At 43.2% G+C, this 288,358-nt stretch overlaps 2 protein-coding genes across 6 annotated transcripts; both read left to right on the top strand.

Moving 5' to 3' along the window:
* Nucleotides 1-27,561: 27,561 nt before the first annotated feature.
* LOC136619788 (opsin-5-like) lies at nucleotides 27,562-49,622 on the top strand. Of its 2 annotated transcripts, XM_066594548.1 has the most exons (7): nucleotides 27,562-27,627; nucleotides 27,705-27,837; nucleotides 33,650-33,855; nucleotides 39,337-39,436; nucleotides 42,979-43,083; nucleotides 47,292-47,515; nucleotides 49,085-49,622. In XM_066594548.1, exons 2-7 carry the CDS (start codon nucleotides 27,717-27,719, stop codon nucleotides 49,535-49,537), a joined length of 1,209 nt encoding a protein of 402 aa, XP_066450645.1. In that variant the 5' UTR covers nucleotides 27,562-27,627; nucleotides 27,705-27,716; the 3' UTR covers nucleotides 49,538-49,622. The 2 variants fall into 2 exon arrangements, with proteins under 2 accessions (XP_066450645.1, XP_066450646.1); XM_066594549.1 differs by lacking the exons at nucleotides 27,562-27,627; nucleotides 27,705-27,837 and adding an exon at nucleotides 30,373-30,443.
* Nucleotides 49,623-125,686: 76,064 nt separating this feature from the next.
* On the top strand, nucleotides 125,687-263,958 carry VIT (vitrin). Of its 4 annotated transcripts, XM_066595917.1 has the most exons (26): nucleotides 125,687-125,905; nucleotides 193,187-193,236; nucleotides 205,730-205,786; nucleotides 207,960-208,116; nucleotides 208,232-208,365; nucleotides 211,356-211,418; nucleotides 213,225-213,434; nucleotides 217,115-217,165; nucleotides 218,159-218,200; nucleotides 218,291-218,347; nucleotides 218,857-218,910; nucleotides 231,929-231,997; nucleotides 232,087-232,155; nucleotides 235,606-235,665; nucleotides 236,477-236,545; nucleotides 239,118-239,186; nucleotides 239,298-239,366; nucleotides 243,799-243,861; nucleotides 246,472-246,537; nucleotides 249,286-249,351; nucleotides 252,076-252,141; nucleotides 254,798-254,945; nucleotides 255,146-255,249; nucleotides 255,677-255,903; nucleotides 257,985-258,498; nucleotides 262,256-263,958. In XM_066595917.1, the coding sequence occupies exons 2-26, from the start codon at nucleotides 193,203-193,205 to the stop codon at nucleotides 262,432-262,434; spliced, it is 2,697 nt and encodes an 898-aa protein (XP_066452014.1). In that variant the 5' UTR covers nucleotides 125,687-125,905; nucleotides 193,187-193,202; the 3' UTR covers nucleotides 262,435-263,958. The 4 variants fall into 4 exon arrangements, with proteins under 4 accessions (XP_066452014.1, XP_066452016.1, XP_066452017.1 ...); XM_066595919.1 differs by lacking the exon at nucleotides 218,857-218,910; XM_066595920.1 differs by lacking the exon at nucleotides 239,298-239,366.
* The last annotated feature ends 24,400 nt before the right edge of the window (nucleotides 263,959-288,358 follow it).

Here is a 288,358-nt window from a genome sequence, read left to right as displayed (position 1 = left end):
CTATACGGCAGCATCTCAAGGCTGATGAATTTTGCTATGCGGACGGTTAACGTTTGAGCGTGCGGGTGCGTGGCGGCGTACTTGCGCTTGCGCTCGAACACTTGCGCAAGCGATGGCTGGACGGTGCGCTGAACTACACTGCTGGATGGGGCCGAGTACAGCGGAGATGAGGGTGTGGGTGCAGGCCATGAGGCGGTAGTGCCTGTGTCCTGAGAGGGGGGTTGCATCTCAGTGGCAGGTTGGGGCACAGGGGGAGAGGCAGGGGTGCAAACCGGAGGCGCTGAACGGCCTTCGTCCCACCTTGTGGGGTGCTTGGCCATCATATGTCTGCGCATGGTGGTGGTGGTGAGGCTGTTGGTGTTGGCTCCTCGGCTGAGCTTTGCGCAACAAAGGTTGCACACCACTGTTCGTCGGTCGTCAGGCGTCTCTGTGAAAAACTGCCAGACCTTAGAGCACCTCGGCCTCTGCAGGGTGGCATGGCGCGAGGGGGCGCTTTGGGAAACACTTGGTGGATTATTCGGTCTGGCCCTGCCTCTACCCCTGGCCACCGCACTGCCTCTTGCAACCTGCCCTGCTGATGCCCTTGACTCCCCCTCTGAAGACCTGTCCTCCTGAGTAAGCGTTGCACACCAGGTGGGGTCAGTCACCTCATCGTCCTGCTGCTCTTCCTCCGAATCCTCTGTGCGCTGCTCCCTCGGACTTACTGCCCTTACTACTACCTCACTGCAAGACAACTGTGTCTGATCGTCATCGTCCTACTCACCCACAGAAAGTTGTTGAGACAGTTGGCGTAAGACCCCAGCCTCTTCCCCCGGACCCCGGGAACTTTCGAATGGTTGGGCATCAGTGACGATAAACTCCTCTGGTGGGAGAGGAACCGCTGCTGCCCAATCTAAGCAGGGGCCCGAGAACAGTTCCTGGGACTGTTCCCGCTCCTCAGCAGGTGTCATTGTAGTGGAGTGAGGAGGCTGGGAGGAAGGAGGAGCAGCAGACAGAGGATTCGGATTTGCAGCAGTGGACGGCGCAGAACTGCGTGTTGACGATAGGTTGCTCGAAGCACTTTCTGCCATCCAGGACAGGACCTGCTCACACTGCTCATTTTCTTATAACCGTCTCCCGCGTGGACCCATTAATTGGGCGATGAATGTGGGGACGCCAGAAACGTGCCTCTCTCCTAATCGCGCAGCAGTCGGCTGCGACACACCGGGATCAGGAGCTCGGCCTGTGCCCACACCCTGACTTGGCCCTCCGCGTCCTCGGCCGCGTCCACGTCCTCTAGGCCTACCCCTACCCCTCAGCATGCTGTATTACCAGTGATTTGATTTCACAGGCAGGAAATAAATTGGCGCAAGACTGCAGCCAAATATAATTTTTTCCCTTTTTTGAAAACGAAAGGCCCCACTGCCTCTAGTGAATGAATAATCTAAGTTTAATAACTGTGCTGTGTCCCTGCTAATGTGTCACAGAACGTGAGGGTAGCAGAGTTATTAACTCTGGCAGAGCAGGTATTTTTTTTCCCAATTAAGGAAAGCAAATGGCGAAGCCAGCAGTAAACCGTAGCTGGGTGCGTCTGATTTTTAAACGTTGCACACGCAGCCGACACGTGTCCACCGCCCTTAGGACGGACAGAGGCAGGACAAATAGAATTATTTTCAGTTTTTTTCCACCAAAAGGCAGCACTGCGTATATTCAATGAACATGAGAAGTTTAATAACTGTGCTGTGTCCCTGCTAATGTGTCACAGAACGTGAGGGTAGCAGAGTTATTAACTCTGGCAGAGCAGGTATTTTTTTTCCCAATTAAGGAAAGCAAATGGCGAAGCCAGGAGTAAAACGTAGCTGGGTGCGTCTGATTTTTAAACGTTGCACACGCAGCCGACACGTCTCCACAGCCCTTAGGACGGACAGAGGCAGGACAAATATTTTTTTTTTCAGTTTTTTTCCACCAAAAGGCAGCACTGCGTATATTCAATGAACATGAGAAGTTTAATAACTGTGCTGTGTCCCTGCTAATGTGTCACAGAACGTGAGGGTAGCAGAGTTATTAACTCTGGCAGAGCAGGTATTTTTTTTCCCAATTAAGGAAAGCAAATGGCGAAGCCAGGAGTAAAACGTAGCTGGGTGCGTCTGATTTTTAAACGTTGCACACGCAGCCGACACGTGTCCACAGCCCTTAGGACGGACAGATGCAGGACAAATAGTTTTTTTTTCAGTTTTTTTCCACCAAAAGGCAGCACTGCGTATATTCAATGAACATGAGAAGTTTAATAACTATGCTGTGGCCCTGCTAATGTGTCACAGAACGTGAGGGTAGCAGAGTTATTAACTCTGGCAGAGCAGGTATTTTTTTTCCCAATTAAGGAAAGCAAATGGCGAAGCCAGCAGTAAACCGTAGCTGGGTGCGTCTGATTTTTAAACGTTGCACACGCAGCCGACACGTGTCCACCGCCCTTAGGACGGACAGAGGCAGGACAAATAGAATTATTTTCAGTTTTTTTCCACCAAAAGGCAGCACTGCGTATATTCAATGAACATGAGAAGTTTAATAACTGTGCTGTGGCCCTGCTAATGTGTCACAGAACGTGAGGGTAGCAGAGTTATTAACTCTGGCAGAGCAGGTATTTTTTTTCCCAATTAAGGAAAGCAAATGGCGAAGCCAGCAGTAAACCGTAGCTGGGTGCGTCTGATTTTTAAACGTTGCACACGCAGCCGACACGTGTCCACCGCCCTTAGGACGGACAGAGGCAGGACAAATAGAATTAGTTTCAGTTTTTTTCCACCAAAAGGCAGCACTGCGTATATTCAATGAACATGAGAAGTTTAATAACTGTGCTGTGTCCCTGCTAATGTGTCACAGAACGTGAGGGTAGCAGAGTTATTAACTCTGGCAGAGCAGGTTTTTTGTTTCCCAATTAAGGAAAGCAAATGGCGAAGCCAGGAGTAAAACGTAGCTGGGTGCGTCTGATTTTTAAACGTTGCACACGCAGCCGACACATCTCCACAGCCCTTAGGACGGACAGAGGCAGGACAAATATTTTTTTTTTCCACCAAAAGGCAGCACTGCGTATATTCAATGAACATGAGAAGTTTAATAACTGTGCTGTGTCCCTGCTAATGTGTCACAGAACGTGAGGGTAGCAGAGTTATTAACTCTGGCAGAGCAGGTATTTTTTTTCCCAATTAAGGAAAGCAAATGGCGAAGCCAGGAGTAAAACATAGCTGGGTGCGTCTGATTTTTAAATGTTGCACACGCAGCCGACACGTGTCCACCGCCCTTAGGACGGACAGAGGCAGGACAAATAGAATTATTTTCAGTTTTTTTCCACCAAAAGGCAGCACTGCGTATATTCAATGAATAATAACTGTGTTGTGGCCCTGCCTACACAATTCTTTCCCTGCAGTATCAATGGAGGGTGCAATGCTCTGCAGAGGCGATTTTGAGAAGAAAAAAATATGCAGCACAGCTAACAGCAGCCAGCACAGTACTGCACACGGTTAAATATGGCCCTAGAAAGGACCGTTGAGGTTCTTGAAGGCTACACTCACTCCTAACACTCTCCCTGCCTATGCAACACTTCTGTCCCTAATGCCGGGTGCAACGCTCTGCAGAGACGATTTTGAGAAGAAAAAAAAATTGCCACTGCTAACAGCAGCCAACACACAGCTATCAGTGGCCCTAATAAGGACCTTTGGGGGTCTTGAAGCCTACACTAACTACCAATTCTTTCCCTACAGCAGCTCCGGTATAAACAGCACTGTCCCTCATCTAACTCACCAGGCATCTGAGGCGAGCCGCGGGAGGGGCCGACTTTTATATTAGGCGGACACCTGATCTCCCCAGCCACTCACTGCAGGGGGGTGGTATAGGGCTTGAACGACGCAGGGGGAAGTTGTAATGCCTTCCCTGTCTTTCAATTGGCCAGAAAAGCACGCAAACGTCTCAGGGAAGGAAGTGAAAGTAACCAGAACACCGCATGGTGTTCGTTACGAATAACGAACATCCCGAACACCCTAATATTCGCACGAATATCAAGCTCGGACGAACACGTTCGCTCATCTCTAATGATTTGAAGGAAATAAGTGAGTAAATAAAAAATAAATTTTGTTAATTCATTATTTAGAGCAGCACACAACTCCTCACCACACTGTCACACATGTAACTGAATAGCTTAGACAAATAACAACCTGTTGCTGGTTGCCAAGGTCAGCAACAGGTTGCTCAAGGTAGGTTCGCTCTCGGCCAAGAGGAGAACACTAGTGCTCCACTCGACCCAAGCTTGAGTAATCCCATTAGGATAAGCTGTAGAGAAAAAATCTGACTGTGATTTTAGTCTAAATAACCTGAAAAACTGAAGTCAATGAACATTTTGTACAAAATTGTTTTCCAGTGAAACAGCATTGATCCCCATTAGCATGGAGGTTGCAGCTGGAAACCATGGTTAACAAGGATAAGGCGTAGTTTTGTATATTGACGGTACATTGCATTGATCAGGAGCAGGAATATGACTGCCAACCATAGTCATGCTTCCACTCTAATGAATACAATATTAATATCAGCAGTTAGGCTAAACAAATTGTTCGGATAGGAGTTCATAAAATAAGCATGTTGTTGTTCAAACAAGGAATAGTGACATCATCGGCACACAATTAGTTACACTAGAAGTGGCAGCATTTGTATTCATCATATCCTATCTATCTATCTATCTATCTATCTATCTATCTATCTATCTATCTTTGCAAGAAAAAGTAAGTGAACCCTTTGGAATTATCTGGATTTCTGCATTAATCACAATGTGGCCTAAAGGTTATTTGAGTGACACTTACAAACAAACAGAATCTAACTAAAGTAATAACACACAGGTGTACCATTAATGGCTTTTACTGGGTACATTAAAAGTAAACAGTCACAGTGCAGGGTGAAATAGTAATTGAACCTTTTTAATTTAATAAGCTTTAGATCTTGCTTTTGATAGCAAATGTTTCCTCTAGCTGCAAATATGATTTGTCAAGGATTAAATTTTGAATCATTCCTCTTTGTAAATGTATTTCAGTTTATCAATATTTCTGGGATGCTTTGCATGCATAGCCTCCTTCAGGTCAATCACCACAACTCGATAGTGTTAAGGTCGGGACTCTGACTTGGTCTTTTCAAAACACTAATCTTTTTTTTCAATTCTTTTTTAGTTGATTCACATGTCTGATTTCGGTTTCTGTCTTTCTGGTTACTCCTCATCTCATCAGCTTGAGGTCATGCACTTCTGGCTTACATTCTCTTGTAAAATGTTTTGATACACCTTAGAACCCATTGTTTTCTCAAAGATTGCAAGTCATCCTGGCCATGAGGCAACAAAGCAACTCCCAAACACAAAGCTTCCTCCATTATACTTCACAGTTGGATGGGATTTTGGTGTTGGTGTACAGTGCCCTTTTATCTCAAGTTACATTGTTGTGCATTTGTGCTAAAACATTAGGGCTCAGTCACACGGGCTTTTTTTCGCGTGATTTGCGGATTGCATAACGGATGCACATCCGCAAATCCCGTGACTGAGGCCGACGATTCGATGAAAAATCTGCACCTAGCAGAGTTTTCAGCTAAAGGGCCGAGCGCTGCCCGCTATCCTCTGCCACAGCTGTGGCAGAGGAGAACCATGTTCGCCCATTAAATTCAATGGAGCCGGCAATACAGCCAGCTCCATTGAAAGCAATGGGCTGCCGGCAAGCGCTGTATGAATTTTTGGGGAAGGGCTTAAAATATAAGCCCTTCCCTGAAAAGCACCCTGAAAATGTGTAAAAATAAAAAACAAATGTACACTCACCTTTTTCCTGCAGCCGGAGTTCAGCCGCGTCTGGCCGGCAGTTCTCCTGAATTGCTTTCCGTAGTATTCAGCAGGTGGGGATTTAAAATCCCCGCCTGCTGAATGGGCTGCCTCTGATTGGTCACAGCCCTCAGCTAATCAGAGGCAGCTCTCACCCATTCATGAATTCATGAATGGGTGAGTGAGTGCTGCCTCTGATTGGCTGAGCGCAGGGACCAATCAGAGGCAGCTCTCAGCTATTGAATGACAGGGTTAGCCATGGTACTTGGAGTGATCTTGATAGGGCGCTCACTTTTAAGAGAGCAGTAGCGATCGTAAATTTTGCAGATATTTTATCTAATTATAGAATGGTCATCTGGTCCAACCTCTGCTCAATGGAGGATAACTAAATTATTTTCAGACAGATGTTTGTCCAGCCTCTGTTTGAAGACTTCCACTGAAGGAGAACGCACCATCTCCCATGGCAACCTGTTCCACTCATTGATCACCCTCACTGTCAGAACGTTTTTTAAATTTGGGTGCCCAGAACTGGACACAGCATTCCAGATGAGGCCTGACCAAGAAAAAGTAAGCCGGAAAAATTACCTCTCGTGATCTAGACTCTGTGCTTCTCCTAATACATCCCAGAATTGTAATATAGAAGAGAAGGTGGTGGCAGCAAACACGGTGCTTGCTCAAAAAAATGTCTTTATTCCTCCCAACAGATACAACGTTTCGACACACAGTCTTTTTCAAGTATAAACAATTCCCATACATATGCACATATATATACAATTACACAAATTACACAGCAAATCAGAACTTGTCATTATGCAGTCTCTCCTCCTTCTTCCACATCACCTGCATGTGGTGGTTGTCATGGCGCTGCTCCACTCCGTCCTGGCGTCACGGCCACTCCACTGTGTCTGCGCATCACCCAGAATGCATCGCATAATGGTAAAGCTGGAAATCTCGTGATACCACGGTCCCGTGGCTCTACTGCGCATGCGCAATAGGTGGAATGCATGAAGCGTTCCAAAGCTATCAGCCTCTATTCTCGCGATGTTGCAGCTCAATGAGCCTATTGCGCAGGCACAAGGGCGTTCCATTACAAAGACAATATATCATATTCACTACTGGGCATGCGTGAAGTAAGTATGAACTGTGCAACCGCATAATTAGCTTACAAAAGACAATTTTAACATATCAATTGCACTAATGGTGATATATTATAGGTGAATATCTGCCAAAAAGTATTACATCTAAAAAGTACATGTATGTACAAAAACCATTTGCATCATTTTACATTCTTTAATAATACGCACTGCGCCATTTATTTTAACTAATACAGGTTAATGATGTAATATGGCTAATTTATCAATATTCATCATATATTCACATTGGTGATTATGGACATATAGTCTTTACTCTTTCCATATGTGGTAGATGAAGCCGTGAAAAATGACACACCAGGCGGATGCAGAGACAACCATCACGACAAGACCATATCATATCTGAAATGCAATTAAAAATATATTAAAATCATAACCAATTAAAAAACACAGTACAAGAAATGATGCTGTTACCAGATGTAGGTGGCTACAAAAATTGACTGCAGTTATATTCCAGATTCCATTCCTTAGGGGTTAACGTATCCATTAAATGAATCCAATGGAGCTCCTTTTTTTTGAGTATACTAATCCTGTCACCTCCCCTAATCGATGGAGGCACGTTGTCAATAACACGGAATTTCAACTGACAAATAGAGTGACCTGCATCGTGGAAGTGGCGATGGATGGGTAAATTCAATTTCTTTGTGCAGATGGTACTTTTATGCTGCCCAATTCTAGATCTTATTTCCTGAGTGGTCTCACCGACATATTGTAACCCACACGGGCATGTAATTAAGTATATTACAAAAGTGGAGGAACACGAATAGCGGTTACGAATTTTAAATGCCGCTCCAGAGCGTGCATGATGGAAACAGTCCCCCTTCACCATATTTCCGCAACAAATGCAGTTCAAACATGGATAATTGCTTGGTTTACAAGGCATAAACGTGGTTTGTGTGGAAACCTTCGTTTTCGTGAACAGGGAATGAACAAGTTTGCCCTTTAAATGTGGGCAACGTTTGTATTACATAGTCGGAGGGTTAATGAACTCCTTTGAGTCATTCGTCAAGCTTACAATAGGCCAATGTTTTTTAAGAATGGCCTATATTCTCTTACTTACTGGACTTACTGGACTATAAGTAGATATGAATGGAATCCTTTTCAGTTGTTCCCGTTTACCCTTGGGGGTCAATAGTGTCTGCCTCTCAACCACTTTTGCCCTATTCGCAGCATTTTTCACACATCTGGTTTAATCGCAGGTCAATTTTGTTGTCATTAGTAATTCTTTTTACCCTTAAAAATCGACTCCACAGTTAGGGCGAGCACCCACTGGCGTTTTTTTACCTGCGTTTTGCGTTTTGCGTTTTTCCTGCACAGGCATAGAGATAACATGTGTTCCTGTCCACTGGTGTTTTTTTTGCGTTGCGTTTGCGTTTTTAACATAGGAACTGTCAGTTGCATATGTGTCCTTAATTTTTCTCCATGTAAATTAATGGAAAAGCCGCGAAAACGCCGCGAAAAACGCCGCGAAAACGCCGCGAAAACGCTGCGTTTTTTTCCCGCGGAAAACGCAAACGCCAGTGGGTGCTCGCCCTTAGGATTCAATGGTGGACCGTGGGTGAAAACTGCTATATGCCAATAAACTGTTACGGTCCGGCTGTTTCACATACGAGTCTGTTTCAAAGCCATCTCCATTCCTTATAACCAACACGTCCAAAAATTCTATGCACTCACATGAATACTTCATTGTAAATTTAAGTTCAGGATGAACATGGTTCAACTCTTCATGGAATTGTGATAATTCACTCTCCGAGACTCTCCAAATTAAAAAAAATGTCATCTATATAGCTGTGCCAGGAGACCACCCGATGCCAATGGGTTGACGTATACACATGTTGTTCCTCGAACGTGTCCATATAAATGTTGACATACATCGGTGTCAGGTTCGAGCCCAGGGCGGTCCCCTGGCACTGCCTATAGAATTTATTCAAAAAACAAAATGACTTCTGGAGAGGAGGAATTTCAGCAAGGTAAGTATGACATGTTCACATTCCACCGAAAAGTCTGCAAGGAGAACCTTCTGTCTAACTGCATCTATACCTCGTTCATGCGTGAGCGAGGTATACAATGAAGTTACGTCGAATGAAACAAGGATGACTTCACCAGCAATCCTAATCTCATTCAATTTAGAGAGAAAATACCCTGTGTTCCTAATATATGACCTGCCTGAAGTTGCAAATTTATTAAGGACTTTGTCCAGAAATATCGAGATGTTAGAAAACATAGAACCCTGCCCGGACACAATCGGGCGTCCTGGAGGATTACTTAGAGTCTTATGTATCTTGGGCAATACATATATTGTTGGGACATTAGGAAAGTCCACATATAGAAAGTCAAAAAGTGGTTGGTCTATACATCCCAGAATTGTGTTTGCCTAGTTTGCTGCTGCATCATACTGTTAACTCATGTTCAGCCTATGATCTATTAGTATACCTAAGTCTTTTTCACATGTGCTGCTGCTTAGCTTAATTTCTCCTATTCTGTAGGTTCTTTTTCATTTTTCTTGCCCAGATACATGACTTCGCATTTCTCACTGTTAAATACTATTCTGTTAGTCACCGCCCACTGTTCAGTTTTGTGTAGATCATTTTGGATGCTCTCTCTTTCTTCTCTAGTGTTAGCTATCCCTCTAGATCCCTTCCCTAATCTAAATCATTTATAAAAATGTTGAACACCACTGGGCCCAGGACAGAGCCTTTGGAGTAATTACCTCATGGAGTAACGTACATCCAAGTCTATAGAAATACTTTTGTAGCCTTTTTCAGCTTCGTGTGTCTCTTTAACATGTCTTCTAAAAGTTGTTTGCATTGAAACATGGTCCGCACGAACCAATCTTTCTTCAGAAGAACAGATTTGTCAGTAACCAGAAAGCACATGTGAAAACCACATTTTCAATCACATCTCCATAATAAAAACACATTTTACCAATTAGCTCTTGGAGATTCGCTTTACTTTTGTTTCCCCTGCATTGGGCATCAATGTGCTCAATATAAAACATGAATCTTAAAACTGCTTGTTTTCTTATTTGTCTATCATTGAGACTTAGATTACAATTACACCCAATTTTATTAGCAATCAATGCAAAAATCCAGGTAATTCTAAAGAGTTCACTTAGTTATTCTGGCAACTATACGTATCTATCAGAGTACAGTATTTACAGTATCAATCTCTATCTCTCTATCTACATCTACCATGCACACCTTGGGCTCCTTTTTCTAAATAAATCTCAAAGTTTACCTCAATGTGTTTCACTTTGGTATGTCTTACATAAGGCAGCAGGTATTTATTGCTTTGAATTCTTAATGAGTGAGTCATACGTAAGACACATTTTGCTAAAGATTTAAGAGGCCAGCAAAAGCATTATAAAGGTTCTGCACAAGAGAACAAACTCCCGAAACTTCTAATTATATTGCCCTCCATAAACACACACAAAAAAACAAGAACACTTATCCCAGATAGAAGATCTTGAAGCTACTCAGAAGTTCACGTCTCTTCTTCATATTTGCCTTCGGATACCAACAACTGTATCATTAGTTAGAGGACTCCCATTTTGAAGAAAACATGTCACATGTTACTTAATAGATGACAACTAATTACCATGTGAACTCTGAAGAGAGTTTGTGAAACAAAACAAAAGGTGGAGGATTAATGAGTGCTTATTTTTGTCTCCTTTCAATACCTTCATTTCTTTTGTCTTGTGTGAACTTGCAGAACCAACTGAAGGGCATTGGGAAGAATTTACTTTCCTGCCACAAGCTATGGATGTGCATCAGCCTTGAAAAACGGCCTTTATAAAATGAAATCCATAGCCTATCTTGCAATTCAGTGTGTTTGGTCATTGTATCTGCTATTTCCATGGGAAAGGTTAAGAATAAACTACAGCTAATAAATGTGCTTTATGTTCCTGTCAATTCTGTCTATAGATAAGACACCTGGGTTAAGGGCTGAATTGATTTTTTGTGCGATTTTTGTAACAATAATGTATTTCATGTGATTAGCTGGTTTAGACCAAAGGTCTCCAAAATTTTGTGGGTCTTTTTTTTCTCGAGGCCTGCCCTGTTGCAGTACATAAGACACAATCCAATCTATAGCACTTGTATCACAAACAGTACATATGACTCCCAAATTAATACATACCATATCCCAGACCTCCTAAACAATAGATGCCACACACAGTGACATCCATCACTATATATAACTAGAGAGTATGTTAGGGACTGCGCTCCAAACAGTCAGACAAAGATAACGAGCTGTTCCAGAAGTCCTTTATCCACAACAAAATGGAGAGCAAACAGCCCGGGCAGTGGAAGGCATATACAGCAATCCAGGAGTGGTCAATGCAAAAAAAAGAAAAGGCCTATGCTCAGGTGGAAGTTGGAGACAGCTCAGGCGAAAAAGACATACATGTATATAACTGGGGATAACACGGTATACAATTATAAAAATACAGCTTCTGAATAATATCATTACACAGCTAATGGACAATGCTTAACTTTTATTTGTACAGTAGTATGTTGTAGAGAACATATGTGCAAAACCAAAATATGGCGCACAGGTTATGCGGTAAAAGGCACAATGCAAAGTCAAGGCTTGAACCTGACTTATCACTTCCACCCTGGGTACAATTAAAGGGGTTGTACTAAGATCATATGTTATCCCCTACCCACAGGATAAGGGATAACTTGTTGATTGGAAAAGGTGTCATCGCTGAGGCCCCCACCGATTGCGAGAACGGGAGTCCCATGCCCCTGTCATCCTCACTATGGGGTTACTGGACCCCCCGCAGTGAGTAGGCGACTGAGTGGAGTGAATCAGGGCTACTGTCCCACCTCAATTGATGATCAAATCACCAGAGTCACCAGGATACCCAGGAATCAACTACTGCAATACAAGGAGAAAGAAAACAGCGGACATGTGCCTCTAGTAGTGACCTACAATTCACAGCTAAAGGTACTAAGGAAGACTGCAAGGAAACTCCACCATACCCTACACAGGCATGACAGTCTGAAAACCATATTCCCGGATCCTCCCCTTCTGTGTTACAGGCAACTCCAAAATTTGAGGAACCTTATAATCAGGAGTGCATTACCCTCGGACACACAAAAAGAAACTTATCCCTGCAATGTAAGGAACTGTAAGACTTGCTCACATGTACAGACTGCGATCCGGATACGGATCCCCAACACACAGCAGGATTATAAGATCCTGGGGACATTCACATGTTCCATGTCTGATGTTGTGTGCCTGATCCGGTGCAGTAAATGTCCTGTTAAAGCCTTTATGTTGGAGAAACAGGACATAAACTGAAAGCGAGGATAAGGTCTCATTACTACACGATTAAAGAGAGAAAAACAGAATTACCTGTGGCGGGGCATTTTTCTAGCTATGGACATAAAATAGAACATATGAAGGTCACTATATTAAAAGGCAACTTCAAATCTTAACATCATAGAAGAATTTGGGAGTACAAGTTTATAACCATCTTTGAAACTCTCAACACCGGCTTAAGTATTTCAAACAGTTTCATGCTAGAGTGTAGGCACAGATAACACACAGGCCTAGTGACCCCCTAATACCAATTTAGAGACCATAAAACTTTCTCATTCTTATTACATTTTGTTCTACTATCGAACATGATACCAAACTTTTTTCTTTTTACCTTAAAGTACCTTCACATAGTACAACTGTAGTCATTCCAGTGACTATTGCTCTTGTGCTTTCATACAAGGGCAATAGCCATTCATTAAACGGAGGCAGAGCATGCTGGAGATCTGTTCCGTCCCCCCACCTCCATCCACTGCAAACAAGCAGTTGCTAAGAGATTGAGCAATTCCTATTACACTGACTGAGAAGTCGCTTAGTGGTCACTCTGTTTCAGGTCACTAAAAAAGAATTACTACCAACTACTGAGTGACTTTTCGGTTAGCGCCCGGTTGGGGGCCATGTGTATGGATGTCAACATAATTGTTTGAGCGATTATTCAGGTGACTATTGGCCTGAGTAAAGGCGCATTTAAGACAGCAATTAGATAGAAGTAGGTCGGAGATTGCACAACTGTTGAACAATCATCTGGTGCACATTCATTTCTCAGACACGGCCATCCAAATTTTTGTCCATATTGGCTATAGCAGTTGTTCAAACTGGACATGCATGTTCAGAGATGATGAGCAAATGACGAACAATCTTTCATTAAATATTCTTTCAAAGAAAGATCATTTGTAAATGAAAGATTCTTCATGAGAACCTTTTTTTTTTTTTAGAACATTCATACGAAAATATTCAAATGCGGCAGACTTCTTTCCAGGCGATGATTTTCAGTCATGAATTGGCTGAAATGATTCTTCATTGTTACATTTCACCAGATAAATATCATTTTGGTTGAAAATGTCCATTTTTATCCATTTAAGTCTACTGTGTATGGGCACCTTTACATTCATTTTCTTAAATATCCCAGGTGTTAGATAACTATTAATTCCCAGGTAGCAGAAGGAGCTAGTAACTTTCATTGATGCCACCACGAAGCTGCACTTCCGAGCAAACAGTGGTTTCCAGCCTGTTAGAAAAAGCTCCAGTTTGTCTGAGATATCCCTTATGGACTAATAAAAATGTTATCACTATTATTGTTAGCCGTTTAGTGGTTCACGACCCTGAAGGTGAGCCCCCTACATGTTTTTCGGTTTTGCACTACTTCTTTCAGATGTGTGATATCCATGCCAGTATCAGCTTTGACAGTATCAGCCATCGTGCCCTTTGGCGGTCAGGACTTATTTTGCCACTGATCTATCCAAGAATTATAGATTTTTCTAGTGACTCTGCTCGCATTACATGGCCAAAATATTTGAGTCTGAGTCTGGTCATCTTGCCCTCCAGTGATATATCGGGTCTTATACGATTAAGGACTTCTCTGTTTGTTACTCTCACCGTCCAGGGCATACGCAGCAGCTTTCGCCAGCACCACAACTCAAACATATCAATTCTAATATTATCAGCTTTTCTCGCAGTCCAGCTTTCATATCCATACATGGCTAGGGGGAAAACAGTGGTTTGCACTTTCCTGCATTTAGTTGCTATACTGATATCCCTTCTTTTCAAAATTTTGTCCATGTTTAGCATTGCGCATTGTCCCAATGCCATCCTACATTTTATCTATGGCATAAGTTCTCCAGCCTGGTCAATTTTTGAGCCAAGGAAGATGAAGTCTCATACTCATTCTATGACCTCATTGTCGATTTTGATTTGAATTTGGCCATTTTTTGCAGTTGTCATAATTTTAGTCTTCTTTTCCAGTAGAGGCCCATTTTTTCACTTTCAGTTTTAATCTTACATATCAGCTGCTTCAGACCCGTTCTGTTTCCGCAAGCAGAGTTGTGTCATCCACATAACGGAGATTGTTGATGTTTCTTTCACCTGTTTTTACCTTGATCTCGAATTTGTCTAGGCCCATTTTACGCATGATCACTTCCGCATATAGGTTAAACAAGAAGGGTGTGAGGATGCAGCCCTGTCGGGCACCTTTGACGATCCCAAACCAATCTGTGTCCCCATACTGTGTTCTCACGGTGGCTTCTTGATTGGTATAAAGTGATTTTATCAGCTTGACTAGATGTGCTGATACGCCCAGCTCTTGTAGGGCCTGCCATAGCTTGTCATGGTCGATGCAGTCATAGGCCTTGATGTAGTTGATAAAGCACATGTAGATATTCTTTTGGTATTCTCGAGCTGTTTCCATGGTCCATCGCAGGTTTGCATATGGTTGTGGGTGCCGCGTCCTCACCGGAATCCTGCCTGCGCATCAGGGAGTGCTGCTTCAACTACTGATCTCAGTCTTTCCTGTATAATTTTAAGAAGGATCTTGCTTGCATGCGGAATGAGGGCTATTGTTTGGTTGTTTGAGCAATTCTGGGACTCGCCTTTCTTTGGTATAGGGATGAAGACAGATCTTTTCCAGTCCTGTGGCTATTGTGTGGATGCCCATTTTCCCTGGCACAGTGCTGTGATGGTTTACACTGGTACTGGCACCATAGCGCTGCCAGTATATTATCTATGCGTGGTGCTTTATTTTTGGATAGTTGTTTCAATGCCATAACCACTTCTGACTTCATAATGGAGGGCTCCAAGTCCACAGGTTTATCATCAGGCAATGGTCCAAGCATGTGGTTGCAGGCATACAGTTCCTCTGAGTATTCCCTCCACCTATCCTTGGTATTCTATTGATCATTCAGTTCCTTCCCTTTTTTGCCATTGATTATGTTGTTGCGTGCCATGAAGGGTTTTCAGGCCATCTTGACCTGTGAGAATAGGCTTTGCATATGGCCTTTCAGGGCTTCTGCTTCGAGTTGTTTGCAATGCTCATTCCAGTCCATTTTCTTGTCTTTCCTTGCCGCTTACTGACAATTGGCATTTAGTTGCCGAACTTCCTCTTTGTTGCTGGCCTCTTTTGCGGCTCTTCTTTTATCAGCTATTCTAAGGCTGGGTTCACACAGGGTGGATTTGCCGCGGAAATTCCGTGCGGAATTTCGCCGCAGCAAATCCGCATGCGGCCGATAATCCCGGGAATAGCCAGCCAAGTGGACGAGATTTCCCAGAAATCTCGTCCACACGGGACGGCAAATCCGCTGCGGCTAATCCGGCAGAAACCACTGCTGCGGCGCGGCTTTGCCGATCGCAGCCGCGGATTTGCCGACCGCAGCATGTCTATTTTTTTTTTCCGCTGCGGCCACGCTCTCCTCTATGGGAGCGCCGGCCGCAACGGAAGAGCAAGCGGCCGGGCCGCTTCAAAGCCGCCGCGGTCCTCCCGGCAGAAATGTCACGGTTTATCGCTGCGGCCAAACCACGACATTTACGTCGGGAATCTGCCGTGTGTGAACCCAGCCTTAGGGTTTCCTCGTACAACCAATAGTGCAGTTTTTCTTGCTTCTTATAGGTGAGATACTTACTGGCTGTTTCCATAACTGCAGACTGTATATCGTGCCATAGTACCTCTGGATGCTTTTCTGATGTGTCAAGCTGTTTAAATCTATTTGCTAACTCAATAGTGTATGATTGGGGGATTTTAGAGTCAAATTCTCTCAATGGAGCACCTTTCCACGGGTAATGAATCTTAACCCCTTCCCTCCCCATGACCTAAGGGTACGTCATGGGAGCAGGGTACTTCCCGCAAAATGACGTACCCTTATGTCATAGGGATAGCGTGAGATCACATATGATCTCGCGCTATCCCGCAGCAGGAGCCGGCTGTCAGTCACAGCTGGCCTCCCGCTGCAACGGCGGAGGTGCATTAGAGATGCAACCCCCAATGTTAACACCTTCCCTGCCACGATCTATGCAGATCGCGGCATGGGAAGAGATCACAGAGGGAGCGCGCTCCCTTTGTGAAGTTGCCGAGCTCTTGCGATAAAAACCTGTGTTGCCAGTGCCTGAGATCGCTGTATAAGCAATAAGGCATGGTAGGGCAGTAGCTCTGCCATGCCTTATCCCAGCGATCATCAGGGCAGTGATGTAAGTCCCTCAGAGGGACACAAGTTGTGTAAAAAAAAAAAAAGATTAAAAAAATGAATAAAAAAATGTAAAAGAAGAAGTAAAAAAAACCTTTTTTATGCTTTTTCTCATATTAACAAAAAAAAAGGTAAAAAAAAAATTAAAACTCCACATATTTGGTATTGTCGCGTCCGTAATGACGCATACAATAAGCTGCATATGCATTTGACTGTGCCCGGAAAAAAGCGTTAACAAAAACGCTTAAAAACTGAGAATAAATGCTAATTTTTAGCATTTTGCCTCCCTAAAAACCCAATAAAAGTGATCAAAAAAGCCGCATGTACCCCAAAATGGTACCAATAAAAACTACAGCTCGTCTCAGAAAAAATAAGCCCTCATAGAGCTCCATACATAAAAAAAATATAAAGTTACAGGACTTTGAATGCAGCGATTTAGAAAAAAAAGATTTCCAAAAAAAGGGTTTTTATTGCAGAAAAGTGGAAAAACCTAAAAAAATGTAAGAATTTTGGTATCGTTGTAACCGTGCCGACCCGCAGGAAAAATGGATTGTGTCATTTATGCTGCATGATAAACGCTGTAAGAAAAAAAAATCTATGGCAGAATTGATGCGTTTTCTCTCCCTGCTATCATAAAAAAAAATTTAAAGTTTTACAATATAGTCTGTGTACCCAAAAGTTACACCGATAAAAACTACAGTTCGCCACGCAAAAAACAAGACCTTATATGGCTGTATCAACGGAAAAATAAAAAGTTATGACTTTTGATAAATGGAGAAGAAAATCCGCCAAAAATCGTTGCGTCCTTAAGCCCAAAATAGGCCATGTCCTTAAGGGGTTAAAGGGCCACTCGCGTGACTTTTTAGAATTCAATCATTATGCAGCTATCTCCCTAGTATATAAAAGAGAGCTAGTGTTACCTTGGTTAGTTTTTTTTTTCTGTCCAAATCTTCTGGCCTTTTTCTTCGCAGATGGTCATGTGATCTCAATTCTGATCAGCACTAATCTGCTTGGGGCTATGTATTGAGTTTCCAGTCAAATTCTCAGTTTCTGTAATGCTGTTATATGAACCTACTACAGAAATTGTCTAGAGGGGGACACGGACACTCCTGTTATAGTTACTGATGATGAGCATGTAAGAGGGTGGGACATAGCCTCTTGGTTTTATTGTAGCCTTGATCCTATTACATGTACTGTCTTTTTAATTTTGTTGCAAAAAACATTCTGTTTAAAAACTGTACCCACTGGGTATAGGACAACCTGTGGCTGGCGCAATGCGCTAAAAGTCGCTTTTGCCCTGGTAACCATGGAGTGACATATATATATAGGTAGGGAATTACTCTCCTGGGCAGAGAGTGAGTAAGCCAGTTAGAGTCTACATGGTGTGAAGAGTCTAAGGCTAAGTAGCTAGAGAGGCGGGGACTACCTCTTGAGCTCCACAGAGTGCCACCCCAACAGTCAGAGAGAATCCTAGCATTACATTAAAGTTCTGTTGAAGTTCACTATGGATGTGTGTTCTGGTACTTCTCGCAGGGATGAGAACGGGAAGGAATACCAATTACGCAGAGTGGCAGAAAAGACAGTCGCAGAGAAGCTACTAGTAAACTGGGCAGATAATGTGGATGCCAGTTTCCCTGTGAAGACCTGTTGGCAAATTCCAATCCTAGGGCAAAGGAGTCTGCCGTAGTGGCCTCTTTACAATCACACAACTCCTGTCACACAGTTATAATAGAGGAGAGCACAGCTCATCTTCCTGACTGTACAGTTATGCTCTGTAGCTTATTTAGGTGAATATAGAAGGTAATGATAATTAAATTGTCCACCCAGCAGGCAAAAATGGTATAGCCTCAGCTAATGCTTTACTAATGTATCATTGAATAGATGTGAAACTGAAAGTAAAAAATCTCGGCCTCAAGATGGTGGCTGATAAGCATCAGACATAAAAATGTCTGCAAAAGATAAAGGAGACCTCCGAAGTGTGACAAACAATCTTGTGGTGGGGGCAAGGATGGAAAAATATGTTTTCGCCGGAGTGGTCCTTTAAGTGGTTGTCGGACAGCTGCTTTCTGTCTCATAAGCTGGTGCGTGGAACAGATGAGCTTAGATAAATAATACACACAGATGGTAAAGATTTTGGAACAACCACATTTTCAGTTTTGATTGATGTTACACTTTAATGTTAAAATTGTATTTCTAGGATAAAATAGAACAGCAGTTTCTATTACATTTCTGGCTGCATTTTAATGAGTCTAATTGAAAGTTCTGCCGAAGAACCCCAAAACAATGTGTATAGTGCCAAACATTTGAGAAATAACAAATCCCTGTGCAAATATGCAAATGTTTTCTGTAAACTAAAACGTAAATCCTCATTTTTTCTTGTGTGACTTAAGCAGCTTATCTCTTAATGAGATTAACATCCTCTTACTAGAAACTTGCTGTACCAATTATATTCTTAGAATGAAATCTGTTTTCATGTGTCTTATGAATTGTAAAAAAATGGCCACGAGGGTCCTGTCTGTTTTAACATAGTTTTTAATGCAGTTTTTCAAGCCCAAACTAGGAATGGATTAAAAAGTAGAGGAGCAGTAGAATCTTTATGTATTTACTGTGCCTTTATTATCCACACTCCTGGCAAGACATTGCATGTGTAAATGTGTAAGAGAAAGGTCGTTGCAAAGATGCAAATACATGGGTGAAAATTTGCTTGCAAGTATGAGGATTTAGGCTCACAAGCAAATATTCAGACACTCTGGGTGCTAGCATCAAGCCTTGCTCCCTGGAATGTTCTGGAAAGTTCTCAGCACCTCAAGTACCTGGTAGAAAAGGCATTGAGCTGCGGAACAACCCAGATCAGGACTGAGAAAAAATTCAGCTGTGAAAGGATCTTGGGAAGATCATCTGGGCTTCTGAGGATTTCTAAGAACTTATAGTTGAGAAAACACTTCTGATTCCGAGCTGGCCGGAATCAGTACCACCACACAACTACTGTAAGTGAGGCTTGCCTTGTTAAATATCAATCAGTGTGCACACCAGCAAGAACCTGTTATGAAATCAGCAAGCCTGCTGCATATAAATGAGGCTCCAGATATTAGCTACCCTGTTTGGCCGCCTGCAGACGAGCGGAAATCCCGCCGCGGGATTTCCCGCGGGATTTCCGCCGCTGAAAGTCTGCATAGGAGTGCATTACAATACGCACTCCTATGCAGACGGCCGCGGTTTGGCCGCGCGAAATCTCGCGCGGCAAACAAACCGCGGCATGTTCTAATTCTCTGCGGGGCACGCACTCACCTGGCCGCCGGCTCCGGTCTGCGCATGCGCCGGCTGCGCGGCAGCCGGCACATCAAAGAGCCGGGGCCGCCAGGCGCGGGTGAGTACGCGCTCGTCCTTGCAGGCTCTGGGGTCGGATCGCGCGGCGAGATTTCTCGCTGCCGGATCCGACCCGCTCGTCTGCAGGCGGCCTTTCCCTGAAAAAAGACATACCCTGAAAATAAGACATAGCATGATTTTCCAGAATTTTTGAGGATGCAAAATGATATTTCAGGCTTTTTGAGGATGCTTGAGATATAAGCCCTACTCCAAAATTAAGCCCTGCTAACAGTTAATAAAAAAGTCAATTTAAATAGTGTCCAGGCAGCTATACATGTAAAAAAGTTAAACCTTTTTGAACAAAAATTAATATAAGACACTGTCTTATTTTCGGGGAAACACGGTACATGGACAGTAACGATTTGACTGAGACTCGGCAGGAATAGCAAACTAGCATGAGAACTGTGACCAGAGTCAAGCCTGGACTCTGTATGTATGAACAATACAGAAGATGTTTGTGCAAAAGATGTCTGGAATTACAAGGTTGTAGGATTTTCTGTGAACCTATGAAAATGTTCAAGTTGCATTATTAATACTTAATGGATGTGAGGGTGCAAAAAGCCACCCGATACTCTAAGCTTGGTGGTGAAATGTATCTAAGATTGAGGTAGACCTGAGGAAAATTGACGTCAATAACGTTGGGCATCTTGCGAGTAAAGACGCAGCCCCAACGAGGTGGTATGGGTCTAGGCTATCATAAGTAAGTCGTATCAGATACATGCAATGCAGATGAGGTGACTTATTGCTGCCCTATTTGAGAAATATATTGAAGTGTTGATCAAGAGCTGAGTGGTGGCACTAGTTCTATTTAGGCAAACCTGTGTGAGTGTGCAACTCCCATGTGATGTAAGGTTATAATGCTCTGTGTGGTTTCTTTTAACATATTCTACCTTGAATATGTTTAGTTGTAATAATAATGTGATATATATGCCATTTTCTCTGTATTCTCACGTGTCCTCAAGGACTCTGAACTACTATGCTGTCTCTGATTGGGCATAATGACTGGGGCTGCACTTCTCCATTTCACATTAACCTCATCAGTACCTCCATATTAAATAGCAGGGCTCAAGGCAATGGTTATAAGGTGTTTCACAGTCCCCCATGAGTTAAGGGTAATCAGCATTGTACATATTGACTGCACATGTCCGGAAGCCTGAAAAACGTCATTAGTGTCATGTGATCATAATCGCATGATTGCGTTGTAATCCGATCACGTCATCAAAAATTGAGTGGTCATGTGACTTCAGCGGTCATGTAACTTCAGCAGTCATGTGACCGCAGGCCATCATATAAGCGCTGCGGAATAAGTTAGCGCTATACAAATAAAGATTATTATTATTATATATATTATATACAAGCCAAGGGCCTAGCAATCCAGCAACCCACAATCCTAGCATCTTCCATTGCTGCCATAGCCTTTCTATTTGGTTTACTTATGGGTTTTGGTCCAAACCATTTCTGCAGTCTGAGATCCAGACCAAAACTGAAGATCTGAAAGAACTTGAGAAGGAGATGTTGCAGAAAATACCACAAGATGAATGGGAGACCCAACATACACGTGTTGAAACATCATTGATTAAATACCGTGAAGATTTGGAGTTCACTAAAAGAAATAAATGGCTTTGTGACCTAAATGATTACAGCTCAGGTTGTGTATATAATTGGCAATTTTTCAAAAACCACTTTGTGCAGGCTGATGGTCATATTAGGAGAAGAGGACTCTTCAGGAATAAACATCCTAGACACAATAGACGGCAAAAGAGGGCATTTTTTATCGAATAGTTCTGTGTCGACTGATGACTCCTCTAGAGAAACACGGCAAGCGGTTTCTCCTCTTTTTTAGGCCATACCTCTATAATGAGACCACCGAGAGGGGAAGACAATGGCGGAAGAAAAGAAGATGTGGCGGCCGGAAAAAACACAGTAATATTGGAAAAAAAGCCATATTAATCCCAAAATGGTACCAGAAGAAACTACAGCTTGTCACACAAAAAAACAAGCCCTAAAGAGCTCCGTTGATGAAAAATAAAAAAAAAGTTTTTATTCTTTTATGCAACAATACAAACAAAAATAATTATTTTCCCCCCAAAATGGGTTTTATTGTGCAAAAGTGAAAATCTAAAAAAAAATGTAATTTTGGTATTATCATAATCGTACCAACCTGCAGAAAAAATCTATCATGTCATTCATGCTGTGTGATTCACACTGTAAAAAAAAAACAAAAAAACAATGGCTGAATTGAAACATTTTTTTCTTCCTGCCCTCTAAAAATTTGAATAAAAGCTATACAATACATTATATGTACTCAGAAAATGGTACCAATAAAAACTACACCTCGTTGCGCAAAAAAACAAGCCTTCATATGGCCATGTCGAAAGGAAAATAAAAAGGTTTTGAAACGTGGTGATGAAAATCCCCAGAATTTAAACATCTCTAGTGAATCACTGCTTATAAAACCCCCTAGAAAGTCCAATGAAGTATCCTGACATGAGGTATGAATCCAGATATTCAGTGTTTGAAAATAATGTCCACAATATAAATCACATTATTACCAAGTCCTTACTGTAAAAAAGGAGCAAAATCAACAGAACTTGAAACTTAAATGCAACCAAAAAATACAGCCGAAGGGAAAGTTCCAGCATCCTACATGTACACACAGGAATGCAGGGAAGACACAAATCACTGATTCCCAGCACCCACTAGTAGAAACCTGTCACATCATCATGTTGTTGGTTTCCATAAGAATGGCCCAAAGGTGATGTCTGTTACCACATTTGAGTCCCCATCCTAAGTACAGCATTTACTGTCTATCTTCTATTAGCCCAAATCTACAAATATGTGTACTTATAGGTTAGGCCAGATTTGCGCGTGCAATATGCAGAGAATAGAACACGTTGATTTCAATGGTCGTATTTTCCTGCACATTTCCGTCGCACAAAATAAAAAAAAACACAGCATGCTTTACTTTCTTGTGCATTTGTGCACCAAACGTCCCCATAAAAGTCAATGGGATGCACAAATGCATGCAAAATAAGTTAGGAGATGCATTAACACTTTCCAATATACTGTCTGACGTCTGAAGACATTTTGATTGAAGGCTGTACAGCGCCGATGTCGTAAGACGTCCTGCAGGGTATTCTTACTGTCTATTACTGGCCGCTCTGTTGTTGGGGGACCTCGCCAGCATGTCCCATACCGCAGTACTGGCTCTAGCCAGCAGACAGCGCCATTGTATAATGGCAGAAAGAGAAAGTCCCCTAGGAAACCCTGAATCCAAATTTGGATTGCAAAGAGTTAAACTCTCTGTAATTGCTCAGGAAAAAGAACACATCTGGAGCTCATTAGACTAATTACACAAATAAAGCAATAAGGGCAGAGCCTCAGAGAAAGATGTGTATATAAAAGAATAATAAGGAAGAAGAACTCACATGGCGTGGGCGACCTAATGGTAGAGTCTACGCATGTGAAATGGATGTTACAGGTACTGACACTCTGTCAAGAAGACATCCAATCAGGGAGAGTGTGACAGGGAGGGTCCAAGAAACACTACTGGAGTCTCAGAAAGGAGATGCAAATGAAATATGTATAAGAAAATACTCTTGCACTCATAGGGTATGTCCTACTAAAATAGTGAATCCCAAAAGTGACTTACTTCAGGAGAGGATCTATAATGAATTTAGACCGTTCCTATAGATCCAAGGAGAACTGGAACAGAAAGCTCGATCAATGGGTCCACCTCAATGTTGGTAGTATAAGCAAATATTTAATGGAAATATAATGACTATATTATATGTAGTCTCTCCATCAGGTTTGCCTTTCTGCAGCTTTCTAGACTAACTACCAGAAATGTGTAAATAAGCCTCACAAGATATTCATTCTCCTTATGGAGAATTGGCAAGTAGGAAATATTTAGGACAATGGTTCCTGGGAAAGATTGTGCAAAAAAGCTCCCCTCTGGAGGAAAGAATAGTCTCTGTATGTCACCTATTGACTCTTAGAAGGGTCAGACATTGACTACCTGGTAGCTACCTATAGGTGCACATGGAAGAGAATTATTATGTACATTATTAATAAGAAATAACACTACACATTAAGGCCTTAGTCACACGGGCGTTTTTTCGCGCGATTTGCGGATCGCATGACGGATGCGCATCTGCAAATCGTGTGACCGGGGCCCAAAAATCGCCCAAAAAATCTGCTCCTAGCCGCGTTTCATTAGAAACGGGCCGGAGCTGTCTAGCGCATTGAATTCAATGGAGCCGGCAATACAGCCGGCTCCATTGAAAGCAATGCGCTGCGGGCGAGCGCGGGATGAATTGTCGGGAAGGGCTTAAATATATAAGCCCTTCCCTGCAATTCATCCAGAAATGTGTAAAAAAAAATATATATATACTCACCTTGTCCCGGCAGATGGAGTTCAGTGCGGCCGGCCTGCAGTGGGTGTGAAGGGGGTGTGAGTCAGACCTGCCCCTGATTGGCTCAGCGCTGAGCCAATCAGAGGCAGGTCTCACTCACACCCATTCATGAATTTCTGTTCTATAATTTATCGGACGAGCGCATAAAAAGCGCTCATGTGTCCGATACCATTGCAAAGCAATGGTTTTAAGAAATCGCTGGACGCATGCGCATGCGCAAATCGCGCGAAAAAACGCCCGTCTGACTAAGGCCTAATAGGGAAGGAGGACAACAATAGGAGCTAAGTAATTATTTTTTAGACATGATAAGCTTTAGGAACTATTACGTGTTGCATGTAAAAGGGCCTTTAAGGATTGAGATATGTTCTGAAACCTCTGCTTTGGGTGAAAAGAGAACTTGTCTTGAGTGACAATAGAGGGACTATACATGTGTGGACCCTTCCTCAGTTAACTGAGAATTGGATTGAATTGGGTAAAGAGTCAGTTTAGCTTTAACCAGGTCACTAGTTTCAATGAAGAGAATGCTAGGAATGCACAGTAATGCTACATTGATGTAAATTTAAATGAGTGCATTGGTGAGTTTGTCCATTTTCACTTCAAGAGTTAACATACACTACCGTTCAAAAGTTTGGGGTCACATTGAAATGTCCTTATTTTTGAAGGAAAAGCACTGTACTTTTCAATGAAGATAACTTTAAACTAGTCCTAACTTTAAACAAATGCACTCTATACATTGCTAATGTGGTAAATGACTATTCTAGCTGCAAATGCCTGGTTTTTTGTGCAAAATCTACAAAGGTGAATAGAGGCCCATTTCCAGCAACTATCACTCCAGTGTTCTAATGGTACAATGTGTTTGCTCAGTGGCTCAGAAGGCTAATTGATGATTAGAAAACCCTTGTGCAATCATGTTCACACATCTGAAAACAGTCTAGCTCGTTACAGAAGCTACAAAACTGACCTTCCTGTGAGCAGATTGAGTTTCTGGAGCATCACATTTGTGGGGTCAATTAAACGCTCAAAATGGCCAGAAAAAGAGAACTTTCATCTGAAACTCGACAGTCTATTCTTGTTCTTAGAAATGAAGGCTATTCCATGCGAGAAATTGCTAAGAAATTGAAGATTTCCTACAACGGTGTGTACTACTCCCTTCAGAGGACAGCACAAACAGGCTCTAACCAGAGTAGAAAAAGAAGTGGGAGGCCGCGTTGCACAACTAAGCAAGAAGATAAGCACATTAGAGTCTCTAGTTTGAGAAACAGACGCCTCACAGGTACCCAACTGGCATCTTCATTAAATAGTACCCGCAAAACACCAGTGTCAACATCTACAGTGAAGAGGCGGCTGCGGGATTTTGGGCTTCAGGGCAGAGTGGCAAAGAAAAAGCCATATCTGAGACTGGCCAATAAAAGAAAAATATTAAGATGGGCAAAAGAACACAGACATTGGACAGAGGAAGACTGGAAAAAAGTGTTGTGGACGGATGAATCCAAGTTTGAGGTGTTTGGATCACAAAGAAGAACATTTGTGAGACGCAGAACAAATGAAAAGATGCTGGAAGAATGCCTGACGCCATCTGTTAAGCATGGTGGAGGTAATGTGATGGTCTGGGGTTGCTTTGGTGCTGGTAAGGTGGGAGATTTGTACAGGGTAAAAGGGATTCTGAATAAGGAAGGCTATCACTCCATTTTGCAACGCCATGCCATACCCAGTGGACAGCGCTTGATTGGAACCAATTTCATCCTACAACAGGACAATGACCCTAAACACACCTCCAAATTGTGCAAGAACTATTTACAGCAGAAGCAGGCAGCTGGTATTCTATCGGTAATGGAGTGGCCAGCGCAGTCACCAGATCTGAACCCCATTGAGCTGTTGTGGGAGCAGCTTGACCGTATGGTACGCCAGAAGTGCCCATCCAACCAATCCAACTTGTGGGAGATGCTTCTAGAAGCGTGGGGTGCAATTTCACAAGCTTACCTCAACAAATTAACAGCTAGAATGTCAAAGGTGTGCAATGCTGTAATTGCTGCAAAAGGAGGATTCTTTGACGAAAGCAAAGTTTGATGTAAAAACAATGTTATTTCAAATACAAATCATTATTTCTAACCTTGTCAATGTCTTGACTCTATTTTCTATTCATTTCACAACGCATGGTGGTGAATAAGTGTGACTTTTCATGGAAAACACAAAATTGTTTGGGTGACCCCAAACTTTTGAACGGTAGTGTATATGCGTGACCATTTCTCCAATACAAACAGGAACCAATTGGTTAGAGATCTCAATATTAGTGGTAATCTGATCTGCTGGACTCTTATGAACTGTCTATTATGAAAACTTCTAAAAACAAAACCAGAGTCAAGAACCGCATGAATTTCAATACTTTTGTATGTGTTTTGAATATTGCAAAATCACAAATAGGAAAATGCTCTTTTGAAACTTGCCCATAGGCTTGCCTACTCTCCCCATTAATGGCGCTTCAGGTGCCAACTAGTTCTGGGTATAAGAGCAAGTCCGGTATTAAATTACGACATCAGCGCTGAACCACATGATGTGCCTGTCAGCATAGGTGCAGTGTAATTTGATGCCTAACATTGTGGGAGAGACATTTCCCTACCTGTAATGTTTTTGATAGGGTGGCCGGGTTGCCTATCTCCTCAATCAGCCTATTAGGTTTTCTGGAGGGGTTCTTGAACTAGCTCTAGATTTATGGGAGTGCTAGTAGTACTCTGGTCAGTATTCTGTGCTCAGTGTTTAATGCTGTGTATTCAGTATTCACTGTTCAGTGTTCAAAAGCCTGTGGTCAGGTGTCCTTGTTTCTAACTTTGCTTTGTTTTATCAGTGGGGTCACCCTTTTCAGGGCGAGTGCTCCATTTAGTTGTGGGTTCAATTAGGGCAGTTCAGGAAGTACCTTGTAATGTTACTTTAGCCATAAACCATTGTCATTGTAGGTTCAAGCCTTCCCGTGTACTCAGGCTATGACTAGGTTTTTGCCATCTGTTTTGCAGACAGCTCTGAGCAGACATAATTATCCCATCAACCCCACCACCACCCCCACCACCCCAAAAAACACTTGACTATACTACTTCCTATGCTTGCAATTGTAAAATACTGTCATTTATATTAACAAGGCTAATGGTACTTAAAGTAAGCACACCCTGTGATTATGACCTGGTTACCCTGTCTCCGTTTAAGGTATATCCAGTAATGACAGTAGACACATGTCTGTAAACCTATCTATTATATATGCTATTTAGTGACATACTGTGATGTATTTATAGCCCGGATTAGGGAAAGAGGAGGAGGGGGTCAAACGTTTACACTGCTCCTTGTCTGTTGAGAAGATTTTCATCCTTAATTTGTTAATCTTGGAATGCAAGACACAAGTAAGTGCTAAATGCTGGACAGAAGGAAAACTCTCTCATTCATGCCATTTTATAGTTGATTTATTATTTTAATTTAGAACAAGCATAAAATGTCTATACAGTTTCCACGGCCAGCGCCATGGAGGAACAACAACATGACCCTACCACAGAAAGAAAATCCACTGTCAGAGCAAGGGGAGACGATAATAGGCATCTATCTACTCTCTCTAGGTACGTACAGTCTATAGAACGCAGAATTATTACACATTACTTTTTACTGTGCAAGTCACATAAAGAAGGATATAATGATCTAGTTTTAACGTATGCTTGTAAAACCTGAATTCATAAAATCATTCTATCTATCTCTCTGGGTTGTTGTTCCAGGGAATATTCCAATTGCCAGATTGGAGTCAGTAGGGATTTTTTCCCCCTTAAATGGGGGAAAATCACTTCTACCTCATTGGGTTTTTTTCATTCCTCTAGATCAACATTTGGCATAATAGGCTGAACTGGATGGACATATGTCTTTTTTCGGCCTCACATACTATTTATATTTATCTATCTATCTGGATTTTTGATCCAGGGATTATTCCGATCACCAGATTTTTTAAAGGATTTTTTTTCCTTAAATGGGGAAAATTGGCTTCTACCTCATTATTTTTTTTGCCTTTCTCTGGATCAACATTGGGAGGTAATAGGCTGAACTGGATAGACATGTGCATTTTTTGGCCTTACAAACTGTTACTATATCTATCTATCTATCTATCTATCTATCTATCTATCTATCTGTCTATCTCATATCTATGTCATGTCTAGCTATCTCATGTCTAACTATCTATCTTATATCTATCTACCGTATCTCATGTCTATCTATCTCATATCTGTCTATCTCATGTTTATCTATCTCCTGTCTATCTGTCTCATATCTAACTATCTATCTTCTATCTATCTTAAATCTATTTATCTCATATCTATCTCATGTCTATCTACCTTATATCTAACTATCTATCTCATGTCTATTTCATATCTATCTATCTATCTATCTATCTCATATCTATGTCATGTCTAGCTATCTCATGTCTAACTATCTATCTTATATCTATCTACCGTATCTCATGTCTATCTATCTCATATCTGTCTATCTCATGTTTATCTATCTCATGTCTATCTGTCTCATATCTAACTATCTATCTTCTATCTATCTTAAATCTATTTATCTCATATCTATCTCATGTCTATCTACCTTATATCTAACTATCTATCTCATGTCTATTTCATATCTATCTATCTATCTATCTATCTATCTATCTATCTATCTATCTATCTATCTATCTATCTATCTATCTATCTATCTATTCATCCATTCATCCATCTCTGCAGGATGTTGATTATACAGTGCTTGCAACTTTGATGTTTTGAAAAAGTAATTTTAATACTATCTATCTCTGATTTTTCTAATTGGAAATATTTTTATATTATTGTTACATTCTTTTTAAATGAAGGTTTTAAGTGATATCACTGTTTGTTGGATGCCTGCAGACAGGCAGAAAGTTGCTATATATTTCTATTCATTGTACATACAGACCCTGATGGTTCTCTGCCAAAGTGCAATATAAGCATTACCAGGGTCTGGTACAAGTAGATCTGTCATTAAGGCAAGTGGAAGTGTCAGGATGACTGAGCAGCAAACTGATTCACTACAATCATGTAGGATTACATAATGTACACTGATGGAATTACTAAATCTCATTGCGTAACGAACTTCACCTGCAATCAAGCATTTTACAGAACCAAACTGAACAAGGTTAAAAGATTTCAACATGTATACTATATATACTGTATACATATATATGTAGATAGATAAACTAATTCCTTAGTATTAATGATGGCACAATACTCTCTTAAAGGGGTTGTCTCGCGCCGAAACGTTTTTTTTTTTTTTCAATAGGCCCCCCGTTCGGCGCGAGACAAACCCAAAGGATGGGTTAAAAAAAAAATATATATATATATTACTTACCCGAATCCCCGCTCTGCGACGACTTCTTTCTTCCTTCTCCAAGATGGCCGCCGGGATCTTCACCCACGATGCACCGCGGGTCTTCTCCTATGGTGCACCGTGGGCTCTGTGCGGTCCATTGCCGATTCCAGCCTCCTGATTGGCTGGAATCGGCACACGTGACGGGGCGGAGCTACGATGACGACGCGGGACCAGCTCTCCGGCACGAGCGGCCCCATTCACCAGGCAGAAGACCGGACTGCGCAAGCGCGTCTAAAAACGCCAGAAGGCAGCGAATTTAGACGGATCCATAGCGACGGGGACGCTAGCAACGGAGCAGGTAAGTGAATAACTTCTGTATGGCTCATAATTAATGCACGATGTATATTACAAAGTGTATTAATATGGTCATACAGAAGTGTATGACCCCACTTTCTGCCGCGAGACAACCCCTTTAAGTATTAGAAGATGCTATGTATTTGTCATGGATGGATAAATGGTTTTCAGTGGTGCACTTCATATGCTTTGAGAATGTACTGACACCTCTGACCAGGATAAAAGGAAGGTCACTGTGAGTTTATTCAGGCATTAGACTGATAAACTAGTGCCCAATATTTAGGAGGCATTCATACAATGCTTTTGCATGTGGTCAACCATACTTTTCTATCCACTTAAAAAAGTGACACAATTTAGCCTAAGGTTCTGTTCAAGGTTCCGTTTCAGTCCTTTGGGATAGAACTCTGAGATGGAAACCCTGAACATGTGTAGAACTGCTGTGTGAAAGCCTCCTAATTCCTGTAATAGTGTGCTATGGATGAGAATAAGGATCTGATGGATATAAGTGTTTTTAGATTTGACTTTGGTCTGACTTATGTTTTTGGTCCTATAAGAAGAATACAGATTTCTATAACTTATAGCTTCTCTTTTGCTTTTCCCCAGTTTTGCTCTTCTTTTCCCCAGCTCTAGTAGTAGAAGTGTACACATGAATACTGTCTATGTAATGTCATCTGAGTATCTGAGTTTGTTGACTGTAATTTTGCTCTTATCTAACCTGATTCTATTGTACTGATGATTGCAAACAATTGTACAAAGAGCATTGTACAGCTTTTGTTTCCTTTGTAACAATCTGGAATTGAGAGTTCATTAGTGTGCTGAAAAATACTCTGTTTATATCATTTGACCACTAGAATAGTTTCCCTGACTATACAAATTTAAATTAACTGGCAGTAATTATCACCAATTTAAAACTACAGCATTGGTCATTTATTTGCAAGTGTATATTTATAATCATGTGCTAAATTGTAGTTTGTAATCAGAATAATTCTTATACCTTAGGGCTCAGTCACACAGGCGCATCGGCGCCCGTGTAACTGCAGGTAGCAGACTGCCGTACCTGAAGACGGACGTCTCTCTGCAGCGCCGGAGGAAGAACATGTGACCGGCTTCATTGCCGGTCATGTGTTCTTTCATCAGCGCTGGAGAGAGACGTCCGTCTTCAGGTACTACCGTCTTCTAACTGTCAGTCACACGGGCGCATTGGCGCCGGTGTACGGGTGCCGATACGCCTGTGTGACTGATCCTTAGGTATAAGAAGATAGACATCTGAGGGGGAAAGAATTGGTTTTGGCCAGTTTGGGTAGAAAAAAGTTACACATTTGGTGCATGCTCTTTTTATGCAAGAATGTTCAACTTTTTTTAATTTCACACCACTCTTGCCAGTTTCCCCCAAAAAGTGGACAGGGGTTGGTGGAAGGAATTTGGGCTCCCATGGAGTCACTGAATTACTATGATTTACAACAGAAATTGGCGTAAATAATAGAGCAAATGTACATCAGACATGAGCTGATGTAGATTTCATTTTCCGGTTTATAATACTCCAGGACATTTCAGATTAACACTGACTCATGAAACAAAAGTCATTATGTTCAGGTGAAGTTGAAAAGAACTTGCCATCATCTTTGAGGGTCATAAATTACATAATGAGAATCAAAGGTGAGGAAATGTGGAGTCCAGAGCGATAATGGTTACATCAAAACATTGTTCACTTTTCGTCTGAGGTGAGGTGAACTTAAAATCCATTCTTCAGCCACAGAGAGATAAAGTATCTCTCAACAGACGCATACTGTGTTCTCCATGGGAGCCGGAGATTACATTGTATTCTGCCAGCAGCCCTGATGAGAACAGTGCATCTGTGTGCAGAGCCCAGCATGTGTTTAATCACACTCTGGACTCTGCAAACAGCTCCCGGAGGCTCTTTTACATGCAAATGAAGATGATAAAGTGTTAATGGACATTAGTGTCCATTAACACTTTATGCAAAAAGATTGCTAAAACTTTCAATTTTTCAATCATTTAAAAGATTATCTTTGCATGTAAATGGCCCTTTAGTCCCCCTGTAAATCAAATTGGTGATCCAATATTCTGAGCATAATTTTTTAAATCAAAAATAATAGATCTTGGTGTAATCAAAAAGAAAAATGTTATCTAATATTCCCTTACAATTTTTTTTTCCTTCTCCCAAGATCTAATTATCCTATTAGTAAAAAAGTGTACGAGAGATCGGATTTCCAAAGTGTGAACGGGGTCTTACGTGATTATCTTCATATATATATATAAATTAATTCATGTTGTCTGTTCTTTATGCACCGCCAAACGACTGGACTAATGTGCACCAAATTTGCCACATAGGTAAATTAGGCACTTTGGAAGGTTTAAGACCAGGTCTCAGCTCTCTAGGTCTTACCATTCTTGAAATATTCAAAAATTTGTATGCTCTAACTCCCCAGTAGACTGAGGCACGACTGCAGCCTCTGCTGCTAGTTGTCGCCAACTGCTCAGACCCTGCTGTCCCCCTACTATTCACGACAGGCACAGGGGCTCTGTGTACGGAAGTAAATCAAAACATCTACATATATACACCTCACACATATATGTATTTATATTGAGAAGAATATACCTCACATATATGTGTATGCGGTGAGGAGAATATACCTTACATATATGCGTGTATACTGAAGAGAATATATGTCACGCATATGTGTATGAACTGAAGTCTAGACCAATCTGCACCAACTTTGTCATATAGGTAAATCAGGCGCTTTGGAAGGCTTTAGACCAGGCTCCAGCTCTTAAAGTCTCCTGTGGCAAAGCCCATGTCTGTTGCCTGAACTGCCAAAACCTCTTTGCAGACCCAAGCTCACCTCCAAACTGACCAGATTCACCATAGCCAACAGTGAGCTAGTGAAACTCCCCAGCAGACTGAGACATGATGCCAGACTCAGTGACATAGATGAACAGCAGAGACTTCCCAGTGGACTCAGGCCCACCTTCAGACTCAGCAGGCACAATATGCTAATTGATGAGGCTGGACAGACATCTGTCTGGGATGACTTAGTTAATCCTGCATTGAGCAGTAGGTTGGACCCAATGACCCTGGGGGTCCCTTCTAACTCTACCATTTTATGATTCCATCTAGGCTGATATGTGTATTGCTGCTTTCAGTTACAATTCAAAATGCCAATATGGTCAATCTCAGTTGCTTCTGATTGGTTGAATAGAGAAACAATGCGAACATTGTAGTACATTTAAATACAAAGATGAATGGCGAAAAATGTGGTGCTCTGGTGGTAAATTCAAAATACTCGATTTACCTGTTCCACCAGAACAGCTCACAACTTTGCACAATGGTTCCTTCCTGCACTCTTTATCCGGGTCTACAACAATGTCTTCCACATGAAGTCATTTACATGTGGAAAATGTTTTCTGGAGCCAGGATACATGCTACAAGTCTATCACATGATCAGATCTCTTCTGCCACCGTTTAACAAAGATAATCTGGAAGCATCGCCTTTATTTCTTGAGGCTTTTTTATGGCTGACAACACTGCAGAAGTAGATGCCCATCGTTGAAACAATACCCTAACTAAACCACAAATTGCTCGCATTTTACAAAACATGTTGCAGCGGCTCAATCCATCTGACACTTTCATTGCCTTCTTTATACTACTCATTTTTACTTCTCTTCTAACATGTATTTTTTCCTTTTCAGGGTGGATGTCCTGGTTTGGAAACAGTATTGTCATTTTTATCTTGTACAAGCAGAGAAAAAATTTGTTGCCCACAGATTATCTGACTTTTAACCTGGCAGTTTCAGATGCCAGTATCTCTGTATTTGGCTACTCCAGAGGCATCATAGAGATATTTAATGTTTTTAGAGATGATGGTTTTCTTATTACTTCCATATGGACATGCCAGGTAAGAAAGGAAAGCATGGTGCTAAGAGTCCCTAGTAAGTCTGTTAACGTGTGTCAGTGAAGTATTTTATACTGTTAGGTTTCCTATTTCCTTTGAAGTATTAGGGATCAAGTAGCAACACATTTAATCAAAATTCATTTTTATGACTAGTTAAATGTAATAATAGACAGCTGTTGGTTGTCTGCAGATATATGTGAAGCACATCAAATATAAATATAATTTTAACATATGCGCCAATGAGGAATAACATTAACTATTGAGAAAAGTCAAAGTAACTTTCACATAAATATCAGGACACAATGTTTCCCACCATCTTACCTTCCCATCTTGTTGCCCAGGTAGGCAAAGCACACACCCAACCACTCACATGATGTAAGAAAATGTGAATCATTAAACCAGACCATCTTCTTCCACTGCTCCATGGTCCAGTTCTGATGCCCACATGCCCAATGTGGGCACTTTCGTCAACAGACAGAATTTAGCATAGGCACTTTAAGCAGTATGCGGCTACGCAGACCCATAAGCTGACACTTTTCTTTCATAGCAAGCATTAACTTTTTCAGCAATTAGTGCTACAGTAGCTCTTCTGTAGGATCAGACCAGATGAGCTACCAGTTGCTCCTGATGCACATCAATGACCCTTTCACCAGTTCACTGATTACCCTTTCTTGAACCATTTTTGCTAGGTGCTAACCACTGCTTGGTGGGAAAACTCCAAAAGACCAGCCGTTTTGAAGATGATCTGACCTGGTGACATTACAATAAAAAATGATTTGATGTAGACATTACAATTTAGCCCTTCTTAAAGTCTCTCAGATCTTTACACTAAAGATCCATTTAGGCAGGACGAATATTGGGCAAAAGATGCCTGACACTCGTCCCCGAGATGCTTGCTCCCATGCTGCTGCACTGGAGCTCATATCGCTCACAGCGGGGAGGCTGGAGGAGATTTCTCTCCCTGCATTCCCCCGCCCCTCTCCATTGACATAACATAGCGGCCGTTCAGTACTGAACAATGATCGTTCAGCTCATCGTCCATTGTTTATGCTGCATAAACAATAGACGATGGAGTGAGGCAAGGGAGCGCAAGGAGAGAAATCTCCTGCAGCCTCCCCGACACCCCTGCTGGCCGCTCTGTAAGCGAGCCAGCACTACTAGCTCCCATGCAATAGCACGGGAATGAGGACACACAGGGATGAGTGTCAGGCATCATTTGCCCGACATTTTTCCTGCTTCCAACACATCAACTTCAAAACCTGACTGTTCACTTGTTATTTAATGCATCCCACCCCTTGTCAGAGGCCTATGTAATGATATAATCAATGTAATTCACCTCAATTAATTGTTGTATTGTTATGGCTGATCATCAGGTATACTAGTATATTATATACAAGTGCATCACCTTTTAATCCAATGGAAACTTGCTAAGACTATGTTAGATATATCAAGTAACTGAAATCTTAGATCACGACCAAAAGGATTGAGGTAAAGGAATAGGGAGCTGCACCCCTTTGATTCTGGAATCATTTAGCCTAAGCTTATAAGTTTCGTCAATGTGATCTTCTAAAATCTTGACATGTCAACAGATCATCTTTGACTGGATTTCCGATGTAATATTGTATTACACGTGTTTTACTAATATTATATGGAGCCATGAATACTTGACTAACAATTTAGCTGCTGTAGTCAAACAAGCAAGGCTTAGAAGCCATTTAACAATGCCAAAATGTTACAGATATTCCTTACAAGGTGCACATTTTAGATACTGGTTAATTATTTAGAAAGCAGCAACAGAAATGTCTTTGATTACGGAACAATAAAGTGCACTCTTTACTACTGAGTAGGAAAGAAAACTCAGCAAAAACCAATTGACAAAAAAATCGGATGTGGTTTCTGTGACTTGTGCAGCAGCTTTATTAATAGATAATGGAAGGATTAGAGCTGCAGACTAAGTTGACATACAATAGCTACTTTGGCAATCTGTTTTCAATCCATCCTAACTCTGTTAAAAAGGGATTAGGCGAGAAATGTTGGTAAAACTTTCAATGACAACTGCCATGAAATAAATAGAAACAAAGTGGAAAGCATTGAGCAAAGTGAAATATTTTATGTATTGATGAAAAAAATGAAGGCAATGATTACATTAATTTCACTGTAATAATTGGCATATTTGTCCATATAATAAATTGGATTTAGCAGGGATTTACAACATGCTTCCTATGTTGGCTGGGAAAAAGGCATTTTGTGTAAGCCAATTCTACAGTCACCCAAATGAAATTGACCACTCCAATCAAATCAAATAAAGCAGCCATAAATACTTCAAAAGGCACACAAGGACAAAAAACAATCAGGACAGCGCCTAAGGGTAAATGCGTCAATAGCAAAGAAAATAGTGATAGGGGACTTAATTGGCACAGGAGGCCAGACCCTTAAGGGTAGGCCACCATGTCCAAAATCCAATACGTCCAATAGATGTTGCAGGCCAATACTCCATCAAGTAGACATCCACAAGTAGACGGCACAGGGAGGGTCCAAGAAACACTGGTGGAGTTTCGGACAAGAAATATACACAAAACTAAAACTTTTGTGTATTCTAAAATACTTTAGAAAGGCTGCTTTCACATCTGCACTGGAACCTCCAGTCGGAAGTTCTGTCAATGATCTGGCACAAAATATCAAAAGAAAAGACACTGTAAATAGTGTCGTACAGTACACATGCATATAGTACATACACCACGACACATATAGTATAGTATAAGCACATGTAGTCCATGTAAATAGACTTTTGCTATAACTTTATGCAATTATATTTCAAAATAGGAGTAAGATATTACAAATTACCAACATTACCTGAAAGAGTGACTTATAGGCAACTTCATAGAATCAATGAGTTGGAAGGGACCTCCAGGGTCATCGGTTCCAACCCCCAGCTCAGTGCAGGATTCACTAAATCATCCCAGAAATATGTCTGTCCAGCCTCTGAAGACTTCCATTGAAGGAGAACTCACCACTTCACGTGGCAACCTGTTCCACTAATATCTAATCTGTGTCTCCTCCCTTTCAGTTTCATCCCATTGCTTCTAGTCTTTACTTGTACAAATGAGAATTGGGCTGATTCCTCTGCACTGTGACAGCCCTCCAGATATTTGTAGACAGCTATTAAGTTTCCTCTCAGCCTTCTTTTTTGCAAGCTAAACATTCCCAGATCCTTTAACCGTTCCTCATAGGACATGATTTGCAGACCGCTCCCCAAATCTTGGTAACTCCTCTCTGAACTTGCTCCAGTTTGTCTATGTCTTTTTAAAAGTGGGGTGCCCAAAACTGGACACAGTATTCCAGATGAGGTCCGACTAAGGAAGAGTAGAAGGGAATAATTACCTCACGTGATCTAGACTCTATGTTTCTCTAAATACATCACAGAATTGTGTTTGCCTTTTTGGCTGCTGCATCACACTGTTGATTCATGTTCAGTCTGTGATCTATTAGTACACACAAGTCTTTTTCACATGTGCCGCTGCTTAGTCCAGTTCCTCCCATTCTGTATGTGCCTTTTAAATTTTTCTTGCCAGATGTAGGACTTTGCGTTTCTTCCCATAACATTGTAAACACTTACAACAAAGAGCATGTCATAATTGTTTGCATGCAGTAATAGTTATCCCAAGCTATAAGGGATAACCTCATAGTAATAGATTAATGACAATATGATATATATTTTTTTTACTAGATGAGAGATGTCATAGACCATTCTATATGAAAATGACAAATGCTCATTGCTTGGGGCTTTTGCTTCTGCATTTGAAATTTGATCTAACTAGAAAAGGAAGCTGTCTTTATGGTCTCTTGAGATAGTTTATGACTGATTTCTTATCAAGCGATCAACAGGGGATGATGTCAACTGCCTTTTGGCATACTGATGAATCATACATGTTAAGGAAAAATAACTGTGTCCTAAATGTATTTTGTTATCTTGTTCCTACTGGCAATTGGATTAAAAATGCAAAATTTAAATATGACCTCCAAGAAAAAAGCCATGGATAGATTTATATTGATTTGCATACATTGATGTGTACAAATCCCCTAACAAAGTTCATGCCTATTGGTGAGAATGATACGTGCATGCTATTGCACATCAGGTTGTACCTAGCAGACTTCTAAAAATCTTTGTGAGGGCAGTTTCAGATGGCCAATACATGCAACCACGCTCACCGCTATGGAGCAGTTGTTTTTTTCTCCGGCCGTTCAAACTCTGCCCCATTGTGCAAGAGTTTAAAAAAAAACTGCGAGAAAATAGGTCTTGCCCTACCTTTTCCGCGCATAGTATAACTAATCAATGGTTTTGTTTTTCCCATTATGCAGCCGTGATTACCATGGCTGCTTAACGGGACAAAAACTTGCCCATGTCTTTAAGCCCTAAAGTGGTCACATTTGATGAAATCTGGGTATTGAGTCGTTTTTATTCTTTTCAATGCGACTACATCTTACTCTCCTCCTACCTTACCTGTTTGGTAAGAAATATAAACATATACTTACCTAAAGCTGCTTTCACACTATCGAAAGAATTGTGCAAGATTTGTGCGTTGCAAGACACACCAATCTCGCACAAATATGAACCCCATTCTTTTGAATGGGGTCATAGATATGAGGATTTTTTTCCTCATCGCAGGCATTGCTTCTGAATGCATTGCCCATTGTTTTCAATGGGGCTAGCAAAAGCATTGCACTGTGTGCGAGGTGCATGCAAGTGCAATGCAATGCAATGCAAGGTTTCCCATTGATAACTGTGGGAAAAACTTGCCGTTTCCTCCATGGGCAAATCGCACGTTCCCAAGCGTGATATCAGCCCAAGCTTCATGGCCTGATTTCGCATTCGTCTGTGTAAAATTAACCGAAATCTTGAACCTTGTGGACCAGTGGCCATATTCTCTTGGAGACTGCAAGAACATAGCAGCTGGTGACTTTAACAATACAGTGACATGCAAAAGCACAATGACTAATGACATCTCTTTATGGTATAATTGTGGATTAGAAATGATACTTAATCTGCTATAGCCTTATTAAAGCAGCGTTTTCTTTTATCATGTAGTTGTTTGTGTATGGATATACCAACAGGTCAACTATGCAGGGGTATAGTTCTCAGTAAGGTTTGTTAAAAATATTGACTGGTTAAACATCAGAAAGTTCATGTTTTTTTGCTAGTGATGCTCATCTGGATTGCTGGGTGATTAAATCATCCTGATTTTAGCAAAATTGAATTTAGCGAAAATTGCTGGAAAATTCACTTTCCCATAATGCCTGCTGCAGTAGTCAGCATGCAGCCAATCCATAGCTAAAGTGCCTAACTGTTATCAAGAGCACCACTGACTTTAATGGGAGTTGGAATCGTCTGTCCCTGCCCCGATTCACAATAATTTTTGTGAAATCAGCCTGATACTGACACAAACCTATTATTCCACTAATCACTATTTTTTGCTTTCTTTGTAGGTGGATGGATTTCTTACACTTCTTTTTGGGCTGGCCAGTATAAATACACTTACTCTCATTAGTGTCACTCGCTATATTAAAGGTTGTCATCCACAAAGAGGTAAGCAATAAAGTGCCAGTGTTCTCTTAGCCTTTCAGAAATTGACATTAATTTCCATAGATCCAAGACCTCCTCTCTACTGACGACCGAAACTAAACCGTGGGGGTCTCAATAGCTGAAACCTACTGTTACATGCCTTGCTCACACCTTAGGTTAAATGGGTTTTATGCAAATAAAAGTAAATAATTGCATAATAAAAAGTTATTACAATTTCTGTTATACTTCATATATGTCAGAGAATGGGAGCATGTCTATATTCAGAGACTGTAAATTCATACAGATCATACAAGTGGATGCAACTGAATCCAGTCCAGGCAATCCAGTCAATGCACTCAAAGTACATCAGCAAATCTCTCCGGAGGTTGTTTATTTCAACAGATGACAAATTGTAATATAAAGTATATTTGAAAACTGCGAAACTTTTCATTATACAATGATTGCATTTTATTTACAGAAATCCAGAAACGCCTTTAACAGTCAAATATAAAATAAGGACTGGATCAAATGGTTTTAAAAATTGATTTTTTTCTTTATATTTTCCTGCAAAACATGATATTCAACTTACAATATAAGATATCACTAAATCATCCCAGACAGATGTCTGTCCAGCCTTTGTTTGAATACTTCCATTGAAGGAGAACTCACCACTTCCTGTGCTATCCTGTTCCACTCATTCATCACCCTTAGGCCTTAGTCAGACGGGCGTTTTTTGCGCGATTTGCGCACGCGCATGCGTCCGGCGATTTTTTAAAACTATTGCTTTGCAATGGTATCGGACACATGAGCGCTTTTTATGCGCTCGTCCGATAAATTATAGAACAGAAATCGCAGATCGCACCTATCTGCGATTCCTGTTCTCTTCTCTATATGCGCTCAATGGGGCCGGCGGCAGCAGCGCTGACCCCATTGAGAACATATAGAAGACAAATCATTCTTCTCTGCCACAGCTGTAACAGCTGTGGCAGAGAAGAACGATGTTTGCCCATTGAATTCAATGGAGCCGGCAATACAGCCAGCTCCATTGAAAGCAATGGGCTGCCGGCGTGCGCGGGATGAATTGTCGGGAAGGGCTTAAATATATAAGCCCCTCCCTGCAATTCATGCAGAAAAGTGTTAAAATAAAAAAAATATACATACTCACCTGCTCCCGGCAGCCGGAGTTCCGCGCGGCCGGCCTGCAGTGGGTGTGAAGGGGGTGTGAGTCAGACCTGCCCCCTGATTGGCTCAGCGCTGAGCCAATCAGGGGGCAGGTCTGACTCACACCCCCTTCACACCCACTGCAGGCCGGCCGCGGGGAACTCCGACTGCCGGGACATGGTGAGTATGTATATATTTTTTATTTTAACACTTTTCTGGATGAATTGCATGGAAGGGCTTCTATATTTAAGCCCTTCCCGACAATTCATCCCACACTCGCCCGCAGCGCATTGCTTTCAATGGAGCCGCTGTATTGCCGGCTCCATTGAATGCAATGCGCTGGACAGCTCCGGCCCGTTTCTAATGAACCGCGGCTAGGAGCAGATTTTCGGGCGATTTTCGGGCACCGGTTTCGCGCGATTTGCGGATGCGCATCCGTTATGTGATCCGCAAATCGCGCGAAAAAACGCCCGTCTGACTAAGGCCTTACTGTCAAAACGTTTTTTTTCTAATATCTAATTTGTGTCACCTCTTTCTGTTTTACCCCAATGCCTCTTCCCTTCCAGTAGCCTATAGTTCACTATTCCCTGCATGCCGGCTCTCTAAAACCTCAAAATTTATTCAGCATATCCACCTTGGCTCTGTCTTTGTGAGACTCATGCTGTGAAAGAGGAGGAGCAACGGCATAGCTATAGTCCTATGGGCCCTAGGGCAAATTTTTAATATGTGCAAATTAATCAAAGACAACATAACTATAAAATAATTTTCTATGTATGCTAATAGATATCTAAATATTACAGTCCTATAGTTAAGAAATAATGCCACTAATAATACCGCCACATCATGACCACCTATTCCCATCACATAGTGACTGTATAAATGATGCTGAAGAAAAACTACTGGTACCCCACACAGTAATAAAAGTACACACACAGCAATTGTGCTCCTCTTAGAGCCTAACGCAGTTAAAGTGCTTTTCTAGTGCCAGACACAACGATAGTGCCCCATTTATATCTGCACACAGAATAATGCCCCATTTGTGTAGTCAACAGTAATTATGCCCCTTTGTGCCTCCCCATTGTAATAATGCTACCTTCGTATCGCCACTCTGTAGCAGTGCCCCCACAGAATATTAATTCCCTTTGTGCCCCCTACAAAACAGTACCTCTTCTTGTGCTCATGCACTGAAACCCTTCTAATCCCATACCAAGAAGAGTGACTGGGTCCTCTTCCTGGTGCCTAATGTCCTTGCCCTGGTGCAGGCCATGTGATGCAGTGACATCGTTTGGCTGCCTAATATCTTCTAAAGGATTTAAGAAGCCTTTGGCTTGTTGGAGCAATTAACAGGACAGAAAGTTATCTATTCAGCTGCGCTGAACATGAGTGGACACCTTCCACTACTGATCGTTACACCACTGGGGAGGTATACTACCAGAGGGAGAGATCTGACTGGCTCTGAGCATACAGCACAGCTGTTTCAGGGTACTTGCCACTCAGTGTAAAGGAGTCTATTGCACACTGATGAGGGGCAATCACCCTAAAACAGCTGTATGGGTACGGATTCTGGCATTGGCTTACAATTTCCAGTCATTGTTACAAGACTTGTCTAAAAAGTTTAACATTGACCTGCAGGAATGCTGCCTTCCAATAGGTGGCGCTGCAGAGGTATTGTTCCATCTTTCCATTTGCATATTTCCCAGAGTAGCATGGATGGCCTTATAAGTCTCCTTACATACCTTCTAGGTGCTCTCCTTAAGGAGAAACAATACGCTTCCTGACCTCTGTGACCTCATTTTATATGAAAATTGGCTGACCTGCATATTTTAGTAGAACTGTCCACTGATTAAATGATAGGTGCAGATCCTCTGATTGTCCACTGGCAGGAGATGTTGAGGGTAACAAGAATTGGGCATGCTGGATTTCAACATGTTGAGCCTTTGTTCTCTCAGTCAGATGTGTCTAGAAATGACTTGTGACCCTCTCCCCATTGAAATAAACATGCATGCTCGACTGATTTGTATGAAATAGCTGTTGGCCAACTATTTTAAGCTATTCTGAGTTCAAGATGTGTCATTGCAATCCTTTATTAAACTCAAGAACAGCCATAAATTTCATGCTAGTCAGTGAACTCATCACCTTGATGACCTTGAACATTGCTTCTGTAGTGTACCTTTAGATGAACTGTGTCAGGGTCATTGCTGGAGCACACTAGAACAAGAAGGGTATAGAAATATGTTACAGTAATGACACACCTTGCTTGTTTTCACCCTTGGGATATTGACCTCAAAGAGTAGACCAAAAGGATCCATTTTGAACTAAGTCTGTCTTTGTAATTTTGTATTGATGTGCTCTTTAATTATTTTTCACCATATTAATATAAATAATTTGTATGTTATATTCTACAGCAAGCTGCATCAGCAATGGCAGCATTACAATATCATTGGTGCTCATCTGGATTGCAGCTTTGTTCTGGTCAGTTGCTCCTTTACTAGGTTGGGGAAGCTATAGAGGTAAGTTGCCTGTAAGCAGGGTTACTAATGATTTCAAATGATAATGGGTTAGAATATTTCAGACAAAATTTAGAATTTAAAGCACAGAATTTACATTTATGTAAAAAAATATATATATGATTAATTATGTGCCCTCCTCCTAAATAACTGTGCTAAGAGGGTTTGTGCCAAGATAGAAAGTTAGCCTTTATACACAAGGTAGGGAATAACCGTGTGATCAGCAGGGCTTTGACTCCTAGGACCCCCCTGATCCTAGGAACCCGATCTCAAGATCCTGAAAATAGGGGTTGCAAAGTTCCTCTCATGAATAAAGCAGTGATCGCATGCATACCAGAGCTTCATTTATTTCAATAGGGCTGAGTTCAAGTACCTGGCTATCTCAGTGGGCACATGCTCAATCATTGCTTCAGTCATGTGGAGACCTTCAGGACCCGCGTTCTGAAGATCAGTGGGGCTCCAGCAGTTGGGCCCCCATCAATCAGAAAGTTATTCCCTATCCTGGCCGAGTGTGCCATGGGCTGATGTCGGGTCTGTATGGATGCTAGAGGTAAGTATAAAGAAAAATGACAAAAGATGTATGAATCTTATAGGTATGGGACACTAGTCTGAATAAAATAGAGCATCCAAACGATACGGTGATAATATGTCCACCCTGGAAGATCACAAAAGATATATAGGTAAATGTCTGAGAAATTAGACAAAACAGCACAACATAGTGCATAGGGTCAGGCTATTATACAGATAAAACATGACCAATTAAGAATAATGGTACCTCCTGTGCCCAAGCGCAACATGTATAAATGCAGGGCACTCAGCAGCAGCCAGATATCACAGACCCTTCCCATGCAGGGACTTGAGGTATAGGAGAAAAATCTAAGCGCACTGAAGGAAGGCCAGAGCAGAATGGAAATTAATCTTTTATTAAAATACAGGCAACGCATCACTGCCAGACCAAGACCTTCTTCTGGCCATTTACAACAATAGAGTGAAGGAAAAGTATGAGAATTTTTTACGTCTTATTTCATAACTTTTCTCCATGGATTGTTTCTCCATTACCTCATTTAGGTAAGTGTAATAGATAAGTAGACCTGAAGAATACCAGGTCTCTACTAGAGGGAATAACTAGTATATAGAAACATGCTAGTTGGAAAAGTTAGTCCAATAAAAGCAAATGGCCAGCATATTAAACTTGTCAATGTTTTCTCTCAGGTTTGTCTTTCAGAATCGCGAACAGCTCTGAGACAAGTATTAAGATCTAAGATCTTTTGGGCATTTGGGCATCTAGTAGACCTTATATTGGCCTGTTCTATAGTATACTACATCAGGGTTATAGCAAATACCTTTGCATAACATTTTTGGGGAGATCTTCCTAGTGCCAGATTCATCCAAAGTAATTTTTACACACTCCTCTGTTGGGCAAAGTTGAGGAAAGGTACCAAGCACTAGTACACTACCGGTTAAAAGTTTTAGAACACCTTAATTTTTCCAGATTTAATTTATTCTTAAAATTTCATGTTTTAAATGTACTTTGAAATAATGCATAGAACAAATTAACAAGTTACAATGAATAAAAATAATGGATTAATGTTGTTTCACCAAATTAAATCTTGATTTTTAACTCTTCAAGTTGCCCCCTCTAGCTGATATAACAGCTTTACACAATCTAGAAATTCTTTATACAATTGCGTTCAGATATTGTACAGAAATTTCTTTCCAATGTCGTTCCAGAAGTTCCCACAAATGTGCTGCTACTTGAAGGTTGCTTTACTTTCATCCTTCTGTCCAGTTCTTCCCAAACAGGTTCAATATGATTTGTCTGGACACTATGTAGGACATTCCATTCTTTAAAGCCTACCAACGTCTTCTTGTCTTCTAAAGTAGTTCTGATATAACCTTGAAGTATGTTTTGGATCATTGCCCTGCTGCAATATGAACCCCTAATCAATTAGGTGTAATCCAGAGAGTATGGCATGGCTTATCAAAATGCTGTGGTAGCTCTTTCTGTCCAGTGTGCCAGTTACTCTGAGCAAGTTGCCAACTCTGGATCCAGCAAAAGATCCCCAGACCATCACGCTTCCTCCTCCATATTTAATAGTTGGTATCACACTCAGGAACCATCCTTTCACCTGCTTGATGGCGTACAAAAACCCTGCTTGATGTACCAAATTTTGATTCATCAATCTATTAGACCTTCTTCCACTTTTCAGTAGTCCACTGGAGGTGCTGCTTGGCCCAGGCAAGTCTTTTTTATTTTGTAATCTTAGCAGTGGCTTTTTTACTGATACTTGTACAAGAGTTATAATTGTCTGTCTTATCTGGTTAATTACCTTCTTCTTGCCATTATAATAGCTATGTGCTGTGTCCTGAAGAGCAAAACTGTCCAAATCCTGCCTTAGGGCTCAGTCAGACGGGCGTTTTTTCGCGCGATTTGCGCATGCGCATGCGTCCGGCGATTTTATAAAACCATTGCTTTGCAATGGTATCGGACACATGAGCGCTTTTTATGCGCTCGTCCGATAAATTATAGAACAGAAATCGCAGATCGCACCTATCTGCGATCTGCGATTTCTGTTCTCTTCTCTATATGCGCTCAATGGGGCTGGCGGCAGCAGCGCCGACCCCATTGACAACATATACTAGACAAATCATTCTCCTCTGCCACAGCTGTAACAGCTGTGGCAGAGAAGAATGATGTTTGCCCATTGAATTCAATGGAGCCGGCAATACAGCCGGCTCCATTGAAAGCAATGGGCTGCCAGCGAGCGCGGGATGAATTTTCGGGAAGGGCTTAAAAATATAAGCCCTTCCCTGCAATTCATCCAGAAATGTGTAAAAACAAAAAATATATATATACTCACCTGGTCCCGGCAGACAGAGTTCAGCCGCGGCCGGCGGCAGTTCTCCTGAACTGCTTTCTGTAGTATTCAGCAGCCGGGGATTTAAAATCCCCGCCTGCTGAATGAGCTGCCTCTGATTGGTCACAGCCTGACCAATCAGAGGCAACTCTCACTCACACCCATTCATGAATTCATGAATGGGTGAGTGAGTGCTGCCTCTGATTGGCTCAGCGCAGGGACCAATCAGGGGGAGCTCTCAGCTGTCATTCATGAATGGGTGTGAGTGAGAGCTGCCTCTGATTGGTCAGGCTGTGACCAATCAGAGGCAGTTCATTCAGCAGGCGGGGATTTTAAATCCCCGGCTGCTGAATACTACAGAGAGCAGTTCAGGAGAACTGCCGCCGACCGCGGCTGAACTCCGTCTGCCGGGACCAGGTGAGTATATATATATATTTTTTTTTACACATTTCTGGATGAATTGCAGGGAAGGGCTTATATATTTAAGCCCTTCCCGAAAATTCATTGTGAGATCGCCCGCAGCGCATTGCTTTCAATGGAGCCGGCTGTATTGCCGGCTCCATTGAATTAAATGCGCTGGACAGCTCCGGCCCGTTTCTATTAAAACGCGGCTAGGAGCAGTTTTTTCGGGCGATTTTTCGGCCCCGGTCACGCGATTTGCGGATGCGCATCCGTCATGCGATCCGCAAATCGCTGCAAAAAACACCCGTGTGACTAAGGCCTTAGAGGGTGTTATAATGCAGTCCATTCCATCACAGGTTACATAGAATCAGAGGGTTTGAAAGTAATCTACAAAAGTGGAGACACCTGTTGGAATAGTTTGCATCCAATTTCAAACTATAATTTGCTTTCTGTGCTTGTGCTTCAAAGCAGCTGTCCTTGGTGTCTTTCCTGAAAAAAGCCCTTTGGTTAAAATCATAAATTAAGACTTTTGTTGCATTTCAGGTTAAAATTTCATAATATTTTTATGTTTTTTCATTACTTAAACATTTGAACCATTTCACATTATTTTCTGGACCTGACCAGTGTTAATGTTAAAAACAACTGGAAAAATTGAGACGTTCTAAAACTTTTGACCTGTAGTATAAGATGTGGAGAAAACCTATGGTGCACCTTTGATAAAAGATAGAAGACAAGAACCTAAAAGAAAATGTCTTCAAACATAAGTTGAAGGACGTTTGTGTACAACTATGAACTATGTACATTGAATAATGGGGATAAACTACAGCTTTGTCAATTGTCATCAATTGACAACTCAATATTGTCTGGAAATATCTTTTTGTCATAATATAAATTCTACTAATTCTAGTTGGATTGATTTATTAATTGTACATTTTCTTTTTTTTTTCTTAGATCGCATGTATGGGACTTGTGAAATTGACTGGAGCAAAGCCAGTTTTTCCACAATTTATAAAGCATATATTGTGTCCATTTTTGTTTGTTGCTTCTTCTTACCTGTGTTGGTCATGGTGTTTTGCTATGTTTCCATAATTAACACTGTTAAATCAAGCCGTGCTTTGACTACGGAAGGAAATTTATCAGAAAGACAAAGGAAGATGGAAAGAGATGTAACTAGGGTATGTTTCACGATACAATGTTTCTTGTAATAATCCTGAAGTATTCCCTCCCAGCCAACAATCTAAATAGTAAATACGCAATAAAGTGAGATGTTATTACTTCCAGAATCTAATGTTCCCAGTAAGTCTAGTTTTCATGAGAATATTTCACCCAGAGTGAACAACGCTGTTTAACAGCCAAGATACTATTTTGCACTTTTGCATAAAGTTTTTTCTTTGTTAGATTATTGTACTAACTAGCAGTTCTGATAATATGAAATATTTTGGTTTTCAGCCTAGTTTTCAGGTACATGGTCCAAAAAAATCATATTACCTGTTGTAATTTTGTGCAGTCATTTCTGTTAGGTTTTTGGTAGTCAGTGCTTGAACGATTATAAGGTCATTGGTGAACATACCTTGTTGATCCAGCTTCATTACAAAGGGTTTAAAAAATGTTAAATGATTGACTTTTTATATAGTCCATTTTTTACAAAGATCCTTCAACAATAGGCTGATCTCGTGCAGTTCTTCTGATGAGACCTTCATCAGTCCAATTAAAACATGGTGCAACTGGTTGCACTAGAGAAAGAAACTCTTTGTTGCATTTTGCTTTGGCTAATAACCATATTGTAGAATATTACAAAGTGTGGAGTATGGCAGTTAAAGAGATTCTTTAAGTAATTTTTTCATTAAATTCTTACTCCTGATGCCGAAAAGTAATTTAAAAAAAAGCATATACTAACCCTCCTAGGGCCCTGGGACGCAGCAGACAGCCCCTGACAGTATCGGTGGGGACTTCCAGGGCAGAAGCATGTGACAGCTGCAGCCAACCAGAAGCTGCAGTATCACTGTTGGCGAACCTGGCATCAATGCTCATATCCGGGCAAACATGATGCCAGGAGTTTGCAGAAATGACATTGTGTTCTCTAATTAGCCCCAGCGGTCACGTGCTTATGCCCAACCATATACCCGATACCTACAGGGTTTTTTAGCTGTATCCCAGGGCCCCACAATAGGTGAGTATATCCTTGTCTGTTTTTTAAGGCAAGGCCCAGCTGAAAGATGGTGTTTTCGTTTTAATGACAAAACCCCTAGGCTAGTTTCACATGGGCAATTGCGATTGTGCCGCCAAAAAAAAATTGCGTCTTTGTTCCGACAATTTTTGAGCGTCAGCAATGCTTTTTTTAAAGAATAATTTTGCATTGCATCGATGCCGCCTGCGATAGAATCGCACAAACTTGCATTGCGATAAAAAGAAGGCTCCATAGGGAAACACGGGAGATAAAAAAATCACACGTGCTGCGATTGTTTTGTTCTCTCAACATCGCATCAGTGAAAACATCGCTAATGGGAAGGAAAGCATTGAATATCATTGGTTTCATAAACTGCTTTTTAACTATCGCATCAGGCGAAAATCCGGGGATTTTCCCGCCCGTGTGAAACCACCCTCAGTGTTTGATTTTGTCTGTATATAGACCCTCTGATATGAAAAGTGCTGCAGGATACATTGATGCTGTATAAATAGGTTATCATTATAGTTTACTAGTTACTTTCAAGGTCTAAATTATGTATTTATCTTTCTATTCTCAGGTGTCAACCGTGATTTGTACGGCCTTCATAATTGCTTGGTCCCCATATGCTGTTATATCTATGTGGTCTGCATGTGGCTACCACGTGCCCAGTCTTACTAGCATATTAGCAAGCCTCTTTGCAAAATCTGCAAGTTTCTATAATCCCCTGATCTACTTTGGGATGAGCTCCAAGTTCAGAAAGGATCTAGGCATATTGCTTCCATGCACACAGAAGATGGGGAAGGACCCAGTGCGGCTGAAACGTTTCAAGCGTCTAAAGCACAAACAGGAACCTGTTCCACAATACGTCCAAGAGAAATGTAATGAAAATCCAGAAGGACAAGCAGTACCAAGTCAAGACTCTGGAGTGGGAAGCCCTACCAACACCCCTCCACTGGAGATGAAAGATGTCTACAACTGTCATCTAGACATAGGCCCCGATAACCCTAGTTATCAATGTGATCGATTATGAAGCGCTGTAAACGGAATCCTAACATTCAGCACTTTTCTTAAGCCAAAAATAAACGTATGCTGTTTGGTTGTATGTTCTCCTTTAATACTGGGCTATTTCTCATGTATTATCTATAGATAGGTCATATTGGTAGAGCACCCTCCTTAGGGCGGCCTCAGATGAGCGTATGCGCAAATACGCAATCCTCAGGGCTTCTTCACATGACCAAATTTGCACATAAGGATAGAACCTATTGATTTCAATGGGTCCATTCTCATGAGTGTGTTTTGCGTGTGCTTTTCGCACCCCCAGAAAAAAATTGGGACCCGCTCTATCTTTATGCATTTTGCGCAGCAAAGGCTCCCATAAAAGTCTATGGGAAATGCATAAATACACATGGGGATGTGCGAAACACTGCGCAAAACCACGGAGAAAAGAAAACATTTGGACCTCATTAGCCTAAACAGCCTTTTAATCCACGCAAGTGGTCTGTCGCGCACGTATGTGAACTGGCCCTTCGTACACAAAAAGTACAGTACTGTGCGCAGACACACGCGAAAATCAATGTCACCAACCGCATTCATAGGCAAATATGTTGCACTGAGGTGACAGTTTTTGCACATACTCCCGTGTGAAGCCGTGATCAGTGAATGAGGTTGATTGCGCGAAGAACTGTACTTTTTTGCGCATGTAGGGCTAGTTCATATGCGCGTGTGACACCCCCCCCCCCTGCCTTAATTTAAAAGGCAGCTTATCTTAATGAGGTCTAGATGTGATTTGTGCAGCATTTTGTTCATGTTAAGTATTGCATGCATTTGCACACCTCACATAGAATTCTACGGGATCCTTTGGTGCACAAATACACATATAGGATAGACCAGGTCCTTTTTTTGACACGCGAGAAATGTACATGCAAAAAAAGGAAATGAGAATGAACCCATTGAAATCAATGTGTTCTGTTCTCTATGTTTTGTACACACACTTTTTGTGTGCGCAAAACCACACACATAAATACGTCCGTTTGAAGCCGCCCTTATGATGAACAATATGCTTTGCCTTTTTATACCAAATGAATCCCACTGCAATAAGAAGGAGGAAATATTTCTCAGACAAGTATTAAGACATAAAAGATAAACCAATTTCATGGGTAATAAATATGTTTAAGCCCACCAGCTTTACAGATATCCTTTTTCACATATACAGCTCCAAAATTAGGCCAAGTCTTTTGGTGCTTTGCCATATTAAAAAAAAATGTAGTTTTTTTTTACTTTATTTAATGGAAAGCCAAGCCATGTATTATACACCCTACAGAGCAGAACTTGTTTGGCATCACACAATTAAATAAGTGTCACAGTAAGGGGAGGTGGCACAGGAATCGGGTATAATGTAGACACCAGGCTTCAATTTTAATTTTTTTTTTACTTATATGTAAAGGCCTTCCCTGAAAAAGAATGCAGGGAGCCGGCAGAGCATTGTTTTCAATGGATTCGCCGGCAGCAGCCGCGGCTCCATTGAAAACAATGCGTACATTCCCAATGTTGCACGCATGTCCTATCTTTGCAGGCACGCACCTTCAAAGTATGGACATGTGCACACACCATAGGGAATGAAATGTTGCAAACACGCTCATATGAAGCCACCCTAACTGTAGAACATGTGGCAGTACCACCTAACGTTTTAACCCCACAATCGCCGTCACCCACACACAGTCTGAAAGTAACGCAATTGTTGTCCAATAACTTGTCTGCAACTAAAGGATGAATATGTGTTCGTCTTGTGTTGGCTCGAGCTCACAGGCATGGCATGCTTTTAGGTCCCTACCTGTGTGCACACGTCGGGCTTTTCCCTGAGGGCAAACCTCACTTACATATCTCCATAGTGTTTGATACCATTAAACAGGTGGCATGTCTTTGGATGTCTGTCGCAGAGCTGCAGAACAATGTGAATCTTTTGTGGCAGTCTCTCTAACTCTAGTACTGAAGCTTTTTTTCTCTCAGCGATGTCTTAAACAACGCCTGCCTCCTTTTTTGTGCCACTGTCCCTCTCCAACAGTCACAGATTCTTCAGTGCATGTCTGACATGGCTCTCTAAGCCAACTCTTTACTCCTTAGGCACCTCTCTTTCTTGGCAATGCAGTCTCTCTTAGGCTGGGTTCCCACGGGACGGAAATCTTGTGGAATGTCCGCAGCAGGACCGCATGGAAATTCTGTGAGATTCCCGCAGTGGAAAGACTGCTTCAAAATCCACGCCATTTGGCGCAGGTTTGGAGCAGCTCTTCTGCCTGTATTCCATTAAGGGAATCTCTTCCTATAGGGAGAAGAGAGCCCACAACAGAAACAGTGATACAATTAACATGTCGCGGATTTAAATTCCGCGCCGCATATTAGCTTCCACGTGACTTGTCCATATCAGACTGTCAGCACAGTATGAATGAGATTTTTGCAAATTTTGTCCACTTTGCTGCTTAGTCTCAGGTTTAAAAATGCCAGCTGAATTTCTGTAAAGAAATTGTGCTGCAATTCCACGGCGTGTGAACCCAGCCTTAATGCTCAATAACACTGGAATTGTTTTCCAGCTTGCAGCTCTCTATGATCTCAAGTCCTCCAGATTTACCACCCAACCACTGCAGCCAAAGTCACAAAGAACGCCCCATCGATAAATACACAAACTGCAGTGATGTAGGACAGCCAGAAGAGGTCGACCTTATACCATCCAGACAACTATAGAAACCATAACAGAGCTCACTAGAGCACAAACTCAAACCTGGGTTCCCTTCTAAAATAAGCAATCAGCAGAGCAAACCTTTTAGGATCTATCTACATGTTCTTGTGCAAATGAAGCATTCTCCCTCTGCTAACCTCCTACATGCCATGATCAACATTGATCACAGCATGTAAGGGGTTAACAGTGGGGATTGTGGACAACACCAATCCCAGCTATTGTAGCAGGAGGCCAGCTGTCATTCACAACTCACTCCCATGGAAAATGGTTCGAGCTCAGCTCCTACACCAGCACCATTAATAGGGCTTAGTCAGACGGGAGTTTTTTCGCGCGATTTGCGCATGCGCATGCGTCCGGCGATTTTATAAAACCATTGCTTTGCAATGGTATCGGACACATGAGCGCTTTTTATGCGCTCGTCTGATAAATTATAGAACAGAAATCGCAGATCGCACCTGTCTGCGATCTGCGAATCCTGTTCTCTTCTCTATATGCGCTCAATGGGGCCGGCGGCAGCAGCGCCGACCCCATTCAGAACACATAGTAGACAAATCATTCTCCTCTGCCACAGCTGTAACAGCTGTGGCAGAGAAGAATGATGTTTGCCCATTGAATTCAATGGTGCCGGCAATACAGCCGGCTCCATTGAAAGCAATAGGCTGCCGGCGATCGCGGGATGAATTTTCGGGAAGGGCTTAAATATATAAGCCCTTCCCTGAAATTCATCCAGAAATGTGTAAAAACAAAAAAATATATATATTCACCTTATCCCGGCAGCCGGAGTTCAGCCGCGGCCGGCGGCAGTTCTCCTGAACTGCTCAGAGTAGTATTCAGCAGCCGGGGATTTAAAATCCCCGCCTGCTGAATGAGCTGCCTCTGGTTGGTCACAGCCTGACCAGTCAGAGGCAGCTCTCACTCAAACCCATTCATGAATTCATAAATGGGTGTGAGTGAGAGCTGCCTCTGATTGGTCAGGCTGTGACCAATCAGAGGCAGCTCATTCTCTGAGCAGTTCAGGAGAACTGCCGCCGGCCGCGGCTGAACTCCATCTGCCGGGATAAGGTGAATATATATATTTTTTTGTTTTTACACATTTCTGGATGAATTTCAGGGAAGGGCTTATATATTTAAGCCCTTCCCGAAAATTCATCCCGCGATCGCCGGCAGCCTATTGCTTTCAATGGAGCCGGCAATACAGCCGGCTCCATTGAATTCAATGCGCTGGACAGCTCCGGCCCATTTCTATTGAAACGCGGCTAGGAGCAATATTTTCGGGCGATTTTTCGGCCCCGGTCACACGATTTGCGGATGCGCATCCGTCATGCGATCCGCAAATCGCGGCAAAAAACGCACGTGTGACTAAGGCCATAGGAAGTACCTATATGTCCTTTCACAGCAACCATTTTTAATTAGTTTAACTTTTTTGCAGGAGTAGGCACTTTTGCTCTGCATCAGTGTATTTTGCACCCGTATAGACCCCTATATATTATAAATTCCAGCAACTTTTATCTTACACTGCCACTGCCTTTATGATTATTACCTTTGTGACTCCTATTTGGGATTTGAAAACTAGAGATCTGCAAATTCAGGGGAAGGAATATTGATCAGTACTGGATTGGCTAAATAGTTAAATGCAATTTATTGGTTGAACTAACGCACAGTAACCAGTAGACTTTATTGAGCCCTCAATTTACATAAGTATCACCTTAAAGGGTGTAATAGTGTATGAATGGCCTATCTTGAGGACAGGTCATCAATAGTAGATTAGCAAAGGGTCTGTTGCCAGGAACCCCCACCAATCAGCTGTCCTCTGGGCCAATGCGTATGCGATGTTTCTCATTGAAATCAATGGGAAATACTTGTGATCCCCTGACACGCCTGAAACATGTACCTGAGAATCGCAACTTCACAGATATTTTTGAATTTAAAACGCCTCTCATCGGCGTGAAAACATGTGTTGGAAAGTGAGATATTGGGCCAAGTTTCTCACCCGGATATCACTCTTGCCTACGTGAATGTAGCCTTACTCTTCCCAGTATAAACAAACCTCAATGGTCACAAATGGACTTTCAGAACCCAGTAACACAAAACTAAAGAGTTTTCTCTAAAACATCCTTTTAGAAAATACATGTTTAGTATTGCGATTATCACATTTGCAAACAAAATCTCAAAAAACCAGAGAACTGCTTTAGCCCAACCTCCCCCCCCCCCCCCAAAAAAAAAATTTAAGTTAACGTTTCGGCGCGGGACAACCCCTTTAAGCAATAAGTTGTATTTACCCCAATAATAGTGCCATTTAAAGCGATAACTCATGACTTTCAAAATAGAGAAAAAGAAAAGCTGATCTGAAGGTTCAACATAGAGGCCTACTAAGGGGTTAAAAATGTGGCAGACAAAATAACGCAAGCTGCAGCAAAACACACATTTATTAAAACTGAGGGTGGTTTTAGATGAGCGTATGTGCAAATACGCTTGCCTCAGTGCAACATATTTGCACAGGGAATAGATTGATTTGTGTGCATATCAGTGCATAGTACTGTATGTTTTGCGCACGCAGGGCCTATTCACATATACGCACGACAACCCCGCCACGATTTAAAAGCTATTTAGCCTAGTGAGGTCCAGATGTGTTCTGTTTTTTAACGCAGCATATTGCACGTTCTGGCATTTTGCACGTGCATTTGCGCACCTATCATACACTTCAAATATGCAGAAAAATAGAGCAGGTTGTACTTTTTTGTATGCAAAAATGTTAATGAGAATGAACCCATTGACATCGATGGGTTCTATTCTCTATGTATTAAGCGTGTATATATTGTGTACGAAAGTACGTCTGTCTGAAGAAACCCCAAGATTTACTTTTGTTTTTACATAATTTTTCAGTGTAGTAGCAACGCAGTTCTGTAAATGGGAATCCAAAAATCACAATCATTAAATATTTGTCATAATGCAGCAGACTGCGCTATTTTTCCATCCAAGAAAACGGAAACCTGACAGAATAGTAGCAAATAGAGGCCTTTCGGTTTGCTTTCCATTTTTTAAAAACTCTTATTGAAATTAATGAAGGAAAAAACGGATCCTTTTTTTTCAGTTTTATTTTAGTTTCTCTCCTCTAAAAATGGAGCCGAGAGACGGAAACCCTGAACTGACCCTAATGCAGGTGTGAGAGTAGCTGTTACGGTTATGTTACGGTATCCTACCCAATGATACGCCAGCCTGGGTTGCCCTAGAACTTACCCGCAACCCCTGTCTCTGCCTACTTGCCTCCACTCCTGGCTAACCCCAGGCGGGCAACTGGGCGGCGGTCCCTACTCTCGCTAGGGACCGAGGAGGGACGCTGGGGTACCAAGATGGAACAGGGTAGGATACCGACAGGAAGGGCAGATGAATAAACCAACAAAAAATATAAACAGACCAAGGCAGATAGAGAACCTGGCAGATATAGAAAACAAGCTGAGTACAGGAGACTGTCAGAGGCAGGCAGCTAGCACACTCAAACAGAAACCAATGACTGGCAGTGAATGGACCTCACTGCCAGCCTTATAAACAGAAGCCTCCGCCCAGGGGCAGCGAGAGGGAGGCGACTACCTCCCAGCAGAATCTCATGACAGGGACTCGTGCATAGAGCTGCACTCACAGACGCACGTGCCGCTGCCGCCCGGGCCCACGAGCGCGAGCACCGTGCCAACCAACCACCCGGGGCCCCGGCAGCCGCCGCATGGTAACAGTAGCCCTAGAAAGTTTTCAAGTAATTACAATTTCTAACCTTAGTTTGCCATCACTTTTTTTAAATAAGTGAATTTGGGTCACTAAGAGCAAAAATAGTGAAATAGTTACACGCTTTGTCATGCAATATTTTTCTAGCAAGATCAAACTAAAGTAAATTGACACTTCAACTTAAATTCCCAGGGCGCTGATGGAAACACCACTGAACCACAATAACTCAACTTTCGTTTTAAGATTACTGTCAGAGATTAACACCTCAGTCAAGAAAAGTGAAGTTGCTCAATATAAATAAAGACTCAAATTTCTTGTCTACGAGAGAGCATGGGAGATCACGATTACAGGAGCGCTGAAAGTATTCAGAATCACCTATGGCATGTAGCAGTTCAAGGGCCACATGGGACCGAATTAGTCCGCATGGACATTTCTGTGTCACAATGTTATCCCTATGGGGCTTGAATTCTGCATCTGTTAAAATCCACATGTCTTTACTTGAAAACTGCAAGATTAAATTCCACTTTCTGCTGCAGAATTAGGGACGTCTTGTGGAATTGTTGTTGTTGCGGATTTCTAACATTCAGGAGATGTAATTCTGCAATTAAAATCTGCGAAAAAAAGCACAAATTCCTCAAGACGTTCCACAGAATGTATTCTGCAGTTAAAAAAGCAACAAAATCTGCACTGGTTGACCAAATCTGCATCTGCGTTCTGCAGAAAATTGCGTCCCATGTGAAAAGTCCTTAAGAAATGTAATCCATAATTGATTGTAATTAATTAAGAAAATGTTGGCATAAAACATTACATGATGGATCAAAGCATTAAAAAATCACATATATTAAAAGCTATAAGGTCAAATACCTGAATATAGAATAACAAAAATAACATACAATGTATATATATATATATATATATATATGTTTTTGACCTGGGACTACTGATATTTGAATTCTTTTGTCGAGTGATTATATGAAGCAAGAGACTTACTGCATCAATCAGAAAAACCCATTCCCCTTTCATCCACTAACCACCGTGTTTCACTGAAAATAAGACTCAGTCTCTGTACCTCCCACTGCTTTCCACAGCTCTGACACATTTCCCACAGTCCTCGGCCGCTCATACAACATCACTTCCTGGTTAAGGTATTCATCAATCCCGCCCCCAAGAAGCGAAGGCTGTGATTGATTCTTTGACCGCTGCTCAGCAGATCAATGCAGGCAGCACTTTGGTTTGTGCTAAATAAACCAATCAACAGCCATCGCGTTGTAGAGGCGGGATTTATGAATTGCTGAGCCACGGCTAATCACAGCCATCGCATTGGTTCATCTAGCAGTGCATTGATTGGCTGAGCATCGGTCAAAGAACCAATCACATCGCTTCTTGGAGGTGGGATTTATGAATCCTGTAACCAGGAAGTGATGTTGTACGAGCAGTTGAGGACTGCGGGAACTGTGCCGAACCTCTAGAGAGCAGTGGAAGGGACCTGGACCGAGCCTGCTAGGTAATGTATTTTTTTAATGTAATATAACTAGGGCTTATTTTGGGGGTAGGGCTTATATTTCAAGCCTTCCCGAAAACTAGGCTAAGGCTTATTTTCAGCATAGGTCTTATTTTCAGGGAACTGGGTATAAACCCACAATCTACTCCAAATTGCTAAAAAAAATGTGCTTCACGGGTGGGGTAGGGTCCCATGTAGCAACCGCTGTATTCAGGGCTGTAACTACAAAATGGTGAGCCCCACAGCAGATTATTTATTGATATTCCCCCCCTCTCCCCTGGCCACGTTAGCTATTTTATCTTGGAAAATACTGAAGGGCAGGACAGAAGCTTGACGGGGTCTGTCCAGCACCACTTGCTTCCAACATCAATGCACTTAATATCTAAACCTCACACAACAGAGTATCACTCCTGCACATGGGGATGCCTTGCTATACACTCATGGTCCCCTTTTTTCCCCAACACCGCATGGAAAATGAATGTTTTGTTACTTTCCAAATCCAAGGTTGCCCCTAGCAACACTTGAGAACTATTTCCCCACTTATATCACTTTGGAAATTTCCCCCTCAGCCCTTTGGTTGGCACATAAGGCGGTAATCGGGGGAAACCCTCAAAGCAGGTTCCAATCTGAAGAAACATAGGATGCAGGCTTTGATATTCCCTCCTTATGGCCCTTTTACACAGGCTGTCTCGCGATTCTCGTTTGCCCAACGGAATAAATTAGTGACGTCATCACTAGCTTGTTCGCACAGCACATTTAGACTGCACGATTCTCGTTGAGAGTCATGCAGTCCTTGGGCAGTTATCATTCAGTGTTTCACATCCCTATGTGAAACACTGAACAAGCAGTGTTTAACCGACACAATAAGTGTCCGAATTGGTGATGATGTTAATGCAGGCCAAAATTAAATGACCAACGAGAGGCGCACAATTTTCTTTAGTCATTCAGTCATTGGCTCGTGGTTAAAAGTTTCCTTTGTTTGAATGATCACTCCATGTGAACGGGGTGTTAGCAGCTTACCAAATTTTAAATGCTATATATTCAAAACCCCACCCATCAATTTTGCTCTCAAATGTCTGAAGGCGAATATATTAATTCTGAGAATCTTAGGATTCGCTGACTGCAGATCCTAAACAAATCCTCAATATCATGTATCGGCTCTGCACCTCCCCTTATTCTGTTTCTTATAATTTATTTATTATAATGCATTTGTCTTTTCTAAAAGTTAGCTGCTTTCCTCCCAGGACTAATTTCTTCAAATGAAACAGGATTTATCCCCTCCAGACAAACAACTGACATCAGATTGGTAGTCATTCAACATAGTATCCCATGCCACCATGCACCACAAGCAGTTATGCTTTTATGCTTGGATATCCAGTAGGTCTATGACTGGGAGTATCTAGACTTAGTATTATAATACTAAGGTTTATATCTGCCTCCACAAGCCAAGATCAAAGTTATTGGACAATATTCTCCCGTCTTTGCTGTTCAAAGGGACACCCATGATGGATTCCTTCTCTTACCCTTTCTCCATGGAGCCTATTGCTCAATAATTATGTATCTTAAAGATCGTGCATGGATATAAACTAGACTTTCACAAGTTTAAGTTAAGTATTTATACCGATGATCTTCTCTTATTTGCCTCCACTCTCCTCCTTGTCACACAGTAGACAGATTCTCACGGACTTTGTTTCTCTTATCCAAGCTAGAAGTTAATCCCTCCAAGTCTGTAGCTATGGGAATAAGCATTCCATCTAATGTTAGAAAGCTAATTACATAAAATTTTGATTTCAAATGGGAATTCACTAATCTACCCTATCTGAAGGTAAAAATTTCATCTGACCCCAATAACGTTTATCTGAGCAATTACCCCCAAAAATTCACTACAATAAGAATAATATCGCATTTCATGGTTAGGCCACTTGGCTGCAGTCAGGATGGCAACAGTGTAGAAATTTACCTTTTTGTTCTTAGCCTTAGGACTATTTCACGATAACGCTTTGGTGGCTATTTTACCGCAATAAAACGTCAGCAGAAAATCATGACCATCTGAAGCATTGGAGTCCAATACATTCATTCAGATGGATGGTGTTTATCTGCGTCAAAACATTGCAGACACATTTCAGCTGAATATGCCAGCCGATGTTTTGATGCCGCTGTAAATTATAGATCTTGCCCTATCTTTTGCCCGTGATCAGCTGGCAGCTCCCATAGGCTTCTATGGGAGCTGCCGGCAAAGGGAGGGGAAGGGCGTTTAGCAGTGACTAGTGCTGCTACACTATGTAAGCTCCCTCTATTGAGCCATTAGAAGTATTTAGGATGGCCGAAGGAACTCTGGACTACTGCGTCTATACACCGCACCGTGTGAATGGACGAAAATACATGACTTAGTTGTGGCTTTTTCTCGCTTATGCGTTTTTCAGCCGTGATGCGACCATCTGAGTAATGTATCATTCTTGTGAAAAAGGCCTTATCATTAAAAGTTTCTAATAAAAGCATTTGAGTGGATCCAGAGACTCATTAACAAAGTCATCTGCGTGGACTACAAAGTTCAGGTTTCCAATATGGTATTACATCAATTTTCCAAGATAGAGGCTTAAGTCTCCCTAATTCAAAGTTATATTATCACACTGCACAGATACCGCGAATGAAGGCATGGAATTGTGGCCCTATGACAATCAAGTAGTTTTATTCAAATCACTCAAAACTTAAAAAATAACGTTAAAAAATCGCGCTCGAGGCTTCCATAGACTTCTATGGGAGCTAAAAAAAGGGAGGGGGTTTACCTGCATCCAACGCTGGAACACGAAGACAACTGGCTCTATTTGAAACATTAGCAGTCATTCCGAGGATTTCTGGCGATCAAGGTATTTTTTTCCCATTACGCTGCAGCTGCCCATGTGAATGGCCCAGAATACGCTAATTAAGATCGTGACTTGATCGTGGCTATTCTTCATTCCTGCGATTTTACAGCGCGATCAGGCGAACATAAAAATGCATACAGTTATGTGAAAGAGGCTTAAGAGTGCTGATGTGTTCTCCATCACTGGCTAGCAATCTAATGACCATTTCAAATAAGATTTCTCTTTCCATATAGTGCTCTTGACAAGGCATCTGCTTGTTTCATCTCCTTCTCCACTACAAGCATTTGTATTGAATCCTGACTTCTGTCCAGGGCAATCTCCATCTGATTTCCTGTGGTGATCTCAGACATCCCAACCTACTGTTGGCAAACTCTGCCCTTCGAGTCCTTACAAGAGGAGCTAAACATGTCCCTCCGGGAGTATTATAAAGCCCTGCAAATTCCTCATTTCTCATCTACCACTAAATTCATACTTAAAGATCAGTAGATTACAGGATATGAAATCCTGTGTTGCAATTGACATAGGGGCAAGGGGGTGATATCTGATTTGTATAGTCAATTTACATCCTTCATTTTTACTGGATCTACTTCATTTCTGCGGATTTAAGAAAGTGACTTAAACTCTATGCCTGCGGAAGGCTCCTGGCAACAGATATCTCAGTCCAATAATATTAAAGAAACTTCTTATAAAGTGCTTATTGGTACCTTACCCCAGAGAGGCTCTCCAAAATGTTTCCCTCCGCAGGGAGACTGGGACCTTCACACATATCTTGCCGTTTTGCCCTGTTGCCCAATTACCGTATACTAGAAAGGAGTTGAGAGACTATTAAACTCTAAACTCAGAGTGAAAATTCAGCTTTCTTCCTGGTGTGCACTCTTTAATCCTGATATAATAGGTCTACCTAAAAAGCATCATCAGGTATTAGCAAATATACTATCAGCAGACGAATAGGCAATCATAGTTAGTTGGAAGTCCTCCAATATTCCCTTTCCTAAGACCCTGGATAAAATGAAAGAGATTCAGTGCTTTAAGACATTGACCAGTATTATTAGGCTGGCTAGATTTGAGCCCACTAGCTCGTTATGATCGGCAGGACGATAAAATCATACTGATCGGATCAGGTCATCTCAACTCAATTTTTAGCACAAATCAAAAGAAAATCGTCTTGTTAATAAAAGGGGAAGAGAGATTGTGTGTGTTTCTATTAATATAGCTCAGTACTTAGCACTGACATCTGTATGGAATTTGAAAAACTCTATCCAGATGTTGTCCTTGGTCAGATTAGAACCTACAACTAAAGCACTATAAAGCAACAGTACTAACAACTGAGCCACTACACTTGTCTATCATATGACACAGGAGAAGAAGAACAACATCAAAAATAAAAACACAAAGAGCCACCAAACGTATCTAGTCTGCTCCAGGGGATATGCACAACAGCAGGAATAAACACAAGGACAACATAAAAACTCTACCAAGATGTTGTCCTTGGCCAGATTTGAACCTACAACACGATCACTGTAAAGCAGCAGTGCTAAAAATGGAGCCACCTCTCTTATCAGTCCTACTCCCGAGGATATTAACAACAGCAATAATAAACACAAAGAAAGCAGAAAAAAAACATCTAGATGTTGCCATTGGCCAGATTTCAACCTACAACTGCAGCAATGTAAAACAGCCACACTAACAAACGAGCCACCAGACTTACCAGTTCTGCTCCAGAGGATATGAACAACAAAGTACAGAGAGAACAGGAATAAAACTCCACCCAGATGTTGCCCTTGGTCAGAATTGAATCTAGAACTCCATCACTGCATAGCGGCAGTGCTAACAACTGAGCCACTACATTTGTTTGTTCTGCTCTGGAGGAGCACTGGGAGCAATGCTAAGATACTAATGTTGTGGATTTATTTTGGGGTCCACGACGTAATCAATAGGAATGTTTTCACCCTTCCCGATTTATGTTCAGAAATTGTGCGCACAATGGAAGAGATCACACAGAGACAAGACTGTCAGTGTAGAAAGTCTTCCTGACTCTGTTTATTAGTAGGCGTAAAGCATCTTTTATAGCATTAAGGGTTAATTGCCCTTTATGGGCAGCAGGAAGCAATACGTGGTTGGAAATTAAAACATGGGATTGGGTGGTCATAATATGGTCTTTTTGCATCTGGTCCTGAGTTGCTGTCGTCATAGACGTCCGACATCACATGTTTTTAGATGAAGAACCATCTTTCTGAGTTCGATGGAGGGGGCAGGGGCGGGAATGAGGAATGTGTTGTCAAATGACGCCTGAGGGTTATGTGCAGGTAAAAAGTATGCCCTGAGGTTATGAGCGTGTATTTCTATCAAGCTGCATATTCTGATAACGGTTAGTAGTACAGGCACATTCCATTCTATTCTACTGGCTCAGATAGTAAAATAGACATTTCACCTTGTATATATATATATATATATATATATTCCACAAACCACCCTTAAAACGGTCTGTTTTACTAACTGTCCCTACACTACCATGCAGTCCTCAAAGGTTGACCCTCCTCGACGTCCCAGATTGAGGCAGGCCCTTCGAGCTAACCAAGGCAAGCTCTCTGGGTCTACCACTGAGTTTTTCATTGCCCTTGCAACTGGACCACAGCTAGCCTGAGTCCCCCGTAGCCAATGACTCATTTCAAGGAGAGTGATCTGGCCCTAAGGCTGGAGTGTGTTGTAGACAGGGGTCAGAGGCTTCAAAGGGGGTGTGAGGCTTGTTCACATTCTCTGAGGACACGTTCAGTAGGTTCATGGTGGGAGCAGCACTGGCAGCAGCGGTTTCACAGGTCCTCTGGATACAGGGGATTACACAGCAAGCTACAATGATAAAGACAATTAATACACACAGGACAGCGATCCCTACTTGGGCCCTGCTACCATGGGTCCTAGCTGGTCAGCAAGGAGCCTTCAATTTGAGATTTCTAGAAGACAAATATACCTTCTGTCCCACCCTGTACGGTTCAGATACTGACAGACTCCTCCCACTACGCAACTGCATACGAGCCCCCGTTGCTTCCAGATTTTTCTGTACTTCTTTCCATACTTCCTGCAGCGCATCTGTGGTGACATCAGCTGCAGGACAGGCAGACGGAGTAGAAATAGCTGCAAGGAAGCGAGGATGCTGACCATATACGCAACGGAATGGAGACACCCCAGTGGAGGAACAAGTACGGTTGTTTACCGCATACTCTGCCAGCGGCAGGAATTCTGCCCACCGATGAACCTTTTTGCTAGCAAACAACCGTAAATATTGCACTAAATCCTGGTTCTTCCACTCAGTCGGACCATTAGTTTGCGGGTGGAATGCTGACGAGAAGGAAAGCGATGTTCCCAGGTTCCTACAGAAGGTTTGCCAGAATTGCGCAACAAACTGCACCCCGCGATCAGATACAATGTTCTCGGGAACCCCATGTAGACGAATGATTTCTTTTACAAAAATCTTGGCAAACTCTATCGCAGTAGGTAGCTTCTTTAGCGCCACGAAGTGTGCCATCTTTGAGAAGCGGTCCACAACAACCAGGATCGTGGTGAATTTCTGAGACTCAGGCAGATCGGTGATAAAATCTACCGATAAATGCGACCACAGATGAGACGGCACCGGTAATGGTCTCAGGGGCCCCTCCGGACAATGACGCCGACTTTTACTGCGTGCACAGACAGAGCATCTCTTAACAAAGTCGCAGATCTCCTGAGACATGCCTGGCCACCAGTAGTATCTAGAACAAAGATCCAGAGTCCCCTGAACCCCCGGATGACCTGCGAGAACAGATGAGTGAGACTCTTCAATGACCCTGAGACATAAAGTCTCTGGCACAAACCATCTGCCCTCCGGCACCCCTGAGGGAGCGTCCTGCTGACAACTCTGTAGACAAGGAACAAGATCAGATTCTACAGCTGCCACCACTACCCCAGGTGACAAGATATTCTCGGGAGCCACTGTCTCACTTTCCGGCGAACCGAAACTCAGTGAGAGGGTGTCCGACTTCACGTTCTTCTCCCCTGGAATATATGTAACGACGAAGTTAAACCTGGCGAAAAACAACACCCACCTGGCTTGACAAGCCGTGAGTCTCTTAGCATTGACGAGATATACCAAGTTTCTATGATCAGTATATACCGTAATGGGATGCCTTGCCACCTCAAGATGGTGACGCCACTCTTCTAGAGCCCACTTAATCCCCAATAACTCACGATTACCTATGTCGTAATTACGTTCCGCCGAACTGAACTTCCACTAGAAGAACGCACATGGACTATACCCAGATCTCTCGCTGACTTCCTGAGACAACACAGCCCCCGCCCCCACCTCAATGAAGAACGGTCGCCGTGCGTCAGGCTATAATAGTATCGGGGCAGCAGTAAACGCCCTCTTGAGATGACTAAAAGATTCTACGGCCTCTGGCGACCATCTTTCCAAGTCGGCCCCCTTCTTGGTAAGATTGGTCAGGGGCTGCGCAATAACTAAATAATTCTTAATGAATTTATGGTAAAAATTTGCAAAACCTAGAAACCGCTGGAGAGCTTTCAGGTTATCTGGTCTGACCCATTGGGAGATTGATGCCACTTTATCAGACTCCATTTAAATCTCCGTGGGTGAAATCACATAATCCAGAAAAGACACTTGTTTAGTGCCAAAATTGCATTTTTCTAACTTGACAAAAAGTTGGTACTCACGCAAACGGGTCAGAACCAGCCTCAAGTTCCGCACATGAGAATCCCAGTCTGGGGAGTACACCAGAATGTCATCGAGATATATGGCCAAGAATACCCCCAGGAAGACGTGGAAGACCGCATTAATAAATCCCTGAAACACAGCGGGGGCATTACAAAGTCCGAAGGGCATGACTAGACATTCAAAATGTCCTAACGGGGTGTTGAACGCAGTCTTCTACTCATCTCCCTCTCAGATGTGAATTAAATTGTAAGCCCCTCTTAAGTCCAATTTGGAAAACCAGTGGGCCCCTACCAATAAGTCAGAAATCAGGGGCAAGGAGCACTGGTTCTTCACTGTATTTTTATTTAAAGCCCAATAATCCACACAAGGCCTCAATGTCCTATCCTTCTTCTCTGCAAAGAAGAGACCTGCCCCGGCAGGGGATCTGGACGGCCTGATATGTTGTTTGGCCAGAGACTCTGAGATATAGGACTTAAAGGGGTTGTCCCGCGAAAGCAAGTGGGGTTCAGCACTTCTGTATGGCCATATTAATGCACTTTGTAATGTACATCGTGCATTAATTATGAGCCATACAGAAGTTATTCACTTACCTGTTCCGTTGCTAGCGTCTCCGTCGCCATGGTGCCGTCTAATTTCAGCGTCTAATCGCCCGATTAGACGCGCTTGCGCAGTCCGGTCTTCTCCCTGGTGAATGGGGCCGCTGCCTGTCACGTGTGCCGATTTCAGCCAATCAGGAGGCTGGAATCGGCAATGGACCGCACAGAGCCCACGGTGCACCATGGGAGAAGACCCGCGGTGCATCGTGGGTGAAGATCCCGGCGGCCATCTTGGTAAGGTAAGTAAGAAGTCGCCGCAGCGTGGGGATTCGGGTAAGTACTAAACCTTTTTTTTTTTTTAACCCATCCCTTGGGTTTGTCTCGCGCCGAACGGGGGGCCTATTGAATAAAAAAAAAAAAACGTTTCGGCACGGGACAACCCCTTTAAGGGCTTTATGCTCACGCCCCGACAAATTGAAAATGGCTCTCTTAGGAATGGGACTGTCAGGGATCAAATCAATGCCACAGTCCCACTCCCTATGGGGAGGCAAAGTCTCAGACAGGTTCTTGGAAAATACGTCATGGAAATCAGACAAATACTCCGAAATAAGTACGGCATCTGCTGAACACATAGGTATAGTAGCTAAGTGACTATGACAGGACGACCCCCAATGTGTCAATTCCTGAGTGGACCAATCAAATTGTGGATTGTGCAGTGCCAACCGGGGCATACCAAGCACTACATCAACAGACATCTTTTCCATTACCAGGAACGACAGATTCTCAGAAGGGAGAACACCCACAGTGAACTGTAAAATGGGAGTCCTCCATTGTACAACACCTGTAAACAGAGGGGTAGTATCAATACTAGTGAAGCGTATAGGGATCTTTAAGTTAGTTATCAGAGGTCTGACAAAATTTAAATTAATCAAATTGACGGCAGCACCCAAATCAATAAAAGCCTGACCGGACCAAGTGAAATTCCAGAAGCCAAACTGACAAAGCACCAACAACTTAGGCAGTACCTGTGATCCCAGGCGATCCTCCCAAAAATTGCCTAGGAACTGAAGTTTTCTGCCAGTTCAGACTGATGTTCCAGATGCTTCTGAGGACAGGTCGCTACACGATGTCCAGCTTTCCCACAGTAGAGGCAGAGACGATGAGTCATCCAGAACCGTCGCCGTTCCTCGGGACTTAGCTGGTCCACTTCCATAGGCTCGGCACCAGAAGTTGGCATGGGAGAAGTGGGAGCAGGTCTGCTGGATTTCCTAGCTTTACGGGCCTGACGTTTTTTAGATCTCAGCCTCCTGTCAGCTTTGACTGCCAACTCCATCGCATCATTGAGTGTCACGGGGGCGGGATGAGAAATAAGTAGATCTTTGACAGCATCAGAAAGACCCAACAAAAACATATCTTTAAGGGCGCTATCGTTCCAAGAGGTTTCACCTGCATACTGTCTAAATTTTCGAGCAATAGTCCTCTACCCACTGCTGCCCATGACATAGAGACATGAGATGAGATACCGCCAACCCCGCATCATCCGGCTCATCAAAAATACCTCCAAGTTCCCGAAAAAACAAATCAACTGACTGCAGGCAAGCCGAACTCTCATGTCTAGGGGGGACCCCAAAGTAAGGACATAATCAATCCAACTTTCTGGGATTCTGATTTGGATGAGCGTGGCCGCATCCGAGAAAACAATCTGCATATCTGCTTAATGCAAAAAACTTGCTCCTCTCCCCTGAAAACACCTCAGGAAGAGGACACTTGGGCTCAGGAATAGAAGGGCAGGCAGAAACAGGCACTAACTCCCGCTGCTTCTGGGCCACCATACAACCGGACAGGTCTTGGATTACGACCATCAAATCCTGCAACTGACTTGCGATGGTACTCATGGCCTCCACTGGAGAGAAAAAAAATGCTGAGCAATTTTTAAGGGCCAGTTATTATGTTACGGTAAACTACCCTGGATACGCCAGCACGGGTTGCCCTGGATCTTACCCACAACCCCTGTCCCTGCCTACTTGCCTCCACTCCTGGCTAACCCCAGGCGGGCAACTGGGCGGCGGTCCCTACGCTATCTAGGGACCGAGAAAGGGACGCTGGCGTACCGAGATGAAATGGGTAGAATACCGACAGGAAAGGCAGATGACAAAAACCAACCCGAACACTAGTAGCTGAACTGAGGCAGATGGAAAACAACTGGCAGAACAGCAAGAAATAGCAGACAAGCTGACTGAGACAGGAGACTGACAGAGGCAGACTAGTTGGCACACTGAAGAAATCAATAACTGGCAGTGATTGCAGTCACTGCCAGACTTTTAAACCAAAGCCTCCACCCAGAGGCGGAGAGAGGGAGGCAGCCAACTCCAGACAGCACATAGAAAGGGAGCTCGTGCACGGCAGCTGCACTTACCGGTGAGCGAATGCACGGTGCCACGAGCCACCAGCACACCGCCGGCCAGTCACCCGCGCCCCCGGCAGCCAGACCACAAGCCGGGGCCCCGACCGTGGAACTCAGCACACCGCCGCCCCGGGAGGAGCTGTAACCGCCACATGGTAGCAGGAATATAAGCCACAGGCTCTCTTTTTAACGGGACAGCCCTTGCAGGCCTAGGACCAGGTAGCCTATCCGCTGGACTGGAGACAGGTGTTCGTACACTCAGGCATAGGCATTCCTCTCCATGTAGTAGAAATCAAGATTGCCAGGTTCCATACTGTAACCACAACTTTTATTAAACAATGCGGTAGGCAAATTTAGTCTCTGGGTTCTCTAGGACATAGAGATTGAACTGTTGCAAACAGTCACACAACACACAAAACAGTGATAAAACAATGTTTCCTAATTGGGATCCCTCTTTTGGTACCAGAGAATGATGGAGTAAACCCCAATAGTTTTACCTCTGTCGTGGGGCTGCAGAGGGAGAGGAGTCAGAGCTGCAGAACACAGATGCTCAGGCCCGTGCACTCCTCTGAATCAGTCAATATAAGTAACCCGACTTTGGGCTGTTCAGTCACTGCAAAACAGGAACGCAAAATCCGCAGCCACACGAATCAGCACAGGAACTCTCGTTAAGAGTTCAATATTCCAGCTGCTCTTTTAGTCTCCGGAGGCGCCAATTCTCAGAACTGCTCCCCCTTGGTTGGAACGGAGAACACGTCCTACTTACTCTAACAACTGAGCTCCTCTGGAGGCCAGGACACATGTGATCCTCCTGTTTGTATCTGTAACTCTGACTTGCCTGTTAAAATGGTAACACATCTAATATAAAAACAGTAAGAAAACATTCTAAAATGTAGGGTCACAATAGCACTGGGGTCCAACCAACAAACCTCCGCTCCATTGGGCCTCATTCACGCAAGCGCTGTGTGCGCACAAAAAGAACTTCTAAAGGAACGAATAATTTCCTATAGAAGCGTTCACTTTAAAGAATTTTAGAAGTGCAAAATACTCACACCTGCCATGCAAGGACATGCAACTGCAAAGCTCGCATCTAAGGTCTGTGATGTGCACAAAGACAGGACCTGACCTATCTTTGGTGTGTGCTTTCCATAGACTCCTATGGGAGCTAGATAACACACACCACGCACCTCAGATCGTGTGAACGGGCTAATTAAAATAGCTGGAAATCACCCGTTTACGCGATATTTAGTACAGTATAGCCGCGATCTTTGCACGCGCCTATACCGCGTGCCAACAGCGCTCGTGTGAACGAGCCCTAACAACTACACATGGTGCACTGAATCAAAAATGTTGTGACCAGTTTATAGCCACTTATATGGCTAGTTCTATGACTAATCCCTCTAGTCAAATATTAGAGGCTTTACAAAGTGCTACATTGTACTTAGCTTGGTACTGTACATAGATAGTTGCCATAGTTTGCTTAACCTCAAGAAAGTAGCATCATTCAGTTTTCTTTAGCTGACAGCATTGTTTCTGGGGCGTGGGATGCTTTAAATTAATCAGCAACAAAGCTGAGAAACAAATAATTCTTTTAGAGAGGGAAGCAGAGTGTAAAGTGCTTAGAAATGTTTGTGAACTTTACTGATATGCAGCCAACACCTTCCCTGTGGAAACAGACTGCTATTAGCGACCACCTCCATTCAACAATGGATCAATGGAGTCTGTTGTTGATTCATCATGGATAACAGAACAGCTTTTATTTGTGCATTGCAAGAGCCAAGTGTATGGCATTTAATGACAATTACCAAACAGGCAAGTACTGTTGACATAAGATGAAACAGTGATTGGAGGGCTATGTAACAAACTACGAAATTCCAATAAAATTGCCTGGAAACCTGAGATTGAAGGAAAGGTGTAAATGTAATAACTTCTGGACTGCATGTAGCACAGAATGTCTTCTTTTTTATCTATAGTCTTTAAATAGAGCAAGGCATTACCACCACTGTGAATCAATCATTGCCAGAAGATGCATCTGTTGCTTGCATTACAATAACATTCTTATACTAAGTCTCGCATTTGGGTATTAGTTGAATTTTAACCATTTCTACAGCTGTTAAACTATCTCATGTCTATCTATCAGGCACTCACTGGGGTAGTTTTGGGAGTGGAAGAAAGCATGGGAGTGCAGGCAGCTAGCTGGGTAACAGTTAGAAGGGGTAGAGGGAAGAGATCCAGGAAGGCTAGTCCTGAACTGGAACACCCCAACAAATTTGCAAAGTTGGCAGATAAGGGGAATGCCATTACAGGATTAGCACTGCTGCATTACTGAGGCAAACAGATGAAGCGGCAAATCACAATGAGGTAATTATTATTAGGGACTTTAACCCCTTCCCGCTCCAGGACGTACCGGTACGTCCTGGCAGCCTGGTACTTCCCGCAACAGGACGTACCGGTACGTCCTGGGGATAGCGCGGGATCACATAAGATCCTGCGCTATCCCGCAGCTGGAGCCGGCTGTCACTCACAGCCGGCGTCCCGCTGCAACAGCGGGGGGACATCGGAGATGCGCCCCCGCTGTTAACCCCTTCCCTGCCGCGATCTAAGTAGATCGCAGCAGGGAAAGAGTTCACAGAGGGATCGCGATCCCTCTGTGTCTCCGGCCGGCTTTCGCGATGTCATCGCGAGAGCCCGGCCTGTCGCCATGGCAACAGGACGCCAGGCACTGGCGTCCTGTATTGCCTGTGCCTATAATCACTGTATAGGCGATAAGGCATGGGAGAGCAGTAGCTCTGCCATGCCTTATCACAGCGATCATAGGCATACTGCTGCAAGTTCCTCAGAGGGACTCAAATAGTGTAAAAAAAAGAAAAGAAAAATGTAAAAAAAAGAAAAATGTAAAAAAAAATGTAAAAAAACCCCTTTTTTTATGCTTTTTCTAATATTAGCATAAAAAAAGGGGAAAAAAATGAAAACCCCACATATTTGGTATTGACGCGTCCATAACGACGTGTACAAAAAGTTGAACACACTTTTCATTTTGTACGACAAAAAGCGTAAAAAGAAAAGCTAAAAAACAGGCAAAATGCAAATTTTTAGCATTTTGCCTCCCAAAAAGTGCAATAAAAGTGATCAAAAAAGCCGTACATTCACCAAAATGGTACCAATAAAAACTACAGCTCGTCTCGCAAAAAATAAGCCCTCATAGAGCTCCGTACATAGAAAAAAAAAAAAGTTACAGGACTTTGAATGCAGCTATAGAGAAAAAAAAAAAGATTTCCAAAAAAAAGGGGGTTTTATTGCAAAAAAGTGTAAAAACCTAAAAAAATATAACAATTTTGGTATCTTTGTAACCGTACCGACCCGCAGAAAAAATTTTGCGTGTCATTTATGCTGCATGATTAACGCTGTAAAAAAAAGAAAAAGAAATCTATGGCAGAATTGATGCGGTTTATCTCCATGTTATCATAAAAAAAAAATTTCAAAATTTTACGATATTGTCTACGTACCCAAAAGTGGCACCGATAAAAACTACAGCTCGCCACGCAAAAAACAAGCCCTTATACGGCCGCGTCCACGGAAAAATAAAAAAGTTATGGCTTTTGAAAAATGGAGATGGAAAAATACGAAAAAATCGCTTGGTCCTCAACGCCAAAATAGGCCATGTCATTAAGGGGTTAACTATCCAGATATAAACTGGGGAGCCAAAACCTGCAGATCTAATAAAGGTAACAAGTTTCTGTCAATTAATAAAGATAATTACCTCACTCAACTTGTACAGGACCCAACTAGAGGGAACAGCCATTTTGGACCTAGTATTAACCAACAGACCTTACAGAATAACAGGGGTGCAGGTTGGGGGCACCTGCAAAATAATCATCATAATATAATACATTTCAACTTGTCCTTCAAGAGAGTCTTTTATAGGGAAGCTAAAAAAAATACTAAACTTTAGGACGGCCGAGTTCAATCAGCTTAGTGATGCCTTTAACCAAATTGACTGGACAATGTCCTCAAATACTTACTTTGAGAGGCTCATACCTTACAGATATAAGTGGGTTAGAAATAGGAGAAAACCAATGTGGCTCAATAAAGATGTAAAGGGGCAATAAAGAGCAAAAAGAAAGCATTTAAACTACTAAAAAAGTAAGAAACTCTCTGCCCAAGGACATGGTGATGGTGAATTTGATAAAAGAGTTTAAGAAGAGGCCTGGATGTCTTTCTTGAGCGATACAATATTACATGTTATAGAAACAGATTACTCCAGATGGGTTGGTGATCCAGGCATTATTATGATTGCAGGACAGGAGTTGGGAAGGAATTCTTTTCCTTTCAATGAGGAAAATTGGCTTCTACCTCAATGTGGTTTTTTCGTCTTCCTCTGTATCAATATTGGGGGGTAATAGGATGAACTGAGTGGATAAATATACATTCTATGTTACTATCCAACCATTATCTATCTACCAGTTCTCCATCCAACCATTATCTATCTATCTATCTATCTATCTCATATCTATCTATCTATCTATCTATCTATCTATCTATCTATCTATCTATCTATCTATCTATCTATCTATCTCCTATCTATCTATCTCCTATCTATCTATCTATCTATCTATCTATCTATCTATCTATCTATCTATCTATCTATCTATCTATCTATCTATCTCATATCTATCTATCTCATATCTATCTATTTATCTATCTATCTCATATCTATCTATCTATCTATCTATCTATCTATCTATCTATCTATCTCAAATCTATCTTCTATGCATAAACATAACATTTAAAAGAGTATTTTCCTGTGATTGACACTTTAAGTGAGAAATTTGTTTATGTGGGAATTGTGTGACCTTATAGAAGGCATTACCTTACATTGCCCTGGGTGCTGGGAATGTAATTACTATAAGGTATAGAATAACATTCCTTTATAGATGTGAAATAACTCTACACATTACAGGTATTTTGCTCATTAAGAATTTTTATTGGAAAACATTTTCAATTAAATAGAGGAAGTAATTGTACAGAGAACCTCAGGACATTACGGCTGGGCTCTCACAGGGCGGATTCCGGGCGGAAATCTCGTGGTTTGGCAGCAGCGAAAAACCAGCGAGAATTCCGCTAGGAATCCACTGCTTCAAAACCCACGGCACAAGCTGCAGCCGCGAATCCGCGCCGCAGCGCTGGCTTCTGCCTGCTTTGCCGCGTCGGATTCGCCATCCCGTGTGGACGAGATTTCTGAGAAATCTTGTTCACATGGCTGGCTAATAGTGGGATTAGCGGCCGCAGGCGGATGTGCTGCAGCGAAATTCCGGACGGAATTTCCGCGGCAAATCCGCCCAGTGTGAACCAAGCATACAGGTGTCAATGACAGTATTACTAGTAGAAAAGAGAAGGAAGGAGGTGCTGCTGCAGGCGCACACACTTCCGCCAGCAGCAGTGTTGAGAAGAACAGAAGAGGAGGGGAAGTATATGGGTTTTTCAAGGGGGGCTCTATTAGTACTGGAGTTTCTGTGGAAGTCACTGTTACTACTAAGGTTGATATAGGGTAAATCGGCCCCAGTAGTAATAGTATTACCACTGAGGCCACTATGGGGGTTCACTATTACTACTGAGGCCTCTGTCAGGGTTATTATTACTACTGGGGCTAATATAGGGGACACTATTACTACTGAGGCCACTGTAGGGGACACTATTACTACTGAGGCCCCTCTGCACATGTAAACATACCTCTAGCTGACTTAGGGTATGTTTACACGTGGCTGAAATCCTGCAGAATGCCCACAGGGAAAGGTTCCACTGCAAATTACGCAGTATTTCCACACCCAAAAGCAGTCAAAATCTGTATAATTGGTGAGAATTTTGACTGGAAATCAGAAGTGTATCCATAGCTGATTTCATACTATGCGGTGCTCCCTCTCACCTCCTCCGAAGGCTTCTTTCAGCCTCTCTGTTCCCAGCAGCCTGGTCAGGTGAGGCCACTACAGGCCGCTGGGAACCATTAACTGGGGAGCACCGACAGCAGGAAGCCTACGGAGGAGGTAAGGGAGAGTTATGCGTAGTATGGAATCAGCTGCCGGTTCACGGATGACTTCTAGTCTAACTCTGCAGCAATGGTACAGATTTTGACTGTTTTTTTGGATGCAGAAATGCTGCAGAATTTGCTCCCTGTCATTTTTGAAACAGCCCTGTATTTTTTATAACGATTCAGGTAAAATCATAAATTGTGATAAGCCCCGCCCCTGACCACACCCCTCTGTCCTGCTTTGACCCTGGGAAAATTTGGTCACCTTCCTAAATGTGTTATTTCCTAATTAGGTGAAGTAATTTTTGTTCTCATACAAAACACAAGGCGGCCTCTCTGCATATACACATTGTGAATGGCATGTTTTAAATTAACAACTATAAGGATGGCTGCAGATGAACAAACGCACAAAAATGTTTGCCTCAGCACAATGTATTTGTACAGGGAACAAGGTTGATTTGCCCGCGTACCAGCACATTGTACTTTTCTTCTTTGCACACCCAGGGCCTGTTCACACGCACACATGACACCCCCTGCCCCCACTCCGATTTTAAAGGCTATTTAGCCTAATGAGGTCCAAAAGTATCCTACTTTTCATGGAATTGCGCAGTGTGTTGTGAATTTTTGCACCTCCCGTAGACTTCTATGGGGCCCTTTGGTGCGCAAATCCGCAGGAAAATAGAGCAGGTCCTACTTCTTGTGTGCGGATGAAATGAGAACAAACACATGACATGAATGGGTTCTATTCTCTGCATATTGCGTGCCAACTCTGCGCGCACCATGCGCGCTACAAATACTAAATGTGAAGCCGACCTAAGAACTCAAATCCAGGTAAGATTTCTTTGGTTTGGCTACTATCAGGAGAACATTCTCCCTTAGACTTCACCAAGTATAATGACACTAATGAGATCTGTCAGCATTAATAACGTTTTCCACGGAGCAGTGCTTGCTTGAGGCATCAGGACTTTCTGTGACATAAGTTCATGTTTTGTTTCTTGGACACAAGCGACGGGAAACACGTCCCTATCTATGTGTTCCTACACGCTCGTAGCTGCAAGTCAAAAACTTTAAACACAGAGATTTTTTTTATGAAAGGGAACTTTTTTCAGCCTTCGTACCCAGAGCAAAATTTCATCTTTTAGAATGCTGCATTCCAAAGCTAGATTCACACAAGCGCATGCAAATTTGCGCCCATCAGCGTAGCGTTTTTGCAGAATGAACGTATTCTTTTTGTGCATGCATCGGCATTTTTTACTCTACTTTTTTCGTCTGCAAGGCATGTTCATTTGCATGTGGCAAACAAAGATGCACAGCTTGAATTGGTGTCGGTGCTTTTGCAATCAATTTTCACATGCGCAAATATATACAGTACATGCTCTATTTTTGTGCGCATTTTAGCACCCAAGGCAACATAGGAGTCTATGGGGGTGTGCAAATGCCCACCCCATCTGCAGAAAATCGTACACTGAACTGTATGATTTTGTGGGGTAAATTGATAACACAGGTGACCAATTACACTGCATAGCCTGTTCAATCACTGTGCGGGTGTGTCCTGCTCTAATGTGAATGGGCCAGGCAGCATAGAAAGTCCGGTACAATGTGCAGATACATGCGTGATAGCCGTGGCGGAGCATTTCGGAGTGTTTCCCACTCTTTTCAATGTGTAAACCTCGCATTGCACTCGCATGTACCTCGCACGCTGTGCGATGCTCTGCTGGACTCACTGAAAACAATGGGTAATGCAAGGCATTCCGAGGGAAGCCCATTGATAGAGCACGGCGCAATTTTTTTCTGCGATGAAAATCCAGGAAATCGCCCACATGTACAGTACGTGCCCCATATAATGGGCCCCATTGTGCATACAGATATTATTAGGGCCACAATAGGTATGTGTCTGAACATTGGACAAACAGGGGTATTCATTTTGGGGTGCAAATCGTCATTTTCATGTGCACTTTAGAAAAAAATCCTGTCTTTAAAATGACTTTTTTTGCAAAAAAGAAATTGTGGGGTCAAAATACTCATGACACCCCTCAGTAAATACATTAAGATGTGTATTTTTTTTTTAATGTGGTAATTTGTGGGAGTATCTATCATTCTGACACCTTTGCAATCTTGGCTTGGTGCAGGAAAACAAAATGTTCCTCAATAAGTTAATAATCAGTGTTAAATTTGTACTACTCCTAAATGGTTAAAAAAAAAACTGAAGTTTTTCTAATGTGCGCTAGAATTAAGTAAACAGATGGAAATATATATCTCATCAAAAATTTGTACAGTATGTTTGCACATATTTTCAAAATTTTCCCAATTTTGGCGCTTTTAATAAATATACACTATTCTATCAGCCTATTTTCACCACCTAAATGAAGTACAACATGTGGCGAAAAAACTATGTCACAATCACTGGGATATGCAAAACCTTTAGGCTGCCTGTCCACGGGCGTTGCGGTATCCCACGGTGGAGATCCACCGCGGGATACCACCACCCAGGAGCAAGAGCCGACAGATCTCCACTGTCAGCCTATCTGACAGATAGGTTGACCACGGAGAATCGCGGCAAATTGCAGCATGCTGCGATTGGAGGGCCGCGAGCAGAGAGTCGCAATGATTCTCAGCTCATGAAAAGGGAGGAAGCTGGATTATCGCCGCAGGGAACGCAATGAAAACCCACCTGTGGACAGGCAGCCTTATAGAGTTATTCTATGTTAAAGTGACACATGTTAGATTTCCAAAATTTGGCCTGGTCGTTAAGGCGCAAACAAGCTTGGTCACTGAGGGGGTTAATATCTTTGCTCTTCCATATTGTTTCCATTCCTTGCATTGGCCAAGTATGCATTGGACAATTACAACGGCCAAGTACAATTCTTCATTTGATTTCTGGTTCTTATTCTCCATTGCGGACAATCTTCGATTCGATTCGAGAAAATCTTTAACCAATTCAATTTCTTGATTGTCGATTTTTCCACGGACTGCACCATTACTTGCTGTCGTTATTACCTTTGTTCTTTTTTACGTTAAGGTACAGCCCTGTGTGCTCACTTTATTCTTTAAATCTTCGAATCAAATATTCTAGATCCTTTTCACTTTCTGCGAGCAACGTTGTATCAATGTCATATCGACGTTTCAAAAGAATGGGGTTTATGTTTGTACGAGATTTGTCTATCTCGCAATGCACAAATCTTGTGCGAATTTCTTGGCCGTGTGAAAGCACAAAATATGTGTGCACATTGCACAGAGGATAGAACGCATTGTCTTCAATGGGTTTATTCTCACTGTTCTTTTTTGCACATGTAAAAAAAAACGCGACATTCTCTATTTTTCTGCGCATTTGTGCACTAAAGGTCACCAGAGGAGACAATAGGCATATGTATGCGCGGGTATGCGTAAAACACTGCGCATACCTGTAAACACTGGCACCTGTCAACGAGCGGTGCCTGCAGGAGCGAGCGTTTTGGCGCTTACGCTTGTCTGTAGCCTCCCCTTGCTGATGTAGAGCTTCAAGTCCTCTACATAGACATTGATGTAGATTGTGGACATATTTTAAAGCATATTTGGATTCTACATAACGAAATGGTCTTATCTTTACGTATGCACTACTGTTGCTAGTGATAGAAAGGAAATTTACAATTAATTTGGTAAAATAAAGTAGCAGATTACATTTTAGGTATAAATGTGGATGGAGCAGTTACAAAAATAACCGTTTAAGAAAAGAGAAACTGAAAAGAACATAATTTTTTATAAAAGTATTTACACTTAATTTTAAGTTACTTAAGTTTCATTTACAGTCAAGTATAAATTACACGGTAACTCAGACGAGTGACATGGAGAATTTCATGCTTTACACATCATAGTAAGGCTTTTCCATCAATGCACAAAGTAATCCTAAGATTCATGTGATGGTAATAGTTAAAAGCTTGGTGTTTCACTGGTGACTGAGAAGAAAGATGTAATTTATTCACATAGGCCACTGGCCAACGTGTAATTGGTGAAAATATTTATTGGTGCTGTCACACGGGCTGACATATTAAGGCGTCCCAAATAAGTTTATATTTCCTCCACATCTATCATAGGGAGGCAGTAACAGTAAGTATATTATGGATTTTAAACCTCACACCCTGTGTTGATCTCCAGGTTAGACCGTTCAGATACTGGACATACAATGGTTGTGATCAGAGGCGTAAGTTGAAGCCCCAATGCAAAACCTGTAACAGGGCCCCCAACTGAAATGCTTTATTCATAGTACTTGTTCCCCATATGCAGGAGAGATGCCTTATGAGCCCCCTAAGGCTCCTGGGCCCAGCGCAACTGCATTCCCTGCATCCGCTATAGTTACACCCCTGGTTGTGATGGTGATGGTAAATGAACATCAGCCAAAGTCAGAATACATATGTAACCCTTATGTGTAGATCATAGGAGGATGCAATCCATAGAGGAAAAAGTGACCTAAAAAACTGCCAATAGAGGCAAATCAAGGACAGAGGCAAATGAGCATAGCATTGTTACAGTTTGCAGGAGAGATTGATGCATAAGTATATACTAGTAATTATTAGAAAATTACAGTACCAGTGTTTCTGTCACATGACTGTGACATCATCACAGGCCCTGGTGGCTGCTGTTGGCTTATCCAGTAAACAGTGCTCTCTACCAAACTGTACAATGGCTTCACCCACAGCAGTGACGTCACCGCAGGTCCTTCAGCCCATCGGATCTCTTTTACCAAAGTACACAATGGTTCTTTCCAGAGCAGTGACATCACCGCAGGTCCTTCATCCCACCGGATCTCTGTGGTGGCGGTAGGTCAGTGTCTTCTGTCAGGACCACTGAGTTGTGTCTGACATAATAACAGCTTAGTTGTATTCTCATTAACTGTGTTGCTCTTCTGTTGGTCATAATAGACACGTAACGGATAGAGACCATGTCAAACTACTAACAACCACTTGTCTGTATGTATGTGTGTGAGTGCTTCTCATGCTCCGCCCCTGCTGATGTCATTGCTCCACCCCCTGGTGATGCCATCTAAGGTCCTACAACATATATAAAACACAGAGTCTGACCGACAGAAGAACAACACAGTTAAGGCTCTTGGAAAGGGAGGACAAAAATAACACACTGAGAATACAACTAAGCCGTTATTATCTCAGAAGACAGAACTCAGCGGTCCTGACAGAAGACAACTATGTAGCAGAGCTGTGTGGAGCATTGTGCCACCAGAAACACTGGTGCTATAATTTCCTACACAACTTAGCAGTCCTGACAGAACACATTTACCTACCAACACCACAGAGATCTGGTGGGCTGAAGGACCTGTTGTGATGTCACTGTTGTGGGAGGAGCCAAGCTGTGTTTGTCTTTTGTGCTAATCAAGCTACTGTGAGTGTGATGTGCCACCAGAAACACTGCTACTATAATGTCCTAATAATTTGCATTTTTGCATCTGGTGAGTGATTAATCAATTCCTATGGAGTTTTGGGTGTACAATCCAAATTTACCTTTTAAAATGATGTATTACATAAGGTTTTTAGGTAATTTAGATTTTTTTTCAATTTTTTTAAAAGGTTTTTGAGTTTGTGCTCATTTTCTGTTGAATTATTTATATGAAATGAAATCAGTGACTAAGCTTAACACTTTATTTGAATGTAATACACAGTGGATGAAGTTCTATAAATGGTCACTGGATGGCAGAACAATGTAGTTGAGCAGGAAGGTTACCGACATGAGCCTATCTATACTGCTGTTCAGTGTTTGTTGTAATCGGCATGAAGCACTTCTCTTCATTCCTACCTCAGCATAGCAGTATTTTTTTAGTTTCATTCACAAATACATTCCCAGAAAAACATTATGGAGTTCTGAGTGTTTTTTTTTCTTGTATTTAAAACCAGACACTACTTGGCAATACTGTATTATTGTCTATGTGATAGTGCTATGTATCTCAAAAATGTGACGTGATAGATAGAATCTGATTCTTGCAGTAAATTCAGCACCCCAAAATTAGTTACATCAACCTGTTTCCAAACCAGATACTGATTTTTTTTTACTTGTTGACCATTGTTACTAGTGATAGAATAATCTGAAATCATGGCAAACAAAAAGTTTGAATTTAGCAGCTTGATCCTGTAAAAATCGATATTTATGTGATCCAATAAAAAACATAGTTGTTGCTATAATATACCAAGACATGGAACTACACCTAAACCCTTTTGCTTGAAACGCGTAGGTTTATGTCTCGATTGATATTTCAGCAACTATGTTTTTCATATTGGATTAAATAAATAAATATTGAATTTTACTGGATCGAGGTGCTGGATTTAAGCCTTTTACTTGCCATTTGACATGGACAGTTTGGGGTGAGCTTACTTTATTTGCATGTAAAGTATTGTGAAATCATGTTGTTTTGATAAGCTGATCATCCTGTGACACTACACATTTAAAGATATCCAGCCAAGAGAACAGGTAAGGAGGAACACATCTGTACATTCTGCTGTCATTATGACACAATCATGTGTATATACTTGTAATCTGAGTTCTAATGTGATGCATTTCCTATCTTTTTGCGTTCCTCAGAATGCATCTCCCATTGTTTTCAATGGGACAGTAATACATAGGAGGATGGGGGTAGTAGTTTTCACGGGTGCCACCACCATTCCTACACATTGGTATACTACATGGCGGAGAATAATCACAGACACAGTCCCTTTGTACCTTGGTTCCCCAGGAACGGTTAGGGCCTTGTCAAACTTTGCTTTGATGAACTTGTAGTAAAACAATTCTTACAAGGCAATTTAAGTACAGTCTTTACAGTGCAGGCAAGACAAGAGGATTGAGGTCAGGGAGGTTATACAGGATGACACCCGCCCTGCAGTCCACGATATCTGCCAGGAACAGCACCTGAAAAGGGAACACTCCAGGGGAGGAAAGGAGGTAGGGGTCACTCCACAGACACTCTGGCAGCAACTATTGACTTTAAGTATTTGCACCCTGCACTGGAGACACGTTGATGTAACTCAGTAGCGTACTTCTACGCGGGGATCCTAGCTCTGAACGGCCGCATAGGAAAACTTGGAAACTTTAAACAGTACCTCTGCACTGGGCCTTGTCTTACAGAATTACTTACGAATGCTCTCTCTTATTCTCAGAGCTCACTCTACTCACATCCACAATACAAACGCTACAGGATATCTCTCCTCCTCTTCCATCTTCACCACAAGGAAGCTGAAGGTGCTTCCATGTGGCTCTGTGTTAGACTCTGTGTGTAAGATGGAACTCCTCTGAACACAGATTAAAGACCTCTTCCCGCACGGAATGATGGCTGAATTTTCTTTTTTTTTCCATTTTACTCCACTTAGATTTTTTTTTAAAGTTTTTCAGTACATTGTATGGTACATTAAATAGTACCATTGAAAAATACAACTCATCCCGCAAAAACAAGCCCTCAGATACCTACGTCAATGGACAAATAAAGGAGTTTCAATTTTTTTTAAATGGGGGAGGAAAAAATGAAAATGGAAAAAAAGGACCACTTCATTAAGGGGTTAATCTTGTGGCTTTGACGTAAAGACACGCAGATTTTAACAGATGCCGGATACAAGCACCACAGGGATAACTTTGTAAAGCATAAATGTCTGCATAGAGTAATTTTGCCCTGTCTAAAAGTACCCTAATGGCACAATTACCCCGTGGCACTTCGCCAGTCAGAGGCAGCGCTTCCTGGAGGTGGGGATATTTAAATCTCTGACTAGAAAGAGATGCCTGAAGACAAGTGCTGGGGGTGATGTAGGTGTGTTTTTTGTTCTTTTATGCAGCTAGGGCTTATTTTTGGGGTAGGGCTTTTATTTCAAGCCCCCCACTATTCCCCCCAAAATCCTCACACGTGGTGGTACAGAGTCACGCGACTTTTGTAGCTAAACAAAATCGCGATATTGCCACAAGAAAATGCAGTGATATTGCATGACCCACCGATGCGATATTGTTGCGATTTTCTTGTGGCGATATCGCATTACCTGTGTGAAACAGGCCTTAAGGCTCCAGAGCCTGGGTGCGACTGTACCCTCTGCACGAACTATAATTACGCCCCTATTCGTGTTCTTTATACCATATGTCAAAGCTGTATCTACAGTATCTATTCTGCTATTAATTAAAAAGGTTACCTTATGAAGACAGCATTTTTTAAAATTGCAGACCACCCATTGATCCGTTCAGCTCTTCCCTTAAAGGGGTTTTCCAAGTGCAGCTCCCATTGATTTCAACTATCGCATTTCCTAAAATTACAAGCACCAGTCACTACACAAGAGGTTGGAGTAGCGGCTTCCACTCCCACCCAGTACATCGTGGCATGGACAGCCAGGAAGACCCCTTTGACACTAACAAATTCTATCATAACTCCATGTCTGCTCATAGCAGTTGTAGATTTCCATTTCTGGCAAAATGGCAGCCAAAGAAGCTCTAAATTGATTCAAAGACATGCGACTCTTAATAAATTTGGTGCGTTATATTCCAATGGATACTTGGTGTGTACACTGCTGTAAGAAATGCATGTACAGTATGTAAGAAGTTTTGATTGAAACTTCCAACAAAGTTTTGGCCACAGTGCTTTAGCTCCTAAAAACACAGGGAAAACATTGTTTTGGGGCTCCCACCCACTGGTGATATTTTCTCCACTGCGATGCGATTCCAAAGTTAAAGTCTCGCATCGCAGTGCGAGAAAAAAATCGGCATGACGCCGGGATATCGGCATCACGCCGACATACCGCCAGTATTGTCAATGGGGCCAGCGGCAGCAGCGCTAGCCCCATTGAAAAGAGATGGAGAATGCCGGGGACTTCTGTCACAGCTGTGGCAGAAGTCCCCGGCATTCTAGCCCATTGCATTCAATGGGATCGGCACTGCTGCCGATCCCATTGAAAGCACTGCTTTCTGCCAAGCCCCGTGGAATGATTATCAGAGAAGGGCTTGAAGTATAAGCCCTTCCACGATAATCTGCCAAAAGTGTGTTAAAAAATAAAAAAAATTATTACTCACCTCTCCTGCACTCAGCCGTGTCCTCTTGTTGGCTCCCCGGCACTGCTATGAAGCTCTTTCAGCAGTCGGGGATTTAAAAATCCCCGCCTCCTGAAAGGGCTGTGCAGATCGGCTGAGGGCTCAGCCAATAGCAGCTACTGCTTAGCTATTGGCTGAGCGCTCAGCCAATCACACATAGCCCTTAGCTATTCATTCATGAATAGCTATATCCCCGACTGCAGAAAGAGCTTCATAGCAGTGCTGGGGAGCCAGCAGGAGGACGCGGCTGAGCGCAGGAGAGGTGAGTAATAATTTTTTTTATTTTTTAACACACTTATTAATGATTATCGGGGAAGGGCTTATATTTCAAGCCCTTCCCCGATAATCATTCTGCGGGGCTTGGCTGAAACCATTGATTTCAATGGGATTGGCAGCAGTGCCCATCCCATTGAAAGCAATAGAATAGAATGCTGCAGATTTCTGCCACAGCTGTGACAGCTGTGGCAGAGGATTCCTTCATTCCCGGGGTCCCCACGGGGATGAAGGAAACTCCTGCCACAGCTGACACAGCTGTGGCAGAAGTCCGTGCTATTCTCCCTATGCTTTCAATAGGGCTAGCGCTGCTGTCGCTAGCCCCATTGAAACCACTTGCGATATGCCGGTTCTATACCGGTCTCTTTCTTTCGCTGCGATGCGAGATTTTTCTCGTGCTCTCGCAGCGCAAGAAAGAAAATATCGCCAGTGGGTGAGAGCCCTTACTGCATTTTACTGGGTTTGAAGCTGAGCTTCACCACATTTTTCCTGGTGGAGCACTAAAATACATTTTCTCACTGGGAGCCATTTAAGCTTAGTCCTGCCCTGTGAGCATTTTTCCATTGACTTTCATCGGTAGAAGTGGCGAGTGTGAATCAGTGGATGAAGGTCATGAGATCTTGCTGTAAGAGAAAGTTGAACCCAGTACTAATCAGACGATTATGCTATATCCTACAATGGGAATATAGTGTACCTTTAAGAAGTTTCATGTCAAGTATGGATAAGAGCTGTGAGATTATGAGGTCACTGTACCCTTCTATGAAGCACGAGTCACTTACTACTTTTAATGTTCATTTCCACGATGTGTTTGGATGAACAATAAATGTACATGACTGTATATGACTTTTGGGGGTTTACTGGGACAATTACCATAAGTAAGAAGAAAAGTCACCGCAGCAACAGTAACAAAAAAAAAAGCATTTCCATAATTTGTGTGCCGCCTACTAATATAAGTGCTGGTGCCAGAGGCACATTCTAGGTTTATAAATTAGGAGGGGTACATGCACCTTTGAAGTTCGAGGTATACTTATACTGCCAAATATATAATTTTACAGAATACTATGCCAGGATATGTAAAACCGCACTGGTGAGTTCTGGTTACAAAATTTAATAAAACACACTTATAAAAAAACAATTTACTTCTAAACAATAACAAGCAAGTAAGCCCAAACTATCAGGTAAAAAAGCTGTACTATATCTACAACCAGTCACATGCAACTTTACTGATCTATAGTTTCATTAAAGGGAAGGTGTCTTCAGAAAATGACCTATTATATAAAACACATTTTTGTCATATTTTAAACCCCTTAAGGACCAGGCTGTTTTGTACCTTAAGGACCAGACCCTTTTTAAAGATTTTACCCATGTGGTGGTTTAACATTAGGGATGAGCGAGTATACTCGCTAAAACACTACTCGTTCGAGTAATGTGCCTTAGACGAGTATCTCCCCACTCGTCCCTGAAGATTCGGAATCCGCCGCAGCTGACAGGTGAGTTGTGGCGGGGAGCGGGGGGGGGGAACGGACGGGAGAGAGAGATCTCCCCTCCGACCCCCCCCCCCCCCCCTCCCCGCTCTCCCCTGCAGCTCCCCGCCCCGCGCCGGCCCCCGAATCTTCAGGGACGAGCAGGGAGATACTCGGCTAAAGCACATTACTCAAGCGAGTAGTGCTTTAGCGAGTATACTCGCTCATCCCTATTTAACATCCCTATTTTTTTTTCCTTTAGGCTGACATGCTGGGATTATACGCGTGAATGGGCTGTCTCTAGCTACACGGACCATCCCGTTCACACATCCGTGGTGCAGGCAGCGTGCTTTCACGGCTCCCATATGAGTGTATTGAAAGCACACTGCACATCGGACACCACAAAGCTAACATGCTAGTTGACACTTGCATTTCCTAACTTTGTTAGAAGCTCAGATCTTGTGCTTCTACACAGCGTCTATGTGAGCGTTTCCATTACAGCCTCGTCTGACCGAGCCTTAAGCTCCCAAAATTATTTTTGCTGTGTTTTTTTTTCAGGTGACATATAGGGCTATTTTTTTAAATATCTTTTTCACTGACTTTTTTCCCCGTTTTTTTAGTTGTATTTGGGGTATAAAGTTAAAAAAATTATTTTTTGAACATTTATAGTTATTTTTTACGGCGACAGTTTTGGTTGGCGTCGGCTTTGGGTTATTTTCTTTTTTATGTATATACTTTTGTTTTATTCTGTAATTTTGTTTTACTTATTTATGTAGTTATTTTTTTAACTATCTATGTCCCCCATGATGTCATATAAGACCTCTGGGGGACATTCACATGTTTTTTCCTACTTGACACTTTCCCACTGTAGCAGGGGCATCCATAGGTGCAGCATCCATTCCTCTGTAGTGACAATCAATGGCGTAAGTATAGAGGGTGCAGGGGATGCGGTTGCACCCGGGCGCAGGAGCCTTAGGGGGCCCATAAGGCCTCTCTTTTCAATATAGGGAACCTAGTACTATGAATAAAGCATTATAGTTGGGGGCCCTGTTACAGGTTTTGCATTGGGGCCCGGAAGCTTAAAGTTACGCCTCTGGTGACAATAGTCACTGGCAGAGCTGGTCAGGGTCTGCTGGGACTGCCAGCTTGTGTAGTGGAAGTTATACTTTCACTTTTTAGTACATAGCGCTCATTTTTTGGCCAATATACGCCAGCGGGTCCTATAGACTCCTATGGGGGCAGGGGAAAAAAGGGAGGGGGAGGAATTTTTGCAGTGTCCAATGCTGCAAAAAGCTTACAGGTGCCTCTATATAGGCATTGGAAGGCATCCCGACGATTTTGGCAGAGTGAGGGTTATATTTTTTTTGCTGAAAACGTTGCTCATGGTCGTGTGAATGGACAAGCAAATGCTGGTCAAGAGCGCGGAAAAACGCCCATTTAGGCACTTAGATGGAACGGACAAGAGTAAAATGCCTCCTATGGGAACCTATGGTACCTGCCAGAGAAGGGAGGTGGGAGAAAGTTTAGCAGTGTCACTGCTAAACTCCCACGCCCTTCCCTCCTCCTTTCCGTCCTTTGCCAGCTGTTTGCAATGGCAGGGACAGGACGAACTGGAGCTAGTTGCAAAGCTCCTGCCCTGTCCCATTGCTGACAGCCGACAAGTGGTGGAGAGGGGGCGGGAGCACTCTAGCTCCTGCCCCGTCCCACCCCCTTACCGCCCCCTCCCCTTGCTGAGAGCCAATGAGGGGGCGGTAAGGGGGAGGCATTTTTGCAGAGCTAAACTGTCTCTCCCCGCTTGATGGCATCCCGGGCTTTGCATATATGCAGATTTGTGCGTCCATTCACGCAATTTTTGGTCGTGCTGAGGCCATGACATGGCTAACTGAAAATCGCTACGTTCGTGTGAATGAGCCCTAAGTGATCTAAAAAGTAGATGATTGGGAAAAAATTGCAACATTGCAAAAGGGCATATTGTTACATCTCATAGATTATTGATACTCCACTTACACTCCACCTTACTGTTTCAGCATTGCAGTTTTCCTTTGGATATAATATTGCCGCACAAGTCATTAGAAGATAGCTTTCTTCTGTCACAAGGTCAGACAGCAAGGTCAGTAACGTCAAATACTGTATGAAGAGTCACTGATCCGTGCTGGAAGCTGAGACTGATCAGATTGAGCAGATAAAGGATAAAACTTGACAAGCTTAATTTGATGTGCTTAATGACGTCACTTGGCTCGCTCTCTTCTGGCATTTTAAATTTGTGCCTTACTATTATACTTGTATCGGCTTGAAAAAGGAGTCAATATAAGGGCTTTTACCCACTAGCGTTTTTTTTAACGCTGCGATATTGCTGTTTTTTTCAATGGGACTATGTAATGTTAAAATCGCATTGCATAAAAATCGCAAGTTTGTGCTTTTGCGATTTTTGTGTGATGCGGTTTTAACATTACAAAGTCCCATTGAAAAAAAACAGAGCGATATCGCAGCGTTAAAAAAAAAAAGTAGAAGGTAGAAGCCCTAACTCAGTACCCTCTTCCCCACTACCCTCTGTGGTAGCAGCGTTCCTCCCCCAGAAGTACTGTTTGTTTCTCCCTATGTGGCTAATTGGATATATCATTGTGAGTCCTGCGGTGGTGTATGGTAGCTGCCGGAGAAGGGAGGCGGGAGGGAGTTTAGCAGAGTGTCTGTTGAACTCTCACCCCCTTCCCTCCTCATCTCTGCGCCTTGTTGGATGTTTGCAATGGGAGGGGGAGGGATGGGGCGAAAGCTAGTTGCTAAGCACACTAGCTCACGCCCCACTGCCTCCCTTGGCGAGAGTTGGCGAGGGGGTGGGAAAGGGGGAGGCAGTTTATCAGATTCACGCCGACTGAAAAACGCTACACTCGTGTAAAAAAAAGCCCTGAAGCTAATACCCATTGACTTCACTAGGGCTGAACTGGTATCCCAAACAAAGTCCATAGACAAGACTAGCAACAGTTCTGTAATTAACAGCAGGCCTTTTTCTAATCTTAGGCAACCCCTATGTGCATGAAGGTTCAGCTACCATTATCTTATAGCTACTATGGCAATTTGTCTGTCTTGAAGAAGCCTGACAATGACGGCAACCTTCTGAGAAGTGATGAGTGTGTGCTGCATTGTAGATTTGTATTGGTCATTGTGCCTTTACTGTGGTTTATGAGGATATGCAATTGACATTAATCATTGGGCCGGTATCAGCTGGATGTTCTCTGTCTCTATGGTGAAGACTCTAACATATTTTGCCTTATGGTTGTCTTCTATCTTATCTAAAATACTAGTCATTGTGTAAAAAGAAAAAAGTTTGGCACTGTGTCAGCCAATAAAGCTAAATTTGATTGCTCAGTAAGTCCGGTTTTGACAACCGTATTTGCGCACGTTTTTACATGGGTAAAATATATGCATGCATTATGTAGAGAATACAATCAAAGTCATTTCAATGAGCTCATTTTGTGTACATGCAAAAAAATAGGACCTGCATCAAGGACCCTGCACAATTCCGAGGGAAAAAGGAAACATTTTATGTACGCGGGTCAATAAAAGATACATTTGGGGCGTTCAGTTTCTGCAATGCTTCTTATTAGTGAGGATCTGCTTGTGTAAAAAGTACAGTAAAATACCCCAATTTGTCTGCAAAAAAGCTTCGCACATAGCACAAATGCATTGCACTGAAACGTGTGCAATTGCGACTAGGGTCATCTGAAACCACCCTGTGAGAAAGAAAGTAATCTTGTAGATATGATAAAAGAAATATCTGCAAGATCACTTTGTTTCCCTTATGGCCCTTCTACATGAGCCGGTTCTCGTTTTAACGAGCGCACAAGCAAGTGATGTTACCGCTAACTTGTTCGCATTCGTGCAGCCTTTTAGACAGGCAGATCATCGTAGAGAATCATTCACTTCCCATTCACTACTTAACATTCTCTGTACATCACTGAGCGGGGAGCGTTTAAACATAATGAGAAGTGAGTGAGCCACCAATCATTTTTAGGGCTCAAACACATGGACGTGTTTTTCTCCCCTTACATGGCCGTGATAATCACAGCTGCATAACGGGAGAAAACAAAACCACTGATTTCAATGGATTTCAGTGGTTTTGTTTTTTACTAGCAGGATTCACGCCCATTAATAGTGCGGGCGAGAAAATATAGGGCTTGCCCTAACTCTCCTCCACGTAGTTATACCTACGTGTGGGAAAGATAGGGCAGGACCTATCTTCCAGCTACTTTTAAAAACTCCTGCTCTATGGCGCAGAGTTTGAACGGCCAGCGAGGGGAAAAAAAACGCGTTCATGTGCAATTACACTCCGCACCGTTGAGTTTAGTTGCGCATAAGGTTATCTGAAACCGGCCTTATGCTGGCTGAAATGGAACGACTGATGAGAAATGCGCAATTCTCGTCAGTCATTCAGTCGTTAACTTACATTTACACATAATGATAATTGTTCACTTTAATTGGTTTGAACGAATTTTGAGCTACAATCGTTACATGTAAACGGACCATTACTGAGAACAATCAAATTTTATTCATTCTGTAGTAACATTTTATGTAGGTAGGTCAATAAAAGATACGTTTTGGGCGTTCAGCTTCTGCAGTACTTTTTATTTAGGAGGATCTGCTTGTGTAAAAAGTAATAAAATACGCCAATTTGCGTGCAAAAAAGCCTTTCACATAGCGCAAATACATTGCGCTGAGGCATACAAAAAAACAAATATGCCTGTGTGTTGGAGCCCTGAGGGTGTTTATACACAGGACGATAGACACACAAGTAATTGCTCAAAAGAGTGATCACAGGCAACTGTGTCCACAGTAAAACTCATGATCTGACAGGGCAAGAGAGCGAGAACTCATTAGCTTTTTGGAGTCACTTTAAACCCTTTTACACAGTATATCCTGTTGGATGCAGACGACTGACAGGTCATCCCAGCGTAATTGGGCCTGTGCTTTTAGGGTGGCTTCAAATGATCGTGTGTGCCATTGCACACGCCTCAGAGCAACGCATTTGAACAGTGAGCGAGGTAGCTTTGCGAATGTCCTGCACTTTTTGTGCACACACAGCATATTTGCATTCGTGCAGAAAGCACGCCATCTCTGATTTAAAAGGCTATATAGCTTAATGAGGTCCAGATGTGTTCTGTTTTTCACAGAATTGCGCATTTGCAGATCTCTCATAGACTTCTATGGGGGCCTTTGCTGCGCAATACATAGAAAGATAGAGCAGGTCCTATTTTCTTGTGTGCACAGAGAGTGTGCATGCACAAAATGTTAAGGAGACCGAACCCATTGTCATCAATTGGTTTTATTCTCTGTGCAATGCGTGCAAATATGTTGCATGCACTAATACGGTGGTCTGAAAAAAGCCCTTATGCAATGACCCTAAAAGTGTCCTACATAACGTTGACACTGTTTTGAGGTAGTTCAGACACTCCCCTGGAATTTAAATGGTTAACCACATGGTAACCTGCCCAGTAACAGGATTACGCGTAATCTGCCTGGCAACCAGCCTATTTTCTTTGGCTTCCAGCAGTCCTAATTCCCATTGGCCAGTCTCCACCAAGAGCAGAATTTTAGGATTGGCTGGCAGACATTGGTGTGACAGGTGTGAGGGGGCCCGTGATTGGAGGTGAGAGCAAAGGAAAAAAAAGTCCCGCAGGGAAGTCAGTTAGAGGAGTCAGTTAGAATCAGTTAGCAAGTGGACAGAAAGCAGGGCAAAAGCACGAAAGGAGAGTTAGTTAGAGAGGCGGTGAGGAGAAGATGGGGAATGGAGAGAGAGCAAAGAGTTGACAGTACAGAGATCCCGGAGGAGGTGATCAGTTGTGAGTAAGAAAGTTCAGGAGCCTGACAGCACCAGAATCTACTCATTGAGGCACTGGGGAACCCGCCCACAGCCTTCAGGACAGGCGGAGACCAAGGACACGGGCCTGGTCATCATGGTGACGAGGACGCGGGGCGGCACACGCCGCATCCATAGCAACCCAGCCAGGGGAGGTTACCAGAACCAGGGCACCCCTGTGCCGCACAGTGGCAGCCTAGGTGACAGGGACGGCCGTGTGAGCACGGAGGCCCCGTGAGCCACCGCCGGTTCCGATAATCCTACTGTAAAAGCCCTAAAATAAGCTTTCAGCTCCGGCGCGCGTCTTCTCTGCAGCTCTGGCACACTTTTCTGTAGTCTTCTGGCAGCCCTTCCTGGTTTGGAGGTTAAAATCCCTGCCTCCAGGAAGCGCTAGCTGTGATTGGTTCTCGAGTGGTGCAGCTCAGCCATTCAGAGCCAGCGCTCGATGAACCAATCACAGCCATCGATGTGGAAGCGGCTTAATAAACATTAATAGTTATAAATTCAAGGGCGTATTCAAGAACTTGTATACTGCGCGCAGAACGGACGTCAGACTGGCAGATATACAATATATTCTCGAAAGTTAATTTTCTTTAGAAAATTCTACTGGCAATTTTCAGGTTAAAAGTTCAATCTGTCTCTTATTAACAGCTTTGAGACATCACAAACAGAACCAGAGGAGCGGACAGCAGCAGTTTCTTGAATTTCAACGCTGGAATAAGAGAGAAAAACATTGTGTAAGCTTGTGTGGCGTCTTGGCAGCAGACGAGCTTAAACAAGCTGGCAGCAAGGCGAAGGGCTCGTTATACAGCATAAACTGCTCTATGTGCCTTACTTCTATTCCCAGATTTAGGACAAAAACACATGGGCGTATGCGCAACTATGCTGCCCGCTAACTTTTTTCGGCCACTCAAGCTCTGCGCCATAGTGGGTGAATTTGAAAAGAACAGACGGAAAATAGGTCCTGCCTTATCTTTCCCACGTGTAGTATTAACTACGTGCGAGAAAGATAGGGCAAGTCCTATATTTTCTCGCCCGTACTATTAGCGGGTGAGAATACCGCTAGTGAAAACAAAAAAATGGGACAAAAACATGATGTCAATGGCTTCGTACACAAGCTTTACTCATGCATTTCACACAAAAAATAAAGCCTGCTCTATGTTTCTGCGTATTTGTGCATCAAAGGTCCCCATTTATATTTATGGGGGGTGCGCATATGCATGTGCAATGTGCAGTTCTATGAAAAATACAACACATCTGCAAGTGATTTGGCTAAATAGTTCAGGGTGTGTTCGTCTGCCGTGCGGCATTGAACATGCTCTGTGTGCGCAAAAAGTACAGTAAAATATGCCGATACGCATGCAAAAAGAGAGGAAGATACTCTAAGATCCTATTTATCTATCTATTACACTTTATTTCACATAAAGCTTGCTATCTGAGCTTATTCACACAAGTGATATTCTCGTGCAACTTTTGTGCAATGCGATGTGCACAAAACTCACACGAATATGAAATCCATTCTTTTGAATGCATCCATTCACACAAGCGAGGAAAAAAATTGCATGAATGTTCTATCTTTGGGGGTTCCCTCTGAATGGCTCACCCATTGGTTTCAATGGTACCTTAAAAGCCATCGCATGGCACTCACATGCCGTGCATGCAAATGCGATGCTGTCTTTCCCAGTGAAGTCAATGGAAAACACTTGTGATCCTTTCAACTGCGTGAAACACATGCATGATGATTGCAATTTCATAAAAGCCACGTGATGCATTTTTTAAAATCAAAAACGTTTGACAACACTGTGAAAAATGCACGTTGTCAAGCATGATATTGAGTCAAGAAACTCCCTTAATAGATTATTTGTGAATATGACTATAAGAAATAGGCCCTTGCCAACTCCAAATGAGGTTGTGTCTTGGTGGACCTCTGAGGACCATTTTTGGTCAAAACCTTGACTCACTAAGGAAGGCCACCTGATGGGCCGATCTGGCCCTGTAGTGTCCCAGAACATCATTCTGGACCCCATCTATAATTGTTATACATGTCTGACTTATGTGGATGCACTGTGCAAAACTGTCATGTCTATTCTCTGTATGTGTGTTGCACAGCTGCAGCGTCTGAAGGGTTAAGTCCCTTAAAATCATTGTCTGTGAGTCTTGCTGCATGTTGGAGGTATCTATCTTGCTGTGTCATGTGGTAGAAGTGAGGAGATAAATAGGGGTGTATGAGAGTGGGAAGGAGGTTGATGATCTTCCATCTCACCATGCTGTTGGAGGACCCACAGTGATGCAGGAAAGCACCTTCAGCCTCCCTGTATCGAAAATGGAGAAGGAAAGGCTCCCTACCGTAGTAGGAGCCTAGGATCTTCCCTCTTCCCCAATCAGATGGAGATACCACGGCAGCGCAGAAAGACATCTCTGGTCTCTTTGCATCTAATATGGAGGAGTCGGAGAGACCGCCTATCCGTATGTGAAGCGTATGGGAGTGAGTGAGCCTAAATGTTTTCTTCCCCACAAGTCCCATTACCAGAGAGCCTTTGTAAGTAACTACCTCTTCTATATGTTTCCGCAAGTAATATCAGTGCAGAAGTCTACTGAACCTCTGGAAGTAATCTTAAGTCTTTTTATAATTCCTATGCGACCATTTGAAGTCTGGATCCCTGTATAGTGGTACACTTTTAACTGACACCCACGCGTCCTGAACTCTATGAGAGCGGGGTGATAATTACTGCCATTCTGTGGCCATTGGCTTTTATGTCAAGTTTGCTGAATAATGCTAATCTGTCTGCACTGTAAAGCCTACCTGCTGAAGTTTGTTGTACCATGTTTAAAACTCACTAGTAAAATTTTACTGGGCCTCTACCGTTCCGGAGGACCCGAGGTACGATACACTTGTCCGGGATTATTAATGCGTCATGTATGAATGCCGGTGTGTGGAATGATGGCTTCACGAACTGACAACTACTACTCCCGTCATCCTGAGGACTACTGGCCCTATCCTTGGCTGCAGTAACTCTCTCCAGGAACAGGAGTTGGTAAGTGCCACCGTGACAGGTCCATGCATTACACCCTCCCAACTCCATCCGTATGTTTGGATAGAGAGCCACATCTTTTCCTCTGGTAACTCCCTCGGGGAATGTTACAACCTTTGGCAGTCACTCACACGATAGCTACATATTTTTACTTGTGTGTTACACGCTATGTTGGCCTCACGAACAGACATACCACTGCCCTAAAACTATTTCATCACATTTCACTACAAAGCGTGATTGTCATGTTAATTGATGCTAACTCTCACCACACCACTTGTATTTTAATTTTTGTTACATGTCCAGGATGACAAATGTTCTTGTTTAGGTCAGTTAATTCCTCATCATTAGTAGATTACTCGTCTACTGCTGAGGCCTATGATTGGCTGCATTTAGTCTGTGACATTCCTTATACAAGCAACTCAAGGGTTGTTGCACTTCACGCAGGTACAGGATAAAAACACCCACATGATAATGCGGATGATAATCTGAAGTTTAATGAAGTCCAAGTAAAGCATTTCAGAGCGAGTGACTCCTTTTTCAATCATATAACATACTAAGGCCAGCTTGACATCTATGTTAGAACCCTTGGGTCAGAGGTTACGTCTCGCAAATCCGGTACAAAATAAAGCAGCATGCAGAACTTTTTCTTCTATTCAAAAGTCGGACAATGGGACGGAAAGTGGGCGAACCCCATTATAGTCAACGGGGTCTGTACAGCACTGTTCGGTTCCATCCAGAGACAGAACTATTCCGCAGCGGGGATTTCCCTTTTCTGTTCCCCGAATGGAGCAGGAAGGCGTAATATACCCAACGCAAATACATATGAATGGGAAGGGGTAACTCCCGAATTAAGATTTTCACTAAAATGCAAAGGTTATTGCAAATAATAATGATTTTCAGTCAGTTGGGAAGGACATTTACAATATTAGAGTGTCTTTTCAGAAACCACGTCGCCCTGGTGTCCCTGCACTGTCTTGGATGCAAAACAATTAAAATAAGGACAGCTCTCCAATGTCAAAATACACATAAAATAAAAATTCTCCAAACTGGAGGGGACTCACTTAGTATGCTCAGTCTACCAAGTGAGTCCCACCTCAGTTCCAGATTACTCCACAGCTTGTGCAATGCTGGTTCCAGTATTTGGATACATGTGGTTTGCATGGCACTACTGGCATATGGGAACGTCCGCTTCCACGGCGGTGCACCCATGAATTCAGCAAAGGCGGAAACACCAAGCCACACCTCTCCCATTGACACATGTATGGAAATCGAGGAAATCTTTTATTATATATATATATATGTAGTGTATCTGTACCCGTACTTTTATATGCTTTTATCCAACCTCTGTGGTCCTGGATCCCAAGATGCAGCTTTCAGATTGCAGTTTGGCAAAACTGGCTTTAGAGGAGTCTTGTCATTTGGAACCCCCCTATGAAGTAAGTTCTCTCTGTTTTACACTGCTAACTTCTACTCTGTTCTTGTTGTTTGACCCTTGGAATGCTGAGATTTATTTTCTTTATGGTTTTTGTATCTTGGATGCAAATACATAAGTCAGCTGACCGCAATCGAGATGTTCAAGAGTCAATGCGCCTCAAAACAAAGTGCACGCATATGGAGTAAACAGGGCATCACTGCACCATGGCAACCAAGGAAATGTTGATGTGCCACAGAGCATTAAGTATCACTACTGACTGTAGCTTTTAAAGAAAATTCTGGCAGGAAGAACACAAGATGCAGTGCTGGAGGTGCGGAAACCCCATATGGGGTATTAGTGTTGCTTGACGCCACCAGAAGCTAGGGGTTTGACAGGAGGAACGCCCCTGTCAACCCCAGGTTCCCTATTGGCTGATCTTCCAAAAGTCCTGGAAGCTTGATGTCAAGAAAGAATAATAGCCATGCAGGGCTCCAACAGGAGGCTGGGAGACTCACAGCAGCAATCATGTTCAATCCGACCCTTCAGCAGGGCTGGCATTACGGCTGAAGTGATGAACTTCGAGGAGCCGAGACGGAGGGCTGCACATCACAATTACAGTGGGCTGCCAGGACCTGCAGGTGAGCCTTCTATGCAGCCAATCAGCATGAGGGGGCGTCACCACCCTCTGACTCTTGTCTCTACCAGGACTTCCTGGTGGCGTCAAGAAACACTAATAACCCCAGATGGTTGAGTATAGGCTAGTTTATTATTTTGGGTCGTATCTGCATGATTTTTATTTTGAATTTTATTCTGGAAACCTTTTTATGCTCAGACCACGTGTTGTTAAGCAATGGCCAGTATATAAATGGCTAACATGACACAAATTTGCAATTTACAGTTTTTGTCTTGTAACAACATCAGAGAAGTCCAAAATGGCTATTTGCGCAGGATAAACCTTTGTGCAATATAGACTATTACTCCATTGGAATCATCTGTGGGTTAGATAAATACTCCTTGACATTATCTTCCATATCACAAACAAAACAGTAACTTAAACAGTTCTCCAATCTGAGACTCACCAAGCAACTCTACATATTTTAGCTTCTAGTCTACTATTAGAGAGTGACAATCAGTCACACCTGAGTTTTTTGGAACTGGGAGGCAGTAGACGATGAATTATGTATTTTAGAAGTAATTGCAGGCTTACCTTATAGAGACTTTCAGTCTGTGTTCTCCTAGTGCCAATATTACATTTGTAAGAATCTTTGTTACAAATCCAAACAGACTCTTTGAAGACAACATCGTGCCGTCTTCTGATCTTTCACTCCACCGATGCTAATGGGTCCTCAATACTTTCTGGCAGATTGCTCTCAAAACCAATTACCTTTCATGTCAACTAATACTATTGCCCATAACTTTCTGACTTTATCTCTTCATAAGTATTATCAAAGTAGTTACCCTCATGAAATGTTTCTAACATTTCATCACATGAGAGAAGGTCAATGAAAGATTTAGCATCATGTCCTCCAAGATTTTTCTTCCAAATACACTCCTTAGACATTTCTTATGGGCAAGTTTATATGAATTTGTTTAGAACTAAATTAAGGGTCAGCCATCATGGATAAGCATGTTGGTGATAACTAAGTCATTCGTACACATTATATTTTCTTTTTTTTTTGTCTAGTGTATTTACACGAGTTTCTAGTTTGGACAATTTAAGTTCTTCAATAAAGCAAACGAATCAGTGGACTATCTGTGTATTATACTTTACAGCAGCTAGCCACTCATGAGAGGAGGAAGCCCCTGTTTAATTTCACATGTTCTAATAGAACATATAGCTAAGGTTTTTGTATAGCAGACAACCCCTTCAGCTATAACTTCTCTGAAATGACCACCCAAAACTGCATTGACAAGTGGTTTATGAGTTGGGTGGTCCTCTTAAAGAAGTAGCCAGTATACAAGAGAAAGCAGGGAAATTGAAAATCCATTGCGAAAAAAATTTGGTCTATATGAAGGGTGGTCTTCTCAAAGAGGTGGGGTTTCTGAGAGGTTTCACTATATATGAACATTATTTAATCCATGATGTTTGGGGGCTTTTATTTTTCAAGACTCATAACTTCAAGCGTTGAAGAAAAGATGTCCTGCCTCCCCAATGACATGGCAGTGATGCATGAAGAATAGTAGGGATAATGTAAGGGGGATTTTGTATTGCCCCTTCAAACAGAGTTGGAGTGCACCAGAAGATTCTAGGCACTGAGTGGGCACAATATATAAGCGCAGAAAAAAGAAACAAGATACAGCTCACTGTTGCAGGTTCGCACATGAAACCAAATGCCTTTCCAAAATGTTCCACAGGTGCACAGACGCAGCAGGCCGAGCCCAGTCCTGGAGTAAAGATGTGAAGATTCATTCCAGCACCAAAATTCTTTAAAAAATCACTCCTTTATTAAAAATACATAAAAAATTCCCACAGGAATAAAAAACTATCTAACGCGTTTTGGCTGTTATGCAGCCATACTCATAACATTGTATAACATTGTAAATCAAGGCCTTAAATAATGCAAAATAATATGACATGGTATAGTTGTCCACCCCTCCCCCAGATCTACCAATCGTAGATGCTGACAGTGGTCTCCAGACTAAACCAATGAATGAGTATCAGCCGGTAAACATATTCCACAATGTGGGGGAACTCACATCCCTGATATAAAGCGCACACTAATAAAAACATTTGGATACAAGCAACCAAAATAATGAAGGAAAAAATTGAAATTAAGAAATAACATTCTAAAGATATATTCAGCAATGTAAGCAGCCAATCATTGTCTACCCTATAACTAACTCCCCTTTTATTAATATCAGATCTATACCCAATTGCTACATTAGACCTCTCCTTTTTTAATAAATGTATAACAGATCAGACCTATAATTCAGACCCTTGGGATATCATGTGCCGAATTTAAGGATACAAAAAGCTTCTCTGGCATATAACTTCCCAGACCAATCACCTCCTCTCCCCAGACAGGATACTTTTTCCACAGTAATAACCCTAAACGATAAGACATTAGCATCATGAACTTCTACAAAGTGGCGAGTAGCTCTAGAAAGTGAGCGCTTACTGGGAAGATTATTCTTAGCACATGAAACGTTAGATAAAACATGTTCAGCACTGCCATCTTTCAATTTACGCGAGGTACAACCCACATAGTACAGATGACAGTCAGTACAAACTATGAGATAGACAACTTAGAGCTAATGCCCGCTGCGGAAATCTGCGACATTATACCGCAGCTATTAGGTTCTATTGAACCCAATAGCTGAATGTTCACGTTGCGGAATTCCGCAGCATGATATAAACCACGGAATATCCTATTATACACGCCAATGTAGTCAATGGAAACCATCCGTCACACTATACTTCGCGTGAATACGTGACCCCGCCTACTGCCAGCCGCGTCATGCGCTGTACTGCGCATGCACTTTGGCGCGTCAGGCGGGACGCGCACAGCCTATCCCAATATTCTGCAGGCGGAGTCCGTCGCGGCCGTGGGCATGAGCCCTTAGCTAGTACTGCAATTAATAAAGGATTGTATCTTGTAACATGTAGAATTGTTATTTGTAGAAAATACTTCTGCCCATATCCTTTTGTGGCACAGATTACATCTATTGCCCCCAATGGGTAGCAGCCATGACAACTAAGCCAATTAGTGCTTTGGAGAGAAGGGATATATACACTTGATGAAACTCTATTGCTTATTGTACAAGCTCTTTTATCCACATATTTTACCCCCGAGCTCAAAACAACTGCTAAAATGTCATCTTGGCACAATATAGACAAGTTGTTCATATAATATTAGTTACAGCAGAAAAATCTTTGCTAAATGTAGAACTATTAGGCCCTTTTAGACACAACAATTTTTTCTCAAAAATCGCTCAAAGCCATATTTTGAGCGATAATTGTTGTGTCTAACTGCACTGACATCATACAGTTTTCATTAAGCCGTCGCTGATCTTTCAGTATGTTTGTTTGCTACCAGTTGTATTTTAGTTTCCCTTATTGCTATTGCTTTGCTGTGTCAGTTCATCTATCCAGGGGCTCCTAGAGGGACAATCAGGGTCCAGGAAGAAGAACATGGGGCCGCCTCTTTTGAAGCGATGACTCCGCTTCTAGGCAGGGACCCTTCACCCCCCTGCTAGGTTAGGGCCAGGCTTCCTTCTTCCTGGAGTAGTGCAACTGTTCAGCATAGCTGAAAAAAGAAAAGTGTGGCCCAGAACCACCTTTCCAAATAATCTGGACTTATTTTTATGATTAAGAGAGTTACCAATGAGAAACAAATCCAAAAAGGAAGATGTGATGCTCTAATGAAAAAGACAAACTGTCCCCACAGAATATGGCCCAAGATGCCAGATAAGGAGGAGGTTATCTATATACCTTCAATACCACCCAATCTAGGTTAAAAAATGGGTTATAGGAGGGATACAGATAAGGCTCCGCCCACCAGGCCATATAAAGATTAGCCAGAGATGGAGAAAAAGAAGAACCCATTCAGTATGCACAAATCTGCACATAAAAAGACTTATTGAATAAAAAGAAATTATGTTTCACCAAAAATAAAGTAACAGACAAAATAAACTCCTTTAGGGCGCCTACCCACTTGCGATTTTTTTTCCTGCGATGTTTTGCGTTTTTTCTCAAGAGCAATTAGTATAGAATGTGTTCTTGTCCATCTGGGGTTTTTTTTTCCGTTTCGTGGGGTTTTTTCACATAGGAACTGTCAGTTGCATATGTGTCCTTATTTTTCTCTTAATGCACCCATGATTGTCAATGGAGGGCTGCAAAAAACGCGTAAAAACAGCTGCGAAAAACGCGCAAAAAATGTGCGAAAACGCCGCGTTTTTCGCGCGCGAAAATCGGCAACGCAAGTGGGTAGGCGCCCTAAGTCAGATGAATAATTACTATAGCAGTTCAAATGATGTTCCAAAGCAACAAGGGTTTTGTCATGTGGAATTGAAGAATATAGTGAGTGTACATCACATCTCACCCATGAGGATTTATCCATTTATTAGAACCTCTTGATTATTTGTAAAATATAAATCACTGTAGAGAACCTTTTACACATGCTATATAGATCAATATAAAATATAACTTTTAATAATATTTATCTAAAATAAATGAAAGACCACAATACAAATAAACTATACAGACACATTATACGTAACATGCATGGGTTAGGGGTATCTAGTATGTGACTATACCCTTCAAGTGTATTATTGCACTTTTCTCAGGATTTGTTTCCCCTTTTTTTTTGCTAGCTAAACAGCTCTGATACTGGCTGGCATAGCTTTTTTTATTACTAAGAGTGCACTGATGGTGCTCACACTCCTGGCTCCAAGAGCCTACTGACCGTCCTGACTATCCAGACTGACCAGATGCTTGGGGCGTTAATACGCGATTGTCTGTACGAAAAGACACTAGTTAGGTTGGGGGGCACAAAGTGATTGAGGCCCAACACAGAATCTAACGTGTACACCCTGAGGAAAGTACAATAACACACTTGAAGGGTATAGTCACATACTAGATACCCCTAACCCATGCATGTTACGTATAATGTGTCTGTATAGTTTATTTGTATTGTGGTCCTTCATTTATTTTAGATAAATATTATTAAAAGTTATATTTTAGATTGATCTATACAGCATGTGTAAAAGGTTCTCTACAGTGATTTATGTTTAGAAAACCATTGCTCGCAATTATAAGACAAAAAGGCGGAGGAAATTGATTTTTATGTAGTTTGAGTAAGGCATTAAAAATCGGACAGATAGGGAACTCCACCAAATATAACTTGCCCTGTCTAGTATGAGAGTAGAGCCACCTGTGTCAGCCAGACACACTAGTATGTTAGGATTGTTACACAGTTGTTCCAGTGCTTTCCTTTCATGATATCTTAAATTGAACTTCTTGTGTTGCTGTTGTATGTCCAATATCATCAGTTCTTTTCCTACTTGGATTAGGAACTATTTCAACACCTCCACACATGATTGGACAGGTTAAAATCTCAGATTAGGCATTTTTATGATATCGGTAGTTGAAGTTATGGGTACAGAGTCAGGCATGGATTCACACCTCAGACTAGTAAGAGACATAGTAGCAATTTGTTCAGCTGGCTATAAATCCACAGGTATCAAGCCCTGTCCATAGCTGTTCGGAGCATCATTGTTGTTGCTGAATGCGGACACACAGGTAGAGCCAGCATCGTTAGAGTCAGAACCCTGGAAGTGTTTTTTTTACTGTAAGTAGTCTGATAAACCTGTTTACATCGAGTTTACATTGAGTGTTTGAAAGAGATTAGAGATGAGCGAACGTACTAGTCCGAGCTTGATACTCGTTCGAGTATTAGCGTGTTCGAGATGCTCGTTACTAGAGGCGAGTACCACGCGATGTTCGAGTTACTTTCACTTTCATCTCTGAGACGTTAGCGCGCTTTTCTGGCCAATAGAAAGACAGGGAAGGCATTACAACTTCCCCCTGCGATGTTCAAGCCCTATACCACCCCCCTGCAGTGAGTGGCTGGGGAGATCAGGTGTCACCCGAGTATATAAATCGGCCCCTCCCGCGGCTCGCCACAGATGCATTCTGACAGAGATCAGGGAAAGTGCTGCTGGTGCCGGAGCTGCTATAGGGAGAGCGTTAGGAGTTATTTTAGGCTTCAAGAACCCCAACGGTCCTTCTTAGGGCCACATCTGACCGTGTGCAGTACTGTTGAAGCTGCTTTTAGCAGTGTTGCACAATTTTTTTTTTGTATATCGGGCGTGCAGAGCATTTCGTCCGCAGTCTGCAGTCATTGTACAGAGTATAGGGCCAGTACTGCTGAGGCAGGGAAAGAGATATTCAGGCTATATAGGCAGTGGGCTTTTTCCAAAAAATTGGGGAACAATACTATATTTGGGCTGCCTGTGACCGTCTTCAGTTTACTGCGTGTCTGCTGGGGGTAGTAGTCCTAATTAATACGCAGCTAAGCGTTACAGCAGGCTTGCGCAAAATTGTTTCCTGGATCTGCTGTCTCTGTTACATCAGCGCCGTCATCCCGCCAGAGGGAAACAGTATACATAATATTATACACTGCCTACAGTATCTATCTGCTGGGGGTAGTAGTCCTAATTAATACGCAGCTAAGCGTTACAACAGGCTTGCGCAAAATTGTTTCCTGGATCTGCTGTCTCTGTTACATGATCGCCGTCATCCCGCCAGACGGAAAGAGTATACATAATATTATACGCTGCCTACAGTATCTATCTGCTGGGGGTAGTAGTCCTAATTAATACGCAGCTAAGCGTTACAGCAGGCTTGCGCAAAATTGTTTCCTGGATCTGCTGTCTCTGTTACATCAGCGCCGTCATCCCGCTAGCGGGAAACAGTATACATAATATTATATGCTGCCTACAGTATCTATCTGCTGGGGGTAGTAGTCCTAATTAATACGCAGCTAAGCGTTACAGCAGGCTTGCGCAAAATTGTTTCCTGGATCTGCTGTCTCTGTTACATGATCGTCGTCATCCCGCCAGAGGGAAAGAGTATACATAATATTATACACTGCCTACAGTATCTATCTGCTGGGGGTAGTAGTCCTAATTAATACGCAGCTAAGCGTTAAAGCAGGCTTGCGCAAAATTGTTTCCTGGATCTGCTTTCTCTGTTACATCAGCGCTGTCATCCCGCCAGAGGGAAAGAGTATACATAATATTATACGCTGCCTACAGTATCTATCTGCTGGGGGTAGTAGTCCTAATTAATACGCAGCTAAGCGTTACAGCAGGCTTGCGCTAAATTGTTTCCTGGACCTGCTGTCTCTGTTACATGATCGCCGTCATCCCGCCAGAGGGAAAGAGTATACATAATATTATACTCTGCCTACAGTATCTGTCTGCTGTATCAGCTCAGCATTTTAAAAAAATAGAAGCAAAATACTTAAGGCCTACTGCTGGCCTTTGGCCACTTGACTGCTTCTGCGCTGTGAATTCCACTAGCTCAGTCATACGCACCTACGTCTCACTACAGGCGTGTGCAAAATTGTTTCCTGGCTCTGCTGTGCGTTCCGTAAGGGAAGTCAGCCTCCAACCACAGGCAAATAAGCGGCACATTTAATTACAGCGTTCTGTTTCTGCACTACTGGTAATACAGCATGCTGAGGGGTAGGGGTAGGCCTAGAGGACGTGGCCGCGGGCGAGGACGCGGAGGCCCAAGTCAGGGTGTGGGCACAGGCCGAGCTCCTGATCCAGGTGTATCGCAGCCGACTGCTGCGGGATTAGGAGAGAGGCACGTTTCTGGCGTCCCCACATTCATCTCACAATTAATGGGTCCACGCGGTAGACCTTTATTAGAAAATGAGCAGTGTGAGCAGGTCCTGTCGTGGATGGCAGAAAGTGCATCCAGCAATCTATCGACCACCCAGAATTCTGCGCCGTCCACTGCTGCAACTCTGAATCCTCTGGCTGCTGCTCCTCCTTCCTCCCAGCCTCCTCACTCCATTACAAAGACACATTCTGAGGAGCAGGCAGACTCCCAGGAACTGTTCTCGGGCCCCTGCCCAGAATGGGCAGCAATGGTTCCGAATCCTCTCCCACTGGAGGAGTTTGTCGTGACCGATGCCCAACCTTTGGAAAGTTCCCGGGGTCCGGGGGATGAGGCTGGGGACTTCCGGCAACTGTCTCAAGAGCTTTCAGTGGGTGAGGAGGACGATGACGATGAGACACAGTTGTCTATCACTCAGGTAGTAGTAATTGAAGTAAGTCCGAGGGAGGAGCGCACAGAGAATTCAGAGGAAGAGCAGCAGGACGATGAGGTGACTGACCCCACCTGGTTTGCTACGCCTACTGAGGACAGGTCTTCAGAGGGGGAGGCAAGTGCAGCAGCAGGGCAGGTTGGAAGAGGCAGTGCGGTGGCCAGGGGTAGAGGCAGGGCCAGACCGAATAATCCACCAACTGTTTCCCAAAGCGCCCCCTCGCGCCATGCCACCCTGCAGAGGCCGAGGTGCTCAAAGGTCTGGCAGTTTTTCACTGAGAGTGCAGACGACCGACGAACAGTGGTGTGCAACCTTTGTCGCGCCAAGATCAGCCGGGGAGCCACCACCAGCATGCGCAGACATATGATGGCCAAGCACCCCACAAGGTGGGACGAAGGCCGTTCACCGCCTCCGGTTTGCACAGCTGCCTCTCCCCCTGTGCCCCAACCTGCCACTGAGATCCAACCCCCCTCTCAGGACACAGGCACTACCGTCTCCTGGCCTGCACCCACACCCTCACCTCCGCTGTCCTCGGCCCCATCCACCAATGTCTCTCAGCGCACCGTCCAGCCGTCACTAGCGCAAGTGTTGGAGCGCAAGCGCAATTACGCTGCCACGCACCCGCACGCTCAAGCGTTAAACGTGCACATAGCCAAATTTATCAGCCTGGAGATGTTGCCGTATAGGGTTGTGGAAACGGAGGCTTTCAAAGGTATGATGGCGGCGGCGGCCCTGCGCTACTCAGTTCCCAGTCGCCACTACTTTTCCCGATGTGCCGTCCCAGCCCTGCACGACCACGTCTCCCGCAACATTGTACGCGCCCTCACCAATGCGGTTACTGTCAAGGTCCACTTAACAACGGACACGTGGACAAGCACAGGCAGGCAGGGCCACTATACCTCCCTGACGGCACATTGGGTGAATTTAGTGGAGGCTGGGACAGAGTCAGAGCCTGGGACCGCTCACATCCTACCCACCCCCAGAATTGCGGGCCCCAGCTCGGTGGTGGTATCTGCGGCGGTGTATGCTTCCTCCACTCAACCACCCTCCTCCTCCTCCTACGCAACCTCTGTCTCGCAATCAAGATGTGTCAGCAGCAGCACGTCGCCAGGAGTCGGTGTCGCGCGTTGTGGCAGCACAGCGGTGGGCAAGCGTCAGCAGGCCGTGCTGAAACTACTCAGCTTAGGAGAGAAGAGGCACACTGTCCACGAACTGCTGCAGGGTCTGACAGAGCAGACTGACCGCTGGCTTGCGCCGCTGAGCCTCCAACCGGGCATGGTCGTGTGTGACAACGGCCGTAACCTGGTGGCGGCTCTGCAGCTCGGCAGCCTCACGCACGTGCCATGCCTGGCCCACGTCTTTAATTTGGTCGTTCAGCGCTTTCTGAAAAGCTACCCACTCTTGTCAGACCTGCTTGGAAAGGTGCGCCAGCTCTGCGCACATTTCCGCAAGTCCCACACGGACGCTGCTACCCTGCGCACCCTGCAACATCGGTTTCATCTGCCAGTGCACCGACTGCTGTGCGACGTGCCCACATGGTGGAACTCTACGTTCCACATGTTGGCCAGGCTCTATGAGCAGCGTAGAGCTATAGTGGAATACCAACTCCAACATGGGCGGCGCAGTGGGAGTCAGCCTCCTCAATTCTTTACAGAAGAGTGGGCCTGGTTGGCAGACATCTGCCAGGTCCTTGAAAACTTTGAGGAGTCTACCCAGATGGTGAGCGGCGATGCTGCAATCATTAGCGTCACCATTCCTCTGCTATGCCTCTTGAGAAGTTCCCTGAAAAGCATAAAGGCAGAAGCTTTGCGCTCGGAAACAGAGGCGGGGGAAGACAGTATGTCGCTGGATAGTCAGAGCACCCTCCTGTCTATATCTCAGCGCGTTGCAGAGGAGGAGGAGGAGCATGAGGAGGATGAGGAGGAGGGGGAAGAGACAGCTTGGCCCACTGCTGAGGGTACCCATGCTGCTTGCCTGTCATCCTTTCAGCGTGTATGGCCTGAGGAGGAGGAGGAGGAGGATCCTGAAAGTGATCTTCCTAGTGAGGACAGCCATGTGTTGCGTACAGGTACCCTGGCACACATGGCTGACTTCATGTTAGGATGCCTTTCTCGTGACCCTCGCGTTACACGCATTCTGGCCACTACGGATTATTGGGTGTACACACTGCTCGACCCACGGTATAAGGAGAACCTTTCCACTCTCATACCCGAAGAGGAAAGTGGTTAGAGAGTGATGCTATACCACAGGACCCTGGCGGACAAACTGATGGTAAAATTCCCATCCGACAGCGCTAGTGGCCGAAGGCGCAGTTCCGAGGGCCAGGTAGCAGGGGAGGCGCAGAGATCAGGCAGCATGTACAGCGCAGGCAGGGGAACACTCTCTAAGGCCTTTGACAGCTTTCTGGCTCCCCAGCAAGACTGTGTCACCGCTCCCCAGTCAAGGTTGAGTCGGCGGGAGCACTGTAAAAGGATGGTGAGGGAGTAAGTAGCCGATCGCACGACCGTCCTCCGTGACGCCTCTGCCCCCTACAACTACTGGGTGTCGAAGCTGGACACGTGGCCTGAACTCGCGCTGTATGCCCTGGAGGTGCTTGCTTGTCCTGCGGCTAGCGTCTTGTCAGAGAGGGTGTTTAGTGCGGCTTCGGGAATCATCACAGATAAGCGTACCCGCCTGTCAACCGACAGTGCCTAAACAATACGTAGGCTGCACCCGCGGATGGAAGCATTGTTCTCTATCACCATCAAAAACGTGGACCTTTTAGCTTCATCAATCTGTGTATAATATTCATCCTCCTCCTCCTCCTGCTCCTCCTCCTGAAACCTGACGTAATCACGCCGAACGGGCAATTTTTCGTAGGCGCACAAGGCTCAGTCATATAATTTTTGTAAACAATTATTATACGTTTCAATGCTCATTAAAGCGTTGAAACTTGCACCTGAACCAATTTTTATTTTAACTGGGCTGCCTCCAGGCCTAGTTACAAATTAAGCCACATTAACCAAAGCGATTAATGGGTTTCACCTGCCCTCTTGGTTGGGCATGGGCAATTTTTCTGACATATACACCAATTTTTTGGGGCCCTCGCCTACAGTGTAATCCAATAAATTTTTTGCCCACCTGCATTAAAGCTGACGTTACATCAGCTGTGCTGGGCACTGCAATGGGATATATTTATGTACCACCGGTGGGTTCCAGGGAGCCACCCATGCTGTGGGTCCACAGGGAGTTGTAACTGCATGTGTCCACTTCTAAAGAACCCCAGTCTGACTGGGGCATGCAGTGTGGGCCGAAGCCCACCTGCATTAAACATGACATTACCTCAGCTGTGATGGGCAATGCAATGGGATATATTTATGTACCGCCGGTGGCTTCCTGGCACCCACCCATGCTGTCGGTCCACAGGGAGTTGTAACTGCATGTGTCCACTTCTAAAGAACCCCAGTCTGACTGGGGCATGCAGTGTGGGCCGAAGCCCACCTGCATTAAACATGACATTACCTCAGCTGTGATGGGCAATGCAATAGGATATATTTATGTACCGCCGGTGGCTTCCTGGCACCCACCCATGCTGTCGGTCCACACGGATTTGTAACTGCATGTGTCCACTTCTGAGGAACCCCAGTCTGACTGGGGCATGCAGTGTGGGCCGAAGCCCACCTGCATTTAATCGGACGTTACCTCAGCTGTGATGGGCACTGCAATGGGATACATTTATGTACCGCCGGTGGGTTCCAGGGATCCACCCATGCTGTGGGTGCACACGGAATTCCCATTGCGGAGTTGTACCTGCCTGTGACTATTTATAAAAAACCGCGGTCTGACTGGGGCATGCAGACACCTTGACAGAATGAATAGTGTGTAGCACATAGGTTCCCCATTGCTATGCCCACGTGTGCAGCTCCTGATGGCGGTGGCACAGGATTATATTTCTCATTGCTTCTGTACAGCATTGTGGGCTATCGCCCCGCCCCTTTTAAAGAGGGTCGCTGCCTAGCCGTGCCAACCCCCTGCAGTGTGTGCCTGCGGTTCCTCCTCATGGCAGACGCAATCATAAATAGACATGAGTGTGGCGTGGCATGAGGGCAGCTGAAGGCTGCGCAGGGACACTTTGGTGTGCGCTGTGGACACTGCGTCGTGCGGGGGGGGGGGGCAGCATGTAACCCAGGAGAAGTGGCAGCGGAGTGTCATGCAGGCAGTGATTGTGCTTTGTTGGAGGTAGTGTGGTGCTTAGCTAAGGTATGCATTGCTAATGAGGGCTTTTCAGAAGTAAAAGTTGTTGGGAGGGGGGGGCCCACTCTTGCCGCTATTGTGGCTTAATAGTGGGACCTGGGAACTTGAGATGCAGCCCAACATGTAGCCCCTCGCCTGCCCTATCCGTTGCTGTGTCGTTCCCATCACTTTCTTGAATTGCCCAGATTTTCACAAATGGAAACCTTAGCGAGCATCGGCGATATACAAAAATGCTCAGGTCGCCCATTGACTTTAATGGGGTTCGTTATTCGAAACGAACCCTCGAGCATCGCGAAAATTTTGTCCCGAGTAACGAGCACCCGAGCATTTTGGTGCTCGCTCATCTCTAAAAGAGATCCATTTTACAGGTTGGAGCAAAGTTCTTAGACTGAAGATTCATTTGATCCTTATATAGAATATTTGCTGAAAATTTCACTACATTCAAGTCTGCATGCACATCAGGCAGCTTCATGTGCGTTTGCGATTGAGAAATGTTGTTCGTCTTACGATGCTTGCGTCCAGCCCTTCTTCGTTTTTGGAAAAAGATCTCGTTTTCATGTGGACATGATTGTTTGACCAGTGAGCTATATGTTCTAAAAAATTATTATTATTTTTATTGTTCTGTCCGTGACAACTGTGATCTTCAACATCAGAGAAATCTGCAAATTGAGTCAATGTATCTAATTCAAAGGAAGAAAAACTGACATTTTTATTCTCAGCCTCATATTCACCATAATGTGATTGCTTTTTCAAGATAGGCTTGATGCCTTGTCTGTATTGAGACTTTACTTGTGAACGCCAAGTGCAAATTGTGTCTGAATGGTAATCTCTTAAATCACGTGAGAACTTGGTTCTCTTGATCGCTGTGATGTTTTCCTCACACTTGTTCAGATTGGCTTGCAGTTTATTATGCAAGTCTAAAAAATCACTATGAGTGGAATGAGGCTCCAAGGCAGCCCAAGTTTCATTTATAGAAATACCAATGGATTTTAGTTTCTCTTGCTCATAAGAAATTATCAGTTGAATTAATTTTAAAGAGCAATCAGATAAGATATCATTCAATTGAGTTTAAAATTTGTTCTCACATTCAGAGGAGGGGAGTTTCTTTAATCTCAGACCACCAGGGATCTTTTTTTCCTCCAAATAATTATCAAGAGTGGTGGCTTCCCACCATACTCGCCTTTGTTGTGTCATGAATTTCTCCAGATTATCCATCAGGTTGTTCATATTGTTTAGAAGACCTGCTTGGTCATTACCACTCATAAACAATTTTGCAACTTTGTCCAATCTGCCAGCATAATTAAGGTCTAGTAAGGATATGTTGGACCTGACCGACCCAGGGGAGGTGGATGTGTTTATGTATTCAAGGACAGTTGTGTTATCAGAATATCACTCGAAGTAATAATGGAATCAGACAATGCAATTGGAACACCTCAGAAGCACGTATCTGATCTGGGACCACAAAAGGTGAAGAAAAAGAAACGTGTTAGCTTGTTTTTTATTCCTCTGCACGTAGGAATTTTTAATGTATTTTCAATGAAGGAGTGATTTTTTTTTTAAAGCATTCTGGTGCTGGATTGAATCTAATTTCCCACCCTATTTAAGCATCTAACTTCACCACAGGCTCAATATGATGCAGCAGGAAACAATAGCAAAGCTGAGGCCTGTAAAGTGGCTGAGGCCATGTTGAAGAGGCAGCAGTTGAAGTGGGCAGATCCCTATGCTGGAAAGCATCCCAGAGAGAAAGAGAACGATGGGACTGTGGAAGGTCTGAACAGCAGCCATTGCACCAGCAAAGAAAGAATCATCTGCACAACTGGGGTTAAACCACCCTGCAGCGTGTGGGAGGAGAAGGAGTCTCTCTCCCCGCCATTACCTAAAGGCAGAGATGGAGTGGGCACTATAAAGACCAGCAGAGCAGATGCTGTGCAGTGTACGATAGAAGAGAGGGTCTGCTAGGGCCAATGCTGCAAGCAAAAGTGGACTGCCAAAGTATTCCCAAGGAATCATGAGTACAGTCCTGGGTTCTGTAATGTGCAAAATCCCTGGCCAGAGTGGAAGTCTTGGCCTTCAATCCAAAGGGGTTAATGCTAGTGCATGGAGTTAAATTTGGTACACTTACTAGTGCTAGGCCTGGCATGAATGTAATGTTATATGTTTATTACAGTTCTTGTGGTGCAGCAAGGCACTTTGTGTGAGCAATAGAGATGAGCGAGCACCAAAATGCTCGGGTGCTCGTTACTCGGGACGAAATTTTCGCGATGCTCGAGGGTTCATTTCGAGTAACGAACCTCATTGAAGTCAATGGGCGAGCCGAGCATTTTCGTATATCGCCGATCCTCGCTAAGGTTTCCATTTGTGAAAATCTGGGCAATTCAAGAAAGTGATGGGAACGACACAGCAACGGATAGGGCAGGCAAGGGGCTACATGTTGGGCTGCATCTCAAGTTCCCAGGTCCCACTATTAAGCCACAATAGCGGCAAGAGTGGCCCCCCCCTCCCAACAATTTTTACTTCTGAAAAGCCCTCATTAGCAATGCATAACTTAGCTAAGCACCACACTACCTCCAACAAAGCACAATCACTGCCTGCATAACACTCCGCTGCCACTTCTCCTGGGTTACATGCTGCCCAACCCCCCCCCCGCACGACCCAGTGTCCACAGCGCACACCAAAGTGTCCCTGCGCAGCCTTCAGCTGCCCTCATGCCTTCGGCCCACACTGCATGCCCCAACCTGACCGGGGTTTTTAATTCATAGACACAGGCAGGTACAACTCCCTATTGTGAAGTCCCTGTGGATCGACAGCATGGGTGGGTGCCAGGAAGCCACCGGCGGTACATAAATATATGCCATTGCATTGCCCATCACAGCTGAGGTAATGTCATGTTTAATGCAGGTGGGCTTCGGCCCACACTGCATGCCCCAGACAGACTGGGGTTCTTTAGAAGTGGACACATGCAGTTACAACTCCGTGTGGACCGACAGCATGGGTGGCTCCCTGGAACCCACCGGCGGTACATAAATATATCCCATTGCATTGCCCATCACAGCTGAGGTAATGTCATGTTTAATGCAGGTGGGCTTCGGCCCACACTGCATGCCCCAGTCAGACTGGGGTTCTTTATAAGTAGACACAGGCAGGTACAACTCCCTATTGTAAAGTCTGTGTGTACCGACAGCATGGGAGGGTCCCAGGAAGCCACAGGCGGTACATAAATAAATCCCATTGCATTGCCCAGCACAGCTGAGGTAATGTCATGTTTAATGCAGGTGGACTTCGGCCCACACTGCATGCCCCAGTCAGATTGGGGTTCTTTAGAAGTGGACACATGCAGTTACAACTCCGTGTGGACTGACAGCATGGGTGGCTCCCTGGAACCCACCGACGGTACATAAATATATCCCATTGCAGTGCCCAGCACAGCTGAGGTAATGTCATGTTTAATGCAGGTGGGCTTCGGCCCACACTGCATGCCCCAGTCAGACTGGGGTTCTTTAGAAGTGGACACATGCAGTTACAACTCCCTGTGGACCGACAGCATGGGTGGGTGCCAGGAAGCCACCGGTGGTACATAAATATATCCCATTGCAGTGCCCAGCACAGCTGATGTAACGTCAGCTTTAATGCAGGTGGGCAAAAAATTAATTGGATTACACTGTAGGCAAGGGCCCCAAAAAATTGGTGTACCCACAGTACTAATGTTCGTCAGAAAAATTGCCCATGCCCAACCAAGAGGGCAGGTGAAACCCATTAATCGCTTTGGTTAATGTGGCTTAATTTGTAACTAGGCCTGGAGGCAGCCCAGTTAAAATAAAAATTGGTTCAGGTGCAAGTTTCAACGCTTTAATGAGCGATAAAACGTATAATAATTGTTTACAAAAATTATATGACTGAGCCTTGTGGGCCTAAGAAAAATTGCCCGTTCGGCGTGATTACGTCAGGTTTCAGGAGGAGGAGCAGGAGGAGGAGGATGAATATTATACACAGATTGATGAAGCTAAAAGGTCCACGTTTTTGATGGTGATAGAGAACAATGCTTCCATCCGCGGGTGCAGCCTACGTATTGTTTAGGTATCGCTGCTGTCCGCTGGTGGAGAAGAGAAGTCTGGGGAAATCCAGGCTTTGTTCATCTTGATGAGTGTAAGCCTGTCGGCACTGTCGGTTGACAGGCGGGTACGCTTATCTGTGATGATTCCCCCAGCCGCACTAAACACCCTCTCTGACAAGATGCTAGCCGCAGGACAAGCAAGCACCTCCAGGGCATACAGCGCGAGTTCAGGCCACGTGTCCAGCTTCGACACCCAGTAATTGTAGGGGGCAGAGGCGTCACGGAGGACGGTCGTGCGAACAGCTACGTACTCCCTCACCATCCTTTTACAGTGCTCCTGCCGACTCAGCCTTGACTGGGGAGCGGTGACACAGTCGTGCTGGGGAGCCAGAAAGCTGTCAAAGGCCTTAGAGAGTGTTCCCCTGCCTGTGCTGTACATGCTGCCTGATCACCGCGCCTCCCCTGCTACCTGGCACTCGGAACTGCGCCTTCGGCCACTAGCGCTGTCGGATGGGAATTTTACCATCAGTTTGTCCGCCAGGGTCCTGTGGTATAGCATCACTCTCGAACCCCTTTCCTCTTCGGGTATGAGAGTGGAAAGGTTCTCCTTATACCGTGGGTCGAGCAGTGTGTACACCCAGTAATCCGTAGTGGCCAGAATGCGTGTAACGCGAGGGTCACAAGAAAGGCATCCTAACATGAAGTCAGCCATGTGTGCCAGGGTACCTGTACGCAACACATGGCTGTCCTCACTAGGAAGATCACTTTCAGGATCCTCCTCTCCCTCCTCCTCAGGCCATACACGCTGAAAGGATGACAGGCAAGCAGCATGGGTACCCTCAGCAGGGGGCCAAGCTGTCTCTTCTTCCTCCTCCTCATCCTCCTCATGCTCCTCCTCCTCCTCCTCCTCAACGCACTGAGATATAGACAGGAGGGTGCTCTGACTATCCAGCGACATACTGTCTTCCCCCGCCCCTGTTTCCGAGCGCAAAGTGTCTGCCTTTATGCTTTGCAGGGAACTTCTCAAGAGGCATAGCAGAGGAATGGTGACGCTAATGATTGCAGCATCGCCGCTCACCATCTGGGTAGACTCCTCAAAGTTTCCAAGGACCTGGCAGATGTCTGCCAACCAGGCCCACTCTTCTGTAAAGAATTGAGGAGGCTGACTCCCACTGCGCCGCCCATGTTGGAGTTGGTATTCCACTATAGCTCTACGCTGCTCATAGAGCCTGGCCAACATGTGGAGCGTAGAGTTCCACCGTGTGGGCACGTCGCACAGCAGTCGGTGCACTGGCAGATGAAACCGATGTTGAATGGTGCGCAGGGTAGCAGCGTCCGTGTGTGACTTGCGGAAATGTGCGCAGAGCCGGCGCACCTTTCCGAGCAGGTCTGACAAGCGTGGGTAGCTTTTCAGAAAGCGCTGAACCACCAAATTAAAGACGTGGGCCAGGCATGGCACGTGCGTGAGGCTGCCGAGCTGCAGAGCCGCCACCAGGTTACGGCCGTTGTCACACACGACCATGCCCGGTTGGAGGCTCAGCGGTGCAAGCCAGCGGTCGGTCTGCTCTGTCAGACCCTGCAGCAGTTCGTGGGCTGTGTGCCTCTTCTCTCCTAAGCTGAGTAGTTTCAGCACGGCCTGCTGACGCTTGCCCACCGCTGTGCTGCCGTGCCGCGCGACACCGACTGCTGGCGACGTGCTGCTGCTGACACATCTTGATTGCGAGACAGAGGTTGCGTAGGAGGAGGAGGGTGGTTTAGTGGAGGAAGCATACACCGCTGCAGATACCACCACCGAGCTGGGGCCCGCAATTCTGGGGGTGGGTAGGACGTGAGCGGTCCCAGGCTCTGACTCTGTCCCAGCCTCCACTAAATTCACCCAATGTGCCGTCAGGGAGATATAGTGGCCCTGCCCGCCTGTGCTTGTCTACGTGTCCATTGTTAAGTGGACCTTGGCAGTAACCGCGTTGGTGAGGGCGCGTACAATGTTGCGGGAGACGTGGTCGTGCAGGGCTGGGACGGCACATCCGGAAAAGTAGTGGCGACTGGGAACTGAGTAGCGCGGGGCCGCCGCCGCCATCATACCTTTGAAAGCCTCCATTTCCACAACCCTATACGGCAGTATCTCCAGGCTGATAAATTTGGCTATGTGCACGTTTAACACTTGAGCGTGCGGGTGCGTGGCGGCGTACTTGCGCTTGCGCTCTAACACTTGCGCTAGCGACGGCAGGACAGTGCGCTGAGAGACATTGGTGGATGGGGCCGAGGACAGCTGAGGTGAGGGTGTGGGTGCAGGCCAGGAAACGGTAGTGCCTGTGTCCTGAGAGGGGGGTTGGATCTCAGTGATAGGTTGGGGCACAGGGGGAGAGGCAGCGGTGCAAACCGAAGGCGGTGAACGGCCTTCGTCCCACCTTGTGGGGTGCTTGGCCATCATATGTCTGCGCATGCTGGTGGTGGTGAGGCTGGTAGTGGTGTCTCCACGGCTGATGTTGGCACGACAAAGGTTGCACACCACTGTTCGTCGGTCGTCTGCACTCTCAGTGAAAAACTGCCAGACCTTTGAGCACCTCGGCCTCTGCAGGGTGGCATGGTGCGAGGGGGGCGTTTTTTGGAAACAGTTGGTGGATTATTCAGTCTGGCCCTGCCTCTACCCCTGGCAACCGCACTGCCCCTTCCAACCTGCCCTGCTGCTGCACTTGCCTCCCCCTCTGAAGACCTGTCCTCAGTAGGCGTAGCAAACCAGGTGGGGCCAGTCACCTCATCGTCCTGCTGCTCTTCCTCCGAATCCTCTGTGCGCTCCTCCCTCGGACTTACTCCAATTACTACTACCTGAGTGATAGACAACTGTGTCTCATCGTCATCGTCCTCCTCACCCACTGAAAGCTCTTGAGACAGTTGCCGGAAGTCCCCAGCCTCATCCCCCGGACCCCGGGAACTTTCCAAAGGTTGGGCATCGGTCACGACAAACTCCTCCAGTGGGAGAGGATTCGGAACCATTGCTGCCCATTCTGGGCAGGGGCCTGAGAACAGTTCCTGGGAGTCTGCCTGCTCCTCAGAATGTGTCATTGTAATGGAGTGAGGAGGCTGGCAGGAAGGAGGAGCAGCAGCCAGAGGATTCAGAGTTGCAGCAGTGGACGGCGCAGAATTCTGGATGGTCGATAGATTGCTGGATGCACTTTCTGCCATCCACGACAGGACCTGCTCACACTGCTCATTTTCTAATAAAGGTCTACCGCGTGGACCCATTAATTGTGAGATGAATGTGGGGACGCCAGAAACGTGCCTCTCTCCTAATCCCGCAGCAGTCGGCTGCGATACACCTGGATCAGGAGCTCGGCCTGTGCCCACACCCTGACTTGGGCCTCCGCGTCCTCGCCCGCGTCCACGTCCTCTAGGCCTACCCCTACCCCTCAGCATGCTGTATTACCAGTAGTGCAGAAACAGAACGCTGTAATTAAATGTGCCGCTTATTGGCCCGTGGTTGGAGGCTGACTTCGCTTACAGAACGCACAGCAGAGGCAGGAAAGAATTTTGCGCAAGCCTGCTGTAACACTTAGCTGACTGCATATGAATTAGGACAACTACCCCCAGCAGAGACGCAGTACAGTCAGGACGGTCACAGGCTGCCCAAATAGATTTTTTTTCCAAAATTTTTTGGAAAAGCCCGCTGCCTATATAGACTGGATATGTCTTTCACTGTCCCTGCCTCACCACCACTACTGGCCGTGGACTATGTAAAATTACTGCAGACTGTTTCACTCTGGACAGGATGACAGCGGTGATGTAAGAGGCAACGCAGAGCTAGGAAAGAATTTTGCGCAAGCCTGCTGTAACACTTAGCTGGCTGCGTATGAATTAGGACAACTACCCCCAGCAGAGACGCAGTACAGTCAGGACGGTCACAGGCAGCCCAAATAGATTTTTTTCTGGACGCAATGCTCTGCACGGCCGATATACAAAAAAAAAAAAAAAATGTGCAACACTGCAAAAAGCAGCCTCAACAGTACTGCACACGGTCAGATGTGGCCCTAAGAAGGACCGTTGGGGTTCTTGAAGCCTAAAATCAATCCTAACACTCTCCCTATAGCGGCTCTGGCATCAGCAGCACTTTCCCTGATCTCTGTCAGAATGCATCTGTGGCGAGCCGCGGGAGGGGCCGATTTATATACTCGGGTGACACCTGATCTCGCCAGCCACTCACTGCCGGGGGGTGGTATAGGGCTTGAACGTCGCAGGGGGAAGTTGTAATGCCTTCCCTGTCTTTCTATTGGCCTGAAAAGCGCGCTAACGTCTCAGAGATGAAAGTGAAAGTAAGTCGAACATCGCGTGGTACTCGTCTCGAGTAACGAGCATCTCGAACACGCTAATACTCGAACGTGTCCGTTCGCTCATCTCTAGTGAGCAACATTGCATATTTGGATTTATATGTGTCACACTGATAAAGCCACTAACAGCAATTTACTTAGACTAGACTGCCGCACACTACCAAGGTTGTTCTGATATGCGTCTCTGAGAAGTGTAGACTAAATGATTATACCATATTAAGTTACAAAAAGCATATACTTTAGCAAAGGCTTTCATGCATTAATTGTGCCTCCATTTATCACCACCATGCTTTCACATACCATCAACCTGTTTCAGTATCACTGCTGAAGCCTGTGATTTGCGGAGCATTGACGTTTCCAGTTGATGGCACGTGACTGCTGCTGCTTTTTCCAGGACCAGAGCGTGGGACCGGGCCTCCTGTGCTATATCAGAGGAGCTATTTAAAGGAGTTTTACCAGAATAACAAGTTATTCACTATCCACAAGGTAGACAATAACTTGCTGATCGGTGGGGGTCTCACTGCTGAGACCCCCGCGAATCGCAAGAACAGGACTCCCATATTGACCAGGTCTCCAGTCAGAGTGACGTCACTGCTGAGGAAGAGGCAAACCGCGCAGTGACAGGAGAACGGGATACAGGAGTCCTGTTCTCCAGATCGGTACGGGTCTCAGTGGTGAGACCGTTACTCATCAGCAAGTTATCCCCTATCCAATGAGATCGCTGGGTGGCATTTGGTTGCCATGGCAGCCAGGGCTTTCTGGGTCCTTCTGTAAACCCCTCCCATGCCGCGATCTACATAGATCGCGGCAGGAAAGGGGTTAACAGGAGGGGGCACATCTCCGATGCACCCCCGCTGTTGCAGCGGGAGGCCGGCTGTCAGTCTGACAGCCGGCTCCTGCTGGGGGATAGCGCGAGATAATAAGTGATCTCGCGCTATCCCCAGGACGTACGTTTACGCCCTGTTAAGGAAGTACCCCGCTACTAGGACGTAAACTTACGCCTTGAAGCGGGAGGGTGTTAAGCATCATATTGCAGAAGCGATCAGACCAAGTTCATGTGCCCTCTGGGGTGGGTTAAAAAATGTATAAGGGCTTTTACCCACTAACGTTTTTTTTTTTACGCTGCGATATCCCTGCATTTTTTTTCAATGGGACTTTCCAATGTTAAAATCGCATCGCACAAAAATCGCAAGTTTGTGCTTCTGCGATTTTTGTGCGATGCAATTTTAACATTAGAAAGTCCCATTAAAAAAAATGCAGCAATATCGCAGCGCTAAAAAAAACGCTAGTGGGTAAGAGCCCTAAATCAGTTTTAAAAAAAATTTATAAATTATTTTAAAAAATCTAACATAATAAAAGTAAAAAAAAAACAAAAACCTATTTGTAATAAAGAAAATCTAAATGAAAAAATCTCCGTCTCCAAGAAAAAAATGTAATTAAAGGCGAACAAAAAGTCAATAGAAACTACATTATGTCACACAAAAAACAAGCCCTTGCACAACTATATTGATAAAAAAAACTCAAAAGTTATGGCGGCAGAAAATAATTCCACCCCCCCCCCCCAAGATATTTTATTTTTAAAAGTAGCACAGAAAAAAAAGAACTATATAAATTTGGTATTGTCGTAATAATACTGCACCCCTAGAATAAAGTGATCATGTAATTTTTGCTGCAGTGTGTACACCGTAGAAACAAGTCACCCCCTTCCTCCAAAAAATGGTGGATTCCCATTTTTTTTTCTATTTAACCCCACTTAGAATTTTTTTTTAAAGTTTTTCAGTACATTACATGGCACATGATATAGTACCATTGAAAAATACAACTCATCCTGCAAAGGTGCCTGAATCCTCAAGGGATTAAGAATGTGAATTTGGCTTATTTTTCTATTTTACTTAATTCCCTGCCATTATATATTTCCAGTCATGAAAAACCCCTAATTAGCACATAATTTTGCACCTATTTAAAATGAAAAATAAAATAAAATGACTGTTCACTACAAGCTGGATTTTATTGAGGTTATGTGAAGCAATATATTATAGATCTTGTCTTTGGAAATCATTACAAGTATATTTTCTACTTATCCTAAAGGGTTCATATTGAGCAATCTTCATGAAATGAAGTTGCATAAAACATTATGAAATTACTTGGATTGAAAGAAAAATGTTAGCATCGGTATTTTCACGTCAGTCAAACAAGCAATGTTTAAATTGTCATACAATAAAACTTGTAGCACAACTTCTTAATCATTCATCATGCAGATTACCCATCGGTGTCAGGACTAATTAGAAGGTACCTAAAATGAAATGACTGATAACCACTGTGTACAAAAAAACATCCAGACAATGTATTGCCAGTTTACGTTGTAACACGTTCAAAAATGACGTTGGATGCCATATATTCAGGCTCCTAAAGTGCAAGTAGGATATTACACAATCATGGAATTTCAGATGGATGCAGATTGTTTTGTGTTGATTATATTTGAGCAACTTAGGGGTCCCATTGCCAGCCAAACTGGCCATTATTATTCAGTGTTATGATCCGCAGGTCTCTACTGAAGCTGCACATGGGACTGGGTGAAAGAAGGCGTTTCCCAGTGGACCGCCTCTACAAACCCTTTAAATTGCATAATTAATTGACTTCACAGAGAGTCCTGGGGTTGTGGCCTGTGGCGCATGCAAACAGGCTTCTTTTTCTGAGACTTCTGATGCTGGCAGTGTCAGGACATTCTGTGCAGGTGGAGTCAATGATGTCATGCCTGTGTTGTTCGTTGGCTCTACATTCCCCTTTGTCTTGCTGGCTATAGTGCCACTGACTCTATGCATTGCCTTTCATTCTCTCTAGTCCTCCTGTACACCTGTCCACCAATTGGCATATCTTCGTATGGGCTATCCAAACTGCTCAAAAAATAAAACAATGCACTATAGAAAATGCGACTAGGACTGCAGCAGCAAGTTTATGGTATACCAGAAGGTGATGGCTCAAATGATGCCGGGGCCATGATCGTGCACCCATGTTCCACACTGTGTTTCTCCAGCTACACAGCATCCTGCTTCTGCCAGTAGACTTAAAGGTCTAGTGCACGTTCCAGTAATGTGTCTCCTACAATCTGCCCTCATCAACTAGTATGTGAGGCATACACCTCCCATGGATGGATGTTTAAGCAATTGGTCCCATCAGCCATTGTGACAAAGCCCCTATTAGTATGTATTCTGGTTTTGACTTCTGATTTCTCTGCTCCCTAACCTCGGCTCTGTTTAGGACATTGTTGCTCGATGCCTGCTCTGATCTGCCTGAACTATGTTACTGCTCTTGAGCCACCAGCACAGACCATAGCCTGTCTTCCTGTTACACACCTGTTCACACATCACATATCATGCTTCAGCCCTGTGCAGCATCAACAGCTACACAACCCAAACCATATGTGTAAATAATGGCTTGGGGATCCCACAGCAAAGACTTGGAGGGGTCAAGGGTGAAAACCAGGGTTCCGCAGGTGCTGCCTCCTCAGTTAGCCCAAAGTCAAATCGGCATGTGACAAGGGGCATCTACATTTGTCTGCCTGACAGAGCATTTATTAACCCTTTAAGGGCCAAGCAAGGTAAATTTACGGCACTTGGTTCTGGGCTTTAATCCCGGCTGATAGCAAAAGCATGACACGGGATTAATGCTCCTGCAATCAAGCCAGAGCAGATCGGGTTCTCAGCTGTTAGTGACAGCTAAGTAACTGGAGGAGAAGGCAGAAGCAGTTGTTAATCACTTCTGCCTTCTCCTTTACAGGCTACATATAGTGCAGAGAGAAAGTGGAAATGTTACTTCCACTATTCCTCCTGGCGATCACGTGACCGCTAGGTGCACCCTGCTACATGAGAGCTGCAGGGTCATAGCAGACCCAGATCAGCTCTGTTAGTGACTACTGTTACTACAGGGAGATGCTTTCCCCTCTGGGGCTCTTATGGATGTTACAGCTACAGTGGAAAAGCATGAAATTAAAAAAAAGACAATGGGAATGAACCCCAGAGGTCTTAAATAACGTCATGAGGGACATATATGTTAAAAAAAAATTACAAAATAAAATAAAAATATATACATAAAAAACAAAAAGGACCCACCACTGAAGTCAACCAAAACCATCACCATATGTGCTCTGTAATCCAAAACTATACAAATTAAACTAAAAAGCTGGAGAAAAAAAGTCAGTGAAAAAAGGTATAAAAAATAGCCCTGTATGTCATGCATCAATATTTTTTTTTTTGGTAGCTGGAGAAAAAAAATAGGACAATAAAACCACCACATCCCTAAAAAGTGTCTGTCCTTTAAAACCAAAATACACTGGTCCTTAGAGGGTTAATAAACTCTCCATAATCTGCTATCGATTTCTCCCATTTTTCTTTAGTGTCAGTGTCTGATACTATTGCCTTACTTTTAAGCCACTCTTCTTGTTTGTTGTTCTCCAAATATTACATATATATTTCCAGGTATCCCATACAGTTAAAGGGGTTGTACCAGAATCTTAAGTTATCCTCTAACTTGGCGGTTGTCTCATTCTCTCTTCACTTCGGAAGTCGGGGGACATGGAACTCCCGTTCTCAAGGTCAGCTGTTTAGACCCCACCAATCAGCCAGTTATCCCTTAAACCGTGAATAGGGGGTAACTTGAAATTCTGGTAGAACCCCTTTAAACTTGTTGCTGAATCTCTATAATATAAAAAAATTGTGCCACCTCCTTATCAAATTCCTTCCTGTCATTTATAAAGGACAACCAGTATAGTTTAAGTCTTAATTCTCTTTGAACCCCTGCATTATTTTTTACTTTAACTGATACAGGAACGTGAAATGGCTATATAACTCCGTATCAGCATGGGTTTATGAGAGATCGCTCTTGACAAACCAACTCTGCGAGGCGGTAAGTTCTAGACTGGACCAGGAAGAGTCATTAGATCTTGTGTATCTGGACTTTTCCAATGTGTTTGATACTGTGCCGCATAAAAGGTTGGTATATAAAATGAGAATGCTTAGTCTGGGAGAGAATATGTGTAAAGGTCCATTTACACACAAAGATGATCGCTCAAAAGATGGCTTTTGAGCGATCATTTTGTATAAACTACTACTTGGTACTAATGCCTATTAGTACCAATTAGTAGCATGTGAGCCTCCAGGAGCTGTATTCAGAGAACAGACCACCTGCTATTCTAGGAATAAATTCCCTTTGTTCTGCCACAGGGCTGAGAGCTGAGACAATATAATCAGCTGTAATCAGTGATCCCTGGGCAGAACACAGCATGTGGTCCTTCTTATCAGCTGTTCTGCAGAACAATGAATTTCATGCCAAACTGAAATTTATAGTTCGGCAGAAAAGTGAAAGATGAGCACATTTATAGCTCAAAAGATAGCTTTTGAGCGAATTTTGAGTGATAATTGTGTCTAAATGGGCCTTAAGTGCGTAAGTAACTGATCAGTGTTAGAAAGCAGAGGTGGTTATAAATGGTACATACTCTGATTAGGTCACTGTTACTAGTGGGGTACCACAGAGGCCAGTATTGGAGGGATCACCGTTATTAGTGGGGTACCACAGGGGGCAGTATTGGTGGGGTGACTATTACTAGTGGGATACTACAAGGGGCCTATTCTTTTTAATATATATTTATGAATGACCTGGTAGACGGTATCAATATCTGCAGATGACACAAAACTATGTAAAGATATTAACACAAAAGAGGACATGATCTTTATAGTATATGTTCTCAATGGGGTTGGCGCTGCTGCCGCCAGCCCCGTTGGGCGCATATATAGAACACAAGGAATCGCAGAACGCAGATTCTGCGATTCATCGTGTCCTATAATTTATCGCATATCGGCATAAAAAAAGCGGACATGTGCCCGTTCTCATTGCAAAGCAATGGTTCTATATATGTGCAGATCGCATGCACAAATCACGCGAAAAAACACTCATCTGACCGAGGCCTAAGGTATTGGATTTCAATGCATTCGTTGACGTGTGCGATTTTGTAGTGCATAGAAACGTCTCGCCAGAAAAAATAGCACATATGTGATCGAATTTGGTGGCTGCAATTATACGCTGCCGGAAAAGATAAGTCTGGTTCTATCTTTTGACCCATATACGCTGGCAGCTCCCATAGACTCCTATTGGAGCTGGAACAAAAGGGAGGGGGAGACAGTTTAGCAGCGTCCAACGCAGGAAAAAGAATACAGGTGCCTCTATTTAGGCCTTTGAAGTCATTCCGAGGATTTATGCCAAGCTGGAGAAACAAGTCAGAGAGGCAGGAGAGTACGGCAGAGACAGTCTGCCAGAAGACCTGATGTCACCAGCTGCGATAAAGAGTATTGGTCACTGGAAATGCAGTGGTCAGGAGATGGCCACTACAACAAAGAACGGCCCACTGTGAAAGTTAGGGAGAGCTGCCAGAGGCGTTGTTCGTAGAAGCAGGCTGCAAAAGCAAAGGCAGCCAAATGAGAGAATAAAGATGAAGAGGAATATCAGCTTGTTGTGTCTGCTCCAGCAGCCATTGAGAAAATGGGAATATTTGAATTATTCATGTATGGAAACTCACATAAAAAATACCACCAACATTTACATTTGTTTATAATAAAAATGTGATTTAAATAATGCCATTTTCTTATTGTACCTTCTTATCGTAGACGTTGTCTGCATTTTACAATTTCTTATGGTTCCTAGATTCTAATCTGATTACAGGATGGCTTGCTGCTGGTAAACAGAAACAAACTCTACTTTGCACCTAAAGGGTAAATGAAGTGTTACATGGTGCCCATTGAAATCATTGAGCTGTCCATGCAATGCAAAGACGTTCTGGGTCCTCCTGAGAACAAGAAAAAAAATCCTCGTTATTTTGGTCTTTTGCTCTGGCTTGATGATAGTTCTAAACAGAGGAACCCGCTATAAATAGGAAATGTATGAATGTGCTTTCCAAACTAGACAAACCCCTTTTACCCGTGGTGTAGCAATAGGGGTCGCAGTTGAAGCCCGGCTCTGATCTAGGGGGCCTAAAGACTCCCCTTTCCACCAACATTATTAGGCTTGTCCCTTCCGCGCACCCCTGTCCAGCGGTTTGAATATTGCTGACAGTTTCTTCCTATTCCATATTACGAAGCAAGGCTGTGATCATACTGCCAGTTAAGTTGCAGAGCAGGGAATGGCTCTTCTTGCATTTCTTAATGTCCATTTTAGGAACACCTAGTGAACACAGCCATTACCCTGCTTTCTGGCATTAATATTCGTACTGTTCAGTTGGATGGGGCACAGGGGGGCAATCTATTACTTTTATAAGGGTACATGGGGCTCTGCCACTCTATAGGGACACGGGAGGGCTCTGTGGCTTTGTCACTATATATGTTCACAGGAGGCTCCCTATACAATAGCACAGAGGGCTCTAATACTATATAAGGACACAGAGGGGACTCTATCATTATCTATGGGCACAGGTGGTCTCTTTTAATATATAGGGGCACAGGAGGGATCTATTACTATAAAGGGGTTATCCTACAAAGAAAATAGTTACATACAAAATAATTGTGCTCCTCATGTATAAAAATAATAGTCTTCTACTCACCACTCCCAGCTGCATTGCAGTTCCAGCACCTCATCCTCAGGTTTCTGCTATAAAATGGTATTGACAGCCTACAGCAGCCTGTGTACGGAATGCCACAGGCTGTTGCAGCCAATCATAGAACTCAGATGCTCGTGAAGTCTCATAAAAAGGCTGACTGCAGAGTTACAACATAGCCCTGATGCAGGGAACAGAGCTGTAGTGCTGGAGCTGTGGGGAGCTGGGAGAGGTAAATATACCATTATTATTTTTATACATGGGAAGCAGGAATTAAAAAACATTAACTTAGACAAACCCTTTAGAGGGCACAATGGGACCACTATTACACTGTGAGCATTGGGGCGAATTATTCCTTTTATGGGGCACAAAATGGACAGTATTACTTTATGTCGGGGCAAAGAGAGGAACTATTACTCAGTGGAGGCACAAAGCAGGCACTATTTCTTGTGGTAGGCACTGCAGGGGAATTACTTCTATGTGTGAACAGTTACACATTGTGAAACACCAGAGGACGCACTTTTGGGGTAGTGGCAAGATGTGAAGATGTGAAACGTGTGCAGAGACAACTTGTAGCTTTAGGAAATCTTTATGGCCGGATGGAGGAGAAAAGAGAAAGTGGATGACACCAATCAAAGAAGATGTCACTTATGATCACTGAAAGTAACTGCACTGCAATCACTATTTCTGTGTACAATGCTATCTGACTATGGTGACTGCATTATATAGAGGTTACTAGAGCCCAGCCACTGTATCTAAGCCATTGTGATTTCAATGGATTTGGATTTGCTTTTTCATGTGCATTTTGGTCATGCAAAAAAATACACAGCATGCTCTACATTCCTCGCATTTGTGAACCAAAAGTCCCCATAGAAGTCAATACGCTAGGAGGTGCGTGAAACACTGTGTAATTGTGCAGGAAAAAGAACACATCTTAGAACTCATTAGACTATTTAGCCATTTCAATCAGTACATATTTTTTTGCCGTGCGCAAACGCACATGCCTTGCAAGTGAAAAATGACAGGCTGATGCGCATGCGAAAAAGCATAGTTTGTTCCGCAAATACACAGCGCTCATGCGTATGTAAATATGCATACGCTCATGTAAATCTGGTCTTATGGGGAAACTCTTTAACAAGCTTACAGAGACTCTGTCACATACTTTTATCCCAGTCACGTACTTTTAAGTTGATGGGCTAAAAGTGGGTGACCCGTTTAGTCCGTAGATGTAAGTGTTATGCTTACCTCCTCTAAGTAGTCCACCCGTCCTAATTTTATAATGGGTAGACTACTTAGCAGCACCACTCAATGCATTGAGCGATGGCTTCCAGCGCTCACACTGGGGGAACGACAGTGAAGGTAACTATAACACCTACATCTCCAGACTCGGTGGGTCACCTGCTTTTAGCCCATAAGCTTAGCTCATAGGGAAAAGTAGGTGGCAGTTTTTTTTAATATATTCTTGTTTCACACAGCTGACTTTGCCCAGAACCTCATCTCCTTTGCCTAGCTGTGTCTTTATTTTTCATGTGCTAAATATTTGCTAAAGTAGTATACCGAGGGCACTGTTGTCAGTGCTTATAAAGAAATCCTGACAAGGGAGAGGGGGAAAGTGGGAGGGAGGGAGTGGAAATTTGAAAGAGGACTGCCTTATTCAGCAGCTCAATCAAAGTGAGGAGCTGAGAGTGTGTCAGGGCAGTGTGCCTTTCACTGTGGGGAGCGATCAATGGACATGTTTGATTAGTTCGTAAGGATACTAGGAAGATCTGGAACCTGCTTACACTGATGGACTAGCTCCAGCATCTTTTGGACTGATTGGAAGTACATCGAATTTTGCAGGATAGAGTGAATAACTAGACAGGATTATTGCATTTTGCTTTTAAAGGTAAGTCACTTGACCTGCACTGCACATCAGCAGGCAGAGATCACCTGGATTAGACCTGTCAGATGAATAAATAAAGATTAGTTATTTTCGAGGATTCCTATTACTATGTAGACTTACATACAGACTTTAATACATTGTACATTTATATGCATACAATCCTATGTGATAAAGTTCTATGTGCTAAATGATTTTGTACTCTGCATGAATCAGCTACAGCTTGCTATTTGCTTACTGTGAACTGTGGTGTGGGAACTAACATTCCCTGTGACCAGTTATTCTCTAATCTCATTTCATCCTTCTTTATTCGTCCAGTAAGCAGACTCTTGTGATCTACAAAAAGCTAGTGTGTTACTATGGGACTGATATACAAGTTCATAACAAATATTCTCTGATATACATTATTTCTAAGAGTCTAATAGTTTTTAGACTCTTAAAATAGTTTTTTAGACTCAATAGTTTTTGGTTGTCTAATGCCTATATGATAGCTACTTTGTATTTTGATAAATAAAAATTTGTTTATTTGTATGTATGTCTCTTTTAACAATTACAATAACCTTTTTGAGTCTGAAGATATGGGCGGTACTAGTGCAATATGTCTCCACTGGAACTATGGGTGGAGAGATAGTAAGTTAGAGTAACCACCCTGGTAACACCCCAAAGCTCCTGATTGGGTCCTGGGCACTGGGACAGTAGCTGACAGCTGTGGCGGTGAGGAGTTTTACATATTTACATCCATTATATATATTGAATGTTCATATCTATGCATTGGATAGATGAGTAGGTATATTATATATATATATATATATATATATATATATATATATATATATATATATATATATAGCTACTCATGTACCCAAAGCAAAAAAAATACTGCCACCTGTGGTCAGTGAGATTGGTTTTAGGGGACCAAGTTCCAAATGTAACCACTAGGTATGACTTGGATTCTCTCGTGTTATGTAATACTGTGAAATGCGATTGTTCTCGAGAGAAACAAAGTAATCTTGTAGATTTCATACCTTTTAATGTCAAAAGAAATTATATTAAAGCAAGCTTTCAAATCTAATTGGCATGCCTGATGAAGAATCCTAAGTGGATTCAAAAGCTTGCTATAATAACCATCACTTTTTATTAGGGTGGTTTCACATCTGCATTGGAGGTTTTGTTGCAGAAGGAGGAAAGGGGGACTCCCTGGCCGAATAGCTCCGTCTTATGACGGAACCAAACAGTACTGAATGGACCACGATGACTATAATAGGGTCTGTTCACTTTCCGCTCAGCTACCCAGCTTTTTGCCGGAAGAAAAAGCTCTGCATGCAGCACTATATCTTCCTGTATTTTGTGCCAGATCTGCGACAAAACTTCTAACTAGAGATTTCAATGCAGATGTGAAACCACCCAAAGCCATTAAAATGTATTATATCTACAAGATTACTTTGTTTCTCAGAGATCCGCCGCAGGATACCGCTGCCCGGGGAGCAGGAGCCAGCAGACGGATCTCTGCAGCCAGCCTATCTGACAGATAGGCTGATTGTGGAGAATCGCAGCATGCTGCTATTTGTCACCCGCGAGCGGAGAATCGCAATGATTCTCCGCTCGTGGACAGGGGGGAAGCGCTCTCCATAGCAACGCTCTGGAGAGCTTACACTGCATTCCCCGCAGCCGGATTATCGCCGCGTGGAACGCAATTCAAACCCGCCCATGGACAGGCAGCCTTACTGAGAACAATCACATTTTGTTCTACTGCCTAACAGGGTACCAAACTTTTTTCGTAATAGTGTGAAATCTCCAAGTGGGTGGATGGATATTTACTTGGATTTTTTTTGCACTGATTACTCACAAAACGTTAGATTGTTATCTAAGTCAGTATTATAGGCAAATACAATTTAACTAAACTAGTAACACACAAATAGTTCTTCTACTATTTATATTTTTTTTAGTATATTGTGTAAATATCCACACTGAAGGAAGAAAAGTACAGCCCTTTTACACGGGCCGCTAAATCATTCAGATTCCTGCATCCAATTTGTTCACTTCTCGTTTGTCCTTCAGTTTCTGCATACATAAAACTGAACGACGGATGGGCTGTGCAAGCAGGCAGTATCATTCATGAATGACTGCCTGTTTACTGTGAATGCAGGTGGGTGGGATTCCCGGATTGCTCCTCCTACATTCACTAGCCATAACCTGGTGAAGGTGATCTGCTGAATTTACTAACGTGTCACTTCTGCTTAGTTTTCTGTTGGTGCAAATACGATTTGCACAATGCTGGTAAGGAATTTTTGACCAATTCTCCTGGCAAATGTGTCTAAGTTCATCAGTATTTCTGGAATGTCAACAGCATCTTGAGTGCTAAGACCAGGACTCTAATTTTGCCATTCAAAATCACAAATCTTTTTCAACCATTCTTTAGCTGAATTAATAATGTAGCAACATTTAGCTTGATTGTGATAACTTATGCAAAAAGTTAGCTTATCTTAAAGGGGTATTCCAGACAATTGCTATTGATGACCTATTCTCAGGACAGGTCATCAATAGTTGATTGGGAGTGTCCACCATTCAGAGCCCCAATGATCAAATGATTCTCCAGCTCATTGTCAGTGCAGCGGGACTGAACGTCCACATTGATGGTTAGGGCTGGAAATGTAATTGACAGCTTTATCCCATTGAAATCAATAGGAGTGACCCTTTCTATTACACTACCAGCTCTTCTTTGCTGTCAGGATAAGTTATGAATCGTAATCACCCGGAATACCCCTTTAAGCCATTAAAAAGCTATTGTTATTTTCAAATATAATGCAATTGACAAGGCAAATAAACTGTGGCTCAGAAAGTTATTTTAACGCATTAAGGACCCTTTGCACCTGAGTTTTGATCTTAGATTAACAAGAGTTGATCTAAGATCAAGTAGAAAAATGTTGCACCAGCATTTTTTTTAGCCTGTGATCTTTGTTCAAATCTAGGTTCAATTTGATCCCCAATTTTGGCAACTCAAACTAGTTAAACTTAGTTTATCAGCTGAAATGCAAGATAGCGGACTAGACCGATAACCTGATAGAGTTTTCCTGGGTGGTGAAGTGACACCCATATTTACTGCTGGTAGCAGCCATGTTTTTACTATTGCTATGAATGCCGGGAAGATCACCTGACCACAGTCACTAATCACCATACATTTCTTCTAGGTTCAACCTTTGATCGCAGATCAAGGGAACTTGGCTTTGCAAATCTTAGACCAAAAAGTATCGATGCAACACTTTTTCCTCAAATGTAGTTCAATTGTTGATTGGAATTTAACTAAACCAGCATGATTGGTGCAACCTGCCCTAAGAGTTATGTTAAACCTGGCTACATAGGCACTTTAGGTCATTGTCTTGAGGTTATGAATGGCTATCCTGGCATTCTCTTATGTAATATTTTGATATACCTCAGAATTCAATGTTCCCTCAATGATCACAAGCCATCCAGCCCCCGAGGTAGGAAAAAAAGCCCAAACCTTGGTGTTTCTACACGCAGTTGGGACAAGGTTTTAGTGCTGGTATGCAGAGTTCTTTTTCTTCCAAACATAATGTTGCACATTTGTGCTAAAAATTTCCACTTTTGTCTCATTGTGTCCATGGAACATTCTCCCAGAAGCATTGTGGAACATCAGAGGTGCTATCAGACAAAGTTGAGGTGGGCAGCAGCTTTCTTTGTGGCGTCCTTCTGTGAACACCATTTTTCAGTGTTTTTCTAACAGTGGACACATGAATAGAGGTTTTACAATTTGTGGAGTCTTCTGTCTTCTCACTCCTAAAGCTAACTTTACTAGTTGGCAGGGTTTGAAAAATCGTTGTTTACAATGAACCGAAGTGTCTCTGCAATTAGGTTTAAAAGTAATCCTGTGCCATATGGAAATGGCTGAGAAGAGTCACCTGGCTGAGAAGAGTTGTGCTGATTCATGAGCTGCTAAGCTAACCACAACCCCTTTGATATGAAGGGACAGCTTCTCATATCCCTCTTACACAGTAAACCTTGTCCATCCAGAAAAAGGGGGTGTAATTAGCTGAGCAGCTCATGAATCAGTGGGGCTATTCTCAGCCAGATTACTCTTCTCTGCTCAATTGCTTACGGCACAGGATACTTTTGGAACCTAATTGCAGAGGTACATGGATTTGTTGGAATAGAGAAGACATTAGAAGTGATTGGTTTTTCATCCTATACCAGACAGTATACTTACTTTTTGGGGTGAGATGTTGCAGACAGGCTCCCTTTTAATTGCCAATTAGCTTTTTTGGAAATCAGAAACATGCAGGTACACTTACTTTTTCTCTCAGCCCTGTAGATATTTACTCAGTGTGCTTAATAAAAAACGTGTACACTGTTTCTGTATTATTGATCTAGTTTGTGCCTGTCTATGATTGTGATTTAGATAACAATCAGACCAGATTGTATTATTAATCGATGCAGAAATGCAGATAATTCCAAATGGCTCACTTGCTTTTTTTCTTGCAAAGGTAGACAAATAATTATGTATTCCTGATGGTTAGTAAACAAATAGGCAGCATTAGTAATATAAAGAACTGTAAATATATTGTTCTGTACATTGCTGTAGAATACAAACAACAGATAAATAGTAACCATAGCATGAAGTAGATCTAACACGTGTACATATACTGTATACAGTAAGGACACCACAAATTAGATTCTGCAGATGTTACATAAACTTTGTGACTCAATAGTAGTTGACACTATGATATTTCATATACTTTTCTGCTTGACAACGCTGGAGTAGGAAATAATGAATCTATCACAGCTGCTCGTCATTTCTCTACTAGATTAGATTTATGAAAGATCTTGAAAATGTGAGAAGTGTCGAACTAGTAGGAACATGAAGCAAATGCCTTCAGCGAACAGTTTGAAGTAGATGGTTTGGAACAGCAGGAATGGACTCTGAAGCTGAGAGTCTTAACAAGATGTGCATTTCACCAGTAGATACCTATTGCAACTCTTCTATGTCAAGACTGATGGCATCTCGGTGAAAGTACCAATTGTTTGGAGATCTTAGGCTGGTTTCACACTATAGTCGATGGGGTCCATCTGGTGCTGTTCAATTTCTTCCAAAGAAAGAACCGTTCAGCAGCAGGATTTTCTCTTCCAAGCTCCCCAGATGGAGCAGGAAAGCGGAATCACCAGCGCAGATGTGAAACTTCCCTTAAGTACTGAGAAAAGCATACTGTAAAGCCGGATTCACATCTGCGCTTGAACCTCCATTCTGAGGTTCTGTCACAGATCCAGTACAAAATACCAAAAGAAATAGCGCTGCAGGCAGTACTTCTTCTTCCAGTAAAATACCGGGCAGCGGGGTAGAAACCAAATGGACCCCATTATAGTCAACGGGGTCCGTGCGGCGCAGTTCAATTCCGTCATAAGATGGATCAGTTTGGTCAGAGGATTCCCCTTTCCTGCTCCTATAATGAAGAAGAAAAACGGAACCCCTGATGCAGGTTTAACCCGTTTATAAAAATGTCCTTTTTTTTTCCATTTTCGTTATTTCCTCCCCTCTTCTAAAAAATCGTAATTCCTTTATTTATCCATCGACATATACAACAGCTTGTTTTTTGCAGGACAAGCTATATTTTTCAATGGTACTATTTAATGTACCATATAATATACTGAAAAACTTTAAAAAATACTAAGTGGAGTAATCTGAAAAAACGACATTCCGCCATCTTTCAGTGCGTCTTGTTTCTACAGCGCACAAACTGCATCAAAAATGACATGATAAATTTATTCTATGGGTCAGTACGATTATTACGATACCAAACTTAAAAAGTGTTTTTTTTTTACATACTACTTTTATTTTTCAAAGACATTTTATTTTTTTAAATTATTTTCTGTGCGCAATAACTTTTTAATTATTTTGTCGACATAGTTGTGCAAGGGCTCATTTTTTGCAGGACGTCCTGTAGTTTATGTTTGTACCATTTTGGAATACATATGACTTTTTAATCGCTTTTTATTGTGCATTTCTGGAGTTCTTTTTTTTTTACGACGTCTATTGTGCGGGGTAAACAATTCATTGTTTTGATAGATCGGACTTTTACAGAAGTGGCGATACCAAATATGTATTTTTGTTTTATGATTTAGATAATTTTATTATAAATATGGCAAAAGGGGGTGATTTAAACTTTTACTACTTTTTTTTTTTAATACAATTAGTAAGACTTTATTGATCTTATTTTATCTTTTTTTTAGTCCCCCTAGGGGACAACAACTTGCAATGCTTTACTCCTGCAGTATGATGTAATGCCATAATGATTGGGCAGATATTCTATCAAGCCACCCCAAGGGAATGGATTGATGGGCATTCTACTATGACAGCCCTGGGGCCTTTCAAAAGGCCCCCGGCTGCCATGACAGCCGCACGGCTCCCTGCGATCTCATCGCGGGGGGCCGTACGAGACTCCCGAACATTGCTTGGGGGATTTAAATGCCGCTGTCAGAATTGACAGCAGTGTTTAAAGGGTTAACAGATTTGATCAGCCATGTGGCTGATGAGAGCTGTTACCGCCAGGTGTCAGCTGTAATAAACAGCCAGTGCCTGCAGTGTATGATAGGAGATCGCTGTGCGATCTCCTTTCATACATACCCTAAGGGTGAAGTCACACGAACGTATATTGGCTCGGTTTTTACGCCGAGCCGATATACGTTGTCCTCCTGTGCAGGAAGGGGGGAGGATGGAAGAGCCAGGAGCAGGAACTGAGCTCCCGCCCCCCTCTCTACCTCCTCTCCGCCCCTCTGCACTATTTTCAATGGGAAGAGGCGGGGAGGGGTGGGGCTAAGTTCCGCGAATTAGCCCCACCTCCGTCCCACCTCTCTCCATTGCAAATAGTGCAGAGGGGCAGAGAGGAGGCAGAGAGGGGGGCGGGAGCTCAGTTCCTGCTCCTGGCTCTTCCAGCCTCCCCCCCCCCCCTGCACAGGAGGACAACGTATATCGGCTCGGCGTGAAAACCGAGCCGATATACGTTCGTGTGGCTTCACCCTAACGCTGCAGAACGTAAATGTATGCCTTGCAGTGGGAAGGGGTTAAAGCAGCCTGTCTGCTGATATGCCTGGCTGTGGTTCTCCGCTGTGTATATTGTAGTACAAATATCTAAGGTTACATTTACATCAATTTATGCAGTAGTTATAGAAAAAGAATCAATTTTATAGTTTCCGTATTACACTGTAAATGTATTAACAGTATAATACAAGGTTATTACAAATGATCTTCCCAATGTGAGACCCTAACAACTCAGGTTTAATGACATTCAGGTACATAAATTTGACATAATTGGAAAGAACTCAAGCAGTGTTGTTTCACAACAGCAAAAATGTTTTACACATAAGAGGTAATCAATGTAATCTCCTTTGTCACTCAGCACATGGAGCCAAGTTCCTGCCATACACATTGTAGTGAATCATGATTGACTGATGAAATGGCTTCTGTGATGCTTCCTCACCGATCCTGCATGGTGGATGGTAAGGGTGGTATGCAGACTCTAACTAGAGGAAAAAATCATAAGCTATAAGGTCCGGGGAACGTGGAGGAAGGAAGAAGTTCACTCTTGTCACCACCTACAGGGCCAATCCCTCTGTTCAGTAGTTGCCTATTGAGCTCACTTCTGACTGCATTGTTGGGGGTCCCGTCCTGTCGAAAGATGAAACGTGGGATCTCATGTTGCAGATGCCGCCAAAGCCATGTCTGTAGCGCATCCAGGTACAAAATCTCCAGATTGTTTGTTCATGGAAAACAAAAGGGCCATGCACTTTCCTAAAGGTCATAGCGCAAAACACATACACCTTGGAGGAGTCGCCCCTCTGCTCCACGTAGACAGGTGGGTTTTCCGTAGGGGTCAGATTCTGACATTACATTTGTTGCCTGAAAGGTGGAAGGTGGCTTCATCACCAAACACTGAAAATTCCACAAAACCATCTCTTTCCATTAGAGTTCCTGCAGAAGGAACGTTGCCTTGCTTTGTTGTCCGATTTCAGGGCCGATAACAATTGCAATGGTTAGGGATAGCATCACAAACATTTGTGCAAAATCTCCAACACAATTGGCTGCGGGACGTCCAATTCTCTGCTTGCTTTGAGGGTGGATTTCTGAGGACTTCGTGTGAAAATTGCCCGGAGCGCTTGAGAAATGAAAGCTGTGCTGTGATTGGTTACTATGGGCAACTGTCTTATGGTAGATAGTTTTGCTAAATAAACATTTTTTATATTCTGTTTCATTGATATCAAATTTATGTACCTGTGTATCATTAAATGTGAGTTATGAGGGTTTCAAATCTGGGAAGATCATTTGTAATAACCCTGTACTGTTAATACTGTATAATACTGTTTACAATGTGCTTGAACTCAACATTCAGCATATATACTCTTTGTCAAAAAATTATACAAATGATTAGAGTTATGGCATGATTAGATGATTAGACCATCGTTACAGGCCCCTGTGTCTGGCTGGAACCATTTCCAGGCGCTTGGATGAAGGACATTGGGTCCCACATCACCAATTGCGTGTACAGCCTTCAAAACACGCCCACTGTCACCTCCGTTTGCAGTGGTGTTGTAAACAACAAAACTGGACTGCTACAGAGTGGAATTAGGTTGTTTTCAGCTACAATCCCAGGTTTAATTTGGGCATGGACAACAGTCATGTTCGTGTCTGGAGACCTCTGGATGAGCGCCTCCATCCTGCCTTTGCTGTGGAGCGGCACACTACCCTCATTGATGGTGTGATGATCTAGGGGGCCATCACACATGACAGCCGGTCACCCCTAGTCGTGGTACAGAGGACAATGACAGCTCAGCAATATGTTCAGGACATCCTGCAGCCACATGTGTTCCTCTCATGGTGGCTTCCAAGAGGTATTTTCCAGAGGGATAATACTCGGCCACACACACAGGGGGGTCACAGGACTGTTCCTATAACATTGCCACACTTCCGTGGCTGCCCAGTCGCTAGATTTATCAGTAGAAGATGTATGGGACCATCTGGGATGGAACAGCCTACATGTTTGCACGATCTAGAGGCTCAGTTACAGCAAATGTGGACCAACATATTGTAGGATTCCATACAGAACCTGTAAGAGTCTATACCGGAATTTAATCATGCTTTTTTTAAAAGTAAAAACGCACAGATTTTAACATATGCGGAATTCATGCCCCATAGGAATAACATTCTGGCACATAAATGCCCATGCGGACAGGGACCCATTCAATCATTGCTCCCTTTATGAACATAAAATATGACATTAGTGTGAAAGAACATTATGTGCAATTAATTGCATCTGGAATCTTCATCATCACTGGTGCAGCAAGTCAAAATCAGCATTTTGGACAACTGTTTATATCTTTTTATACAGGGTTTCCTGGGAGCTGCTATTTATACTCACCCAGTCCCCTTTCCCACTCTGTGCCCCCAAAAAATCAGCATGCACACACAATGTGAATCTTTTCAGAAGGCTTTGTGTCTAATTCCGCCACACAATATTTCTTCCAGCACTCATATGAAGTTAAAAACAAAACTTTTATTATAGCATCCTTAAAAACATCCTCATAGAAGCAGGCAGAAAAAAAGGAACGATTTTTACATGTTTCAAGCCTCACAAACTGGGCTCATTATGAGGTGTCAGCAAGCCTGTTATGCTATATCGGCAGTATAATTTTTCTTTAAAAAACGAATTATATACCTGTATATACTCGAGTATTAGCCGACCCGAGTATAAGCCAAGTCAATACGTTTTACCACAAAAAACTGGTAAACTTGTTGACTCGAGTACAAGCCTAGCTATACTCGATTATATACTAGGTAAATAAAAAATGCAATACTCACCTCCCAGATGGCGTCTGTGTCCCCGGCGTGATGGTCTCCCCGTCGGTGTGGCAAGCGACTTGATACTCCTCCCCTCTGTCATCTTCTTGTTTGGCTTTGAATTTCCCCGCCATCAGCGCTGTGTAAGTAAGCGCTGTGATTGGACCAGCCAATTACATCCGGCGCTCGATAAACCAGTCACAGCCATTCAGTGATGTCATCCAATAAATGGCTGTGGATGATCGAGCGCCGGCTGTGATTGCCTGGCGCTTGATCCAATCACCGCGCTTACCTACACAGTGCTTATGGTGGGGGAATTCAAAGCTGAGCAGGGAGATGACAGTGGGAAGAATTCTCAAGCAGCTTGGCGCACCACCGGGGGGACCATCGTGCCAGTGATACAGACACAGTATACAGTGAGTATTGCGGGTTTTTTGTTGTTTTGTTTTTTTTACCTCACTCGAGTATAAGCCGAGGGGGGCTTTTTCCGCATTAAAAAATGTGCTGAAAAACTAGGCTTATACTCGAGTATATATGGTATATATATTTTAGATCTTCCTTGTTCCACAGCATATCTGTGGTATAAGGATTGATGCAGTATCAACCAGCTGCCTATCAGCTGCCTTCAGGATACTGGGAAAATTGAACTGACATCCTCAACCCTTGTCTCCCCACTCGCTCACAACTGCCAGGCCTTTGATGACCATGTGGCCTGTATGAATGTTTGAAGACCCATGGCTAACTATATTTTATGGATACACAACATTGCTTAATAAAAGTCCTAATGACCATTTGTCCATAAGTGAGTGAGTGGGTGAGTTACATGCTCTGCCCCTGATCACATGATGATGATGTCATCACAGGTCCTTCAATAATTTGACTAACTCCCACCATCATCACAGGTCCTTCAATGAGTTACATGTGATGATGTCATTCACTATATTATATTAATATATGGTGCATTGCGCCACCAGAAACACTGGTACTATAAATAATACTGATAACTAGTAAATTACTATGGGACTGTGGATATACGTGGGTGGGTGCCACTCAGCTATTCCCTATAGCTCCACTGAAAAAAACGGAGTGCTGAACTCATGTCTTTGGCCAGCACTCCACTCAACAGTGATGTCGCTGCAGGGGTAGGGAGAAGCGGTCCTCACAATGACAGGACGATGGGACACAGGAGTCCCATTCTTGAGATCGTCGGAGAACTCAGCAATGAGACCCCAACTGATCAGCAAGTTATTCCCTATCCTGTGAATAAGGGATAACTTGAAATTGTGGTAGAATACTTTGATACTTTTTTCTGGAAAACCTGTGAGTATGCCTAACTTTTGGACTAGCGCAAGTTGTTTGAGTCCATACCACTCGAAGATTTAGCAATGCTTATAGCCACAAGTTAAAGAACTATGGTTGAAGCTATGTCGTGTCCATTCACCGAAAGGATGGCGATTAAGTTCTATTTGCAACAGCATTCAGTCACAAAAGCATACCCTAATGTAGGGTGATAAAGTTGAGTTGGCTTAAAGTCAACATACTTTTCTTTCTAATGCTGTTTGAAGAGTTGAGGTCAGGTTCTTGTGCTGTCTCCTTACTGAGACAGTATGGAGTGCTAAAACCAAGAATATACAGATGCAGCAAAGTTTTTACTATGACCTTTAACACATTATGATAATTTTTTGCACCACAGTTACTTACAAAAGCTTTTGTGTTAAAGGAATTTTCCAGGCAGCATCAGCTGTCACAGCAGGGATACAATGGGGTTGGAGTGGAAGCCGCTGCTTCAACCCATGTGTAGTGTCCAGTACTTATAAATGCAGGTGCAGCTCTCATTGAAAACAATGGGATCTGCACTTGTAATTGAAAGCTGGGTCCCATTGATTTCAATGAGTGCTGCGTCTGCAATTAGGCCTCATTCACACGAGCATGTTTATGTGCGTACATATGCGTGCTCAAAACCATGCATCTATTTAGAACCATTTGTTTCCTATGATGTTTTCACATGTCCATGTTTTACCAGTCTGCAAACGCATGTACCTGCAAAACATAGGACATGCGTGCACGCATAGATCCATGGTGCATGTCAATATTCCCTGTGGGTAGTTCCTATGTCACTGAACACTGTGACAGCACTGTCACAGTGTTCAGTGACAAGGGGTCTCCCCGCACGGAGTAGAGAATCCCCCGCCACAGCTGTGACAGCTTTGACAGCTGTGGCAGAGGATCACAATGTTCTCCCATTGCATTCAATGGGGCCACCGCTGCTGCCAGTGGTGGCCCCATAGACTGCCTGCAACCCCTGCAGTGATTTTCGGGGAAGAGCTTTAAATATAAGCCCTTCCATGAAAATCATCCCTGGTTTGTGTAAAAAATGAAGAAAAAAAAACATATACTCACCTCTGCCTGGGCTTAGGCGCGATTTTTCTGCTTGGTTCCCAGCAGTGTAGTGAAGTTCTTTTAGCAGGCAGGGATTTAAAATTAGCGCATGCTGAAAGGGCTGTATCTGATTGTCTGAGCCAATAACAGGCAGCATTTAGCCATACATTGAATAACAGCTAAGCGCTGCCTATGATTGGTCACAAGCATTGATCGGCCATTCATTGAATTCAATGCAGGGTTGCCGGCAGCAGCGTTGGCCTCATTGAAGGCAATGGGCATGGACCTGTGTTCACGCGTGTTTTTGCACGTACGTGGGCACGCAGTTTTGTGTGCACCTATATACGCACATAAACACGCTCGTGTGAACAAGGTCTACAAGTACCGTCCACTACACAAGGGTTGGAGCAGCAGCGGCTTCCACTTTGACCCCTATGTAAGCCAGCATTGGCAGACTATGCTGCCTTTAAAACCCATTTAACAAAAGAGAATAATAGCTTTTTAATGGATTATAATAATTTTATGTGACAAGTTATCACAGACAAGTTAAAATCTGCTACATCTGTATGGTATCCAAGTTTACTACAAATTTTCGGTGACCCCATTACTAATATAACAATGCAGCTGTAGCAGGGCAGACATTTGAAAAACTATTTTATTGGAAATGTGGCATTTAATGATTTCCAACATGACACTTTTTGTATATTTTCCAGAACCAAAACTACGTCCCAATGTATAAAATAATAGGTGGTAGCTTCATTGATTGGGAATCGTATATTTCTCATGTTCTGAACATTGGGCTGCCATTTGGTAATGAAGAGGCTGTTAGCAACTGACTGCAGAATTTACATTCTTTAGAGAATTTGTCCTTGGGTGTTGTATTCTAAATGCTTCTGTTAACTTTGCAGACTAGCATTTTCCTTCTGCAACCCAAGCCAGATGACACTGGGGTTTTGGAGAATCATGAGTTGCTAAAGAAACCCTTTGTAATAGTCACAGTGACAGAGATAGCTGCATCGCCCAAGATTCCAATTCCAGTTCTATCCGTTCAGTTGTATCCGACTCTTGGATACTCTGTGGGCTGACCCTCTCTATGATTCTCTATTCTCTAAGGCTGCTTTCAATTACCTGATGTCCATTCCCATGCCCTTCCTGATGGTGTCCAGCCAACGTGTCTTTAGTATTTTCTGTTTCCTTTTCCCACTGAGAATTCCAAGTAGCATCTTTATTTTTCTAGCGAATTCGCCCTCATTACATTTCCAAAGTAAGTCCGTCTCTGTCTTGTGATCTTAACTTCCAGGGACACCTCTGGCTTGATACAGTCCAGGACAGCTTTGTTAGTGACCCTAGCTGTCCAGGGGATTCATGGAATCTTCTAAAACAGCACAGCTCGAAAGCATCAATTTTTCTTGTGTCTGTTATCCTTAATGTCCACATCTCAGAGCCATATGTTGCAAATGGGAAGACAATGACTGATTAACTTTTGTTGGTTGGTGACTAAGACAACCTTGCACTTCCATATTGGGTCCAAGCTTACCATGGCCATATACCCCCTGTAATCGACGTTTTAGCTCACCTGTCTCACCCAAGATTACATCAATGTAAAAATAACAGGAAATGCGAAGGCACACTAATGTCTAGTATACATTTTCTTTCCCCAGAAGAGACATTTACAGCCTCTCAGTGAACATGCAGATTGCATCAAGGTCAATGCCTTGTTCCTAGCAGAAAGGCAATCACATATGCAAGGTCATTTTCCATTTTAGTGAATGACAGATATGGGAACAGTTGAGTGAGCACGGTCACATGTTTCCTCTGATCACATGGCATTATCTCTGCTGGGAACAGTAATCCAGGCAACTACTTTGATCCAATTCATACGCCATATTTTATAGGAAAACACTTTAAGGTGTGTGTGAGGGGGCTCTTATTGCTTATTGTTTTGCAAGTGTAGCTACAGGACATACTGCAGCCATCTGCTGTTAAAGTATAAAGGTGACTTCATACCAATGCGCACGTTTCTGTGAACAAGTCTTTTTTGCCTGCGTATCTGCACATAGTAATGTACTTTTTATTTTGTATATATTCTTTATTTATCAATACGGTAAAGAAAAAAAAAGGGGGGGTGGGTTACAAAGGTGTGGGTAGAATCAACGAATAATCACATTATAAATCATTCAATTCTATAAACAAACAGGGAACAATGACAGTTCTATTGAGAATACAGTAAAGGCCCATTTAGACACAATGATTATCGCTCAAAATTCACTCAAAGGCAATCTTTTGAGCGATAATCATTGTGTGCATTTACACGGCCAGATGAGCGCTCATAATTCGCAAAAACGGCAGTTTGAGTGATAGTTTTGAGCGTTCACTTTCCATAAGCTCTAAGTAGCTAATTTGCTACTTAAGAGCTTATTAGTGTGTAAATGATGGCTCCCGCTGTATACAGAAGACAGCTATAGCACTATCTTCTGTATACAGCTGCTGTGTTCACAGGAACGCTCAGCTAGTATCCCGCTAAGCGCTCCGAGTAGGGTATGCAGAACTTAGCTGGAGAGCTGTCTTCTGCATACTTCTGCTGTGTTCAAGGAGTACTCAGCTGGTATACAGCTGAGCGCTCTGAGCGAGGTATGTAGAAGGCAGCTGGAGCGCTGCCTCTTGCATACTTCTGCTGTGTTCATGGAGTGCTCAGCTGGTATACAGCTGAGCGCTCCGAGCGTGGTATGTAGAACACAGCTGGAGCGCTGTCTTCTGCATACTCCTGCTGTGTTCTCCGAGTGGGATACCAGCTGAAACCATACTATCAGAGGTATCCCGCTGAGAACAGAGCACGTGGTCCTGATAAGACTCATTAGCGAATCGTTAACGAAAACTGCATGATGGCTGTGTGTTTAGACACAATGATTATCGCTCAAAAGACTGCTTTTAAGTTAATTTTGAGCGATAATTATAGTGTCTAAATGGCATTCAAGGAGTATCAGAAAAAGATTAAAACAAAAATACGAAGAATAAGACATTCCTGCAGTGTGATCCAATAGTGAGGTGAAAGTAAATTAGAGGGCATTAATGATTTGTGGTGGTGGACCGGGGACTCCATGTAAGAAAGTAAACCAGACGTTTCACAAGTTCGTGACCTTCTCTAGGTCCCCATCTCATCTGGCCTTGACTTTCTCAAAAGAATAGATAGTATTCACCTCGTTATACCATTCTGAAATGGAGGGCGCTGTGCTGTCTCTCCAGTATCTGGGAATTAAGATTTTAGCTGCACTTATGAGAAACAAGAAAATAGACTTGTGCTCAATCAAAAGGCCTGGAGTGTCCATGTTTAGGAGGATAATCTCAGGTGTGAGGGTAATATTAATTTTGAAGATAAGCCCCAGTTTCCTTTGAATCTCCTCCCAAAATGGTCATAGGAGCGAGCATGAGAACCAGATATGGGTGTAACGTGCCAATACTATCTGAGCGTCTCCAACTTAGGGGGAAATAGTCCGGATCTATTTTATTGAGTAGGGCTGGGGTTTTGTACCACCTGAAAACAATTTTGTAATATAATTCTTAGAACCTGGTGGAGGTTCGCAGTAAAAGTGATATTTAATTCAGTCTCCCATGGGGGGATAAAGGAGGATTGTTGCTCATTCTGTGTCAGAGCTTTATAGTAATGTACTTTTTTTGCGCATGCAGGGCCTGTTCATATGAGCGCGCAACAAACTCCCACCATGATTTATAAGGCTATGTAGCATAATTAGGTCCATTATGTTCTTGGTTTTTCACAGAATTGTGTAGCATATTGCACATCCCATTGTGTATTGCATAGATAAGCAGGAAAATAGAGCATGTTCTATTTTTTTGTGTGCGCACGAAATGCGCACAAAAAAATCATTTATGTGAATGAACCCATTGACATCACTGTGTATTGCGCTTGTGTATTTTGTATGTGCAAAGACACGTGCAAATACATCTATCTAAAGCCGCCCTAAAACATGCTTTTTTGATATTAGGCAATTTACTGTTTGTTGTGTTCCAAGACAGAATATACTATAATGGAAAGCTATTGCAATCTGCTGATTTATTGAATGAATTCAAATTAACCTTCTTCCAAAAATAGATTACCGCTAACACAGAACAATAAGGACAGCAAAAATTTCACTTTTTTTGCATTGTCACAAAAAGCTATTGTATGTAAGTTATGTAATATTGAGATCACCGCTTTGGTATAATTTTTGCTGTAATTACTGACATGTATTTTCAGTCCAGAACAAGTTTTCTTGGTTTTAATTACTTGTCAACTTTAGTAGAGTAAACCTTTGCTATGATATTTTATGACAAGTGGCTGGCATGTTGTCAATGATGCCTCAGATCAAAGAAAATGAGCCTTTCCTGCTTGTATAATGTGATTGGGTTGGCTTTAGAAATTGTTCTATTTATCCTCTACAAAATACTTGTGCAAAGTTTAAACTGTACTTTTTACATTAGTGGCCATGGATACTGGATAAGCTGGTAGGATCCATCCTACGTAACTACTTAAAACATGAAAAGTGAACTGCAAGTCATGCAATTCTTTCTTTGTTCTGTATTGAAACCCTTTCATATGTACAGGTGCTTTAAAACAAACAATAATACCGCTTACATCACAGAGACATGTATGACCAACCTTAGTAAATCAGCATTCATTTTATTGACTCTAAGAAACTATCATGCAAACAATTTTTGCTGTAATGTAAATTTATAGGTACAATTAGCTGATAGAGATATTTTTCTTATTCTTTCTGGCTGCTTCTCATAGTCCTGAACTACGTATAGGTATAAAAATTAAAGGGGTTGTCCCGTGAAAGCAAGTGGGGTTCAGCACTTCTGTATGGCCATATTAATGCACTTTGTAATATACATCGTGCATTAAATATTGGCCATACAGACGTTATACACTTACCCCCTCCGGTGCTGGTGTTCCCGTCTCCATGGCGCCGACCGAAGCCTTCTTCTCCTTCCATTAGACACGCTTGCGCAGTCCGCTCATCTGTTCTGTTGAATGGGGCCGCTCCGGCGTGCGCATGCGCAGAAGACCTGTGCGGCGTGATGTGGTACTCTCGTGGTTAAGACCTTGAAGTGAAGACAGGCGCAGGCAGGATCCTCGAAAAACAATAGGTTTTAATTCTAAACGAGTAAACATGCAGGAAGAAATGTAAATTGGGCAGGAACAGACATGAAAGCAGGGTATAACAGGCACAGATATCTTGGGTCAGAGTTAGGATCAGGACATTGGAGTAGGATACTGGCAAGGCACAAAGCAAGGCACAGACACTGACAGTGAAGCATGGACACTAACCATCGAGCAATGAGTGAGGTAACTGGCAGGGTAGATATAGCAAAGAGAAAATAACAATCAGATGTAGAATAGTGGAGTCCAACACAGGATAGGATTAACTATTTACTGGGCAATGACACGTAGCAGAGCCAGGAAATGGAATAATCGGGTTGAGCAACAAAGTATCAGATCTGCCAGAATCAAAAACCATAAAGTGCCTAAAGTTCATGACACAAACTACCAATAGACATGGTTAGAAAATCCACAGTAAAGGCTCTCTCACAATAGCATTTTTTATCGCCTATCACACACGAGGGTTGGCACGTGTAACATGCGGTAGTTAACTTTACATTACTTTCATTGGTGCCTCTCACACAGAGCTAGTGAAATGTGTGCACGAAAAAGAATGCAACAGTGCATTGTGTATTGCTGCATGCTCTCCGCATGGGAAATACGTCTGCGGTGTGCAGGAGAAAATGCCTGTGTGAGAGAGCCCTAAGTGAACTCAAGCATGCCTGTTGTAAGCTTATATCTTTCCTAAGAAAAAATAAAAAGTTAAAAATATAAGAGCAAACAAGATGGACCATGTGGATTTTTTCTACTATTAGTCCGGGCTCACATTGCCGTGAATGTAAAACACCACGGGGCTCCCGCAGCGTTTCACAGCTGTGAACCTGGCAGTGACCCTGTATATGGCCGCATATGGTGGTGGAATTGTACTGCGCATAACCGCGTACACATGCACACGATCGTGTGCAGAACACATGTTTGGTTTTTTTTGTTTCCTGCACCGTCACTTAGCGACCAATGTAATTGCGTATGGACATTTGTATAGACAATAGAGAACAATGGGCTCTATCTCGCATATATATAAGCGGCAAAATAGAACATGCTGCATTCTATTTTGAGGTAGTGTGAGCGGAACTACGAAAGGCAATGTAATTGATTGCCATGAGCTACCACATATCACATGGGCATACAGAGCCCACGTAATATGCAAATCCAATATGATTGTGTGAGCCTGGCCTTAGTCCTCTGCTTCTAACACTTATTTATTTATTTTAGTCATGTATACAGCATATACAGGAGGTGGACAAGTTACATGGGGTTATAAATCATATTTTAATAAGACATGTAGAGACTTGAGATGAGTGAGCCTACTCGGTAAGGCAGTTACTCGAGCAAGCATCGCTCTTCTCGAGTAACTGCTTAGTGATCCGAGCAGGCTCGGGTGGGCTGCGGGGGTGAGCAGGGGGAAGAGAGATCTCTCTCACTCTTCCTCCCGCTTCACCACCCACCGCCCCCTGCAGCCCACCCGAACCTGCTCGGATCACTAAGCAGTTACTCGAGAAGAGCTATGCTCGCTCGAGTAACTGCCTTACCTAGTAGGCTCACTCATCTCTAGTAGAGACCAATGATTTTAAATCATGCATTTTGTTCAGTGTTTCCATATTTTTGTCCACCCCCTGTAGATATTTTGTAGTACTGTAAAATGTTTGTCATTACCTACATCGATACATTAAGTTTTGACTGGAATTTTGATAACTATTAGAGATGAGCGAACGTACTCGGATAAGCACTACTCGTCCGAGTAATGTTCTTTATCCGAGTATCGCTGTGCTCGTCTTGAAAGATTCGGGTGCCGGCACGGAGCGGGGAGCTGCAGGGGAGAGCGGGAAGGAACGGAGGGGAGATCTTTCTCTCCTTCTCTCCCGCCCGCTCTCCCCTGCTCCCCGCCGCAACTCACCTGTCAGCAGCGGCGCTCCCCGAATCTTTCAAGACGAGCACAGCGATACTCGGATAAAGCACATTACTCGGACGAGTAGTGCTTATCCGAGTACGTTCGCTCATCTCTAATAACTATGTCTTTAAGATAGCAGGTAGAATACATGCCCTTTTTAGTGTAGAATACGTCTATAGTTTCGGAACCGTACACGGGCCGGTGAGCATTACAAAAACATGTAAGTTTTAAAATAAAAGTAATTTCTCGACAACATTTACGACAACAGTGTTAAATATCTCATTGTAAAGAGGAAGGACCAATGTACTTACCAACAAGAGTCTGATCTTGGTGTGATGTTATTGGGGGATGCAATAGTACTGCCACCTTGAGTTACTAAAATTGCCATGCCTCGTGGCTGAATACTAGTGTAGCTCTGGACTCCGGTGTACTATTATGTCACGTGATGGGTCATTTGATTTGTCTGTTTGATTTGAGTTCTACAAGTATAAAAAAAAGCAAATGTGGTACATTTGAGAAAATTATGGTTTAAAAAATTTCTTTCGTGACATACGGATAATAAATGGCTTAAAAATGATCAAAAACACATTTGAAAGGATAGAGTGGCTTGTGAGACTTGCAAAAAGTTGAAAATCACTCATGCTGAATCTCAAAAGAATTATTGGGAGTGTCTCAGATTTAAAATGGCCGAGTGTCATGAGGTATTTGGGAATGCTGCTGTTTGGGGAATGATGGCTTATTCTAATCTAAGACTACAAAGAAGATGACTGAAACATGAGTCGATATACAAGTGTCCATCATATTAGTTAGAGATTTCAATAATGATGCCAAACTGAATTTAGGTGCTCTAAGCTTCATTAAAATACATATTAATCTAGATTATCTGCCCATCGAATCTCCCACAACTCTGGGTGGTACAAATATAGATTTGACGTCGATCTCTTACCACGTGTATGTTATTTCTCAAATCACAGACCCATTGAACAGTTTGTTTGGAATATGTGGGAATTTATTTAGAATTAAGAAATGAAATTTCAATCTACACAGGCTAGATATTTTATTTTGACGATACCTATCACGTGATGGTAGAAACTTCCAGAAGGTCAACCATCACTGGGGCACTCCACCAATCTGGACTTTATGGCAGAGTGGCCAGAAAGACGCCTCTCCTCAGTAAAATACACATGAAAGTCCATCTGGAGTTGCCAAAAAACAGCTAAAGGACTCTCAGACTGTGAGAAAAAGATTCTCTGGTCTGATGAAACCAAGACTGAACTTTTTGGCCTCAATGCTAAGCACGGTGTCTGGAGGAAACCAGGCACTGTTCACCATCTGCCCAATACAATCCCTACAGTGAAGAATGGTGGTGGCAGCATCATGCTGTGGGGCAGGGAGACTGGTCAGGCTTGATGGAAAGCTGAATGGAGCAAAATACAGAGATATTCTTAATGAAAACCTGATCCAGAGCCTAAAGGACCTCAGACGGGGCAGAAAGTTCAGCTTCAAACAAGACAATGACTCTAAGCACACAGCCAAGATAACACAAGAGTGGCTTAGGGACATGTCTGTGAATGTCGTTGAGTGGCCCAGCCAGAGCCCTGACTTGAACCCAATAGAACATCTTTGGAGAGACCTGAGAATGGCTTCCATAGACGGCCTCCATGCAACCTGACAGAGCTAGAAAGAATCTGCAGAGAAGAATGGCAGAAAATCCCCAAATCCAGGTGTGCAAACCTTGTGGCATCATGCCCAAGAAGACTCGAAGGCTGTAAATACTGCCAAAGGTGCTTCAACTGAGTACTGAGTACAGGATGTGAATACTTATGCCAATGCAAAATGTTAAATTTTCATTTTTTTTTTATGTACAAAGATTTCTAGCATTCTATTTTCACTTTGACATTATGAGGTATTGAGTGCAGAATGATGGGGAAAAACTTAAATTTTTTTATACAAGGCCACAACGTAACAAAATGTAAAAAAGTGAAAAGGTGTGAAGACTTTTCGAATGCATTGTATGTTTGTTTGTGTTTCTTCAAGTACATGTTGTTACTAAACCTCATGAAAGAACCTAAGTAGCCTTGAAAGCTTGCAAATATAATGTTTCTTGTTAGCCAATAAAGGTATCCCCTTTTTCACACTTTTGCCTTTTTTACAAGAGTATTTACCCTCACATGGGTAGAATACGTCTGATAACTCAAGTTTACCTGAAATGAGAGACTGTAAGATAATGAAGGGAGATTGTAGTCTCATTGGAATTACCTGCTTTACTTTTCTAGCTAACAGAAGCAGACATGACCCTACTACTGTTGAGAACAAACACTGGTCCATTTACAAGTACTTAGCGGTGTAATATGCACATCAGCGAAGACAAAGTGACAATCACTATAGAGATAAAGGCCACACAGAGGCCGCGCAGCATTTAAAGGATGTTTTGTTTTTTTCAAATTTCATAATACACATTTATAGTTTTTGTGCACCACTGTGTCAAAAATCAGTCAATGAGGTAAGCATTGGAGCATTATATACCTTTTATTACAGAATACACTTAACACACAACTTCAGATTGTTGCCACTTTATTAATATTACATTTTTACCCCTTAACTACGCAACAATTTTGTTTTTGTTTTTTTATCTCCACTTTTCAAAAACCATAACTTTTTAAAATTTCCATCCACTTGGGCATATGAGTGCATCTCTTTTGTGTGGTGAACTGTAGTTTTTATTGGTACCTTTTTTGGGCACATATAACACATTGTAAAACTTTTATGAATTTTCTTTGCCGGGCAGGGAGAAAAAAACACTAAGTCTGCCGTTGTTGTTTTTTTTGGTTGTTTTTTTACAGCGTTAATTAAATTGCATAAATAACATGATATATTTTTTCTGTGGGTTGGTACAATTATGATAATACTAAAATGATATAGGTTTTTTTAGATTTTTTCACTTTTGTACAATGAAAACCCTTCTTTTTAATGTTGGCGCCGCTTGGGTCCCTCCCGCTACCTACCAGTGCTCTGGCAGGCTTCCGTGCAGTCCTCAATGCCAGTGGAGCATTTCTTGCTGGTGACGGGGCTTGAATACCCCGCCTCCAGCAAGCCATTGGTCTGATTGGTTTATGAGCGCCGCCTTAGCCAATTAGAGCCAGCGCTCGATGAACCAATCCCAGCCATTCATCAAATGACATCATTGAATGGCTGTGATTGGTTGTTCGAGTGCCGGCTCTGATTGATTCACGAGCGCCGCCTCAGCCAATCAGAGCAATCGCTTGCTGGAGGCGGGGTATTCAAGCCTCGTCACCAGCAAAAGATGCTCTATGGGTATTGAGGACTGCACGGAAGCCTGTTGGAGCACCAGAGACCAGCAGGGGACACCAGGACGGTGCCTGCCAGGTAAGTATAAGATACCTCCCGAAAATAAGACCCTGTGCCTCTTTTGGGGCAAAAACTAAAATATAACAGATGGTCTTATTTTCGGGAGCAACATGAAAATCAATTTCAAAAAGCAATGGTGCAATTTATTTATTTTTCCTTTGCCCCTCCACAAAAAAAATAATAAAAGTTATTCAATACATTATATGCAGTGTTGAGCGATTAGTGAACTAATCGGGTGAATAGTGACTGACCCAATTTTAAAAAATAATTGTGAACAAGTACTCCTGATTTCAACTTCCATTAAAATTAATAGGAGTAAAAATCAGGATCTCTAATTTACCCTTCTTTAATAACCATGTTGGTGGCTTTGGCAGCCCAGTGGTTAGCACTGCTGCCTTGCAGTGGTGGGGTCCCAGGCCCAAATCCCCATCAAGGTCAGATTTAAATCTAAAACTTAACCAGAGAGCCAATATGTTGCCAAATGTTGTTAAAAATCAGATTAGGATGATCCAATCTTATTTAGTAAAAATTGGCCCAATTTTATTACCAGGCCAAGCACGACAAGCAACACTGATTATATCTGCTCAAAATTGGTTCGTATAAAAACAAGAACTTATCCTGCAAAATACAAGATGTCATACATCAAAAATTCCCCCCAAAATGTAAAAAGTTATGGCCGCTCTAACACAAAAGTGAGTACAATTTACGGGCCCTTAAAGGGGTTGTCCCGCGAAAGCAAGTGGGGTTAAACACTTCTGTATGGCCATATACATGCACTTTGTAATATACATCGTGCATTAAATATGAGCCATACAGAAGTTATTCACTTACCCACTCCGTTGCTGGCGTCCCCGTCTCCATGGCTCCGTCTAATTTCAGCGTCTAATCGCCCGATTAGACGCGCTTGCGCAGAAGGGTCTTCTCCCTTCTGGTCGGTCCGGGCACGAGCAGCGTTCTGGCTCTGCCCCCTTCTACGCATCATCACGTAGCTCCGCCCCGTCACGTGTGCCGATTCCAGCCAATCAGGAGGCTGGAATCGGCAATGGACCGCACAGAGCCCACGGTGCACCATGGGAGAAGACCCGCGGTGCATCGTGGGTGAAGATCCCGGCGGCCATCTTGGAGGAAAAGAAAGAAGAAGATGCAGAGAGGGGATTCGGGTAAGTAAAATTTTTTTTTTTATTTCACCACATCCCTTGGGTTTGTCCTGCGCTGAACGGGGGGCCTATGCAAAAAATAAAAAAGCCATTTCGGCGCGGGACAACCCCTTTAAGGCTAAAAACGGTTATTTTAAAAACGTAGGGGTTAAAATGTATTTAAGGCGACTAAGTTGTGCGTAAAATATCCATCCGAATATTATAAATTGGAAAGTAACTCTGTCTGTCTGTCTGTTACCTTTTCACGGCTAAACTGCTGAAGCGACTTTGATGAAATTTGGCAGAGAGATAATTTGCATCTTAAGGAAGGACATAGGCTACGTTTTATCCCGAAAATGTATAAAGTTCTCTAGGAAGCGCAGCAAGACAGATTTATTTGGTGGTGCACCGGTGTACCTAGCACTGTGCCATGTGGGGGGCGGAGGGGGTGCACACCATATGTTATGCCTACACAAATGGGCAGACACATGTGGGCAGACGCCATTGCTGCAAGTGTGCGATTATTAAGTGTGGCGTAGCGGGGCAAGGGGGTGCACATCACAAGCTAGACCTCCCCAAACGGGTAGACACATGAGGGCAGATGTCGTTGCCACTCGTATGTGATTATTAGGCTAGCAGGGATACTCGGCATTGCCCAGGATTAAAACCTGAATGAAAGACAGATTAACATAGATTGAGATATTAAAGAAAATCTGTGTTGCCCATAGCATCCTTTTGTGCAGCTTTTATTTTACCTCAGCAGTATAACAAATAGCAACCAATCACAGCACAGATTTCCTTTTACCTCAGCAGTATAAGTGTGATGTGCACCCCTTGCTATCACATCACTTAGTCCCCTTAGAACCCTTGGGTGTATTCCATCTGGACCCGGTGATTTATCGATTTTAATCCTCTTTAACCGGTCCTGCCCTTCGTCCTGTGTTAGGTATGCTGTATATAGCGGGTGGGAAGGGGGTCGTTTTATTCTCCTGCATCTCATGTGACATTTCATTTTCATTCGTGAATATACTTGAAAAGAAACCATTTAATAGATTTGCCTTCCTCCCATCGTCTTCTATGATTTCTCCTGCATGATTCATTAAAGGGCCAGTGCTCTCAGTGCAAATCCTTTTGCTGTTAATATAGTTGAAGAATAGTTTAGGGTTGTTTTTGCTCTCTTTGGCGATCAGTTTTTCTGCCTCCTCCTTAGCAATCTTGATCTTTCCTTTACATATTTTGTTTTTTCCCTGTATGATTTTAGTGCTTCTTCACTGCCTTCTTGTTTTAGTAGCTTAAACGCTTTCCTTTTTTCGTTTATTGCCCCCATTGCAGTCTTGTCGAACCACATTGATTTCCTTCTACTTGTGTTTCCTTTTTTTAAATGGTATGAACTGCTCACATGAGGTGATTAGGATGTTTTTAAACTTTTTCCATTTCTCCTCTGTACTGATAGTTTTGAGGGTGTTGTCCCAGTTAGTGTTACCGATAGTAGTTCTCAGCTGATCGAATTTTGCTTTACTAAAGTTTAGTTTTTTGTCATCCCTGATAAGGCTTCTTATTGAATGACAGCTGGAAATTTGTTATATTGTGGTCACCTATTTCCCAAGTGCCCCTCAACCTGCACCACTATTCGGTCTGGTTTGTTAGTTAGTACTAAGTCCAGAGTGGCCCTCCCTCTAGTTGGCTCCTGCTCCAGTTGGGTAAGGTAGTTATCCTTAATTGTTCTCAAGAACTTATCACCCTTGTGAGATTTACAGTTTTCGTTTTCCCATGTTATATCTGGATAATTAAAGTCCCCCATAATAATTACTACGTTGCAGTTTGACACCTCTTCTATATATGTCTTAATAATAAGATTTTAATTTCTTCTGTTGCTTTTGGTGGCCTATAAAAAAAACCCTATCAGTATTTTATTTTTTTTTTTCTCCCTGTATTTCTACCCACAGAGATTCCACGTGTTCACCTCCTGCTCCTATATCCTCCCGTAGCTTCGGCATTAAGTACGATTTAACGTACAAAGACCCCCACCCCTTACTGTTCACCACAATCTCTTCTGAAGAGATTGTAACCCTGTAAATTCGCCGCCCAATCGCACTTATCATCAAGCCATGTTTCCATTATTCCAACTATATCGTAGTTTTCATCAGTCATTCTTGCTTCAAGCTCGCCCACTTTGCCGATCAGACTTCCTGCATTCTTAGCCATACAATTTATACGGTTGTTGTTGTTCTTTAAATTCATTTTGCTATTAATGGTACTATTGGCTCTTCTGTCAGTTCTAACTGTACTAACCGCACCCCCTGCTCGACCCCCATTCCCATTACTTGGATCAAGGTCGCTATCGACACTGTCTACCCCCCTGTTTATCTTTTTGCCCTCCCCCAGTCCCTAGTTTAAACACTCCTCCAACCTTATAGCCATAATCTCCCACAGCACAGCTGCACCCTCCCCATTGAGATGCAGCCCTTCCCTATGGTAGAGCCTGTAGCCGACAGCAAAGTCAGCCCAGTTCTCCAGGAACCCGAACTTCTCCTTCTTACACCAACTCCAAAGCCACTTGTTTACCTCCCTAAGATCTTGCTGCCTTTCTAGTGTGGCTTTTGGTGCAGGTAGTATTTCCGAGAAAATTACCCTGAAGGTCCTCACCCTGAGCTTGGAACCTAGGTCCCTGAAATCGCTTTTATGGGCCCTCCAGTGACCTCTAATTTGGTCATTGGTGCCAATGTGCACCATGACCGCTGGATTCTCACCAGACCCTCCCAGTAATCTGTCAATCCGATCTGCGATGTGTCAAACTCGAGCGCCAGGAAGACAACACACCGTTCGATGATCCCGGTCTTTATGGCAGATTGCCCTATCTGTCCCCCTTATAATTGAGTCCCACACCACTAGGACCTGTCTAGTCTGCCCTGCGCTCCCCATCCCCATCCCATTGGAGTAGTCATCTCCCTGGTTTTCAGAGAGCATGTAATGCTGCAGCAGTGCTGGCTTCCAAATGTGCAACGTGTACGCATCTTTCGTAACAGTATGCACCCTCGATCGGCTGATCAAGGACCGCATACATTGCACAGGTAGCACACTGGATGACATTGCCAGGCATGGAGCTCATTCTAATGGGGATCTACAGTTTACGTGGGGAAGTAGTAAAGATTAACTAGATCACACTCCAAGCATGCCTCCGCCCGTGCACGACCGCTCACACACCTCCGCCCGTGCGCGACTGCTCACACACATCCACCCGTGCATGACCGCTCACACACCTCCGCCTGTGCGCGACCGCTCACACACCTCCGCCCATATGCAATCGCTCACACACCTCTGCTTGTACGCAACCGCTCACATACCTCCGCTCGTATGCAACCGCTTACACATCTCCGCCCATATGCAACTGCTCACACTTTTTTTTTTAAATGCTCAAACACTTACTAATTGCTCTCGTTCCATCACCCAATTATACTTCACTTACACCCCACAAAGAGACACTTCCACTGTTTTTCTACACTTACACGCTCACACTCTTACACCTCTTCACTTAGTCACACACTTAGACCCACAGACACACACACTAAGACACACACTTAGACCCACAGACACACACACTTACACACACACAGAATATACTTATCAGCTCCCCTGCAGCTCCGATGGCATCACCTGCAGGACCTCTCTCCCAGCGGCCACACTGTCTGACCTCCTGCCGTGCCGCTCCACTGTTACTTCTCTTCTCTCCTTTTCACCCGCTGGACATATCCTTCTAGTGGCCCTTTGGTCGTCTTGCAGCTCTGGTGCCGCTCTGGCGTTCTCCCGCTCGCCGACTCCCGCTCCCGCTGATGTCACTTCTGCCCGCTCACTCTCACTTCTGCCAAACAAGTGACAATCCCAGCCTTTGAGCTGCTGCCACAAAGACAAAATTAGAATGTGACGTTCCATAAATCTGCTGGGGCTTCTACTTTAGAAGGCCAGATGAGAGGATTACAGGATGTCACCAAGCCAGAAGACCCAGTGATATCACCTGCCAGATGCTATGGCACCAGAGCACTGAAATGGTGCTTCATCGCCGGAGTGAGTATTGCTTTTATACAGATTTGGGCATGAGTGGGGCTCAAAACTATAATGCTTTTCCTTACCCTCGGTTAAATAGTGATAGGTCTTCTTTAAAACCATACTAAGGATTAGCTATTGTTCAGATCAAGCACCAGAATTGGCAGAATGTAGAGTAACTTTGACTCTTGAATGATTGTTGGTGTTGTACTCAGAGGTTTTAGTAATTAGTTTGTAAATCAAAAAATATTCAGTGAGCAGAAGCTTTGGGGACAAAAATGTCTAGATATTAGACTTCATGCAGTGTCCCAGAGTCTCTCCGTCCCAGACTCTATTGGTATCAGAAATAAACAGTTGGACAGCACACACTGTAGTTTTTTTAAATGCTCGGGCTCAACAACCTGGCGACTGAGATCCCCTCTGCATACCATACCATAGCAGTTTTTTGACTCTCTGACCTACTTTTGCATGTTAGCCATATCCAGGTCAAATTTTTAATCAATACCCCTTAATACTTCAGGTTTCTTCATATGCTTGATAAAGGGTGTTGAGCTCGAAACGTTGCAAACTGTGTGGCTATAGTGAACATCTAGACTGTCCCAATAAACCTTAGGAACATTTAAAAAACTACAGTGAAGTACTCTGTGGAATCCAAGGAGCGGGGTATAGCCTAGGAGACGGCGGGGTAGAATTTGGGCCTTGTCACAGTGGCTCTACAGTCTCCCACCTGTAGGGCAACCGCGGCACGTCCAAGGGCCATGGGCAGGTGGATAAAGCGGGGAACCCAATGCTGGACTACCTTAGTTTGATTTGTCACTCGTGAGGGAGGATTCCAGGATGGTGGACCAGATGGGTGACTGGTCATTTTACTGAACTTCCAACAGAGTACAACTTAGTAGCAGCTTTAGCAAGTGGTGTGGCAGAGAGACTTCATGGGGATGCAGGAGAAACCACAGTCTAAGCTATCTGTAGGTCCTGGCCCGTTTCCACTCTTCCCCAACACTCTCTCTTTCTCTACCGGTCCACACTCACTGGTTATTCCATGCTGCATTTTCCAGAAAACATCCGTTCTCACAAGTAATAGGCCATTCTCTCGGCCTCCTCCATTCTGCATCTGTGGGTTGATGGTACCCACAGACAGCCGCCATTGCAGCCTCTCACCCCAGGACCAACCAAAAACGAACAGCCCCTCGCAACTCCTTTCATACCAATAAATAATACACGGTCACATGACAAACAAAAGATACATTACCCAAGGTAACCTGAGGTATATAATCCCCACTGATCTGAAGATAAAGATGTATATTGTGGATGCCTCCCCTGGGACGGGAAAAAAACATGCCTGCACACTTACACAGCTTACACTTCCTTACACAGCTAGGAAGACTTGCAGATGACAATATCCCACTCAATTTGCATATAATGACTTCAACAGGCATACATTATAGAGGCAAACAAACTTTACTAGGCATGCTTTCTTTAGCCTCCTGCACAATAGCTTAAATGTTGTATAACCACAGCACATAATAAATGCAAAAAGGATCACACATTTTCTTTCTTTTTTTTTTTTTTAATAAATGGCTCACCTATGAAAGGGAATAACTTTTAAAGCCCTTATAGGGGCCTAGCAAAAAAAAAACAATCAAAGTCCTCTTCAATAAAGTCAGAAAAGAGAGGTCATAAACAAAACAAGTCTCTCCAACTATGAACAAAAGTCTCACAACATCTGGAGTCTCTATAACACCAAGTCACTCTCTTTGGCACTGGTGAACTCATGGACTCTACTGGCTTAGAGCCAGTGCTAAAGCCTGTGGAAGTCGGCATGCTGCTCCACAAGCTCACTCCAACCCATGAGCAAAGGGAAGGGCTTGGGCATAAGAAGGCCCCTGCTTCAGCATCCTCTGAATATTCAGAGTCCCCGTAGGAAGATGCGACAGGCGGGGGTCAGTCAGCAGCGTGGGCAACAAAGTTCCTTCCTGGGTACACCATGTTTCCGGGCTTGAAAATAACTCAAAACCTCAGGGTTTTCAAAGACCGATAAGTGGGGACGCAACCCAGGAGGTATGGCAGCCCTGGCCTTGGCGTTTTCTCTGTAGATGATGATTCAGGACTTGGGGAAAGATTCTGCTTCTCCTCTTGTAACCGCCTCGGGGTCAGCCAGTCCCGACTCCTCCTCCTCGGAGTTGGAAATTGGGGGTGATCTTTCCCGGGCCGGCTCCAAACCTCTCCATCTGACAGACTCACATCAGGAGGACTTTTCCAGATGCCTCTCTGGCAGTGGAAAAACAGGGGACAGTAGTGGCATCGCCATCCCCAGTATTTTGGGCTCATCGTCCGAGTAGAACCTGGGCCGCAGTGGCGGATATTCTGCTGGAAAACTCCATAGCACGGTGTAGCTGACCATGTCTTCTTGCTCGGGAAGCTGCTGGTCTGTCTGAGTCAATAAATTCAGCGGTTGGCTGAAGACAGAGGGAAACCCCTCCTTTGTTGCTCTGCGGTGGGGGCAACCCCCCTACTTTTTTTTTAGCCTTGGCGGGAATTGAGTGGTGGGAACTTTTTGTGCGCTTGACACTCCCTGAAGAACATAAGGGCTGGGCGCTATCTTGACCCACCCAGTATCACAGTCCATAACATCAAATGGTTGCTCACCCTGAATTGCAGGCAACTCCACACGATCCAATAGCACCACACAGTCCCTTTCCAACTCAGAGCCCATCTCCGCCACGTACAATTCCACCTTCTGTTGCAGCATCTTGAACATGCAGCTTAGACTGACACCACTCTGATAAATGTCCATAGGCTCAGAGGACCCGTGATCTCTTTATAAGAGTCGGAGGGATGTTGTCCTGGACGACTGGAAAAAACAACAGAGGGCCTTGAAAGTGAAAGAAATTTTGCCTAGGCCCTGCGCGGACAAAAAATGGCAGGAGAGGGTCTCTTTTAGCAAATTTTTGGTATTATTACAGTTTTTTTAGTACAGACACATGAGATTCATCCTGTGCGTGACGCCAAGTCACCTGCAGTACCCTGCGGCATCCAAGGAGCGAGGCACGGCCTAAGAGACGGCGGGGTAGAATTTGGGCCTTGTCACGGTGGCTCTACCATCTCCCACCCGTAGGGCAACCACGGCATGTCCAAGGCCCAGGGGCAGGTGGATAAAGCGGGGAACCTAATGCTGGATTACCTTAGTTCGAACTGTCACTCGTGATACCACCGTTCCTTCTGCAGTGGAGGGAGGATTCCAGGAGGGAGGATTCCAGGATGGTGGAGTAGGCCCTCTCTCATGCAGCCTCCATGGGGGAATTCCCAGTTGATGGAGTAAATTTACACACACACATGGGTACTGGTAAAGACACAGTCTCCGGAAACGGACGGGTGGCTGGTCGTTTTATCAAGTGGTGTGGCAGAGAGACTTCACGGGGATGCAGGAGAAACCACAGTCTAAGTTATCTTTAGGTCCTGGCCCAGTTCCACTCTTCCTCAACACTCTCTCTTTCTCTACCGGTCCACACTCGCTGGTTATTCCACACTGCATTCCCCAGAAAACATCATCTGCTCTCACAAGAGATAGGCCATTCTCTCGGCCTCCTCCATTCTGTGTCTGTGGGTTGATGGTACCCACAGACAGCCGCCTTGGCCGCCTCTAACCCCAGGACTGACCAAAAACGAACAGCCCCTCTCATACCAATAAATAATACACAGTCACATGACAGACAAAAGATACATTACCCAGACACCAGACACTTAACCTATTCAGTGCTGCAAAGTAGGCAATACTCGTCAGTCACACAGCACAAGACACTGACAATACAATATTGAGCAATACACACTTTTTAGGAGGGGCCACTACAACTGTGCGCTGTCCAACTGTTTATTTCTAAAATGCTAAATAATTCTAGTGCACTCGATGTATGCCATGTATGCCAGATTTTTTGGTACACTTTACACCAGGATTCTGGCAAATTTTGCTTTGTAGATCTGCACCTCTGTGTCTATTGGTTCTTGTAAACTTTACATAAGAGGGCTGTTATTTCTTTGTGTTTATTATTGGAATAAACTTATAAGGCTGGGTTCAGTCTACTAGCATCCTGTCATCATTTCTGACATTCAATAATGAGGTATAAAGGGGAAGTGAACAAAAAAATAATTTAAAAAAACACATTCTTAATAGAGATGACCGAACCTACTCGTTTCGAGCAATTACTCGATCGATCGCCGCGATTCTCGAGTACTTCCGTACTCGGGTGAAAAGATTCGGGGGGCACGGGGAGGTGTGGCGGAGTGGGGGTAGCAGCGGGGAACCGGGGGAAGCCCTCTCTCTCTCCCTCTCTCCCCCACTCACCCACGGCGCCCCCCGAAGCTTTTCGCCCGAGTACGGAAGTACTCGAAAATCGGCGGATGTGCATGATGACGTCGGTGACGTGCCCCGCGCATGCGCCGGGCCGAAGCAAAATGATCCGGCCGCGACTGAGAGAAGATGGCGCCGCGCCGAAGAGAAGAACCGGAGCGTGTGAGTAAAATATGATTTTTGTCTCCCGCGGATCCAGACGGCTTCCATAGGCTTCAATAGAAGCCCGCGGGAGACCCGCATGAAAATGGAGCATGGTCCAGATTTTTTCATGCTCCATTTTTTTTAAAATCACTTTTATTGACGATCCGCGGGTATTTATCTACCTGCGGGTGGTCAATGCATCCCTATGGGGTGCGGATCCGCGCGCGGGAGAAGAGTTAAAATCCGCTGCGGATTTTAATTCTTATTTTCCCCGTGGACATGAGGCCTAAAGGTGTTACGATTTGTTAAAAGGGGGGAGGAAAAAATGAAAATAGAAATAAGCAAAAAAGCTCCGTCACTAAGGGGTTATGTGCCCGGCAATTGCTACATGTAAAATGAACCTAAAGATGGGCTATCAATATTAGAGTCCAGGAAAAACCCTTTAGTCAGCTGTTCAAAAATGGAAATCTCAGAGGAGCTCTTAAAGTGCTCCAGAGTTTCTCAGATGAATATTGGTTAATTAACTTTTCAAGTTATATTTTAAGACAATCTTACACTATGAGCGCCTTCACAATTGCGAAAAAAAATCACACGTTTTTTGAGCGATGCAAGAGTGAGTGAAATTGCAGAATTATGAAACCAATGATTTTCAGTGGTTCCCTTCACATTTGCGATGTTTTCACTCATGTGATGTGAAGTGACAAAAAAATTGCAGCACGTCCTATCTTTCTGCGTCTTGTTTTTTTTTTTTTTTTTTTTATCTCCCATGTTTCCCTATGGAGCCTCCTTTTTATCACATCACAAAGCGCAAACTTGCGACTTTTGCGTAAAAAAAATCACAGCAAAATCATGTGGGGGAAAAAAAACACACGAGAAAATCGCAAGTGGCAGTGAATTTTTTTTTACTAGAAAAAGCAGCTCTGACGCTCTAAAATCTCAATAAAAAAGTGGCGATTTTCACGTGGCTGTATAGTGGTCGCCAGTGTGCAGGAGCCCTAACATAAAAGTCCTTTTTGCAAATAATATTTATTAGGTACAGTACTGTGTAAAAGTTTTAGGTGGATGTGGAAAAAAAGCTGTAAGAAAGCCTTCAAAAATGAAATTGTTAATAGTTTATTTTTATAAATTAACAAAATGATAAGTGAATGAACAAAAGAGAAATCTAAATCACATCAATTGGTGTGATCACCCTTTATCTTCAACACAGCATCAGTTCCTCTAAGTACACTTCCACACAGTTTTTTTAAAGGAACTCGGTAGGGAGGTTGCTCCAGACATCTTGGAGAACTAAGCCCAGATCTTCTGTGGATGGAGGCTCGCTCAAATCCTTCTGTCTCTTCATGTAATCACAGACAGACTGGATAATGATGAGATCAGGACTCTGTGGGGCCATATCATCACTTCCAGGACTCCTTCTTCTTCTTTACACTGAAGATAGTTGCTAATGACATTGGCTGGATGTTTGAAGTCGTTTTCCTGCTGCAGAATAAATTTTAAACCAATCAGAAGCCTCCCTGATGGTACTACATGATAGATAAGTATCTGCCTGTATTTATCACCATTGAAGACACCATTGAACATGACCAAACTCCCAACTCAATTTGCTGAAGTGGGACTGCTTGCAAGGAACCTCCATCTTGCTTCACTGTTGCCTGAAGACACTCATTATTGTACCGCTCTCCAGCCCTTCATCAAGCAAACTGCTTTCTGTTACAACCAAATATTTCAAATTTCAACTCATGAGTTCAAAACAGCTTCTGCCAATTTTTTGCTGAAGGAATGGCTTCAATAAAGAGCACTTCTAGCCAAAGTTTTCCAAAACATTAGATGGGTGTACCTGGATCCCACTGGTTTCTGCCAATTTTGAGCTGATGGCACTGCTGGACATCTCACAATTTCAAAGGGGAGTAAGCATGACGTGTCTTTCATCTGTTGCATTAAGTTTATTTGACCATCCACTGTGTCTACAGTTCGCAACGTTGCCAGTTTCTTTTTTCAAAAGAGCTTGAACAGCACATCCTGAAACCCCAGTCTGCTTTGAAATGTTTGCCTGGGAGAGACCTCGCTGATGCAGTATAACTACCTTGTGTCTTGTTGCTGTGCTCAGTTTTGCCACGGTGTATGGCCTGTGACATGAAACTGTCTTCCACGACCTCACCTTTGTAGCAGTGTTTGGCTGTTCCTCACACAGTCTTAAGCCTCCTACACAGCTGTTTCTGTTTTTAGTTAATGACTCTGCTTCAACCTACATATGAAAATGCTGATCATTATCACTTGTTTGGTATAATTGGTTAATCATACACCTGACAATAATCCTACAAAATCCCTGACTTTGTACAAGGGTACCTAGAAGAACTGATGCTGTTTTGAAGGTAAAGGGTGGTCACACCAAATACTGATTTGATTTTGGCTGCTCTCACACACGTCGTTGGCAAAACGCTGCAGTTTCAATTGTGGCATTTTGTTGTGACCGTTTTTGGACGCATGTAACTGCCTCCGACAGCGGGTGTTAGCACACCCCATCAATGTGATGGTGATGAGGTTTGCTAAACACGGCAAAACAGAGCAGACCGTGCTCTAAAAATCACTGTGCTAGAAATTTCTGCATTCGAGCATGTCTGCAAGGAACCATTGAAATCAATGGGAGCGCTATACCCCGATTACTGCGGCGTTCAAAACACTGCAGTAATCGCATTAAAAACAGATGTGTGAGAGTGGCCTTAGATTTCTCTTTTGTTCAGTCACTTTGCATTTTGTTAAGTAACAAAAATGAACTAGTAACGCCTCTGTTTTTGAAAGCGTTCTTGCTTGCAACATTTTTCCCTCCTCTGCCTAAAACTTTTGCATAGTATTGTACATTGACTGGAACTATTTTCTTATTATGACCAAGAATGTATGTGAGTGAAGAGTAAATTAACTTGTATATTCAAATTTCAGTCTTCAGACAGTTTCAAATATTTGTCATGTTCTACAGATTTGCAAAACTATTAGGTACTGTTCACGTCTGTGTCGAAGGCTCTGTTCACAGCCTCTGAAGCAGATCTGGCACAAAATCCTAGACAAATAGTACAATATGCTGCACTATCTTGTGTGATAAAATGCTGAACGGCACAATAGACCCTAATATAGGTGCTGTTCAAGCCTGTCTCGTGCCAGTTCCATTGTTTTCATCGTTCGGCTCCTATGACAGAGCCAAACAATGAAACAAAGAGCGCAAATGTGAACAGAACCTTTAGAATACTCACAAATACGTGAATTTATACTATACAAGTCTCATAAAATTACATTGTAAGACTAGGTGCAGACTACCTGTGTGTGTGAATTGCACCCAAAAGGCTTGGCAACAACTTGGAAGTAGCACATTGACATATATTAGTATGTCCTATTCTTGGTCTGTGAAAGGGAGAGTATTAGGATATGCCATGAGTTTTTTCATTCGGACAGTTAGTCTGTGTGAAAAAAGTCAATGTGGATAGCCTTATAGGCCTATGATGTGGAAATGTGCTGTCCTTGGACTAAGGGTGGCTTTACACAAGCGTGTTTTTGTGCGTAAATACGGGCACACAAAAACACACTTCTATTAGAAACAATGCATTCCCTATGGTGTGTTCATATGTCCGTGTTTTACAGGTGCGTGCCTGTAAAGATAGGACATGCGTGCATCATAGGGAATGCACGCATTCTCATCTGTGACAGCTGTGATAGGAAATTCTTTATTCCCTGCAGGGATGAAGAATTCCTTTGCTGTATCTGTCACAGATGTGGCAGGCGCAGCAGGGAATTATTTTTCCTCGCGGGGATGAAGGAAACATCTGCCACATGCAGCAGATGTGTTCTTCATCCCCGCTGGGACAGGACAGCGGCACACAAGTGAGTATTTTTAATTATTTTTTTTTCTTACACTAAAATTCTTGTTTTTCAGAGAAGAGCTTATATGTAAAGCTCTTCCCTGAAAAATAACTCAGGGGTGCCGGCAGACCATTGTTTTCAATGGAGCCGCTGGCAGCAGCCGCGGCTCTCTTGAAGAGAATATGTGCATTATTTTTATTTTTTTTTACACTAAGATTCAGTTTTTTCAGGGAAGAGCTTATATGTGAACTCCTCCCTGAAAAACAATTCAGGGGTTCCGGCAGACCATTGCCTTCAATGGAGCTGCTGGCAGCAGCTGCGGCTCCATTGAAGGCAATGCACAGACCGGCATTCACGCGTGTTTTTGCACGTACATGGTTGCGCACTTATTTACGCACCTATGTACGCACAAAAACATGCCCGTGTGAAACCAACCTAACACTTGGACAGCACATGGATCAAAATACACTAGTGTGAGGGGGTCAGCTTCTCTTACAGGCCAACATAAGTATTATGCTTTAGTGTTTAGCATGATAAGGTTGCTCATAGCTCCAGGAGAGAACTGATTCTTCGCATAGTCTAAAAGGTGTATTTGAAGTTTTGTATAGACATGCACAGTGCATTGAAAAAAAATGCATAAATGCTCCCCTCAGGTGATGTAAAGTGTCTGTGCAGAGCAGGAGACTGGGACATAAATTCTTTTACCCCCACATGTAAAGCATACCTGCAGGCTCTTTAAGTCTACACTTCTCGACTTCTCTCTAACTCCTCGCCCTCATACAACTGCATCATAAACATTGTCTTGTCATAAGCGGCTCTTTAGAATTAAACTTCAACAGAAAAAAAGGTGAAACTTGACATTTCAGTAATATGTTAATGGTATAGTAAGAAGAGATATAACAGTATGACTGGACCTTGTTCAAGAGAATGTATAAATAGAAGCAGAGGCATGCAGAGAAAGAACTTTGGGGTCCATCTTTTGCATAATAGAATTGGACACTTGGGACTTATGTTTCAGAGTCTAAACTATGTCTGGACCAACATTGGGGGTAATAGGCTAAACTGGATTAACATATCTTTTTTCAGTCTTACATACTATGTGCCTAAAGGCCCTAAATGATGGCAGTCTAGCGTTCGAGCAGTGGGCCCACAGCCGAGGAGACAGCAGGGTAGATTGAGGCGTGGGGGTAGCACGGGACCCATCCAAGTAACTGCTGGGGGAGTTTCACGGGGGTAACCCAAGTAGTGGTTTACCTGAATGTCCTTTGTCACTCATGAGGCCACCTTTCCTTCCTCTGTGGTGAACTCTAGAAGGTTGACATAAGCAGTCCACACACACAGGGAAACATTTCAAAAGCAAAGCCAGGAATCGTTGGCAGTGCTCGTTTACTTGATGAAAACTATTTACAGTCTTTCAATAGAATACACATGCCAGCAGGAAAATAGTGCAGAACACAGAGTGGTGTGACAGGGAGGATTCACAGGATGACAGATGACTTCACAGTCTAGTTGAAGGCCACTCTCCTTCACTCTCTCCAGTTCTCTACTAGTCAACACTCACATTTGGAAGACAGACACTGGCATCTCCTGGGTAAAGTAGGCCCAGTGCAGGCTGGTGGATACCTTTCAGCCTCTTCCATTCCGGACCACACACAGCAGATGGTGTCTGTTTGGCTCACTCGCAGAACAACACTCTCCTGTCCTCTCTTGCAAATCCGGAACACAGTACACTTCCAAACACCTTGCAAAGACATATATACCAAGCATGATCACGTGACATACAACATGATAGATTTTTCAGACATAACCCAGACGTTAACCCACTCAGTGTTGCATCTATGCAGTAACATCATATTCATGCAATATAGAAGACACTGACAACACGTAGGCACAAGACAAATGCATTCATACTTATGAAGGGGCCCTGTTAACTCTGGGCCACTACAGCACCAATAAATGCATCTCCATATCGACCTATACTGATTATTTGCCAGCAGTCTGTAGTCTGGACCTGTCTGCAATTTGACTGCGGTTAAACAGCTGAATTGTACCTCTGAAACAGTGCACAATAGAAAGTTGCAGACAAGTCACAAAAATGTTTGGGTCGCATGACTTTTCTGGGTCTTTATGTTGCGTAACACATGTTTTTGGGTAGCCCTAGCCTTAATTGTGCTAGTAGATTCACGGGATATCAGCAGGTGATGCAGGTCATATGATTAGTACATTCTAAGGTCAGTATCACACGAGCGTATTGTAACATGTCCATAAGATGGTTTTGTAATACAATCATATTACAGATGAAAGCATTATGGTTGTGAGGGGCTCTACTAAAATACAGCTGCGTACCATTATTGCAAGTTATTGCATAGTTATCCTATGCACAGGGTAGGGGATAAGTTGCTGATCTGTAGGGGTCCCCGCCACTCTCGAGAACAATCGTCCCATGCTCCCAGTCCTCCTCACTGCAGGAATACTGCACTCCCTGCAATGAGGAAGAGACTGAATGGACCACTGGTAGCGCAAACTCATTAACTTTCAGTAGGACTGCAGTAATACCCGAGTAGGTGCTGTTTGGCTATTTCCATCAGGCCCATTAAAATGAATGAAACGCTGACTGCGCATGCTCGGCCAGCACTCTACTCGCAGCGGTAGGTGGAGGTAGCAAACGAAGTCTGTGCAATCTCGGAGAATGGAAAGTAGATGGGGAGGACAAAGAAGTACCCAGCACCATCAGAGGGGCTCCTTTTCATCCTTGAGGGTTCTCCCACACGAGCCTGTTTGCGCCTGCATTGCGCAGAGAATAGAACCAATTATTTTCAATGGGCTCATTCTTACTTTCCTTTTTGCGCATGCATTTTTCGTGCGCCAAGAAAAAAAACTACATGATATATTTTTGTGTGCATTTGCGCACCAAAGGTCCCCATAGGAGTCTATGAGGGTGCGCAAATGCACACATATAAATGCATGGGTATATGCAAAACACAGCACATAACCATGAACACCGGACCCTCATTTGGGTTAATAGCCAATTAAATCAAGGAGTGGTAACTCCCCTGTCCATGTGAAATAGCGATGCCTGTGCAAATACGCAAAGTATTTGTGCAGGCATGCCGCATGCACGAAACACTCCAACACTGCACAGATATGTTGCGCATGAGTAAGTCTTTTTGCGCTTAGGCTTGTCTAAGACCGCCCTGAAATGGGGTCCCTTGCCATCTAATGTGTGTACATATGTATTTGTGCGTGTGTGTGTGTAATATAAATTATATACATTACTTTTAAACTTAAGAAATATTGAAATATAGTTTTGCACTATCTGGCCTCAGAACCAGGTAATAGGCTCCTGTTCTGCTTAGTAATTGATCATTTGCATGTTGGGTTAATGAATAGGTATGTCAGCTCCCATAAATCAGCAGCGCAACCTTCTAGATTTAATATTGATACATGTAATGCCATGGGCGGATTCTGTTGTGACTCCACCGGTAAAGCTAATCTGATATTACTGTTTACTCATCTGTAGTCTTGGCATGACAATTTCTATTATCCTTTTTCACTTTTGACACTCAAAAAACTTCAGATGCACATGCCAACTCATAATCACTTTTCAAGAGCAATCATCCTCACATTCCATGTGTTTCACGCTTCAGTTACCTTAGGATGGGGTTATAGACTACTGTGTACTATCACAAGAAATAATTGAGGCAGTGATTCATATAGGTGTAACAGCATGTCTGAAGGAAGTGCATATCATAAGAGAACCGTGAAAGCTCATGTACTACTATATATCTTCATATCTGTTGCATATCTAATGATTTTAAGGGGGTTTCCTAAGTTCTACCATTTCTGTAAATCCAGTCCACCATGCAGTAAAATAACAAATCACCATATACTCACCTCTCCTGGCTCGTTGCTGTGTCCCGCACCACCGTACTGGGTCTTCCCCCTGATGTAATGTTTACAGACTTCCCCAGCCTGTTTACGGGATGTCACAGTCACTAGAGCCAATGACAGAGCTCAGTGATCACTGAGCTCTGTTATTGGTTGCAGTGCCTATGATGTCCCATAAACTGGGTAGGACTGCAGCCTGTACATAAACATAGCCACGGTGGACAGAGCAGTGCTGTGGACACAGCGGGGAGCAATGAGAGTTGAGTACATGCAGATTTGTTGTTTGGGGGGGCTGGATTTATAGAAATGGATTGGGAGGGGCTGCATTCGGGGCCTGGATATACAGAAATAGTAGAACTTGGAAAACTTCTTTAAGATGCGTATATGGTTAATTTAATCTTGGCTTTAAAAGCCTGTTACTAGAACATGCTCTTGGTAGAATATGATGCAGCATTAAGCTGGTATCACATGCCACATTTTAGCATCTGTATTACAGGAAGTACCCAGACCACCTCTAGTTCCACTCAGCAAAACTTGGATCAGTATGGAACTATGGCAGAGTAGAACTGCAAGGTTATGTGTGTTACAGTCATATTTAGGGTTGCCACCCGGCGGGTTTTTCTCTGTCCAGGCCGGTGCCGGTATTTTTTTTACCGGCCCTTTTACAGGTCAGTATTTTGGTTGCGCTGACGTATCCCCGCCGGGGGATTAAGAATTCCCTACCGCAGCTGTCACAGATGACAGCTGCAGTAGAGGATCCAGCTGTCAGCATCCCTTAAAGGGGTTGTCTCGCGGCAGCAAGTGGGGTTCAGCACTTCTGTATGGCCATATTAATGCACTTTGTAATATACATCGTGCATTAAATATGAGCCATACAGAAGTTATTCACTTACCTGCTCCGTTGCTAGCGTCCCCGTCGCCATGGCTCCGTCTAATTTCGCTGTCTTCTGGCGTTTTTAGACACGCTTGCGCTGTGCGGTCTTCTGCCTGGTGAATGGGGCCGCTCGTGCCGGAGAGTTGGTCACCGCATCGTCATCATAGCTCCGCCTCCGTCATGTGGTCCCGATCAGCCAATGAGGTGGCTGAATCGGCAGTGGAACGCGGAAGACTGAAGAAGAAACTCCACGGTGCACCATGGGAAGACCCACGGTGCACCGTGGGAGAAGACCAGCGGCGCCATCTTTAAAAGAAGAAATTAAGAAGCTGCAGAATGCTGATGCAGGTAAGTGCAATGTGCTTTTTAAAAACTAACACATGCTTTCTTTTTCACAGGGCATAATGCAGGGGTCCATTTAAAAAAAAAAAATTGCTTTCGCCGCGAGACAACCCCTTTAATTGTTTTTCAGGGAAGGGCTTTAAATGTAAGCCCTTCCCTGAAAAACAACCCAAACTGGTGTAAAAAAACAGGCGGGAAATTAAAAAACCCGCCTGCTGAAAAAGCTGACTGTGATTGGCTGAGCTATAATCACACTAAACGTCATCTACTCACGGGAACACACTGGCCTGGATCCCATGCATTCGCAAAGCTGCTGGACGGGATCCAGGAGATTAAGGAGGAAAAAAATGCTGTGATAAGCCATGCCCCCCCCCCCCCCTTCCCCTAAGCCACAACACTTTTTTTTACCATGGCCGGTATTTTTTCGTGACAAAGGTGGCAACCCCAGTTATACTACCTAAAACTGACCTTAAAGGAGTTGCGTACTTTGTATTATCCCTTTTGCTAGAAGTGTCCCCGAACAATAAACTCATTGCCGGATGTTCCTGTTCCCAGTTCAAATTCTCTGCACCGCCACCACAGGGGAAATTAAGCATTACAGCATTCCCACTGAAATCAATTAACTCTTTATACACAGACATACCAGGTTCTCCACTAAAAAAGATAGGACTGTCCTCCTTTAAGCCTGAATTCTTTAATAGCATAATGGTAAATAGGTTTTCTAAACTGGACAAGCACATTTTACATATAGTCTAGTTTATTTCTCAATGATCTCCATTGAATATTTGAAACATTAAAGGGGTTGTCCAGTTGTAAATTATTGATGGTTTATCTTCAGGCTAGATCTTCAATAATAGATTAGCCAGGGGCATGTCGTTTGAGACACCCACCGATTACGTGTTCTTTGGGTCAGTGCACTCATGCACTGAGATGATTTCTGCAGAAGGCTGACAGCTCCGTTCCCACTATAGTGGTCAAGCTTGGTATTGCAGGACAACTTCCCATTGAAATGAATGAGTGTAATACCAAGTGTGACCACTGCGGTGGGAATAACGCTGTATGCTTCTTTCATAAATCAGCACAGGGCATTAGTGTACTAGCCAGACAAACAACTCATCAGTGAGGGTCCTAGGGAATGGACCCCAGAGATCTACTGTTGATGACCTATGAGGATAAACCATCGATAGTTTACAATTTGTCAACCCCTTGCTTGACATACTGCAACCTATTTTACAGGCAATGGATGGGGTGACCAGGGGAGAAGGTAACCAGAATACTTTAGTCTGAAGATTACAGTATTATAAAGAAGTCTACCGATTCTAGATGTTATAAAGACTGACTCCAGGTCAGACGTCTTCTGGATCTAACAGTATAACATTTATGAATTCTGAAAGCCCTTAAGTCATGGTTGGCTGTTAGCGAGAACAGGAATAAGACCGATTGAGTTTTTCTTATTCTATATTATGATTTCTCTCAAAACGTGGCACCAGGTGAATATCTCTGTATCCGGCTACACAGAACTCAACATGCTCATTCAGCCAAGTCAAGCATCATATTAATTAGGATTCTACTATATTAGCTGTTAGCCAAAAAAGTATTTAGTTGACAAACACTCCCAAAAGACATAAAAACCATCCACATCTGCTCCCACCAGCAAACAGCACTGGTCAAGCCTCCGGAATCTCTGTTGGATCTGCCAATGAGCTATTTGTTAATGGTGCCCAGTACATTGAAATAATTCAGCAAGGATGTTGTTATACAAACTTTTATGTAGAAGTCAGTTGTGAGGCATTGCGACATTAAGATCTACTAGCTACTGCTCAAAAATTGACCTGTAAACAGTGATCTATTATATTTTCACGTCTATACCCAATAAACGAATTTTCATTTCCTTGATCTTTTGCCCATGTGAATATACATATGATCGGCTACTCAATCAACGGTTGATTGTGTCTTTTGTACGGGCATAAGTAAGCTGGCTCATTGTCAGCACATCTCCCTATGTAACCAGGGAGATATGCTACCAACGAATGTAATCTGCATAGAGACCAACAATCATAATAATCATAGTTTGTCCCCATATTTGTTATATTCTACCTCTATTTACAAGTTTTTTCCAAGTATCCATGAAAATGCTCATTATTGGTGGGCAGTCTATCTGCTCATGTAAAACCAACCTTATTCATCTTTAAATTAATGATGGTGAACTATATTATGCAAGTTGTGAGTGAGTTATGACTGGCAATACGGAAGATCCAGATCATGAGACGTTACCAGTTGTGATGTAAGGAACTCACTTACTAGGGTGAAAAATATATTTTAGCACAAAGAAAATTGAATATCCAACAGATCTTTACCTCTAAATACCTCGGCATTGATATGTAGAAAATTGAAGATAGTCATAGCATTGATAAAACTAAGAGCTGCACAGCAATGATTGTCTAGACTTGGTATTGGATTATACAAAAATTAAAATAAAGTCAATGTGATCTTTATGTTTTCATGTTTGGGAGCTGAAATGGCTTACACCTTGTTCATTCATAGAGCAATTTAAAGATTGCCCTGAACTTTTGTGTTTTATGTTACAGTAAAGGAAGGAGGAGATGACAGTGTGATGTTTCCATCATAAAATTCTGGCACTTTCTACATCTGTTCGGAAGTTGCACCATGTCACTAGGCCATGTCATACTGTCAGCTCTCCCAAGGAAAGACAGCTGATATTACAATGTACACTGCAGGCTGAACTTCTTCTTCTAAGCAATAAAGTGAACATTCATCTTCTCCTTCTCCCACAATCAACTACTCCTTTCACAACTCTTCCAACTCCCTCCTTTCCGGTAATTGCATTCGGAGCTGGAGAACAATCAGCCTAACAGGTTGTAGAAGAATCTTAGTTCTCCAACTTGAAGTATGTTGGAACATACTGCAAGTACAGCAAAGAGACAACTGAAAATTAATTTTTTACATCCAAAAATACATTGATTTATTTAAAAAATCCAAAAGCAGGTGTATCTAGCCTTTACGTTTTATACACTAATGCTATGGCAGAGAACGTTTGTCTATTTTTATGAATATTGACTTGATCCTTTCTCATTGGCAGACTGATGCAATGCTCTAAGACGTGTTTGCTTCTTATTTCAAAGTAGGTTATTCTGTAACTTGAACCTCTCACACAAGCCATATTAGGATAATTTGCGTGGCATTTTCGTAGATGTGGTATTTTGAGCTCTATAGTTTATTGAACACTGTTCTCTCTGCAAGTGTCTGTGTAATCTATGGAAGTGCTTTATATACTATATACTTTAAGGCCGAATTCACCTGGACGTTTCTATGCATGCATTTGAGCAATAAACAGAAAATAAAAGACATTAATTTAAGTGGGTTCATTCACATGCGCGTGTTTGGTAAAAGCAATGTAGTTGCGTAGAAAAATATGCAGCATTCTCTATTTTCCTGCGCATTTCCACAGGGGAAAAGCATATACTGAACTCATTAAACTAACTGTCCATTTCCATGACTGAGAGAATTGGTGCAAGCAACTTGTACACGCAAAAAATGTAGTAAAATACACTGATGGGCGCAAAAATAGGAAATGCCCATTGTGCAAAAACACACAGAAATTTGTTTATGCTCGTGTCAATCTGGTTTAACATAAAGCTTCACTAGTGTAGCTAAAAAATTGATCAAGGGGTGTTGGAAACTGATTCCTAAGTATGAGCATACGTGGTGATAAGCTACTCACGATATATCCATCGATGATGTATGTGCCAATTAAAAAAATGAACGTATCACCATCCTTGTTCTTGTCTCTTCTCTCCTCCTGAATATGATCTCAGATTACTAACTACCAGTTACCAACTTGTCCCTTCCTCTCTCAATCCTGATCTCTATCAACAGAGATCAGCATAAGTAGCATGGTTCATTCTATAAAACAGCCAGTGATGCTGTTCTTTCTCATACAGTCACTTAAACAGTTTCTTTGTTTTCCTGTGATAATGGTCAGTGGGCTCCCTGCGCTCTCCTGCAAAATATCAGCCTAGTAGAAGACTTGCCCCTCTTACTAAGGAAGTCTATTATTTTAAAGGGGTATACTGGGACTTTTTAAATTTCTTCTATTGATGACTGACGTCATCTCTGGGGGATCGATGGGAACCCAACGCTCAGGTCTACTCTGATCAATTGATTCCTGTCACTGTGGTCAGCACAAAAAGCAAAAAGCAATGACTATAGTGTAGCAGCCTGGGTTGGTATTGCAGTGCAGCTCCCAAGGAATTCAACAGGAGCTGCGCTGGCAATACCTACTTGGGCTGCTGAGCTGTGGTCAGTACTTTCTGCTTCCTGCGCAGACAGCAGCATGGGGAATCAATGTATTTGCGCAGTGAATTCACTTTGATGAGGTGCATGTATAGGTGCATAGTACTGTACTTTTTGCGCATGCATGGCCTATGCAAATGTGTGCGCGACACACTCCCTCCCACCCCCCACCCCCCCGTGCTGTGATTTAAAAGGCTATTTAGCCTAATAAGGTCCAGATGTGTTCTTTCTTTGCACAGAATTGTGCAGCGTATTTCGCATTTCCGTGCATATTGATTGCACATTTGCGCACCTCCCATAGACTTCCATGGGACCCTTGGTATGCAAATACACAGGAAAATAGAATAGGTCCTATTTTTTTCTGCATGCACAAAACACGTTCAATGGAGTGAACTCATTGACACCAATGGGTCCTATTCTCTGCGCAAAAAATATATGTGTGAAAATACGGTCGTCTGGAGGAGCTCTTATGCTTTGCAGAATGACACTGCATGGATTACTACTTTGATTTTTCCACTTTTGCCTTGAAGTCTCAAAAATTTGCATAATAACTTATTCTTAGCTATTTATTACAATTAGTTTACATAGAATTAGAAGTCTAATTGAAAAAAGACAAGACCCCATAAACATAGTCTGAAATTCTTGAGAGTTTTACTGATTAACATAAGAGCTGGAAACAATTATTTATACCTTAAGACAATCCCTTTTTCTTTGGACTGTGGAAAAAAAATAGGCATTAGCTGGCTTTAAATCCCAGCCACCATGACAGATCACCAGCTCTCGTAAAGAGGTCTTTGCCACGGTATTTCAACATTTGCTATTCATCGTTTAGAATTTGCTGCAGAACACTTTGACAAGTGGTGTTTTTCAGTGAACTGAAGCGACTACTATGTTCCTTCAATTAAAGATGTTGAAAGTTGTGAGGAGGAGAAAAAAAAAAGGAATCATGCTCCCTCTCTCCTCCATTCACTCAAAGAAAGGTTTATACAAAATGAATGGCGTATATTAGGAAAATTAATGATGTGGCAGAATGAAGCTTGGCGCCCTTAGTGACTCACACTTCCCAAGATAAATTGTTCAGTGATTAAAAGGCGTTGCTAAGTGCGCTGGCATAGTGGCAGTAAAAAAGACCAAATACTGGATGAAATGGCAGAGCCCAAGAATTTGAATTAAAAAAGTAGTTCTTTGTAACAGAGAAAAAGATCACATGGATTAAATGGGATGTAGACAAGTCAAGCCTGGCTCTGTTTTATCATTTTCCATCCAACTCATTCCAGTCCACTGATACATTTGGCGCATGCCATGTAAAGGGGGGAGATTTACTAAGCAAAATGCTACGAAATTCTCATGTTAGTTGCACAATTAAATGGATTATGTATTGTGATATGTGTTTTAGCCCATTTTTTATAACTAATTCAAAGGTTTAGAGTCATATCAGTCATAAACTAGAAAAACTTGGTGTCCATTGTGGAACTCACTGCTTTATACACTCATTCTCAAAAAACCAATCCCTCCCCTTGAAGGAGTTGTTGGAATCGGATAAAACTTTCTGTGTGATTGTAACATTGTAACGTTGATAGAAGTAAGTGATTACAATATCAGAGCCAAAGAATCATTTATTGCTGGGTTCTAGAGCCTGGCTCTAGAACCCTGTTGTACCAGCTCTAGCTTGGATACAAGATGTGATACTGGTGGGCATGGAGGCTCTAGTACCCTCTTGTACTGCCTCTAGCTTAGATACAAGATATGATACAGGTGTACATAGAGGCTCTAATACCTTGTTGTACCGCCTCTAGCTCAGATACATATGTGATAGAAGCAGCATTGGAGGCTCTAGTACCCTGTTGTACTGCCTCTAGCTTGGATACAAGATGTGATACAGGTGTGCATGGAGGCTCTAGTACCATGTTGTACCGCCTCTAGCTCAGATACATATGTGATACAGGGGGCATGGAGGCTGTAGTAATCTGTTGTACCGCATCTAGCTTGGATACAAGATGTGATACAGGGGGCATGGAGGCTCTAGTACACTGTTGTACTGCCTCTAGCATGGATACAAGATGTGATACGGGGGAAGCATGTAGGCTATAGGACCCTGTTGTACCAACTCTAGCTTCATTACAAGATGTAATACGAGCAGATATGGAGGCTCCAGTACCCTGTTGTCCCGCCTCTAGCTTGGATACAAGATGTGATGCAAGGGGGCATGGAGGCTCTGGTACCCTGTTGTACCACCTCTAGCTTGGATACAAGATGTGATTCAAGCAGGCATGGAGACTCTAGTACCCTGTTTTACCACCTCTAGCTTGGATGCAAGATGTGATATGGGTGGGCATGGAGGCTCTAGTATCCTGTTGTACCGCCTCTAGCTCGGATACATATGTGATACAAGGGGCATAGAGGCTCTAGTACTTTGTTGTACCGCCTCCAACGTGGATACAAGATGTGATAAGGGCAGTCATGGGGGTATACAGGTTCTGTATGGTATCCTGCAGCATATCGCTCCACATTTGCTGTGACTGAGCGTCTAGATTGTGCAAATTCATAGGCTGTTGAAGTTGGCATCCCAGATGTCCCATACACATTCTATTGGTGGAAAATCTGGCAACTAAGCAGGCTACAAAAGTGTAGCAATGTTGTGGAGGCATTCCTGCGACACCCTCGCTGTATGCGGTCGAGCCTATCTTGCTGGAAAATGCCTCTTGGAAGCTCTGCCATGAGAGTAACACATGTAGCAGTCCAGTTTCATCATTCATGACCCCACTGCCAACAGAGGCTATGATGTGTGGGTATCAAAGGCTGTATATGTAATGGGTGCCATGAGACCAAATGTCCTTCAGCCAAGCACCTGGAAATGGTTCCAACAGACACAGGGGCCTGTAACGATGGTGCCACCTGTCTCTGGATGGTGGACAACTAAACAGTTAGAGCTGTTTGTGCCTGTCAGATGATTAGATGATTTTCCCTACTGGTGGTCTTGTGTGTGCCTTCACGCATGCACTCATCCCAACGCCCCCAAACATTCTGGTCAGAACGGCCCAGGTGGCAGGCAATTTGTCGATACAACCCTTCAGCCTCTCACATTCCAATAATGCGCCCCCTCTCAAACTCTGCTAACTGTGTGAAATCTCTTCACTGCGTCACAGAGATGTCTAGTGGTCAACAAGCTCTACCCAAGCAGAAAAAAAGGGTCATTGTACATGAGTAACCCTGAGAGCCTTTTTATAGGCCAATAGTGGAACACTTTTTAGGGCCTCAGGTGGCAAGACCATTCATCTAATCACACCATAACTCTAACCCATTTTCATATCTGCCCGAGATGTAAAGGCCCAATTAGACACAATGAGTATCGCTCAAAATTCGCTCAAAGGCCATCTTTTGAGTGATAATCATTGTGTCTAAATATGCCTATCCTTCAGTTTTCTGCCAAACAACAGGTTTTCAGTTCTGCTTGAAAACCATCCTTTGGCAGAACATCTGATAAACTGGACTGCATGCTGTATTCTGCCCAGGGAGAGTTGATTACAGCTGATAGCATTGTATCAGCTCTTCTCAGCTGTCAGGGCAGAGAAGCTGATGCTGTTTCTGCTATCCATGGTGCTGAATTCTTCACAGGGATCTAGAGATTACATTGCTTTTTCTTAGCAGCCCCTGGCTGAACAATGGAGCTAATTACAGAGCTCAGACCTCCTACTGAGGTCTGCAACAGCTACCAGAAGCTCATTTGTATGCAAATGCAGCTGAAAAAGTACTGATAGCAATTAGTGCTTATTAGCACCTTATGCAAAACGATCGCTGATCTTTCCATCTTTTGAAAGATTATCTTTGGGCCTTAACTGCATGCCGAGTTTTGCATCAAAACAACAACTCTATTTAGGGAATAGATTTTTATTTTTATTTGCAAAGAGTGTATGTACACCAGTCATGAGGTGGCATAAAGAAAAGCTGTCTAACATGATTAGCGAGTTGTGCCAAATATATTATGCCATGTGAGCCATTTTGATAAATTGTGTTCAATGTGCATCTTTCTTGACAAATATTAAATTCAGACATGAATTTTCCACAATCTGATACAATTTATCCTTACTTTGCTACCTTGGCAACTAGCTACTGTATGAGGAGCCATAAAAATATGTCAAGTCTGATGTATACCATTTGTAGCTTGAAATATTGGTGTTCATAAGAAAGTATATCTAACATGTCTGGCAAGTTGCCTCTTATTTATCATACCACAGCCCTTTTGATCAATATGGCACAATTTTGCCATTTTCGCTAACTTCTAAATGCATTCATACTTGAACAACATTGATAAATCTCCACAATTATTTTCTTTTCAGCAAGTCCTCCGGTATACAGCAAGGCTTTGTGCAGAGAGTTTAAACAGAAGTGCACAGAGTTCCTAAGGTTCCTTATTACAGTGCCATTAAACAGGGCGGTGGTATGTTATGGCGCAGTAGCGACAGACTGACGGGAAGGCAGCACATTTGTATCAAAAAAAAACTTCACTGAACAAAGTTTGTACATAGTTACATCATAGAAGTGCTGTATAAAACATCACTCAGTTTTACAAATACAGATATGTACTAATATCACTATCTAATTTGGTACTACAAGGCACTTCAAACTTTGCTTGTAACTATCATTTGCATCACTCAACTTGCTGTATTTTTGGAGCTCCACAACATGACACAAAGCTTGTGGACTCAGTCTGACTATCTGACGTGTGGTGTGGATTTCTTTGTTAACACGCCAAGTGCTTGTTGTGCCCTCACATCCATTATAAACACTAGCAATCTCAGGCCTTCCGAACCTGTGCCCAGCTTTGGCCTCACTGCCAGTCACCCAACTTCTTTCACCCCGTAGGAGCCATGTGGAAGGCACTGTAATGTTGATCAGTATCGAAAGTGTAGGCTGTTTTTGAGATTTGTCACCTACAAGCTATTCGAACTCCATTAACTTCTGGAACTCTTTTTAAAGGGGAGTTCCTATCTTGACTTTTCATGGCCAAGATGGGAAAACCCGGCTCTATGTGCCGACCGCTTGTTGGAAGAGCTAAGTGCTTTAGCTCAGCACTGTTTCTGTAATACTTATTCAAGTGAATGGAACCTACGGAAGCCACCGTAGCACGGCATTCTACATTGTTTTTGTAGTTTAGAGAATTATAGAAACAGTGTAGTGCACTGTGCTATGCTGTTTCCATAGCTCCTATTCACTGCAATGAGAACTACAGAAATAGAGCTTGTCTCTTTCCGTAGGTTCCATAGGGTGGCTGATAACCATAGCAGCTGTTTTCCACCTTAGCTCTTAAAAGCTGGAATGGAAATATCTATGTAAGTACCCCAGTTCAAACCGGAGCCAGTTTATATACATTCATATAGAGGAAAATCCTGAATGCAACATGAAATTTACTAGGGTTAATTATCTTGATTGACCAGGTGATAAAATCATCCCGATTTTTGCTAACTCGAATCTAGTTAGTTCGAATTGATTTTTGGGGAAAATTACAGGAAAATTCAGACTGCAGAGGTCAGCAAGCAGTCAATCAGCAGCAAGGACACCTTGCTGATGTCCCTTATTGTGTCCTCCATCTTGCATATGGGCGTCAGTTTAATTGGAACTCTGCATCATATGACCCAGCCATATGTGATTGTTCTCGGTAAGAGAAACCAAGTAATCTTGTAGATATGAATCTCGGAAGGGAGTTTCTACATCAGTGGAGATCGTCATTAGGATTTTACACTGATGAGAGGCAAACACCCCACAACAGCTGTCTGTGTACGATTTTCTGGCTTGGTTTGCTATTCCCAATCATTGCTTTGCAGACTTGTTTAAAAGCTGTACATTGAGTTGAAGGAATGCTGCCATCCAATAGGCGGCCCTGCAGAGGTATTGTTTCATAATGAGAAATCTAGAACAGAGGTAACACACTGACCTATAAACTTTCACATTCCTTGTCACTGGACTATTTACTGTTATGCTCACCCCCTCCTTGGTATTCATCTAGGTGCTATTAATCACAACATCTATGCCCTTTTATCCTGTTTGTGTTATTTATCTAAGTGCAAATTAAGTTCACTTTGTCTGTGCCCTCCCATGTGATCATTTGTATATGTTTTACATAAATGAGTCTTAAGATCTGTTCCATTATGCCTGAAGAAAGACCCTGAGTAGGTTCAAAAGCTTGCTATATCATCATGTATTTTTGTTAGCCATTAAAAGGTATCATATCTACAAGATTAATTTGTTTCTCTTACTGAGAACCATTACACTTTGCTCTACTGGCTAACACTGTACTAAACTCTTTTGCTTTACCTAGCCATGTATAACATAAGCATAGCGTAACCAGCAACCATTTTACAGTTGAGCACAGGACAGAGAAACTGCATCACATTTATATGCCTGCATAACATGTGGTCTGTTGTTAGGGACAGATATTCTACAGAGTATACTTTGCTGTTTGGTGTGAAAGCTTGTATACAGAAGAGAGCTTTAAATCGGGTTCTATTGGAGGGAGCATAGAAAGAAGCTGCATCACGTTTATTGCCTTTACGAAACGTGGTCTGTAGATTGGGAGAGGGGATATTTCTGCTGCTGTCAACGCTTTGGCATTGGGGATATTGCATTTTCCTGTTTGTGGCCTCAGATGTCATTCAAAGTTGCCAGTCCAGCCACTACAAATTATATTTACAGACCTTACTTAGCAAGCAGTGGGTGTTAGGCAAATTCAATTACACTGCGCCAAACAGAGACAGCTCACAAAGATACAAGCTATACTCTGTGGTATCTGTTCTCACATATCATGTCTCCAAAGGATTGTGGCTTATTAAGTTGGTGGCGTTTTTTTTTTTGCTAATATAAAACGAAAAGAAACAAAACAGGGAAACAGCAAATACAAGCAGTGCGTGTCAGCAGCCTCAGATGTTGTTCAAAGTCCCTAGTCCGGCCATTACAAATTATTTGCAGGCCTTATGCAGCTAGCAGTGGTTTTCTGCAAACTATAGAGTTAGCTGATAAGTTACATGAAACTACACTAAAAAGTGAACCCCCAAAATTGCTAAATAAAAAAGGAAATGTGAAGAAACCAAGGTGTAGGGGACGTAAGTCGTGGTGGAGGTGGTACAGGATGGGCCAAGTTGGCACTTCAAGCAGCTCCCAATGAAGCAACACTTCAGTTCTGAACATTCTGTAAGAAGTATGGCAATCCCACTGCCATTCCTTAGAAGTGGTTCTGCCCATGTCTTACATCTGCAGCACCGAGAACAGCTCGTAGAGTGAATGATGGCATGCCTCAAGTACCACCTCCTCTTCCTTCCACTAGCAGGCACACAGCAGTCAGTCTGCACCAGTCAGCCATGAGCATCCCCCTGTATTTCACCCCACGCCAAATCTCCTGCACCCTTTGAAGCAGTCCACATTGACTAGTCTGAGGAGCTGTTTAATCATTCAGTGTCATGGATGTCAACCGGGCAGTACAAATAACCAGAGGGAGAAGACAATGACATTGAATGCACTGATGCCCAACCATTTTTATTGCTTCAAAGAGGAAGATAAGGGTGGGTCAGTGCAAGCGGTCAGCCCTACACAGAGGATGTAGAAACGGAAGTGCCAGCTCCCGGTGCTCACTGTAACATAGAGTCCACTCAGGAGAAAAAGGAAGAGTAGGCGGGAAGAAGAGGAAATGTTTGACCCAACATGGACAGACAGAAAAAGTCATGATAGCAGCTTGCAAGGGGGGTGGGAGAAAGAGGCGAACAGGGTGTATGTTGTCACAGACAAACATAAAGGCTGTACCGTCACCATCAGCTACAACTAGTCGCAGCATCAGGCCGACAGTTAGGTCTGCTGACAGGATTTGTGCAGCCTGGGCATTCTTTGAAACCAAAGTTAGTGACAGAAGAGTGGTCAACTGTTATATCTCATGAACTCCCACCACCCACTATCCTGGGCCAGAGGGGAAAGAGTCACCCTATCCTGCTGCCTTTTCCTCCATCAACCTCTCTGTTCATGCAGTATCTTCTGAGCACGAGAAGCCGTATTGTGTAGAGGCAGGAGCACGCTTACTTCAGGGCTTTCCTCTGCAATTGACAACCAAGCTGCAGACTTCAGAGTCAGGAGTGGAAAATGGAAAGCAGAAGTTGGGCTGCCACCACCACCTTCACCAACATTGACATCTACTCCATATTCCAGCGTGTCCCAGGTCAGCAGCCAGCCCTCCATATCCAAACTATAGGAACGTAAAAGAAAGTACCATCCCAACCATCCACAAGCACAGAGCCTGAATACAAGTATTGCACAGCTGCTAGTAATGGAAATACAGCCCTTCAGGCTAGTGGACACAGACGCCTTCTGTAGCGTGATTCTCCGTGCTAACCAACAAGTTCTGCCTTTCGTAGCATAATTTTTGGTAGCTCTACAACTGTTCCTTAGAGCAGGTCCGTGCTTAAGTGTTGTTTTTAACTGGCAGAATTTCTCCTTATAAAATTTAGGACATTTGCTTTTAAAATAAGCAGCACGCCTACTGTCTTCCTTGGAGAAAGTTTTGATCATGGAGACCTATGAGTGCTTTATTTTGTTTTCAGTGACACCCCTGTGCTACTATTGACCCCTACACTACTGTACACTGTTATGACAAATTTTGGGGAGGACCACAGTGTACCTCAGAAGTGTGGCTGTATTCCCATGCAATTTGGGTGGCTTTGGCTGCATTGGGGACCTTCTGGAAGCCAAGTTATTAAACCTGATTTTTACTCCAATTGACATTAATGGGAATGAGAATCAGAATAGTCCATCCCAATTCATGATGATGTTCGTGAAATCAGCCCGATACCGACACAAAACGATTATTTTACTGATTGCTCATCACTACCTATTCCTTTCTAATGTCCTATTTTTCCCTTCATTAAGGTTCTACGAATAAAACTTTGAAAATAGTTTGCAGTTAAACTATATAAAATTAAACTAATTTCATTAGGGCTTAGCTTAATCTTTATTTTAATTGCTCATATCATGTTAATGATTTTACATGTCAAAACAGTTGGAGTTGGCATTATAGAACTGGGGAACAAATGTTTAACATCTTGACTTGATATAGGTCTTAATTAAGTCCTATAATATCTCATGAATTTTAAGTTATTCTGTAGCATTTTGAATGAGAAATCTTGTTTAAACCCAACAGCTTTGAAATGCAACAATAAATAGCAGGATTTTATGGCCAACATTCCAGGAAAATAATAAAGTATCATTTACTAGATAAATTAGACCATGTTCTAGAACGCTTGGAGACAAGGCAATGTGGGCACACCCATGTTCCCCTAGTAGACACTTTGATGTTAGTATCTTCTGGAACGCAACACAGTCTGATAGATTACAGTATGATAGATTGACAGCTTAATATTCAATTGAAATGTATGACAAAGGTACTGAATTAATGTACTGGCATAAATCCATGTTCATTCTACATATCACAAATCCTGTAGACTTGTAAAGGTAAGGTATTCCTTACCTAAGATTCATAGCCAAGTTTCTTACTTGTAATGATTGCCGGAGGCCACATATGGCAGGTGTTGCACATTCATAAGGGTAGCAAAATCATGTGAATGAATTTGATGAAACAGTAAACCTGAAAATGCAAGGCGTTGTCCAGCTGTAAATTATTGATAGCTGATCCTCAGGCCATCAGTAGTGGATTGGTGGGGCTTTTTTGCCACAGTTCCCTTCTGATTAGTTGTTTGCTGGCTCAGTGTAAATAGGCAATGAGATGATTTTTGCAGGAAGCATGCATGTGGCTCTGTGGTCACTGCAGTGGCCAGCTTTGGTATTACAGGCAAAGTTCCCATTCACTTTAATGGTAATACTGCCTACAATACCAAGCCTGGCCACTGTACTGGGAACAGAGCTGTCTACTTCCTGCAGAAATCAGCTCAGTGCACAAGCTTACAGTCCCAGCAAACAGCTGATTAAGAAGGGTCCTGGGCAATAGACCCCCTCACATCTACTACTGATGGGCTAACCTGAGGTAGACCATTAATAGCTTTCAAATGGCCACCTCTTTAACTAGTAAGTAAACAGGCGATAAACTTGTCCACAGTGTTAGCAGATATATAAAGTTTTTTACAAGTTCCTGAAACAATCTTGCAGAGGACAGGGGAACAAACGTTTAAAGGGATTAACCTATATATTTTTTTAAAAAGCAACCCAACCATTCTGTACCAACAGAAAAGAAGCCAAACCACCTCCCCTGCTTCTCCACTGGTGCCTGCAACCCTGCTGATCTTCACTTTTAGGTGTAGAGAGCCAGCAGGATGTTAATGACACCAGGACCTTGTGCCCACTGAGACCAATCATTGGTTCTCTTCAGCTATCTGCAACAGTCATACAGTATGCCCATTTGTCAGGACATCATCGCTCTACACCTGGAAATGAAAGCTAGCAATGGACCTAGGCATTGGCAGATTGGGTGTGGGAGAGGGGTGAGTGTGGCCTCTTTTCTGTTGTTACAGCATGGTGAGCCATTTTTGAAAAACAAAAAATAAAAAAAAAATCAGTCTGCGAAAACTCCTTTAATTTCCTGTTGATTTTTTCTATACTCTGCTGTTAGGCAGCTGAGGGATTGGGAGTTACTAAGGAGTTGGAGTTGAGTGCAGCCAATTGCCTAAGGGGCCTTTCACATGGCCCATAATTTTGCAGCTACAAGCAGTGCAATCTGCTACTGTGAAATTCCGCACTAAAACACTCATTCTTAAATGAAAATTTTGGTGAGAAATTGCTGACAGAAATAAGCCATTTCAGATCTTGGTGTAGAATTTCCATGCGTTGGGTGCGTGTTGCGGCCAAATTCTGCTCATCTAAAAGGTCCCCTAAGGTAGCTTTACCCGGAGCAACTATTGCTCAAATAGTCTATTACTCGCTACCCTGTCGGTGGCCATTAGAGATGAGCGAGCACCAAAATGCTCGGGTGCTCGTTACTCGGGACGAAATTTTCGTGATGCTCGAGGGTTCGTTTCGAGTAACGAACCCCATTGAAGTCAATGGGCGACCCGAGCATTTTTGTATATCGCCGATGCTCGCTAAGGTTTTCATTTGTGAAAATCGGGGCAATTCAAGAAAATTATAGGAACGACACAGCAATGGATAGGGCAGGCGAGGGGCTACATGTTGGGCTGCATCTCAAGTTCACAGGTCCCACTATTAAGCCACAATAGCGGCAAGAGTGCCCCCCCCCCCCCCCGCACTGTCAGCATAAAGATCGTTCTTGTCTGCCGCAGCAGTAACAGCTGTGGCAGAGAACGATGTTAGCCCATTGAATTCAATGGAGCCAGCAATACAGCCGACTCCATTGAATTCAATGGGCTAACATCGTTCTTCTCTGCCACAGCTGTTACAGCTGTGGCAGAGAAGAATGATTTCTCTTCTATGTGTTCTCAATGGGGTCGGCGCTGCTGCCGCCGGCCCCATTGAGCGCATATAGAGAAGAGAACAGGAATCGCAGATCGCAGATAGGTGCGATCTGCGATTTCTGTTCTATAATTTATCGGACGAGCGCATAAAAAGCGCTCATGTGTCCGATAAAAATTTGCCAGACGCATGCGCAAATCGCGCGAAAAACGCCCGTCTGACAAAGGCCTTAGTCAGACGGGCGTTTTTTCGCACGATTTGCGGATCGCATGACGGATGCGCATCCGCAAATCGCGTGACCGGTGCCCGAAAATCGGGCGGAGCTGTCCAGCGCATTGCATTCAATGGAGCCGGCAATACATATAAATATATATATTTTTTAGTTTAACACTTTTCTGGATGAATTGCAGGGAAGGGCTTATATATTTAACCCCTTCCCGACAATTCATCCCACACTCGCCCGCAGCACATTGATTTCAATGGAGTCGGCTGTATTGCCGGCTCCATTGAATTCAATGGGCAAACATCGTTCTTCTCTGCCACAGCTGTTACAGCTGTGGCAGAGAAGAATGATTTGTCTTCTATATGTTCTCAATGGGGTCGGCGCTGCTGCCGCCGGCCCCATTGAGCGCATATAGAGAAGAAGGACCGTTGGGGTTCTTGACGCCTAAAATCACTCCTAACACTCTCCCTATAGCAGCCCCGGCATCAACAGCACTTTCCCTCAGCTAAGTGAGAACGCATCTGTGGCGAGCCGCGGGCCGGCAGATTTTAATACTCGGGTGACACCTAATCTCGCCAGCCACTCACTGCAGGGGGGTGGTATAGGGCTTGAACGTTGCAGGGGGAAGTTGTAATGCCTTCCCTGTCTTTCTATTGGCCAGAAAAGCACGCAAATTTCTCAGGGAAGAAAATGAAAGAACTCGAACATCGCGTGGTACTCGTTACGAGTAACAAGCATCTCGAACACCCTAATACTCGAACGAGTATCAAGCTCGGACGAGTATGCTCGCTCATCTCTAGTGGCCATCTTTACACACTATCGTGTGAATATGCTCCTTGGAGCAATTATTCGTCCAATAGTCATCCCATATAAAAAACCTTTCACAAGGGCGGGTTATTTCTGTAACACCTCTGCAGAATTTACCACTGTGTGGCAAATTCCACACCTAAATCTGCAAGCTTGATGTGTAGATTTTGATGCAGATGTGTAAATCGCAGAATTCTGGCTGCAGTTCCGCATCACAATATGCATTTAGAATACAGATTTTTATGCAGTATTTTCCACATGGCAAATTCCACTGGGTGTTGTGGGACCTTTCACATGAGCAAAGTTTTTTCAGTTCTGCACTGTATGCCGTGGCAAATTCCACACCCATTCTTGTAATCAGTGGGGGTCCCACCAGTTGGACACCCACCAATCAGCTAGTTATCCCCTCTCCAGTGGATAGGGCATAACATGCTGTAACTGGAATAGGTCTTAGTGACCACCCTATAGTGTTTTTACGTCCTGCAACTGCAGGACGTGTATGGAGGGAGGTAGCACCGCTATCTCCCTCCATACAGCGCGGGCGTTAGCTGTTTATTACAGCTGACACCCGCGGGCAATAGCCGCGCTCGGCCGTTCGCGGCTATTAACCCTTTAAATGCCGCTGTCAATTCTGACAGCGGCATTTAAATCCCCAGAACGCTGTTTGGGGGTCCCGCACGCAACCCCCCCCCCCCCCCCCCCCCCGCGCGCGCGGTGGGATCAGGGGATCCGTGCAGGTGTCATGGCAGCCGGGGGCCTAATGAATGGCCCCAGGGCTGCCTTAGCAGACTGCCTATCAAGCCTCCACCCATTGCAAATAGTGCGGAGATGAGGCGGAGAGGGGGCGGGAGCTCAGTGAACTGCTCCTGGCTCTTCCAGCCTCCTCCCCCTGCAGAGAGGGACACCGTATATCGGCCAGCGTGAACACCCGGCCGATATACAGTCATCTGAATAAGCCCTGAGACAGCCTTGAGATTTGTGAGATGGGGAAGAAGAAACAGCTGATTTCCTGCAACATACATGTAGAAACTGTAAAAAGAGAGAAAAGGAGACCGTGACTATAGTTATAACTCGCTATTAGGCCAGTTTCACATGAGTGTATTATAACACATATATAATACTGATGTGTAATACAGATGCGTTATATATTACATTGCAACCGTATATCATCGGTCTTTCATCACTGTTTGATCTGTATTTGCCTCTGTATTTGCCATCATTGGTTTTATTTTCTACTGGCGAAACATGGACCACATTTTCCCAGTAGAATAATATCAAAGAATGCAAATACAGAGGCCAAAAAGTACAAAAGTAGTGCAGGCTGCATTTTTAAAACATAGCCGTGAAAAACATGACCACGTAAATAGATACATAGATGTAACATACTAACAGTATGTTAGGCTAAAAAAAAGACACATCAGTCCAGTTCTGCCTATTTCCCCCGAATGTTGATCCAGAACAAGGCAAAAAAACAAAACAATGAGGTAGAAGCCAATTTTTCTCATTTAAGGTGGAAAAAATCCTTCCCAACTCCAATCTTGCGATCGGAATAATACCTGGACCATTGACCCTTCTGAAGTAGTCAGTGATATAACATGTAATATTGTAACGCTCAAGAAAGGTATCTAGACCCCACCTGTACTAAGCCCCCAGTTTACCCAGATCCATTTCTAACCGCATTCTATCCTCATGTATATTAGCTCCATAATTCCAGTCAGCAAAACATTGACCAAATACAGAGTAAGAATACGCTTGTCTGAAAGTGGCCTTAGTATGAAAATAAAGGTAGTTCACTTTTCAAAATCCACTGCTGATAACGTAATAATAATAGTACAGTAGAACCTCAACTAATGTCATTAATCCGTCCGGAAGCAATGGACTTTAGTAGAAATCAATGTTAGTTGAGGACAATTAATTGGTTCTATACGTTCCAAAAAACACACCAAACCCCATTTAATAGAGAACAACTCTGGACTTTAATACCAAAATCAATAACAATACTGAATGAATATAAAACACAACTGTAAAGAATAAATGAACATTTAACAGGTTTTTGGTCGTTTAGCATACAGTGCCTTGACATAGGACTGCAGGGACATCATTATAGCAGTACGTATCACTGTGCTATCTGTGGTTTGACATAGGACTGCAGGGACATCATTAACAGTATGTATCACTCTGTTATCTGTCCTTTGACATAGGACTGCAGTATTTATTTGCAAACATTTCTTTACTGTACTGTACTCATCTGTACAGTACTTACATTTTGCAGTACAGTGAGGATTCAGGAGGCAGGCAGCGTTCAGCCGGCACTTTGGGGATTCAGCTGCTGTACTGTGTCAGGAGGCAGGTAGACACAGCAACGTTCAGCCGGCACTGTGCACTGTGGAGAGGGGAGGGGGACGAGTAGGTGCGCGCTGATGCAGGAGAAGCAGGAAGTGACCAGTATCAGCTGCGTGCTGGCACACTGAGCAGCGCAGTTGGTGCCCTTATCTGAGGAATGCAACTTTATTTGAGGGACCGCTGCTGCCCTGACACATCGACTTAAGTTGAAAACAGTGTTACTTAGAAGCAATGCTACTCAAGGGTTGTACAACTATAAAAAGCCCAGAACAGGACTGCACATAAAGCACATGCCTGGCCACCTGCAAAGACATACCACACGTCACTGTTCACACCAACATACATTATTGTGCCTACAACATATAGCAGGAACCCTACCCAGAGCTCACATGCATACAGAGGGAATACCATAGCCAGTCCAAGTGCCCTCACACCAGGGAAATAGAGAGAGTCAGCCACCGTGCTGACATAGGGAACACATCACTCATCTGATACACACATAAGACATCAGACATCTTGGTGCCGCACCTGCCCAGGGATAGAACCAGGGATAGAACCTGAGGGCCGCCGGCACCTGTGTGGTCACACTAAACAATGCATGCACCCCTGAACGCAAGGAGGGGAGGGACAGCAGGTGCCCAGACTGTCTTTAGCAGAGGAGAGAGGGACACTACAGACAAGCATGCAAACACCTGCTCTGAGTGAGATTACCAGTGAAGAACTATAATGACCAGCAATCTCTCACAAGAGTTTGCTGGTATTTATCTACCGCAGACAAGGGGGGTTGGCTGGTGGAGAATACCACACCCAGTCAGCTCAATTAACCCATACCTGTGAAGCTGTGTACAAGGAAGCCTGTAGAACCACAGGTCCCAGATGCACAACCTTAACACATTTAGTTCCTAGCCCTAGAATACAGCATTTTAAACTTATGAAGGAAACGTAAAAGGTTTTAATTTTTTTCCATACATCTTTTGAACTGTAGAAAGAAAAGTTTCATGCAGCACTTTACAGAAACCTTTTTCAGCTTCTCTGCATTTCCAAGAACTAGGCTAACTGTAAGTGAATGAAAATATAATTTTTCTTCCATCCAGAGGTTGAACATTTGTTCAGATAGTATTCAAAGGCACAAGGATATAACTCATTGGGTGTAAGATCTCTCTTTTCTCTCTTCTTTGTCACTTGGAAATGATGAGGATAAGAATGTGTTCATTTGCTGACTGTAAAGGCCCTTTTACATGCAATGATTACCACTCACAATTCTTTCAAATGGGTGAAAGGGAGCGATAATCATTACGTGTAAATGCTGACAGTCTTGCACTTTTTGTTTAATGACGGATTTCAGCCCGCACAAAATCCATCAGTGAAGCTTCATTTAAATGCATTTTGCTTGGTCATTCTAAAGACTCCAGGATGGATTTGTTTACCTTTCATACACAATGAGTTCATTGATTATGAAGGCAAACAGATACCTGAAGAGAACAATGGAATCCCCTCCCCCCGGGCAGATTTTCCCTCACACTAAAGGCATGCTCAAGCTGCTACTGAGTTTACTTAGGGAAATGGAGTGATTATATGTTCCTGTAATTTTATGCAAAACCATAGCTAAATCTTTCAATCTTTTTAGGCAGTTTGAGTTACTATAGTTCCATTTACACAGGATGACTGTTGGACAAACGATGCCTGACACTCATCCCTGTATGTCCGCGCTCCTGTGCTGTCACTCGGGAGCTAGTAGTGCTGGCTCGTTCATGGAGTGGCCAGCAGGGGGGCAGGGAAGTGCAGGAGATTTCTCTCCTCTCGCTTCACCGCCCCTTTCCATTGACATTGATGAGCTCATTGTCCATCGTTTATGCAGCATAAATAATGAGCTCATTGACACCATGGGAGACCAGAAACACAGGGATGAGTGTCGGGCATAGTTTGCCCAACAGTCGTCCCGTGTAAATGGACCCTATCTTTGCGTGTAAAGGGGCCTTAGGTACCGTAGAGATCTTGAAACCTAAAGCACATTAAAAAGTTTTAGAACTTTTCCATCTCCAATGAAGCAGCTTCACTTGCATAAAATAAATAAGTGGTATCAGAGAGCTATAATATGAATACTTTTTAGCATCTGTACTACAGACATAACACCTGGATCTTCGGCGGTTCTAAACCTAAATTGGATTGGCACAGGGTTCAATGGGGTTTAGGCTTGGTTCCCAACAATCCAGAAGGGTCAAGGACTTAAAGTCAGAATATGGACATTATTGAAAAGTATGATGGTATCTAAAAAAATGGATGATAGTATTGCAGTATGTGAAGACTTGGGGGAGCCTGCTGCCTTCAACATTTACATTACAGTTTACCCTTCCAGTCTAAGGGGGAGATGTGCCAACGCTGTCATTTGCCAGTTTAGGTATAACACAGCTAATCTGAGCTCTTTCTGGTGCATTTGACAGGTCATACAAAAAGGCACATTCTTGGCACACTGCAAACAGCAGTTACAGTGCATATCCACTCTAATGGAGCAGGACCTCATGCTTATGAACAGAGTCTTAGCTCTGATCCCTTAAAAAGTCATACACAGAACAGTTGCACAAACACTTGCTCTGCACATAGACTACAACCGACCTGGTACATGACCATGCACATGACTGAGTCCTGTGAAACTATAGCACTTAAGAAGAAAGGAGGTCCTGCTCATCCAATGGAAAAAATTATAAAAACTGTAAACTTTAATTTAAAAAAATGTTCTAAGCCCTTATGCATTTTCAGTGCCATCCAGCGCCCTTAGTCATAGCACTGATTGGTGCCAGAAATTGGAGTCAGTAAGCGCATTTTTTTCCCATGCATTATGATCATTTTTGGTCTACACAATCTCAATATATTTTTTGAGAACCGTGTCAAATTAAAGTTTTTAGTGGTTTTTTAAACTTTTCCCATTAGACGAGCTGGAGCTCTTTTTGTCTTTTGTGCATCATTGCTGCACCTGGCCAAGCATGTCCGTGCTTCCATCCTCTGGCAGGATGGGTGGGTGAGCTCTGGTGTTTCTTTGTTTCTCTTCTGTATTGTTACATACACTATGGCACTTACCTGACAAAGCTACTGACTCCTTCCCACAAGTCTAATTCATTCTATGACTTCTGTATTTTCATGGTATCCCAAAATAACAAGCTATATTTATAATGTCTGAGGATCTGATATTTCTCCAAATACACCTCAATGTATATTTTTAACTACCAACCGCACGGTGAAATAGCAAGAAACATGATATAATGAAAGGTTTACTCTCACTGTAAAGTAAACCATAGTTTAGGCAACATATTTGTGGGAGCCTGACACTATACGCTTATGCAATAAAAATAGCTGTTATATAAAATAAATATCTGTTTTCCTCTGGTACGTCCGATGCCGATTTAGGAATGTTTCACTGCTATGCTATAAACAGACAAATGAACCATAGAGTTTGCATCCTTCTATGCTGCTCCTAGAGTAGGTGACGCAGTATATTTCTCAAATGTTACTATTAGTCCGGCTTCACATGGGCGTATTTGCACACACAATATGCAAAGAATAGAGCCCATTGTTTTCACTGGATTTGTTCACATGTGCATATTTTTCCTTGCGCATTTCAATTGCACAAAAAAAGCACAGTGTGTTCTATTTTCCCGCACATTAAGGGCGCCCACCCACTGGCGTTTTTTTTCCCTGCGAAATTCGCAGCATTTTTTTCTCTGCAGGGGTCTATGGGACTTGTAATGTTAAAATCGCGATCGTGCAAAATCGCAATTTACCGCGAAATCGCGATTTTGCGCGATCGCGATTTTAACATTACAAGTCCCATAGACCCCTGCAGAGAAAAAAATGCAGCGAATTTCGCAGGGAAAAAAAACGCCAGTGGGTGGGCGCCCTTATGCAGCAAAAATCTCCATAGAAGTCAATGGAGATGCGCAAATACACACAAAATACGAAGTCAGGAGCCTGTCTACTCACAGACATCTTCAGGACTCAGTCAGACTATGTGCGCAAAAAAGAGCGCGTCTATTAGAACCATTGGTTCCCTATGGCACTGGTCAGATGTCCATCTTTTACAGGTGCAAAATATGCACACCTGCAAAAGATAGGACATCTGTGCCTCTCATGCGCAGCATGGACCAAACAGGTGCACATAAAGAATCCCTGCAGGGAGTGCCCTCATCATTGAACACTGTGACAGCACTGTCACAGTGTCCAGCGATGAGGGGACACCCCGCAGGTGTTAAAGAACCCTCTGCCACAGCTGTCACCAGCTGTGACAGTGGACCGCAATGCTATCGCATTGAGCTCAATGGAGCCGGCACTGCAGCCGGCTCCATTGAAAGCAGGGAGATGCTGGCAACCCCCACAGTAATTTTCGGGGAAGGGCTTGAAATACGAGCCGTTCCCTGAAAATAAGCCCTAGGTGAAAGAAAAAAAAATTAATATATCACCTAGCATCACTGTCCATTGCGTCTTCTTTCTGTGAAGCCATCACTGTACTAAAGCATTTTCTTCTGGCAGGGGATTTAAAAACCCCCGCCAGAAGAAAACTCTGCCTCTGATTGGCTGAGTGCCTGTACCAATTAGAGGGCAGCGTTCAGCTGTCACTCAATGGCTGAACACTGCCCTCTGATTGGTCACAGTACGCAGCCAATCAGAGGCGGAGTTTTCTTCTGGCGGTGATTTTTAAATCCCCTGCCAGAAGAAAATGCTTTAGTACAGTGCTGACTTCACAGAAATAAGATGCGCTGAACCCTGGACAGCGCCACTAAGTAATGTATTAATTTTTTTTCTTTCACTAGGACTTATTTTCAGGGAAGGGCTCGTATTTCAAGCCCTTCTCTGAAAATCACTGTGGGGTTGCCAGCATCTCACTGCTTTCAATGGAGCCAGCTGTAGCACCAACTCCATTGAATTCAATGGAATAGCATTGCGGTCCTCTGCCACAGCTGGTTACAGCTGTGGCAGGGGATTCATTGACCACTGTAGGGTGTCCTCTCATCATTGAACACTGTGACAGCGCTATCACCGTGTTCAGTGAGGAGGGGACTCCCTGCACGGATTCTTTATGCAGGCCGGTTAGGTCCGTGCTGCGCATGAGAGGCACGGATGTCCTATCTCTCCGGGGTCCCTACAGCTGCAGGAACATGGCTCTATTCTCCACCCCTGGTCTGTGTTGATAGGTTGGCAAGCTGAGGTCTATGATTGGCTGCAGTAGCCTTGGGCATTCCGTACACAGGCTGACTGCAACCTATAAGCACAGTGTTGTAGGAGCAGTGGGGACCCAGGAAAGGTGAGTATACAATCTTTTATTATCTCACTGTACTTTTTGCACCCGCAGGGCTTGCTCATTTACCCGCAGCAAACTAAAGACACACTGATTGAAATGGCTAATGAGTTCCAGATGTGTTCTTTTTCTTATGCAATTACGCATATGCATACTGAGCATGCACATTTGTATACCCTCTATTACCTTCTACAGATTGTGTACTATTTCTTTGTGCAACCAAAATGCGCGTGTAATCAGTAGGTTCTATTCTCTGTGTATTGCACAAATATGCCTCTGTGAAGCCAGCCTTAGGGTGCCCACCCACTAGCGTTTTTTTACTGCGAAATTCGCAGCGTTTTTTTTTTTTCTGCAGGGGTCTTTGGGCTATGGGACATGCAAAGCTAAAATCGCGATCGCGCAAAATCGCGATATCGCGGTAAATCGCGATTTTGCGCGATCGCGATTTTTACATTACAAGTCCCATAGACCCCCTGCAGAAAAAAAAACCTGCGAATTTCGCAGTGAAAAAAAACGCCAGTGGGTGGGCGCCCTTATAATGAGCTTGTAGCCCCATCAGTTTTACATGATCGTTACAGGTTTTCAGCCTCTGGATGTAAATATGATTTTTGTATTCACTGTCAACACGCAGGGATCTTAAAAGTTATTAGAAATTGAAATACAAAGTGTAGTTTATTCAACAATTGCGTAACATCTCATTATATAATTCTTAAAGGGAATCTGTCACCTACTTGTAGCCCCATGAGCCAAGCTTATGGCAGGTGAGCTGCTGAGTCTGGGGATGTAAGTTTTATATTTGCCTTCCCAGTCGTTCCTTCCTGTGTCACCGATGAAAGCTGCTCTTCAATACATGGAGCGGTGTTCTAAGTTGTCCGCCCATTCTAATTTTATAATGGCTGGACTACTTGGTAGCGCCACTCAATACACTGCAGTGGGAGCTTTCAGCGCTGACACAGGGGGAACGAAGGGAAGGTAAGTATAACACTAACATCCCTGGACTCAGCGGGTCACCTACTTTTAGCCTTAAAGCTTAGCTCATAAGGCTCAAAGTAGGTGACAGATTCCCTTTAAACTTTATTCCCATGAAGCTGGGGCTACACACTGCAACCTCTAAGTTTAAACATGTAAGCACCAGGTATGTGCATGATTAGACTGCACAGATGAACCAAGTTTTTGCCAATGTCCAAAAGGTAAAAAAAGTTAAAAAAAACTCAAGGCTAAGACCAAGTATTGTCCTCTCATGTTTACTATGCAAATAACTTATATCCAATATAATTTACATGAAGGAGAACATTTATGTCCACCCTGTATTTACAGAGCATTAACATGCAGTGTTTTACAGAGGACGTATTCATGCTCGCAGGTAAAAACAGCTCAAAAGAGCTTACAGTTTAATTTCCCTACCACATACAGGAACTCATTTTCCAGGCTGCCACTTAACCTGCCAGTTACATTTCTGTACTGTAGGGAATCCATGTGAACACACAGAGAACATAACGGAATGGAGGAGCAGTTTTTGGAGACAACTATATGGCCACCAACATTCTCCTCTGTTTTACAATGCAGGGTACACGGCCATATATATTTTAAGAATATAGGAAACTCAAAACTTTATTGGAACTTTTGTTTGAATCTATAAACTGTTTCTTGTTTTTTTTTCAGTTATCTCCTTTTTCCGATGATGAAGAAGAAGGTCACCGCAGTTTTGTTGGGTGCGTATTGTAGAAATATTGCAACTCAGCTTAAAGACATGCCTAATGAATAAATGTAGAAGAGACCGAGAAAATACAACCATACATTGCATAGCAATAGAGTCATGCAATAGCTCAGTACTTCACAATCAGACCCTGGAAAGAAGTCTGACCAAGGACAACATATGCAGAGAGTTTGTATATTTCTTGTGCTAGGCTAGCCACACACGGGGAGCGCGATATTGGGCAATGATTACCGACCCCATATCACGCTCGCAATCCATGTAAAATCCCCATGGATGCGAGGCGTTTTAATGTAAAACAGCCTCACATCACTTCGGGAATGAAGGGATCCTCTGCTGCGACTGTATCAGCCACAGCAGAGGATTGCAGAGTTTTCCAAGTGCTTTCGCTGTTAATATCAATAGACTCATTGTCAAAACCAATCCCTCCCCTAGAAGATGTCAGAATTGAATGAAAATTTCTCTGTGTAAGTGTAACGTTGATATTAATAATCATATAAGATTACCATATCATAGCGAAAAGAACATTTACTGTGGAGAACTGACCCCTTATAAGGAGACTCTGGTACCTTGTTGTACTGCCTCTAGCTTGGATACAAGATGTGATACGGGGGGGCATGGAGGCTCTAGTACCCTGTTGTACCTCCTCTAGCTTGGATATAAGATGTGATACGGGTGAGCATGGAGGCTCTAGTACCCTGTTGTACCAAGTCTAGCTCGGTTACAGGAAGTGATACAGGTGGGCATGGAGGATCTAGTACCCTGTTGTACCGCCTCTTGGAAGCCACCATGAGAGGAACATATGTGGCTACAGGATGTCCTGAACATATCTCTGAGCTGTCATTGTCCCTGCCACCACTAATAGGGGTGACCAATTGTCATATGTGATGGCGACCCCAGATCATCACAGCAGCAGTGGGGGCAGTGTGCCGCTACACATCAAAGGCAGGATTGCGTACACACCCTCAGGTCTCCACACACGAATAGAGCCATCGTCAGTGCCCAAACTAAACCTGGATTTGTAGCTGAAGACAGCCTGGTTCCACTTTGTAGTAGTTCAGTTTCATTGTTCATGACACCACTGCAAATGGAGTCGACGGTGAGTGTCAAAGGCAGTAAATATAATGGGCGCCGCAAGACCAAATATCCTTCAGCCAAATGCCTGGAAATGTTTCCGACAGATTCAGGTTTTTTAATGCGATTTTGCGACGCTCTTTAACGCGAAAGTCAACAGGACAGCTGCTTCATGGGAGGACTTTGCAATGTGACATGGCATCTATATATTACACTATTTTCCTGCAGCCGCCACTGAGTTATTTAGTGCTGATAATAAGGTTTTGTTGATGCATATCAATAAGCAGATATTCCAAGCTTGTAATCAGCTGCATTAACATTTTATTTACTGTTATTTGTACTCATAAACCAAGCTACTCAGAGAAAAAGGCTGCAAAAGTCATTTAATGGAGTTTTGCAGGGAGAACACTACTGATGACCCGTCCTCAGGATAGGTTATCAATAGAGATGAGCGAGCACCAAAATGCTCGGGTGCTCGTTACTCGGGACGAACTTTTCGCGATGCTCGAGGGTTCGTTTCGAGTAACGAACCCCATTGAAGTCAATGGGCGACCCGAGCATTTTTGTATTTCGCCGATGCTCGCTAAGGTTTCCTTGTGTGAAAATCTGGGCAATTCAAGAAAGTGATGGGAACGACACAGCAACGGATAGGGCAGGCGAGGGGCTACATGTTGGGCTGCATCTCAAGTTCACAGGTCCCACTATTAAGCCACAATAGCGGCAAGAGTGGGCCCCCTCCCAAAAACTTTTACTTCTGAAAAGCCTTCATTAGCATGGCATACCTTTGCTAAGCACCACACTACCTCCAACAAAGCACAATCACTGCCTGCATGACACTCCACTGCCACTTCTCCTGGGTTACATGCTGCCCAACCGCCCCCCCCTCCCCCCACAGCGCACACCAAAGTGTCCCTGCGCAGCCTTCAGCTGCCCTCATGCCACACCACCCTCATGTCTATTTAGAAGTGCGTCTGCCATGACGAGGAACCGCAGGCACACACTGCAGAGGGTTGGCACGGCTAGGCAGCGACCCTCTTTAAAAGGGGTGGGGCGATAGCCCACAATGCTGTACAGAAGCAATGAGAAATAGAATCCTGTGCCACCGCCATCAGGAGCTGCACACGTGGGCATAGCAATGGGGAACCTATGTGCCACACACTATTCATTCTGTCAAGGTGTCTCTGCATGCCCCAGTCAGACCGGGCTTTTTAATTCATAGACACAGGCAGGTACAACTCCCTATTGTGAAGTCCCTGTCGACCGACAGCATGGGTGGCTCCCTGGAACCCACCGGCGATACACAAAAATATCCCATTGCATTGCCCAACACAGCTGAGGTAGTAATGTCGTGCTTAATGCAGGTGGGCTTCGGCCCACACTGCATGCCCCAGTCAGACTGGGGTTCTTTACAAGTGGAAACAGATGCATTTATAATTCCCTGTGCACCCACAGCATGGGTGGGTGCCAGGAAGCCACCGGCGGTACATAGAAATATCCCATTGCATTGCCCAACACAGCTGAGGTAGTAATGTCGTGCTTAATGCAGGTGGGCTTCGGGCCACACTGCATGCCCCAGTCAGACTGGTAATATGTACCTTAACAGTAACCGCGTTGGTGGTAATGTGTTGGTGACTGCGGACCTAGTAGCGCGGTTTTATTTTGTTGGTTTTCGGAATGTGGCCAGGATTAAGTGGGCTGTGGCGGGGGATGTTTTTGAGGCACTACGTGTCCTCTCCACGTGTCCGTGGTTATATGCACCTTAACAGTAACAGCGTTGGTGGGAAATGGCCTCGCCGCCATCATGTCTTTGGGAAGCCTCTGTTTCCACACCCCAGAGACATACCATTAGCAGCGGTATAGGCAGAGCCCATAATTAGTAACATTTCAGCCGTAGCATTAGGACAGGCCCCACTAACATATCACTAGCAGCATTATAGGGGGAGCACAGTATGCGTTCCATTTCAGTAATAGTAGCACTCAAGACAGGCCCCAGTAACAATTCCGAAGCAGCAGTATAGTGGGAGCGCAGTCTTCGTTCCATTTCAGTAGCTGCAGTATAGACAAGGCACAAGTTACATTTATGTAGCTAAAGTGTAGGCCAACCCCACACACCTTTCTGTACCATGAGTGCAGGCGAAGAACATAGAAATTGCTATGATTACACTGTAGGCGAGGGGCCACAAAAATTGCTGTATCAACAGTACTAATGTACATCCAAAAAATTGGCCATGGCCAACCAAGAGGGCAGGTGAAACCTATTAATCGCTTTGGTTAATGTGGCTTAAGTGGTAACTAGGCCTGGAGGCAGCCCAGTTTAACGAAAAATTGGTTCAAGTTAAAGTTTCAACGCTTTTAAGAGCATTGAAACGTATAAAAATTGTTTAGAAAAATTATATGAGTGAGCCTTGTGGCCCTAAGAAAAATTGCCCGTTCGGCGTGATTACGTGAGGTTGCAGGAGGAGGAGCAGGAGGAGGAGGAGGAATATTAGACACAGATTGATGAAGCAGAAATGTCCCCGTTTTGGATGGTGAGAGAGAACGATGCTTCCATCCGCGGGTGCATAATACGTATTGCTTAGGTATCGCTGCTGTCCGCTGGTGCAATCCAGGCTTTGTTCATCTTGATGAGTGTAAGCCTGTCGGCACTGTCGGTTGACAGGTGGGTACGCTTATCCGTGATGATTCCCCCAGCCACACTAAACACACTCTCTGACAAGACGTTAGCCGCAGGACAAGCAAGCACCTCCAGGGCATACAGCGAGAGTTCAGGCCACGTGTCCAGCTTCGACACCCAGTAGTTGTAGGGGGCAGAGGCGTCACGGAGGACGGTCGTGCGATCGGCTACGTACTCCCTCACCATCCTTTTACAGTGCTCCCGCCGACTCAGCCGTGACTGGGGAGCGGTGACACAGTCTTGCTGGGGAGCCATAAAGCTGGCAAAGGCCTTAGAGAATGTTCCCCTCCCTGCGCTGTACATGCTGCATGATCTCTGCGCCTCCCCTGCTACCTGGCCCTCGGAACAGCGCCTTCTGCCACTAGCGCTGTCGGATGGGAAGTTTACCATCAGTTTGTCCACCAGCGCCCTGTGGTATTGCATCATTCTCGAACCCCTTTCCTCTTCGGGAATGAGAGTGCAAAGGCTCTCCTTATACCGTGGGTCGAGCAGTGTGTACACCCAGTAATCCGTAGTGGCCAGAATGCGTGTAACGCGAGGGTCACGAGAAAGGCATCCTAACATGAAGTCAGCCATGTGTGCCAGGGTACCTGTACGCAACACATGGCTGTCTTCACTAGGAAGATCACTTTCAGGATCCTCCTCCTCCTCCTCTTCCTCCTCCTCAGGCCATACACGCTGAAAGGATGACAGGCAAGCAGCATGGGTACCGTCAGCAGTGGGCCAAGCTGTCTCTTCCCCCTCCTCCTCATCCTCCTCATGCTCCTCCTCCTCCTCCTGAACGCGCTGAGATATAGACAGGAGGGTGCTCTGACTATCCAGCGACATACTGTCTTCCCCCGGCTCTGTTTCCGAGCGCAAAGCGTCTGCCTTTATGCTTTGCAGGGAACTTCTCAAGATGCATAGCAGAGGAATGGTGACGCTAATGATTGCAGCATCGCCGCTCACCACCTGGGTAGACTCCTCAAATTTTCCAAGGATCTGGCAGATGGCTGCCAACCAGGGCCACTCTTCTGTAAATAATTGAGGAGGCTGACTCACACTGCGCCGCGCAAGTTGGAGTTGGTATTCCACTATAGCTCTACGCTGCTCATAGAGTCTGGCCAACATGTGGAGCGTAGAGTTCCACTGTGTGGGCACGTCGCACAGCAGTCGGTGCACTGGCAGATTAAACCGATGTTGCAGTGTCCGCAGGGTGGCAGCGTGCGTGTGGGATTTGCGGAAATGTGCGCAGAGCCGGCGCACCTTTCCGAGCAGGTATGACAAGTGGGGGTAGCTTTTCAGAAAGCGCTGAACCACCAAATTAAACACATGGGCCAGGCATGGCACGTGCGTGAGGCTGCCGAGCTGCAGAGCCGCCACCAGCTTACGGCCGTTGTCACACACGACCATGCCCGGTTGGAGGCTCAGCGGCGCAAGCCAGCGGTCGGTCTGCTCTGTCAGACCCTGCAGCAGTTCGTGGGCCGTGTGCCTCTTCTCTCCTAAGCTGAGTAGTTTCAGCACGGCCTGCTGACGCTTGCCCACCGCTGTGCTGCCACGCCGCGTTACACCGACTGGTGGCGACGTGCTGCTGACACATCTTGATTGCGAGACAGAGGTTGCGTTGGAGGAGGAGGAGGAGGAAGGTGCTTTAGTGGAGGAAGCATACACTGCCGCAGATACCACCACTGAGCTGTGGCCCGCAATTCTGGGGGTGGGTAGGACGTGAGCGGTCCCAGGCTCTGACTCTGTCCCAGCCTCCACTAAATTCACCCAATGTGCCGTCAGGGAGATATAGTGGCCCTGCCCGCCTGTGCTTGTCCACGTGTCTGTTGTTAAGTGGACCTTGGCAGTAACCGCGTTGGTGAGGGCGCGTACAATGTTGCGGGAGACGTGGTCGTGCAGGCCTGGGACGGCACATCGGGAAAAGTAGTGGCGACTGGGAACTGAGTAGCGCGGGGCCGCCGCCGCCATCATGCTTTTGAAAGCCTCCGTTTCCACAAGCCTATACGGCAGCATCTCTAGGCTGATCAATTTTGCAATGTGCACGTTTAACGCTTGAGCGTGCGGGTGCGTGGCGTCGTACTTGCGATTGCGCTCAAACTGTGGCGCTAGCGACGTCTGGACGCTACGCTGAGAGACATTGCTGGATGGGGCCGAGGACAGTGGAGGTGAGGGTGTGGGTGCAGGCCAGGAGACGGTAGTGCCTGTGTCCTCAGAGGGGGGTTGGATCTCAGTGGCAGGTTGGGGCACAGGGGGAGAGGCAGTGGTGCAAATCGGAGGCGGTGAACGGGCATCGTCCCACCTTGTGGGGTGCTTGGCCATCATATGCCTGCGCATGCTGTTGGTGGTGCCTCCCCAGCTGATCTTGGCGCGACAAAGTTTGCACACCACTGTTCGTCGGTCGTCAGGCGTCTCTGTGAAAAACTGCCACACCTTGACCTGTGCAGGGTGGCATGGCACGAGGGGGCGCTTTGGGAAACAGTTGGTGGATTATTCGGTCTGGCCCTGCCTCTACCCCTGGCCACCACACTGGCTCAGCCTGTGCCCACACCCTGACTTGGGCCTCCGCGTCCTCGCCCGCGTCCACGTCCTATAGGCCTACCCCTACCCCTCAGCATGGTGTATTACCAGTGATTTGATTTCCCAGGCAGGAAAGAAAGTGGCGCAAGCCTGCAGCCAAAATAGAATTTTTTCCCTTGTTTTTCAAAGGACAAGCCACACTGCGTGTATTCAATGAATACTACTAAGTTTAATAACTGTGTTGTGGCCCTGCAAATGTGTCAGAGAACTGCAGTGATGCAAAGTTATTGGCTCCAGCAGATCAGGGATTTCCCATGCAGGAAAAAAATTGGCGCAAGCCTGCAGTAAAACGTAGCTGGCTGCGTCTGATTTTTTTTAACGTTCAGCACGCAGCACATACGTACCCAGAGCCCTGAGGACTGTCAGAGGCAGGCGAAATAGAATTTTTTCCCTTGTTTTTCAAAGGACAAGCCACACTGCGTCTATTCAATGAATAATGTATGTCTTCTGGCCCTGCCTACACAATTCTATCCCTGTAGTATTAATGCCGGGTGCAATGGTCTGCACAGCCGGTTTTGAGAAAAAAAAAAATATGCAACACTGCTAACAGCAGCCTGGACAGTACTGCACACGGATAGATGTGGCCCTAGAAAGGACCGTTGGGGTTCTTGAAGCCTACACTCACTGCTAACACTCTCCCTGCCTAACCACCACTTCTGTCCCTATTGCAGGGCGCAATGCTCTGCAGATCCAATTTTGAAAAAAAAAAAAAAATACAGTGCTAACACAGTACTGCACACTATTAGATGTGGCCCTGAGAAGGACCGTTGGGGTTCTTGAAGCCTACACTAACTCCTAACGCTCTCCCTACAGCAGCTCCAGCACGATACCACTGTCCCTCAGCTAACTCACAAGGCATCTGAGCCGAGCCGCGGGAGGGGCCGATATTTATACTCGGGTGACATCTGATCGCCCCAGCCACTCACAGCAGGGGGGTGGTATAGGGCTTGAACGTCACAGGGGGAAGTTGTAATGCCTTCCCTGTCTTTCAATTGGCCAGAAAAGCGCGCTAACGTCTCAGAGAGGAAACTGAAAGTAACCGGAACACCGCGTGGTACTCGTTACGAGTAACGAGCATCCCGAACACCCTAATATTCGCACGAATATCAAGCTCGGACGAGTACGTTCGCTCATCTCTAGTTATCAATAGTCAATCGGCTGGGGTCCATCGCTTGAAACCCTGACCAATCAGCTGAGTGGGCGCATGCTGTCAGCACCGCAAATACACAGGTCGGAGCAGAAACAGCAGAAGCCTCCGCGCCGACCTCTGTGTATTTGCGCACTGACAGCATGCGTCCGCTCAGCTGATCAGTCAGGGTCCCAAGTGACAGACCCCAGCCGATCAGCTATTGATGACCTATCCTTAGGTTTGGTCATCAGTAGTATTCTCCAGGGAAAATTCCTTTAAGACCTTCTTTACATGGACGTTGCGTTTTAACGCTGCCCGTATCTCTGGCTCTCCCGAAAATTGCATTAATGAATAGCCACGACCAACTTGTGGCTATTATTCATGATTTTTTGTCCATTCACTCAGCCAGCTGCGGGAAAGGGAAAATACGCCGCAGCCCCAAAATCCCTCGGTCAGCAGAACGACTAGGAATCACTTTTAAATGTCTCACTAGAGACAGCTGTCATTGTTTAGCAGCACTAGCCACTGCTACACTCCCTCCCTCTCAATTTTATGAAGGTTCTTATAGACTCCCATAGGAATCTATAGAACCGCCAGCATGTTTCGGTTAAAAGATAGGGCAAGGCCTATATTTCTGTGCAGCATGAAATTTCAGTCGTTGATTTTAATCGCTTATGTGCTATTATTTTTTTTGGTCGGACATTTTTGTGCACCAAAAAATCGTTCATCTGAATGAATACATTGGAAACTAATGCTTCAGATAGCCGCGATTTTTATGTGCAGCTAAGTTAGCCACATAAAAATGCTTGTGTAAATAAGACCTAGGACTGGGATATAGGTATAAAAGTAGGAGAAAAAGAAAGCATATGTCAGCGCCTCATCTAAGGAGATATCATCTCCACAATAACGTTACTTCCAAATAATAATTCCTAAGGCCTTCCTCGCACAGGGCGTTTTGTACAGCATTTAACGCTGCCTTTTCAGCCCAGCGCTAAACACTGTACAACACTCCCATTCATTTCAATGGGGCTGCTCACACAGGGCTGAAAACGCAGCGCCTTCCAACGCTGCGCTTTGACAGCAATGAATGTTCTATTTTGGGGCGTTTTCAGCCCTGCGTTGCCCATTAAAATGAATGGGCAGCGGTTTCAGCACTGCTGAAAACACGGCCACACTTGGTGCCGCGTTTTTGGCAGCGTTAACCGCTTGCCGATTTTCGGGGTGAGGGCTTGCAATAGAAGCCCTACCCCGAAAATCAGTCCCAGCTAGCTAGAGGAAAAAAAGAAAGCAATACTCACCTAGCCGCTGCAGTCCGGGTCGCGGCCGCTGGTCTCTGCCGCTGATCCGGGCTTCCTCTGCACTCACAAGTCTATTGCCGTAGGCCAGGTTTGAGAACCCCGCCTCCAGCAATAGAGTGCTGTGATTGGTTATCGGCGCGCTCTATGTTCAATCACAGCCCTTCATTGACTGTCTCAGTCAATCAGCGCCGGCAAGCTCTGATTGGCTGAGGCAGTCAATGAAGGGCTGTGATTGGGCATCGAGCAAGCGCCAACAACCAATCACAGCACTCTATTGCTGGAGGCGGGGTTCTCAAACCTGGCCTACGGCAATAGACTTGTTAGTGCAGAGGAAGCCTGGATCAACAGCAGAGACCAGCGGCCGCGACCCGGACTGCAGCGGCTAGGTGAGTATTACTTTTTTTTTTCTTTTCAGCATCCTTGGCTGTGTTTTCAGTCGAGCTGAAAACGCAGCCAAACTCTGGCATAAAGTATGCCAGCGCTGCTGAAACGGGGCGGAATCTGCAGTAAACGCAGCGTTGAAAAACGCTGCGTTTCTGCAAACGCCCTGTGTGAGGGAGGCCTTAGGCTGGATTCACACGAACGTATATCGGCTCAGTTTTTACGCCGAGCTGATATACGTCGTCCTCATCTGCAGGGGGGGGGGAGGATGGAAGAGCCAGGAGCAGAAACCGAGCTCCCCCTCTCTGCCTCCTCTCCACCCCCTCTCCGCCCCTCTGCACTATTTGCAATGAAAGGAGGTGGACGGGGGCGGGGCTAAGTTCCGCAAATTAGCCCCGCCCCCATCCCGCCTTTCCCCATTGCAAATAGTGCAAAGGGCCGGAGAGGGGGTGGAGAGGAGGCAGAGAGGGGGCGGGAGCTCAGTTCCTGCTCCTGGCTCTTCCATCCTCCCCCCCCCCCTGCACATGAGGACGACGTATATCGGCTTGGCGTGAAAACTGAGCCGATATACGTTCGTGTGAATCCAGCCTAAAAGGGATATCTGCCGGCACCTAGTGTCCACGTTAGCCTTTCATCCTCCTTGGTCTTCGTCTAGTGAGCAGCAGTCGGAAAGGAAAGCTCACTGGATAACCAGGGCTTTAAAAGAATGTCTTTACAGAAAAAAGGAAAAAATTCTTCCCCGCGCTCCAAGGGTTAAATATAGATACAGACCTCAGGTCCATAATTAAACAAGCGTAGCAATAAAAATAGTCTTGTTTAATTACGGACCTGCGGTATGAATTTATATTTAACCCTTGGAACGTGGGAAAGAATTTTTGCCTTTTTTTTGTGGGATATAGGCATGTCACACTCTTAAACCTGCGATTTTCAGGCTTCTGTGATCTGTTTCTTACAAGCATGAAAAAAACGCATGTTGACCCAAGAGCTGAAATTGGGAAAATGCATTGCAAATCGCATGGCATGACAGGGCAATACAATTTTTATTTATGCTCCAATAAGAAAGAATGGTCTTGCAGCAAAATCACCCAAAAATAGGACATACTGCAATTTTTCGCTCTCATATTGCTGCAGGTGCGAGCAAAAAAATCGATCTTGTAAAATAACCCATTAAAAATTCTGGGCTCTTTTCACGCATAAGTTCTATTTTTCTGGCAATCGCACAGAACTTTGTGTGAATATCACTCGTGCTAATATAGTCTAAAGAAGTCCCATGAAATAAGATGACCAGATTTTCCCAGGGTCAAAGCAGGACAGAGAGTTGTGGTCGGGGGGGGGAGGGAGCTTATCATGGCGTACGATTTTTACCTCCATCTTTATAAACAGGACAGGGCCATTTAAAAAAAGACAGGGAGCAAATTCTGCTGCATTTCTGCATCCAAAAAGCAGTCCAACTCTGCACTATTGGTGCAGATTCTGACTGGTAATCAGCTGCGCTATCCGCAGCCGATTTCACGCGACGTTTCTAGTCACCTTCTCCGTAGGCTTCCTGCTGTCAGTGTTCCCCAACTTCCCAGGGGGCCTGTTGTGCCTTCACCTGAAGAGCGGCACCGCACCTGAGCAGGCCACTCGAAATGGTGCAGATTTTTGGGGATGCGGAAATGCGGAATTTGCCATGGAAATTTCCGCTGCAGACATTCCACAGCATTTCCACCACGTGTAAACATACCCTAAGTCAGCTTGAGGTATGCTGCCACATGCAAAGTAACCTCATTAGTAATAGTGATCCCTATACTGGCCCCAGAAGTATTAGTGACCCCCACAGTGGCCCCAGTAGTATTAGTGACCCCCACAGTGGCCTCAGTAGTAAGTGTCCTCCACAGTGGCCTCAATAGTAATGGTGACCTCACAGTGGCCCCAGTAGTAATAGTATTCTCTATATTGGCCCCAGTAGTAGGTGTTGCTTATGTCGGCCCCAGTAGTAATAGTATCCCCTATATTGTTCCCAGTAGTAATAGTGACCCACAGTGGCCTCAGTAGTGATAGTTTCCCTTATATTGAACCCAGTAGTAATAGTGACCCACAGTAGCCCCAGTAGTAATAATGTCCTCTATATTGGCCCCAGTAATAATAGTGACCCCCACAGTGGCTTCAGTAGTAATAGTGACTCCTAAATCGGCCACAGTAGTAATATTGACCCCTCTATTGGCCTCAATAGTAATAATGACCCCTAGAGTGGCTTCAGTAGTAATAGTATCCTCTATATCAGCCCTATTAGTAATAGTGACCCCACAGTGGCCCCAGTGGTAACAATGCCCCCTATATTGCTCCCAGTAGTAATAGGGACCGCACAGTGGCCTCAGTAGTAATAATTTCCCATATATTGGCCCCAGTAGTAATAGTAACCCCCATAGTAGCCCCAATAGTAATAGTGTCCCCCACAGTAGCCCCAGTAGTAATAGGGTTCCTTTTATTGGCCCCGTTAGTAATAGTGACCCCCACAGTGACCACAGTAGTAATATTGTCTCCTATATTGGCCTGAGTAGTAATAGTGACCCCACAGTTGCCTTATAAGTAATAATGCACCCCAGAGACTGATATACTTACCTCCTCCTTGTCTTCAAAGCTCCACTGCTCCTGTGCTCATTGCTGCTGCAGGCGGAAGTGTGTGCTCCTGGATGCCTCCTCCCTTCTCCTCTACTCTGGCAGAACCAAGGATGAGAGATCAGGGAAAGAGGGTCCCGAGTACACACACTGCCGTCAGTGTGTGCATCCCACGGCAGTGCCACTGAGTGATTACCTGCAGGGGAGCAGCGGCACCCAGTTGGTAATCACAAATATGGTGACCCAACGTCCTGAAAGCGAGACAAAAGGCTGAAGCGTTTAGGGACCCTTAGAACAATGGGAAACGGGGTCCCAAAGCGGGACTGTGCCACCTAAAACGAGACATCTGGTCACCTCATATGAAAGAAAGTTATGTCCTATCTACAGAATAGGGGATAGATCGCTGGTCAATGGGGGTAGGACTGCTTTAACCACAATAAATCCCAAGAACAGGGGTCTGAATGGATCAGCAGGCAAACATGAGCACTGTGCCTCCATTTATTTCAATGAGACTGCTGGAGATAACTGAGTTCAAGCACTTAACTATCTCCAGCAGTTCAATTGAAGTGAATGTGAAATCACCTTTCGTGAGACAACCCCTATTAAAGGCTCTCTTGTAACTTAGCAATTTCCATGATGGTTATACATGGCTGTGTGCAAAAGTTTAAGCTCCATTTGGTCAAAAGTTCTAAATATTCTGCATATTCACCTTAGTATCTGTAAAGCTGCATAGTTATCTATCAGTGACCTCGGTTTTGTTCTTCTCTTGCAGTCTTGATTCTTGCTTGTACATGTGCATCTTCCAAGAAGAGCAGAAAGAACAAGCAGCGTATGTAATCCTAAACTACTACTACAGTGCCACCTAGTGGTCTTATGCATGTAAAGCAATGCTATTTCTTGCCGAAGTTTAGTGACACTGTATATGACTGTACACTTGTGCTAAACTATTTTACCTATTATCAAGCCAATAGCAACTGATTTAGCCCTTGTTCATATCTTGTGTTGGTCTCTGTCTCTGGGTGCCATGTCAGGGGTCTATCTGGATGCAGCATCCCGAAAGAAACCTGAACTGAACCAGAGACTCCCATTACTATATAAATAGAAAGTCAGTTTCATTCAAGCGTATTATAGCACATCTGTAATACGGGTGTGTAATAGATTAAATCACATAAAGACAAAAATAGTGCATGCTGCATTTTTTGAAATAAGTCCGTGAAAAATATGCACAAGTAAATAGATTCATAGACAGTGGATAGATGGATATATAGTGGACCAGAACACCATTCTGGTCCTCTCCATAAATTTCATACATGTTTGTCCCATGTGGATGCACTGTGCAAAGCTTGTCCTGTCATATCCAGTGTGTGTTGCACAGCTGCGGCGCTTGAGAGGTTAACTCCAATAAAATGATTGCCGGCATGTAAATGTATCATGTGATATGAGAGAGGGTATAAATAGGAGTGATTGAGAGTGAAGTGGAGTTCTGTCTTCAATCTGTGTTCAGGGAGTCCATCTTGTCTACCTGAGAGAGTGCTAACACAGAGCCATATGGAAGCACCTTCAGCTTCCATGTAGGTGAAGATGGAGGAAGAGGAGCGACTTCCCGTAGTGAGTGAGGTCTGGATGTGGATTGTGTGAGTCACCCAAAACCCACAGAGTGAGAGCAACCCCAAATAGTTCTGTATACAAAGACCCACCTTACCAGGTACCAGTTCACACTTCAGACTTCTTCCTTTGTGGCCGTCATAGCTAGGAACACTGCACAAAGGTACTTTATTGTGACACCCACACGCCTGCCATGCGGGGTGTTTATTGAATAAGCCTTCTCTAATAGCTGTCTGCCAGAGAGTTTGCGGAGTGACCCCTACCCCCTTCCTCCTCTGTTCCCAAGCCAGGACCGGTGACATACAGATAACGTGGACTGTAGGGCCGTATTCATCCTGCATATCTTCCCTATCTCTGAGCTCTAAATTGCTGTTACCTAAAGTGAATTGTACCTGCATTACCTGTCATACAAGTTATTCTTCAGTAAAAGTTATAGTGGGCCCTAACTGTTCCTGGGGACCCGAGGTACTATACACAAGTCCCAGTATTCATTTGTCCGCCGTGTAGCAAAACCGGTGTGTGGGAATGGTGGCGTCACAAGTGATTTGTACTACTACTCCCCCCATCCCGTTTATTGGCATTCCATATCATAGGGGTGTCGAAGCTAGCCTGAGATCCTGCTCTGGCCTTGGCTACGTGTCATCCCTCAGACCAAAGCCTGGTAAGTGCCACTGTAACAAGACAGCACTTATCCCTCCCAGCTCTTCACGTTAGCCAGATGCCCAGGGTCAGATTGATATAAGATGGATAGATAGATAGATAGATAGATAGATAGATATGAGAAGTGGCGTAGCTAAAGACTCATGAGCCCCTTAATGTAGAGGCGTAACTTGAAGCTCCTGGGCCCCAATGCAAAACCTGTAACAGGGCCCCCAACTACAAGGCTTTATTCATAGTACTGGGCTCCCAATATGGAAAAGAAAGGCATTATGGGTTCCCTAAGGCTCCTGGGCTAGGGTGCAATCGCATCCCCTGCATCTCCTATAGTTACATCAGTAGATATGAGATAGAGAGAGATGGATAGATAGATAGATAGATAGATAGATAGATAGATAGATAGATAGATAGATAGATAGATAGATAGATAGGTAGATAGATGGGTAGATGGGTGGGTAGATGGGTAGATGGGTAGATGGGTAGATAGATAGATAGATAGATAGATAGATAGATAGATAGATAGATAGATAGATAGATAGATAGATAGATAGATAGATCTTAGTATTTGACGTGGTAGATAAATAGACAGAAGTATTTGATGTGGTATATGGTTTTCCTCCATAATGTGTTTTATTATGTTCATGTACATATGAGTTTAAACTCCTTTAAACTGTATGGACCAAGATTGCCAAATGTTCTAGAGACTCACTACTGTAAACCCTTATTGCTTATTTGCACAGATGTTCCTCACATTGACTGTGACATCAAAGCAGGCAAGATAGTCAACCCAGAATTCCTTGCAAAATGTCCTGCCAGTTGTCAAGACGGGAAGCATCGTGTATACGGCACAGACATATATGCGTCTTTCTCCAGCATCTGCACAGCTGCCATTCACAGGTCTGCAGGTTTGAACAAGTGATATCATTCACACGATGCCAATGTGAACACACATGATTGTGATACGAATGATATTACGTTGTAAATAATGTAAATATATACATATATTTTCTAGTGGTGTGATTGATAACTCAGGAGGGAAGATTCTGGTCCGGAAAGTCGCTGGGCAGTCTGGTTACAAGGGAAGTTTTTCCAATGGGATACGCTCACTTTCTCTTCCTCGTTGGAAAGAGTCATTTGTTATAGCAGGTAATAGAGGACTAAAAGTTGTCCAGAAAAGTCCCTCACTGCTAACTGTGCAATACAATCATGATGTGGTTTAGGGTGTGTTCACATGGGCGAATTTCAGGTGGGAGCTCTGTCCAATAGCCATTGGACTTGTGCGTATTAATAGCACATTGATTGCAATGTGTTTATTCACATGCATGATTGTTTTTGCTCACAGCGTTGCTGTAGGATTTCATGCTATGTTTTTGAATGATTCCTTGTAAGGAATTTCCAATGTGATTCCTTAAAAAAAATCGCACTCGCGTGCCCTGAGATTTGCATTTGAGTGCGATGCAATTTTTAGCATTGAAAACTTTTGGAAGCACTTGTGATCTTTTCACGCGTGTGAAAATCGCAAATGCAAAGATGCGAGGCAATGTGTTTTTTTTTTTAGCAAAAATGCATCGCACTCACATCCGGGATCACAATTTTACAAGCACAATATAAGTCAGAGTTTCTCGGACCGATATCACGCTCGACCGTGTGACTGCACCCTAAAGCCTCAGTAACATGGGCGCATCGGCACCCGTACACCGGCGCCGATGCGCCCGTGTGACTGACAGAAGACGGCCGTACCTGTAGACGGCCGTCTCTCTCCAGCGGTGCTGAAAGAACACATGACCGGCAATGGAGCTGATCACATGTTATTTCCTCCGGCGCTGCAAAGAGACGGCCATCTTCAGGTACGTCCGTCTCCTTCCTGCAGTTACACGGGCACCGATGCGCCCGTGTGACTGAGGCCTAAGTGTTTTGCCATGCATGACAATGATAAATAGCACTTAAGCCTCTGACACACTTTCCATGATGCAGACAAGAATAAGACATGCGATGAGTTGTTTTTTTCACACAGTTCGTGTCTGTGTGAAACGAACTCAATAGTGGGTACTGCGTTATGGAATATTATGGGTCCATATGCTGTCTGTATATTATCCGTCTTTTTCACCCCGAACACACAGATTAAAAAAACGCTAGTGTGTTGGAGGCCGTAAGTGAACAAAATATCAGGTTCCCACTGGGCAGTTTGGTGCCAATGTTGAAGCAATATTTTTTTTAGCCAAAGCTAGAGAGTGGATCCTAAAGCATAAACAAAAGACTTCTAGATCTCCTGTATTTTGGATCCACAACCCCTGGCTTTATAGAAAAAGGTGCATCAAAAACTGTACTTTGTGAACCAGGTCTAATTCCACTTTGCTATTGTTATGTTTTTTTTTTGGTCAGTGACTACTCCTAGAACGCACCTTCTTCCTTCTGCATGCTTCTCTTCTAGACTTTATGTAATCCTTTTCCTATTGTTTTAGCAAAAAAAAATTTCTCCTACAACACTTATTAAAATCTAGTAAAAAATTGTTGCAGATTTATTTATTAAGGCCCCCTGTCCACTGGCGAGGCGGAATACCGCTAGTGGTATTCGGCCGCTAGGAAGCAGGGGAGAGAACTGACAGTTCTCTGCGGTAAGCCTATCTGACAGATAGGCTCACTGCAGAGAATCGCAGCAAATGGCAGTATGCTGCGATTTGAGTCTTGCGAGCAACGCAATGCAAGATTGTCTGTGGACAGGAGCCCTTACTATAGCTTTATTGTGGTTAGCGCCCTGATTTTCAATACCTAGCTACAAATTGCTTCAAGCAAGACACAATCATCAGTGCTAAAGCAGCCCATGCCAGTATTTCAAAAATTGCCAATCTTTTGGGGTTTCTCATGTAATTGTGGCAAGAGTACACTGGGCATGGTGTGATCACAGAAAACCATCCAGTGAAAGGAGAACTTGTGGTCATAAACAACTCGTAGACAAAAGGGCACAGAGAAGATTTTCAAAAATCCTGATGAAGAGGCTGGAGCTCCCAATATTGTGTCATAATGCACAATTCTCTGTTCTTAGCAAAGATGTGCTATAACAGCAGACCACTAGTTCGAGTGCCATTACTATCCTAGAGAAACAGACAGGTGACTCTCCGGTGGGCAGAAAAGCACAAAAATTGGATCACTGAGCAGTGGAAAACATCACCTGGTCAGATGAATCCAGATTTCTGTTGCTCCGTACTGACAGGAGGGTTGGAATTTGGTGTAAGCAGTTTGAACTGTTTCGTTAAAACTTTAAGCTGGTGGAGGTGGAGTTATGTTTTTAGGCACACCATCAGTCAACTGATACCTGCCGATGGATACCATGATGCACTGCAGAGGTTCTGAAGGCCAGTGGAAGTGCAACACAATACTAGATGGGTGTTTCTAATAAATGGTCATTCATCTGCTTTTTTATATGATCCATCATATTTTTATTCTGAACATTCCTAAATTTCAACACAATAAGTGTAGGTTGAGACATAGTATTTTAGTTGCAGATTTTGTTCCCTTGCAAAGGGGGAAATCCATTGTGAAAATCAGTGACAAATCCATAATAGAATGGGCATGCTACATGTTGAAATCCACAGTATGTACTGAAATCCATGCAGTTTCTTTGCATACTGTATGGAGGGGGTTTGAAAACGCCATCCACATTTATTCTACTGCAAATTGCCTTAAAATTTCAGTGCAGAATTCTGAAACACTTGAACTCAAATTTAAGGATCTAAATGCAGACAATCAAATCTAAAATCATTTCTTACCTCTTCTCAACATCCTTTGCATGCAGCCTGTTCATATTTATGTCATTCAATAAGTCTAATACCTGCACACAATTATGTTTCTTAAAAAAATATCTTTATACTAATCGTGAGATTTAACATAATCTAAAATAATTGCATGTATAGATAACTAATTAAAAGGTGCAAAAGTTGTGGCAGTCTTGGGCTGCAACGCACAAAATCAACAGCATGACACTAACCTTCTCTGCAGAACTAGACCCTCAAACAGCTAATATACAAAATCAGTTTTGTGAAAATCCTGAAATTATGACTAAATATAATAAATTAAGTATTCTATTATTTGCAACACTACAACTATTTAATAGAATCACATTTGGTATTTCTACCCAGAAGGTAAAGCAAAGAAAGGTGTCACATATCCGACAGTTCTTGAGTACGTTGAAGTCAAAGTAGGTAAGTTTTTTAAGAACATTGACAGAGATAATGATACAAAATAATAAGGTTTTATATACCTACTAGTATTGAATATTGAATATTTAATACATTAACATTTGGACAATTAAAGTAAGTGACTTGATTATTTTTGGAGACCTTTATAGTAGTGATACAGACAAAAGTTCTAATTAATTGACTTTTTTAGTTCAAAGGGTCTGCCTACGATAGCAAGTTATCCTCTGTTCTTAGGATAGGGAATAACTTGCTGATCGATGGGACCCCTATCGATTCATAGAACAGGGCTCCAGTGTGTCCTGAAGCAGCGGTCATGTGTGCAGGCTGCTACTCCATTAATTTCAAAGGGACTTCCCGAGAGAGCTGAGTCCTTGAGCTCAGCTACCTTTGGCAGTCCTGTTGAAATGTATGAAATCACAGCATGCACGTGCAACCACCACTGCTCTCACTTCAGGATGAACCCGAACCACATTCTCGGGATTAATGGGGGTCCTACCGGTTAGAAGCTCACCGATCAGCAAGTTATTCCCTATCTTGTGGATAGAGGATAACTTGTTTTGGAAAAACCCCTTTTAAAGAGTCAAATAAGTCAAGAGTTTTAGATCCAAAAATATTGTGAAGGCTATAGAGACTACTTAAAGAGGACTTCTATATAATACCTAAAATCCAAAGTGGACATAGCATATCTGCAACCTGTGCAGGTGCTTAGGAGTCAAGTAGGTGAAAGACAATTTCCAGCTGTCTTCTAGCTTGCATGTAGGGGACTGAGCTATTGAATTTAACAGCTCACAATTGCAAGTGGATTGTTAGGGAAACAAAAAGAAGAGTACTCAATACTAAGCTATTCAAGATCAAGACAGCTTTACTTTGTTCTTGCACAGATAACCCTATGTAATTTGTGTCCACCCATGTCAGTCAGAAGTTAGAAAAGTGGCCAAAGTTGGTAATTATGTTTTTGATAGATACTGACATTTTTTGTTTAGATATAGTAGCCATTTTTGCAAAATGACAGTAGTTTGTAAACAGTTTCTGAGGAGCTGATTCTTCTAAAGTGACAACTAGAGACGAGCGAGCACGCTCAGTAAAGGCAGATACTCGAGCGAGCAGCGCTCTCCTCGAGTAACTGCATACTCGTCCGAGCAAATGCGGGGGGACGGCGGGGGGAGAGATAGAAAGAGAGATCTCTCTCACTCTCCCCCCCCCCCCCCGTAACACCCCCCCCCCCCCCGGCGCCTCCCCGCATTTGCTCGGACGAGTATGCAGTTACTTGAGAAGAGCGATGCTCGCTCAAGTATCTGCCTTTACCGAGCGTGCTCGCTCATCTCTAGTGACAAACAATATGGCCACAATTTCTGCTATTTTAGGTTTGCAAAAGTGGTCATCACAACCAAATATTAAAAAAAATAATAATAATAAATCTGTAAGTGAATAAAAATATAATTACTAGAGATGAGCGAATATACTCGTTTCGAGTAATTACTCGATCGAGCACCGCAATTTTCGAGTACTTCCATACTCGGGTGAAAAGATTCGGGGGGGGAGCCCTCTCTCTCTCCCTCCCCCCCCCCCCCCCCCACTCCCCGCTGCAACCCCCCACTCACCCACGGCGCCCCCCGAATCTTTTGGCCCGAGTACGGAAGTACTCGAAAATCGCGGTGCTCGGGCGAAAAAGGGGCGTGGTCGAGTAGGTTCGCTCATCTCTAATAATTACCAAACTTTGGCTACTGTTTTGACTAATGATTTAGTAACTTATGGATAATATTACATTTTGGGTGGAAATACCAACAATAGTTTAATTTTTTATTGAAGAAACTGTACAGAGAGAAGTGCCACCTCCCACTGTGGCGACAACAACCCAACCCACCACTTTAATTACTATTCCTACCACCTTTACTACAACTCCAGAACCTACAACTCCACAGCCCACCACTGTAAAACCTACTACCACCACCACTACAACACCAACAACTACAACGACAGCTAGGACAAGGCCACCCCTTGTACGAGCAAGAGATACAGGTCGGTATGCCAAAATAAAGTCACAGTCTACAGTCTAAAAATATATGTAAAGCTGAAGAAATGTCTTCTTTTCAAAAGTATATACTATAGTGCTGTAAACTTAAAGCTCCTCTACATAGCACAGCATTATAAGATACAGTTACATGTTTCACATGAATTTTCAAAATTGTACTAAGTTATATATATCGTTATTCACTGATGATGGACTAAAAGATTTAGTAAATTTTATTATGAAATTTCGAATAAAGATTACAAGTAATGAAACTTCATGTTGTTCCTTTGATCAACTTCAGATATACAGTCAGCAAACGCAAATTTGAGTATATTTGAAATATATCCATATTAATTTCAGTTCATTTTAGTTTATGCAGTGTAGAAAAAAAAATGAACAGCTCTATCATTCTTAGGCTCCATTCATATTTAAATGAAGGCTTTCATTCCTGATAGATTTTAATCAATCAAAAAGAAGTATAATGGATCCTAACAGATTTCATGCATAAGTCAGTAGTACAGACGAATATAAGAATTTGTAATACATCTTGTCAGAGAGAAATACCTCTTTCTCCACTTATCGGGCTATTTTTCTTCCCCCACCCCTCTCTCACTCCTAAACTGTTCACTCACTTTGAATTCACAGCTAAATCTATCTTTCAAGATTAGACAGGCTTTCAGCTCACTGAGGTATCAGATTATATGCCAACTGTAGAAGTCTATGGAGATGGCGGGAGAGAGCAATAGCAAAGTGAAAAGAAGCAAAGACACATAAAGATGGTGTTTCAGCTATTAGAAAGTGTTTTACTGTCCCACAGCTACTGGAATCACCTCTATACTGTTCAGTACTGCAGTATAAAATTGTACAATGTTGCAGCTGATTCTCACTATATAATAGATAGTGACAGGGAAGCAGGATCTTCTCTATTTGCCGTGTGCTGTGTATGAGAGACATTATAGCAGCTAATGTACACCCATCATTATCAGTTGGTTTAGAACCAGCAATGAAGAAAATGAAGTGCAGGAAAAAAATTGAAGCTTGATATGGAACAAGCACATTCATTTCATATTGTTTGATAATAAGTAGGAGAGTTTTTAAATTATTCATAGCTTAACTCCTTGGTTACCGGCCTATTTTGTGCCTTCAGGACCAAGCAATTTTCATAGTCATATTATAAGACCCATAACTCATTGAGGTCTTATTTTTTTGTGGGGGGATAAGTTGTATTTTTTAATGACCCCACTCTGGTGTGTATGTATGTTATCGCTTTTATAAAACAAATTTGGGGGGAGATGGTATTGTTTGTTTTTTTTTGTTTTTTTTTACAGCCTTCACCATTCATTGAAAATAACAGAGTTTTCTTATCTGTATCTGCACAATTACGGTGATACAAAGTTTATATAGATTTTTTACTACTTTTGCAGAACAAAAAACATGTTTTTAAAGAAAAACAATTGAATCTGCACTGCTACATTGTAGGACCCATAACATTTTCATTTTTCCAGCATTGGAGCTCAGTGAGGGCTTGTTTTTTTGCAGGGCTGTTTTTTTTGGTAGCAGTGTGACGTATATGTGAGTTTTGGATTGCCTTTGATTACTTTTTGGGGAGAGGCAAATGAAAGAAATATAGCAATTTCTGCATTACTTTTAAAAATTAATTTTATGGCTTTTACCATGCAAGATAACAAAATATTCCCATTTCATTGCTTAGGCTGTTATGAATGCAGTAATACCTATTATGTGTTGCTTTCAAAAACATTTTTGGTATTTTCTGTATTTAAAAAGGCTTTTTTTTAATTATTTTTTTTTAATTTAAACTCTATTGAACTTTTTAGAATTATGAATATATCTGAACCAACTGGAAATGAAAAACTAAATATCATCAGGCAGTTCTATAAGCTCAGAGAGAGAGAGATTCTCTAGGCATCAGCTAGAAGATAAAGAGCTGTTCCCCTACTGCACAGGTTCTGGTCTCCATAAGAGGTACATAAAGTTTAACCAGAACTTGAAGGTTAGTGCAGTATGGGTTCCCTTCTAGATACTCAGAGAATAGTTGAAGAGGGCTAAGCTGGACTATTGGAGAGGAAGACCGCTGGAGAATAGACATAACTAGCCCTTGATACTCCAATCCCTAAGTAGAGATATATCTAAGGCTCTCAGGGTATAACAATCAAGTTCCCCTGTCTCAAGTCTAGCTTTAGCTCTCTGCAAACATAGCGGTTTGATCACCCTGCCTAGAAGATCTAGAGTAGTAGATACAAAATAATAAATAGTGTGATGTAGCCTATAGCCCTGATAGCCCTTATGCCAATAGTCCACCATCAGAGACAGATTTAGCTGTGTATTTAAAGTGAGTGAACCGTTTAGGAGTGAGAGAGGGGTGGGTGATGAAAAAAAGCCTGAGAGGTGGAGAAAGAGGTATTTCTTAGCTGGTTCAGATATATTCATAATTCTACATTTAACAGAACCAAGTCCTAATGATTCCTGATGAACTCTACTACATACAGGGAAACGCGTCAAACCTAGTAGTATTGAACTTTTAAAACTAGTTTTAGTCCCTTGAGAGGACTAGACAATGTGATTGCTTGATCACTAGGATAATACACTGCATTACTTACGTAGTGTATTCTACAATGCATCAGCTTCCATGTAAACTCAAGTAGTGGTGCACTTTTTGTTTAAGGATAGATTTCAACCTGCACAAAATCCATTGTTGAAGCCACTGTTTGATTGAGCTAATTCCTTCATTTAAATGCATTTCTCTTGGCCTTTCAAAAGACTCCAGGATGGATTTGTTTAACCATCATACACAATGAGTTCATTGATTATGAAAGGCAAACAGATGCCAGGAGAGAACAATGGAATTCCGCTGGGCAGATAATCCCTCCCTCTAAACACAGGCCTGCACTGCTACTGCGTTTACTTAGCTAATGAGGGAAATGGTGCCTGTAATTTTATGCAAAACCATTGTTTAATTTTTCAGCTATTATCTTGGTGCGTAAAAGAGCTTTAATGGATTAAATTACTTTTCCTTTCATTTGTATAATTTTGTTAAGCAGCCTCATTGTTGGTCAGAAGTCTTGCTTTGCTTGATGCATTCCATTATTTTCTGCCTCTTTTTGCTTTTAAATTTGGTCACATTTTGACACCAGACTGTAATAAATCTACTATAGTCCTTATGGGACACTTTAATCCTCACTGGTATGTTACACTAAACTTCACAGTTACATAAAACCCTCCAGTTTATAATTATTAATTAAATGCAATGTATTATATGAATATAACCAAGTATTAGATGAAAAATGGGAACTTTAGGGAGAAATTTATCAAACTAAAAATAGCATACAAAAGTCTCAAAATTTGGTGCAAGTTCTGCTTGTGCAAATATTTGGCTACCTTTTGCCATTCACGCCAGCCACAGCTTATCAGTAGGGAGTGTGGCAGCCAACACACATCTATACATAATTTATGGCAGAAAGTGGCATAAATTATACCAGGAATCTACTCCAGTTTATGACTGGCATAGACGTCTGTATGGCAATTCCAAGATGCGCTTTATGTTTGAAGAGGCAAGTCGCACATTAGGCCCATCATACTCTGTCTGGGATCATATTGTTTGAAATGCTAGTCATAATAAATTCCCTCCTATGGCCATTTCTAACTTTTACCATATTATCTTCCCTTTCAGCCGCCAGTAATATTCACCCAGCTTATTCATCAATTATTGCTGCATCATCAAGTAAGTTAGTACCGTTGGCCTGATTCTATTTACAAGAAAGTTCATTGAATACAACATCATTTAAATGCATTTTTTTTCCTTGGGCTGTTGAACACCTATCTGAAAAAAATTAGGAAATTGCATATCGGGCTTAAAAATATGAAAAACTTTTTGAACATCTTTATCCTATGATGAGATATGATGGCTGAAGTCTACAGGCCGAAAGGATGAAGAGGAAATCTGATGAAAACATGTTAGCTTTCTATTCCCCATTTACAGCATTGTCTCTTACCTCCCTGTCGTTTCCTCGGTGTGAGCACTGAAAGCTGCTGCTCAATATATTGAACAACCTACTAAGTAGTCCGCCTGTTCTTATTTTATAATGGGCGGAGTACTCAGCAGCGCTGCTCACTGCATTGAGCGCTGTCTTTCAGCGCTCACACTGGGGGAACGTTAGGGGAGGTAAGCACAAGACTTAAGCCCCATTTACACGCAAAGATGATCGCTCAAAAGACAGTTTGAGTGACAGTTTTGAGCTATCATTTTGCATAGCTACTAATGGGCACTAATGCCTATTAGTAGCTTATTAGCTTAATTTGCATTTAAATAAAGCTCCCTTCACTTTATGCAGATAACAGCGGGTGGTCTGTTATCTGCATTCAGCTACATTGTTTTCCTGCGGGACAGCAGCTAAAAACAATGTTATCAGCTCTTCCGTGTAGAAGCAGAGCATGTGGTCCCTTGCTATCAGCTGGCCGGTCGAGAAATGTTTTTTTTATGCTGAACTAAGAATCATCTTTCGGCCAAAAAGCTAATGATGGTGGCATTTACACGCAACGATTATTGCTCAAAAGACCTAATTTGAACGAATTTTAAGCGATAATCGCTGTGTGTAAATGGGCCTTTACCTTTCTGGACTCAGCAGGTCACCTACTTGCAGCCCATAAACTAAGATTGTGAGGCTAACATTAGGTGTCAAATTCCCTTGAATTTTTTATTTAACCTTCATTGCAGGGCAAGCAGTGCCAGCAGTACCAGGCAAAGCGCCTAATCAAGGTATGGCAAATTTTCTACTCCACTGAAAGTAAAACGGGGCAGTTATACTTTTTAACGCACTAAAACTAATAAACTCATATTGTCTTAAAGTTGTCAGGTCTCCTACAACATATTCAAGTAGCCGACAAATCCAGAGAAGTAATCCAGGTGAGATATGTCTTATAACCTGTCAGGCTAGTGATTGGGCCTTCTCTATGATCGCCAAATGGTGCGATGTTTCTAAATGCACATATAATCAGTTATGTTGCCCATAAGGAACAATTAGATTATGGCTATCACTGTATGTCTAGTGAATGTAGGAAAATGAAGAGAGCTTGTTCGCTTGGGTCTATATTCTGTTACTCAAAGTGGATCCACAACTAGCTCTAGAAATGTGTTTGTGGTTCGGTGAACCAAACCATGAGGCATATTGTATGGTAAAAAAACAAACAAACTGGTTTGGCTAATTTGTGGATGGGCTTTCATAAAATCCTGTTCACTACACTAGAAAATCTGCCTGCAATAATTTACTGCAGCAGCAAAAATATTTTTGAGTAGTCTATAACTATGACATTTTATATGGTGCTATGGTTGCTTTCATAGCTTCTAATGAATACATGATGTGACATCATGCACATTATATAGACAGATGTATATATGCATTATATCTTTAACAGGTGCCAGTAGAATTCAGCAGATTTTAGCTGAAAAGGCAGTTCAAGCAAATCCCAGTAAGTTAAATGGAGTATTTTACTGTATTAGTTTTTTTCCGTGTTTTTTTTATTTTGAACAATGAAACAGGGGAAAGAAACAAGTGTATACACTTATGGTCAAAGAAAATAATCCCTCCTCTAAGAGGGGTTGTCGGAATCTAATTAAACTTTCTCTGTGTGATTGTAACATTGATATAAGTAAGTGATTACAATATCAGAGCAAAAGGAGAATTTACTACAGAAAACTGACCCCTGAAGATAGGCTTTAGTACCCTGTTGTACCGCAGCTAGCTTGGATACAAGATGTGGTATGGCAGGCATAAAGGCTCTAATACCCGGTTGTACTGCCTCTAGCTTGTATACAAAATGTGATATGGGTGGGCATGGAGGCTTTAGTATCCTGTTGTACTGCCTCTAGCTTGGATACAAGATGTGATACAGGTGGGCATGGAGGCTCTAGTACCCTGTTGTACCACCTTTAGCTTGGATGTAAGATGCGATACGGGCAGGCATAAAGGCTCTAGTACCCTGTTGTATCGTCTCTAGCTTGTATACAAGATGTGATACAGGAGGGCATGTAGGCTCTAGTACCCTGTTGTAACACCCTTAGCTTCATGCAAGATGTCATACATGTGGGCATGAAGGCATACAGAGTCTGTATGGTATCCTGCAGCATATCACTGAACATTTGCTGTAATTGAGCCTTTAGATTGTCCATACTTGTAGGCTTCGCAATTGGCATCCCAAATTGCCCCATATATGTTCGATTGGTGGTAAATCTGGCGACCGAGCAACCACAGAAGTATGGCAATGTCGTGGAGACATTCTTGTGACACCCTTGTGTGTGTGCGGCCGAGCATTATCCTGCTGGAAAATGCCTCTTGGAAGCCGCCATGAGAGGAACACATGTGGCTGCAGGATGTCCTGAACATATTGCTTAGCTGTCATTGTCCCCCGTACCACGTCTATGACTGACTGTCATATGTAATGGCCCCCAGACCATCACACCAGCAGAGGCGGCAGTGTGCCGCTCCACAGCAAAGGCAGGACTGAGACGTTCACCCCAAGGTCTCCAGACACAAACATGCCTGTCGTCAGTGCCTAAACAAGATGTGGATTAGTCACTGAAGACGACCCGGTTCCACTGTGTAGCAGTCCAGTTTTATCGCTCACAACACCACTGCAAATGGAGGTGGCAGTGGGTGGGTGTCAAAGGCAGAAGACATAATGGATGCCGTGAGACCAAATGTCCTTCAGCCAAGCGCCTGCAAAAGGTTGCGACAGACACAGGGCCTGTAATGATAGTGCCATCTGTCTCTGGATGGCGGACAACAAAACAGTTGGAGCTGCTCATGCTTCTCTGTCGATTATACCATCTTATCTACTGGTGGTCTGTCTAAGGCATCCTGAGACTAGTCGCCATGTATATGTGCCCTCATGCATCTAATGTTCACAACACTTCCTAATAATCTAGTCGGAATGGCCCAGGTGGCGGGCAATTCGTTGATACGACCATCCAGCTTCTCACATTCCAATAATGCACTTCTTCTTGTTAAACTCTGTTAACTGGGTGAAATCTCTTCGATTGCATCGTAGAGGCGTCTAGTGGTCAATAAGTTCTACTGAAGAGAAAAAAAAGAGGTCACTACACACAAGCAGCCTCTGAGAGCCTTTTTATAGGCCAAGGGGGGAACCATTTTTAGGACCTCAGGTGACAAGACCGTTCATCTAATCACATTACAACTCTAATAATTTGCATATCTGCCTGAGATGTTCATACAGAGCTTCTAGGGGGTGAGATTTTTTTTTACAAAGTGTACATAACACCATGTATACATTCAGTGTATAAAGATATAAAATTGTACGTACCATGGGAGAGTGAAGTAGAGATGATAGGTGGTAGTACAAAAGTATTAGGAAAGGGTTGACTACAAATTCTGAGAACGCCTTAGATGCATTCTGTAAGGTATGCAATAATTAAATATCTTTTATAAAGATATATATTTAAGCAGTTGCATTATATGGTGCAATTCATTTAGTCTAACATTCAATAATCCAGGAAATATATAATGAACTGGCACTTCTTTCAAGTGCAGAATTAAAATATGGTGTGAAATTTGAAAAGATCAGAAGACCTGTTTTTTTTTTAATCAGTTTAATATAAAATAGTGTTTAACTAATTTAAAGAGATTGCCTCATCAGGATGACTCCTGTCCATAAGAATCATTAAAGCATATGGATGAACTAAAGCTATATCCCCTGCTATTGCTTCCCGTGTATGTGCCAGAACAGTGAGTCGCTCTTTAAGAGACTCTGTGACTCTTGTGAGGGATTAGCGTTTAGGATCGGTAGCAACCTGGGCATAAGCAGTCAGAGACAGTGACACTTGCGATAAAGTCTTTAGTCCAGGCTTTGCCTGGGTTTATTTCCAAGCAAACAAAGCAAAATACAGGCCTTAACATCAGGCAAACATAAAGTAAATCCTGCTCGTCTGAGCACTTACTATACATGGAGCGTCCCTGTCTACACACTGGTAACCAAAATGGCTCCTGCACACAGCCAGCCAGGACTCTCAGACCTGCAAAGGTCTCAGCTCTCCCCCTGGCCCTGTAGGCCCAGGCTTTATAAGGCTTGGTACCAGCCTCACCTGGTACATGGGAGTGGCCATCCCACCCTTCGCTTTGACCACTCCAGGAAAAGCCGGCCCGGATTATGTGGCTTGGAGCCACTTACACACTACAACGTGTTAGTAGCTTAATGCTACTAACACTATACTGCCGGCTTCCTCCACCGAGCCCAGGCTGCTCGGTGGCACGTATCTGCCCAATCGCTCCCCAAAGCAGCATAGGAGAGCATCCTAGGCGAAATATACCTGCCCTCCAGCACCTTGCCGGTCACCGTCTCACATACCCTCCCCCTCTGTTCGAGCCTGTGGGGTCGGACACCTTTCGCCGTCATGCAATGCGTCCTTGACAAGGCATCGGCATTGCCCTGTAGCTTTCCTGCCCTGTGTTCAACAGAGAAACTGAAGTTTTGCAGTGTCAGGAACCACCTAGTGACTCTGGCGTTTCTTTCTTTTGCCTGTGACATCCAGGTTAAGGGAGAGTGGTCTGTGATCAGCCTGAAGTGCCGACCTAGAAGGTAGTATTTTAGGGATTCAAGGGCCCATTTGATGGCTAGGCACTCCCGTTCAACAATGCTGTAATTTTTCTCTGGTGGCGTGAGCTTCCTGCTTAGATAAATCACGGGATGTTCCTCTCCCTCTACTTCTTGGGACAGGACTGCTCCCAGTCCCACGTCGGACGCGTCTGTTTGAACGACAAATTCTCTTTTAAAATTAGGTGTGACCAACACTGGACGTCTACAGAGGGCCAGTTTTAACTCTTGGAACGCCTTTTCTGCGTCCGGGTTCCACTTGACCATGACTGACTTACTGTTCTTGGTCAAGTCTGTTAGGGGTGCTGCTATGCTAGCAAAGTTCTGCACGAACCGCCTATAGTACCCTACAATGCCTAAAAAAGCTCTCACCTGCTTTTTAGTAGTGGGTTGTGGCCAGTCCTGAACGGCTTCAACTTTATTGATCTGGGGTTTTATAATACCCCTGCCTATTACATACCCCAGGTATCGTGCTTCTTCGAGGCCTATGGCGCACTTCTTTGGGTTTGCTGTGAGCCCTGCTTTTCTAAGGGAGTTCAGTACTGCCTGTACCTTGGGTAGATGGCTGTCCCAGTCTTCGCTAAAGATGATGATATCATCTAAATATGCTGACGCATATTGACGATGGGGTTTGAGTATGATATCCATCAATCTTTGGAAGGTTGCTGGGGCTCCATGCAAACCGAAGGGTAGGCAGATGTACTGAAACAACCCTTCTGGTGTGGCAAACGCAGTCTTTTCTTTCGCGCTCTCTGTAAGGGGAACCTGCCAGTAGCCTTTAGTAAGGTCGAGAGTGGAAAAGTACCTGGCATCACCCAGTCTCTCAATTAACTCGTCCACTCTCGGCATTGGGTATGCGTCAAATTTTGACACGTCATTTAGCTTCCGGAAGTCGTTACAGAAGCGCAGAGAGCCATCAGGTTTTGGTATCAGCACAATAGGGCTGGACCATTCGCTTTTCGACTCCTCAATTACTCCGAGGTCTAGCATTTTCTTGACCTCCTCTGAGATGGCTCGTCTGCGGGCTTCTGGAACCCTGTACGGTTTCAACTGAACCTTTACCCCTGGTTCAGTTATAATGTCGTGTTTTATGACACCAGTACGCCCTGGTATATCGGAGAACACATCCGCATTACGTCGTATAAATTCCCGAGACTCTTGCTGTTGGGACTTGGACAGGGACCCTGATACACACACCTCTGGGACCTCACCATGGGGGGTGCTCACTGCAGTCAGGGCTTCTCTGTCCTTCCATGGCTTAGTTAGGTTTACATGGTACAACTGTTCTGGTTTCCACCTACCTGGCTGGTATACCTTATAATTTACCTCTCCGACTTTCTCAATTATTTCATAGGGCCCTTGCCATTTTGCTAGGAATTTACTTTCTAGGGTGGGCACCAACACTAGTACCCGATCCCCGGGGTTGAAGGTTCTCACCTTGGCGGACCGGTTATATACCCGGCTTTGGGCTTCTTGAGCCTGCTGTAAATGTTCTCTAACAATGGGCATGACCGCCGCAATTCGATCTTGCATGAGGGAGATGTGTTCAATAGCACTCCTGTAGGGGGTGGACTCGTGCTCCCAGGTCTCCTTAGCTACATCAAGGAGCCCTCGGGGATGTCTACCATAAACTAATTCAAAGGGAGAGAACCCAGTGGAGGATTGTGGGACTTCACGGATTGAGAACATTAAATATGGCAGCAGACAGTCCCAGTCCTTCCCATCCTTATTGACTACCTTTTTTAGCATGCTTTTTAGGGTCTTATTAAATCTCTCAACCAGACCATCCGTCTGTGGGTGGTACACCGACGTCCGTAAGTGCTTAATATTCAGCAGCTTACACAATTCCTTCATGACCTTTGACATAAAGGGGGTTCCTTGGTCCGTCAGGATCTCTTTTGGTATGCCCGTGCGGGAGAACATGTGAAGTAGTTCCTTTGCAATACCCTTGGATGACGTATTGCGTAAAGGAACGGCTTCGGGGTAACGGGTGGCATAGTCTACAACCACTAATATATGTTGGTGACCCCGGGCAGACTTTACCAAGGGCCCAACTAGGTCCATAGCGATCCGCTCAAACGGCACCTCTATGATGGGCAAGGGCACTAAGGGGCTCCGGTAATGGGGCATAGGAGCTGTTATTTGACACTCCGGGCACGACTCACAGTAACGTTTTACATCACCATGTACCCCCGGCCAGAAAAAACGCTGAAGGATGCGTTCCTTAGTCTTTTCGCTCCCGAGATGACCTCCCAGCACATGCTTGTGCGCCAGGTCTAAGACCATCCTATGATAGGACTGAGGTACCACCAGCTGTTCCACAACCTCCCCACGGACCTTGTCAACCTGATACAACAATTCTTGGTTGACTGCAAGGTGTGGAAACACAGTATCAGCCCCTGGGAATTGAGGCTCCCCATTTATCACTTTAACATTTTCCCGGGCTTTTACTAAGGTGGGGTCTCGGAGCTGCTCAGTTCCAAATTGGCACGTGCGACCTCTAAGTCAGGCATAGTAACTACTTCATCCTGTACCCCCGTCTCACCCGCCAATACTGTTAAGGGAAAGTTATCCTCATTCTCTTGGGTCACCCCTACTGCCGGAACCGTACCCTCAGGGTCAAACGGTTCTGGACACACATCATACACATTTGCATTATCATGAACCTTATTTGCAGACGACCCTCGGTGTCGCCACAAGTTCCAAAATAGGGGAAAGTCTCTCCCGAGGATCACGGTGTACATTAGGGATTTTACGACGCCCACCTCATGGGTGGCAAGTCCACACGGAGTCTCAAGTCTTACAAGGGCAATAGGATACTCCTTGGTGTCCCCATGCACACACACAACCCCCATGCGACGGCCGGTGAAGGTTGTGGGATCGACCAGGCTGGAGTGCACCAGTGTAACCAAGCTCCCTGAGTCCAGTAGAGCTGTCACCGCAAAGTCATTCACCTTTAGGTGACATAATGGTCGATCAGTCTCTGACACAGTCTCTGCAGAACATACTGGCCGTGCGAACATCGACCTCCGCCAGGCAGAGTCACAGTCCATGGGTTCCACGGTAAGTGGACAGTTGGTGGCAATATGCCCGGGCTCACGACAGCGCCAACATAGTATGGGGCCCCGGCCCCCTTGGGGTTCTACCCGGGACCGGACTGTCCAGTTGGGACTCCTCTTCTGTCCCACATGATCCCCCTCTGAGCCGCCTCCCTTTGGGACACTTTTGACGCCCCTTACATACGGAACAGTCTTACCAGGTGTTCCGGCCGACTTGCTGTTCCTGGGGTTGGAACGTCGAGGAGGCACGGCTTGCAGTAAGTCCTCCGTGGCTTTATACCTCTCGACGAGGCTCACGAGTTGGCCCACATCCTGGGGACCCCCTTGTCCCACCCAGCGCTGGATTGCGGGGGGCAACGAGCGGATGAACTTGTCCAGAACCACTCTTTGTACGATCTCTGCCGGGGACGACTCCTCTGGCTGCAGCCACTTTCTCACCAGGTGGAACAGGTCGTACATCTGGGAGCGAGCTGGTAGGTCGTCCATGAAAGTCCAGGCGTGTACGCGTCGGGCCCGCACATGGGTGTCCACGCCCAAGCGTGCCAGGATCTCACCTTTGAGCTTATTATAGTCCTTGGCATCCTGCTCACCGAGGTCAAAATAGGCCTTTTGGGGTTCTCCTGTCAGGAAAGGCGCTACTACCTCCACCCACTGAGGCGCTGGTAATTTCTCCCTCTCGACCACTCTCTCAAAGACCGCGAGACAGGCCTCGATGTCGTCGGTGGCCGTCATCTTTTGTAAGGCCGCCTGTACCGCGGTACGGGTGATGGGGAGCGAACCAGACGACCTCTGCACACTTTGCGCCAGGAGAGCATTAGTCTCGGCCTGAGCTCTCATGGCCTCCTCATGGACCTTTTGCTGGGTCGCCATCACTTGTTGCTGCTGGGCCAACGCTTGCTGTTGCTGCACGTTAACTTGCACCAGCTGCTTTATCAGTTCTTCCATCTTGGCCGTGTCTGGTTGCTGCGCCGTTGCAGCTTTCACCCAGGACATGGGGGTTGCAGCACTCTCCCGTCAATCTCAGTTGGGCGGTTGCCCTTAGCAACGGTTCTCCAGCTGCTGCAGCAAAATGTCCATTAATTGGTGTATGTCTCTTTAAGACCGCTACCTGCATCCTCCACCATATGTGAGGGATTAGCGTTTAGGATCGGTAGCAACCTGGGCATAAGCAGTCAGAGACAGTGACACTTGCGATGAAGTCTTTAGTCCAGGCTTTGCCTGGGTTTATTTCCAAGCAAACAAAGCAAAATACAGGCCTTAACATCAGGCAAACATAAAGTAAATCCTGCTCGTCTGAGCACTTACTATACATGGAGCGTCCCTGTCTACACACTGGTAACCAAAATGGCTCCTGCACACAGCCAGCCAGGACTCTCAGACCTGCAAAGGTCTCAGCTCTCCCCCTGGCCCTGTAGGCCCAGGCTTTATAAGGCCTGGTACCAGCCTCACCTGGTACGTGGGAGTGGCCATCCCACCCTTCGCTTTGACCACTCCAGGAAAAGCCGGCCCGGATTATGTGGCTTGGAGCCACTTACACACTACAACGTGTTAGTAGCTTAATGCTACTAACACTATACTGCCGGCTTCCTCCACCGAGCCCAGGCTGCTCGGTGGCACGTATCTGCCCAATCGCTCCCCAAAGCAGCATAGGAGAGCATCCTAGGCGAAATATACCTGCCCTCCAGCACCTTGCCGGTCACCGTCTCACACTCTGTAGACTCATACAATAACTGGCTGACCCTTCATTTGAATGGCCAGCGTGCAATGTAATATTTCTCCTAATCGACATGCCGGCTTCTCCTTAAACAGGGATTGTCTTCATGATACAACCGCTTTATGGTACAGTTTAGGTAATTTAAAGATGTATGAAAAAGCTTTAGGGGGGTCTTTTTCTGGTGCTGGAATTATCTTGCAATATGTACAGGTAAATATGTATATTGGGAGTTGATGAATGTCTCTAAGCGATTCTTCTGCTGCTATTAAAGGGGTTTTCTGGGACTAAGGGTCCTGTTACACAGGTTAATTCTAGGTTGCCTGATAGTCGTTCTAACTAATATTGCTCTTATGCTTTCACACAGGAGCGATAACACTATGCAACACAATTTCATTAACAGATAAGCAGATAGGCGGCTCATAGTAACTTTAGTGCGCTGAATTCAAATATGATATCTGGTTTTCTGCCACGTAAGGTTTTCCAGTTATAGGGAATAATGTAATCTAATTGTCGTTGTACTTTATTTTTTAGAAAAAGAGGCCTATACAAAAATGTGTTTTACAGGTCATTGGTTAGACTGGGACTATTGTTCAAAATGTAATAACAATATGGCCGAGTGGTGCAGATGTCTGAACAACCCAGACAATTTCTGCTATGTCTGCGGACAGTTCACAACAAAGACACAGTGGAGGAAAAGAACATCCTTGGTAAAGTGGGCCTATCACAAGTGTTTGTGAATATAGCTTGGTGGCCAAGGTAAGAAGTGGCACCGCACATCATCTGTGTGTCATGTAACACTCATCTCACACAGAGGCTGACAGGCAAGAGTAGAATGTTATTCGCCATTCCGATGGTTTGGGGAGAGCAAAGAGACCACCATACTGACTGTTATTTCTGCATGACAAATACCAATGGTTTCTCTACTTAAACAAAAAGATAACATTCTGTCTCCAGATATACCTTCTGCAATAAAACCTGTGCCTCATGACACCAGATTACCTATTCCTGAACTAATGGGATGGTTGCTAATGGCCTCTGGCTAGGCAGCATCCCTGGGACTGCTATGCTGGTCACTATTTCTACTCGGGCCAATAGAGGGGACCCTGTTACTACTGGGGCCCCTATAGGGCCCACTGTTTCTACTGGGGCCAATATAAAGGACACTGTTACTACTGAGGCCACTATAGGGGATACTGTTTCTACTGGGACCACTATGGGGGTCACTATTACTACTGTAAGAGTGCCAGAGTTAGTTTCTGGCTGCTCATTTCCATTCACAGTAAACAGGCAGTCCTACATATATGAAGGACTGCCTGTTTACGTGGGCCAATCGTTGCTTGATTTTTATACCTGCGTAAACTACACGACGAATGAGGAGCAAACAAATTATCGTACAGTCACTGGCAGTATTTACTCTAAACATTTGTTGTTCAGGTTCCAATGATCCAGCAATAAACTGAACGATAATCATTCAGTGTAAAAGGGCCCTTAGATATCGAAAACATATTCTCAGGATAGGTCATCAGTATCAGATCGGTGGGGGTTCGACACTCGGGAACAAAAAACTAATTATTGTTTGTTTCGAGATTAAAATACCATATTCTCGCAAGAAGCAATGACTCTATGGGAGAATTACTTCCATATGTAGCGTCCAATTGAGCATGCCTCAAGCTTTTTTTTCACAAATTGAGGCAGAAGAAAACTTTTATATGTCTCCATAAGGAATTGAACATATTCGGAGCTACACTATGAGCAAATATACATCTATGGATGCCATATAATGGATCCATAGAATGTGGATCCTTAACCCCTTAAGAAGATGGCTTATTGTAGCGATACGGATTCAATGATTTTTGGGGTGATTTTCATCTCCTGTTTCCAAAAGCCATAACTTTTTTATTTTTCCATTGACATGGCCATATGAGGGCTTGTTTTTTACAATGTGGGCTGTAGTTTTATTGCTACCATTTTTTGGGTACATATAATGTATGGTAAAACTTTATTACGTTTTATGGAGGGCAGAGAGAAAACACATCACTTCTGCCATTGTGTTTTTTAATAGCATTAATCTTACATCATAAATAACATGATACATTTCTTCTGCTGGTTGGTATCATTACAACGATACCAAAATTGTATGTATATAATTTTTTTGTTTTTTTCACAATAAAAACCCAATCTACATTGATCGTGGCATATAAGCAGTTAACCGGAAGGGAGTGCTGTTCTCACTGATCCCCACTATTACAACAGGAGGCTGGCTGTCAGTCACAGGGCTACATTTTTTTCTCACTTTAAGTGCATATATTTTGGGTTAACACAATCATTATTGTAATAATTTGATTAAAAATGTTGCACATATTCTACATATCACTGCATATAGAAACTGCAGTCTAAGGCTTCGTTCACACGTGTGTTCTTAACGCATCTGTGCTGCATAAAACGCAAGGGGAGAACATTGCGATCCGCTGTCACAGCCATGACAGCTGTGGTAGGGGATTCTTTACTCCCTGCGGGGAGTGCCATCATTACAGAACACCGTGACCGTACTGTCACAGTGTTCAGTGATGAGGAGACTCCCCCACGGGGAATATTGATGCTCAGCACGGACCCATGTGCACACATGTCCTATCTTTTGCAGGTGCGCGCATTTGCACGCCTGTAAAACATGGACATGTTAACACATCATAGGAAACCAATTGTTGTAATAGATGCGTGGTTATGTGCACACGATTGTACGCACATACACAAGCTCACCTGAATGACCCCTTAGTCTCCGTAGGGCATCAACCAGTGTGGCTGGACTGATTTTCCTTTCAACTAATTTAGGACCACAACAAATTTAAACTTTTTTTGTGGTCAGAAATTAGCTGTTAAGAACATAGTAACCTAGTATGTTTGTCTCCCTTCAGCCTATGTCCATCTAGCTCTGCCTGTTTCCACACCAGTTGTTGATCCAGGGGAAGGCAAAAGAAAACCCAATGAGGCCAGAAGCCAATTAGCCTATTGGGGAAAAAAATAATCCTTGGATCAACGTTTTGAAAGTTCCTACCTGACTCCAAGACCCGGATCAACAACTCACTGGTTATTTAATGTCTATATCCTGTGATAGCAACATCTAGTCCCCTATTAAACTCCTGTATCGATTTTGCCATCACCACATCCTCAGGTAGAGAGTTCCATAGTCTCACTGCTCTTACAGTAAAGAACCCCCTTCTGTGTTGGTGATGGGACCTTCTTTCCTCTAACCGTAGAGGATGTCTTCTTGTTACTGTCGCAGTCCTGGGTATAAACAGATCATGGGAGAGATCAGAAGATGCAGAAAAGGATACCATCATTCCGGCTCCACTGAAAGGTCTTAAGACTTAAAGGGGTTGTCTTGAGGCAAAAGTGAAATTTTTTTTTTTGCCCAGTCCCCCTTCTAAAGCAAACATTACTATGCACAAGTGCAAATGGCTTTTAATGATGGTTTCTACTCACCGTTCTAGCGTTTCAGCAACTTATAAAACTTCTTCCAAAGATGGCCACCGGTCCTTTCCCAGGGATGCACCACGGTTTTCTCCCATGGTGCACCGCGGGTCTTCTCCCATGGTGCACCGTGGATGTCTTGCGGTCCATTGCCGATTCCAGCCTCCTGATTGGCTGGAATCGGCACACGTGACAGGGCGGAGCTACGCGATGATGCGTAGAAGGGGGCAGAGCCAGAACGCCGCTCATGCCAGGACCGACCAGAAGGGAGAAGACCCTTCTGCGCAAGTGCGTCTAATCGGGCGATTAGACGCTGAAATTAGACGGAGCCATGGAGACGGGGACGCCAGCAACGGAGTGGGTAAGTGAATAACTTCTGTATGGCTCATATTTAATGCACAATGTATTTTACAAAGTGCATTAATATGGCCATACAGAAGTGCTTAACCCCACTTGCTTTCGCGAGACAACCCCTTTAAGGTCCATTTACACAGGATGAGTGTAAGGCAAACGATGCCCGACACTCTTCCCTGTGTCTCCGTGCTCCTGTGCTCCTGCACGGGAGCTAGTAGAGCAGGCTGGTTCACGGAGCGACCAGCAGGGGGCAGGGGAGTGCAGAAGATTTCGCTCCCCCGCCTTCCTCCATTGAAATAACACAGCGGCCGTTCGCTACTGAACAGCGGCTGTTTAAACTGAGCGATCAGCAATGAGCTTCATCGCTGATCTTTTATGCAGCATAAAAGATCAGCGATGAAGCTCATCGCTTATCGTGCAGTTTAAACAGCCACCGTTCAGTAGTGAACAGCCGCTGTGTTATGTGAATGGAGGGGAGCGGGGGAGCAAGAGGAGAGACATCTCCTGCACTGCCCTGCCCCCCTGTTGGCCACTCTGTGAACCAGCCTGCTCTGCTAGCTCCTGTGTGGTAGCACAGGAGCACGGAGACACAGGGACGAGTGTCAGGCATCGTTTACCTGACATTCGTCCCATGTAAAAGGACTTTTAGACTGCAGTATCTCTGTATAGTGATATCTAGAAGCTGCAGAAGATAAATGAGGCAAAATTGTTAGTCAAACTCTATTGAAAACAACATTTTCAGCCCACAATACATGTATTTAATAGAAAAAAATGCCCCAACAAAAGTGCCCAATACCTTTAAAGCAGACATGATCATGAGGCCTAAAAGTTGCGATGAAAAACATATAAAATTCAAGTTCTTCTGCTAAAAAAATATATATATATACACAAGCTTGCTTTTATAGTTTGCCTTAAATGAATTGGAAAGAGTAAAAGTTGTCAGCTGCACTGGAGAGCAGAGCTGTAGTTTTTGGAATTATTACAATGAGTGTATCAGGAACAGCTGCCAGTAATGTTAAGTTGGCAATAATATACAGTTTTATGTAAATACAAGCTACTGTGAAACTATTCTCACATTAGATAAAACAAGTACACTACCAAATTCCATCTGAATCCCAGAAAAATATTCCTCAACTCAGTTTCAATGTAAAAATAATGGTATTTAACAGCAAAAATGCAAAAGGTCCAAATATTACAGTGTTGAGCCATTAATGAATACTTGGGAGACCACAGAAATACAGTATTTCCTTTATATGGTAGTCTTTCCATATATTATATTTTAAAGGTCATCAAAGACGAGACTGGCAAAGTCCCAGCCGGATAAATGTACCAGTTGTGCAACGAAGACCAACAGGTATAATATTAAAACAAATACAAACGAATGTTTTTGGTCATTTGCTAGTTTATTTTACTGATTTAATCATATGTATTCTGCACCCACAGTTCCAGAGAGGAGCAATGTGGCCCCTAATACCGGACAAAGCTACTCATCAGACACACGTGATTCTCAAGGTGAGGGTTCATATACCTAATAGATAATTGCTCTGTGCAACCTTTAAGTCTTACATAGCTGTAACATGGCACCCATAAAAGTCTGAGGGTCATATTGTACATCTGTACTTCTCTAATTTCATAAAGAAGTATAATACAAGTTTAGAAAAAGTTGTGCATGCTCCTTTGGATGAGTATTGCAGAGATATTGTTGTATGGAATCCCCATACAGTAGGGACACATAGTGCTTACAATATTACAAACTTGGCTTATCTCAAACCGGTTCTATTGGGGGTGTTGATTATCTCACAGAAATGATTGCACTTGTGATAAATAACTAAAACAAAGTGTAATAGTCAGGAAGATTAGGAAAATATGGTGTCACGGTTGTCGCTAATGAGTTGTGAAAAGACCCTAATGCACAAAAACAGTCTTGGAAGAAAGTGTTGGGCAAAACCCATTGCAGTAGGATAAAAAAGTGGAATTTGGGGTCTTAAAAGTTCTGTTATAGCAGCCCTTTTTGTAGTTGTTGAAGTCCCAGAGCATTTCTAGTAATTCAGCTTCTGAAATTGATGCGGTAACACAAACCCAATGGGAATGATAGGATGATCAACGTCCAGCTCTCTGGTGGCCCATATCAGGCTTCTTAGTCCAGTAATGCAGAAAGGAAAGCAGACCAACCCATTTGAGTTATTTTTTATTATAAAACTGTCAAGACATATACTAGAATGCTGCCTTTTACTTTTGTATATGATCGCTTTTGATATTCTGGGCATACCCTATGAATAAGATCACTGTAGGCCTCGTTCACACAAGCGTTGTTTTCCATGCATCGGTGCTGCTCAAAAAGCAGCGCTGCAGGGATGTGCAAAAAAACTCGTGAACGAAGCTCCGTGCTCATTGCTACTGCCGGCGGCCCCACTGAAAGCAATGGGCTGCAGGCACCCCCTGCAGTGATTTTTTGGAAAGGGCTTTAAATATAAGCCCTTAGCTGAAAATAATCCCTGGCTTATGTTATAAAAAAAATTAAAAACCCACGCCTCCGCCGCTGTCGGAGCTCAGGCAAATCTAGCTGCTTGGGTCCTCGGCACTGTAGTGAAATTCTTTTAGCAGGCCAATCACAGGCATTGAATGATAGCTGAGTACTGTCTATGATCAGTCACAGCCAATCACGGGCAGCATTCAGCCATTCACTGAATTCAGAAATTTAAAAATCACTACAGGGGTTGCCAGCAGCCCATTCCTTTCAATGAGGCCACCGGCAGCAGCAGCGGCCTCATTGAAAGCAATGGGAAAACATCGCAATCCTCTGCCACAGCCGTCACAGCTGTGGCAGGGGTTCTTTAGGCCTCATGTCCACGGGGAAAATCAGGCCTGCCGCAGAGTCTTCATGCAGAATCCCGCAGCGGGTCCCTCCTTTCCCGCGGACATGAGGCCTAAAAAGAAGAATTACTTACCTGTCCGGACGCTGCGGATATGCCCTCCGTCACGGCCGGATCTTCTTTCTTCGGTCCGGCGGATGTGCTTGGCATGCCTGCAGCGTGCCGCGCGCATGCGCCGTGCACTTGTATTTAGTTTTTTTAACACCTGCTCTCCCGCGCTCCCGCGCCGGAGAGCAGAAATTCAACTGTTGGTGTGCCGCAGATCCGCATGGCTTCCATAGGCTTCAATAGAAGCCTGCGGGAGCCGTCCCTGCGGGAGACCCACACTAAAATGGAGCATGCTGTGAGTGTTTTCCCGCACACGCAATCCGCGCCTCAGGGGAAAATGACATCCACAGGTATTTAACTACCTGCGGGTGTCCAATGCATCCCTATGGGGCGCAGATCACGCGTGAGGGAAAAACGCTGTGGATTTTAAATGTATTTTAGCCGTGGACATGAGGCCTTACTCCCTGCGGGGAGTGCCATCATTACTGAACACTGTGACAGTGCTGTCAGTGTTCAGTGATGAGCAGACTCCCCGTGAGAAATATTGATGCACAGCACGGACCTATGGTGCACGCATGTCCTATCTTTTGCAGGTGCGCGCCTTTGCACGCCTGTAAAACATGAACATGTGAACACATCATGGGAAACCAATGGTTCTAATAGATGCACAGTTTTGTGCGCGCGTATGTGCACGCGGAAACACGCTCGTCTGAACAAGGCCGTAGCCTGAAATGCATAAACTTTTCAGCATGATTTCAAAAGTCCTGCATTAAATAGGATGTTTTACAGACAAGTAGTTAGCCTTGATTCATAGGTTTTAACAGCAAAGCCAAGAATGGCCCACCCACCTAAATGACAATAAGCTAAACTGTTGCAATATCAACCCCTTCAGATTTACTATTACTTGAACAGAAACCAAGTGATTGATAGTCTTGTCATATAGCAGATATTCCGCATAAAGTACCCACATAATGGAGTTAAGGAGGCCATAAACAATAAATGAATGTTGGCTGGGACACTCAATTTCAATGGGATTGCGGACTCTCCAATATATATAGGGTCTCTTGACTTCCCTTAGTTCTTATAAGAGATAAGCAGACACCAGACGTGTCTTGCAGTGACTTACTTCCCTCAGAACATGTGCATACTCAGCCAAGACGAGGGTGAATGTATATAGGGGTTTTGCCAACAGTTATCTAAGGTGTATGGCCAGCATTAGAAAGAAGAAAGTCACCTCTGTCTTTTTTTTCTACAAGAAGAACCAACGTTCCTGCACTTTAGTGGGTTCCCTCATCCTCTCAATCCCATATCAGCTGCTATGACTAGTGCTGGTCCATTTTCATTTTTTAACAAAAATTGATTACACTCCATTAACAACAGTTTACTGTAAAGCTAAAGAGGACTTTTCTGAGCAGATCCATTCTTAACCTAAAACTGGAGGAATAAGAAATGATCTATGACCATTTACTACAACTGTAAGATATAGTAAGGAAGCTTAGCATTATTTTTTTTGTTAGAAAATATATTGTTTATTATATACCTTGTATATCCTATTGAGGTTCCTAATTTAGAGCCTTTGCTATGAAACTACTTTTTTACATTAATGTGAGACCTATGCACAAGGTTAAAATTACATCTGTGACAGATGGTAAATTGTTATTTGATGTGTATTATGCAACATGAGTCATCAGCCATAATCTTTCAAGTTGATGATCCTAATGAGGATAAAATGAGATAACTTGCAGCCAGCATTGGCTAATTATCTTGTACAGTTGTATTGTTTGTGAGCATGACAACATAATGCCAAATAATGCCATATGTCACTAGTTAAAAGTTCTATCTGTAAGACTAATACTATTTCCACATATACTAGTAGCCCAGATATGCAATATACATAGGATTTGCATTCCATCAGTTCTAAGGGAACTTAAAGTTGTAGATGACACTGTCAAAAATATATGTCCATGAAAAAACAGCAAAACACTGTAAAAAAATACACTGGAACCTACCAGAATTCGACTTGACATTTTATCTATTATAGGTTCTCCACGTCGTGATCCAAGCCGGGTGAACATTCCAGTTATGCAGCGTCGACCAGCAGGTAAAAAAGTTTTGTTTTTTTTAATTTTGAAAAATTGTTTGGGGCTTATTTAATTGTAGTATGCTCTGCCACTTAATACTCTGTATCTGGCGAGCCAGTCTCACATGCAGAAACTCTGACCATACTCTTTCCCTTTATCTCCTGCTTGTTATTACATGTGGTATTCTCCCCTCTGCCCTTCCCTAAATTATGGGACGGCACTAGAGATAAGCGAACCTACTCGTTTCAAGTAATTACTCGATCGAGCACCGCGATTTACGAGTACTTCCATACTCGGGTGAAAAGATTCGGGGGGCGCCGGGGGGCGGGGAAGCCGTGGCGGAGCGGGGGGTAGCAGCGGGGAACAGGGGGGAGCCCTCTCTCTCTCCCTCTCCCCCCCACTCCCCACTGCAACCCCCCACTCACCCACGGTGCCCCCCGAATCTTTTCGCCCGAGTACGGAAGTACTCGAAAATCGCAGCGCTCGTGCAAAAAAGGGGCGTGGCCGAGTACGCTCGCTCATCTCTAGACGGCACACATCCTGCCGTCTTCTCTGCTTCTTCAATCATGGGAAATATAGTCATGTACATTAGTAATTAAGCGCACAGCAAGCTCTGACAGCATGAAAACAATTGTGCTGCACAGAGGTGGGCAAGATATTGAAAACTAATTGTTTTGGTCATATTATCTGGTGAGCATTCAGGCATAATTTAGCTAATTTTCTGTATTTTTATAAGCTCAGAAAACCCCTTCAACTGCAGTTAAATATATAACTCCTAATATATACTAATGTAATTACATATATTATGTAACTATGTATTTATCTCCATAGTTCCAGAGAGCAGCATAATTGTACCCCCAGCTCCTCCAAACTGGTCTGCAGAGACACATGACACTGAAGGTAAGAACTATTTTTCCAAATAAGCTTTGCTGACAAACACAAAGTTAGGATGGATGGCAACACTAGAGAAGAGAGAGAGGACTCAAAAAATTGTAGACAAGCTTGAACAGTGGGCTACAACTATCAGAATGGTATTTAACATGGAGAAAAGCAAAGTCCTATATCTGGACATGCAGAATGGGAGGAATTTGGTTAAGTGGAAGTACATGTGAAAAAGACAGGGGTATAGTAATAGATAGTATAATAGTATAGACTGAACATGAGTCAACAGTGTGACGTAGCAGCAAAAAAGACAAATACAGTTCTAAGATGTATTAACCCCTTAGTGACTACTCCATTGACAAAACATTGCTTTTCCTGGGGATTAAAGCCCTGCAGGCTGTGGATGTGACAGCTCCAGGCTGTCAGTTACTGGAGGTAGTAAACATCCTGGATAGTAGTCAACGGACACTGGCAATCTTAAGCCTTAAAGTCAATGCAAAGTAAAATAAACTTAAAGTTACATCATGTGCATGTGCAGAAGCCCGGGAAATGTAAAAACTCCTGGCTAGTATAAGTAGCCGAGAGCAGAGAGGTGTCACTGGGAGCCGCTGTGTGTGGTTCCCAGTTACATGATCGCTGTTATCCAATGGATAACAGCGATCATGTAAAAGTAAAAAAAAGTAAGAAAAAAAAGTTTATATTTCATCTCCCCTCACAGATCATATCCGCCCCCACTCCCCCCCCCCCCCCAAAAAAAAATGTAATAAAAATTATACAGCACAGTATGTGTATCTCATAGTGGGGCCATAAAAATAGGCAACTCATCCCCAAAAAACAAACCGTCATACGGTTCTGTCAATGAGTTGTGACTCTTGCAATGTGACAATGAAAATCGCTTGGGTCCTTAATGCAATGGATAGGCTGGTCACTAAGGGGTTAAACTCTAGTTTTAGCAAATTGTGAAGGATATCTACGTTGTACATGACAAAAGCCATTTTTACAACAAATGTTTACAAAGAGATCATATCAGCTATGATTCACTATATCAAAATTCCAGTAGGTCAGAAGTTAACATACACCAAGTTGACGTGCCTTTAAAAAGCTTGGAAAATTCCAGAAAACAATGTCATGGCTTTAGAAGTTTCTAATCAACATAATTTGAGTTAATTTGAGATGCACTTGTCACAGTATTTTAAGGCCTACCATTAAGGCCTACTTGCCTCTTTGGTTAACCTGGGAAAATCCAAAGAAATCAGACAAGACATCCAAAAAAGAATTGTGGACCTTCACAAGTCTGGTGCATCCTTGAGATCAATTTGCAAATGCTTCAAGGTACCACGGTCATCTGTTCAAACAATAATATGCACGTTTAAATACTGTAGGTCCATGCAGGCGTCTTATCATTCAGGAAATGTGACATTATAGCTTCTACTTTGGTGGGAAAAATACAAATCAATCCAAGAGCCACAGCAAACAAACTTATGAAAATGCCGAAGGAAGCAGGTACAATAGCATTTATATCAGCAGCAAATCATGTCTTATATCAACAAGACCTCAAAGGCAAGAACAAAAAACAAACCACTGCTCCAAACCTACCATTAAAAGTGCTAGGCTATAGCTTAAAATGGCATATGGGGACAAAGCTTACTTTTTGGCGAAATGTCCATAATGACCATCTTTATGTATGAAATCAAAAGGGGTTGGCTTACAAGCCAAAGAGCACTATCCCAACAATGAAGCCCAAGGGTGGCAGCACCATGTGGCAGGGGTACTTTACTTCAGAAGAGACTGCTGAACTTCACAAAATAGGTGGCATTAAGAGGAAGTAAAATTATATAGATATTTCAGCAACATCCTAAGACATCAGCCAGGAAGATAACGTTTGGATGCAAATAGGTCTTCCAAATGGACAATGATCCTAAACATACATCATGGCAAAATGGATTAAGGGCCACACAGTAAAGGTCATGGAGTGGCCACCACAAGGTTCTGAACTCAATCCCATTAGAAAATTTAAGGCCGCAACAGAAAAACTCAGCAAAGAGGCCTACAAATCTGACTCTGTTATGCCAGCTCTGTCAGGGGGAATGGGTCAAAGTTCCAGTGAGTTAATGTGAGACGTTTGTGGAAGGCTCACTGAAACGTTTGACTCAAGATAGACAATTTAAAGGCAATGCTACCAAATACTAAACAAGGGTATGTAAACTTCACAGTCACTGAGAATGTGATAAAATAAGTAAAAGCTGAAATAAACCACTTTCTCTAATATTATTCTGATATTTGAAATATAGTGCTGATCTTAACTGACCTAAGAGAAGGAACATGTTCTTAAATGTCAGGGACTGAGAGAAACTGAGTTTTAATGAATGTGGCTAAGGGCCCTTTTACACGGGACAACCTGTCTGGTGCAGATGCCTAACAGGTCATACCAGCGATAATCGCTCCTGTGTTTTCACACTAGTACAATCACCGCTAGTGAATGGAGACGGAGCGGGCTGGGGATTGTTCCAGCCTGCCACTAAATATAGAATATACTTTAACTGTGGTAGACAAAAAGCCAATGATAATACGAGTTGTCCAACTGTTTCAGGGTCCCAAAGACGTGATTCATCAAGCCAAAATCAACGACTGAATGTTCCACCAGTGCGAAGACCAGCAGGTATGTGCAGAATAGTTATTGCAGATATTGTCAGAATGTCTTTTGCCTTAGTTAGTACATAACTAATCCCAACTAATCAATCTATCAAATCTATCGAATTAATATTTTTAGTTCCAGAAAGTAGCAATGTTGCTCCCCCTGCTGCACCTTCCTTGCCTGTAGAAACACCTGATACTCAAGGTAATCTAGAACCTTTCTTTTTTTAGTGCTGCTATGAATTAACCTATTGTGATTATCAATTCAGCAATGTATTGGTAATACAGTATTTTGCTGTAGATCTCTCCTATGTAATTGAGGCTTTTTATTTTACACAAATACACACATCAATTATGAAATTCCTTTTGAAATTCACCATTAAAGAATTGTGAATTAATACGGATGTGTTCTCTGTTCAGATCCCTCCTCTATTAGCCAGTGTGGAAATTAGCTACAAGACTATTTCTATCTCTGGAGGACACGACACAAGTGTGCATTACATAGGGAGACATTAGAGAGGTTGTGCCACCATTGAAAGTTCATTTCTACTCACAGTATCTCCAGCAGTTCCATTGAAATGAAAAGAGGAGTAGGACACATGCTTAACCACTGCTGGATTCATGACCCCCTCATCAGCAAGTTACCCTCTATCATGTGGATAAAATATGGGCTTACTTTTGATGTTGGCACAACCATTTTAATCTCAGTGGAAACTGTATAAAGGTGGCGCTGCAGATAAATTTAAGACTTCCCCTACTGATTACAGCTGATCACCAAAGCTCACAAGAGCAGGACAGAATGTGGTCAGCTCAGTGATAGGACAGCCTATCCTGTGAATAGAAGAGAGCAAAGAACAATAGCTGCAATTGGAAAGAAGGACCAAGATCGTGATACACAAGCTTCATTGCAGAGAGGCTACACGTTTCTGTGCCGGATCGGCAACTTCATCTGACAGTTTATATCCTGTAAATAGGGAATAATTTCAATGTCGGCATGACCTCTCTAAGGTTTCTGCCAAGTGGATGACTTCTTTAAATGAAAACTTTCCTTAGTATGTATTGTCATAGTACTTGGTCTTCAGAGCACTTAAATTGCTTTTGTGCCATTTAGTTAAAGGGGTTGTCCCGCAGCAGCAAGTGGGGTTCAGCACTTCTGTATGGCCATACTAATGCACTTTGTAATATACATCGTGCATTAAATATGAGCCATACAGAAGTTATTCACTTACCTGCTCCGTTGCTGGCGTCCCCGTCGCCATGGTGCCGTCTAACTTCAGCGGCTAATCGCCCGATTAGACGCGCTTGCGCAGATGGGTCTTTTCCCTTCGGCTCGGTTCGGCAGCAGCGGCGTTCTGGCTCCGCCCCCTTCTACGTGTCATCGCGTAGCTCCGCCCCTGTCACATGTTCCAATTCCAGCCTCCTGATTGGCTGGAATCGGCACATGTGACGGGGGCGGAGCTACGCCACTGCTGCGATGATGCGTAGAAGGGGGCAGAGCCAGAACGCCACTGCTGCCGGACCGAGCCGAAGGGAAAAGACCCATCTGCGCAAGCGCGTCTAATCGGGCGATTAGACGCTGAAGTTAGACAGCACCATGGCGACGGGGACGCCAGCAACGGAGCAGGTAAGTGAATAACTTCTGTATGGCTCATATTTAATGCACGATGTATATTACAAAGTGCATTAATATGGCCATACAGAAGTGCATAACCCCACTTGCTGCCGCGGGACAACCCCTTTAACCTTTTTTTTTTCATTTTGAGAATGTGGTTCTCAGTGTTTTATAGCAAAGCTATCTCAAGTGGTTGAAAACAGGAAAGTGCTGTTACTTAATATATCATATAGCTGCTTTTTTAGTCTGGTCTAAGTATAAACAAGAAGAGAGATATGTTTCCTTCAAAGATTACCTAAATCACTATCTTATGCTCTTTTCTATGAAGCTTCTCTTTTACAATTTATACATCAACCACATTGACTTAGGCAATAGTACAGCGGCATCATTGATAGCTAGTTTACTGTGTACTATCTACAAGGGCCAGATCAAACATCATTTGCATAAGTTTGGAACTCATTTGTTTGATCCTGATATTCCATTCCTTCCAAAGCTATAATTTTTTGCAACTGGTTTTACTCAAGCCATCATTAGTGGATTGCCCAAAGAAATCGTATACAGTACACTTGGAAATGAGCTCTAGAAAGAAGAGGATAGGTCAGCCACAGTTAAAGTAACACTCCAGGCAAAACAAATACACTGTTTATGCCTAGTGCAGACATTGAGGGGCGGTCCATGAGTCAAAGATTCCAAGAGCAGCAAGAAGATTAATCTACCCCCTCAGGTCTTGGAGTGTTCCTTTAACACATATTCAAATCTTCAAACTACAGTCTGCATAGAAAATTGAATAGCTTTCAAAGTTCACTGGTGCTCACAAATTAAAGGAGTATTCTGGTAGTGGCAAATACATGTTATTCATTGTATAATGAAAAGTTATACAATTTTCCAATATATCTTCACAAACGATTGTCACAAAATATGCCGAGGACTGCACTTCCAGTGAGCATGAAAACTTTCATCCTGCATTTCGACCACTGCCATAGAAATCCATGACTGCCTAATGACATTGTGGGCTTCCAATAGCATTATAGGGTACAAGAACATGCTAGGAGGACATGAATTGTGTTCTTCCAGCAATCCTTTGCATGCAAATCACTGCTAAAAGGGATATAATGGCCAGCAGGCATTAGTTTAATATTATCTTTGATTTGTATACAGGAGAATGTTAGGATAACATCAACTATGTTGTCCCTGCTTTCTCCAGACATACAAATAAAAGGGAAAATAGACATTTTAAAAAACATTGTAAAATAATAAACAAATAATGAAAAAGTAAAGAAAAAATAAAAAGCCTGTGAAATAAAAAAAAAATTACTAACACCCCCCAATCCACACCATCAAGAAGAGTTTTCTGTGATATTGGATGGCCTTAACATGGATATCATGGGCACATATAATAATGCAACCGTGTCACAGAATCTTTGTTACATCAAATTCAAACAAATTATTATATGTCACAAGCTTTCGTCTTCCTTGCTGCTTCCTTATCTTTTCTAATTCCTACAATAAAACTTTCTGTACCCTGGTGCTTTGCTCCCATTTACAGATCCCATATACCGCCTGAAGGCAAGAGGCATGCTAGAAAAAAATAGAAGTATTTGCTCTCGGGCGTTATAGTGATTTTGTAAGTGGAGCAATGTACACATACTTGGTATCATTGTACATGAGAGAAAATCGGAATTATTTTATGATATGAATTTGTCTGGTTCAACTAATTGTGTTATATTACAAAAGCTAAAATAAAGAAGGAAATAAGCATTTTTCTCCTACTTTATAAGTGAAGTAAAACAATATACTCAAACGTTTATGTAGATATATTCATACTAGAAATATACCATACTGCTTTTTTTACTTTTTTATTTTCCCTGTATATATATATGTGTGTGTGTGTGTGTGTGTATGTATGTGTATATATATATATATATAATCCTAATATCATGCAGATTGCACTCTGGCCACTAGGCATAATAATAGTCTTACACTTCCTGTTCTGCACTGCAGCCTGGTGAACCATAAGCACAATAGACTGGAGATGTTTATTTATTTCTATGGGAGAGTATTCTAGCCATGCTCATGCTCTGTGACCAGTGCAGAGGTCATTGTGCAGTAAGAGGGAAGAGTTAAAGTGTGACCAGGGGTATAACTATAGGGGATGCAGGAGATGCGGTTGCACCCAGGCCTGGCAGCCTTAGGGGGCCCATAAAGCCTCTCTTCTCCATATAAGGAGCCCAGTACTATGAATAAAGCATTATAGTTGGGGGCCCTGTTACAGGTTTTGCCTTGGGGCCCAGAAGCTTCAAGTTACGCCTCTGACTGTGACCATAACCTGTTGTGAACAGAGTATCTTGTGTTATCTATACATAAGTGTGACCTTTCATTGTAATTCTGTCTGTGATGATCATAGAAAAGTTTTCTCTACTGAACAGGAATTCTCAGTAGACTTAGGGTCCATTTAGACGGGACGAATGACGGGCAAACGATGCCCGACACTCGTCCCCGCATGTCCTCACTCCTGTGCTGTCACACAGGAGCTAGTATAGCTGTTTCGCTCACAGAGCGGCCGTTCAGTATTGAACAGCCGCTATGTTAAGTCAGTGGAAAGGGGCGGGGTGTGTGAGGAGTGAAATCTCCTCCAGCCTCCCCCTTGTGAGCCAACGATATTAGCTCCCTTGCAGCAGCATGTGAGTGCGTGAGTATGTGCAGGGACGAGTGTCGGGCATCATTTGCCCGACATTTATCCCGTCTAAATGGGGCTTTAGTAGTCAAAGTGAAAACTGCAAGATTTTAGGATTTGTTTTAAATATATCTGTATGTGGGGACATAGAAAAAGCACCAATAATATGAAATATATGTTTAACCTAAAAACATGATTTCAAAATAACTCATTCTTTGCTTAAACATTTCTTTTATATGTGAAAGTGACAATAAGCCGTATTTTACAACAATGGCTGCTCAGATCCAACATTGTTGGGTATGTCATCTATATACCTAGTTAGAATCCTAACAAATTTTAATGACTTTTCAGTTTCTAATCCCAGATCTAGTATATCAGAACATGAAAGATGGGTTTCCGGCTTTTCACAGAGTAGTAAGTATTTTAATTTATCACTTCAATTATTCTATATTTAGGAATAGGGCTGGATGTCATTGTCCATAATTCATTACTTGACTGAGAATTATGCTTTTCTGTTACTAGCACATACAGACAAACTGCAACTAGAAGTTAAGAGAAATTATAAAAACACCAATAGTGCATACAATACCATGCTAGGAGATGCATGACAAGCTGTGTAATTGTGCAGGAAAAAATATTTAGAACTCATTAGACTAATTAGCCATTTCAATGGGTGTATATTTTTTTGCTGCGTGTAAATGCCTTGTGCTTTCTGTTGAAGGTATATGTCGGGAATGTTCTCCAATGTATTCAGCTAATGGAAGGCTGCAACATATAAAAGTTTAGGCATACACTGGTATATGTCACCCATTAAATCTGTGAAAAAATATATATATACCGCTCAGTATTCATTTATGTTACTGCATGGTAGAAGAAGTCATGCCGACACGTACTAACCCAATGTACACTGCCAAAAGGACATTCATTTGACACATATTAGGTGCAAGAAGCCCGATATGTTCAGCATGTGCCAGGATACATGCCGAACGAGATGTTAACAGAGTAGTGTTAATAGCAAGACAGATATAGCTTGCTGGAAAAACAGTAAAGTTATCAGTTATATCCAGTAAAATAAGGAACAAAATACTTAGGATAAGTACATTCAAATACTTTACATTTCAATAGAATGGTTGGTTATTACTTATTCAAATGTTATTATTCCTCTACTTCATGCCAAACTAATAAGCTGAATTAATTAGAATTGATACTTTCCACACATTAGATGGACTTCATTAGGCATTAGATGGTCAAACTGCCCCACTGAAATAGGTAGGTTCTCATGAAGGCCTCCCGACTCTCCCCTGACAGTAGATGTTGAGGGAAAGAAGGGTTGGCATGTTAGATTCTAGAGTCTGAACGGAGCATGCATGTGTATGTGAGGTCAGAGGGTGTAGCTGTCTAAGGTGTATGGCTACCTTTGCTTATGCAGTCCGAGAACATCACTACTTACTAAAGGTGCAGTTGGGATTTGAGTATTCTTGATGGAGATTGTACCATTCCCTCTGGTGGGTCAAAGGAACGCCAGTCCATCACAAGCATGACTAGTTGATTATCTGAGAATTCTGCCAATTTTAAGGGGTTATAATAAGGAAGTTGCAATAGCACATTACACTACATAAGTATTGAACTGTTTGACTTTGGCCAGCCATACATAACAGAATAAGAGGGGCATCCCCCTAGGGTGTTAACCTTTTATACAATGAGTAGGAGAAAACATATCATTGTCACACTTTACGAACCTGCTGGGGTTGTGCAATGAATAAACACGACTCTATGAAGCATTTGAATAGTTGCTTCACCTATATGAGCTTCTCAATAGTCAGCAATAGGATGAAACTGAAGGCAATAAGAGTCACTGGTATCGAGTGCTTGCTAAGTAGTGGAACAGAATGTTTGAATCCGCAATACCTCCATACGAAAGTCCAGAAGAGCGAAAACATGGAGCGACTTTTCATAAGGATGTGGTCCTAAGGGTAAAAGTAGTTTTTGTAAGATATTTAATAGGGTGTGGCTAGTCCAAATACTGTCATCATAGGTGACAGGGCATCAAAATGCTAACCGTCAAAAGGAAAAAGTAATGAACCATAGGCACAACTATTATAGTGTAAAACACATTCAAATGAGGGCATTGACCCTATTATTCTTTATTGATTAAATGAATTAACAATACTGTGCAAAAAGTAGCAGATATTTTTTTTAAATGGCAAAATATGTTTCAATATCATACCAGAATCTACTTTAAATACAATTTGGCCAATCATAGGCATTTTTCCCATGAAATGCATGTGCTGATTTGCTATATCTTACACAAGCACTTTAGCACATCTTCACATTATTTGTGGGAGCTGAATATCCTTGTTAATAAAAAAAAGTGCAGAAACACTCCCTCATCCATTCGTACTGTATATTTAGGCAAATGTGAGTGAATATCATCGCTGCCTTTTCATATTTATCGTCCTGTTGTATTTTGAATGATTTAAAGGGGTTGTCCCGCGGCAGCAAGTGGGTCTATACACTTCTGTATGGCCATAATAATGCACTTTGTAATGTACATTGTGCATTAATTATGAGCCATACAGAAGTTATAAAAAGTTTTTCACTTACCTGCTCCGTTGCTGGCGTCCTCGTCTCCATGGTTGCCGTCTAATTTTCGCCATCTAATGGCCAAATTAGACGCGCTTGCGCAGTCCGGGTCTTCTTCTCTTCTCAATGGGGCTCCGTGTAGCTCCGTGTAGCTCCGCCCCGTCACGTGCCGATTCCAGCCAATCAGGAGGCTGGAATCGGCAATGGACCGCACAGAAGAGCTGCGGTCCACGGAGGAAGAAGATCCCGGCGGCCATCTTCAACCGGTAAGTATAGAAGTCACCGGAGCGTGGGGATTCAGGTAAGCGCTGTGCTGTTTTTTTTTTAAGTCCCTGCATCGGGTTTGTCTCGCGCCGAACGGGGGGGGGGGGGGGGTTGAAAAAAAAAACAACCCGTTTTGGCGCGGGACAACCCCTTTAATCGGATTTTACTTCATTTCAGATTCAAAAACCAGTGAATCAGAAACAGCCGGACAGAAGGTCGCTGAAGAGGTGCCGGAAGCTAAGGGTAATACCAATATTACTACTATTACTAGAACTGTGATAATTTACTATCCATATGCAGCGTCCGAGAAGCAGGTCACGGCCTAAGATGGCGGGGTAGAGTTTGGCCTTGTCACAGTAGCTGTACCGTCTCCCAACCGGAGGGTAACCAGCGACATGTCCAAGGGCAGGTTAATTAATGGGAACCCAATTCTGGATTACCTTTAGTCCTGTTTTTTTGTGTCTCGTGACGCTACTGTTTCTTCTGCAGTAGTGGATTCCTAGTTGGAGGAGTAAAACCCTCTCTCACGCAGCTTCCGTGGGGAAATTCCTAGTTGGCGGAATAAATACACACTCACACGGGTACTATTTAAGACACAGCCTCTGGAAACTGATTGGCAACTGGTCGTTTTACTGGAACTTTGTTACAAACTTCTTTTCAGTAAATAACAATTTAGCAGCGGCTTGACAAGTGATGTGACAGGGAGAGCTCACGGGATGCAGGAGAAACCACAGCCACAGTTATCTGTAGGTCCTGGCCTGGTACCACTCTTTCCTTTCTCAGTCTCTACCGGTCCACAATCACAAGCAGAAAACACTCTGCCGAACTTTGGGGAATATTGGGCCCGCAGACATTAGGCCATCCTTTTAGCCTCTTCCATTCCGTGTCTATGGCTTGAAGGTACCCACAGACAGCTGCCTTGTACGCCTCTCTTGAAAGATCTCACTCCAGACTCCCTAGCACACCTTGCATACACATATATAAGGTATAGTCACTTGACCAACAAAGAGATACATAACCCAGACACCAGACACTTAACCCATCCAGTGCTGCAGGTTATGCAATGCACTCCACTCACACAAGACAAAAGACACTGACAACAAAACACTTTTTAGGAGGCACCCCATAGTACTGGGCCACTACACATACAGTCACCAGTCTTCGGTCTTTATTGATTTTATACTGATGGATGGATGGATGAATGGATGGAGAGATAGAGAGAGAGATATGAGATGAGAGAGATATGAGATAGAGATGAGATAAAGAGATAGATATGAGATAGATAGATGAGCTAGAGAGAGATGAGATAGATATGAATAGTTATTAGATAGATATGAATAAATATTAAGCCGGCTGCACACGGACGGATTTGCATTGTGGAATACAAAACAGGCGTCCACCTCCTGATTCCGCAGCAAATACCGCCCATAGCATGATATGAAAAAGTGTTTTTTCCTGTACACGAGCGGAAATCAATTGCAATTTTCTGCTTGCAGAAGAAAAATCGCAGCGTGCTCTATTTCAGTGTGGATTCCGCATGGACAGCTTCTATTGAAGTCAATGGAAGCAGTCATACTCGGAGCTCTTCCGCAATTGCATTGCAGAAAGTTTGTGGGCACCCACATCATCGCCTAGTGACAACGCAGAAAAAGCTGGAGTTTAAAAAAAAAACTACTGTGCATGTTTGACGGCTAACCGCGTGGAACATCCGCAGTACAAAAAAATAAGAAGAATTTTGGTGGATGTTGCCTGAGCATAGGGTTGGATTCCGCTGCGGGTTCCTGCATGCAGAATCTGACCCGGTCGTGTGCAGCCGACTTTAGATAGATCGATAAATATTAGATAGAGAGAAATTATAGATAGATAGATAGATAGATAGATAGATAGATAGATAGATAGACAGACATGAATAGATAGATAGATATACATAGATAGACATGAATAGATAGATAGATAGATAGATAGAGAGATAGATAGATAGATAGATAGATAGATAGATAGATAGATAGATAGATAGATAGATAGATAGACATGAATAGATATGAGATGGATATTAGATAGACATGGATAGATAGATAGATAGATAGATAGATATACATAGATAGACATGAATAGATAGATAGATAGATAGATAGATAGACATGAATAGATATGAGATGGATATTAGATAGACAGATATTAGAAAGATGGATAAATAATACAAATAATAAATGTTAAAAAGGCTTAGAAGGTTTTTCATGACACTATTTGCTTACACAATCTTCTTGAAATCAGTGTCTAGCAATAATCAGCCAACATTTCTTTGCTCCACTTGCCATAGTACTGTTTTACAATGTCTTGGTGGAAGTGTTCTCTGTGTTCATTGCTGACATTACTGAGATTTAGATGAAAGAAGTTCAGCTGTACATGTTAATAAAATGTATTTTCAGACTCTTCTAGCAGCCCAGTGCTTGATAGGATTTAGGCAGATTGTTCACCAGTTCTTGTAGTCATCCCAGTATTTCCTAGGATGTTTTGCACTACTGCTTTAAAAAGCGTTCATGCTGCAAGTTCTCTGTTATTTAATGATTCTTCAAATTCTGAATTTCTCATTACTAAATTAATTTGGGACTCCACAAAAATCCCCTGCTTTAATTTTAGTATCGCTTCGATGATGAAAATTTTTGTTTCATCCCCTTAAGCACCAAGTGTGGTAAATATATGGTGCTTACGACCAAAATACCCTTGCCCTTAAGGGGTTAAGTATAAAAATCCTGGGATTACTTTATTCATTGGAGACTATTGACAAATGAGACCGACTGAGGCTAAAATGCATATGAAGAGTTTACTATTATTATTATTAGTTTCTCAAGAATGTGATGGCAAAATTTCAAAATCAGTTTGCAAATCAGTTTACTACACAAAGCAATGCAAACAATACACCTAACTACATATAAGAAAAATCTTGTTGATCAATGGTATTAATTTTGTCTTTCTTTTCTCCATTTTCAGTTCAAACTAAACCAGAGGTTAAGGTAGATGTGGCTTCAGACCCATGGAAAGGATTTTCAGAATCAGGTGTGCTAAATTACAAAAACTCATTTTTATATATATCATACTATGGAATTCTGAGTTGATAAAGGGGGAACTCCTGTTCAGGAGTCTCAGCTATGGGGCAGAGCTGAAAGTGGTTGCAAAGAGTACATCTCAGCCTGGAGGTCCTGTTCTGCATTACACAGGCAACTCATTGATTTGATTAGGAACTGTGTAAGCCCAAATGCACGCGGGTTGAAATTCCGTGGCGGGATTTCCTGCAGAATTTCCCCCTGTGCCCGCTGTCATAGGATTGCATTAGATAATGCAATCCTATGCAGACAGCCGCAATTTGACAGCGCGAAAACCCGTGCAGTAAACAAATTGCGGCATGTCCTATTTCTGTGTGGGCCTCGCAGAGGTTCCAGAGAAGCCCCCACCTTTTTAACATCCAGGAATGCCAAGATTCAAGTATATACCTTTTGTGCTTAAAAAAAGAGAGATAATTCTCCGAAACACGTCACACTGTACTGTACCTATTTTGTTGACAATAAATGTTTTGAATACTCTAGACTTATGTTTGAAGATGAATACCTTTTGAATGTTGGCATTCTTGGATGTTAAAGGGGGGGATCTTTAGAATCTACCTCATCCATCCTTCACAGAGTACTTTGACATTTCACCATTTTGTTTTTTTAATATCGTATTTTAAACACTGTGAGCACAGGATTTTATTGCTTGCTGTTTTATTTTTTTTATCACCAAGCTTCACCAAAATCTTGAATTCAAAGTAATAGGGTCCCCCATTGCCGCCCCAATAGTGATAGCGTCCCCCATTGCTGCCCCAGTAGTAATAGGGTCCCTCAATGCTGCCCCAGTAGTGTTAGGGTGCCCCATTGCCACCCCAGTAGTATTAGGGTGCCCCAGTAGTAGTGGCATTCCCTATATTGGCTCCAGTAGTAATAGTTTCCCAGTAGTATTAGTCCCAGTAATATTAGGGTCCTCCATTGCTGTCCCAGTAGTAATAGCATCCACTATATTGGCCCCATTAGTAATAGTGTCCCTTATATTGTTCCCGGTATAGTGACCCCTATTGCGGCCCCAGTATTAATAGGGTCCTCCAATGCCACCCCAGTAGTAATAGGGTCCCCTATTGCGGCCCCAGTAGTAATAGGGTCCCTCATTGCCGCCACAGTAGTGTTAGGGTGCCCCATCGCCACCCCAGTAGTATTAGGCTGCCTCATTGCCACACCAGTAGTAATAGCATCTCCTATATTGGCTCCAGTAGTAATAGTTTCCCAGTAGTATTAGTCACAGTAATATTAGGGTCTTCCATTGCTGCCCCAGTAGTAATAGCATCCCCTATATTGGCCCCAGTAGTAATAGTGTCCCCTATACTGTCCCTGGTATCGGGACCCCTATTGCCGCCCCAGTAGTAATAGGCTCTCCTATTGCGGCCCCAGTAGTAATAGGGTCCCCCATTGCCACCCCAGTGGTGATAGGGTCCCTCATTGCTGCACCAGTAGTATTAGGATCCCCTGTTGCTATCCCTGTAGTATTAGGGTCCCTCATTGCCGCTATGCTCTTCAGATGCAGTGAGAGGTTTAGCAGTGCAAATTACAAAAAGGCGATTGGGGCAACCACCCTGGGCCTGATACTCCAAGGGAGCCCATGGACGTCTCAATTGGCCCTATTATAATCCGCCATTGGTCCCGGCTCTACTCACCCATGTCGCAATGTCCCGAGTAAATCAGCATGCAGGACTTGTGGTCGGCATAGCAACACAGATCACATGACTGAAGCCGGCTCATGTGATCCGCGTTGCTATGCCGACCGCAGGTGTTGCATGCTGATTTTCTCGGTACAAACTATCCAGATGCTGCTACAGTGGTGAGTAGAGCTGGGACCTAGACCCTCCATCGGAGCCCCTGAGAAGCTCTCGCAGCGCACACTTTGGGAAACCCTGTAATAGAGCATGACTAAGCATCTCTGGACACCTCTTCATCAAGAGCAGAGTCAAAGCTTTTCCTGTTTCTGGAAGGTCTCCAAGTTTGAGCCCCTACTTATCACATGTATCATGTGTCTACTTAAACTTCTAGGGATATGCTAAAGCATGATCTTACCCCAAATGTCAGGAGATCTCCCATTTATGAAGACTATGCTGGGCTATTTGGCTTTCTCATTTTTCCAAATGTTATTTAAACCAAAATAATAAAAAATCTGTATATAAGACAATTGTTTTAATGCCAGTTGCTTAGCCAAACTTGGCATTACTCTTGCAGCCACTTAGAAACACTTACATTGTGAGCTGAGATCTTTGTCTCAAGCATAGGGTCATCATGAAGAATGACTGTCAGCTTATGATTAATGTGGTCATCAATTGTACCTTTTCATATCTTTCTTGAGCTTGTCCATTGTCTGGGAAGTAAGCTAGGCAGGAAATTGCTGTCTATGCATTTGTTAAAATTTGACACTTCAGATTCCCAATATATCACAATTTTGGAAAGGACAATCTATAGACTACAAGTTTAGCACTTCATTTGCAAACTGTTTATAATAGGCCTGTCCTCTGTAGCCATATGATTAATGTTCCTTGAAACCCATTCAAGATGCCATATATTGCTTTTTTGTTATTGTTTAAACACTGCAAGAAACTTCTCGCCAGTATCTTAAAGCATAGAGAAACCTAAGTTTGTAGAAGTGATTGCATTATATGTATTATTAAATTACAGGTTAGATTGATTATATGACTTTTGTCTCTTTATACAGGAGGGCCAGCGAAGGAGGAAGTCATTATAAGACCGCCAGTTGAAACAGTGGCTCTTGGCGGCACAAGTATGTGTGCATGTGTGTTTGTTGTCAATTTAAAGATAACCTAGTACCATATTTCCTCCCATAAAACTAATATAGTGGATTAAAAAACGCACATAAAAAGCTATCGATGAGAAGCTTTCACTGATTGCCAAATTAGAGCTGACAGTGAAACTCTCACAAGCAAAACAAAACATTGCCAAACTCACGGCAGCTAGAGCAGAGCTGAAGCTGTTGCTCAACTCTAGATTTAATAAAAAACAGCTCCATTTTAAGCACAAGATATACGCCCAGGGCAACAGGGGCAGCAAGCTTATGTCCGCACTGATTAAAAAAGCTCGGGCAAAAAAACAGATTAGGGCTATCAAATCCCCCACGGGCGAGACTCTGACCACCTCGAAAGATATTGCGGAGGAGTTTCAGAGGTTTTATACAGGCTTATACAACCTCCATAACGCCCAGAATCCGTCCCCTTCGGGGAATCCCACAGCGCAAATTGATGAGTTCCTCAGGCGGATTGATATGCTGCTCCTGGGCCCGAGTGAGGCTTCCTCCCTGGTCGCACAGGTCACACAAGATGAGGTTGAGGCGCTGATAGTCTCCAGTCCCCCCCAAAAAAGTCCGGGCCCAGATGGTCTACCGGTACAGTATTATAAAGCCTTTCTCCCAATACTAAAACCTAAATTAACAGCCTTGTTTAATGACTTAATGGGGGGGCATCCCTGCCGAGGCAATCCCAGGAAGCCCACATCACCTTGATCCATAAGGATAACAAGGATCCAGAATTGTGTGGGAGCTACCGCCCTATATCTCTTATCAATCTAGATATGAAATTGTGGGCCAAGCTGCTAGCGAAAAGATTAGAACCCTTTATGCCCACTCTGATTGATGTGGAGCAGGCCGGCTTTATCAGAGGGAGGGAGGGGAGAGATAATTGCCTCAGACTCCTCCATGCGGCTAGGTATGCACAAAATCATAGGATACCCCTTGCCTTAATAGGTACGGATGCCGAAAAGGCTTTTGATAGGGTTAATTGGCTCTACATGGAGAGAGTACTGCACCACTTTAACCTACCAGCGCAGTTTACGAAGGCAATTTTCTCTCTCTACGCTTGCCCCCATCCAAGACTTAAAATAAACGAGATCCTCTCTCCTCCCTTCCTCATAAAAAACGGCACTCGGCAGGGGTGTCCCCTATCTCCCTCCCTCTTCATCTTGTCCTTGGAGCCCCTGCTTCTGAGGGTCAGGCAGGACCCGGGAGTCAGGGGTCTCTGTATTGGAGACCAGCAGCTATCAGCCGCAGCTTTTGCGGACGATATCGCATTCCTAATTACCGAACCCCAGAAGAGCCTACCCAGACTCTCAGAGTTACTCGAGGAGTTTGGCGTGATCTCTAATTTCAAGATTAACTTTGCAAAGTCAACAGCTCTGAACGTCTCCATACCCTCAAAACAATATGACATATTGAGAAACAACTCACCCTTCTCATGGTCATCCTCCTACCTGGAGTACCTCGGTATTAGACTAACCAAAAAGGCCGAAGATTTATATAATTCTAACTTCATTCCGCTCATCGACCAGGTCAAACGTCTTCTCAAATCATACGACATCCCTTGTGTGTCTTGGTTTGGGAGGAAAAACATTATAAAAACATATATCCTACCTATTATATTGTATAAGATCAGAATGCTTCCCATTTACCTCCCTACCAAGTTCTTCAAAATGATACGGTCGGTCTTTTCGGCTTTCGTGTGGAGGCAGAGGAGACCAAGGCTGGCGCACAGCTTAATGATCAGAAGGCGCACTGAGGGAGGTATAGACCTCCCTAATCTCTATGATTATTATTGCGCTTCCCATCTTAGATACTGGTGGGATCTTTCGCACCCTGAGAGTGATAAACTACTTACAAAAGTGGTGGAGGGCTGTGGTAGGTCCCCTTTGATGGAGGCCCTGTGGCTCCCAGTGAGTTCACACTACCGAGCCAAGACGTTTAACCCACTCCTCAGAGGCCCGTGCGAGATATGGGACAAGCTTAGAGAGGTACTCTGGATCACTAAATCGGCATCCATTCAGAACTCTGGGCAATACTATATGCTGCCATTACTTAAAAGGAAGCCAAAGCTGCAAGTTTTGGTCTCGTTTTTGCAGGTTTCCATTCGTCTCTAGCATTTAAACTGGGCAATATATTGTGGCTGACTATCTCAAATGGAAATCAACTAAAAGAGAGATGAAAGTTTGCAGCTTTGGTCGCTGTTTTAGTAATGGCAGCCTAGGGTTCCATTCAAGGTCCCATCTGGATGCTGTTTATGATGATCCAAATGGAAGCCTGGGATCAAACCCTGAAATGTGCTGTGAAAACAGTGTGTGTAGCCTTCGCTGCCATGTGACAAGAAACTGAAAATAAAATAAAGGCAAAGCTCTTTAAGTTTTGACTAAGAAAAAATACACATTGTCCTGGTATGAAGCTCATAGTACATTATTATTTTTTAATTGATAAAAAGTTGTCGAGAATCGGTTGGGAAGACCTTCCAGATTTAGTGTGAGAGGCACGATGATGTAAAGTCACCGCCCTAATATGTAGTATACAAACAGGTCTAGTTTTTAATAGCAGCAACCTGTGGATTTCTTTGTGTTACTGCAAAACATGAATATAAAAGTCTCTTATTATCTATTACATACAGATTGCAAAGTAGACCTGGTTTTCCTTATGGATGGTAGCTGGAGTATTGGCAAGAGACGTTTCCGGATTCAGAAGCTCTTCCTTAACCAGATGGCAGAGGTCCTTAATGTTGGAATTTCTGGACCTCTTATGGGTATTGTACAGTATGGGTAAGAACACCTACCATGAATCTTCTACATGGTCTTTTATGCTCGGTTAACACAAAATAGCACGGTATGACACATGGTTGAGGCAAAAAGGCTTGAATGTCCTCCCTTGTCTGCATTTCTTCTAATACTTTGAGTTTTGTTCTAATAAGGTGTTTATGATTACCATTACACTAACTGTTTTCTGTCTCTTCCTTTTTAAGCGATGACCCACATACAGAGTTCAGTCTTCGTTCTTACTTTAATTCCAAAGACCTCAAAAATGCTATTGACAAAATTCCTCAAAAAGGAGGATATTCCAATGTTGGTAAGTCATTAGTAACAAAATTAGTGCGGACAACAAGCAAGCCAATCACTAACATTTCCTATTTTCAAATGTTATCCATGCAATGAGCAGGCCTAAGGGCCCTCTCACATGGGATGACTTGTTGGCAAAGATGCCCAACAGGTCGTCTTAGCGATAATCATACCTGTGCTTTTACACATAAACGAGCATCACTAGTGAATGGAGGCGGAGCAGGTGGGGATCGTTTCAAACCCGCCTGTCTCCATTCACAGTAAACAGGCAGTCATTCACAAGTGAACAACTGTCTGTTTAGATGGGCCAATCCATCATTCAGTTTCCTGCATGCACGACTAATGAGAAGCGAATAAATTTCATTTGTTGTACTTTATGCTAGAACTTGCAATGTTTTGTTGCATGAATGATTAAACTATTCTGATTGTCCCTTCAGGAAAAGCTCTGTCTTATATAAACAAGAATTACTTCTCTGATGCCAGTGGGAATAGAGGAGCAGCCCCAAATGTGGCAGTTGTCCTTGTAGACGGTTGGCCAACAGATAAAGTAGAAGAAGCTTCCCGTCTCGCTCGTGAATCCGGAATCAACATATTCTTTGTGACAATTGAGGCTGCAGATGATAATGAGAAATCAAACGTTGTAGAACCCAATTTTGTAGACAAGGTATAGTTCTTGACAGTATTCTATTCTCATCGTGGAGGCTAGAGGTCAAATATAATTAAATAGCCAAAGAGAGTAACAGTCCTTTAACACGGGACAATTGTCGGGTGCTTAAGCAGTCATAATCGCTCCTGTGCTTTCACAGGAACAATGACTACTCAATGAATGGAGGTGGAGCCGGTTGGAGATTACTTCCGCCCACCCGCCTCCATTCACAATAAACAGGCAGTTTCATAGATTCATAGGTGAACAACTGCCTGTTTACACAGGCCGATCGTCTTTTGATTTTTATGCCAAAAGAAAATGACTAATGAATGATAAGCAAGCAAATTATCGTTCGTTGTTTAGTCACTGGCAGCGTTTATACTGAACGATTATCATTCAGATTTCTGCGATATGGCGAGAATCTGCACAATAACACTGGCCTACAAAACAAAGCTTTTTTAACACAAAAATATTTCATGGGGGTTCTAGTAGTATTTCACCTCCTGAATTCAAATATGTTCGAATTTTTCCTTCAGGGTTTCCTCTGACACACATTTCAAGTTTTATAAAAGTAGTACTTATGTAAGTCAACATTATGTAAAATACAGTTTACCTAGAAAGGTTTTGATAATGATTGACAGGAATATTTTGCTTCTGGGGTCCCTCTTCATGGTCCATTAATAGTCAGCCAGCACATTGGGACTCCACGTGCCTCGGTACCTCCATACTGTCTTAGGTAGAATTTCACAAGATCATTCACTACATCACAATAGTTTTCTGATTTCCAAGAACAGGAGGCATTTCTGAATAACAACCAGGCTGCTTTTTGCAATGGATTTAATAGTTCCTGAAACTATTCATCATTCATTACTAATCTTATTTGTGGCGCTATAAAAATTCCTTCTTTTAGTTTTACATCACTAACTTTGGGATATTTAGATTTCAAATGCATAAATGCTGCAAACTTTCCATCAATTGCTTTTACAAACTGTTTCATCAGTGCCCGTTTTATATGCAGTGAAGGCAAACACATTAGGGCCCTTTTACATGCAACGAGTATCACACGTTTCATTTGAACGATGAATTTTACTTCACATAAAATCCAGCATTCAGCAGCTAAAAAACTGAGCAAATACAATCCATTTGAATGACAGTTCATTCATCTTTCAATAGACTTCAGAATGTTCTCCCCGTGCCATGTTTACACTAGCCAAGAGGGGGACAATGGAATGTGACGGAAGCTGTTTGCACAGCTGGAAGTGTGTTTAAACAGACCCTGGGCTCCATTAAAGCCATTAACACTTTATGCAAATACATCGCTAAATCTTTCAATCTTTCATCCATTTAAAAGGATATCTTTGCATGTAAAAGGACCTTAACTAAAAGGTACATTTTTTGTCCAGGAATAAAAGATACATGAATAGACCATTGTTTTCAAATAAAGTGAGACTTCTTATCCCCACTGTCCCATCCGCATAAGAGACAGCAGAATTTAGTGACCCAAGTTGCATTCGAAGCAATAAGCAATGCCCTTTAAATCTCCACAGATATTCGAGTTATATTTCTCATACTGAATTATTTCTAGTGTCACAAAGAAACTGCCTGATGGAAAAATTCTAACAACATGTTTGAATTTCAGAGGTGAAATACTACTAGAATCACGATTAATTTAAAAGTATCAAATGATCTGATGATGGCCAAGTCAGGGGTTACTACTCCCTACTTAACATTTTGGATGATCTATTTACATAAGTGTCCAGCATGGACAAAATGTTTTACTCCATTAGCACAGTCAGATATCCTCACGTCTAGCATGGTCCTGTTACTGAATATTGAAGATGACTAGACACACATTCTATATGGTAGTCAGCTGCCTTTTCATCTGAACTCTCATCCCAATGACTTGATGTTACCATATTCATTATTGATACATTTGCAAAGTTGCTTGTCCCAAATTTTAACTTTATTGACTTACTTTTCTAATCTTGCCTACATTGTATTTGTATAGTGTGGACTTGGACATTTATCTTTATAACATGCTGACTTGCACAGTACAACAAGTGAATCTTGGTAACTGAAATTTCTTCTTTTTTTTGCAGGCTGTTTGTAGAACCAATGGCCATTTTTCAATCAATGTCCCTAGCTGGTTTGGTCTCCATAAGATTGTAAACCCATTGGTGAAGCGTATGTGTGATACTGACAAATTAGTCTGCAGCAAGACATGTCTTAACGCTGCTGATATTGGGTTTGTCATTGATGGTTCCAGCAGTGTCGGAACTGGTAACTTCCGTACTGTCCTTCAGTTCATAGCAAATATTACAAGTGAATTTGAGATCTCCGACACAGACACAAGAATTGGAGCAGTGCAGTATACATATGAACAGAGACTGGAGTTTGGCTTCGATAAATATAGTACAAAGCAAGATGTTGTGAATGCCATCATGAGGATAGGCTATTGGAGTGGCGGTACAAGCACAGGAGCTGCCATAACATATGCATCCGAGCAGCTTTTCAGTAAATCAAAGCCAAATAAAAGAAAGATCATGATCGTAATCACAGATGGACGGTCATATGATGATGTCCGGGCTCCGGCAGCAGCTGCTCATCAAAGTGGTAATTCCTTTCCCTCTTTACCCTGAAAGTAAATTATATAGATAGTGAATGGATGCAGAGTGAGTCGGTCATCGTTCCAGCCTGCAATAAACAGGCAGTCGTTCATAAGGGAACGACTGCCTGTTCTGAAAAACTGAACAACGAACAGGTAGCAAACGAATTCTCATTCGTTGTTCAGTGCAGCATGCATTTACACCAACTACAAATTGGGAATGTGAACGACTTATCGGCCTGTGTAAAAATAACCTTAGCTACATTGTAACAACAGCAATTTCGGAGTTCATATAGGTTTTTTTTTAAAAAATTTCCATGACAAAATCTTGATTTTCAAGGACACTCGTGGAACTTGAAATAGACGGAATCAAAGGTTTAGGGCTCCTTCACACTGGTGATCGCGATGTCACAGCATGAAAATCGTGGCAAAATCATGACTTTTTTTCCCGCGACTTTTGAGCATCAGAGCTGCTTTTTCTCAAAAACATCGCTGACATTTGCAATTTTCTCACGTGCTTTTACTGCAATTTTTTAGTGTAAAAGTCAATTGGAATTTCTAATGTTAAAAACGTATTGCATGAAAATTGTAAGTTCCTGCTTTGCGATGCGATAAAAAGGAGGCTCCATAGGGAAACATGGGAGATGAAAAAACACAAAACGCAGAAAGATAGGACATGCCGCAATTTTTTTTCTTGCAACATCGCATGTGAAAACATTGCAAATGTAAAGGAAACCATTGAAAATCATTTGTTTCATAATTCTACGCTTACACTCACTCTCCCATCGCACAAACATGGTTCGATTTTCTGCAGATTTTCCACGTGAACTGTCCACACAGAAAATCTGAAGCATTTTCAATAGTAGCAGCGTGAGTGAGATTAATGATGCGGGAAAAAAACTGCTCAAAATGCGTGTGGAAATTTATATGCAGAGCGGATTTAGGATCCACAGATAATTACAATCAATTATAGCACCTGATTTTGACCGGATTTGCTATGGATTTCTGCATAGACTTCAATAGGGAGGCCACAATCAGCAGTAAATCGGCACTAGTAGGAACTAGAATTGCCATGCAAAAAATCTGCCGAAAATCTGCAACAAATGTGCAGATTTGTTAATTCACATTTTACCCACAGAAAACGCTGCAGATTTTCCGCCCCTAGTAAACATACTAAAGAAGAGCAAACATGTGACATTGGAATTCTACAGAGGTATAATCAAGAAATTTTATAAAATCTTGACATTCATAATATCAAAAAGTATATGTATAAATAGGAGATTCAACGTATGATGTCTTGGTCAGCATGGTGATAATAGGTGAAATTCTCAGCTACCTCTGTAAGCCATCTGACCTTGGGAAATATAAGTTTATATGCCTAAACGCTCATGATAAATATAACAGTACTACTCTATACTACTAACAAATTCTTTATGCAATAATGTACAGAATGAATTCAAAGAAAAGCAGATCTTTGAGGCCGGGTGCACACATGATAGGCTGCAGATTTTCCGTTCTGACTTGTGCGTGGAAAATCCACAGTGGAATACAATAGCGGGCAAGTGGACGAGAATTTATCAAATCACATCCACATGGAAATTGATCTGCGTTGCGGATTTTGCCATTTCAATTTCTGATGCAGAAAGGGAACAGATTTTCCTAACTGACCGCAATGAGGAAGCAAAAATATGCATTCAGATCCTAGTATTGCGGATTTTCTTGCAGATCCACAGGTGAAATTAAAAAGCCAGTATACTTACCTTGGCAATCTCCTGTGTCCACCCATCTGGGCTCTATTTACTGGCTTCCAGCAAATATGCATCACTGGATCTAGATGCCTGGGTACAGAAGTGACAGAACATCGGTAAATGTGCTGTTAGACGGAACTATTATTGTTCAAACAAACCAAAGTAAATAATAATCTTTCAGTCTAAACGCAAGACGACTAAATGACAAATGAGGATTGTTTGTTTCTCACTTTTTACGCAGATATAAAAACTATCATTGACTCGTTTACCACTTGTTCTGTTTAAACAGTAATCGTTCGGTCGGTCTCATGCACTAATGTGAAAGACTGAACGATTCTTATTGAAAGAGGCAGCGATGAATCTGTCCATCTAAACAGGCTGCATGAGAGCGAATGAGTAAGCGGTGACGTCACCCACTCGCCCGCTCCTGCAAACGAGAATCTGCTCATCTAAAAGGACCCTTAGGCCAGCTTCACACTGGAGAGATTTGTGGGTTGTGAGACGCACAAATATCACAAGGATATGAACCCAATTCTTTTGAATGGGGTCATACATATGAGTGATGTTCTTCCTGCCTCGCCCATTATTTGCATTGGGGCCAGCAGCAGCGCAACACGTGCTAGCTGCATGCAATCCAATGCGAGGTCTCCCTGTTGAAAACAATGGGAGACTTTAATAATAATAATCTATTTGCATAGCGCCAACTTATTCCGCAGCGCTTGCCGCAATTGCTACTTCCCCGGAGTGATGCGAGGCGTGTGAAGTTAGTCCTAAATGAATATTCATTTTTCTTTCTTAGTCCATCAGCCTAAGACTAACTTCGCACAAGCGAGTGCGATATGGGGTCATGAATCGCAGACAATATCGTGCTCGCCAACATACAATTTCCCTGTGGCTGCAAGGCGATGTTATATCAAAAAACGCCTCACATCACTTCGGGGTAGTAGCAATTCTTTGCCACGGCTGTCAGCCAAGGGGGAGGATCACGGAATGTCTCCCATTGTTTTCAATAGCACGTGGTGCGATGCTTCCATCGGCCCCATAGAAATCATAGGCCAATGCGAGTACACGCCCAAAGATAGGATTTGCCACGTTTTTTTCCCACATCGCATCACGATGCGATGTAATCACTAATGTGTATGACCCGATTCAAAACAATGGCGTTCATATTCCTGCGAGATTTGTATGTCTTGTAATGCACATACCTTGTGCGAGAATCTCACCCGTGTGAAGCCGGCTTAGGGTCCACTGCAGCAAATCCACACCCAACTCTGCACCACAATTTGGTGCAGATTTTTCACTGTAGATTTATCTGCGGCTCTCTGTGGCTTTTTGCAGATATGTTATGGAAATATTCTACATAAAGTCTATTATGTTGGAGCCCATCATGAAGGGCACAAGTGAATAGTATAGTCTTTCAGCATAAAAATACCCCAAAATCTGATGGACCATTATGAATCACCGGGATTCAACAGTATTTGTTGGGATCTATTTGAAAATTAATTAATCGATGTGAACAAAGACTAAAATCATCCCTCGATGGCCAGTGTAGATGCTAGTACTGAGAAATGGAATGTCCAGTAGGGGCTTAACCCTTTCCAAGCCAATGTTGGACCACATCCAACATTGAGATCTCCCTACACAGCTTCCATGTCGGGCGAGGTCCGATCCATGTTTCGAACACTATGCAAAAGAGAGGTCCATCATCGGAGTTCTGTTCTGCATATGTATGTGACAGCATGCAGAGGAGAGCTCTGACATCAGACCACTCTCCTGCATAGTGTAATATACATATTAACTCACTTTTAATTTTCAAAAAATTGCCAATAAAATCATCATGCGGGATCATTTTTATGTGTTTCTGTTGAGTAATTCCAAGGAATCAGCAATGCGCTTTTCCACCCAAAATAAATAAGAGCTGGGGAGTGTGCGGGTGGCAGGGACATTGGATTGGAAAAAAAATAGTAATGATAAATTGTTATACCATATAAACTGATTCTTTTGATTTCATTTACAGGAGTCATTGCCTACGCTGTTGGCGTTGCCTGGGCGGCCCAAGATGAACTAGAATCTATGGCCACTGATCCAGATAAAGACCATTCATTTTTCGTGGATGAATTTGATAGCCTCTATAAGTTTGTTGGAAAGATCATTCAGAACATTTGTACAGAGTATAATTCTCAACCACGAAATTAAGACATGGGATGACGGAGGCAGTTTACATACTGCTTAGAGAACAGGGATTCTGTTTTTGGCAATCGATACCCAACAGCTACAATGAGTAATAGCAATACTGTGTTTTCCCCAAAATAAGACCCTATTTTATATTAATTTTTCCCCCCAAAAGAGCCGTTAGGTCTTATTTTAGGGGAATGTCTTATTATACTTAGCAGGCTCGATCCAGTCCCTCCCGCTGCTCTCCAGAGCTCCAATGTGCTAAGCCGCGGCATTGTTTGGCCAATTCATAAATCCTGCCTCCACAACGCGATGGCTGTGATTGGTTCTTTAACCGCTGCTCACCCAGTCAACGCAGTGCTCAATGAATCAATCACAGCCATCGCATTCCTTCATTGAGCACTGCATTGATTGGTTCTCAAGCACTGCTCAACCAATCAGAGCCATCGCTTCCTGGAGGTGGAATTTATGAATCCGATAACCAGGAAGTGATCTTCTGTAGGTGGCCAAGGACTGCAAGAAGCGCGTCGGAGCTCCGGAGAGCAGCAGGAGGGACTTGAACCAAGCCTGCTAGGTAATGTTTTACTTTTTTTTCTTATGTAATGCAGCTAGGGCTTATTTTCAAGGTAGGCCTGATATTTCAGGCTTCCCCAAAAATCTCCAAAAAACTTGGGCCTTATTTTCAGTGTAGGTCTTATTTTGGGGGAAACCGTTTTATATAGCGAGATCAGTATTCCAAGAACATAATGTTTCCAGCTGGGTATTGTAGTCTCTATTTACTCAGAAGATGTTGGAAACTGCAGTATGTGAGATGATTTTTTTTTAACTTTCAGAAATATATAAGAACAAATTCTGTCATCTTCATTAGAATGTGATGAAGATGAGAGTACATGATTTCATGCTGATTTAGTCTTTTCAGTGTGGAAAGATGTAAGTGTATGAAATGAGAGGTTGTAGAAAACATCAATCAAGTGTTGTATTTGAAAAAGTTAAACTTATTTTTCTATTACATAAACTAAATCATGTAATTGTAATTTTGTAAACAAGTTGTATAGGCATAAAGTGTATGTTATTCCTTCATATAGCGCCCTCTAGTGTTGATGTTCTGAATATCACACAGAACACGTTCCAGCTACGGTTCACAGTATGATAAAAACACTTACAACATTATGACTTTTTCTAGTATTTCTTTAATGATGGCTTACCATTGAACATATCATTTATTTTTTTAATGGAACAAGTCACATCAGTTACCTTTTTTTTGCTCTTCCAGGGATGGATAGTTCTTTATTGTTGCTTTGTGAAGGCCTTGTAGGCTTATTTCACTGCCTGGTGTCATGAATTTTGGTCCTCATAGGGTCGCGTGACAAGATGTTAGAGCATTGAACAGTAGAACTGCATAATATGCATATAAAATCTGTTTGCCCTTAATAGACAGATATCATCATGCTAAATAACTGCAAGGTTTTGAGTTCTCTTTCTTGCAATTATTGTGTATATTGTAATAAAATGTCTTTAATAAAAAACGCAGTTTGTCCAATATTATATTTGCACAGTTTTGCTAAAGAATATACAAATCAGATGTGATATTATACATCGTGTGACAGTATCTTTCACAAATTTAGCAGATTTCAATATCACATTATCAGTTATAATATATAAAAACAACTATCTTAAGGGCTTAGTCAGACGGGCGTTTTTTGCCGCGATTTGCGGATCGCATGACGGATGCGCATCCGCAAATCGCGTGACCGGTGCGCGCAAGTCGCCCGCAAATCGCCCGAAAATCTGCTCCTAGCCGCGTTTCATTAGAAACGGGCCGGAGCTGTCCAGCGCATTGCATTCAATGGAGACGGCAATACAGCCGTCTCCATTGAAAGCAATGCGCTGCGGGCGAGCCCGGGATGAATTGTCGGTAAGGGCTTAAATATATAAGCCCTTACCTGCAATTCATCCTAAAATGTGTTAAAATAAAAAAAAATTGCATTCTCACCTTCTGCCGGCAGCTCCGAGCGGCCGTCCTGCAGTGGGTGTGAAGGGGGTGTGAGTCAGACCTGCCCCCTGATTGGCTCAGCGCTGAGCCAATCAGAGGCATGCCTCACTCACACCCATTCATGAATTCATGAATGGATGTGAGTCAGACCTGCCCCTGATTGGCTCAGCGCTGAGAGGCAGCAGTCACTCACCCATTCATGAATTCATGAATGGGTGTGTGAGTGAAACCGGCCTCTGATTGGTCAGGCTGTGACCAATCAGAGGCAGATCATTCAGCAGGCGGGGATTTTAAAGCCCCGCCGGCTGAATAGTGCCGAGAAGCAGTTCAGGAGAACTGACAGCGGCCGCGACTGGACTCCGGCTGCAGCGGAAAGGTGAGTATACAATTTTTTTTTATTTTAACACATTTTAGCATGAATTGCAGGGAAGGGTTTATATATTTAACCCCTTCCCGACAATTCACCCCGCGCACGCCGGCAGCCCATTGCTTTCAATGGAGCGGCTGTATTGCCGCTCCATTGAATTCAATGGGCAAACATCGTTCTTCTCTGCCACAGCTGTTACAGCTGTGGCAGAGAAGAATGATTTGTCTTCTATATGTTCTCAATGGGGTCGGCGCTGCTGCCGCCGGCCCCATTGAGCGCATATACAGAAGCGAACAGAAATCGCAGATCGCAGATAGGTGCGATCTGCGATTTTTTGTTCTATAATTTTTCGGACGAGCGCATAAAAAGCGCTCATGTGTCCGATACCATTGCGAAGCAATGGTTTTAAAAAATCGCCGGACGCATGCGCATGCGCAAATCGCGGCAAAAAACGCCCGTCTGACTAAGCCCTTAGGCTGTTTTCACGTCTGCGTCGGGGTCCCATTTTCGTGCTTCACTTGGGGAGCAGAAAAGTAGAATCCCCTGGCCAAACGGATCCATCTTGTGACGGAACCGAACAGCTCTGAATGTATCCCATTGACTATAATGAACCCATATAACATAGGATCACATTGAAGTCAGCCTTACCCTAAATTTTGCTTTGATTATAATGTAAAGGGTCAAGTGCACAGACTGTAGATAAATGGTGAGCAGGTACCTCTTGGTTTCTCTCTTGCATATGTCTAGTCTACAGTATATAAGCATAGTGACACAAAAGTTGCGATTTATTTCTAAACCTTCAGCTCTGTTCACATTTGTGCTAAAAAGGTAAAGTCCCCTTTACTCATATTACCAACCTCAGAAGAATGAGTCAACCTTGAGCCGGCCACCTAAACCAAGCAGGGATTGAACTTGCAACCTTCACGTTGTGAGCGAGAGGTTAGGGCTGCATTTTGCTGCCCTAGCACTCTGTGCCACACGAGGCTAGATTCCAGTATATAAGTGATCTGGTGTTTTGGGGGGCTAGAATAACATACCGTAGTCTGCAATGGAAGAACTGTAAGCCCAACCTAAACCAGAGTCCATTACAAATCAATAAGAGTCATCAGAATTTCAGAAACTATTGAAATTCATTTGAAAACAAATCCATTATAGTTGTCATGGCTCCATTAAAAATAGAAGACAAAGCTTAAAGGGGTCATCGGAGTTAAGGACACCCCTGTCAGTGGGTCACCCATGCCTTTACATAAAAAAAAAAAATCAGTAGTTACTCACCTCACCTCGCTTCCCCATTTGTTGTCTGCCGCCGATGACTCCAGCCTCCACTGTGACAAGTCACTTTAGAGGCTTAGCCTGCCGACAAACAAGCTACAGCAGCATACTTGGTGACAGACAAAGAATGACCTTTTTTAAACCCTTAAAGCGGTTCTGTCAGAAAAAAATAATTCATACTCACCTGTGCCTTACGGGGCCGGTCACCGGGAAGCTGCTGCTCTTCTTCTTTCCCTCCAGCAGCCGTCCAATTGCAGGGCAAAAGCTGGCAAAGTTCCAGCTCGGCCACTGCTTTGACAATGCCGGGAGGCAATTCCTGCAGCCCTGGGCAGTGGTCGATGCGTAGCGTCGCCCACTGATTGGCCTGGCCGCATCTAACCTCTGCCGTCCTCAAGAGTCGACGGCGAGTGCGCATGCATCCCCCTTCCCGACGTGCTTGCGCACTCACCGTGGACTCTCTGAGGACGGCAGAGAATAGACATGGCCAGGTCGATGAGAGCAGGATTAGGTGAGTTAGCTTTGTTTTTTTCACTCTTTTCTTTTTACAGGTTACACTCTACAGGGATGCAGGTGAGGATACAATTTTTTATTTTACTGACAGAACCCCTTTAAGGACACGGCTTCTTTTATCCACAACGACAAAACAATTTTTTAGGGATTTTCATCTCCACATTTCAAAAGCCATAACTTTTCTATTTCCCCGTCGACAAGGCCGTATGATAGTTTGTTTGGTACAATTGTTGGGTGCTTGTAAGGTATTGTAAAACTTTTATATATTTTTTTTGGAAGGCAGGGAGATAAAACACATCAATTCTGCTATTGTTCTTTTTCTTACAGTGTTAGTCATACAGCATAAATGACATGAAACATTTTTCTGCGGGCCAGTACGATTACGACAATACCAACATTTTTTTTTCTAAGTTCTTACATTTTGCACAATTAAAACCCTTGTTTTTGGAAATTTTATTTACATCGTTGCATTCAAAGTCCCAGAAGCACTTTTTTTCTTTCATGGACGGAGCCCCGTACGGGCTTTTTTTATGCATGAAGAGCTGTAATTTTTATAGGTACCATATTGGGTAACATATGGCTTTTTTTAAACACTTATATTGTGTCTTTTGGGAGGCAAAGGCCGGCTGCACACGAACATATTTGCATTGCGCAATCTGGAGCGTGCGTCCGCCTCTGGATTCCATAGCAAATACCGCTCATTCCATGCTATGGAAAAGCGCTTTTTCCTGCACATAAGTGGAAATCAATTACGATTTTCCACTCACGAAGTAAAAATCGCAGCATGCTCTATTTTAGTGCGGTGTTCACACAGATGGCTTTCATCCATCTGACCTGCAGCCTGTCCACAATTAACATTGAGGACAGGTTGCGAATTCCACAACATCTCCTAGTGATGGCGTGGTAAAATCTGTACTACATCCATGCTGGCCCCTACACATCACACACACAGCTCTACTACATCCATCCTGACCCCCATACAGTGGTGTAGGAAGGGAGTGCAGGAGGTGCAGGCCGCCCCGGGTACTATCATTGAGGGGGATGACAAAAACATAAAAATGTTGATCGGCTTACTTGTGAGGAAGCAACAACCCCCACCCAGGGGCGTAACTATATGGGGTGCAGGGGGTGCAGTTGCACCCGGGCCCAGGACCCTTAGGGGGACCATAAGGCCCATCTTCTCCATATAGGGAGCCTAGTAGTATGAATAAAGCTTTATAGTTGGGGGGCCCTGTTACAGATTTTGCATTGGGGCCCTGAATCTTCAAGTTACGCCTCTGCCTACTGGGGCGGCAGTGTCAATCGTGTGTGTCACCAGCTGGCACACTGCGCTGGATACTGATTACGGCTTCCTGCACACAGGCGGGTCGGACACTACATGCAGGAATCCCGCAGTGGTGTTTGACCCGGTACTAGGCCTGCTTACCTATCTGGCATCTTCTCCTGCGCTGCCAATGTGCCGAATATCACATGTGCAGTACAGGGGATGCTGCGCCGCCACTATGGCAATGATGCAGCATCTTGTGTTGCGAATGTGCTGTCGGTGCTTGCGCAGTTGAGAGGATGCCGTGGCATCGCCATAGTGATGTCATGGCTGCACCGCTATGATGACTGCGGAATGGCCGCGGTACAGACCGCTTCTATTGACTTCAATGGAAGCCAATCTTGTGTAGCTTGTAGCAAATAGCAGGATGCTGCGATTTCTTTCTCGTGAGTGAAAAATCGCAATCGATTTTTTCGTGGGCAGGAAATCATGTTTTCCCATAGCATGCTATAGGCTGGATTTGCTGCAAAATCCAGAGTTGGAATCCTGCTCCAGATTTCGCAATGCAATTCTGCCTGTGTGCAGGAGGCCTACTTCTCACATACTTCCAGAGACGCCCCGATGATGTCACAGGAATCTGAGCCCTGCTATTGCTGGAAGCATGTCAGGATGCCAAAGGTTAGTAGTATAGATAGTGCCGCCTGGGACTGAGAGGTAGTAGCTGAGAGTGAGCAGCAGCGGGAGGCATTATGCCCTATATACTGTTCAGCACCCAGATCCGCATGGTGAGCGCACAATCAATCTGTCACGCACATCCCCATCCATGTACATTCCTGCCTGCTCTCCTTATGGTCATCATTCCCATACAGCCATCACTCATCTGCTGCAGCAGCTGTGTGTCCGGCTCTGCTGCACCCAGAGATGGCTGTTATATAGTACATATTGTCCTCCGCATTCTGCATTTTCTTGACTATTTTTGCCCAGTCTTCACCTCTTTTTTGTACTGAAATGTAGTTTCTCGTTCCCGTCTGCCATCTATTGAACACGTCTTACATCTTGCATCATGTATGCTTGTGCAGATTAGTGGGAACAGCAGCTTGGCGTATGTTAGGGCGACTTCACTCGAGCATATGCATTTTTATGCATGCCTCAGCAAAATGTATTTGCGCAATTTAGAAGGCATTTACTATACTTTTTGCGCAAAAAGAGCATGTTTGCAGATGAACACCGCCTGATTCAAAAGGCCAATTAGCCAAATTAGTTCCAGATGTGTTTTTTTTCATGGTATGGTGCAGCATGTTGTATAAAATACGTTTCGACTTTATACTTAAAAAAGACGCAAGTCGAAGCCTGTTGTATTTTATTGTTGTGGAAGAATAAAGAGACCTTTTTTTACTGCACCAAGTTTGCTGCCACTTTCCATTTTTCTATTGGATTACATGTTTGGGATATTTTGGATCAACACCCATTTAGTGACTGTGCATTTGTCTTTCCAGCTGAAAACAGCATGAAAGCTGTGCTGTTGGTAACTTCTTTTTTTGTTTTTTGAGACTACAGTACTCATTCAAATTGGTATTTTGTGTTGAATTTAGTAAAATCAATTGTTATATTAGTTGTATCATACTATGTAAATTCTTCTTGCAAACTGCCTCATGGCTTTTTTTTACATTCTTTTTATAATAACCTCAGATCCCCCAGTCCAAACCTATCCCAGCCTCCATATCTCTAATGTGAATGGATTGCTTGGCTCTCGTTGCCGTCTCCAAGCATAGGAAAGTAGGTGGAGAAGCCAAACCATTAATAAGGCAAGCAAGACCCTCATTCTCATGATCAGGGCGGTCCCAGTTGTCAGACCTCATTTGATAAGACATTTTATTACATATTCTATAGCAGAGGTTCCCAAAATGTTTTGACCCATAGACCACTTGCCGATTTTTTTTGTTTTTCATAGACCCCCTGCGTGCCTAATTTTGAATTTTTCTTACCCTATTAAAGTCAAATGAATTTTTCCTAGTTGACACAGTGCTGATCACATAGATAGGGTTTTTATGTAGAGTGGACAGTTGTATTAAAAAAATAAATAAATAATGTACAATTTTTATTCAGATCTTTATTGACAAAACACAAAATGCAAGAAAATATTTGGATTTGAAAGGAAACTAATCAGAACCTAGTAAAATTCTTACATAAAATTAGTACACAAATAATGCTGTTAATGGGAGGGATGAGCCTTAGGCCTCATGTCCACTAGAAAATTCGGGCCCACGCGGATTCTCCATGCAGAATTCCGCAGTGGGACCCTCCTTTCCCGGGGACATGAGGCCTGAAAAAAGATTTAACTCACCTGACTGGACGCTGCGGGTTCCCGTCCGTCGCGGCCGGATCTTCTTTCTCTGTGCCCGGCGGATGCATTCGGCACGCCAGCAGTGTGCCGTGCGCATGCGCCGTGCCCTTTTTTTTTTTCTTTTTGAACTCCTGCTCTCCCGCGCCGGAGAGCAGAAATTCAGCTGCGGGTGTACCGCGGGACCGGACGGCTTCCATAGGCTTCTATGGAAGCCTGCAGGAGCCGTCCGTGCAGGAGACCTGCAGAAAATGGAGCATGCTGCGTTTTTTTCTCACGTGCGGGAGAAAACGCAAATCCATTAAAATGCCATCCACGGGTGCAAATATCAATTTATTGACCGCGGATGGCCAATGATTTCCTATGGGCAAAATTGAATGCAGATTCCGCAGCGGAATCCGCAATTCAATTTTGCTAGTGGACATGAGGCCTAAAGCTCTAATAGCAATTGTTCAATATTTGTTTCAAATTAGTGAGGTGTAGTCTCTAATCTCCACATTGAGTGATTTGCAATCAATTCCTTTTTTTTTCGCAAGAAGATTGCCGATCGCACTAAAACCTCTTTCCACAATGTATGAAGATGGAAAAGCTATCAAAAGTTTTCTTGCAATAGCCCATAATACAGGATAAGCAACAGGTACGCATGAGATGCGTTGCTGACAGTATGAAAATTTGTAAAAACTTGCACATAAACATAGTACACCACAAAGCAGATCGTACAGTTCGCGCAAAACTTCTTGGGCCTCTTTGGATCACTTGAAAATGATGCGCAGTAGAAACTTTATAGGTAAATTAGCTACTGTGCAGGTCTGTTTTGTCTATCGCTAGAGCCCAAGAAGTTTTGCGCGAAGCCGTACATTAACAATTTAATGAAATATCAAAGAGGTAAGTAATTTCTATGTCTATTATAAGTATTATGTACGTAATTTGTGTAAGGTGTATCATGTCATTTATAGAACGCCTTAGTGTTGATGATGACCTGCGTTAATGGAGTCCGCTCACGTGGCCCCCCATTTACATCTCATGCACCCTCAAATTGTTTTCTTGCTGACATGGACCCCCAGCAAGTAAAAATCATCCCCTGGGGGTCCATATAGACCACTTTGGGAACCTCTGTTCTATAGGCATGTCATATATACCTTCATACACAAAGCCCTCCACAGCGCAGCGCCATCCTATATTGCCTCCCTCATCTCAATCCATCACCCAGCTCGGGCTCTCTGCTCTGCTAACAAAACTAGACTGCGCACCCCTCTAATTCGAAATTCTCATTCCCGCTTCCAAGACTTCTCCAGAGCAGCACCGGTCCTCTGGAACGCTCTACCAAAGGCTACCTGGGCAATCCAGGACTGGCAAAACTTCAGGCGTGCTCTAAAAACGCACCTCTTCAGGGAGGCATACCGCATTCCCTAAATAAACCCCTCTGTACTCCGCCTGATAACATGCTCCGTGACCTACTGACTGCAATCCTTGCCAGGCACCATCAACTGCCCCTGCAGTCATACCGATCCTGCCGTCATACGGCTAAATGTCTGACTATTGTCTATGTGCACATCTCCAGCCCCTTTACCTTTTGTATCACTCCATTACTTGTAGTATGTAAGCTCATTGGAGCAGGACCCGCACCCCTATTGTTTCCATCAACCGATTAATATGTAACCGTGGTTCTGTAATGTTTGTACTTTTGTCTTTCTGTATTCTCCCTGTCTATGTAAGCGCTGCGGAACATGTTGGCGCTATACAAATAAAGATTATTATTATTATATATGTCTTAAATCTGAATACCCTATTAAAGTGCATCTAAGAACAAATAGTAAATTAAAGCAATGTATGCTTTTCAAAAATGTTTCTCTTATACCCATTTTATTTATTAGAGCTGCAGTTTGTTTTCTAGAGCTGCTGTTCTTACTGTAACTGAGGACAGGAATATTCAACCACACTCAGTGATTTTGAAAGCTCCTAAAAAGCCACTTTACAGTCACTAGCTTGTGTACAAATATAAAGGGCTCTTCTCTGCTATATCGAGAACCGTCATTGTAAATTTGCGAACATGTTACTTGAGTGAAGAGTTTCGCAACATTTACTCTCAAGTGCCCAGAGGATTGCACGACACAACAGGTCCTTTGAAAAGGCAGGCTGCACCGCCAATGCCTTACTTTAGTATATATTGCAGCCCCAGGCCAAACATGGCATAACCAGCCTAAAAATACAGTTTTTAAGAGGAAACCACCTTTTTGAAGACTAAGACTTTAAGTTGCTATGTGTCAGCAGCAGTAGACAGGTAAGGAGTTTTCCAGAACTAAACTATTAATGACCTATCCTCGGTATAGGCGGAGGTCCACCGCTTGGGATTGTTACCAATCAGCAGAGTGAAGTGACAGTGGCATTCAAGTAAGTGCTACATCCTATTCAATCCATGCTAGACACAGTGCCATACATTATTTAACAGCTTGCCTGGTATAGCAATTAAATCTCACTTGAATGGGACTAAGCTGCTCTTAGGCCATACAACCAATAAATGTGACATCACGTGCCTGAGAAGAGGCAACAGTGCTCGCCTCTCATATCAGTTGAGCAGTGGAGATACCAAGTAGCACACCCTACTACCAATCAACTGTTTAGAAAACCCCTTCAAACTTAGGTGGCCTTTTTCGCCTCACCTAAACATGCTGCTGTCATACTTCAAGTTCCTCTGACTTTTGTAGACTTTAAATGGAGGAGGACTCTTTCTAATGAGCTACAGCAGGCTTGTTCTGTCTATATAGGTACGTGAACGTGGCTGACCTGTTCTGAAAGCATCTTCTAGAGAGCCAACAAGTTATTGAGGTCCCTTGCTCTTCCAGGGACTCAACTACATGGCTCTGTTTGTTTCTAGCTTGAACCTTGTGCTGATACGGCAGCAGCTTGTGCATTCCTCACTCAACAGGCTTGGTCTTTCTTGACCTCATCACATCCCCCTACTACAATCCCTTGGCCTTGGCCTCAAACTTATTCTTCAGGGACTTCTGACTTGTATGCACCAGGTGTTACATATTGCACACTCTCACAGCTCATTGCACAACTATTCCACTGAACTCCCCAATGGTGCCGAAAACTGAGAGGGTATTCTGAATCTACCTCCGTGATGATACAGCACTCCAAGCACTGCAACAGGCACAATGGGAATATTGTTCCAATTGCCAACACAAAGGTGACAACACTATCGGTTTGGCATTGGGCCCAGTTTAGTAAAAGCACAACAGAACAAAGCAACGTAGTTAAACTTACAGTAAATGGTGAAAACACCAATACAATGTACAGTATATATTTGACAACTTGCAGGGCATGTCTTTAGTTCTCTCCTCAGCCTTCATAAGTCTTGCTATTACATTATACTCATAGTACATCCTTGTGTTTTTAATGATTGTTTCATTCGAAATGGAAAAGTGACAGATTCTCATTAATCCTGAGGCACACAGCCATTGTGCATTGTGAAATGTCATGTGAATTAGATTGCTGTATTACATAAAGGCTTCTGTATCTCACTGGAGATGAGCCAGTCAGTGACATCCACCTCAGTCCACTTCATGTAAATGAAGTCTTTATGTGAAGTCAAGCAGCTTTTGGCAGATAAATGTTATTGTCACTAGTGCAGTACTTGCCTGCAGCATGCTGGGGACGAAAAAAGTGTATACTGATGTGTCCTAGTATGGCGGAGTTCCTCACCGCTTTATCTTCGGCTATGCTCTGCAGTTAAGACTTTGGAATCTTTCCACCTCATTTTATTAAAGCCAAAGGCAAAGTTCTTACCCTGACAGGGATGATCAGACTATTTTTCTTATGACTTGGTGTTAAAAAATCTAGAAGACAAAAAATGTAATTTTTTTTATACCAATAATAAAGAAAAATATATATTCAAATGAATAAAAATAGGTATGTTTAATTAAAATAAGTTATATATATTGATGTTTTTTTGTTGTTTTTTTTTTTAAAACATTTTCCTAGTTTACATACATGCTTAGATAATTCAAAAGTGTTTACATGAAGAATTGCATCATATGTATTACTTTTGCAATAAATTAACATTTTTTTAAATCCCTTTTTTGTGTGCATATTCTTCTTTGAGTTTTTCACAGATGTTTCGCTTTTTAACTCTAACTTGTGTAGTCTTATCTATTCTCCTTTATTACTCCTTCTCTTATATATTGTAACCTTTATTAACCAATTAAAGCAAACATTAAAAACAAACATTAAAACTCATTGATGATATCAGCTGTCAGCGAAACTTTCCACGGACTAAATGTCTTGCAATCGGCTCCCCTCACGACACCCTCAATATTCCCAGCCTATTCATATCGTTCTGACTGTAATACCATGTTGTGTTGGTAAATTGCGTCATGCATTCTTTGACTTCATTGGGGTCAAGAAATTTTTCAATGAATTCCCTCCATTTTTTGAAAAACTTTGGGGCTTGGGATTCCACCCTCCATTCTATTTCGATTCTTTCCATTTTTAGGAGATATTTTAATTGTTGTATGACTTCTTCTATTCCCGGGGGTTCAGCCTGTAACCAGCTATTGAGAAGACATCTTTTTTTCTAATGAAAAGTATGGTATGGGTCATTATGGTCTTTTTTGTCTGATCCGCCAATATGTGTAGTATAAATGTCTGTGGTGTTAGTTGAAGAAATTGTCCCCCCATGTCTTGCACCAATTTTTGAATCTCTATCCAAAATGTATTAATCTTGGGGCAGTGCCAGATGCCGTGCAGGAAGTTCGAGTTGGGTGATGCACACCTCGGACATGCTTGTAGTCTTGCTGGGCCATTATGGTTTTGGGGTTTGTCAAACCCGTAAATTGCTCCATGTATTATTTTGAAATATGTTTCCCTCCATCTTTCATTCAGTATCGCCTTTCTTACCGAGTTCCAACTCTTAACTATTCCCTCAGGTATTTCGGGATCCTGTAGGTCATGTATCCACCTTTTAAACATACTCGAGCCATTGTCTTTCACCCACGCCTCCCTAAACCTATAATATAGTGTTAAGATTGAGTTTTTATAAGAGCAATTATTGACTAGAATATCTATGGGGTTAAGGACTGCCTCTTTTGAGATATCGGTTAGCCTGTTTCGTAGAAAGTTTCTCACTTGTGCGTACGGGAGGAAGTGGGATACGGGTAGATTGTATTCTTCACATAGTTCTCTAAAGTTTTTATGTCTAGGAAGTTCCGGGTGAATGAGGTGTTGGACCTTTAAGATACCTCTCTGTTGCCAAATTTTAAACATTTTATTTTCCCGTCCTTCTTTAAATTCAGGATGGTTCCATAATTCCATATGTTTGGAAATTTTAAACGGTAGGACGTATAGTTTACAGATTACTTTCCAGGCTGCTATGGTATCTTTGGCCATGACGGAGTTGATGTATTTATTGTAAATGGGAACACATATTACTATTATAAAATGTATATACATGGTACGCAACACAATTAAAAGTATGCATGAAAAAACCAATAGGGCAGATGTATTAGGACGAGCGATTTGTACAACAGTCTTCATGCGCTTCGTGTCATCAGAAGATGCAGCTAATGTGTTAAGAGGTGCAGGCCTTTTAATTTAACAGCTACATCTTGGCCTGTCCAAGTGCCATAAAAAGAAATGTATGCCACCTATGAACTGGCATAGATTTCAGCTGTAATTGAATTTAATATGAATAGTGCCTCCAATACCAACCTGGGCCACTGCAAAGTGTACGGCGCTGTCTGCTTGCGGCTGCATAAACAGGGACAGCAGAGTTTGGCAATAAATAGTAAAAATAAACATGTTTTGAAACCTCAATCAGGAAATTGTAAACTGACTGCTAACAACACATATTCAGCCAAACTCATACCTAGTCCACTCCAGCCAGTATGAACTGCATAAATAAGTTGCTTCTTCTGCATCACACTGTGGCTGATAAAGATTAACAAAATCACCAGTATATTTACTGACATGCCAAAAGTCATGGGACAGGAACTGATATTGTGTAGAGCCCCCTCTGGCTTGTCAAAGTGCAGTAACTCGGCATGGTATCACTTCCACAAATGGACACAAGACATCTAAAGGGATATTGAGCCACAGCCACCCACAGCTTTGAAGCATTTGTAAGTGCAGAATCTCGAGTACAAGTGGATCTCTCCACCACATCTAATAAGTGCTCGAAAGGGGTCATGTCAAGTGAACATTCAGGCCACTCCATTGGAACTCTGTAAAATGCTCCTCTAAACAATTCTGGACAACTTGGGCCTGATGACATGGGGCATTATCCTGCTGAAATATCCCTTCACTTTGGGGATATATGATGTCTATGAAGGGCTGCAAGTGGTCACAAAATAGTGAAATGTAGTGAACAGCAGTCAATTGTGTGCTTAAGTGGACCAGTGGACCCAACCCATGCCATGAGAGCATACCCCACACCAGTATGGAACCACCATCACCTTACACAGCGTCTTGTTGAAAACTGGGGTCCTTACTTTATGGGGTCTGTGCCACACAAAAACCCAACCATAAGCCCAAAATAATGGATACTGTGACTCATGGGATCATTCAATGAGTTGCCTGCCCTCTAGCACTGTGTTCACTCTCACGAATCCAGGTGAGGCATTGTGTCCAGTGTCTTGGTGTTAACAGAGCACTCTGGTGGGCCCTCTGCTCTCATATCTCATGAAAGCTAAAGAATGCTGCAGTTCTAGTCAGATGTTGGTCGTGATCATTGAGCACCACTGGAGAGACACTGAGCTATCCACTGTGGGTGGTAATGCTTTGTATGACATTTTCACGGTACACACATGGCACTGCCAACAGTGGAACATTAAATGACTGCATAACTTCAAAATTGGCATCTCCCATCTGTCTGGCGCCTGCTATCATGCCTCATTCAAACTCCGATATTCATGTCGCCTTGCCATGAGTGTGCTGGCCAGTGTTCAACTGCACATGATAACACCTCACACCTAAAGGCCCTTGTAGATGGGATGAGTGTCGGGCAAACAATGCCCAGTAATTAGCAAAAAAGAACCACGGCACTCACTCGACCCCGCCAGAAAAGAAAGCTTGGGGGGGGGGAAGGGACAGAGAGAAATTCAAAAAAAGTATCCTTCTCTGTAGCAAAAAAATGTTCATGCAAAGCCAGCAACGGGGCTATGGACCTAAGCCCCTTCCACGATCCCAATACTATAGCAAAGCTGTGGCAGCATGTAATGATGCAAAAAAAAAGGCTTCTTGATTAAAGGAGCATATTTTATTGTTTCACAGTTTTAAAAGAGGCGACGTTTCGACCTACAAACAAGGTCTTTTTCAAGCCAACAAACTAGTGAAAACACAGTTCAGACTCCATGTTCCGTATATGAAACGATGGGCAAACGATGCCCAACACTCATCCCCACACATACTAGCTCCTGTGCACCTGCATTGTAGCTAGTATCATTAGCTCTCAGCGGGGAGGCAGCAGGAGATTTCTCTCCCCTTGCTCCCCCGCCCTTCTTCATTGCCTTAACATGGCGGCCGTTCAGTACAGAATGACCGCTATTTAAACTGAACGATCAGCGATCAGCTCATCGTCCATTGTTTATGCTACAAAAAGGATGGACGATTAGCTGATCGCTCCTCGTTCAGTGTAACTAACGGCTGTTCAGTACTGAACGGCCGCTGTGTTATGTCAATGGAGAGGGGCAGGGAAGCGAGAAGAGAGAAATATCCTGCTGTCACCCTGCCCCCCTTGCTGGCCACTCTTTGAGCGAGCCAGCGATAGTAGTTCCCGTGCAGGAGCACAGGAGCGCAGACAGACAGGGACGAGTGTCTGGCATCGTTTGCCCGACATTTGTCCTGTGTAAACCTAGCATTAGATAGGTGTGGGCATTCCCAAGCTGCCCCCTGAGGTAATGCCACTTCATAATCAAATTACATACTGCTATCCCATGACTTTTGGTACGACATTTAAAATAGAACCATTAATAAAAATGGGGGAGATGTAGCAGGGAAAAGTCAAAATTGAAACAAGTAGCGCAAGTAAAGGTACAACAATGAAACAGTGAAAGTGGGGTCCCTGCTGCCATGTGGGACCGCCTTCAATAGGATGGGGTGGGGCCCCTTTCAATCTGTGTGCATACACACTAAGGCTGATTTTAAAGGCTATTTAGCTTAATGAGATCCAAGAGTAACACCCCAATAACTTACTGTATGTATGGCCGGAGGCCTAGACTGTGTCACGGTGACGCCACACTCTAATTGGACACTTCAAAGGATATGTCGCAGAAATAACGGAGACAAGTCCAGTTTAGTTTAGTAATCTGGGAGTGAGCAGTTTTACTAAATTTGGTATTTGAATCAACGGGTTGACTTTACAAATCTTTAAAAATAGCAGGTATTCAAGAATGCAGTAAGAAACAAGCTTATACAGTAATGTAGAATTGATACTCTCACTTCAACACTCTCTCTCTCTCTTATTTTCCTGACGATTGATTTACTAGACAATTTCCTCACTAGTGAATTTAGATGAATCAATTTAGTTAGATTTGACTGTAGGATTTTATAAAGCAGAGGGACAAGTGGCTGTAAAGCTAATCCGGGCTTCAGCTTCACCTGGTAGCTATAACTCACTGTTAGATGAAGATGGACCTCAGAAAGGATCTTCTTTTTCTCTGCAGCACGGCTGTATGCCAAGTGAGTGGGTTGGTCACCTTGCTCTACCTTGGGTAACTGATAACACGCTGAACTACTCCTCCACTCCGACCACGGAACTGCAACCACTCCTTGCTCACACCTGGCTGAGTCTGATTAACTGCTCTGCGTCACTTCCTTTTATCACCTCTCTCTCTCCCACACTTTTGCATCAGCTTCCCGCCCTTGGGCTCTGCACCAGTAAGTTTAAACCTGACTGTCAGCCAATGGGAGACCAGCTAACATCAAGGTTGAGCTTTATGATTAGAGCAGAAGGGGAGACACAGGGTCTCTCCCACAGACGGCACCTTCTGGATCCAGGGACGGCATCCAGACAGGTGAGACAGGAAAAGTGTACCGTGAGTGTTCTGTAGGACCTGCTGGGCAACTATACAAGTGTGTGCTTCTCCGCACGGTTTTACACAGCGCTTTGCGCATGTTCTTGCTTTGTGCGCACATTTGGGCACTCCCATAAACTTCTAAGAGGTCCTTTGCTTCGCAAATACAGAAGAAAATAGAGCAGGTTCTATTTTTTGGCACGTGAGAGAAACAAATGCACAAAAAAAGGGAAAGAAAAACGAACCCATTTTCTATATTTCTATTTCCATATTCTATATTTTGAATGTGCAATTTCTGCACAAGCATAAAAGCGTGCAAATATGTCCTTCTGAAGAAGCCCTAAAAGCCACAACCAAATGTTACATGTTTTCTTTATAAATGAATGAAGCCAAAAGTGCACGCTGCACCGCTCTTTCCTTTCGTTGGCTTTCATTCTCATTGTAAAACATAAATCATTCATTAAGCATGAAATAACATTTTGTATGTGTCACAGACGGCTGATATGAAAGGCTCCATAATCCCTTCTGACTATTCTTTCTTCCTTTTATTGATCCTTTGGCCTTTTATATTATCCCATCCTTCCCGTACTTCCTTCAGCTCTGTTCCCAAACATCCTTATCACTCAGAGATATGATGGGAGGAACAAAGAGACCTGCTCTGATATCTCTGGAACAACTTTTTAATTGAGCTATGACCTATGAACCTGAATTTCACATGTTATGAGGGTGTACTTACACAATACAGAATTATACAACAGAGATTAGCGCAATTACGGACTGCGAGATCTTCACTGTGAATTTAACAGCATGTGTGGTAAAGGTTTCAAAAAAATCTATGGCAAAAATAGGCTACATTGTACTAATAGTGCAGCTCTTTATAAACTACCATTTTAGGGCTTATTTACATGGGCGAGAATCTCGCGCAAGTTTTGTGCGTTGCGAGATGCAGAAAACTCGCAAAAATATGAAATCCATTCTTTTGAATGGACTTATTCACATGTGCGATTTTTGCATCACAGGGATGCTGCGAGGATAAAAATTGGACGTTCCATCGGAATGCCTCGCCCCTTGGTTTTGAATCAAACCTTAAAAGACATTGCATGGCACTTGCATGCTGTGCGATGTGCATGCAAGAGCGGTTTCCTATTGAACTCAATGGTTTTAAACAGTGCTCAATGAGTATTACTTCCACTATGTGACCTGCAATCACGTGACCGCCGGGTGTCCCCTGTCACAGGAGACCTATCGGAACCTAGCAGACCCTGATCAGCTCTGCCAGTGACACTATTGTCACACTAGATGGATGTTTTCCCCTGCAACTGGGGCTCCTATGGATGCTTCATAACAGTTTAGTAGGGAATTGCTTTTTATGTATTGGAATTCCTAATTTTGCATGACTTACCCAAAGCCAAAAAATACACTGTGACACTAAACACATTACGAACTAAATGTATCAGATATTCATCAGTTCTTGAACGTGCCTAAGGGCTCATATGTTCTATAGGGAGATAAAATAGGGCTTCCTTATAGGCTCATGAGTCTTCTTCTGTACCTCTGTATGCCTCTGATTTCATGCGGAGGTATGAAGAGTTTTTGTTTTTTTTGGACTCCAAATGAAAAAATTTGTGGACATGATATGTACAGAAGTACCGTACCCTAAAAGCACAGAGTCTGTAGTCTGACAGCCTAAACAGCTGTGTACGGGGCCTGTACAGCTCTATACTAAATGGTCCACAAAGATTCTGTGCTCTATGGGAGAATTCATTATACAATTTGGTGCATGCTTTTTTGCACAGAAATTTACACATTTTTTTAATTTTCGTTGCTCCCTCCACCTTTATGAACGTCTGTAGAGCTTACAGGGGTTTTAGCATTTATATACAAACTATTCCAGCAGCTGAGCCCATTCTAAAATAAGAAAATAGAGAATTCTCACCTCTTCTCAGAAAAAGCTAAGGGGCTCACACAGCCCCAGGCAGGTTTCCAGGTAGCCAGTGACCAGTGCTGCCAGGCCGCAGCATCACTGTCAGCACTCCTGGCATCTGCACTCATATCCTGGGTGCCATGATGCCAGGAGTTTGGGAACATGACGCTGCTGCTTCTGATTGGCTGTAGCAGTTATGTGCTTCCTCCTGACCGTCTACCCAGAAGCTGTCTCCGGGAGAGAGGTGAGTTTTATCTGTTTTTTTTGGGGGGGGGGGGGGTTTAGAATGGGCCTAGCTGCTGGAACAGTTTTTATATTAATGATAAAGCCATGATGCCAGGAGTTCAGAACGCTGCAACTTCTGCTGATGTCATCTTCCACAACAATCACCGGGAGGCAATAGTGCTAGATCACTGAGGCAGAAAACAGGTAAGAACTGCTCTGTTTGTTACTTTAAGACAGTTGGAGATATTGCAGCAATTCTGTCCGGTAAACGGACAACCCCTTTAATGAAAGTGATGGAGTCCCCTGCATCCTGGCAGATTTACAATAGTATACAACATAAATTGGTGTAAATCATATTTCACATCTACACCAGCTCATTATAGCTGGTGTAGATTTAATTTTTTGGCATATGGAGACAGCCAAAGATGCCCCCAATTTTTTAAGAGATGTCCAGCCTGAATAAATGCCCCTAACATATTCCATACATGCTTGTTTGCACAGGGCTCTGCTGTGCGCTAGATGACTATTACCTGCTTTCTCTGCATATTTCTTCTGAAATCCATCTACAGAAACGTTCCTCTAATAAAATCACAGCAGGTGTCCATCCATGTTAAGGCTTACAACTGCCCAATCCACACACCAATGCACATTGATTATTTCTCAGAGCATATTTCTTTGCTTACGAATGGCAACCTCAAGAACAGTGCACAGAAAAGTTGAATGTTCCCTAAGTGGGCATGTTGTAGTTCTGGATGAATAAATGCTTCTTGCTTTTCTTTCATCTAACCATTTAGTTGGCCAAAAATACTTTTTATGGAAATTCAGAATCATGTTGAATATGACTTAGTGCACTTGTGGATTTCAAGAAGCCGCAGAACAATGATGCTCCTTATGTAATATGAAGGTCGTCTTGTTTCCGATTCTAAGGGGGAAATAAGGGGGAAAGGAGGGGGTGAAGAACAACTCAGAACCTTTATTGATTAAGTGACAAAAAAATGACAGCACTGGGGATACTGAAAATAAAGCAAAAAGAGAAAATCTGCACCAAATACAGTCAGAAAAGTCCCCTCCATCCCACCCCCAGATGTTAGTTTGCGTATTCGTTATGATGGTATCACTTGATGCAATAACCTTCTTTCTGTGTACATATTATGTATGGCTAGTATAAATTCTGTAGTCTAATTAAACCATATGGTCTACATTATTATATTTCTCATGTTTAAGTACATGGCTAACTTCTGACAAGCAATGCATGGAAAATGTACCTAGCTTATTGATATTTTTAGGCTTCTGTAGTTAAATTGTCCCTGCAATTTAATTCTTCCCCTGATCTGACAATGGCTTGGAGAAGCACATGATGCATGCTGGACTTTGCAGTTAGCAAGGCATTTCAAATCAAATTATGCACAATGTAGGAAAGCAGTTAAGTGAATGGCCACTAGGGGGCTTCAAGTTAGTCTCCTTAAAGAAATATTCAGCAGGGAAATTGTTTAAGCGGGTAACACATATCAGGGTGTGGCTGGAAGCTCTGGGTCTATTGCTAAGCACCTGATGCTGGCTGTGAAAATCAAGAGTCTGACAGGGAAGGATGTCCCCTAGGCTAACACACTGGATGGGTATTATATATGGACATTATGAAACCAAGTGTTAAGGCCCTAAGCCTGTGTTGGTAGACAGGATTAAAGTCTATGTTATGTAGTTGCCGGAGCACTTGTTTGTATTCATGTACACTGTGATGAGTAACAACAGTGCGAAGACTGTATTATTGCTACTGGTTTGTCACAATTAAAGGACTGATTTTCTAAGTTTTTACTAAACTTTTAGCCTGCACGTGGTTTACTGGTGTGCAACCATCCATCTGGTGATCCGCAGGGCTAACAACCCCCAAGTTGTTATGACATACATGACACCCAAATACTCTTGTGCATAATACCTATTCTAATAACAGAACCCATGCGTAATACTCTTTGAGAAGTATGCACCCTGCGCCTCTCATTTGTTCTACTGTATGAGATACTAGGCTTCAGTTATCAAACGATCTATTAGTAAAATTGAGCTAGATATCCATATGAACGAATTAGAGCTCAGCTTTTATTTCTTAAACTCCTGTGGGAAAATTAAATCTTAACTGTGATTGGCTGTAATGGACAGCAATGCCAGCTTTCTAGTTAATATGATAAATGAGGCCCTTTGTGTTCAAGAAGAGGCAAAGGCTTTCTTCTACAATATAGCGTTTGTGCCTTTTATGGAGAAAACCCCAAACTCTTAAATATCATAAAAAGTGTATACACAAACAATTTAAAGTGGATTCCCATTTATTACATTTTGTGTTATAGCAATTAGAGATGAGCGAGTATACTCGCTAAGGCACATTACTCGAGCGAGTACTGCCTTAGCCGAGTATCTCCCCGCTTGTCTCTAAAGATTCAGGGGCCGGCAGGGGAGAGCGGGGAGGAACGGAGGGGAGATCTCTCTCTCCCTCTCTCCCCCCCCCCCCCCCCGCAACTCACCTGTCACCGGCGCAACTCACCTGTCACCTGCGCCGGCCCCCGAGCGGGGAGATACTCGGCTAAGGCACTACTCGCTCGAGTAATGTGCCTTAGCGAGTATACTCGCTCATCTCTAATAGCAATCAAATATTTCCATAAAACTGTGATGAGCAAGAGTCCAACTAATGAGACCTCCTATTGATAAGAAAAAGTTGCACCAGTTCTCAGCGGGTTGTCACTAGCCTCAGATCTTAATAAGATATAGCAAGCATACTCCTATGTATATTGAGAATAGAGGCTTAACATTTTGTGAGCTGTTTGAAGTCTTTAAACTTTTTATTTGGCATCCTTAAAGGCAGCAGAGCATTGTTCCCTGGAATGCGTAACCCCCGACTGAACAGCAGCTAGGTAGATATCAACCGAAGTTCCAAAAAGTCTTCATATTCAGTTTGTAGAGCTAGTATACATGAATATTGTCAATATGGTCTTCTGATGAAATACTTGCAAGAAGTGACTCTCGGGATTCAATAGGGCAGATCAGTTTCTTTTTGTGATTTTGTAATTCTAGTCACACCCATGTTCTCTGACATACACAAAGGCGAGCGAGACAGAATACATGACAAGAAAAAACATTTAATTGAGCAGTAAGCAAGTCCCTTTGTTTGCCTTGAATCGTCTCTATGCGCCTCAGGCTGATATTCAACAGGATAATTCTCACTACCAAGCTTTTCTCAAGGGAAAGAAATTCACTTTCATAAACAAACATCCATGTAGCCAACGAGGCATATATTTATTGCTGCGCGCTTCTTCGGATCATTATAGAAATTATAGCTGCCACATTCTTACATGATCATCTATCGCTGCCAGGCAGATTGATGGCCAATCAGCGGGATTCCATATTAATAGCTGTCTGACAAGAGTATCTTTTGCTGTGTAAAAATCAGTGTTCTTGCCTATATTCAGGCTACTGAATCTAAAATCCGGCAACCTCAATTGTCTGTCAGGCAACATAATGAAGTTATAGACATTATAAGAAAGTAGGGTATTCAATGCTGTACCATTATATTACAGTATATTGACCATTAAAACAATGGCCTTCATTTATCAGAACTGTGTAACAGTACTTCCCGGAGAGATTTATCATTTATCAGATGAGGATGGTGAAATATTTCACTAGGACAGATGTGCAATTAAAAAACTGTATGAAGGAAAGTGGATGCCTGCGATGCCGGCTGATTATTGTGGGAATATTCCAAGTGAGAACACTGGTGGACATACAAGAAATAAATGACATATGTAAACATCGCATCTGACTTCCCATATTTTCATGCCACTTATGTTCAATTTCAATCCATAGCAGTCCAATTTCATCGTTCACAACACCAATGGAAATCGAGGCAACGGTGGGTGTCAAAAGCAGTACATGTAATGCGTGCTGTGAGAAGAAATGTTCCTCAGCCAAGAAAATGGTTCAAACAGACAAAGGGACTTGCAGCAATGGTGCCACCTGTCTCTGGGTGGCACATAATGAAACATTTGGAGTTGCTCGTGTTTGTTGGACAATCAGAAGATCCTCTCTATTGGTGGTCTGTCGAGGGTGTCCTGAGCCCGGTCACCTTGTGTACCCTCACACATCCACTGGTCCCAACACCTCCTAACAGACTGGTTGGAACTGCCCAGGTGGGGGGCAATTCTTTGATATGACTAACCTGCTTCTTGCATTCCAATAATGCGCCCTCTCTCAACCTCTATTAACTGGGCAGGATCCCCTCGATTGTGCCATGGAGGCATGTCTAGTGGTCAACAAGCTCTACACAAGTGGATAAAGAGGTCACTACACAAAAGTAGTCTCTGAGAGCCTTTCATAGGCCAAGGGGGGAACCACTTTTAGGGCCTCAAGTGGCAAGACAGTTCATTTAATCACACCACAACTCTAATAATTTGTATATCTGCCTGAGATCTAACTGCAAGCTGAGTTTCGCAGCAAAGCAACAACTTCTTCTAGGGGCGCGATTTTATTTTACAATGAATATATTATCCCAAAATGTGATGTGAACATAACCTAAATGTTTTACTAGAGGTTTTGAAAGTTCATGGTAAGATGGGGAATAACAATGAGATGGCGATTATTACACTTACTATTCAGCAGTTGACCAGCTTCAGATAAAACTTTATGTTTGTTTCAATTAATGTAATGTCATATGACAGAAAATGCTTATTTAATGTTTATTGAGGACAAACAATTAAATAGGCATCTGGTATAACTGCAGACATCTAAAGTAATACATAGGTTGGGAAGACAAACCAGACATTGCACATTTCTATATAGTTATTCATACCCATAAGATGTCCTCTTGCAATTCAAGAATGACAGGTTATTGCACCTCATATATGCTCACTGTCACTAACTTCCTATTGTAATGGTCATCTGCTTCTATAGAAACACTATTTTAAAAAGTCTGCTAGTCACTTTAAATGTAATAAAATCCAGTACAGGCAAAGTAAGTTAAAGGGATTGTCCAGAGGCTAAAAATTGTTTATTAAACGCAGGGAATGCTAAGAAAATAATAAACAAACCTATACTCACCTGTTTCGTACACCTGTCACTCCGGACCCCGATGATTTCTGCTTACCTTCAGGCAGCTGATCGCATTTTGTATAAGCACATGACCACTGTGGCCAATCAGTGACCTCGGCATTTCTACCCCTCAGGCTAGTCATTAGCCGCACCAGTGATGTGCTTAGGCAGCTTGTGATCAGTAGCTTGGAGGTAAGTGGTACCACAGAGACCAGTGTTTCAAATTAACCCAGTCTGACAATCAGCTGATCACCAATGGTTTGGTTAACAGTTGATACCACTGAGGAAAATCGTGGTCAGCCACACTTTTCTGTTTATGTAGCTGTCTATCTCTAAAGGTGGCAATACACACCAGGCAGGTGAAATTTAACAATGAAGAATTATTATGGCTGACTACTTGTAGACTGTCATAGACTGGAAATAATTTGGTTGTGTTTGGAATTTTTGTTTGATAGTCACTAGTAGTGCAATGCATATGGTGTAAATGGCTGTTAGACAAACAACCATTCTGTGAAAGAATATTCCCACAATGAAAGATCATTTGTCCAGTTTAAGATAATTAATCTATGGGCTGGTGTTATTGAACATGTATGGCCAGTTTGAATAACTGATAGCCAATATGGATTAAAATGTGTACGGCTATGTCAGCATAACAATTTATCACCAGGCGATTGTTTGGTCAATGGTTGTTTGACCATGAACCTACATCTGTCTAATATGTAGTACCACCTTAAGAGTGTTTAACTATAATGGGTGTAGAGGTAGAAATCACACATGGGTCCTGGTGCCTAAGCCTAATGGTCTTTTAGCACATAAGAAAATACAACTATTATAGATGACAAAAAGTAGATACAGGGGGTCCTCATACCCACTTTGCATTGTTGTCTATGAGCTTGAAGCACCACTCCGGGGGAAACACATTTTTTCATCCTTGTCCACTTCAGCTGTTTGCCTGTCACACTCAGGAGGTCTCCCCTGTATATTGCAGTTACTTCCATGCCACACAATGCAGCTGCCTGTCTAATGCTTATCATGCACCATCTTGATGGTGAAAATTTTTCTTTCACTTTTACTTCAATTTCATGATCCATCAGCATAACATTAGCTAGAGGCTGTACCATTTCTGCCTGTTGAAAAATACACAAAAATATGGGTGTATTTCAATTGTGGAGATGTTTAGGCGCCAACCTCTCATCACAAGACAGGCCGCCACACCGCGGGTCCTAATTCACCTTTAATGGTATTTGTCCACTCTGTCACCCACCTTGTGGTGCTCCTTACAGACAGGCAGAGTGTCAAAGAAAAGCCCAAGGCACACTGGTACCTTGGTCATAAGCACAGGAAAAAACAAGTTACAAAAGAACTCTGGGTGTATGAGTAGGTGGTTTACAGAGAAACAGAGGATGCACTTACTTTGATAAAGAGTTTACAGGCACCACCAAGCCTCCTCAAGTAGATCTGAGCTGGTCAGAATTGAAATCACATGACCACCTGAGAAAAAAGAGGCCATGAGTTTCATGCATAAAGGAATAACTAACCAAGGTAACACTAGCCCACTTATATATACTGGGATACACAATTAATGGGGAAAAAAATAACTGGAGGATATTGGTGTGGATAGTGTTATGGATCCAAGTTAGGGACTTGTGCAGTGTCTGAGAAACAGGCCCTCAGCCAAGGAGACAGTGGGGTAGAGATGTTAACCTTGTCACGGGGCTCTACCATCTCCTCCCTAAGGGTAGCTTGGGACTTGACCTCATCACTGCTGGGGGAGATCACAGGGACAGTAACCATGGTTACCTGTAGTCCAACTTGTCACTCATGAAACCAACATTCTGTCCTCTGCAGCGGATCTTTGGAGATGTAAATTCCGGGAAATAAAGTAGCCCACGCACAAAGTATACTTTTCTGAACAGGAAGCCAGGAATGTTCGGTTCTGCTCGTTTACTTAACAAGTAGTAATGACAACAG

The sequence above is a fragment of the Eleutherodactylus coqui genome, chromosome 3, assembly GCF_035609145.1.
Source record: "Eleutherodactylus coqui strain aEleCoq1 chromosome 3, aEleCoq1.hap1, whole genome shotgun sequence".
Classification (NCBI taxonomy): Eukaryota; Metazoa; Chordata; class Amphibia; order Anura; family Eleutherodactylidae; genus Eleutherodactylus; species Eleutherodactylus coqui.
Note: the sequence above shows the minus strand (reverse complement) of the source record. Positions and strands in the feature narration are given on the sequence as shown.

What these genes read in the sequence shown, in the direction of transcription:
- LOC136619788 (XM_066594548.1), top strand. Translation starts at nt 27,717, where the DNA reads ATGTCTATACAGTTTCCACGGCCAGCGCCATGGAGGAACAACAACATG. An exon ending in AGGTTGTCATCCACAAAGAG is followed by an intron (nt 39,437 to 42,978) that starts GTAAGCAATAAA and finishes TATATTCTACAG; the next exon opens with CAAGCTGCATCAGCAATGGC. An exon ending in TGGAAAGAGATGTAACTAGG is followed by an intron (nt 47,516 to 49,084) that starts GTATGTTTCACG and finishes TTCTATTCTCAG; the next exon opens with GTGTCAACCGTGATTTGTAC.
- VIT (XM_066595917.1), top strand. Translation starts at nt 193,203, where the DNA reads ATGATGAAGAAGAAGGTCACCGCAGTTTTGTTGG. An exon ending in ACCAGTGCGAAGACCAGCAG is followed by an intron (nt 239,187 to 239,297) that starts GTATGTGCAGAA and finishes TAATATTTTTAG; the next exon opens with TTCCAGAAAGTAGCAATGTT. An exon ending in TTCCGGCTTTTCACAGAGTA is followed by an intron (nt 243,862 to 246,471) that starts GTAAGTATTTTA and finishes ACTTCATTTCAG; the next exon opens with ATTCAAAAACCAGTGAATCA.